Here is a 273,956-nt window from a genome sequence, read left to right on the forward strand (position 1 = left end):
GTGGGGGTCTTTGAGGAAAGGAGAGAACTCGGGAGACCTCTCCTCATTCCCTCCAGGGTCCCGGGCAGTAGTGGGGGTTCGGCCTCAGGAAAGAACCTCCACACAGAGGTCAGGGGGCACGCTGGGGGAGAGCCGGCCGAGGAGGGGGAAGGGACAAAGTTTGAAAGTGCCCTTCCAACTCTTCCAGGGAAAGTTTGCTTAGGGGCCCCAAGGACAGAGAAGAGGTAGAGGTGCGGGGGGCCCGGTGGCGGGATGACCCCCGAGAGGTGACCAGACCCCGGGGGAGCGACCCCTCCCCCCTGTCCCGGCTCGGCCCGGCTGGGAGTCGCCCGGCTCGGGGCAGCGTGTGTTAGTTGGGGCCGCTTTCCAGCCGCTCCGCCGGGCTGGGGGGTCCCGCCGCGGGCCGGGAGCGGGGTCTCCGGTAGCCCCAGGGGGGAGCTTTGCTACGGGGGGTTTCCTGCACCCGGGCTCCCCGGCCCCGCAGAGCCAGCCCCCCGCAAAGGGGAAATGTGCAGGCGCACCAGCGGTCCTCGGCGCCGTTTGGGGCGCGTGGCGGGCGCGGGGGGCGGCGGCCGGGCCGGCGGGATGCCCGGCGGGGGAGCCCAGGGAGCCAGGCAGCGGTCCCGGGCGGCGGCGGGGAGCGGGAAGGCCCGGGCCGGGGGTAAAGGTCGGATTTGCTCGGCGGAAGAAACACAGATGGCGGCGGCGCGGCGCCATTCCGGGCCGGGAGCAGGCAGCCAGCAGCCCTGTCCTCACCGCGGTCCGCCCGCCGCCGCTAAATACCCGGATGCGCCGCCCGAGCGCCAGACGCGGAGCTGGGAAAAGGGAGGCAGAGGAGGCGGAGGCGGAGGCAGAGCCCGAGCCTGATCCCGAGCCCGAGCCGGAGCCGCAGCCGGGCGCCGACACCGACCGACAGACCGCCGGGGCTGGGCCACGCAGAGCCGGCCCGGCGAGTCCTCCCGCGACTCGAGCCAGGTCCCCGAGAGCTGGGCCCCGGACTGGCCCGGGAGTCAGGAGGAGCGCCAGAGCAGATCCCGAGTGAGGCTTTCCTGGGCCTCCGACGAGGGCTGGCCCTTTTGAAGGCGCCTCCTTCAACAGCAGGACCAGACAGGCCACCATGACCGAGAATTCCACGTCCACCCCTGCGGCCAAGCCCAAGCGGGCCAAGGCCTCCAAGAAGTCCACAGACCACCCCAAGTATTCAGACATGATCGTGGCTGCCATCCAGGCGGAGAAGAACCGCGCTGGCTCCTCGCGCCAGTCCATCCAGAAGTACATCAAGAGCCACTACAAGGTGGGTGAGAACGCCGACTCGCAGATCAAGTTGTCCATCAAGCGCCTGGTCACCACTGGGGTCCTCAAGCAGACCAAAGGGGTGGGTGCCTCAGGGTCCTTCCGGCTGGCCAAAAGCGACGAGCCCAAGAGGTCAGTGGCCTTCAAGAAGACGAAGAAGGAAGTCAAGAAGGTGGCCACGCCAAAGAAGGCAGCCAAGCCCAAGAAGGCTGCTTCCAAAGCCCCAAGCAAGAAGCCCAAAGCCACCCCGGTCAAGAAGGCCAAGAAGAAGCCGGCTGCCACGCCCAAGAAAACCAAAAAACCCAAGACTGTCAAGGCCAAGCCAGTCAAGGCATCCAAGCCTAAGAAGGCCAAACCAGTGAAGCCCAAAGCCAAGTCCAGTGCCAAGAGGGCCGGCAAGAAGAAGTGACAATGAGGCTTTTCTTGTGGACACTCCTGCCTGTCTCCTATTTTCTGTAAATACTTTTCTCTTTTCTTCTCTCTTGATCTTCATCTGCAGTCCTTTGCCCCTTTCTATTCTGACTTCATAAGAGAATTTGGATTCCTCAGAAATTAGGGAGTAATTCATTTTTCCTTAACCAATCGTGCAAGGACAGCAACAACAAATCTCATCTCTAATGATGAGGATGTACTTATATTTTGTTTCGTTGACTTGTTATTAATCTACTTAATGGGTTTAGGGACTTGGGTGGGTTTGTGTGTTTTGTTTGGTTGGATGGTTTGTTCAATATGAAGGTAAAGGGGTGGGAGAGAATGGGCAAGGCCGCTGGTTCCAACTGGATGGGGGGGAGCCCGGAAATGGTAAGGTTTGTAGGAGTATCTTTAAGGTGAGCCAGCCTTCTCTAGGTTGCACACCCCTTGTGAGAGTTCCAGAACCTTGGTGGGGAGAAGGGAGGGGTGGCAGCAGCTGGATGGCAAAGGAGGGAGGTGGGAAAAAACACTCTCCGGGCTGACTTCCACCTTCCAATAGTGAGCAGTGGGGGGTCCAAATCCAGTTTCCTTCTCACTGTTAGTGTGCCCCTGTGGCCTCCCTATTGTCCTAGGGAAGGGAAGGGGGGGTCAAAGTGACAGCTGGTCTGGGAAGCAGTGGCTTCTCTCAGTCAGCTGGAAACTAGCCATGGGGGGGGGTCTTTGTGGCTTCAGAAAGTCTCATGTTAAACGGGAGTGGAAACTTTGGGGGAAGGGTGGGGATTTAGTCAGCCAAGTGCCTCAGTGTGCCCTGTTAAAACTTGGGTCTTTCCTCATAATTGGATTGTATCATAGGAGGACTTTTTTCCTTTTCCCCTGGTTTTTGGTTCCTCCTGTATGAGAAAGCGGTGGTTTTGCTTGGTGGCCTGGTGGGGCTCAGTTCTGCCACCTGCCACTTAAAAACCTCCCGACGTCTTTACTTCTGAGTCTTTTATAAAAAGTAGTTGTAGATGGGGGAGGGGGAATGGGCGGGGAGTGGACAGTAAGACATACTGCAGTCAATTTTGAATTGCTAAGTAGTTTCACAGAGCTAGGTCTGTGTGTATGTGTGTATATGTATATATACGTATCTAGGGCTAGTACTTAACGTTTCACACCCGGGAGCTGGGAGAAAAAAACCTGTACAGTCGTCTTTTATTTTTAATAATATAGGAAGATGCGCACTTGCGCGTGGTTCCCCCCCTTCCTTTTTTTTTAAACAAGTGTTATTTGTGCCGGGAAGAATTTGATGTCTTTGTAATTTTAAAAACTTTAAAATAAAATTGAAAAATGAAAAAAACCTGAGCGGTGCATTTTCCCTCACTTTTAAGGCTGGAGGCGAATGCGGAGCAATCGGGCAGGCAAGCTGGGGTGAAATCCTGGGGGCGTTTGCACCTGCGAATGGGGGACAGTTCGGGAAACGGGGCCGAAGAGTACAGAGCGTGCCTCTGCCTGCTTCTAGGGTCTTGCCTTTGGGGTCTAAGGTGCACCCCCTTTCCTTCCGAGCGCTGGGTGTGTAGGCAGGGGATGGGAGTAGGGTGGGGGTCTGGTGGGCTGGGCCCTGGGGCGCGCCATCCTCCGCCGGGTCGCCTCTTCTTACCCCACGCGGAGCGTTCCAGTCACAACTTAGACGCCAGTCCATTTTCATCCTCTGCGGGTCCCGCCAGGCCCCGCCCACCCACCGCTGGGCCCGCCTCCCCGCCCCTTTAACGGCCCTCCCGCTCCGATTGGCTGCCGTGGCCCGCCCTCCCCCCCACCCCCTCGGCCACGGGACCGGGCGAGGGCCGCCGTGCGCACAGCTCCCGGGCCGGCCTGAGCGCTCGGGTGACGGGGGGCACCATGTGGGCCGGTCGCGTGCTCCACGCTGCTCTGTCCGCAGCCCCCCGCGGCCGCCGCGCGCAGTCGGCGCTGACCCAGCTGCGTGGCGTCCTGGAGGAGGAGCTGGAAGCGATCCGCGGGGCTGGCACCTGGAAGAGCGAGCGGGTCATTACGTCCCGTCAGGGGCCGCGCATCCACGTGGACGGCATCTCCGGAGGTAACTCCCCCCTCCCGGGAGTTGTCGGACCTGGCCGGTGTTCGAAGACCCTTGTTCCAGGCCTGCGCTGGAATGGGGGGCCGGGGGGCAGGGGGCGGGTGGGAGTATCTGCACGCGTAGCCGCTGGCCCCGTTCCCAATCCATCCGGCTGACTTTCCGGCTTCCCAGGGTTAACTGTAACCTAGTTAAACCTGTTTCCACGGAGGGAGGTGATTTGCTGCTGAGCACCTTCTTGACTCAGAGGGTAGGGCTGGGGTGAGACCCGGTCCTGTGAGAACGTGAGAGAAAAAGAGAGACACCCAGCTGGCTCCCACCGGGCCAATTCAAGGAAGGGTGGTGGGAGGCGGCGGCGAGAAGCCCTGCATTTCTGGAGCTGCTTCTTGTGCAGGTCTCCACCACCTGCTGCGCGGGGCCGCCTGCAAACCTCCAAACTCGGGAATAACTACTCCCATTGTACAGACAGAGAAGCTGAGGCTCAGAGATGTGAAATGGCTTGCCCAAAAGCCCCTGCTGGCGGCAGGCAGAGCTGGGCTCTGGTCCAGGTCCTCCTGTATATTGGAGCTGGGAGGTCAGCTAATGGGTCAGAGAAGCTAACTTGCTGGCCAGAGTCACAGCGAGCAAGGGGCCACCAGCTGCTGCGGGAGTCACGCCATGAATTGGTCCACTGGGCCTTCCTCGTGCCTGTCTAACCAGTGGTCACCACCTGTCTTGTCTGTGCCGGGCCCCAGGTGGTGCTGGTTATAAACAGGCTCCCACACCCGCCTTCTGCTCAGGAAACAGGCCTGGGATCCTTGGTGCTGTTGTACTCATTTGTAAACCGAGGTCCCAAAAAATCTCTGCCTCCCTCCCCACCCTCGCCTGGGGGAAGCTTGGAGCAGGTCAAAAGATGGGAAATGAGGAAACAGAGGTTCTCATCTTCCTTTTGCCCTTTACAGGACTCAGTTTCCCACTCATGTCAGCTGTGTTCACTTTGGGCTTTATAAGTCAGGAGTTAAGGTCTCAGAGAAACCCCCCACATCCACACACTTTAGGCACGTGATTCTGTACCAGGCAGCAAAGTCAGCTGTGTGGAGTCTGAGGACCACGGTGGGCACCTGAGCCAGCTCTCTTTTACCCACAAGGGAGCCAAGGCCCACATGAGGGGTTGCTGGTAGTCTGCAAGGACAGGAGAAGCCTGTGAGGGAGGGCTACATTCCTCATTGGGTGGAATGTGATTCAGAGCCAGAGTCTAAACTTATCCTTTAAGGCACCACTCTGAGGGTCCTTTCCTGACCTTCCCTCTCCTGTAGCTGTCGGATTCAGTACCTCCTAGCGGCCCCTAGTTCCCCCATCCTGACCTCTGCCCCAGAGTGGGTCATACTGTGTGCTTGTTGCCTTCTCAAGGGTGAATCCAGGGTCGTTTCCTCTCTAAGTCCCTAGGGCCTGGCACTGACGCTTTTCCAGGCCCTTTCTTGCCCTGAGCTGCTGTGTCCATACCGCCCTCCACCTCAGGAATCCTTAACTTCTGTGCCAACAACTACCTGGGCCTGAGCAGCCACCCCGAGGTGATCCAGGCAGGTCTGCAGGCCCTGGAAGAGTTTGGAGCCGGCCTTAGTTCTACCCGTTTCATCTGTGGGACCCAGGTACACAGAGGGTGTTGCGGGGTTTGGGGGGGTGCCTTGTCCCCAGGGTTGGGCACTGACCCCAGCTGCCTGCTTCCCACAGTCAGCAGGGCTGGTTTAGCCAGCTCAGCTCATCCCAGGGCCCTGGGCCCATTCTTAGCCTGGAGCTATCCACCAGAAAGGCCGGTTCAGGCTTCTGTTGTGTTGCAAAAGAAACTCTTCCTCTCAGGGCATCCCTTTCCCCCACCTGCATGCAAAAATGCTTACAACAGTGCCTGGCACATAGAAGTGCTCAATAAATGTTGATTATTTTATTGTATAAATGTTACAAAATAAACGTACACATATGAAACTTAAAGTGCTTACTGTGTACCAGGTACTGTATTAAGAACATTACAAATATTAACTTATTAATGCTGCTAACAGTCATAAGTGATAGGTGCTATTCTTGTCTCTGTTACAGAGATGAGGGCGCCGAAGCCCGGAGAAATTGAATGACTTGCTCTAGGGCACACAGCCTGTTATGATAGGAGTTTAACCCAGGTGGCTTGGCTCCTGACTACTTGTGATTATTATAACCCATCTTCTCAGAAAAGGGACGGTGAAATGAATGTCAGAAGCAGGACTCCTAACTCCCAGCCAGGGCACTTTCCGACAAAACCCTCACCCTGACCGGACAGCTTTCAAATATAAGAATTTGAGGCCCAAAGGAACCTACGTAATCCTTTTCTTTGCCATTAAGCAACCAAAAAAGGCACTTAGTTTGATGTCAGGAAGACAGCTTCCCTTGCCATCATCACCCATAATTCCTCATTGGGACCCCTCAGTGGGGTCTCCCCATTACAAACGAAGGTCCAACCAGGAAGGGACACCGAGCGAGCCCCTGATCCCTCAGGGAGAACCATCTGCCAGGTTCCTGTTGACTCTGGGGGAACCCTTGTGATGAAGAAAGAAGGGAGAGGCCAAGGCTGTAGGCCTTCTGTGATGAGTCTGTGACCCTCTAAGCCTCTGTCCCCAGGACTTGTTTCATGTGACCCTGCAGGCATTAACACCTGTTTCACTCTGTTTCTTTAGACCATCCACAAGGATCTAGAAGCAAAGATAGCCCGCTTCCACCAGCGGGAGGATGCCGTCCTGTATCCTAGCTGTTTTGATGCCAACGCTGGCCTCTTTGAGGTGTGGGGAGAGGGGAGGGCCCAGGTGGGAGTTGGTGAGGACTGCCAGGCTGTGGAAGGCTTGGGAGTGAGCCGTGAGGAGGACCTGGCAGGGTGTCAGGGCCACTCCTAGAGGCTCTAGTGCCCATTTCTTATGGAGGCTAAGGTTGGGCCAAGTAGGTGCTCCAGGAGGAATCCTGGGACCTGCAAGGGACCAGCTTCCAGGGCACTGGGGAGATAACCTACGTCAGTGGGAAGGCCAGAGATAGCCAGGGCCAGGTACTCGCCAAACATGTTCTCACCTGCTCTCACAGGAGCTGGGCCCTGGTCCAGCCCAGACCTGGGGCCCTGGGGACCCAGATAGAGGCAGATAGGGGCTCCATGCCTCCCTGCCCAGAGGAATGCGCTGGATGGCAGTGACATTTTGACTCAGGTAGACATGGGGAGGGAGAACCCCCCCTAGGTGGTCGAGCAATAGCTCTACTCCAACTGCCTTCTTCCAGGCCCTGCTGACCCCACAGGATGCAGTCCTGTCGGATGAGCTGAACCATGCCTCCATCATCGACGGCATCCGTCTGTGCAAGGCCCATAAGTACCGCTATTGCCACCTGGACATGGCTGACTTGGAGGCCAAGCTGCAGGAGGCCCAGGTGGGGTGAGGCCCAAGGGTTCCAGAGGCAAGAACCGGGCTTATGCTCAGCCTCGGCACTGGTGAACGAACTGAGGCTTGGAGGGACCAACTTTGCACTCGCAGACAAAGAACATGAAAGTTTGAAACAGCCAAGAGCTGAACCCAAATCCCTCCGCCCTAAGGCTTTGTTCCATTGTCCCATGCTGCCTTGGCTTTTAGCAATCACCTTACGTGTCGCAGGGCCTGCTGGGCATAAAGGTAGGATGAGCTTCGGGATAGAAGTGGCCCCACCCCACCCTCCCTCTCGCAGGGGAGACTGAGCTGTTCTCACTGGCCAGGACTGCCCTGGAAGAGGTGGGCAAGGCTCAGGGAGGCACAGATGAGGGGCAGGATGTTCCAGCCCCAACACAGTAAGGCTTGTGTGCCCACCTCCGTGCCAGACCCTGAGCCAGGTAAGCTCTTAGAGCCCCAAGCAGCGTAGAGAATGGGAGGATTGGCCCAACTTGGGACACAAGCCATCACTTGCCCATGGCTTCCCTGCAGAAGCATCGACTGCGCCTGGTGGCCACTGATGGGGCCTTCTCCATGGACGGCGACATCGCGCCCCTGCGGGAGATCTGCCACCTTGCCTCTCGATATGGTGCCCTGGTCTTTGTGGATGAATGCCATGCTACTGGCTTCCTTGGGGCCACAGGACGGTGGGAGCATGCATCACCTAGGGCCTTGGGTCGGGCTTCTAAGGGTGGGTGGGAAACCAGGACGCCAGCCCCTCACCCAGCCCATGGCCCCTGGGCACTCAGGAAGCCAGTGGTGGCAGAGGCAGCTTCCCTTGCAGGGGCACGGATGAGCTGCTGGGTGTGATGGACCAGGTCACCGTCATCAACTCCACACTGGGGAAGGCACTGGGTGGAGCCTCAGGTACCTGCAGGGTCATGGCCCTGGGGCCCCCTTATCCACAGGGAGGGCCCTGGAGAGGTCTCAGGGCAGGTGCGGAGGGGAGACCTGGGACCACACGGAAGAGGGTAGCACGGACTGTCCCCTCAGGAGGGGCTCGGGGTAGGTTCTGGCACCTGGCCTCTGACTCCCACCCTCACCTCTGCCCTTGTCCTCAGGGGGCTACACGACGGGGCCCGGGCCTCTGGTGTCCCTGCTACGGCAGCGCTCCCGGCCCTACCTCTTCTCCAACAGCCTGCCACCTGCTGTCGCTGGCTGTGCCTCCAAGGCCCTGGACCTGCTCATGGAGAGCAATGCCATCATCCAGACCATGGCAGCCAAGACCCAGCGGTGCGGTCCCTGGCAGGGGTGGGGCAGGCCGGGGTGGGGGAGCTGGTAGGGGCCTGTCCCCGGTGTGCCCTCCCAGGCCTACAGGTTCTGCCTCTGCCCACACCATGCCCCCAGCAGATTGCACTGGGACTCGGCCCTTTTAATCAAGGGCTGCCTGCCCGCCCACCTCCCTCTTCTCTGTCTCTGCCTCTTCCTTCCATTTCCTGGTACATTTCTCTGTCAATGACCTTGTGTCTCCCCATCTTGCATTATCCTGTCTTTTCACTCTCTGTTTTGGTCTGCCGGTTCCTTTGCCCAGCTCCCCATCTGCCTCTCTGGGTCTGCGTCTGTCTCCGTTGGTCCATCCTGCAGACTTGGGCACAGATCTTGGATCGCATGCCCATCAGGAGTGGGTGTGAACACCCCGCAGCCCCCGGCTACCTGTGACACCCAGCTTGTGCCCACAGTTTCCGCAGTAAGATGGAGGCTGCTGGCTTCACCATCTTGGGAGCCAGTCACCCTATCTGCCCTGTGATGCTGGGTGATGCTCGGCTGGCTTCTTGCATGGCAGATGACATGCTAAAGAGAGGTAAGGAAGCTGGGACAAGGGGACCGGTTATGGGTCCTCAGAGAAAAGAAGAGGGAATCCCTATACTGTGAATGCTCCCCCATACCTTCACCCTACTACCCCCTTTAGACCAGCTGTCTGTCCAAGCTAAAAATCCCAGGCCATGAGTCAGTCTCATGTCTGTGAGACCTTGGGCACCTCCCTTGCCCTCTGTGACCCTCAGGGGAGTAGGCATCATGTGTCATGTCTCCCAAAGGCTGTCTGGCTTTGGTGAGCCCCAGGTTGACCCTTTTTACCTTACCAGGCATCTTTGTCATCGGGTTCAGCTATCCAGTGGTCCCCAAGGGCAAGGCCCGGATCCGGGTGCAGATCTCAGCAGTGCACAGTGAGGAGGACATCGACCGCTGTGTGGAGGCCTTCGTGGAGGTGGGGCGTCTGCATGGGGCACTACCCTGACCTGGCTGGTGAGAAGCAGAGCCAAGGTCCCCCTCCCTCCACATTGACAAAAGGGCCCTTTCGTCAGCCCAGGCCAGAGACTCTGAGCCCTGTCAAAGTCCTGGGGCTGGGCTGGGGCAAGGCCTGTGTTTGTGGTTGAGAGTGTCAAGCAATAGGTGTGGAAACGGGCTGACATGTTGATGTGCTTTATTCTCTCCGGGCAGGCCCAGTCCTGTGACCAGTTGAAGAATCAGGCAGGAGCTGGGGCTCTGAGGGCAGGCTCCTGAGTAGATCTCAGAGCTGACCACCTACCCCAGGTTAAAGGTGAGACCCAGGCAGTGGGGATAATGTAGGCAGGGGCCCCCCCATGTGGCACAACTGAATTCTGTGCTGGAGAGGATCAGCTACGCACCGACCCTGCAGGCCCTTTCCCACCCAACCCACCCCACTTACTCTTCAGCCTCCGGAGAACACCTCGCTTTCTGCTCCCCATCCAAAGGATGGCTTACAGCTGCCCAGATAAGGAGGGGCTGGGCACCCAAACCCATGTGTGGATGGAGAGGCAGAGGATTCAGGCCCCAAAGGAAAGAATGTAGGTCACTATTGGAAAGTCTCCTGACAGTCTGGAACCATGTATTCTAGCCCACTTTGCCCCTGACTCCGTGGCCTTAGGCAGGCCCCTTCACCTGTGTGTGCCTCAGTTTCCCGCACTGTACCAAGAGTGGATGTTAACATTGGTAACTGGGGTCCTTCCATCCGGCTCATTGCAAGGCCGACTGGCCTGCTGATCAGCCGCCAGGGGGCGCAGCGAGCTCAGGCTCCGGCTGCTCTCGCGGCGTCCGCTCCAGAATCCAGGTCTTGGAGTCAGCTAGGCAGCCGGCCCGCAAGGCTCTCGGGAGAGCTTATTTGCTGCTGCCAAGGCCCCATCCACACTTGTCCCCAGCAAGGGCTCGCTGCTCCCCTAGTGGACACGATGACAACCCCCTTCCCACAGTCGCTGTCCCTGGTCCTTGTCTCTTCATTGCCCTCCCCACTCAGCTTTATGGGCTCGGGGCCGGGGGCCAGGCGGGATAGGTTCTGATTCAGCAGCTCCCGCCTCAGCGTGGCATGGCCTCGGGGAGCTCGTACCTCGCTGGAGGTAGGGCAGGGAGGATGAAAGGGCCCTTCTAAGTTCACAGCAGGGAACTAGGACCCCCTCTCCCTGCCCTCGACCCCCCAGCCCTGCCCTTAGTCTGGATGTCCGGATGGACGGTCTGGGCGAGCCGCAGGGATCCTAACTCCGGGATTCCGGGAATCCTAGCTTGTGGTCTGGAGGAGCTTGAGGCTGGGGTCCAGGAGCTCCAGGTGCTGGGAGATGGCAGCCCGGGGAAGAGGACTGCCGTGGCCACAGCAGCGGCGCGAATACTTGCGAGTCGCTGCCACGCGGGGTAGTGTACCTGGCCCTGGCGCAGGCGCACTGCTGCAGCAGCGAGTGCGTACGGCCTGGCACCAGCCCCGGGCCCAGCCCCCAGCCCGACGTGCGCGATGTGCGTAGGCCGGCGGGTTACACGGGGTGGCCACAAGCAGCCACCGGGCAACGCCTTCCAGCAGTAGGTGTGGCGTATCCGGCGGGGCCAGAAAGCCGGGCCCAGGTCCACCCGCCCGTGGCTCAGAGCACGCGCCGGCCCTTCCGGTGGTTCCCGCGCGCCGCCGCTGGCGTTGCGCCCCCCGGCGGCCGGCGTCGTCAGCTGCATTGCCGCGGTAGCGCGCCACGCCGTCGGTCAGCTCGCGGCTCCGCGTGCGGAGCTGCGCCGGCTCCTGTCCGCCGGCGTCCGGAAGGGCGGGTAGGAAGCGGCAGCAGGCGCAGCGGGAGCGCTGGGCGCACGTGCTGGGGTTGTACGCGTCCTGGTAGCGGCCCGACGCCCGCGACAGCCTTAGAGCCGCGCAGGACAGGAGGGCCGGCCGCGGATCAGCTGCACCTCCACCTCCGGAGACCGTTCCCGTGGGCGCGCGGTCCACGTCCTCTGCGCCGGGCTCCGGGTTCAAGGCTGCGGCCTCCTGGAGCAAGAGGAAGAGGTGGCGCCAGGGATGCGCTGGGGCTCGGGCCTCGGCCTCGACAGAGCGTTCTTCCTGCCTGCCCCACGCCGGTCCTCTGTGGTTGCCTCGGTCCTGCCGCCCTCCCTCCTTCCCTCTGTCGTTACCAGCGGCTCAGCCTTTCCCTGCTTCAAGCTCTTGCCCTAGTTCTGTAGCAGCGCATCCGGAGCCTTGCCCTGGGCTAGGCGGAGCCTTTTGGGCTGGAGGCTTCCAAAAGGAGAGAGGATAGTGTGTCAGGGATCTCGGGGACTTTCAGAATTCCGGGTGGTTGTAGACCTCTGACAGTCAAGGATTCTAAAACCCCAGTGCACTGGGGCTAGAATCCTACAATTCTGTACTTCACCTTCTACCATTCTAATTCCTTAATTCTGATTGCTCTGAATTCAGGACAGTCTAGGTATGATTCCTGATATCTTCTGTTTAGTGGATTTTTTTTTTTTTTAAGATTTTATTTATTTGTCAGAAAGAGAGAGCACAAGCAGGGGGAGCGGAAGGCAGAGGGAGAAGCAGGCTCCCCGCTGAGCAGGGAGGACCTGGGGCTCCATCCCAGGACCCCCAGATCATGACCTGAGCCGAAGGCAGACGCTTAACCGACTGAGCCACCCAGGCATCCCTGTTTAGTGAATATTTCCAAAAATTTGGGGATGCTCTGCATCTGGAGCAAGTGGCATCAGGCTTTCAAGAAATACCTCTGAGCACTCAGGAAAATCCCAGTGATCTGGGAAGAGCTAGTCCTGAGGAGTCTCTTCCCCAGCTCCTTGGGCCTTGAATGCAAGTCCTGGCTCTATCAGTGTCCCCTCAAACTATTTTCTCTCCCCTTTCACAGACTTCCTATTAACATTCCCCCCAACCTCCCAGCTTCTAGAAAGACCACACGTAGTCCCTACCATCTCTTCTCTTCCTAAACTCATTGCAGACTCTTTTGCCTCCACTACACTTGTTCAGTTTACCAACAACCTCACTGTTATGAAATCCAGGGTACCTCACTCCCCCCCATCCCCGACTAGTCTTTCTAACCCTCTGGAGACATTTGGCCATGTGGCCCACTTCTCCAGGAGTTCCAGGCTAGAACCCCATGCATGACTGAATCACATAGGCATTCACCAAGACCGATTGATTAACCTCTGGCTTTTGCCGGGACAGGAGGCTCCTAACGGGTCAATCATTAAATCACTCCGCTTCTGTCCATCCTTTTCACCCCAGGCCAAAATAAACCAACTACAAACTAAATGGGCAGACCGTGGCCCTGCTCTAAAACTTTCACTAGTTCCCCATTGCCCTCAGGCTAAAGCCAAACTCTTTGGATGGGCACCAAAACCCTTCGTCTCCAGCCACACTGAACCTCTGGAACAAGCTTAGGAAATTTAACGGGCCCAGGAATTCTCAGGGACTGGGGGAGGAGTCCTATCTGGTCTCCAAAAAAGAGACTCATATTCTGGTTTCCTAGCCTAGGACACCCCATTCAAGACGAGGAATCCTTTCTGAGCTTGGATTAGAGCCCTACTTGGAGCAGAGAAAGGAAAGATGGGGAGTGAATCATTAGGCTGGAGGTGGGAGTGCCCGGAATGGGCTGGGCCCTGGGCATGGAGGGGTTAACTCTAAAGCGAATCTCAGAGAGCGAGATCAATGGGTTACTCCCTGCAGAAAGAGGCAGAAGCAACGCAGGGAGGCAGAAAAGAGCCAGGCAGAAAAGCATGCCACCCGGGGGAAATCAGGGACCAAGGAGGAGGTGGCCGGTGGCTACTCCGGAGGGAGTGCCCAAGTCTGGCTCAGCAGAGGAGGTGCCTTAAAGGAGAAGAGGGAGAAGCAGGAGGAAGACCTGAACCTTCAGGGAGGCACCAAGGGGCAGCCACTGAGCCAAGAGGCAGCCTCAGTCTGGTTCACCCAGGACCGGTTCACCCAGGACCAAGCGGGGCCTGGTGCCCAGAGTTGAGGTGGGTGTTGCCCTTCCTGAGCTTCAGGGGGCTTGCTGCATGCTGGGGGTTGGGGGTGCAGATATTGCCTTTCTTCCGTCCACCCTGCCTGCCCCCCCCCATGCCCTTCATGTGTCAGAGGTTCCAGGCATGCAGGGGGATCCACAGGTAGTAGCCCATATGGGCCGAGGGGTGGAGCAAGGGTGAGAGTGGGCACGGCGTGCATAAATGCACACACACATACTTGCACATCGTCAGAAGCACCACCTGTTACAGGCTGTCAGCCGAGCCCTCCAGCCTGGGAGTCAGGGTACCAGGATGGCAACAGCCCCAGGTCTGCCACTCAAAAGTGTGATAGTAGCCTCCCATGTCCCCTCTCTGAGCCTCAGTTTCCTCTTGTGCGAAAAGGGGGCAGTGACCTATATGGTTTTCCCAGCTGTGCCACTGTGTGGGGCTTTCACTAAACTGGACTTTAAGATGACTCAGGGATATCACCCGTGTTTCGCTGACTTTGACCCATGTCCCAGACTCTTCCCTGAGCTTCAAACCCCCTTGGAGAAGTAAGGTAGGTCTATCAGCAACTTGGGTTGGGTTTGCCCCTCCCCCATCTGCCATGTCCTCACCCCATCCGGCTGGGAGGTCTCCATCCCTAATCATCTTTCATGGGGGTGTTCCCTAGGAAACTGAGAAACGCACCTCAGACATGTATGCGATTGTGCCAGGCTTACACAAGTGGCTCTCAGGGATAACTTTTGGCTGTCTCCCCACTCCCGCCGCCATCCCCCATGAGCTCCCTGCCCAGGAGACCTGGCCAGGCCCAGGCTGGGGGCCTGGATTGAGACCCCTGGTTCAAGTAACCAGAGCCGGGGGGGGGGGGGGGGCTCCTGTCTGAGGACTCCAGCTTCTTTTCCTCAGGTGCCCATTGGATGGGGAGATGGCTGATGCGCAGAACATTTCGCTAGACAGCCCGGGGAGCGTGGGGGCTGTGGCGGTGCCTGTGGTGTTTGCCCTCATCTTCCTGCTGGGCACAGTGGGCAACGGGCTGGTGCTGGCCGTGCTGTTGCAGCCCAGCGCTGGTGCCTGGCAGGAGCCGGGCAGCACTACGGATCTCTTCATCCTCAACCTAGCAGTGGCCGACCTCTGCTTCATCCTGTGCTGCGTGCCCTTCCAGGCCGCCATCTACACACTGGACGCCTGGCTCTTTGGGGCCCTCGTTTGCAAGGCTGTGCACCTGCTCATCTACCTCACCATGTACGCCAGCAGCTTCACGCTGGCCGCCGTCTCGGTGGACAGGTGCGCTGTGCCTGGGACCTGGCTGGGTCTGGGCTGGGGAGGGAAGACCTGAACAGATTCCTCAGGAACGAGAGCGGGGGAGGGGGGGGAGACCAAGGAGGGAGATGGGAGGGAGAGAAGGAACCGCTCTCCGGCCCCCACCAACCAGTCTCTGGGCGCACCACGTGCAGAGCGTGCTCGAGGGGACCGTCCTGCCCTCCCCCAACTCCATTGTGAGCTGTGTCTTAGGTAGTAGGTGCTCCGTAAGTGTGACACGAATGGCAAAAAGAACACATGAATGAAATCATCAGTTATTTTATTACCGTCCACACCTCGCCCAGGCTGTGGACATAGCTGTTTTCGTCGTTCCAAACGTGGGGTCCAATCTAGGCTCACTCTCTAGCTGATGACCTTGGGCAAGTCCCTTCCCTCCGAGCCTCGAACCCAGCCTTGCTAGGTGCCAGGCACTGCTCTCAGCGCTCGGCGGGTTACTACTGCCCTTCACCCTCGCCGCCACCCCGCGCGGCAGGTCGCCGGACGCGGGGGGCCAGGCCGCGCGGGCGCGCAGGTGCCGGCGCAGCGGCCACGCGGGGGGCGGGAGGCGCGAGGCGCGAGGCGCGAGGCGCGGGGGCAGCTGGCCCGGCCTCCCGCCTGCCGCGCTGACCCGGCGCCCGCCCGCAGGTACCTGGCCGTGCGGCACCCGCTGCGCTCGCGGGCCCTGCGCACGCCGCGCAACGCCCGCGCCGCCGTGGGCCTCGTCTGGCTGCTGGCGGCGCTCTTCTCCGCGCCCTACCTCAGCTACTACGGCACGGTGCGCTACGGCGCGCTCGAGCTCTGCGTGCCCGCCTGGGAGGACGCGCGCCGCCGCGCCCTCGACGTGGCCACCTTCGCCGCCGGCTACCTGCTGCCCGTGGCCGTGGTGAGCCTGGCCTACGCGCGCACGCTGCGCTTCCTGTGGGCCGCCGTGGGCCCCGCGGGCGCGGTGGCGGCCGAGGCCCGGCGCAGAGCCACGGGCCGCGCGGGGCGCGCCATGCTGGCGGTGGCCGCGCTCTACGCCCTCTGCTGGGGCCCGCACCACGCGCTCATCCTCTGCTTCTGGTTCGGCCCGTTCGCCTTCAGCCCGGCCACCTACGCCTGCCGCCTGGCCTCGCACTGCCTCGCCTACGCCAACTCCTGCCTCAACCCGCTCGTCTACGCGCTCGCCTCGCGCCACTTCCGCGCGCGCTTCCGCCGCCTGTGGCCCTGCGGCGGCCGCCGCCGCCGCCACCACCACCACCGCCGCGCCCGCTGCCCCCCGGGCGCCCGCCGCCGCGTCCGCCCCGCCGCCGCGGGCCCTGCCGGCTGCCCCGGGGACGCCGGGCCTCGCGGGAGGCTGGCGGCGGGCGGTGGCCGGAGCGGGGATCCGCGGGAAGAGCCCGCCCGCGCCGGAGAGGCTGGACGGGCCCCGTCTGCCCCAGGACCGGAATGAACCTCGTCCGCCTCCACTCTGCGGGGCGACCGTCTGTCTGTCGTTCCGCTTCCCCCAGGCCACGACGCTACCAGGGGATGGCGCCAGGCAGGAGTCCTCCGAGGCGCACTGGCTGAGCTGGGGCTCCAGCCCGGTGGACGCCCCTGGGCGGCGAAATTGGGTCCACCCAGCTAAGCGCAGGCCGCCCCCCCTCCCCCGGTCAGGCAGCCCCGACTCCGGCCCTAGCCAGTCTGGCACGAAGGCAGTTCCTCCGCCCACCCCCTCCAACTCGGTCAGCACCTTCTAGGCCCTGCTTTCTCCACCACCCTTCATCAAGGCCCTTCTCCCTTCCAAGCCGTGCCCTGGGTAAGGTAACACTAGCAGCTAATTTAGCAGTTATGAAGCATTTACTGTGTGTCTTATGCGGTGCTACACTCTTCAATCTAAGTATCAAAGCAGCTTTGCAAGATAGATATGATTAGTTCCATTTCTACAGCTGTAGAAATCAAGAATCAAAAAGGTTTAGTGATTTGGGGCACCTGAGTGGCTTAGTCAATGGAGCGTGTGACTCTCGATCTCGGGGTTGTGGGTTCAAGCCCGCTGGGTGTAGAGATTATTTAAAAATAAAATCTTAAAAAAAAAAAAGTTTAGTGATTTGCCCAAGGTCACACAGCTAGTGTCTGGCAGAAGTTGGATTCAAACCCACTGCTGTTTAACTTTTTCTGCTCACTGGAACCACCTTCTCCACCTTTGGGGCCTCTGTCCTCAGTTTCCATGGTTTCCAAGGTTTTCCCTGGTTCTTCCTGATTCTGCGTCAGCCTTCTTCCCTAAACTGGCAGCTCCCCACACTTGACTGGATGCTCGGGAAACCTCAGAGAGCTCCCGGTCCCCTTCCTTAGGATAGTTCTGTTCCGCTACTCAGGCCAGCGAGTCCGGATGGGCTTCCCCCAGCCACCCAGTCCTAGGTCCATTGCCTGACCCCAACCCCTTGCATTATTCCTTCAGCCACTTGGTGCTCCTGGCTCAGGTGAGACGCTGAGCCACACTCGGGTCCCAGCTGGCAGCCCTGGCTGCCCCGTGGCCCCCTCCCTCCCTGTCCATGCACACAGCGGGGTAGTCCGTGGCTGTGGCAACCTCCTAATTAACCAATAAATCAGTCTCAATGGTTGCAGAGCTACCCACTTCCCTCCCTCCCCCCCCACCACACGTCAATAATATTTATGAGCTCAGGCTGAGGCCTGAGACCTTTCAGCCTCCTTGTCTCCTGGGCATACCTCCCGGCTGCTGTGCACCCTGGGAAGGCCCCTCCCTGACAGTAGGCTGCTGCTGAGTCCTGCTCACTGCCTGCCACCTACCCAGACCCCGGGGTCAGAGTGTCAGTCACCCTTCACAGGGGGAGGCTGAGACCGGCTGGGGAAGTGACTGCTTTGAGAGCCCAGCACAGGGGCCTGACCCCAGGCCGGTGTTCTCTCTACCGCGTCTCTGCCAGGGTTCCCGCGGCTGGCTCAGGCCACAGCAGTGGGAGTGTTTCCCGGATGGCAGGGGTGCGGAGCTGCCCGCTTCTGCAGCACCAACCCCCCCATGGCCTCGACCTCCCCGTGGCCATCACTCACACCTCGCAGACAAGAGACACTACCCCCATTGTCAGAATTGGAAACTGAGGCTCCAGGAGATGAGGTAGCTTGGCCAGAGCTGGGATCCTCCCTGGGCCGCACAGAGGGCTCCCATGGCAGGCCGGGCAGCACGGGAAAACATCTAAGACCACCTGACGAAGTTTGCCACACGACACTGGTGCGTGTCTGCAAAGTAGAATGGGGAACAACATCTCCCGGGGGGGGGGGGGTGTTTATGTGGTGCTTGGGCAGCCACCCAGCTGGGCTGCCGCTCCTCAGTCAGCTCTGTGAGCAGGGACAAGTGCCTGACTGGGAACAGCCTCCATCCGGGACAGGCAAGAGACAAGATCACCTAGCCGGGGGGGGCAGAGCCGGTTCGAACCTGCAGGAAACCCCAGGCCCGGGGCGGGAAGTGGGTCAGGGGAGCCTTCCACAGTGGCCTGGGGTCTCTGCTCAACTGGCAGAGGGTCAGTGGTATAGCCCGGGCCCCTGGCTGGACTCCAGGGCCTCCTGCTTCTGAAGTGAGTCTCTCTGGCCCACTGGAGGCTCTGACTAACGGACGACAGTATAGCTGGACCAGAGTCGCACATAACAGGTATTTGATACATGAAGATGGAGACGACCCTTCCCTTCCTTCTTTCCTTTACCCCCCAGGCATTTGGGTGCCTGCCTTAAGCTATGCCGTGAGGGGAACACAGAGAGGGCCTGAGTCTGACCTGGTCCCTGTCTTCCAGGAGCTCCTCGGTCTAGCTGGACAGCCAGACACCAAAAGCAGGAAAGACAGCACTGTGTGGTGAGGCCAGAACAGGAGAACACGCAGTTCTGAAGGGCACAGACAAGGAAACTCCTGCCTTCCTGGGCAATCCAAGCAGGAGTCCCAGAGGAGGTGACAGTTAGTATGCGTTTTCCTGGAGAAGGTGAGAAGGGCCTGCCAGGTGGAGCAGCAGCCCGTGCCAAGGTGGGGTACAGGCAGGAGCAATAGGGGGCTGTGCAGCTGAAGCAAGCCGGGCGAGGAGGGGTGAAGTCTGGGGAGGCCAGGAAGGTGGGTGCAGTGAGGTCACACGGCTTCCTGGGCCAGCTGGGGAGCAGGAACCTCATCCCTGAGGCAGGCGGTGATGCCCCTGAAGGTTTGCAGGATGGGCCCCGTCAAACCTGTGGCTAGGAAGCCCCCAGCGTGGCTATGTAGAGGCTGGGGTGGAGATGCCAATGCAGAGGCTGCTCTGTGAGCCTTTGGCCAGGAAAGCCGCCACCAAGGGCCTGGCCTGGGCCTGGGAAACTGTTTTGCCATGGATTTGGCAGGAAGTTTGATGGCCTGCTGTTGGGCTTGGGCTCGGTCTCGGAGGCCCCTGGGTCGGCTTCAGGGGATTAATGAAATGCTTGGAAGAGCGGATGGTCATAGTACTTTGGTTTGGAGAGAGCTGTGAGTCCTGTAGGGCCACAGGCAGGCACTGGGGGCTGGAGGAGAGGCTGAATGAGCTCTGGCCATTCTCTGAGGCCCAGGAGAATCCACCCAACCTGAGCCCCCTGCAGGATCTCAGGCTGGGCCCGGGGCAGCCTGGGGGTCCCGGCAGGAGTTGAGTTGGAAGGAGGTCTGAATTCTGCAGCCCTCTCATCCTCCTGTTTGTGCAAACCTCTTAGGGAGGGGCCTGCAGTGTTCACGCTTGAGCACTTACTAGGCACAGAGTTCTTCTGCAGGAAGAAAAGGCAGAAGCATGGGGGGGTTGGAGGAGCCCAGAAGGCCCTAACCCAGCTTGGGCAGGCAGGGAAGACTTCCTGGAAGAGCTGGTGCCCAAGCCAAGTCCTAAAGCGGGAGTTAATCAGGGCAGATGGGGAAGGGAACGATGGAAGAACATGGGCACAGGCCACCTGGAGTCAGGAACAGCACGGTGGGCCGAGGACCTGTGACAGGTACGGGGAAGCCCCAGCAGGAAGTGAGGTGGGAGTGGTGGGGACAGTCGCAAAGGGTTCTGTAAATCCTCTCTGAAACTGAGGCTGTATTTTGTCCTGAGGGCAACAGGGAGCCACTGAAAGGTTGTAAATAAAAGAGTAAACTTACCAGATTTCCTCTTTAGGGAACTCTCTGGCGGGCTAGGCAGGCTTTCCTGGGGAGGAGGGCCGAATGAGATGGGGGTGGGGAAGGGACACCAGTTAGGAGGCTGGTGGGAGTATCTGGAGAGACAAAGGCATCTAAGACGTTGATAGTGGGTGGGGATGTGTGAATACACAAGGTACAGTCATTGGAACTGGGTGACAAAATGTTAGGGGGCATCCCAGCTGACATCCCAGACTTCTGGCTTGGGCTACTGGGGGTGGCAGGGGGCACAGGTTTAGGGGGGAACACGCTGAGACTGAGGGGCCTGGGGGGCACGGTGGGGAGTGTCCACAGGGCACCTGCTACACCCAGGCCTTGTGCTTGGCCCTGGAATGTGTCTCATCTGCTTTAGAGCTTGGAGATGGAGACACTGAGGCTCTGAGAGATTAAGTAACTTGCCCAAGATCACAGAGCTAGCCCAAAACAGAGCTGGGTCTACCTCGGGTCTGTCTGATCTCAGTTCCACGGTCTTTAGGGAGAAGAGTCAGGAAGGAGTTGGTTGGAGCAGAAGGAGGAAGTTGAATGTGCCAAAGTGTGTAACAACGGCAGCTGGGGCTGACACTCAGTTCTGGGCAGGGTGAGCGAGGGGAGGGCCCTGGCACAGCCGCTCAGCCCCTCACCCTGCCTCAGGCTGGCAGGAACAGCATCATCCATCAACTTCGAGGTGTGTACCTGGGGACATAAATACCAATTAACCACCCCGAGACTTCCTGTTACGAACACCAGTGCCTCGGCCCTGACGCAGGGCTCATTTGTGAGCTGCTGGTGGGATCCAAGAAGGCACAAGGCCAAGAGGAACAAGCTGGCAGGGAGGCGGGGGGATGGCTTCTGGCTTAAGTGGACAAGACTGATTTACTGGGGCATCTGCTTGATGGGGTGATACTGAAGCAGGAGGAGGGGTGGTGCGGAGGGCGCCAGCTTAGAGTCCCTGGGATGCTGGGGAGGGCACCGACCCGAGGGTTTGATGGACGTGCGGGGTCGACACAGAGTGGTGGTCAGGGCAGAGGTCAGGGCACGGACTTTGAGCCCCAGGGTCAGGTTTGAACCCTGGCTCCCGCACCTCGCGTCCCTGAGCTCTCTGTGCCTCAGGGGCTTGCAGAGCTGAGCTCTGTCAGAGCCAGGCTCCATTCGAGGCAAACCACCCTGGGGGGCTCCCCGGCTGCTGCCAACTGTACGGGACGTTGCAGGAGAGGTGTCACTTACCCACCTGTGCCCCTCAGAGCGTGCCGATGGCCAAGTGCTGCTGTGTGGGCCTCATCCCGTCCTCCCAGGCTTCCAGAGTGGGAGAAAGCCACCAGGCTGGCATGGGCCAGTCACAGGGACAAGAGAACACTCTGGCCCCTGGGCTGGGGCTTTGGGAAGGACTCTTGCTTCCCTGAGCCTGGTTCCTTATGTGGAAAGGGACTTGATCAGATCCGCCTGATGCACTGAGGCCTCCGTGTTCGCTTGAGAGCCAGCACCAGGCGGTCGGGGCTGTAGTTAGTTCCCTTTGGGACCCAGAACTGGGGGGGAGCCAGGGACTTCGTTGGGATCGCCTGGGCATCAGACCGGCTTCCCGACACCCTAAGCCGGCCTTGGGCTCAGCATCTGAAGCGGTCTGGGAAGCAGGCAGCACTGGTAGGGATAGTGGCTTTCTCCCAGAGGGGCTTTTCCCTGGAGCCCTTGGTGCCTGCTCGGGGTAAGAATGCACCTGACCTCTAGGGTGGAGGTGACAGCCTGCCTCACGTGGTTTCTGCCACCAGGGCAAATCTTCAGACCTCAGGACCTCTGCAGCCTTGTCCCACCTCCCTCTCTGGCCAACTTCTCACCCTCCTGGGCCCAGCACTTTCCACAGTCTCCTGGTCCCACCACCAGCTCCGCCTGTCCTCCAGCCTCCAGGCCTGGCTCACGCTATTCCCTCCCCCTGCCCAGCTCTCCCACACCCCGGGAGGCTTGTAATAGTGGAGGCAACTGCCCAAGATCAGCAAGGATCACTCCAGGCTCACCAGCTCGGACCGTCCTTTCTCTGACTGCTAGTGATCATGTGGCAGCTTTGTCCACCAAGCCCACTGTGTCATGTGCTTGGCAAGAAAAGGGCCAGACTCTCCCAGCACCTGAGCCTGGTCAAGAAACAGAGATGTTCACTCAGTAAGGTCCAGCACTTCCTACTGACTGTGTCCTAGGGGACACTGGTGGACGTTGGCACTTTGGAAACCTTGGCAGAGATTACGTTAACCCTGGGCTGGGCCTCACACACCAGCTCTCTGACCTCAAGCAAGTTACTTTCTCTCTCTGAGCCTCAATTTTCTTTTTTTTTTTTTTTTTAAAGATTTTATTTATTTATTTGACAGAGAGAGACACAGCGAGAGAGGGAACACAAGCAGGGGGAGTGGGAGAGGGAGAAGCAGGCTTCCCGCTGAGCAGGGAGCCCGATGCGGGGCTCGATCCCAGGACCCCAGGATCATGACCTGAGCCGAAGGCAGACACTTAACTGAGCCACCCAGGCGCCCCTGAGCCTCAATTTTCTGCATCCATAAAATGGCAGCAGCAGTATGCTGGCTACCTAACATTTTATCCCAAGCACCAAAGCAAAGGACTTGTATAAAGGGCCTGCTGGCACCTAGTAGGAACTCGGCAAATCCCCCTCAGTTTTAGGAAACTCTGCTTTGGGGAAGGCTCTAATTTCAGGCGTGGTGGGAACAGCATGAGCTTTGGGGGTGGATCCAGGTTCCAGCCCAGCTGCCCAGTTGGGTCACCCCGGCAAACCTGCATTTTCTCTGCTATCAAGAGCAGCGAGGCTAGTTATCTGGAAGGATGGTTGTGAGAACTTGGGAACATTCTTCTCTAAGCACTCACCACTGTTTGCCAGGGATTCTGTCCTGTTCACGGCCATACTCCCACCTAGAGCATAGCCAGTGTTCAGTAAGTGCTTCTAACAGGAATGAAATGTGAGGTCTAGAGCAAAGGACCCTATCCAGAAGGTGAAATCAACGGAGGTGGATTTCTTTTTCTTCCTGCCAGCCCTGCATCCTCCTCTCCTCTCCTCCTGCTCCCTCCACCCCCCAACTCAGTAACTCCCAGAGCAGCTAGGAACAGAATTAAGTCCTGTGCGGGTGACCTTGCGCAGTTCTCCATCCTGCCCCCTGCCCAGCTCAGCCAGCTTAGGGCCCACTTGTGTGCTTTCTGACTCACTCCAATGTCTGGGGCAGACTTCAACAGGCTGGCTCTCCAGACAAATTTGGGGTGGCACATTTCCTGGCTGGAAATGGGGTGAGGCAGATTGGCTGTCTGCCTGGCTGCCTGGCAAGCATTTGATAACTGGCCTATATGGCTGGGGAGGGAGTGGACAATAGCTCCTTGGCTTGTCCCAATGGCCCATACTCATGGTGATGTGGTTATAGGGCCAGGAGTGGGTGGGCAGGGCACCACTGGGATGGAGGATGCTGCAGGGATGTGTCCTGCTTTCCAGGTGGGCCTGGCTTGGTCCAGGCCACGGACCTGTTAGGAGTCAGCCAGTGAGTCTCTGTGTCAGACTGTTCTAGAAACAGCTGAAGTCATCTCAGGGCAATTTCACAAAGTCCCTGCACCCCCCACCCTCTCAGCTCTGCCAATGCAAAGCAGCCTGCCCTAGGGGATAATCGGTCTCAGAAGTACCCAAGCAGTCCCCAAGGTGCCCTTGGCAGGCCCCTTACCTATCTGCTCCCAAAGTTCTATAGCAAGAGTTCCTAACTTTTTCTGATCATGGACCCTGCTGAGAGTGAAAGCTATGGTCACTTTTGTCAGAAACACACATGCACACTCTTCACACAAAGTCTTGCACGGTTTCAGGCGGTTCATACCTCTCTGAGGGCCCATTCATTGAACCCCTTAGACCTGAGGTTGAGAAACTGCTTCAACCCTCTCCAGGGTGATCAGCTCCAGGGGTATGGCTATGAGGCCCAGAGAAGCAGGTCCCAAGAGAAGGGGCCCACCGACTTTGAGGTCCATTCTCTTCCACCCCTACCTCCCCTTTGCCCTGACTCTCCCCTGCCCAGCCCCAACCACGGGCCAAGGGGCCAGTGTCCAGGCACCAGCACCAGCAGAGCCCCTGCAGAGGACGAACTCAAACGTCCTCCTGGACCTGAGTGACCAGACTCCCTCAGAGAAAAGCCGCCCCACCCCGTACTTCTCCCCACTCACTCCTCCCCTCAGTGCGCCCCTCCCCCTCTGCCCCCTCCCCCACGGGGCTCCTCCCCTCAGCCCGCCCCTCCCTCCCGGGGCTCCTCCCCTCGGCCCGCCCCCCCTCACGGGGAGCTCCTCCCCTCAGCCCGCCCCTCCCTCAAGGGGAGCTCCTCCCTGCCCCCGCCCCTTTCCACAGCACCCCCCCCCCCCGTACGGTGTCCCTCCCCCACGGGTCCCTCCCCGAAAGCGCTCCTCCCCTCACTCCGCGTAGACAGGCAGCCACTTCACTCTGCAGTAGCAGCTTGGGCCCCGTGGAAACCTGACTGCTTCCTCTGCCCCTTTCGCTCCCCGGGCTTGGGGCTAGCACCACACTTTCCCTCCCCCAACCCTGCCGACCTGGGGGGGGTTTCTCCTCTCACAGGGTCCTGAAGGCAGCTCCCAGCCTGCGCCTCCTGCCCACAGAGGCCCTTTTCTCTTCAGGGTCTGGGGAGCAGCTGGGTGCCATGGGTTCAATTCCCGTGTGATCAGGCTGGGCTTTGGGGGACAAGCTCCCCTCTGAAAAGTAGCCAGGATTCCAGTGTGCTCAGAGGGCAAGTGGTGCAGGGCCAGGTGGACTGGACAGTGACCTGGGGAGTCTGTCCTTACTCTGTAGTCAGAACCCCGCAGAGGGCCCGGCCAGGGGGGTGCTCTGCCCTCCGCTCCCCTCCTGTGGCAACCCCCTGCCGCACCCCTGCGTGTCCACTGCCCACAACAAGGGGCGTCTGCTCCTGCGGGGGCCGGAGTGGGGTACCTCCTCTACAGTGAGTTCTGTGCCTCCACGAGTAGGTTCGTTTCCCGTCACTGCTGCAACCAATGTCCACAGACTCAGTGGCTTCAAACAACACGTATTTATTCTCTTACAGTTCTGGCGGTCAGAATTCTGAGATCAGTCTCACTGGGCTAAAGTCAAAGTATCAGCAGGGCTGGTTCCCTCAGGAAGCTCTGCAGGGAGCATCCATTTCCTTGCCTGTTCTAGCTTCTGTGGGTGCCCGCATTCCTCAGCTCTGACCCCCTCCGGCTGTATCTCCTACTTCCTCTCTGACCTCCTGCTTTCCTCCTGTAAGGATCCCTGTGATTACATGAAGCCCACTGGGGTAAGCTGGGAGAGTCTCCTGGTCCAAAAATCATTAATGTAATTACATCTGCAAAGTCCCTTTTGCCCGATAAAGTAATGTTCACAGGTTCCTTGGATAACAACACAGACATCTCGGGGGGCCACTATTCAGCCTACTACAACTAGGCTGCAGAACGGACCACCTCGCCCTCCAGGTATTTCAACGACTGGGTGAAAAAGGCTGGGGCTTTTCTGTTTTGGGTTCCGCAGGGTCCTTCCTAACCTTGTATTTCTAAGGTCTAGGCTTCACCGACCCTCCCTTCCAACCAGAGAAACTCACTGCGAGGTCTCCTTGAAAGTCAGGTGCCAAGTCTAAATCTAAGTGCTGGTGAGGGGTGCAGGGCCAGCCAAGAAGCCCCCGAGGGTGCCTGCCTTCAGCCCACACCCTGCTGGCCGCAACAAGCCCCTGGCCAGGAAGGGACACAGAGAAGGGTGTGGGGCCTGCCGAGGGTGCCGGGGAGGCCACGGGACATGTGAGGCCGGCTAGGACAGTGCACGGCGGCCAGAGCTGAGGCGTGGCTGCAGTGCTATGGGAGCAGAGAAGAAGCTGGGGGCTGTGGTTCCGGCCCACAGAGATGGTACAGGCCGTGGCTGGGAGTGGCTCTGAAGTCGGTGAGAGAGCATCTCTGCCCCGTGGCATCTGGGGGCAAGGGCCTCACCAGATAAGTGCAGCTCCAAAGTCCCAGGCACTGGGCTTTTTCTTGGTACCGAGAGCGCGGTGGGGGCAGGGGCGGGGCAGCGGCAGAGCGGGAAGGCAGGCAGCCTCTCTTGCTACCTCTTCTCCATGTTCTGCATCTGCAAGCTGAGGGATGTGAAGCTGGCCAGGAGGTCGGTCACTTCATCCACCTGTGGGACAAAACCAAGGCCCCGTCACAGGTGCCACGACAGGCCCAGGTGTCTCGGCCCCTAGATCTCCAACCCAGGGCCACAGACGTGGAGGGTAGGCATGGCCTCTTGTCCCAGGGCACATGATGGCTTCACTGTGGTGACTAGGGAACAGCGGTCCGACCGATAATCCTTGACTCCAGGTGGTCTCAGACTGCCCCAGAGATGAGAGCCACAGGGCATGAGGAGCTTCAAAGGAAGTGGACAGAGTCTTTGAGGTCCACAGTGAGCTGCAACCCCCCAGCCGTGGCCTCTCTCTACGGGAGCGGCTAGCCGTGTCACAGCAGAGAGGGACTGGCCCCAGGCTCCTGCCAGGCGCCGGGCCGGGCCCCGCAGCTGCCGCTCACCTGCTCTCTGGTGCTCGTCATCTGCAGCCGGGTGCAGAGGCTGTCCAGCCGTTCCCGCTGCTCGTGCCGCCCCAGGCGCTCCAGGTACTCCCTCAGCATCTGGATGATCTGGAACGAGGGGCGGGGCTGAGCCGCTCGGGTTCCAGCTTGGCGGCCCCCAGAGCGCTGCCGGTGGAGCAGAAGCCAAACGGGGCTGGAGTGAAGCACCCAGGAACCCTCGGGCTGGAGGCAGCGCCTGCCCAGCGCTTGTTTGCTGCTGTTGGCTCAGCACGAGGGGCACTCACCTGCTTCACCTCCAGCCGCACGGCCTCCAGGCACTGGGAGTGGCCTTCCTGCAGGATGTTCAGCTTCGACTTGGCCAGGTGCAGGGGCGTGCGGCCAGCCCGGTCCAGGGCATCCACGCGGGCCCCTGCGGGAGCAGGCCAAGGTAAGCACAGAGGGCATGAGGGCAAGGGAGGAGGGCAGAGGGGAAGGGAGCACATACCTCCTCGTAGCAGGGTAGTGATGACAGGGACGTGGTTGGTGCAGGCCGCTGAGGAAGAAGAACAGGGACCTGAGAGTCCAGGACACCAGGGCTTGGCCCTGCGTGCCCGTCGGAGGGAGCAGGACTGTGACTCCCAAGTGTGTCCGCTCGGGTCACACTTCCAGAGACGGCATCCCCAAGGCAGCCATGGGGCGGGTCCAACTCCCTCCCCGTACAGCTAGGGAGACTGAGGCTGGGAGATGGGACCTGCCTCACCGCGAGCCACAGTGTGGGGCAGCCACGGGGCAGCCACAGGACAGCCACAGGCTGCAGGCTCACCTTCCCTAGCAGAGCCCTGCTGATAACGCAGCTGGGCCCAGGGAGTGGGCCCCTGGTGACCGAAGGGGAAGGCCAGGGGACACAGCCTGGGGGGCCCCCGGGGCTCAGGTTCTCCCCAGATGACAGGAGCTCCTGCTGGCAGTTTGCAGGACCCCAGGCTCTCCCTCAGAGGAGCCCACCTGTGCTGCAGAGAAGGGTGCGCTGGAGGCTTCTCAGGCACTTACCCAGGTGCAGTGGCGTGTTCCCCAGCCCATCTCGCTGGTTGGGATCAGCCCCGTGGTCCAGGAGCAGCTGCACTGGAAACAGGAAAACCCACGAGGAGCTGTTGGAGGACTTCTATGGACTGGACCCTAACCCCCACCCCTAACCTAGCTAAAGAGGCTTCCTCAAAGTGTGGGACACTGAAAGCAACATGGTTCTCTATGTTGTTTTGTTCATTCATTCAGTCGTTCATTTATTCATTCGCTCACTCCTTCACTCACAGAGTTTATGTGCAGGACTCTGAGGGCCAGGGACTGAGGATTCTGGGAGAGCCTTCTGGCCTATGCAGGACTACGAAAGGACTGAGCTTTTAAGCGTTAAAGAAAGTTCTTTCAATAGCAGTGGCTGCTAGTGAAGGTTCTCAAGGACACTTTCTGTTCTTTCCACAGCCAAGTGCCACAGTGGGAGTTAGGCCAATAGCTGATGCTGATCATCCCCCTCCCTGAGTCTCTATGCCACCTCTAGGGTGGGCTGTGGTGTCGCCAGGGGACATCAGTTACCCAGATGAACATGCAGGTAGACTAATGCATATGATGTGGCCAGGCTGAGCCGCACGCCATGTACAGAAACAAATGTGAGACGCATCATAGACCTACATGTGAAAGCTCTAGTCCGGCTTGTAGAAGAAAACAAGACTATATCTCCTTGACCTTGGAATAGGCAAAGATTTCTTAAAGAGGTCACAGAAATGTCAACCATAAAAAAGAAAAGATGGATACACTGGATTCATTAAAATTAAGAACTTGGGTTCATCAAGACACCACTCAGAGAACAAGGCAAGATCAGAAAAGTTAAGTCATTTATATCTGATGAATGATTTGTATCCAGAATATATATAAAGAATTTCTACAAATCAATAATTAAAAAAAAAAATACAACCAGGCAGCTTGTTTTAAAACATGGACAAAGTTTAAAAAAAATAAAGATAAAATTAAAATAAAACTCGGACAAAAGGCTTGAACAGGAACTTCACAAAAGAAGATACAAAAATGGCCAATATGTACAAAAGAGGCTACAAAAATGGCCAATATATACATACTCAACATTCGTGGCCACAAGAGAAACGCAAATTAAACCACAATGAGATGCCACCACGCCAGAATGGCTAAAATTAAAAAGAGACAGTACCAGGCACCAGCAAGGCTGGGAGAAAATGTGGAACTCTTACACTGCTGGTGGGAGGGTACACTGGGACAGCCACGAGGGGAAATAGGGTGGAAGTACGTACTAAAGCTAAAGGTACTCGTTCCCTGGTGAGCCACAACTCCACGCCTGAGACAATATCTAACACAGTTAAATGCTTATATCCACAAGTCACAGGTACAAGAATGTTCCCAACAGTGTATTCATAAGAGCCCAAACCTGGAAACAATATAAACGTCCATCAACAGTAGAACGGGTGAACTGTGGGACATCACACAACGAAATACCATCCAGCAAGAAGAAAGAAGAAACTCCTGATACAAACACTCAGGGATAAATCTCAGGGATGTAAGTTTGAGTGAAAGAGAATACAAAAGAGTGCATACTCTATGCTTCCATTTATGTGAAATTCAAAACCAGGAAAACTCATCTATGGTAAACAAGGTCTACACAGGGGTAAGGACTGGAAGGGGCATCAGTAGGCTGCTGGGGTGCTGAAACTATTCTTTTTTCTTTTTCTTTTTTTTAAAGTAGGCCCTATACCCAACATGGGGCTTGAACTCATGACCTTGGGATCAAGAGTCACATGCTCTACTGCCTGAGCCAGCAGGGTGCTCCTGAAAATATTCTTTTTTTTTTTTTTTAAGATTTTATTTATTTATTTGACAGAGAGAGACACAGCGAGAGAGGGAACATAAGCAGGGGAGTGGGAGAGGGAGAAGCAGGCTTCCCTCTGAGCAGGAAGCCCGATGCGGGGCTCGATCCCAGGACCCTGGGACCATGACCTGAGCCCAAGGCAGACGCTTAACGACTGAGCCACCCAGGCGCCCCCTGAAAATATTCTTTATCTTGATCCGGGTGGTGGTAATGCCAGGGCATACATGGAGAGTTCACTGTTTATAAGTTACACCACACGCGAAAAGGACTCTAAAAAGGGGGAAGGAGGTTTGTCCTGCTGGTGCCCTTGGCCCTGAGTAAATGTTGCCTGAATGTCTTGAAGGCCTGGCCCCAACCCTGGCTGTGCAGACGCAGATCTTCCCCCAGCACCTCGGCCAGCCCTGTTCCCTCCCTCCTGCCCAGGACTCACCGATCTGGTCGTTGCCATTGCAGGAGGCGAAGTGCAGAGCTGTGCGGCCCTTGTCGTCAGCTGCGCAGGGATCGGCGCCATCTTCCAGAAGCTGCTGCACTGACACCACCAAGACAGAGGGGCGGGGGGACAGAGAGGCAGTGCTAGCTAAGCAGCGGCCCACAGGGCGTGAAGAGGGATGCTCAGGGGCACTTCCCGGCAAGGCATTGAGAAGGCAGGGGAGAGCTCTTCCCGCCTGGATGCCAAGACAAGGGACTTGTTCTCCTGAGGGCATGACTGAGGACCACAGATTCTGGCTGCTCGAACTCTGAGTCTAGGGACAGAACATCATAGAAGGGTCTTGGCCCTCAGAGTCAGGAGTTCTAGCGTCACAGAAATCCCTAGCACAGACTCTGGCCTCACATCCACTTGGATACACATCCATTCCGGTCGGACACAGCTGCCTGAGCTGTTGGGCGAGGCCTCCTTTGCTCCTGGGAGGTGGCCCTCCGAAGAGGCCGGAGTGCAGATGTGGGGCCGCACCGACCAAGTCCCAGGCTCAGCTGAGCAATGAGGACAGGAGTACGTTGCCAACAGCATGGGGCAGTGGAAAGAGCTGGGCTGGGAGTAGGAAGGCCTGAATTTGGGTCCCAATTCACCAGCAAATGGGAATAATCGCCCTGCCCATCTCCAGAGCTGCTATGATGAGAATAATGGATGTGAAATGCCTTCTCTGCAAAACACGGAGCCATTATAAACTGTGAGGCATTACGCGCCACATGCGTTATGTCCAACTGAAATGTAGAAATTGCTGCCAGACATCATTTTAGAGCCACCAACAGTTTAGTCTCTGCCAGCAAATCTCTCAAGGACTCCAGACAAAGCCCAGAATCCCCTCCTCCTCTTTCTCCTCAGGCTCAGGTGGCCGCTCCAGCTCCCGCGTCTCCTCAGGGCCCTGTTCACCCTGCTACTCTAACGTGAACAGGCTGTGCCATTTTAGGGCATTGGAGCATACATCGAGCACCAGCCTGGCACCAGGCACCTGTCTGCTAAGCCCCCTGCCCACCCAGCCAAGCATCGTGTCCATTTCACAAACCAGGAGAAGTGTCCCATTCTGTGAAGGGCCCCAGGTACACTCACCCAGCTACCAGGAGGCAAAGCTAGGAATAGAAACCCAGGCTTCTCTAGCTCCAGAACTTCTGCCTCTCCAACTAAATACATAACTTCAGTTTTTCTGGGGGTTTTGTTTTAGAAAAATGGTATCACTTTATATTGTCTCCAATTATATCGTTTTGTTTATCTTAATACCTAGGATCAAGATCGGACTTGTTCAGCTCCATGAACGCTGTTGACTGATTGAAGAAATGAATAAAGGTGGCAGGAAAAGGTTTATGAGAGTGGAAGAGAAAGAAGAGCTTCCAGTCAGTTCAGTACATTCACCAAAAGCTAGCCAGCCAAAGAGATAAGACAAAGCAAAAAGAGTCCCCTCTCTGTTAGGACTTGTGCAGTTAGTCTTCTTGGAAAGCACTTCAAGAACTCATCAAAATATGCACACCTTTGGACGTGATAACCCCATACCTAGGAAATTATCTTAAAAATGAAAAACTGGGGCTCAGTCAGTTAAGTGTCCGACTCTTGATTTCAGCTCAGGTCATGATCTTAGGGTTGTAAGATCGAGCCCCACGTCAGGCTTCATGCTGAGCATGGAACCTGCTTAAGATTCTCTCTCTTCAAAAAAAAAAAAAAAAAAAGATTCTCTCTCCCCCTTTCCCTCTGCCCTCCCCTCCAAACGAAAAACCATTGTGCAAATATATGACTAACTAAATAACTTTTGCTTTGTTCCTCTGAAGGCATAGTGGGCATCCATTATAAATTGTGGTTATAACTGGAGAATGGAATTATAAGGTAATTCCTGCTTTTCACCTTATAAGCTTAAAAAAAAATCATACAGCCATGTATTCATTCTGTCAATAGGGAAAAAAAGACGTTTCCCTTTTGAAAAAAATGAATGGTTACAAAGACCATGAAAAGTTACGCGGGATACCAAATTGTGTATCCGGCACAGTTTGCAAGCCCATTTCTCTGCATAGGAAAAAGGACTAGGATAGTCACCAATATATTTACAGAGATTAGTTCCTGTGCTGATTATGGATGTTTTTCTTGCATATTTCCCTCATCTCCCAAACATTTTAAATGTATATAATTTTCATATATATGAAAATATATTATGATTTAACAATAGCAGGGCATCAATTTGGTGTCCATTACAACTGCTTAACTACACCAAAAACCCAACAAACACGCAGAGAAGGAAAAGGAAATGCAAACCATAAGAGAAAAGGAACAGAGCCTAACCCCACAGCCAGGGTCACCAGCAGAGTCCTGCAAGAGGCTGGTCAATCTGATAGCCATTTAGCTTTGAACATGGGTGTGTTAGAGACTCTGACTGGAACATTACAGCATTTCTGTCAAAACACTGAAACCACCATGTGAGTACCTGATTCAAGATGAACTAGGCTTTCTGTGGAAGGGAAGTATAATTCAAATATTCTCTGGCCACACACTAGAGATATTCAAAAGAGAACACTTATCATTTTTCCTTGAAAAGCTATCTAGGTTGCTGTTCAAATATTCCAAAATATTAAAGTTCATGGAAAAGAGACCAAAGTAAAGAGAGCTGGGGTAAGGGAACCATTTTAAGGCCCACATTTTAACACCCAGCCCCCTGAGGTAAATGACTTCCTCTCCACACCGGCTGTAAATGGGCTCTCTGATCCCATGGCTCTCAAGCGACGCTCACGTCTTCTCTGTTGACCGTAGCACACCACCACCACCAAAACAGAATGATGTCCACTTGAGGTAGGTAGGATCACGGCCCCCAAGATGTCCATGTCCTAATCTTCAGAGTTTATTGGACATGTTACCTTATGCAGCAAAGAAGACTTTGCAGATATGAATAAGGTTAGGGACCTTGAGCTGAAAAGATCATCCTGGATTATTCAGGCCCAAACTAATCACATGAGTCCTTAAAATCAGAGCACCTTTCCCTGCTGTGTGAACCAGAGACACAGCAGTGTGAGGACTCAGTCAACTGTTGCTGAAGATGGAGGGAGAAGACTATGAGCCACGGAGTGTGAGTGGCTCCTAAAAGCTGGAAAAGGCAGGGAAACAGGGTCTCCCCTAGGGCCTCCAGAAAGAAATGCAACCCTGCTGACATCTTGCTTTCAGCGTGGTGAGACCTGTGTTGGATTTTTGACCTCCAGAATTATGTGCTAAGAAATTTGTGTTGTTTTAAACCACTACGTTTGTGGTAATTTGTTGCAGCAGCCCTAGAAAACTCGCATCTGGATAAAATTACAAGTTTTCCCCTAGAACTTGTCCTTGTACCTCTGATGTTGCTACTGTCCTGTCAGCCAAGGAACGCTGGGGAGCAACAACAGAAAACCAGAGTGGCGTCCTGCTGGGAGTCCCTCCCATTCCTGTCCGATGTTCTGTCAACTGAGCAAGTTTGAGAACCACTGACCCAACTACCACAAAGCCTCGGGGAGCAGTTGAAGGTGGTGGCTCTGTTCCGACAGGCTCTGCTGGCAGCTAAAGCTGACTGTCCATTCCCAGGAACCGGAAGTTCTAAAAAGCTTCTACCCTGCTGCTGGCTGCCAGGGATACAAAAGCAGACATGGTCCCAACATCAAGGAGCCCGCAGAGTGATCAACACTATGACATCAGGAAGTTCAGGGTGACAGAAAAGCACGGGAAGAGTAAGCATCTAAGCCAGACTTATCTTTTGCGAGACGATTACAGTTATAGAATATATACGATGAGCCTCGTCCACAGGGTGAGCGGGCATACTGAATTCAAGCACTGTCTTCCCAGGAATGGGTTGCCCAGATTTTGCTTTCCCTAACCAGCCCACGGAGTTAGACCTGGCTTTGCACACTCACCTGTTTCCACATCGTTGGCATTGGCCGAGTCCCTCAGCCTCTTCAGAGCTGTAAAGAGAGGAAAAGAGTTCCAGTTAAAAACAAAATAAAACAGTCATGATGAAGCTGAAAGTGGATGGCTGCCTAGTTAATCCACAGTTCACCCACGACAGCATCTAAAGGGAAAGAAAGGCACCAGGATACGAGAGACACTGGGAACAAGGAAAGACCGGAAACGTGGCAGAGCTAGTGAAAAAAGCCACATTCTGTAGCAAATCCTTCAAGGCCTTGGAGCCAGATCTTGGCTCTGCCACTTATAGTAGCTGGGTGACCTTGAGCAAGTGAGTTAACCCTCCTGGGCCTCAGATTTATCATCTGAAGAAAAAAGAAAAAAAAAAAAAAAAAGTTGAGCCCTGCCCTAAGAGCCCGGAGTTGTAAAAACAAAATGAAATGTTTAGATTGAAGCTCTGTGTGAGTCGGTTACACGGATAATCTTAGATTCTCCAAAAGAGGCCATTCCCAAATAACTTACTTAAATTTGGTAATTCCTAAGCAGAAACGTTTTTCTACTACAATGACACTACCTCTGTATTAGCGGCTAATAGAGAACAATGCCTTTGTCATTGGAGCAATGGTCAAAATTGCAACCCAGATACATTTAATGATTCCTTACTTTTGTATAGCACTTTATGGTTTATATAGCACTTTCAAAGTCTCATTTAATTTCTACAGCATCACTAAGATATGGGTGGAATCACAGATAGTCCTAAAGGGGACACTAAAAGGCCCCATTCTTAAATCTTTCAGGGCCTTGGTTTCCATGTCATCCACAACATGTGAAAAACAGTACAGTGGACATCAAAGAACAGGAGTTTGAGTCTGGCAGAGGTGGGTTCTGATTCCAGCACAGCCACTTACTAGCTCTGTAACCAGGAGCAAGGCAATCTCTCCGAGCCTCAGTTTCCTCTTCCATATAATGGGGACAGTATCTGGATCTCATTGAGTTACTGTGAGGATTAAAAATGATCACATACCACCCAACAGTGTTTGGCACACAACAAAAGCAGAATAATCGCTACGGATTCATCACCTTACTTAACTCTGGCAACATCCCTGTAAAGCAAGTATTGTACTCATGTACAGACGAGAAAACTAAGGCTGAAAGGTTCTACAGTTTGCCTGAGGCTTCAGCGAGGTAGAGGAGTCCAATCCCGGTCTGTGCATTTAAACAAGTTGGTAGAACTTGGCTACGGGCTCTGGCCTCCCTTCTCTGATAATAAAAGCATTCGCCAGTACCCCAACCTTTTTTTTTTTTAATCTAATAAACGCCTGGAGTCATGAAAAGTTTCTATTCAGGAATTACCAAGTGCTTCAAGACCGTCTCTTTCACATTCACGGTCCTTAGCCGCTCTACATCCTGATTACTACTAAAAGGAGACTCAGGGGTCACTGTGGGCCCGGAGCTCAGTCGTGCGACGACCCCGTCCTGGTCGGGGTCGGGGGAGGTCAGGGCCCCGCCTCCCGCCGCGCTCCTCACCGTGCACCTCCTTGCCCGTGGGCCCGAGCCGCCGGTGGGGCCTGGCGGCGCGCCTCAGCCGCCCGGCGGGAATCTTACAGCGCAGCTCATCGCGGGGCTCCGCGTCCTGCTGCCACAGGACATGGAGGTAGCGCAGCGGGGACTGGGCCCCGCCGGACGCCCGGCCCGGGAGGCCCGCGCCGCCGCCCAGCGCGGATCCGAAGTCCGCGAAGGAGAAGAGGCCCTCGGGGCCCGTCAGCGGCTCCGGCGCCACGGCGCACTCGCCCTCCGAGCTTGAGTGGCCCGAGCGCGGCTCGTCGTCCGCGCCCCCGGCGGCGGCTGCCATGGCAACGGCTCTGCGCGGGCCTGGCCGCGGGAGCCTCGTTCCCGACCGACCAACCGACCCGCTTCCTCCGCCCAAAGCCTCGCTGTCAGCGGGCGAGCGGGCGGGTCCGGCCTGCAACCACGGCAACCGAGCGAGGGGCGGGCTCCCGTCTCCAACAGCCAACCGGGCGTAGTCCGGGCGAGAGACTTGAGTTCCGGCAGCATGATTGACGGACATAAGAACCAATCACAAATTTGAACCGCCCACGCCCTCGCCGTACGTCCCCACCGGAGCCAATAAAACAGCTAAGTTTATGACACTCTCTCTCTCTTCCCCCCACCCATTTCCCCCACCGGGTCCTGGGAAAGATAACGGGCAGATACTTTAACCAATAACGTTAAGATGATCTGCAGCCAATCACTAAGGAAAACGAAGAAGCCGCACTATAGGGGTAAATACAGATACATTTTAAAGCAATGAACGTAAAAAAAGGACTTCCTGGTGGGAAGTGCATGGTGTGACCAGGAAAGTGAGGGTCAGACTCGACGCTCGCTGAGGTGCTCACAGCCCTATGGGAGAGGACGGAGCCGCAAACACGGAAGGGTTCCGTGCGCGGTGGATGAGCTTCGCAACCCCTCTGACAGCCAGGACCCCATAAACACTTCTCTAAGGTGGACAAGGAGGACCATCCCTATTCTACAGATGAGGAGTTGAAGCAAGAGAGACAAGGGACTTGTTATGGATGCCCAGCTCTCTTTGGACCAGGGCTTTTGTCCAGGAGAAGTTCTTCCTTCTCATTCAACCCAGTAAAAATATAATCTTTCTCTGACAGTTGAAAACCACTTTCAAAATTTGTAGTGCTCTCAGAACACCACTGTGAGGTTTCTCATGGTGCTGTATGGAGACAAACGCTGTTTATTTGATCTCCTCTGCCCCGTAACAGGTAAGTACATATATGCCAACTCCACTTGTAGCTACAAGGAAACCGAGGAAAGAAATGAACACTGAATATGTGTCATATTCCATATACCAAGTGCTTGATATATATTACACCATTTATTTCTCCCTTACGAGAACCTTAGCAGGTAGATATATATTTTTTTTTTTTAAGATTTTATTTATTTGACAGAGAGAGAGAGAGCGAGAGCAGGAACACAAGCAGGGGGAGTGGGAGAGGGAGAAGCAGGCTTTCTGCCCAGCGGGGAGCCCGATGTGGGACTCGATCCCAGGACCCTGGGATCATGACCTGAGCCGAAGGCAGACGCTTAACGACTGAGCCACCCAGGCGCCCGCAGGTAGATATTATTATACCCACTTTGCCAATCAGGAAATTGAGGTTCTGAGATGTTATATGTACCCTTGCACGGGGTTAGAAAGTTGAAGAACTAGGATTTGAGCCCCCAAAAGTCCTCTCTTTCCATCACACTGTTTTCTTTAATGAAGAGCCTGCTGGAAACCTGGTTCCAGAGAGTTTAAGTGACAATCTGGGTATTTATACTTTACTCCTGCTGAATGTACCTGGAAATAATTTCATTACTCATTCCTCCTCTTTTTCCGCGTAATAACCTCCCAAGTAGCCTTCATCCCTCCAGTCTCTCTTTGTAGAATTCAAGGTGCACCTGCTGGCTAAGGCACAATTCTCTTTGTGTCTGTAGGATTTGTCTACCCACTGAGTTCAGGTTTAAAGTGCAAACCCTTTATCCTCGCAGTCAGCCATTGTATTCCTCCTACTAGTGGGGCTGGTCCTCAGTCAATCTAGTCTACTAAATATGTGTGCGTTGGCACAGTCTTTTCATTTGAACAGGACCTCTAAACATTTAGAGGTGATTGTTACTTCTCATTTTTAAATCAACTTTGTTGGGGCGCCTGGGTGGCTCAGTCGACTGTTAAGCGTCTGCCTTCGGCTCAGGTCATGATCCCAGGGTCCTGGAATCGAGCCCCGCATTGGGCTCCCTGCTCTGCGGGAAGCCTGTTTCTCTCTCTCCCACTCCCCCTGCTTGTGTTCCTGCTTTCGCTATCTCTCTCTCTGTCAAATGAATAAATAAAATCTTTAAAAATAAATAAATAAATGAACTTTGTTGAAGTATAAATTACATAGCCCAACCTTCTGTGTGTTTCAAGAGCCACTTGTTATTTGGATTTGAAGAATAGGATGTGCGTTGAATATGAATCCAGTTAGCCTCAGCCTCCGGGCTTTAGACTGGAACTTGAGCCGTATTCCCCCATAATGCCTGGCTTAGCATCTGGCACCACCACATTGTAACTATTTGACTGACTGAGTGACTGACCTATTCATTGAATGAATGAATGAATGAATGAGTTAACGATAGTATAGCCCAGTGGTTAAAACCATCAACTTTGGAGCCATAAATATGGGGGGCTATGGCTTTGAGCAAGTGACTTTACTTTTCTTTTCTTTTTTTTTTTAATGTTTTATTTATTTATTCATGAGAGTCAGAGAGAGAGAGAGAGAGAGAGAGAGAGGCAGAGGCAGAGGGAGAAGCAGGCTCCCCGCCGAGCAGGGAGCCCGATGCGGGACTCGATCCCAGGACCCTGGGATCATGACCTGAGCCGAAGGCAGACGCTTAACCATCTGAGCCACCCAGGCGCCCCGTGACTTTACTTTTCTGAGCCTCAATGGAGGTAATAGTAGTACCTATATCATATGGTTATCACAAGACTAAATGATATGATGTGAGTAAAACACAGAGCTTGGCACAGAACTAGTGCTCAAAAAATGGTAGCTAGTGCTATTATTATAATAAATAAGGGTAGAATGCAGGCTAGGGCCCATGCAAATCCCATGCAACAGTGGGCCCATCACACTGGCTTGAACTTTTACCTAAGGGTACTGCAAGCATTCATACTAGTCATTTTTATTTGGTTAATCAGCAAATAAAACATGAAGCACTTGGTGGGAGACAAAGGAAATACTTAAAATGTTTGCCTTTCGGAAAAACCTTCTACCTGGGAATCCAGGGACTTGGGCTCAAAGTCCCATCTGGCCCAAACTCACCTCATGGTGTGAGGTTAAGTGTTTCCCTTCTTGAGGCCTCAGTCTTCCTGTAAGAAGGTGTTGTTCTAGGTCAGATAGTGACACTGGCTCAGGCTAGATTCAGTAGGACTTTCCTTTCATTCTTTCCCTCATTCTGTTGGCCTTCACAGTATTTTAGAGCAATTTGAACTGATTGCCAACATTTAAAAATTGAGAGCTTTCACAGACATTTTTTAAATGTCCAGATGCTTTTTCTTTTTTTTTAAGATTTTATTTATTTATTTGACAGAGAGAGACACAGCGAGAGAGGGAACACAAGCAGGGGGAGCAGGAGAGGGAGAAGCAGGCTTCCCGCCAAGCAGGGAGCCCGATGCGGGGCTCGATCCCAGGACCCCGGGACCACGACCCGAGCCGAAGGCAAACGCCCAACGACTGAGCCACCCAGGCGCCCCTAAATGTCCAGATTCTTTTAAAAATGGGGAGATATGGCAATACAGGACCAGCCCTCCCACATGGCAACAGATGGCTGGAGCTGCACAGCAACTTTCCCCTTTAGATGGGACATGGTGTTGTGGCTTGCCACAGTCCCCACCACTCCCTGTTGAGGCTTAAAGGCAGTTGGCATTTATTGCCATATTGTGCTGTTGTTTTTCTTAGGCAGAGTTAACAGGAAATGAATATATTTCTTGTCTTCATTAAACATGGAATATGAAAACTAGTGTGGAGGGAAATGATCTAGTATCTGAAAATATGTCATATGGTGATTGCGTGGCTTTTTAATATCATGCTAGAGAATTGCTCGTAAACCCACATAAGAGCCATCTGACTCTCTGGGGAAATTTAACTTTGACTAACAATTGATTAGCATCCAGTGATGTTTTCTAACTCTGTAAAGTTAGAAGTTAGCTTGTAGGAAACTAATATGATGCAATAATTTTTGCGTGTCTGATGAAGGAAATAATCCCAAAGATTACAGTTGTATTATCCTATAGGGCATGAAATATGATCAGCAATCATAACTCAGTATTCTTTACTCTTCCCAAATTCATTCCAAACCAGCTCTGTCATGCTGTTGGTTCCTTCATTAACAATTAAATAAGCTTGCTCTTTATTGGTATGAGAATTATTTCTTTAATTTCTTAAAGGTATTAATCTTTTGACAATGACATTTTTAACAATGTGAGAATTGTTCTTTTAGGCTAGAGACAGCCCTGTGTTTTCAGAAATGTAAGTGATCATTGGGGTGCCTGGGTGGCTCAGTCAGCCAAGGGTCTGACTCTTTTTTTTTTTTTTTTTAAGGAGAGAGAGAATGAGAGAGAGAGTACATGAGAGGGGGGAGGGTCAGAGGGAGAAGCAGGCTCCTCGCTGAGCAGGGAGCCCGATGCGGGACTTGATCCCAGGACCCCGGGATCATGACCTGAGCTGAAGGCAGTCGCTTAACCAACTGAGCCACCCAGGCGCCCCTGACTCTTTTTTTTTTTAAAAGATTTTATTTATTTATTTGACAGAGAGACACAGCGAGAGAGGGAACACAAGCAGGGGGAGTGGGAGAGGGAGAAGCAGGCTTCCCGCCGAGCAGGGAGCCTGATTCGGGGCTTGATCCCAGGACCCAGGGATCGTGACCTGAGCCAAAGGCAGATGCTTAACGACTGAGCCACCCAGGCACCCCAAGGGTCTGACTCTTGATTTGGGCTCAGGTCATGATCTTGGGGTCCTGGGATCAAGCCCCATGTCAAGCTCCAAGCTCAGTGGGGAGCCTGCTTGGGGATTTTCTTTCCTTCTCCCTCTGCCCCTTCCCCCCCCACCCCGCTCATGGTCTCTCTTTCTCTCTCTCAAATAAATACATCTAAAAAAAAAAAAGTGATTATTTATTGTGTTAAAAAAGAGACAACAGGGGCGCCTGGGTGGCTCAGTCGGTTAAGCATCTGCCTTTGGCTCAGGTCATGATCCCAGGGTCCTGGGATCAAGTCCCACATCGGGCTCTCTGCTCACTGGGGAGCCTGCATCTCCCTCTCTCTCTGCCTGCCACTCTGCCTACTTGTGCTCTCTCTAAGAAATAAATAAAATCTTAAAAAAAGAGAGAGACAACAGGTTCCAAAGGGAGTCACTTGTGCTAAGCCCTACATCAGCAAACCAAAACTTAATACCTAACCTAATTGCAGCTTCAAACCCGCCCCCCACCCCCCAGAATGTAGCCTTTAACCAGTCACCATAGGGTTACCTGGTCAGCGCTAGTGAAATAATCTGCCGGATAGAGCCCTTCTGTTCTCCTTAGGGAGGAGACCTTGCCTGCAAGTATACATTCTTTGCAAATAATTTATTTTTACTGTCCCCTTTCTGCTTTTAAAAAAAAATTTTTTTTTAATTTACATTATTTCTCTTAAAGTTGTAAATCTTACTTTTTTAAAAAAGATTTTATTTGAGAGAGGAGAGAGAACACAAGTGGGGGGAGGGCCAGAGGAGTGGAGCTGACACAGGGCCCAATCCCAGGACCCCGAGATAATGATCTGAACAGAAATCCAGAGTCAGACAGTTAACCGAGCCACCCAGGCAACCCCCACCTTCTGCCTTTTAAAACTTTTCCTTTTCTTTTCTTTTTTTTTTTTTTAAGATTTTATTTATTTATTTGACAGAGAGAGAGAGACACAGCGAGAGAGGGAACACAAGCAGGGGGAGTGGGAGAGGGAGAAGCAGGCTTCCCGCTGAGCAGGGAGCCCGACGTGGGGCTCGATCCCAGGACGCTGGGATCATGACCTGAGCCAAGGCAGACACTTAACGACTGAGCCACCCAGGTGCCCCAAAACTTTTCCTTTTCTACAGCTCAGCAGAACTCTTTTCTATTGCTAGATGGGCTACTGCCCCATACATGAGTTGTTGAATAAAGCCAACTTGATCCTTAAATTTACTCAGTTCAATTTGTGTTGTGAACAGTGGGCAAGAACAATAGTCTTAATGTCCGCAGTGAAAGAAGGGATACAACTTAGCATGTCAGGAAACAGCCTGCTACTTCACTGTTTCTGTTTTTTGTTTTTTTTTTGTTTTTTGTTTTTTTGGTCTAGTGGATTCCTTGTACCAGATGACCCCTAAGGAACCTCTAGTTCTGCCTTGTAGAGACTGAGCTACTGCTCTCCCAGGGCCCACATAATACTGCAGTAAAGGAGGGTGGCAGGAGTTTGTGAGACCATGCTCAAGAGAGCGAAATAAGCAGGACAGTAAGTGAACTATAGACAAATGCAGGTTTCTTGGGAAGAGGAGCTTGAAATGAACCCTGTTGAAGAGATCAGGCAGACTGTAAAATGTAATGGTTTTTCTGAGTTAGAGAGTTTCCTGCCTCAAATCCCAGGCAAAAGAAGATCAAGAGAATCAGGGCAGCTTTTCAGCTGCTGAATCCTCTCAACGACTCCCCCAGGTAAAATTATTCCAGGAGCTTTGGTCTGTCCACAGTTTCTTTGCTTTTGAACTACTGCTTTTCCATTAACAAGGGAGCCTTGCAAAATCAAACACTCTGTGATCAGACCTTTCATAGTCTGTAATGGGGTTCTGGCTGCTTTCAGGTCAGGTTGCGTTTCTTTCTTCCTTCCTTCCTTCCATTATTTATTTTTTTCAAAGTTGTGTTTCTAAGCAGGCTTAAGGTGCTGCCAAGCAATGGCCTAAGTTTCATTTCAAATGCAGTTCTACAAATATGGATTGAGAATTGCAAGCAGGAAGTGTGAAGTAGTATTACAATACTAATGAGATGATAGTGGTTTGGACAAGAATGATGGAAACAAGGTGGTAAGAATTGAGAGGGAATATTTTGAAGGCAGAGCCAGCAAAATGCAGATGCACTGAAATGTGTGGTATGAGAGTCAAGTCCATGGTGGTTCTGAAGGCTTTGGCCTGAGCAACTGAACGAATTGAAGTTGCCCTTGACTAAGATGGGGAATACTGTGGGAGGAACAAGGGTGAGGTAGAAAACCAGAAGCTCCATTGGGACATGTTAAGTTTGAAGTGCCTTCAGACATGCAGGTACTTACATGGGCCATTGAGCCCACTTCTGGGGTGGGATCTGGGATGGAGATATAAATGTGGGGAGTCAACAGCATATGAGTGATATTTAAACCTACTGGACCGGACAACCCACCCAGAGAGTAAAGGGAGATAGAGAAGAGACCAAGCCCAGGGAGAAGAAGCAGTCCACTAGTTAGTGATTGGAGAGATGAGGAGAAATCAACAAAAGAAAGTGAGAAAGAGGGGCGCCTGGGTGGCTCAGATGGTTGGGGCAGTTGCCTTCGACTCAGGTCATGATCTCTAGGTCCTGGGATCGAGTCCTACGTCTGGCTCCTGGCTTGGCGGGGAGTCTGCTTCTCCCTCTCCCTCTGCCTCTCCCTCTCCCTCTGCTCATGCTCTCTCTCTCTGTATCTCAATGAATCTCTGTCTCAAATGAATAACTAAAATCTTAAAAAAAAAAAAAAAGTGAGAAAGAGTAGCCAGTGAGGAAGGTCCTCTCAGAGCCTTACTATTCTTTAAGTTAGAGTGTACATCCTGGAAGAGGTAGAAAGTAACAAATACATACATGTACATGAATATACACACACACATACACATAATTAGATGGTTATAAACAAGGGATCCAAGTTTCTGGTGACTGAAGCTTACCCGAGGAATAATAAAGAATAAGAAATTACAGGCGCCTGTGTGGCTCAGTTGTTAAGCGTCTGCCTTTGGCTCGGGTCATGATCCCAGGGTCCTGGGATCGAGCCCCGCATCGGGCTCCCCGCTCAGTGGGAAGCCTGCTTCTCCCTCTCCCGCTCCCCCTGCTTGTGTTCCCTTTTTTGCTGTGTCTCTCTCTGTCAAATAAACAAATAAAATCTTTTTTTTTTTAATTTTTTTTTTAAGATTTTATTATTTATTTGAGAGAGAGAGAGGGATAGAGCACAAGCAGGGGGAGCAGCAGAGAGAGAGGGAGAAGCAGGCTCCCCGCCGAGCAGGGAGCCCGATGCGGGGCTCGATCCCAGGACCCTGGGACCATGACCTGAGCCGAAGGCAGACGCTTAACCGACTGAGCCACCCAGGCGCCCCTAAATAAAATCTTTTTAAAAAAAGAATAAGAAATTACAAAAACCAAACTAGGTAAGAAAGAGAATGTTTATTTAGTACAAGAAATCACAACACAAATTGTGGGAGAAATCAGCCCATTACAAATTGCAATTTGTAACTTCACCCAAAAAGCTGACAAATGACACAAACATCACAAAGTCCAGAAAAGAAACATGTTTGTTAGTTTTCTTAAACACCTCCATAATACTTTTTCTTTTTCAGGCTGAATATGCTTTGATCACCTCTTTATATGACAACAATTTTGATCATTTTCCATAATGAGAATGGAAAAATAATTTCTTCTAGCATGTTAGATCAACATTTTTTATTTTTATTTTAAATTCCAGTATAGTTAACATACAATGTTAGATTAGGTTCAGGTGTAAAAAGCAAAGCAAAAAAGCGACCCAAGGGGCGGGGCAGGGCATCGCAATTCTAAACAGGATGCTCAGAGAACTGAAGGTGACAGAGCCAGCCTTGCAGATATCTGGGAGGAATGCATTCTATAATCTACACCAGTAAATGTGAATGCGAAAGACCACAGGCAGACTGTGCCTCACAGGGAAAAGAAGGAAGAGCTGTTTTGACAAGAAGCAGCGGAGGCTGGGTCCTAAGATGGGTTATACAAATTCTTTGGTCACACAGCAAATCAGTAGCAGAGCAGGGACTGGAATCCAGATTTCTATCAGGTGTTGTGGATGGGCAGACGACCGTACGAACGCCCTTGATCCACATGCTGGTTTCTGCTGGTTTTAAAACCCCATCCCTAACTCGAGGGTTCTCTGGGAGGCGAACCTACCCTACCTCCCGATGGGAAAAGGACCTCAGCCTGAGCGTGGATGCTGCCGGGGTGGGTCCCAGGACTGCCTCCTGGGCCCCACACCACAGCTGGCCTCACACTGCCTGCTCCAACCTTATTGTCCAAAGTCGGCAGGCGCCTTTTCTCAATGACCTCTCGCTGCATGGGACCAGTTCTCAACTTTTACACCAGTAAGTTTAAGTTTACCCTTCTGAGGCCGAATATTTCAAGACACGTCTTGCCGCAGGCAAACTTAACTTACACCTAAAACCAACAATAGGCCCCCATACCCGAATTTCCCTTCTCGCGAGAAATCGCCTGAGGAGGCTGTCAGCCATCTTTTGTGTGGCATTATTTCTGGTGTCTCTTACTTTGCCCATTTGTTATGCCGAAGTAGTTCAACCTTATTTCTGTATTTACGCAAGCGCTAAAGAGTTACGCTCCTTTGTAGAGCCCCTGTTTGAAGAAAGAAGAAAAATTCAGGGGTTTGTCGTCTTCGTCCTTCTTAATGTGGCGGTCTCATATCGCTAGCTGCTTCCTAAGGACTTCCGGCTTCCCGGCGGGCCCAGGAGGGCTGAACTTCCGGCCTCACGACGCAGGCGCGGGCCGCACTTTTCGTTCTTTCCGGCGGTGTTCGTGAGCCCCGCAGCCATGTCTTATCCGGCTGATGATTACGAGTCCGAGGTAAGCGGGCCCTGCGCGTGTACTGGGCTCCGCCACGGAGGCAGGGTTCTCTGAATGCGGGGCCCCGCGGTGAGACGGTGTCCGGGCCTCTGTGCCAGGCTCCACGGGCCGCGACCAGCTGCGGTCTGCCTTCCGGCGTGCGCGGCCCTCACGCTGTTTCCACTGCTTGCGGCTCCTCACCGGCCGGGTCTCTGCCCGCCCACTTCGCAAGCCCGGTCTCCTCGTCCTCTCGTTTTCCGAGATCGGAGACGGAGCCTGGTTATGGGGTTGTTTCTGTAACTTAGCTCCTGTGGGCTTGGCTCACTTTTGTCAATCCCCGTTGGTTCCCACAGCCTCTTGTGCTTTGCTTTGCTTTGTTGCACGCGTAACGTTGTATTTTCTGCTAATTCTCCTTTCTCTCACGGGCATGTGAGTTTCTCAAAGGTCGGGATTGTGTTTTATCCACTTTTGAATCCTTAGTACTTGGCACATAGGTCCTCGAACGAGCATTTTGGATTTATGAATTGGTGACTGTTCCTATCTCTCTTTCGTTAATAGACTGCTTATGATCCCTATGCATACCCAGGCGACTATGATATGCACACAGGTGAGACTACGGGCTTGTCTGGCTAGCTGGGTACTTCTAGGGTTTGGCACCTTTTTGAATGTCTCAGAACAGCTCTGACGGGCGTCTGTGAAACACTGCTTCTCCATGGTCCAGGTTTGGAGTCAGTTATTAGTTCTTAGAAGGTGGGTGGGATAGGGGCGCCTGGGTGGCTCAGTCGTTAAGCGGCTGCCTTCGGCTCAGGTCGTGATCCCAGAGTCCTGGGATCGAGCCCCACATCGGGCTCCTTGCTCGGCGGGAAGCCTGCTTCTCCCTCTCCCACTCCCCCTGCTTGTGTTCCTTCTCTCGCTGTGTCTGTCAAATAAATAAATAAAATCTTTAAAAAAAAAAAAAAAAAGAAGGTGGGTGGGATAGAGCCTAATAAATCAGGCCTTTTTCATGGTCCACCTCAAAGTCTCAGAAGGGAAGGCTTACTATCCTGGCTGTGGTTTCCTTATTAAACTACTTGCTGAAGAAGAAAATCTTGTTGTGAAAAATTAGTGATTCATACCAAGCCCAGATGAAATCTTTTTGGAAGGTTTTGAGGTTTCCTGAAATATTATAATGAGTTGGCTTGGCTTAGCATTTTGTAAGTGCCATGCATTTTTACAGGTATTTTGTGCGAAGTGTTTCGTTTAGTCCTTATGACAAGTACCTAAATTAACGTTGTCTCCATTTTCTCAGATGAGAAAACTGAGCAGAGAAGTTTAGTAACTTGCACTGTTGTATAGGTAGAAAATAGCAGTCATTCATTCAATGAATATTAAGTGCTGGGACACTGGGTGGCTCAGTTGGTTAAGCGTCCAACTCTTGATCTCAGCTCAGGTCTTGATCTCAGGGTCTTGAGTTCAAGCCCCCTGTTGGGCTCTATGCTGGACATGGAGCCTACTTAAAAAATATATAAATTATATATTTAAAATGTATGTGTATAAGGTGTCTCCTACTTACTTCCCCTTCCCACAGTTTTCCCCTCTCTTCCAACACACATATAACTGTTTTAGGTGCGAGGGTATACCTGAGTACAAGGCAGACAAGGTTCTTGCCCTCATAGGATTTAGGTTCTAGTGGAAGTAACAGATAATAAGCAAATATGTAATTGTAAATAGTGGTAAATGTTCTGAAGAAACAGGACGATGGGATTGAGAGTGAGTTGGGGACAATTATATATCTTTGAGTGTTTAAAAGGGAATTGTACCTGATTTTATAGACTTGAGTTTTGTTTGGGGCATGGTCTTGCCCTTTTGTTTTGTAACATATGTGGGTTTGAAAACACTTGGTAAAGTATTTATTATATCCAACCTCTAGGAGATCCAAAGCAGGATCTGGCTTATGAACGTCAGTATGAACAGCAGACCTATCAGGTGATCCCCGAAGTGATCAAAAACTTCATCCAATATTTCCACAAAACCGTCTCAGATTTGATTGACCAGAAGGTGTATGAGCTGCAGGCCAGTCGTGTATCCAGCGATGTCATTGATCAGAAGGTATATGAGATCCAGGACATCTATGAGAACAGGTACAGAGTGCTGACTGAAATGACCCTCTTTCTGGGTGGGACTGGTTTACTGATACAGCCCCTAAGGGGGTGCTGTTTAGTCATTTCTCTGTAAAGAGAGTGCCCAAGGAGTTTCTGTAATTCCTTGTGAGGAGACATGTTATTTTGTTGGACTGTATTCCTAGAACTTGTATAGGGCCTAAAATAACAACATCATTATCAGTAATCGTAGCAGCAATTAGTATGTCTGACCAGTATAGATCAGGCAGTGTTCAGAATGCTTTTCCTGTATTTACTCATTACTCTTCACAGTAACCCCATGGAGTAGGTAGTATTATTTTCTTTATCTTACAGCTCATCTGTAAGCATAGAGAGGGTAAGTCATATAGCTAGTTGAGTGCATATGTTGAGTTTTGAACCTGCATAGCCTGACATCAGAGCCTAATTTTTTTAAAGATTTTATTTATTTATCTGAGAGAGAGAGAAGGAGCAGGGAGAGGGGCAGAGGGAGAGGGAGAAAACAGACTTCCCGCTGAGCAGGGACCTGGAGACCTGGGGTTGGATACAGGGACTCCAGGATCATGACCTGAGCCAAAGGCAGACACTTAACTGACTGAGCTGCCCAGGTGCCCCCAGAGTCTAATTTTTAAGTTACTGTACAAGTTAATGCATAACAGGGTGAGCCAAACTTTGAGTGGTTGCTTCTGTTTTGAGGGGATTGCCCTTGTGTAATTGCATTAGAGATGAGACAGGTTAGTTAGGGTTGAGATAGTCAGAAAAGACTTCACCAGGGATATAGAATTTAAACCATTCCTAGGAGGGGTGCCTTGCTGGCTCAGTTGGAAGAGCACGTGACTCTTGATCTCAGGGTCGTGAGTTTGAGCTCCATGTTGCGTGTAGTGATTACTTAAAAATAAGTAAATAAATTTAAAATAATTAATTAATTCTTGGGAGGGTGCGTGGACAAAATGAATAGCCAAAGGCTTTTTGGATTAATGAATAGAATTAATCCCTGAACTGTTTTTTCCTTCATCTCCAGGTCTTTCTAGTTGAAGTATGTAGATCAGTGCTGTCCCATAGAAATAATAACACTAGCCACAGGTGTGATTTAATTTTTTTCATCAGCTACGTTTAAAAAATGTAGAAAGAGGGGTGCCTGGCTGTCTCAAATCAGTGGAGTGTACCACTCGGTCTCAGGGTTGTGAGTTTGAGCACCACATTGGGTATAGAGATTACTTTAAAAAAAAAAAGGTGAAATTAATTTTCATAACTTCTTTCTTTTTTTTTTTTTTTAAGATTTATTTATTCGAGAGAGAGAGAGAATGAGAGAGCACATGAGAGGGGGGAGGGTCAGAGGGAGGAGGGTCAGAGGGAGAAGCAGACTCCCCGCCGAGCAGGGAGCCCGATGCGGGACTCGATCCAGGGACTCCAGGATCATGACCTGAGCCGAAGGCAGTCGCCTAACCAACTGAGCCACCCAGGCGCCCCAACTTATTTCGACATCTAAAATATTACCACACGTAATCAGTATTAAACTGTTAGTGAGTTATTTTACTTTTTTTTCACGCTAAGTCTTCTAAACCCTGTCTTTTGTATTTATACCACATCTCAGTTCGTGTATGTTGGAAATACGTGATCTCTGTTTAGATTTCATAGCATTTACAATAGAAAAAGCAGATTCACATATCCAGGTAACTTAAATTTACTTGAATGTTTTCCAGTAACTAAGTATTGGTTTTTTGGTTAAAATTAACAAAAATTTGAAATTCAGTTCTTTAGTCACAATAATCACATGTGGCAAATAATTACTGTATTGGACACTACAGGCAGATATAGACTAGTTGAAGCCAAGCATGTGGTAGATCTTTCTGTAGGAGAATGTGTGGTGAGAAGAATGGCTGGTGCCTTGGAAAATACAGTGTTACTGAGATGCTTTGTGTTTTTTTATATATTTTGAAGTGGGGACTTGAATATGTTTCTATGCTAAACTGAAAGATCTGGAGAAGAGGAGAGGTGGGGCTTAAGGAGAGTGGGAGAAAGCTGAAGTCGCTCCTGAGGGGATCAGGGCTGTGAGGCATCTTGGGCACCAGTGTTTGGGTTGGGTGCTGTGGGTCTGTTGTGGCATCAGACTGCAACAAACAGACTGATTTTCTTCCAAGTTTGGATAGGGGGAGGAGGCACAGTGCTCTGGGAAAGTAGGGAAAATATTGCTAAGGGGGGAAGGGTGGGAGTGTCTAAAAAGTAGTTACCAGATCAGGGAACAGTAAGCTGTTTTGTATGAGTAGAGTTCATGATACAGAGGCAGGAAATGATCCTGAAGAGCATGGTGGTTGCATAACTGATAAAAAGGAGAGTGTTCACCGTATTAAGAAAAGTTGAGGTGTAGCTTTGGGTTGAGGAAAGTTGTAAACTTGGAGGGCTCTGGCCCTGACTTTGTTTCTGTGACATCTTCCTCTTTATGAGCCTGGGACCTTATCCATAAAATGTGTGGGTTGCCTCTTTGGTGCTTCCTGTTTTGGGGTTCTAGAATTTTTCTGCTTGATTTTCAGCTGGACCAAGTTGACTGAAAGATTCTTCAAGAATACACCTTGGCCTGAGGCTGAAGCCATTGCTCCACAGGTTGGCAATGGTAGGTATGCGTTCTTTGCGTTCTGTATGCTGGATGGGATTCTGTGACTGAGGGGTCATGAGGAAGCTCAGAATAGTATGTCTGTTTTGCTCACTGTTTTGTTTCCTCAGGGCTTGGTACATAGTAGACCCTTAGTAAAGAACTTGTTGAGTGAAGGCGGAATAAACAAAGGGGACAGAGACCTCTCACATGTGATGAAGCTGAAATTGAGATCTTTGTCCTGACTTGTTTCCATTTCCCCCTATGATTTTGGGGGTCATTACATTCACTTGGGAATGGGCTGTCTGGCTTCCTCCCACCTTTCACTTTATGATGGTGTTTGTTATATATGGTGTAAAATAGGAAGATCCAGCTTCATGCTTTTGCATGTACATATCTAGTTGTCCCAGACCAGTTTTTGGAAAGACTATTCTTTTTCCACTGGATTGTCTTGGCACCTTTGTTGAAATTGGTTATCACGTAAATGTAAGGATTTATGTCTGGACTCTCAGTTTAACTCCACTGATATGTGTCTATCCTGATGCCTGTGCCATACTGTCTGGATTATTGTAGCTTTGTGGTAAGTTTTGAAACCGGGAGGTGTTAAGTTCTCCAACTGTGTTCTTCTTTTTCAAAATTGTTGTTGGTCTTCTGAGTCCCTTGGATTTCCATATGAATTTTAGGATCAGTTTGTCAGTTTCCGCAAAGAAGTTAGTTGGGATTTTGATAGTGATTGTATTGAATCTGAAGATAAATTAGGGGAATATTCCCATCATATTAGGCCCTCTAATTTATGGACATGCGATGTCTTCCCATTTATTTAGGTGTTTGTATTAATGACATTTTATAGTTTTCAGTGTACGAGTCTTGTACTTCTTTGATATAGCTAGCATTTTGGGGGAACACTTTATTTTTAGTATTATTGGTACACAAGTTTAGAACTCATTTTGTAGGAGGTGTTATTTTCTGTGTTGCTCAGACCATAAGCTCTGTTTAATATGTTGTCTATAAAGAATGTAATATTGTGTGTGTTAACAGTAGCAATCTCGAAATACAGTTGACCCTTGAACAGCATGGGTTTGAACTGGGTGAGGCCATGTACACATGGATTTTTTTTGATACAGTCCTCCTTAAGATGTTCTTAACATTTTCTCCTCTTTAGATTACTTACATATTGTATAGCGTGGTAATACAGTATATAATATGTATACCATACAAAATATGTGTTGACTGTTTATGTTATTGGTAAGGCTCCTGGTCAGCAGTAGGCTGCTAAAGTTAACAGTTAAATATTTGGGGACTCAAAAGGAGTATGTGGGTTTTTGACTGTGCGGGGTGGGGGGGGTCTGTGGCCCTGACCTCCACATTGTTCAGGGTCAGCTGTGTATGATTTTAAACAGGTAAGTAATCACAGGGCTTAATAGTATAAAAGGAGATTTGATGTAAAAATCCTCCTCCCACTTCCCTCCTCAAGTCTTCAGTTTCTCTAGAGCCATCTAGTGTTAACACTTTCTTTTTTATCCTTTCTGTTATAGTCTATGCATACGTAAGCAAATAGGAATGACTTGTTTCTTTTTTACATAGACCAAATGCCATTTTCTTCCCTTTTTAAAGTTTATTATATTTTTGGAGAGTATTCTGCATCTCCAGGATTCCCAAGACCACCCCCAGGTTTGATGATTTGCCAGGACTCCGGGTATAGCTGTACCCACAGCTACAGAGCAAAGTCAGTAAAGGGAAAGGGCACACAGAGTGGAATCCAAAGGAAACCAGGTGCATGTATGTTATCAACAGTCCTTTCCTGTGGAATCACTTGGGATGTGCTTAATTCCTTGAGCAAAGAATTGTGACGTGTGAAAAGTTGTCTATCAGAGAAGCCTATAACACATTCAGTGTTCGAGGATTTTATTGGGTGCTTGTCTTGTGGGTACACCCTCTGCCTAGCATGTACCAAAATTCCAGGCTCCCAGAAGGAAGGCAGGAGTTCAGCATAAACCATAGTGTTGCACAGTTTAGGCTGAGCAGATTGCCCTTGTTGGGGTACTGGGGACCCTCCTGAAATCCAGGTTCCCAGATGCCAGCCAAGGACCAACTTTACTAGCCAAAGGATAGAAGTCTCAGACCTACTTTGTTAATTCTTTTCTGTACAGCGTCTGTACCCAAAGAACTTTTTTTCCTCCTTTCTTTTTACTGGTTGTATCATGTCAATAGGATAAATTCTTTAGAATTTCTAAGTCAAAGATACCCATGTGTTTGCAATTTTGATAATGTGACATTGCCTTTTTTGGAGCTATTACAATTTATTTATGTGTTGGTTTGGTAAGCAACTGGATAGCAAAAATCTAAGTGGCTAAGGGAAATGGGTCTGAATGAGATTAAGATGAGGTTGAAAGATAAAACGAGGGGCGCCTGGGTGGCTCAGTCGTTAAGCGTTTGCTTTTGGCTCAGGTCGTGGTCCTGGGATTGAGCCCCGCATCGGGCTCCCTGCTCCATGGGAAGCCTGCTTCTCCCTCTCCCACTCCCCTTGCTTGTGTTCCCTCTCTCGCTGTTTCTGTCTGTCAAATAAATAAAATCTTAAAAAAAATGTTTTAAAAAAATGATAAAACGAGAGCTGAATTTTCCTGTTGCATGTATTCTTGGGGTGTATTAGAATTTAGATTTCATTTTGTGTCTTAAATCATGTTTATCCCTCTATTCCCTTCAAAAGGCTAAAACTGCCTGAAGACCCTAGTTGTTTTGTGGATTACTAAAGCAGCTCTTTGCCATCTCTTTCAGATGCCGTCTTCCTAATTTTGTACAAAGAATTATACTACAGGCACATATATGCCAAAGTCAGTGTGAGTATCTAACTGTTGTTGGTTCTATGCCATTTTTGCCTTTGGAACACAATCATCAGTTTCTATTGGTTCAGTGTCCAAGAGTGGTTGGCATGTGTTTTGAGTGTTAAGAAATGACAGAGGGAATGATTGAATCCAACAAGCTGGGTGTCTGTCCCAGACAAACTATGGTATGGCATAGCTTGTCTGTCCTTTTCAATTTCTCCATCCCCACAGTTCCTGACTCGGCACTCATCACATTGATTGGGTTGCAGGATGCCATCCTAATGGTGTGTTCCCAAACACCTTCTACTGCCTCAGCTTGTGATGCCCTTGCTTTTTACCTTCAGTGCATGACTGTGAGCCTTCTGCTCTCTGAAACACACATGAAACTGTCGCTGTGTGCCAGGCATAATACTAGGTACTTGGCAGGCATCTATACTCTAATCCTCACAGTAGTCCTGCAAGGCAGGCAAACTGAGGTGCAAAGAGGTTGCTTTTTCTCAAATTCATGCAACGAGTAGGTGGCAAAACACCTTGTACCCAGGCCTGGCTTATTGTGATGCCAGTGTTCTTTCTACTGTACTCTCCCAGCTTTGGGCAGTTGTTTGATTCTTCTCTCATTTCTGAATTTTAGAATGCGCAAGTCTCTTAAAATAACTGTACTGTTTATATACACCATGACTGAAAATCTCTATTTTTAGCCCCTATTTATCCAAATCCATACTTGTATATCCAGCTGCCTATTCCACATCTCCACTTGGCTGTCTGATAGTCATCTCAAATTTGGATGTTTTGTTTTAAGATTTTATTTTGGGGTGCCTGGGTAGCTCAGTCAGTTAAGCATCTGCCTTTGGCTCAGGTCATGGTCCTGGGGTCGTGGGATTGAACCCCACGTCAGACTCCCTGCTTGTCAGGGAGTCTGCTTCTCCCTCTTCCCCTTCCTACCTTTTGCTCTCTCACTTGCATGTACTCTCTCAAAGTTTTTCTTTTTTTTTTTTTTAAGATTTTATTTATTTGACAGAGACCGTGAGAGAGGGAACACAAGCAGGGGGGTAGGAGAGGGAGAAGCAGGCTTCCCGCGGAGCAGGGAGCCCCATGTGGGGCTCGATCTCAGGACCCTGGGATCATGACCTGAGCCGAAGGCAGACGCTTAACGACTGAGCCACCCAGGCGCCCCAATAAAGTCTTTAAAAAGGTTTTATTTATTTGAGAGAGAGAGAGAGAGTACTAGCAGGGGGAGGGACAGACAGACAAGCACACTCCCCAGTGAGCAGGGAGCCTGACGAGGGTCTCTATCCCAGGGCCTGGAGATCATGACCTGAGTCGAAGGCAGATGCTTAACTGACTGAGCCACCCAGGCACGTCATATCAAGTTTAACAAACCCCAAACGGAAGTCTTATTTTCCCTCTAAGCCTGTTCTTCTCATGTCAACCAACTCAATAAATAATACCACCATCCACCCAAGTGACTTAGAATAAAAACCTTGGTGGTGGTCTTGACTTTTCTCTCACTTCCAGCCTTGTAGCAAATCCTGTTCAATTCTGTCTTCAACATACTTCTTGAAACCACCCACTTCTCACCTCCATCACTGCTGCTACCCTAGTTCAAGGTGTTATGTCATCTCTTGCCTGAACCATGTAGCTGCTTCTGGTATCAGTTTCCACTCTTCACTTGAGTTTATTCTCAGCCTAGTAACCTGCATGATCCCTTTGAAACATAGTGTCGTCAGGTCATGCTCTCCGTCACAATCCTACCATGACTTCTCATCACACTTAGAATAAAATCCCAGGTCTTCGTCATAGTCCTGCTTGATCTGGCCCCTGACTCCCTTGCTGGTCTTTCTTAAAACTTTCCCTCCTTTCTTGGGCTCCTGGCCATACTCTGGCCCTGCAGAGCACACATCACTGGCTGACACTGTAGTGTTTGTTTACTTGGGTTTTGTTTGCTACCTGCACTAGAGGGTAAAACACCACCAGGGCATGGACTTCATCTTGTCACTGCTATAATCTGCTGCCTAATCCTTGATGGTGACAGGTTAATTGTTGGAGCTTGTATGTGTACGTGTAAATGAAGGAACCTGGCACCATGATCTCTCCTTAGAGTATTTCCACCTTCTCACAGTCAACTTTCATCTCTCTGAAGACCACCAGACCTGGCTAGAGCTCCTGCCTTGCCACAGGAGCCACCGTCAGTGGTAGCTGGAGGAGTTCCTGTTGTCAAAGTAATGCAGGGGGCCATGTTTTTCTGGCATCCCAGTGAGATTTCTGACTACCTCATCTGATAGAAAGTCAAGGTTCCCTCCTACCGTTGCTGCTCTAGCTCAGGTACTTTGTGGGCTAGGTTAGAATCTAGCTAACCTGTGTAACATCGCTTCTTTGGGAAGACCATGGCATCAGAACCCACAGTACAGTTGGTTTTACCACCTCTCATCTTCCCTTTGGTCCCTAATGAAGATTCAGCAGAAGTTTATTGACTGTATAACCTCTTTGTTAGGTACCAAAGTACTTTCATATATATGACCCGTTTTAAACCTGGTGCGGGGCAGGGGGGGAGCTTATTGAAAGAGCATTTATTATATTGGGCTCTTTCACTACATAGTCTCATGCTACAGAGGGATTGGATACTGTGTCAGAAGCTCACAGTTAGTAAGCACTGGGGCTAAAACTCCAGGGCTGTGTTCTTTCTAGCTCATCACAAATAGTATCATGTTGTTCCCCAGCTCAGAAATCTTCAGTGGTTTTCAGTTGCCAGCAACATCAAGTCTAGATTGGGGGGTCAACAGCCTTCTGTGTAAAGGGCCAGATAGTTTTTTGGATTTGAGGCCATAGTGGTCTCTGTTGAATCTTCAGCTCTGCCTTTGTAGCAGCCATAGACAGTGAGTGTATATGGCTATATTCCAGCTGAGCTTTTTATTTGCAAGAAGCAGGTGATGGTGGATTTGCTGATCTCCCTGGCCTAGATTCCTGTTTGGCACTGAAAGACCTCTACATTCCTAGCCTGTTGTAGTCTAGTCGAGCATAGTAGCGTTATCTGCGCTTACTCACCATCCTTCGAGCACCATGATTTTAGTTCTTTGCTTTTTTTTTTTTAAGATTTTATTTATTTATTTGACATAGAGATAGTACAAGTAGGCAGAGAGGCAGGCAGAGGGAGAGGGAGAAGCAGACTCCCCGCTGAGCAGGGAGCCCGACGTGGGGCTCGATCCCAGGACCCCGGGATCATGACCCGAGCCGAAGGCAGCCGCCTAACCGACTGAGCCACCCAGGCGCCCCAGTTCTTTGCTTTTGTTAGTACTTCTGTCTGCTTCACCAGATCTGCATGCATGTTCTCAAATGGTCAGTTGAGGTTGTTTGCCATAAAGCCTAATCATTGTGGTCAGGTACTCAGTGCCCTTTTGAACTGCTCTAGTACTGCTGTCTTCCCTCTGACTTGAGTGCTCTTTGCGTACTAAGAAGGGGAGATTAGGCCTTGGTTCTCATGTGTGTTCAGCTGTCATGGCAGACCATGAGTAAAACATTTAAATTAAATATCTGTCCTGATGTCTCTGTTCTCTTTACAGGGAGGGCCTTCCTTGGAGCAGAGGTTTGAATCCTACTACAACTACTGCAATCTCTTCAACTACATTCTTAGTGAGTTTGAGGTTTGGCCAGGGTGTGAGGCTACGATGAGGCCTAGTGTTAGCCTCCAGCTCTTTTTAGCAGGATTTTAATATGGGAGTGGGAAGGAGGGATGTCGCATGATTCATAGTTCTTTCAAGAGAAAAATTACAAAATGCATTCTGTAGGCTTACTAAGTGAGCATAGTCATTGCTTTGCGTCTGACTTTTCTGTGATCTCCTGCACAGATGCTGATGGTCCTGCTCCCCTTGAACTACCCAACCAGTGGCTCTGGGATATCATTGATGAGTTCATCTATCAGGTATCTGGTCAGCCTTGGTCTAATTTGAAATAACTAGTCCAACAAAAGAGCAGCTGTTATCATTGTTTGCGTTGTTAAAAACATGCTTGGGATAAAAATGTCCCATCACCGTGGGAACTATCCCACTGTGGTGGTCTTTGATGTCATGGTTTTCTGAAGAGCCAGGCCTAAGAGCTCTGGATATGAGCTTGGAAGGCAGCAGAGTTGAGCTGACTTGAGAGTTGATCTGGTTAGAAAAATAAAGGCATCATAAGCTTTGGAGTCAGTTACTTTGTTTTTAAGTCTATATTCTATTTCTGAAGAATAAATGTGAGGGACACCTGGGTTCTTGGTTGAGTGGCCAACTCTTGATTTTGGCTCAGGTCATTATTTCGGGGTCCTGGGATCGAGCCCCGTGTCTGCTGCACGCTCAGAGCGGAGTCTGTGCACCTGAGCCCTCTCTCTCTTAAATAAATAAAATCTTAAAAAAACCCAGAACAATTGAATTTGGAAAAATACTTGTTTTCCATGAGTTTTATGGGGATGGTATAACTCTCATTGGGTATTTCAGGAGAAATGAGTTTCTTAATAAAGCTGTTACTGGAGCTGCACAGACCAAAGAGACTTACAGAGTGCTGGCAGATTGCGATTGGTATGCTGAAAAAGCCCCCCTAAGGCCCATTGAGAGAGAGGCTTATGAGGCTTCGGTGCCTTTGCACAGAGAAGGCCACAAAACCACACTGGCCTTGTTTGCCTTTTCTGGCTCCTTGGTTTTTGTCAGCCCCTTTGGCATAATTTTAGAAGGTTGGCGGTCCTGTTGACTAATAGCAAGTCAAAGGAGGATCATCTGTGCTAAGGTTCTTCATCCTTCTTAAGATTATCATAATCCCTTGGGTTTAGCTGGTGTTCTCTTAAGGGGCTTAAAGTGCTCTCACTCTAACAAAGACTGGCCCTCAAGAGCCAGGTGTGACTCCTCCCGGCCAGGTAGATGTCACACGGGGTAAGTGGCTTTTCCCTGCCACTCCGCTTTCATTTATTTTTATCAGTACAGGTAATGTGTGAATGTGTCATTACTGTTTAAAAACTTTGTCTTTTTCAAACTGCAGATAAAGTATATTTTTATCTTTATTGTTTTTAAGATTATTTTCTTATATGAGAGAGAACGAGCGCCACAAATGCGCCCGAACCTCTGGGGAGAGAGGCATAGGGAGAGGGAGAAGCAGACTCCCTGCTGAGCAGGGACCCTGATGTGGGGCTTGATCCCAGGACCCTGGGATCATGACCTGACCCGAAGGCAGACGCCCAACCCGCTGAGCCACTCAGGTGGCCCCAAACTGCAGATAAAGTTTAAAGTGTCTTCCTTGGGGCGCCTGGGTGGCTCAGTCGTTGGGCGTCTGCCTTCGGCTCAGGTCATGATCCCAGGGTCCTGGGATCGAGCCCTGCATCGGGCTCCCCGCTCGGTGGGAGGCCTGCTTCTCCCTCTCCCACTCCCCCTGCTTGTGTTTCTGCTCTCGCTACCTCTCTCTCTCTAACAAATAAATAAAATCTTTAAAAAAATAAATAAAGTGTCTTCCTTGCCTTTGCGGAGGCATCGGTTATTGTCTGGAAAGATAGGCATTACATTCATGCTTCTCGGGCATTTTGTATAAATGTACGTTAAAATACACCATTTAAAAATGGTATTATGTTGTATAATTTGCTGTGATATGGAACACTTAACATGTCTACGTAGAGATGGCTTTATTTTTTTTCTGCCGTGTACATGATACAGATATACCACTGTTTTTGTGATGAACCTGTGGGTATTCAGTTTCCACTATTATAAACAGTGAGTCCCTGAATATTCCTGTATGTGTTACACATAGGTCTGTCTGTAGAGATCACCAGAGGTAGAATTGTTTGTTGAAGAATTTTTGCTTTGTACGTTTTTTTTTGTTTGTTTTTGAGAGAGTGAGAGAGTGTCTGCGGGAGGAGGGGGGCAGGGGCAGAGGGAGAGAGAATCCCAAGCAGGTTCCACATCTAGCGCAGAACCGACACTGGGCTTGATCTGACAACCCTGAGATTGTGACCTGAGCTGAAATCAGGAGTCAGATGTTTGACAGAGCCACCCGTAGGTGCCCCGCTTTTTAAGTTTTTTAAAATCAGCTTTATAGAGTCAAAATTTGCATACAGTGAAATACTGATTTTAAGTGTGCTGTTGATGAGATATAACAAATGTATATACACCACCACAGTCAAGATGCAGAACACTTCAATCACTTTGGACTTTAATAAATAGTAATACCTTGTCCTCTCCAAGGGCTGTATCAAATTACATTGCTATCTGCAGCATTTGAGAGTTTTTCTCTGCTATGGATGTTATTGGCCTAATTTTTGTCTGTTTGATGGGAAAGAAATGGTAATCTCATTTTAATATGCATTTCTCTGATATGTGAAGAGATTAGGTATTTTCCCTGTTAATTAACCAATTTTGGTTTTCTTTGAAGTGATCCTCAGTATCCTTTGTTCATTTTTCTATCGGATTATCTTGTTCTTACTGAATTATGAGAATTCCTTCTGTATTCTGGATACTCTTCTGTTTATTATAAATCTGGAAACTTTTCTGTGTTCTTAGAGGAAGGTGCTAATTTGGACTTAATTTGAAGAGCATTTTTGGGTCAGGTCGTCTAGGACCTTGATTCTGGGTCACTGGTTTCCAAACTTGGTGTGCACCAAAATCGACCAAGGAACTTTTAAAAACTGGTCGAGAGGCGCCTGGGTGGCTCAGTCAGTTAAGCGGCTGCCTTCGGCTCGGGTCATGATCCCGGGGTCCTGAGATCGAGTCCCACATCGGGCTCCTTGCTCGGCGGGGAGCCTGCTTCCTCCTCTCCTTCTGCCCCTCTCCCTGCTCATGCTCACTCTCTCTCTGTCTGTCAAATAAGTAAATAAAGTCTTAAAAAAAAAAAAAACTGGTTGAGTGGGTAGGTCTTTTGTGCTGTTCTCTGGGTGACTGAAGGAACCAGCCCATTCCTGGTCCCAGATAGAACCACTGCCTTAAGGAATACCTGTGGTGTGGGCCCTACATGTGCCTTCCACTTGGTGAGGCCCTGTGGTCGGTACAGAGGTGACTCACACTGGGTTCCTGTCCCTGGTGAATGGATGGTCAGCTCCAGTAGGCAAGACTCACACATACAGACACCTAACCCTGTCTCCACCATGTTGTCATTCGTAATCCTGACTCGGGCATGGCACAGCCTAAGAGAAAAAGATCTATTACAAGCCACCCGGTTCTGACAGCCAGATTGACTGCATTGTGAAGCCCAGAGACATTAAATGACTAGGCTGTGTTTGACTCCAAATCGAATGTTTTTTCATAAACTACCTTTCATCTTAGAGATTTTTATTTAGCTGTGGAAGAAGTGACATACTCAGTAATGAACACAATTCAGTGTAATCAAAGATGGGTTTGCAAAAACAAGTAGCATACAGAACAGTTTAGCATGAGATGCGGTGCTGTGCCCTCCCCCTCGGACCCCAGGCACTGTCCCCCCATTTCAACATCGTGCGCCACTCCTGCCTCTCTCCCTTCTTCCCCACAGTTCCAGTCATTCAGTCAGTACCGCTGCAAGACTGCCAAGAAGTCGGAGGAGGAGATCGACTTCCTTCGCTCCAATCCCAAAATCTGGAATGTTCACAGTGTCCTCAATGTCCTTCACTCCCTGGTAGACAAGTCCAACATTAACCGGCAGCTGGAGGTGTATACAAGTGGAGGTGAGTGCTGCTTGCCATCTGTTCCAGAGGAAGAGCGGCCGTGGGGAGCGCGGGGGAGCGCGGGGGAGCCACGGCGGATTAGGTAAGGGGCTGCGTGTCTTTGGTATTGGCTGTGAACAGCAGCCAAGGGCGGGTGCTGAGGGCTGTCGGGCTTGGCCGTCTCTTGGCCAGCACACTGAACCAGCCGGCACTCACGAGGTCTGATTTGCAGACACTTCTGAATCTCCAGGGCCTTCGTGTAGGTAAGCGCTTCTCACACTTTTTGGTGTCAGGACCGCTTTACGGTCTTTAAAGACTGAGAATCACAGAGTTTATCCATATACATTTTTTTCCCTGTGAGAAGAGTGCCATTTTTGCAAATCTCCTTAGCGCCTGGCATAGTAAGAGAGCTGGATTCTCATTCTGCCCCTGCCTTCAGTCTGTTAGAATTACAATACGCGGTTTGGGTTGAAGTATATGAGGGAGACCTGGCCTCACCCAGACATGGAGTTGGGAAAGGGAGGAGTATCTTAACAGCCTTTTCAGGTAGTTCTGATGTTCTTTGCTACTGCATCCAAACTTGACAATGGGGGTTTCATACTGGTAAATTGCAGTGAGGAATCCGAAAACTTAGCAATGAACTTCTACTTGGTTATGTTAAGGTTTACTGGTTTATCCTGCAGCTTGAATGGATCTTTTTACTCGGGCACAATTTTGTAAAATACTGGTTCATTGAGTTATAAAGATTTTCTAAATGTTGACATATTTTATTATACAACCTAGAAAAACCACTTTCATCATCAGCCTCATCAGGTAAGTCTTTATTTAGGAGCTGTTGGGCTCATAGTGGCAGATACACGTTTTTAAAACTAGAATTTGCCTAAAAGCTCACATTTTCATTGGCAGTGAGCACTCTCCGTTGTTTTTATTGAAGTGTAACAGGCTCACCTCATTCATTTTTTTTTTTTTTTAGAATAACAAAAAATATTTTACTAAAACGTAAGATTTACAGAAGTTTCCAGATAAGCCATACAAAATGGTCACAAGCTTTTTCTTGAAGGAAGGATTCTACACTTGACAGCAAAGTCACAATGTTGTTAGTGAGGGCTGTGATGTTTGTTTAATGTTCCCATTTTGGTTCAAACAATCAAGCTTGTCCATCTACAGCGTCTAAATAAAGTTAGACTTGGCTAGAGAGCATATTCTAAAGAAGTGGTTAGCTGCTTTTAACCAATGCAATTAGATCACCATAAAAAGGGGGAAAGGAGCCCATAAAATTAAAATAAAACTACCTCTCCCCCTCAAAAAAAGTAATAAAGAAAAACACCCACAGCCCTGCAGCTAACCCTGACAGCTACCTTCATTCACAGTGCTTTATACTCAAACCATGAGGGGGGAAATGAATAAAAGCAGAGAAGGGCCACTGCTTTTAAACATTTCACAACAATTCAGATGGTACTTCTAGCCTCTGCTCATGCTTTACAACAATGAATCAGGACAAGACATAGATTTGCTAACGTGCATTTAATCACCAAAGGACTGAAGATGTCTGGGCTTTTATTCTGTAATGTTTCTAAGACTGTGTCCATTAAATGCAAACAAAAAAGGAAGAAGTCTTGGCAGAACAGGAGAAGTGATGCACACTTGATGATCAGATCGATTTTATATATTATTCATGGTATACAGCCTAGTCCACGCTCTAGCTGTTTCTATGCCTTGGGCTTCGTTGGTCTTCCACTGCTCCGCTACATCATTTGCTAATGGATCATCTGGATTGGGAGCACTTAACGAAGCCTGGATCGATAGCAGAACTGTGCGGATCTGCAGTGCTGGGGACCACTTACCTTTCAAAATATCTAAACATATTCTTCCCAACTTGTCTACATTAGGATGATAAATTTTGGTCATGAAACGTACTTTAGGGGCTGCCATCGGGTATTCTTCTGGTAGGAATAGTTCAGGCTTAAAAGTCCCTCCCTCAGAGGGGGAATCCTGGGGGCCAGCAATGACCACATGAAAATAATGGGCGTTGCTCTCATCTGGTTCTGCTTTAATGCCAGGAACTGGTTCTGCCAGCAAACGGTGGGTTTCCTTGATAATTCTGCGGGGCAGCCCGGCCATCTTGTCAGATCCCGAGTTCGGCCTCTGGTCTCGACTCCGCTCACCTCATTCATTTTTGAAAAAACGTCTGCTAAATACCCAAATCTAAGTAACCGTAATTTGTGTGTCAATCATTCAAGTAAAAATGGTGTTTTGTGGAAAAGTGGCTGGTTCTTTTTCCACATATAGTGGGAAAGAACACAGTAATTACTGATAGAGTTTGCTGCCACTGCCTGGTTTATGCTAGGTTGTCCGTGGTTTTACCCACTGTTGTTTCTGCACCATCAGTGCAAATGGCATTTCAGTGAGAAAGACAAATAGCATCTAAGTGTTATTAGGAAAGTAGCTTTGACCTTATGAACTTCCTGAAAGTAGTGGCCTTGATGAGTAACTGCTCCTGATAAAAGGGGCCATTTCAGTAATCTCAGGTGTCTTGGAACCAACCAAACAAACAAAAACCTGGCCCCTCGCCCCCACAACTCTCCTTGGTAAATTTAAGGTTAGTATAAGGCCAAGGACACTTGGCCGGTCAGTCGGTATAGAGTATGTGACTCTTGATCTTGGGGTCATGAGTGAGTTTGAGCCTCACGTTGGGTGTAGATTACCTTTAAAAAGAAAAAAAAAAGATGCAGGTCAGGCATGCTGCTTCTGGGTATTCCTTTGAAGGCAGTTATTCCCTATTGCAGGAAGCTTTAGAGGCCAGTAGTAGGTGAAGAGTCGACTGAGTGACACTCAAGGCTTAGGTTTACCTTCCTTCACCTGCCCCTATGGTCACAGTGTCTGTTTCTTTCAGGTGATCCCGAGAGTGTGGCTGGCGAGTATGGACGGCACTCCCTTTACAAGATGCTTGGGTATTTCAGCCTGGTGGGGCTTCTGCGTCTGCACTCTCTATTGGGGGATTACTACCAGGCCATCAAGGTGCTGGAGAATATTGAACTGAATAAGAAGGTGATTACCTGTTTCCCCCTGCCCCCCTACCCAGAGCCAGAGTCTGCTTTCAGAGACTCTGATCTATAAGGACAAATTTCAGGGATCAAAAAGAGGATTCTTCCCCAGGCTAGTTGAAAATTGAGACGTGGGGGAAGCACTGTAGTGAACATCTGCACGTAGACAAGGTGCTTTCTTTTTGTTGCTTAGTAACACTCAAAATGTTCAGTCTTTGATTCTACTTTCAGAACAATGATAATGGCAGATTTTTACTTTTCATATTTTTACTATTCAAATTTCACTAGTAAAGGGATTAGTAAGAGACTTAGTTCTAAGATGGTATAGACAATGATGATTAGCTGTGGTGGTTTTTCTTAGCCACAGAAAAATCAGTACTTTTTTGTTTGTGTGTGTCTTTGTCTTTGTCTTCCTTGTTTATCTGTCTTTATCGGGTTTATCTGGAAAAGCAAGGAGGAATACACACCTGAGGTGTGGAGGGATTTGGAGCTGAAAGAAATGTTAGGGTCACCTGATCCAGTGCTTTTCTGTTACATCTAACAATATGGAGTTCTCAGGTCATATAACTTGATCAGTAAATGGTATGGTCTGCACTCAGAGCCTCTAACTCCGGAGCCAGGGCTTCCCTGGGTAGTTCAGGGCCTCTGTAAGGGGCTTCCACCTCAGCTGACACTGGGCCCTGCCAGCTTCCAGACTCTCTCTGGGATGAATTGGTTTTAGGACTCATGGGTGCTTTTCCCTCCCTGCACAGAGCATGTATTCTCGGGTGCCTGAGTGCCAGGTCACCACATACTACTACGTCGGTTTTGCATATTTGATGATGCGTCGCTACCAGGATGCCATCCGGGTCTTTGCCAACATCCTCCTCTACATCCAGAGGACCAAGAGCATGTTCCAGAGGACCACCTACAAGTATGAGATGGTAAGGAAGCCTCTGACCAGCTTGACCCCTTGGCACCTAATCCCGACAGTTTTTGGTAAACACTATCCAAAATTTTGCTTTTTGTATGTCTTTTCAATAGGATGATTTCTTAATGGCTGGCCTACTCTTAAGTTTCTTTTGTTGTACCTATTATTTCAGATCATTAACTCCTTGACGATAAGGACAGTATCTTTTGTTTTACTTTTGTCCCCCAGCATTTATTCAGCAACAATTTGAGTGTTCACTGGGCTCTGGGTATTTAAAAAGGAGTTAGATGTAGGTACCATCCTCAAGCAGTTTGCCATGGAGGAGGGAGGGTCCAAGACGTGCATAGAATTGGGAGGTTTCTTTTCTTTTTTTTTTTTTTTAAGATTTTATTTATTTGACAGAAGGAGATATCGAGAGCAGGAACACAAGCAGAGGGAGTGGGAGAGGGAGAAGCAGGCTTCCCGCCGAGCAGGGAGCCCGACACAGGGCTCGATCCCAGGACCCTGGGATCATGACCTGAGGCGAAGGCAGACGCTTAACAACTGAGCCACCCAGGCGCCCCAAATTGGGAGGTTTCTAGGCAGAGCAAAAGTGTTGAGACTTGGAAGTATGGTGATGTAGCAGGACAATGAACAGTTTTGTTGGAGGGTTGTAGAGTAGTCAAATTGGGGTGTTAGGTTCTGGGGTAACCTTCATTACCTAGCTGAAGTATTTAATTTTTATAGGCATTATGGTGCCATCAAAATTTCTGGATGACTCAGTCATAATAGTGTGGGAGGATTGATCTGCTGGTGAAGGATGGGGTGGACCAGGGAGAATTAGAAGGAGGCCCCAGTGAAGAATCCAGGAGCCAGCTGAGGAGGCCCCAGAAGTGGGCTGGAAGTTCAATAGAGCTAGAGGGCGGATTAGGAGAGACTTCGGGAAAGTTAACTGACCAGTGCAAGACCAGGGAGAAATCAGAGGTCTGTGCAGCGTGTACTTGGGAGAGTGGTAGGGCCACGTTGGCAGTGGGGACCTCAGAAAGTCCATCTCATTTGATCCTGCACCAATTTCTCGCACCCCCAGATTAACAAGCAGAATGAGCAGATGCACGCGCTGCTGGCCATCGCCCTCACCATGTACCCCATGCGAATCGATGAAAGCATTCACCTGCAGCTGCGGGAGAAATACGGGGACAAGATGCTCCGCATGCAAAAGGGTGACCCACAGGTCTATGAGGAACTTTTCAGCTACTCATGCCCCAAATTCCTGTCGCCTGTGGTCCCCAACTATGACAACGTGCACCCCAACTACCACAAGGAGCCCTTCCTGCAGCAGCTGAAGGTGTTTTCCGATGAAGTGCAGCAGCAGGCCCAGCTCTCCACCATCCGCAGCTTCCTCAAGCTCTACACCACCATGCCTGTGGCCAAGCTGGCTGGCTTCCTGGACCTCACAGAGCAGGAGTTCCGGATCCAGCTCCTTGTCTTCAAGCACAAGATGAAGAACCTGGTGTGGACCAGTGGCATCTCTGCCCTCGATGGCGAATTTCAGTCGGCCTCTGAGGTTGACTTCTACATTGATAAGGTATGGCTGCCTTCCATCCTAGGCCTCTGGGGCCCTCTCTCTTCATCTGTTCAGCAGTCAGTGTTTACTAAGCGCCCACTCTTCTGAGCATTTGGGACTTAGCAGTGAACAAAATCAGCAAAGGTTTCTGTCCTCACACTGACATTCTAATGTAAAAAAGTGGACAATAAACATTATAATGAAGCAGACCCTGTAGTAGGTGTCAATGCAAAATGAACAAACCTTTTAAAAATTTTTTAAAGAAAAGGGCACCTGGGTGGCTCAGTCGGTTAAGCATCTGCCTTTGGTTTGGGTCATGATCCCAGAGTCCTAGGATCAAGCCCCACATTGGGCTCCCTGCTCAGTGGGGAATGTGCACCTCTCTCCCTCCCTTTCCCGCTCGTGCTCGCTCGCTCTCAAAATCTTTAAAAAAATTTTTTTAAAGATTTATTTCATTTTTGAGAGAGAACGAGCCGGGGGAGGGGCAGAGGGAGAAGCAGCAGGGAGCTCGATGTGGGACTCGACCCCAGGACCTGGGATCGTGACCCGAAGGCAGACCCTTCACCGACTGAGCCACCCAGGCACTCCAACATTTTTTTTGAAGAAAAAAAAAGTTTCATTCTAGTCCAAGTTAAGATAGCTGCCTGGGATACAGTCTTCACAAAGAGGAGAGTGCTCCGGGGAAGGAATAGTTGGTGCAAGAGTCATATATGGTTTTGTTTTTGTTTTCGTTCTTGTTTTACATAGAGTTAGAAGTTGTGATGAAAGACTTTCCAGAAAGGCTGTAAAACTGGAATCTTATGGGAATCAGCAAGTTGTTTTTTATCTTTATGTTTGGAATGTTCCTTTTTGGTGGGTTTTTGTTTTTTTTAATGAAGCAGATGTACAGTGTGTATTTGGGACAGGAATAGAGCCCATGTTTTGAGGTTTTGCCAAGTCATTTTGACCTTGGGTAAATGTTTTACCAGGAGCAGGGCCTACAAACATGAAAAATTAAAAGTTTCCTTTATTTTATCACAGGTTAGAAATTGCCAAGTGCCGCGCAGTTAAGGGTAGTGGTAGTGGAAGGCAGAGGTTGCAGTATTACATAAGGTGCTCAGGGTAGCCTTTGTCGAGGAAGTGAAATTGCAGCTAAGACTTGAAGGAGGTGAAGAAATTCGCCAAACACATATCTGAGGGAGCAGCATTCCAAGTAGCGGGAGTGGTAAGGGCAAAGGCCCTGGGGCAGGAGTGGATCCAGTATGTTTGAGGGACAGCTTCATTGTGGCTGCAGCGACCTGGGAGAAGAGGCTGTGGCAGAAGAGAAGATCAGAGAAGAAAGCGGGAAGGTGAGGTTAGACTTTCAGAAGTAGTTTAGCGAGTGGGAGCCATTGTCCTGACTTGTCCACCCTAGATTAGTGCTGTCTAGTTTTGAACTTCATGTAATGGACTGACAACAGCATGTGCTCTTTTTTTGTGTCTGGCTTCTTTTCCTCAGTGTTAGATTTGAGAGCATTGCCGTCCAGCGTTGCCGTGCCCAGCAATAGTCCGTTGGTGCTTCCTGTTCTGCGCTTGGCCCCCTGCTGTTGCAGGAGTCGGCTGCGATTTTCCCATTCTAACGCGGATGGACTTTTGAGTGGTTTTGGTTATTACAGAAAGCGTACATGGTTTTAGAAAGTGGCTGTCAGTGGTGGTTCATTGAAGGTGTTTTTTTAAGTGATTCATTTATATCTGCTTGGGAATGCAGAGTTATTTCTGGAAGGAGGCACAAGCAACGTCCTAGGCTCCTCTCAGGGGGAGGGGCAGGTTGAGGGGCAGTGTGAGTTTTCACTGTTGGATTTTAAGTTCAAGGTAACATCTTAATGTCCTAATGAGGCTTTTAAAAGAACTAAGTTCTGTTTTGTTTTCCTAGGTGAGTCTTTTTTCAGACTTAAAATATGCTAGACTCCTAGAATTGTTCTTTCCATGAAGTAACACCCTCCCCTCTTTGTTAACCCATGTGCGTACACTCAGAAGTAAAGAAGATGTACTACTCAGACACATGTGGAACCCCAATATGGACTTAAAACAGTCTGCTGAAATGAGTAGGCTCGTGTCTTTCATCTCTTCTAGAATATTTTTAGCTAATATCTCTTATTGACTCTGCTCTGTTTTCTTCTGGAGTTCTTACTTGATATATGTTAGACCTCATTCTGTCTTCCGTGTTGCTTAAACCCTTCTTCCATCTTTTTTTTGTCTCTGTTCTGGATAATATTCTTTTGATTGATTACTCTATCCTTTTTGATCTCTACAGCTCTGTTTTTGCTTTCTCTAATTTTTTAAAAATTCATGATCAAGTGTTTCCTTAATGTGCTTGGTTATTTATTTTTTTTACTACATACAGTTCATTGTTCTTGAAAAACTTTGTTGGCATTTTTTGAAGTGTGGGATGAAGATGAACATTCATTCTTCTAGAAGGGATTTGCTTTTGCTTCTTCAAAGTGCCTGGGAATAAGCCCAGGCTACAGATTGTCAGAAGAATCACCTTGTGTTTATAATGTCCCGGGAATGGGTCTCTCTCTTTCCTTTTTTATGTTCCTCCGCCAACTTGGTGAGTGTTGCTTGGTGTCTGGAGTGGGATGGCTGCCCAGTCCTGGTCTGCCTTTAGCTTGAGGGTGTAGCCCTGTAGGGACCCAGCAGTGCACACAGGGTCTTCTGTAAGACTGGCCCTGGCCTTGGTTTGTCCCTCTGCTCAAGTCTTCTGGGATTGATGAGCAAATGCCCTCTGCGCAGAGCAGGCTTCTTTGTTTTGCTTAGAATGGTTTATTTTCTCTTAAGTAGCTCTTTACTGTCAGCTCTTCGATGCTGTGAGGAGATTTTTAAAAATTATTTATTCTGTATTTTTAGTTGTTTTGAGAAAAGTGTTGGTCTAAACATACTATTTTTTTGGGCAGTTTTTTTTTTTTTTAAAGATTTTATTTATTTATTTATTTGACAGAGAGAGACACAGCGAGAGAGGGAACACAAGCAGGGGGAGTGGGAGAGGGAGAAGCAGGCTTCCCGTGGAGCAGGGAGCCCGATGCGGGGCTTGATCCCAGGACCCCGGGATCATGACCTGAGCCGAAGGCAGACGCTTAACGACTGAGCCACCCAGGTGCCCCTGGGCAGTTTTTTAAAGGTATAACTTGTATAGCATAAACTTCACCATTTTATTTTATTTATTTATTTATTTTTAAAGATTTTATTTATTTATTCATAAGAGGCAGAGGCAGAGGGAGAAGCAGGCACCCCGCTGAGCAGGGAGCCCGATGCGGGACTCGATCCCAGGACTCTGGGATCGTGACCTGAGCTGAAGGCAGACACTGAACCATCTGAGCCACCCAGGTGCCCTAAACTTCACCATTTTAAAGGATGTAATTCTGTGGTTAGTAATATATTCACAATGTGACACAACCATTTCCACTGTCTAATTCCACATGTGCACAACTGCCTACTCATTAGCAGTCATGCTCAAGTCCCCTTGTCCCCTAATCCTTGGCAAACCAGTAATCTGCTTTCTGTCTCTCTGGATTTGTCTGTTTTTGATATTTGCTATGATAAAATATGTGGCCTTTTCGAGTTTGACTTCTTTCGTTGGGCACGTTTTCGGGTCTAATCCAGGTTGTGGTGCATATCAGTACTTTATTCCTTTTTATGGCCAGGAAATACTCCACTGTATGGATACACCACTTTATCCATTCATTAGTTGATGGACAGTTGAGTTGTTTTCACCTTTTGACTATTGTGGATAACACCGCTATGAATTTTTATGTACAAGTTTTTGTGTGAACATATTCTCTTGGGTGTATACCTACTTGGGGAATTGCTGGGTCAGTTTGGGTAGTTTATTTTGAAAACTCATCTTGCTAAACCAAACCCTCTCATTTAGAGTTTATGGCTTTTGGAAGACTTGATGTTTGGCAGAACTTAGCTATCTCTGACATGAACAGTCTCACTGAAAGTAGAAACATGTCAATAGGGAAGTTTTCCAGTGTTTTATTCATGCTTTTAAAAATCAAAACTATCCCTTGTAGTATCACATCAACTAGCTAAAGTCCTTTTAGAATTTATTCTCAGTGCCTAACATACATTCTTTGGCAGTATCGGTAATCTGCTCCATTCCCCTGTCATCACTTTGTAACCCCGCTGAAGTAGACCCAATTATCTGGATGGTCTTTAACAAAACACTTCTCGGGGCGCCTGGGTGGCTCAGTTGTTAAGCGTCTGCCTTCGGCTCAGGCCATGATCCCAGGGTCCTGGGATCAAGCCCCGCATCAGGCTCCCTGCTCGGCAGGAGGCCTGCTTCTCCCTCTCCCACTCCCCTTGTTTGTGTTCCTTCTCACGCTGGGTCTCTCTGTCAAATAAATAAATAAAAATCTTAAAAAAACCAAAAAACAAAAAATACCCACTTCTCCTGGGATGCCTGGTGGGTGCAGTTGGTAGAACATGTGATTCTTGATCCTCAGCGTCATGAGTTCAAGCTCCACCTTGTGTAAAGCTTTGCTTCAAAATAAATAAATAAAATACTTCTCCCAAGAATTAACAATTTGGTTATTACAAATAAAATTTTTATGAGGTTGTATTCATGTATGTATTAAATTACAAAATAATTAAATATTAATAATGTGATTCAAAAGTCCACACGTGAAAAAGTATTGTTTTTTTTTAAGATTTTATTTATTCGTTTGAGAGAAAGAGAGCCACAGCAGGGGCAGGAGAGGAGGAGGGAGAAGCAGGCTCCTCCCTGAGCAGGGAGCCCAAAGTAGGGCTTGATCCCAGGACCCTGGGATCATGACCTGAGCCGAAGGCAGACGCTTAACTGACTGAGCCACCCAGGCGCCCCATGAAAATGTTTTTGATTGCATGTTTTTGGGGTTTTTTATTATTCCTCTTAACTGGTTCACGTTTGTCTTTGGCAAAATGCTGCTTTCTGGGTTGTTGTTGTTGTTGTTTTGGTAAAGATTTTATTTTTATGTAACTCATGACCCAAGATCAAGAGTTGCATGCTCTGCTGACTGAGCCAGCCGGGCGTCCCTGCTTTCTTTCTGGCTTTTCTTTTTTCATCCTTGATTTAAAAAAATCCAGTCAGGGGCACCTGGGTGTCTCAGTCGTTAAGCGTCTGCCTTTAGCTCAGGTCATGATCCCAGGGTCCTGGGATCGAGGCCTGGCATTGGGCTCCCTGCTCAGCAGGAGGCCTGCTTCTCCCTCTCCCAGTCCCCCTGCTTGTGTTCCCTCTCTCACTGTGTCTCTCTCTGTCAAATAAATAAATAAAATCTTAAAAAAAAAAAAATCCAAAGAGATTCAGAGAGTTCTTGGGCCTTAACCTAGATTATGCAGGAATTTACAAGTAAAATGGTGTTCAACCACATTTGAGCTAAAAAACAAAATTTAGAATCTGGACTCATTTGCATCCTTACACCCCTAAACAGTATATGAGAATAAAATGCTGTCTTAAATGTTTTTATTGCTGAAAGATTTGTGTTCATTAAAAAAGACTTGAAAATAAAAATAGGGGCGCCTCGGTGGCTCAGTAGGTTAAGCACCTGCCTTCAGGTCATGATCTCCAGGTCCTGGGATCAAGCCCCGAGCTGGGCTCCCTGCTGGGGATGGGGGTCTGTTTGTCCATCCCCCGCCAAATAAATAAAATAAATGGGTTAACAAGAAAATAAAAATCAAGCATCTGGAAAGAAAGAGCTGCTATCAACTGGTAATGCTCACAGGGTTCCCCCGCCCCCCCCCCCCCCCCCCGTTTGCTTTTGAAAAGCACTGTAGGGGTTTATGTAGCACTTAGCAGCATGGTTACTTGCAAGTCTTAAGTGGCTGTACCTCACTGCTCGCCTCTGACTCTGCTTTGCTCTTCCCACAGGACATGATCCACATCGCAGACACCAAGGTCGCCAGGCGCTATGGGGATTTCTTTATCCGGCAGATTCACAAATTTGAGGAGGTGAGAAGTCAGAGAGTGGTGTGTGGGTTGGAGACAGAGGTTAGGAACTAGTGGGGAGTTTTGAAATTTTTTATTTTTCACTTCAAGAAAGCCTCGAGTTGGCCCTTTAAAAAGTTTCTGAGCGAGGCTGGCTGGCTGCTTGGGGTTTGGGGAGTGGGGCTGGGCCTGTAGCATTTGCTGTGTCAGCCTTCTCTAGAGCATCTCTTTCCAAGATCTCTCTCTGCGGGTGGCCAGCTCTCCTCTCCCTCCCTGGTATTTCCTAATATGGGTGGATTCCCTGCCTGCTCTTACCCATCCCTCCCCATTTGGCAGTTATTCTCCGACCTAGACAGGTCTGGCCAGTTCTTGCAGGCAGAGGACTGGAAAGCTGTGTTTTGACAGACTTCATGCGTTTCACGTCTTGCCCTAGGAGAGGTCTTGTGGGTCAGGCCAACGCTACGAGGATGCAGGGTGTGTGCATGTGGGTCTCCCTGTGGCCATAGTTGGAGCCACTTCATCCTGGTGTTCTGAGTTCTCCAGCAGAGGTCACTGCTATGCTCTGGTCCAGCCACGAGGCTCCTTCTGCAGGAATAATGCAGCCCTGGCAAGTTCAGCCTCTCTGAGCCTCGTGTCTTATAAAATGGACAGAGCAGTGTAGGGGGGTGGTGTGTGTGTGTGTGTGTGTGAGGTAGAACGGTCTGCATGAATTGTGTAGGGCCATAGGAGTGTCAGGAGTGGAGCAGTGTAGGGGGGTGGGGTGTGTGTGTGTGTGTGTGTGTGTCAGGTAGAAGAACGGTCTGCATGAATTGTGTAGGGCCATAGGAGTGTCAGGAGTGGAGCAGTGTAGGGGGGTGGGGTGTGTGTGTGTGTGTGTGTGTCAGGTAGAAGAACGGTCTGCATGAATTGTGTAGGGCCATAGGAGTGTCAGGAGTGGAGCACCTGACTGGGGCTTTATGCACCCAAGGTGGACACCCGTGCCCACATCAGAGACACCCCTTCCTGACTTCAGAGGGGCGGCCCAGGGGTCTGTCCTGGTGATTGTGCACACTGGAGGAAAAGGGTTGGTGAAATCTCCATATTTAATTTTGCTTTTCTTTTTCTTCTAGCTCAACCGAACCCTGAAGAAGATGGGACAGAGACCCTGAGTACATTCACACTCTCGTTAGGAACTTATTTTGAGGTCTTTGTAGGTGGGCATATTTTTGTCACCGTGAAGCCTTTACCTAGATCAGCCATGAGCCATTCAGCTGAATTGAAGTTTATTTGAATTAAGGACTGAAATGCTTTAAATAGGTCTCAGTAAAAGATCTTTGGAGCCAGATTTGTCATCTCATCATTGTTGGGGGGAATCTGTGGTCGAGGGCGACAATATGTGATTTCCTGTGACACTTTTCTCCTGATGCGTCAGTTCTTGGTGTTTCAGTTGAATTTGCAGTTCGCAGGACATTCTCACATTCAGTATCTTATTTGCACCTCACAAGAATCCTGTGAGCATTAAGTGACCTGCTATGATATGCACGCATGTTAGCAGAGGTGCTGGGTCTTAGGCAGAAACGTGAACACCTCCTGCGGCCATGAACCGAGCTGAGAGGAAGCCAGGTACGCTGCTGACACCTCACGGCGCAGGCTTAGCAGTCGTAGGCCCACTTCGCTGATGAGGAATCGCACTCAGGTTGTAAAGTGACTGCTCAAGGCTGTGTAGTTCTTTTTTTTTTTTTTTTAAGATTTTATTTATTTGTTAGAACGAGAGAGAGGGAGATAGTTCTAAAAAAGCTCCCAGCGACTAATTTTTTCTACCATTTTCTGCTGCCCATGTCTTTGATGCCTCACACTGAAAACCGTGACTTATGTTGCGTGCAGCCTCTCCCACCCTCAGTGAGTTTGATAACAGCTGCTTGTCAGCACCTTCACGGCCAGTCACAACTGAGTTGTGTGCTTTTCACTCTCTGCAACTCCTTCCTTAAACGCCCAGAGGGTGTCTGCCATCTTGGGAACTTCCCTGGGAAGAGCCACCTCAAAACCTGGCAGCCCACACTATTTACTATCAGAGCCAATTTCTAACCTTCTTTTTTTTTTTTTTTAAAGATTTTATTTATTTATTTGACAGAGACACACAGTGAGAGGGAACACAAGCAGGGGGAGTGGGAGAGGGAGAAGCAGGCTCCCCGCGGAGCAGGAAGCCCGATGCGGGGCTTGATCCCAGGACCCTGGGATCATGACCTGAGCCGAAGGCAGACGCTTAACGACTGGGCCACCCAGGTGCCCCAATTTCTAACCTTTTAACAAAACACAGACACAAATCTATCATTGTTGAAAATTTAGATCGTTGAAAACTTCACTGAAGCTGGTTGCCTCAGGCATCTCACCGGACCTACTCAACAACGTTTACACGTTCTTGTTCTTGTCGCTGCAGAAGCTTTGTATTCAGGAGTAAATCCTTGGGGAGGTCTGCATAAAGTTTATGCATCATCTCATTTATTCTGCAGCCAGGTAGACTTGGTATCCTGATTTTATTAATGAGGAAATTGAGGTTTGTGATAATCACATAGTTTGTCCAAGATCAAGGTAATAGTGAAAACAGGTCTTTTGTTTCCCCAATCTACTTTTACTTTACAAAGTCCTGCCCTAAGACTGGTAGGAAGAGATGAAGGAGCAATAGCCCGTAAAAATCTGCATGGTCTATAAGCCCTAAAGCGAAGGCGTATTTCCTGGAACTTGGCAGGACAGGACTGGTGAGGCTGCTCTGTGTGTCCTGGTAACAGGGTTGCTAGGAATTCTTGAGCTAGACTTTGTGCTCACCTGGTATGCAGTGGGTTTTGTTTGAGTTTTCGGATTACGAGCTTAAGAACGTGGAAAGAGCCGCTGACACCTGGATTCGAGTCTGAATCGTGTCACTCATGCCATGTAGCCCCTCTGGGCTGGTAGCCTAGTCTGAAAATGAAGGTGCTTCCCCAGGTTGTGAGGGGTGAATGTGGAAGTGCGATGTTGCCTGCTGATGTGCAGTGCCCTTGAGGGGTCTTCATGCCCGCCCCCAGGCAGAGCTGGGCCTGCTGCAGGGGCTGTCGTGGGGATTTGGATGGTAGGCATTTGCTGGAGTGAGCTGCATGGCTTCCTCCTTACCCTCGGTGTTAGCGCGGTCCCTACCACCCTGAGGTGGGTGCCAGTATGGCTCTCGGTGGAAGGCCCTCCTTGTAAGTCAAGGGTAGGAGTTAGCATTTTGAATAGGGTAGCAAAGACCACACTGATGGGTGTCATTTGGGCAGAGACCTGAAGGGGGCGAGGAGGCAACCGTTGAGCTACCTGGGGGAAGTGTTCCAGAAAGAGGAAACTGCAAGTGCGGGCCATGAGGCCAGAGCATGTTTTGTGTGTTGAGAGAACGTAGCGAAGGGGCCAGTTGGAGCGGAGTGAGCCAGGGAGGGAGGGAGAAAGGGGCCAGAGACGGGGGAAGCTTCCCAGTCATCTCTAGGCTACAAGGACTGTGACTGAGTCTGAGTGAGGTGGGAGGTTTTCACCAGGCAGGTCACGGAACTTGGCCAAGAGCTAGAGTGGAGCCAGGATTTGAACCCGGGTCAGCCCAGTGTTCGAGCCTGTGCTGTCTCTAGGACAACCATCCTACCACTCCGCCCCACCCCCCAAAGGGGGAAAAAACAAAAGCAGCCTGTGTTAATGTGTAGTAAGTCCAAACATTCATGGAGCTCTTGGTAGCCTTCCAAGCACTTATTCATCTGTTACCTTGCTGGATCCTGACAAGTGGCAGAGTCTGGATCCTGCCATGCGTTTTGATTGCCAGGCCAGTGCCAGCCAGACCTTACCCCTGCGGTGCCAGTCTGTGGTTCCCCGGCCTCCTAAAGGATGGCCTATCCAGCACCGGCCCTTAGGCTCTTCCCCCACCGTGAGTACTGAAGTTCGGCTCTGATGGCTCAGGAATTTAGACCCACCTGAGCAGCCCCCTGGGCTTAACTTGTTTTACATTCAACTCCAGAGTCTCGTAGTTCATGTCAGTCTCTTGTCTCCATCATTAAAACTACGCCAGGTCAAGGTGTGTGGTGTCTGACACAGCCTTTCAGCACTCTCCTTACTGTGCCCGGGACAGGCCATTTCAGGAGCTCAAGGTCACACAGACCCAGTGTGTGAGCGCCTGGCTTGGGGCCACTTCCCAGTAGCTTGGTCCGGGCCCAGCAGCAGTGCTGGGCACCCAGCAGCCCTCGGGGGCGGGGGGGGGGAGGCACAGCTGAACTCTGCCTGGTACCGCTCGAGGAATGCAGGGCATTCAGCAGCTGCGGCCAGCTTGCAGCAGTTTTATTCCAGCTTGCCCAGAATGGAAGAAGCAGGGTTATGGGCCTCCCACACATATAGGGAGTGCGGGTTTTGTGAGGGAATGGGGAGCCCCGGGTGGTGCCCATTACCAAAGTTCTGCACCAACAAGACAAGGTGGCATAGCAAAGTGCGTGGGGTTGGGCTTGGGCCAATCTGGGTTTGAATCCCAACTCCATATATATGGGCCTGTGTAATCTTGGGCCAAGTTACTTAGCACCTCACTGTCTCACACACCTGCCTTAGAACTGTTCTGTTGATTAAATTATGCAAAGTACTTAGCCCAGCACCTGGCCATAGTGTGTTTAGGGATTAGCTGGCCGTGACCTTGGAAGTCAGAGTGCTAGATTACAGGGGCAGAAAGGTCTTGTGTAGATTCGCGTGGCTAGTTCGGGGTGGAGCTGGGACTCCCAGCCTCCAGATGCACCCAGGGGCTTTCTCCACTCCCTGTTCTCGGTGCCCTCAGCGGCAGGCCTGTGTAAAGGCACTGAAGAGACCGGTTCACAGAAAGGCTGAGGCACCTGTCTAGAGAGCCCAGCCACAGAGGAATGGGCCCTCATGCAGTGGCAGCTGCAGGCATGGGGGGAAGTGGGAGACTTCGAGAGTGATTTGGGGAAGTCACAGAGGACGGGACTTGGTAGTTGGCTGGAGGTGGAGGCGGAGGGGAGAGAGCTGGCCAGTCCTCTGGCTTTTGCAGCTGGGGAGATAGTGAACTCTGAGATGGGGGAGTAGGTGGAGCAGGTTTGGAACAGGAGGCATGTGCAGGTGGGTAGAGAACTGGGTTCGGGCCTGAGTTTGAGGGTCCTGTGGGGCATCCAGGTGGAGATGCCCAGGGTGTAAGAATTTAGGCAGAGGCAGTGAACAGCTGGGGCTGGAACCCTGATCTTCAGACGCCAAGGCTAGAGCTGGTTCCTTGGTACATAGACCAGCCTCTGGCGGCCTTGGCTACCATTCCACGGTGTCTCTGTTTGGCTTCCTATACACTGGGCTGCAAACCGAAGATGGGGTTTGACCGGCCTTGACCTTGGGTGGCTACTGATCACCTCCTCATCTGCCTAATGAGGTAGTGAGCCCAGCTGTTCGAGGGCTGCAGCATTCTGCGTAACATCCTAGGACTCAAAGGGGCCGGGAGTCCCTCGAACACTAGAGGCAAGAGAAGCAGGACTTAGGAGCCGTGTCCTTTGCAGTAGAGAGAATAAGCTGAGTGAATGATGAGTGCCTGAAGTGAGTGAAAGAGCATTGAATGAAACAATGTAAGTGTATGAATAAGTGATGGGAGTGTGCTTTACATCCTTTCTGGAACGGAGAGGCAGAGAATGAATAAATGATGAATGTGCGTACTATCTGGCAGGCTTCAGCCAGTGGGAGCTGTGTGCCCGTGCTGACTCCTCACAGCGGCCTTTCCTCCCCACCCCCAGCCTGCCTGCAGCCTGCGGAGCTGGGGGTCTGGGTCCGGATGGCTCTGGGTCCGGAGCCGCGCTGGTGTCGGGGGGAGGGCGTCAGGAAGAGGCTGCGGGGGAGGGGCACTCTGAAGGTCCAAAGCCTAACCAGCAATTTCCTGATGTTTTCCGGAGGGCAGGGGCTATGGGAAGCTGCAAATCATCCTGGTTCCTGTGGCTCCACATTCCTGTCCAGCCGGCAGCTGAAAATCCCAGCTTTTCCTTATTTCTGGCCCCACCCTGTCCCTATCGAGCCACTTGACCAAGATCAAGGTACCTCCCTTCTGCCCCCACCCCCACCCCCTTATGTTCCCCTGGGGCCAGTGGACATGGGATGGTGGCCGCCTCTCTGGTCATGGTTAGGAAGTGGCAGGGAGCCTAGGTCCCAGTCCTGACACCGCCCCCCCTCACAAGCAGGGACATACCTGGCGCGTCAGTTAACTTGTCTGAGCCTCGGCTTCCTCTTCGGTCAAATCCCCCACCTGCCTCCTGTGTCCTCTTAGTCTTAGCATATAAAGCTGGGGAGTGTGCTGCGAGTGTTGGGTTTACATCCGTCCCCAGGCGTGTTGTGTTGTGTCACCTGGAGGAGAGGCGTACCCTCTCTAACCTCTGTTCTATTTAGAGGAAAAAGCAACTCCCTCTCAGAGCTTCCACAGCAAAGTCTCACTTTCTGTTTCAGACAGGAAGAGCTGCCTTGCTCACAGTTCCGTGTAGATAGGTAAGTGGGAGACCAGCAGTCCTTTTCTGGCGTCTGACAGCCTTGTCAAGTGGTCTGACCTCTGGCTAACCGAACTCTCGCCAGCCTGATAGCCCCTCCCTTGTCACTCGGTCCTCAGAGGAGAGGTGACCGTCCAGTGTCGGAAAGGCTCTGAGTCCATTTTCTGCTCTGCCTGCTTTTCATCTGCAGAGCTGGCCAGGTAGATAAAGAGGTGTCACGGGGAGGGCTCCAGCATTCCTCATCTCCACCAGAACCCCCGGTCACCCCTGAAGAGTCAGAGCATAAGCAGGGCGGGCTTTGCAGACTCAACTCTGAGTCAGGCCTTCCAGTCTCCCTCCTGCTCCTTCCTGTGCACTTTCAGCCCTGAGCCCCTCCTGTGGACTGTTAGGATCTTGAATACCATATCAGCACCCAAGCACGAACCCTGCTAGAAGAATCCTAGTACCAGTCATGTTGACTGCAGTTGGAAGTGAGATGGAAAGTCACAAGCACAGCAAGGCTGGAGGCCTTGGGGGCTCCCTGTCCAGGGTTGGTCTCCAGCCTTGTGGACAGGGCCTCCGGAGGCTCCGGGGAGGGTTCTTGCTCACCAAGCTCACAGGTAGATAAGAAGGAGTGAATCCGTAGTACAAACGAGGTGTGCGGTGGTGAACTGGACACAGAGCCTGCCTCAATACACCAGTGACACATCTTTGTGGTGAAAGTTCTTGGTGAAGTCAGAGCTAGGCAGAATGGCTTCAAACAGGCTTTAACCTCTCAAAGCCTTCTCTTTATCAGCAAATGGGGATCCTGTGATAGGCCCTAGCCCATAGATAGAGGTGCTGTGAGGAGTCAAAGAGGTAATGCACTTTAACAACAAAAACACGCGCGTTATGGATCTCACAGTCCACTGGGGAGAGACATATATGCCCAAATAAATGCCACACAATGTGAGCAACTGTTCAAATGCCACCTCCTCCATGTGGCCCTTGGGGATGTACCCTGAGTCCCCAGGCAGGAGATGAGAGGTTCCTTCTGGAAGCCCTGTTGCCCTTTGCTCATTTCTCCATCGCATCCCTTGTCTTTCTGTGAATGTTTATTGCAGTTGTTTACATATCTGTCTTCTACACGGTCTGCCAGTCCCTCCAGGGGAGGCATGTGGAAATTCCTTCCTGAAATCGGCAAGGATAGCCCCTCTAGGTTCCATCTAATAGCAAGGTTGGGATTCTGTGAGAAGGCCTGGAGTTGTGGTTTCTGTCTGGGCCTATCATGGAAGGCTTCAGGGAGGAGGTGATGTCTGCACTGGGCCTTGAAGCCTGTGCAGGATTTAGAACAACAGCCATAGGCATTTCAGGGGCAGCCGAAAGGGATGAGGGACCGGGTGACAGCCTGTAGCACAGAGAGTGAGGGTCAGGGGGATGGGGTTCAGTCCCAGTTTCCCCTCCAAGTACCTCTACCACCCTGGGCAAACACCTCCCCTCCCTGGGCTCTAGTCTCCTCTGTCAGTATAATGAGGGGGCTTTGCTAGCTAGCCCCTAGTAGTCCTTGCCAGCTTGGATATTTAGTGGCTTCTTTGACCCGCCTCCCCTCCTGGGATAGACCCAGATGGCAAAGTAGGAGTATTTCCTGGCTCAGAGAGCACCCTCCCAGTGACAGGCAGCATGTGGTCCTCTCTGTTCAGGAGAGTTTAGTGGGAAGGTTGTTTGGTTTTAGGGTAAGGATAGAAGCCCTCATGCCTAGTCCCAGATGGATTTTGCCGAATGTGTGTATGTGGGGAGAGGCATGGCCTTTGAAGAAAGGTCTGGGATAGCTGCCTATCCTCAGACATAGCTGGGATTCCAGGGGACCGAGCTCACCCTGGCGGGCCGGGGTCAGGGCTCAGGATGCTGTCCTGGCTTGCTCAGGGCATGCTTCTGGCCCAGTGAGGACGAAGAGCAATGAGCAATGAGCAATGAAGCACCTGCCGCTTCTGCCACCCGAGCCTCCCACACACCTCCTGCTGCTCCCAGGCCCCAGCTCTGAGGTCCCACAATACTCCCATTGTCCACCAGCTCTGCCAGGCTGCCCCAGGGAGCAGCTCGGAGCCAAGGGCCTGGGCAGGGCCCTGATTCCTGGGGGCACAGCCTGGGCAGAAACGCACAGCCGTCACACCTACATGGAACTTGGAGAATCGTAGAATCTGGCAGAGAAGCTTAGAAGAAGGAAATCTTAGAATGAGAACAGCACGGGTGCTGAGGCTCCAGGCTCAGGGAGGGATGGCCCAGTTCCATGGCCTCACTCCCTTGTGTTATTTTAGTTGTTAATCTATAAATTTATACTTGCCCCACCTGACCTACCCAGATTTCTCGTCTTTCCTGTGATCTGCCCCGTGGTCCTGGCGTCATGTGGACAAATTTCGTCTTGCTGAGGTGGGGCTGGTTTTGCTTGAAAATCAGAGCCCTGTTTTCTTCTAGCAGTGTTGATTACATTGCAAACAATGTTGTGTTGGTATGAGAAAGTTAAAGTGAGTGTTTTCAAGTGATTGGTTAATACCGTGACCAGAACAAGAGTTTAAAAATTAACCAGTATTGCATGACCCACTTATAGGAGGTAACTAGTGTGGTCAAATACACAGAAAGTAAAATGGTGCTCGAGCGCCAGTGGGTACAGAGTTTGGGGCATGATGAAAATGTTCTAAATAGGGGCACCCGGGTGGCTCAGTCGGTTAAGTGTCTGCCTTCAGCTCAGGTCATGATCCCAGGGTCCTGGGATCGAGCCCCACGTCAGGCTCCCTGCTCAGCAGAGAGCCTGCTTCTCTCTCTCCCTCTGCCTGCCGCTCTGCCTACTTGTACTCACTGTCTGTCAAATAAATAAATAAAATCTTTTAAAAAAAATGTTCTAAATAGTGGTGATGGCTGCACAACTCTGTGAATATATTAAAAACCACTGAACTGTACACTTGAAAAGAATGATTTTATGGTATGTGAATTATATCTCAAAGCTGTTATTTTAAAAAGTTATACCTCCTATTGTCATAAATTCAAAGCATAATGACTTTTTTTTTAAGAGTTGACTCCATTTTTTGCTCTGATACGGAGTTCAAGTTTTTTTTTTTTTTTTTTTTAAGATTTTATTTATTTGACAGACAGAGACAGCGAGAGAGGGAACACAAGCAGGGGGAGTGGGATAGGGAGAAGCAGGCTCCCCGCAGAGCAGGGAGCCTGATGTGGGACTCGATCCCAGGACCCTGGGATCATGACCTGAGCTGAAGGCAGACACTTAATGACTGAGCCACCCAGGCACCCCTCTTCCTGATGTTTAAAAATTCCATATGTATGCTCATGGAAATGTTTAGATACATAAATATATATGATATGAAATATCTATCACATACATATAAGTTTTGTTTTGCAAAAATGGGATCCTTTTATACCTATTATTCTGCAGCTTGCTTTTTTCACTTCTTTCGAGGATGTATTTCCATGACATTCTTTTTAACAGTTGTGTGGTTTTCTGTCATGTAGCTGTGCTGAATCGTAATTACCCAGTCCCTTACTAATGAATATTTAGGATGTTTCCAGTGCTTTGCTGTTAGCAAACAAAGACCATATTTGTGTGTGCATCTCAAGGCCCCTGGGATAGTATTTTGGAGGACAGAATCCTCCACCTTTTATAGATGTTGACGTTGAACTTGGGCAGATGACATCTTTGTCCAGGATCTTCAGGCAAGTGTGTGGCAGAGAGGGGTGGTGGGTGAAATGGGGCCAACCAGGCCTCCCCTCCCACCCCCAGGAACTGCACATACATACATGGAGTTCTCTGGCTCTGAGAGAGAAGCAATCCACCAGCCTCTGAGCAGGTGCAGAATCAGATGAACTCAACAGCTAGAGGTGCCTAGTGGCATCCCCTCTAAGGCTGTCTTTTTTTTTTTTATTTCCAATCTCTCTGCCCAACATGGGGCTCAAACTCAACCAAAGATCAAGAGTCACATGCTCTACCGACTGAGCCAGCCAGGCGCCCCCAATCCCTCTCCCTTTTATCTTTCTGAAAGTGACCGTGAGATCTGCATGGGAAGACAAATGTAAACCTTAGGCCCTGGTCATTCCCTCACTCTTCGTTCCCACCAGTGTTCATCCTATATTAGCTTCTCCTACCCCAGTGGGTTCTGGTTTTTCATCCTGTCTTTGCCTCTGTCTCCTCCACAGCCCTCCTGCAAAACAGGTTGGTAGAAAGAATGGCCAGTGGAGAAAGCAAGGTGCTCTTTCCCGAAGTAGTCCGGGAGCTCCCCTGGACACCTTCCTTTCCCTTGCCGTTTATCATGCTGGACAAAGATCACCCAGTAGTCTGTCTCACTCACCAGACTAGTCCTGCCCCACCACTGGGACCCCTGCAGCTGTTAGCCTGGATTAAACCAGAAAAGATTCAAACTCTACCTGCAAGGACATCTCTCACTGGCTTGCATTCAATGTGCTTTTTTGTGGGATGGGTGTTCTTCAGCTCAAATGTCCCCACCTCAAAGATGCCTTCCCTGATGGCCCTGTCTGTCTCCACGCCTCTCTCACAGCGTCTTTTCTATTTTTTGCCCCAGCACCACTCACCATCTGAAATTATCTTCGTTGATTTGTTTTCTTGTTCCCTGCCTGTCTCCCCTGCTAGAAAGTTAATTCCATGAGGGAAGGAACCCTGTCTCGTTTACTCTTCTTTCCCCTTGAATGCCCAAGCTGGGAAGCGGGTGCTCAGGAAATCTGTGTTGAATCCATGTGTGAATACAAATGCATGTACAAGGTCCAAAAGGATAAGTTTCAAACTGACAACTGTGCCTACCTCTTAGAAGGGGACTGGGACTGAGGGAGGCAACTAGGAACTTTAGCTTTTATTTTTCAATTTTTGATGAGGAGAATGGGATCCCTTAATTGGTAGTTAAAAAAATAAAGAAAAACACTGAATTAAGGGCCCAGATCCCTCAGTCCTAATCCTGAAATTATGGTATAATTTGGGGCCAGTGACTTGACTTGCCTAGCCGTCTGTGGCTTCTGACCTCACCTGTAAACGCAGTCCCAACACTCACCTGAACCCTAGATTTAGTCTGCCCAGCACTTTTCCTTTTTTTTTAAAGCAAGTTCTATGCCCAGTGTGCGGCTTGTACATACCACCCTGAAGATCAAGAGTCGAGCGCTCTACCGACTGAGCCAGTCAGGTGCCCCGTGTGCAAGTTTGTCGTCCATTATCTCAGCTGATGACCCACACCCCTGGGTTGCAGGCAAGGCAAAGATTATTATCCCCATGTTATAAGGTAGGAAATTGGGGTTCCTAGGGGCGAGCTGTCTGGCCTGCAGACACAGCTGTGCTCATGCAGGTCCTTATTTCCTATCGCGGTGAGCTGACTCAGATAATGAGTTTATAAAGCCCACAGATGGGTTAACGGGGACCCAGAGGGCTGTACCATATAAGTTATTATTACGGCAATGGGATTAAGGTCTGCTCTGGAGCTGTCTTCGGGGACCTGGAGGGAGCCCCTTAGGCTGGTGAGGACAGGGATATAATCCCTCCTCGGTTTTAAGGAAAGAGTCCTGGTGGTCTTTGAAGGCCAAAGTGGGTCCTGAGGACGAGTCTCTGATTTAATGAAAGGAACCTTCCTTTCCTGGAGTTGCTTTCTCAAAGGGGACAGGGCAGGAGGTGGCAAGCACAGGCTGGTGAGGGGCCAAGAGGGTTCGCTAGGCCACCTGGCCCACGGCAGCCACTTCCTAGGTGGCCTGAGAGAGTCCACATTCTGGGCCAAGAATGGGCCTTCCAGCCTTGAACAGATCTAAGATGGCAGGCTGGCCCAGTTGGGGTCATAATGGCATTCTGGACTTGGGGCTTAGGAAGTCCTTGAGGAGGTAGCAATCCCCAAGTGGGCTTCTCTCCTCCATAATTTCCTCAAAAGGCCCACGTGAGAAGCTGGGTACAAAATGTTTTCAGGGGTGCCTGAGTGGCTAAAGTCGTTAGGCGTCTGCCTTTGGTTCAGGTCCCAGGGTCCTGGAATCGAGCCCCACATCGGGCTCCCTGCTCCGCGGGAAGCCTGCCTCTCCCACTCCCGCTCCCCCTGCTTGTGTTCCCTCTCTTGCTGTGTCTCTCTCTGTCAAGTAAATAAATAAAATCTTTTAAAAAAATGTTTTCAATCCATTTTGCCACACGTTTAAATACCGGGTTACCAGGTAACAAGAATTAGAATTTATGAGTGATGACTGAAAGGTCAGGCACATTATATCTTAATCCTCTCAGCCACTTTGTAAAGCTAGAGTTATGCCTATTTTTTTTTATTGGAGAATAATTAACATGCAGTGTTATATTAGTTTCAGGTGTACAATATAATGATTCAACAATTCTATACATTACTCAGGAATTATCCCTATTTTTAAGGTATGGAAACAGGTTCAGGGAGGCACAAGATCACACGGCTGAGGGAGTGGGGAAAGACAGGATTCCAGCCTGGGTGCCTAGGACTCCCAAAGCCCTGCTCTTTCCAACCTCCGAGGGCTGAGGGGTGACAGAGGTGACTAAGACCCTGCTCCTTCCCATGGCGGGTGGAGCGACAGACCCACCCCAGCTCACTATTATACTGGTCAGAGTGATGTCACCACCAGCACAGCCAGAGTGGAAGGCTGATTCATCTGAGGTCAGGAGGGACCTCTGGGGAGAAGCGGCTGAGCCAGGTCTTGGGGAGGGAAGCAGAACGAGGCTTGGGGTTCCAAGGCCTGAGACCCAGAGCCCCACCGGACAAGAGCCTGCTTCCTATGGGTTCTGCCCACAGGGGCCCCACCCACCACCCTTCTAATGGGGCGGGAGGAGATCCCTGAGCCTACACAGGGGCAGAGGAGAACTCTGAAGGACCAGTCGACAGGCTCACTACATCGCGGAGTGCACACCTGGACTGATGGGGGTGGGGTGGGAGCATGAAGTCTCCCTGGCAGGCGATGGGGGAAGGGGCTAGTGGCAGATAGAACTACGGAGCTCAGGGGCGTTTTGGAGTGGTGAGACTGCGTCAGGGAAGGGCCCTGGATCAGGCCATCTGGGGTGCTTTGGGGTCAGCGGGGGAACTGCCCGATTGGCCTGAGGTGGGGGGGAAATGCCTGCCCAAAGTTTCAGGCAGGAGAGGTGAGTGGGTTTAGGGAAGTCAGTGTGGGGGATCTGCACGTCCTTAGGCCAAAGAGTGGGAAGAGGGCAGGCTGGGAGAAAGAATTCCAGGTGGGCAGCGTGGTGGAGGTAGTCGGGTGGAAGACGTCATTGTGGGACGGGCGAGTTCGCAGTGGGTGAGGGGTCCAGGGGCTGTCCCGGAGTTCTTTGAGGGGTTCCCGAGGAAAAGCGGTAACCGCGATCGCCCAGCAGAGGGGCTGCGGGGTGTCCGGCCCTCGCGTGGGCGGGGGCGCGTCTGGGGGCGGAGCCGCCGCTGGGTGGGGCGCCAGGCCCCCGGGGCTCCCGGCGGCGGCGGGCGGGGACCGAAGCCAGCGGGACGCCCGCGCTCGCGGCCGGCCCACAGCGAGGGGGGCGGGCGGCGGTGAGTAGGCGGCGGCCGGCCGGGCCGGGCCACGCGGGCGGCGGCTGCTCGGGCAGGTCCGGGCAGGGCCGGGCGGGGAGCAGCGAGCCCAGCCGGGACCCCGCGCCGGAGCCCGAGCGCGGACACCGAGGCCGCGGCCCCGCCTCCTCCCCGCCCTGCGCCCGCCGCCCGCGGGTCGGCGCCCGCAGCTCGGAGCGCCGCCGGAGTCGGAGCTGGAGCCGCCGCCGGAAACCGGCCGGAGTCGGGCCCGGGGGTGAAGCCTGATCCCAGAGGCGCCCGGAGCCTGTCCCGAGCCCCGCGCGGCTCATGGCGGGGCCGCGGGGCGCGCTGCTGGCCTGGTGCCGCCGCCAGTGCGAGGGCTACGGCGGCGTGGACATCCGCGACCTGAGCAGCTCCTTCCGGGACGGCCTGGCCTTCTGCGCCATCCTGCACCGGCACCGGCCCGACCTGCTGTGAGTGCTGGGGGCGGGGGGAGGGGCGGCGGGCGGGCCGGGGCGCAGGGCGGCGCGGGCCCGAGCTGGGGACCCCCGCCCCCCTCAGTGACGCGGAGCTCGGGCGGTGGCAGGCGCCGCCCCCACGGAGACCGAGACGCCGACCCTACCGACGGGCCCTCAACGACTCGCGGGTCACCGAGCACCCGTTCCCCCCCCGGGGGACCCCTTCCTCACGAGGCCCCGCCCCCGCCCACTGGGACACTGAACCTGCCCCCCATACTGGTCCCTGCACCGAGGGCCCTGGCCCCGCCCACAGGGCACTGATTTCCGCCAAAGAGACACCTTAGCCCGCCTTGGGGACCCTGGGCCTTTCCCGCACCACTCAAACAGGCGCACTGAGCAACCCCGTCTCCGCGAGGCATTGAGGCTCGGCCCTCTGGGAGGGGGGTCCTCTGGCTCACTTCTCTGATCCCCCCCGTGCCATCTTGTGTCCAGGGCACTAGCATAGTGCCTGGCACAGAGGAGACCCTAGGTTAATAGTGGTTGGATGAATGGATCCACACCCCCTACCTCCCACCCCAGTTAGGACACAGATCTGCCTCCCAAGTGTGTACCCACAGCCCTACGGTCCTCAATGGGGCAGGGAGGCTGAGGGAAGATTCCCAAGGTCTGACTGACAGCCCCCGCAGCGCTGCTCCAGGGTGTGAAATGGCCCCTTCTTGCCCCCAGCTGCCAGGTGAGGTTCTCATGGAGATATTTATTCAGACCCCCAGAGCAGTCCACTTGGGGCTTCTCTCTCAGCTCCCGCTGCCTTGAACTCTGGAACCTCTTCATTTATTCACTCATTCGCTCATTCATCAAACACGGAGTGAAAATTAAGCTGGGGCCCACCATTCCTTGGGCTTCCTGTCTCATCTGCAGCTTGAGACCCAGAGACCTGGTCTTTGCCTCTTTTGCCAACAGTGCCCCCGACAGGGCTCCCCGAGCCTGGCCGGGTCTGGGGTCTTTGGGTGTCTGTCCCACTGCAGACCTGTGCTCCCGCTAATGGCACCTGGCAGGGCCCTGATGGAGGCGACAAGGGAGGAGAGAATGGCCTCAAGGATCCCATCTGTGTGCTACCGTGTCTGGGTGCTGGGGCGGGCCCCGTGTTGGGCCATGGAGGAGAGGGTTTTGGGGGGGTGCGGCTGCAGAAGCGAAGGAAGACGAGGTGGAGACATCCATGGGCGCCTGCCCGCTGTGGGGTGGGTGGCAGCCGCTCTAACACAACCATGGGCTGGGGGCGGGGGAGCTCAGGAGCGGGAGTTGGAAGGCTGGAGGAAGGGCGCCCAGATTGGACCCCTGTGTTGGAGCAGAGGGCTCAAGGGGCCTTCGGTTGCGGCTGGGGAGCAGACAGTGAGGCAGGAGGCAAGGGACAGGGCCAGTGTGTGAAGGGACCTCAGGATCAGGCTAAGGTGATCGATGGACCTGAGCTGGCCAGCATTAAAGAGCAGGCTGTTTGGCTTCGTTCAGCCACTCCTTGTTCTAGATGTGCGAGCTGGGGTAAATCACTGGACCCCTCCAGACATCAGTTTCCTCATCTGTACAGTGGGGTTGATAATAGGATCTATGTCACAGAATTGTTGTGAGGATTATATGAGGTAATGAGCATTCAATTAACATGAGTTATTACAAGTTGTGTGATTAGACAGTAGGGTGTGATGAGGCTATGTTACTCCTTCGTTTGTGCTGGGCCCTGCCTGGTAATGGAGATAGCAGGAGCCAGGGGCTCCCCCTACGAGGGAAGGGTGTTCCCGCGGCCAGAGGGGGCCACCTGAGCAGAGCCCCGTGGGGAGGGGTGGAGCACTGCTGGGGCCCATAGCATGGGGCAGGGAGGACCAGGAGATGCAGCTGGCCGGGAACGCCAGGGCCTCTTGCTGGCTAAGGAGGGTGGATGGAGCCATGCGGAGCTTTGTGGGTTTTAAGCAGGGGAGGGCAGCTCCCCTCCTGAGAAGAGATTCAGAATCATGTGTAGACATTCATTTGTGGAGCGGGCCAGTTGCCTGGCTACCAGCCCATTGTGCAGAAGAAAAACTGAGGCCCAGCTGCCACAGGAGGCATAGGGAGGATCTCCATGAGAGTAGGGGTAGGGTAGGGGCTGGGGGCAAGTCATCTGAAGGGGTTCAAGCTCTTGGAGCTGTGGGCCCTGCTGCTGCTGGGGGGTGGGGTTTGTCATGCTGGGGGGCCTGGTTCATTGTTGGCCACCCCTCCGACCCCCAATCCAGGCATCTTTAAGCTCCCTTGAGGGCAGAGACCATGTGGGTTTCATTTTTGTGTACTTCATCTCCCCCAGAGCCAAAGAGAACTTCCCCAGCTTTTGAAAACTCTCAGAAAATATCTGTGTTACCAAAGCCCAGATGTTGATTAGGGACAGAGATGGGAGTGGGGAAGAAGCTGCAGGAAAAACCAGTGTCTCCGGGACTTTTACAGTTTTCACAGAATTTATTTTCCAGAATTTATTCATTTAATAAATATTTGTTGAGCACTTACTGAGTACCAGGAACTACATAGGGTGTTGGGGGCACAGGGTGAACAAAACGTGAGCCCAGCCTTCTAGGAACACTGTGGGGGAGACTGAAGTTAACTGCCAAGGCAAGTTGCTTTTGTGTCCTTTGGTCTCTGAACAAGCCTTTGTTGCGGCTGGGCTGGTGTCCCCTCACCTGTTCACAGGGTCACAGACTAGGAGGCTGAGGTTTAGAGACTTTAAATAGCTTGCTTATGGTCACACTCTTAGGCAGTGGCAAAGCAAGTGTGCCTAGGGACCCAGCTTCGGCTCGGGTCGGGTGGGGGGTAGGGGCAGGGGTGGGGGGTGGGGGGTGGGGGGAGGGGGGAGGGAAGCGGCCTGGCCAGAGGTGGCAAAAGGGCTGAGGCTCATTCTTAGTTAGCTCCCCTGTCATAGTCCACCCAACCTTGGGGCACCTCCCTCTGGGGTTCTCAGGCTACCCTTTCCCGCCTCGGCCCACCGTTCATCTGTTCGCTCATCGCTCATCATACCTGGACTCTGCCTGGAGCAGTTTGGGGGCAGGAGGAGGGAGGCATGCTTGCCTGCCCCCTTGTATCGATGAGACCTGCCTTTCCCCAAGCCCAGACTCATCCAGCCCTCCCCACCAACCTGGGAGGGGGTGCTAGAGCTTCCCCCAACTTACAGATGGGAGAATGAAGGCCGAGAAGACTGCTGACCTGCCCCAGGTCGCACAGCCAGGCCTGGAAGAGCCGAGCCTGGGACCCTGAGCTTGGAGGTGGTGCTAGCCTGTTCTGGTCTCTGGGCCCACCATGTGGGAGAGTCAAGGCTGCAGTTTTCAGCCATAGAAGGACAAGACGTTGGGCGGGTGCCCCCAGGAGGGCCGAGCCAGAAGCCTGTGGTGCCTTTGCCAGTTTTCAGCCACTTGAGCAGCCTGGGGCGCTGAATGGGAGGAAGGGGACAGATAGAGGCGGCAGGCTGGCCAGGTGTCTCCCGCCAGGGTCCCCAGGGCAGGCCCCGCTGCCTCTCACCTGTCCCAGCTTAGAAACTGGGAAACCCTTTACTGCTCCCCCAAGGGAAGGGGTCCCCAGGAGTGGCCCAGCGGGTCGGCCAGACGTTCTCAGTAGCTCTGAAGTATGTACAGTTTCCAGTCGGATTCAGACTTGTTCTTCTATTCCTGGCCCCATTAAAAAACATTCGTCTCTGAGCCAGGTCGGGGATTCGGCAAGTCAATGTGGCTCCTCTGGGTTTGTGATAGCTGGTGGAAGGTCCAGAACTGTGGATCCTCAGGGCTGGGTGGCTTCCCGTCTCTGGGTCTCAGTGTCCTCATCGGTAAAATGGGGTCAGTACCTGCCAAGAGAGTTGCTATGAAAATAAACTCCCGACAGGAGCTCAGCACAGTGCCTGGCGTGAGGTCAGCAATCCGTGGCCGTCCCCGTCATTACATTAGTCCTGGTCTCGGTTTTGTCTTTGCCACTGACTCAGGACATGGCTTACCGGCATAGTGAGAGATCTTAGACTTGAAAGGTTGGACTTAAAAAAAAAAAAAAAAAAAAAAAAAAAGCTTGGACTTGAGCCCCGCCCCTTCAGAGTGATTTCCAGGCTCTGCTTGGATGCTTGGGGCGGGGGGGCCATGAGCTCCTGCTCTGCGCCCACCCGGCAGGCCTGGCTCTGTTAGCCTGTGCTTGTTGCCTCAGTTTCCTCGTTGGCCATCCACAGACCCCTCCCCCAACCCTGCTGAGGCCCACGCTGGCTGGGATGAGGTCACCTCCGTTCCTGCCAGACCCACAGCCCTGCCCCTGTCACCTCCTCAATGCTCCTCCTCCCCTTTACCTCTTGCAGAGATTTTGATTCGCTTTCCAAGGACAATGTCTTCGAGAATAACCGTTTGGTGAGTCCCCAAACAGATGGAAGGCTTAGAGGCTGTGAGTGTGTGGAGGGGGGCGGGGTGGGAAGGGGTTCTGCAGAGTAGGAGCTGAGGCGAGGGGCTCCTGGACCGGCTCTCTGAGAAGCTGCTTTGCACTGGGGCCCTTGCTGCTCCTCTCCCCACCCCCTTCTTCCTTCTGGCCCATGTATGCCTGGGGCACCCTGTGTGGCCAGAGCTGAGGGGAGCCCGTAGCCCTGGACCCTTCATCCCACTGAGGGAAGCTGGGCCTAGGCTGCAGGGCACTAACCCTAACCCTGCCTCCTCCTCTTCCTGTTGTGGCCGCTTTCGCACCCACCCCCGCAACTCCCCCCCCCCCCGCCCCCTGCACCTGCCCCCACTCCCACCCCTGCCTCTATCCCCCCACCTTCCCCCACTCTATCCTTGCCCCCCCCAACTCCCACTCCCCTCACCCCACCCCCTGCACCTGCCCTCACCCCAGGCCTTTGAAGTGGCTGAGAAGGAGCTGGGGATTCCCGCTCTCCTGGACCCCAATGACATGGTCTCCATGAGTGTCCCTGACTGCCTCAGCATCATGACCTACGTGTCCCAGTATTACAACCACTTCGCCAGCCCTGGCCAAGGTGAGAGGGAGGCTGGCCCTGGGCGTGGGGCTGGGGAGGTGCCGGGCTGCGGAGCTCAGAAAACAGTACATCATTTATTCACTAGATCATTCATTCGGTCGTTGAAATAGGGATTGAGTAAGACAGCACTGTGCTGGGCCCTGGGGGTGCTGGCTGTCCTCGTGCAGCCCACAGTCTTCTGGGCAGCAAACCCCTAAACCAATCACTGAACGAGAGTAAAGGTAGACAAAGCAGGGTGCGCGTTCGTTCATTCGCTGTGAGTTCCCCTCTCTGGCGCCCACCCCCCCTCACTTCCTGTTTGCAGACACTTCCCTGGGGCTTTTCCTCCAAAGCCAGCAAGTGGCCCTGTGGGGCTGTGGTGCAGCGTTGTCCCCTTGAAATGACCTTCAAGGTCTGAGAACTGAGAGGCTGGGGACCTGGGGTGGGGGTTGAGGGAACCACAGGGTGCTTCTCTGAGTCATCACTGGGCGGCTCCTGAGCCTCCCACCTGGGGCATCCTCCTGCAGGAATCTCTCCTGGGGACAGCTGGGCCTCTCCTTGTGCAGAGAAGAAATGGGCCCAGAGAGGAAGCAAGGAGGTCAAGGTCACACCACAGGAAAGCTAAATGGTGGGACTAGAATCCAGGTGTCCTGACACCTGTGCTGGGTCCCTGGGAGCCTTGCCCCTCCCCTGTCCCGTTTTGGTCCTCCCCCTTGCCTTGGCTCTCCATGTGGATAATCTGAGCCTGTCTCTTTAAGAAAAAGTGTTCTACTAAGTCAGGGTTTTTATTTTTATTTTTTATTTTTTTTCTTACTAAGAGCAAAACATGCTTACTGTAGAAAATTGAGAACATAGCAAAGAGCATAAAAATTAAGATAACCTGTTACCTGCCCCCCCAACGATAGAGATCAGTATTATAGTTGAACAAATAACATTATGTGTGTTTTAGTAGAAATCAAAATGAAAGTATTTCCCGGCCACTGAGTCTTTGGTGAGAGGCAGTAGGGTGGAAATTAAGAGCATGGGCGTCGTTGACTATCTGGATGACAATGGGCCACCATGGTCACCTGTCTGCCTCAGTTTCTCCTTTGAAAGGCAGGTAAGAACAGTGCCCCATCTCTTAGGGTTGATGTGAAGAGTAAGTGAGGAAGTGTGCACCTGTGTCTGGCCCTTATTTAGGGCTCAAGGTTCACATTATTATGACTCCTTTATTTCACTGGTTAGAGTGTAGCTTGCTTACCTAGAATCACAGTTCAGTCTCACCCTCTGGAAGGTTCCCTGTCTCCAAACCCTAATCTCTTTCAACTAAGCTCTTTTCTGGAGGGCCACCCTTCCGGGGACCTGCGAGGCGGGAGGGGCGGGCAGGGGCTCCCCACAGTACTGTTGGTGGTGCCCGCTGGGTTCCTGGGTCCTCACGGGGCACCCCGGGCTGAGGGCAGCCCTGGTGGGCCCAGCTCCCCTAGCCATGCCTGGGAGGGGGCACCCCCCCTGGGCTTGCGGGGGTTCTTATTGATAAAGGTACAGTTTGTGCTTCTCATACAACTTGGCCTCTAAACGCAAACTGTTTGTATCCCACCCACCGCTCCACCAGAGGAAACAGCAGTGTGTTCCCACCCTGGAGGCAGAGCTGGCTGTGAGACTCCCCCAGATGGTCCTGGGCTGTACTTTCTGGGTGACTAGAAGGATTTCAGGGGCAATCTGGACCAGACTTGACTTTCCCTGGACCGGGTCGCTCTGGAACCTGGCCCTGGCTAAGACACAGCACCATGCTGAGTGTTCGCTGGTGCCAGGCTCCATGGTGCCGGTGACCCTGGGCCCAGCCACTGACCCTTCCTTCCAGGAGCCACGGTGTGGTCTGGGACCAGAGTGTGAGTGAAGGACACCCAGCGGCTGTGTGAAATTGCAGTCACGGGGGGCAGGGCGAGTGTTATCCAGATAAAATCCAGCTTCTTTTGTTTTGTTTTGTTTTGTTTTTTGAGTAGGCCCCATGTTGGGCTCCACGCTGGGCATGGGGCCTACTCAGAAACCCCAAGATCGAATCCTGAGCTGAGATCAAGAGTCGGATGCTTAACCCCCAGTGCAGCTTCTTAGTGGGGCCTCTGAGGGTCTCTCCCCACTTACCTTGAGCCACTCACTGCCCCAGCTGTAGGCATACTAAATTTTTTGTGTTTTGAATACATCATATTCCTTCTCTGCTCAGCCTTTCTTCCTGGTGATCCTCCAGCCCCGAACTCCATTTTCTGTTCCACGTCTCCCACCCACAAACATTTCTTTCCTACCCATCCTCTGATCTTCACATTTTGCCTCCTCTAAGCAGCCTGCCCTGATTTACCACAGGTCCTCTTGTGGCCCCAGCCTTGTGGTGAACACATAAGACTCTGGTCAAAATATTTGGATCTCCCCTCCCTCTTCCCCTGCAGACCATCTGTGTTTGGTTCCCAGCTACGTAGCCCCCAGCACCTGGTACTTACTCATTCATTTAACAAATATTTATTGAGCCCCTACGGTGTGCCGGGAACTGTGCTAGGTGCTGGGGAGAGAGCTGAGAATAGGAGGGAGAGAGAGAGAGAGAGCACAAATGAAGAGGTAGTATAATTTCACGGGAGTCCAATGAAGGAGACAAAACGATGGGATAAAAAGCAGTGGGAGATGGGGCGCCTGGGTGGCTCAGTTGGTTAAGCAACTGCCTTCGGCTCAGGTCATGATCCTGGAGTCCCGGGATCGAGTCCCGCATCGGACTCCCTGCTCAGTGGGGAGTCTGCTTCTCCCTCTGATCCTCCCCCTCTCATGCTCTCTGTCTCCCATTCTCTCTCTCAGATAAATAAATAAAAAAATCTTAAAAAAAAAAAAAAAAAAAGCAGTGGGAGGATGAAGTGGCTATTCTAGATGAGTGGTCACGGAGGACCTCTCTGAGGAGGTGACATTTGAGCTAAACCTTGAACAAGGAGAAGAAGGAGGCCATTTGAAGATCTGGGGAGGAATGTTCCAGGCTAGGGGCAGCAGGGGGGGCTTGTGTGCTTCAAGGGACTGAGCAGGAAGGAGGGGCTGAGGACAGAGGGGTGGTGGGGAGTGGTACTTGGTGAGACTGCGGGCTTCCAAAATTTCTGGCTATGACTCATCACACACATTCCCATCACAGTCCAAGTTCATGCACACATGTGTCACTGAAACAAGTTGCAGGAAATGGTTCTTCCCCTTACCACACGTGATACAAGCAGGGGCGCCTGGCTGGCTCAGTAGGTAGAGCATGCGACTCGGGGTCGTGAGTTCAAGCCCCACGTTGGGCGTGGGGCTTACTTAAAAAAAAAACAACACAGCAACATGTGATGCGTGGAGATATTTTCTATTTCACCTTTTAAATGTGTTGGTTGTAACCACTAAGTTGATTTCTGGGTCTGCTAACGGATTGTGATCTAGTTTGGTAAATGATATTTTAAATTTTTTTTTTTTTTAAGATCTTATTTATTTATTTGACACACAGAGAGAGAGAGAGACGCACTGAGAGAGGGAACACAAGCAGGGGGAGTGGGAGAGGGAGAAGCAGGCTTCCCGCTGAGCGGGGAGCCCGATGCGGGGCTCGATCCCAGGACCCTGGGATCATGACCTGAGCCGAAGGCAGATGCTTAACGACTGAGCCACCCAGGCGCCCTGGTAAATGATATTTTAGACGACAGTAAGGAACTTGGATTTTATTCCTAAAATCATCAAATGGTAAAATTGATGTTTTGGGGTATACAGCTTTCTGAATTTTCATTTTTTATTTTCATCACTGGGGACAGAGTAGGTGCTGCGTGAATATTTGCTGAAGTAAGAAAGGAGTGGAGTCTCCGAGGGGGCTGGTGGGCTGGGGTGGGTGGGTTTCTTCTGCCGTGAGGGCGTGCGGCCACACCAGCCCATTTTCCTGAACCTTGCAGCCAGCACCACGTGGTTCCTCTCTTTGCCTTCCCTCCCATCCCCTTACCCTGCTGGGACGGAAGCTCCTGGTCCTGCCGCGTGCTGGGCATCTGCCCATTCTGTGATTTTACTGTTGCCCTAGCGTTTCCACTGATCCCGTGTGGTCAGTCACTGTCCTACTCTGTGGTGGCTCGGGGAGGTTAAGCAGCCTGCCCTTGGCCCTTGGCTTGGAAGAGGAGGTGTCTCCCGGCCCGTGTGAAGTGGGAGCCTGCTCTGGTCTGGCGGTGTTGGGTGGTCTTCCCAAAGGCCATAGCTGGGGAGTTCAAGTTGTAGGCCGGCTGGGGGCCTCCTGGGCCCCAGGGTCTCCACCTTCCTCAGGGTCTCTTTCCTGTCTCTTGGCAGCTGGTGTCTCATCACCTAGAAAGGCCCAGGCACCCTCCTCCCCGCCATCCGAAGCACCTACTGCAGCAGAACGAGAAGACAGAGCTCAGGTAGGTGGGTGCCTGGCGGGGGGGAGGCTGAGTGGGTACCATTGCAGTGTTGATTCTTGGTCCTTTCCCCACTGGCTTTGGAAGTAGAGCCTCAGGCTGAGGGGACATGGGCCAGATTCCGGTCCCATTCTGTGGGCAGGGAGCTCCATTCTTTCTCGAGGGCTTGGGGCAGGATCAGGAGACACCAGGCCTAGGAAGGGGGCATCAGACAGTCTGCCACACTGACTTTGTCATCCTGGCACTGACAGGATTTACACATGTAATGTAGCAGATATTCTCCTTGATTCCTGTCAAGACAGAGCTTTTAGCTTCCTAGCATGATTCCGTTTTGTCCTCTCACCAACCCTGGGAGGTGGGTGGTATGAGTCCTGTTAGATGAGAACCCTGAGGCTCAGAGAGGTTTGGTCATTTGTCTAAGGTCAGTGCCCCGCTCCAAGATGCTTAGAGTGACACCAGCCCTTCACATCTGGATAGCACTTCCCGGGGTGCAAAGGGCTTTTCCCACCTGCTCCCCGACTTGTCCTTGCTGGAGGAGCTCCTGAGGGCCCGGGGAGCCTGGCCCGGCGTGGGTGCCCAGTGAGGTGGGGCTGAGACAGGCAGGGGTTATAGGATTCCACTGGCAGCTGGGAACCCAAGGCCCAGGGACATGAGCAGCTTGCTCGGGTCACAGTGCTTGGAAGTGGAGACACTGGGATTTAAACCCTGCTGCAGCTGTAGGACGGGAGGCAGAGAAGGCAGATGAGGTGGGCCTAAGACGAGGTCAGGCGTCAGGGGCCACCCTGCAGGGATGGGACAGGGGTCAGAGCAGCCGAAGGGAAGGGAGGTTACACAGGCAGCAGCCGTCTTTCTGGCAGAGAGGGCCCCAGAAACTGGAAGTCAGGATTTCTGTTTCCATTCTGACTCAGTGACCTTGAGCAAGTCTTTCCCCCACTCTGGGCTTTAGTTTCCTCATCCGCAAAGTGGCGACTGTGTCCCTCCCTCTGTTCCTCCGGGGCTCTGATGATGTGCATTAGCACCGGGAAGCTCGTGTGCACTTGGGGGACAGCGGCTGCTGGGAGGGGAAGGGGGCTGTTCTAGAACAGGGAGGCTGGTGACCACGGCCCCGCGCCCCTCTGCCCGCCCCGTTCCCTGCAGGGTGAGGAGCTGTCGTCGGGCAGCCTGTCAGAGCGGGGCGCCCAGCGGACCCCCAGTAGCACGTGCGCTGCCTGCCAGCAGCATGTGCACCTGGTCCAGCGCTACCTGGCTGAGGGCAAGCTCTACCACCGCCACTGCTTCCGGTGAGTGGCCGTGGGAGCCGGGGGGCGGGGGGGACGAGCCCCCCAGCACCCCATTTCCAAGGAGGGGAGCTTCTGTGGATCCAGCATCACAGTGTGCCAGGCACACTGCGGGGCCCTTCATGCCGGAGCATCTTGCTTATCAACCCATTTTACTGATGAGCCAACTAAGGCTTAGTGAGGGGAGAAGCCTTGTCAGTCACAGGATCAGAGGAGCTGAGCTCAGGGGTTCTGCCTCCCGCGCCGGACCTCTCTGAGGCCAACGACCTGATGACGATTGAGGAGCTGCTTTAGAAGCCCTTGAAAAAAGAAAGGATTTTTTAAAAAATCACAATAACAACTTGCTTTCAATGTGTGGCTCCCGGAAGAAGCCAAGTTTAAAGAAAATGGAATAAGAGACAGGGAAAAGACAAATAACTTAGAACATGTATGAAAACATTTTTTTTTTTTTTTAAAGATTTTATTTATTTATTTGAGAGAGAGAATGAGATAGAGAGAGCATGAGAGGGGGGAGGGTCAGAGGGAGAAGCAGACTCCCTGCTGAGCAGGGAGCCCGATGCGGGACTCGATCCCGGGACTCCAGGATCATGACCTGAGCCGAAGGCAGTCGCTTAACCAACTGAGCCACCCAGGCGCCCTGAAAACATTTTTTAAAAAATATTTTATTTATTTATTTGAGAGAGAGCGTGAGCGAGAGAGAGAAATCAGGAGCAGGGTGGCAGCGACAGAGGGAGAAGGAGAAGCAGACTCCCCGCTGAGCAGGGAGCCCCATGCAGGGAGCCCGGGATCATGACCTGAGCCAAAGGCAGACACTGAACTGACTGATGCGCCCCTGAAAACATTTTATATGTTGCAAAAAAGCAAGCAGAAAATAGTCAAGGGTGGGTGCCTGGGTGGCTCAGTCGTTAAGCGTCTGCCTTTGGCTCAGGTCATGATCCCAGGGTCCTGGGATCGAGCCCGGCATTGGGCTCCCTGCTCAGCGGGGAGTCTGCTTCTCCCTCTCCCTCTCCCCCTGCTTGTGGTCCCTCTCTCACTGTCTCTCTCTCTGTCAAAAGATAAATAAAATCTTAAAAAAAAAAAAAAGAAAAAAAAATAGTCAAGGGAAGCCAGCGACTGAGTTCCAACATGCATTCGACTGTGGGTTAGTGTGTGTCCGTGTGTCTGTGTATGTGTGTGTGTGGGTGTGTGTGTCTGTGTGTCTGTGTATGTCTGTGAGGGTGTGTGGGGGTGTGGTGGCCAGGCCTGGAACCCCAGGGGCCTGACTGCAGAACTGAGGCGTCACGAGGGCAAAGCTCAAGCAGGGGCACCGTTATACTAACACATTCACATCTGGCCATGAGGACAGCATTTTAAGGACTTTTTCCAGGGACCCCCAGTAAGAAATGCATTTGACACTGTGACCAGTTGTGAATACACACCTGAATAAGACCCCGCGTAAATAGACGCACAACTGGAATCAGAATTTCCTCAAACAGTATATTCTTACTTGTGTGGTACACTCCGATATGTTGTATTTTATTCTATTTCATAAAAAACAAAACCAAAAAAACCTTGCTTGGTTGACAACGACTCAGTCGGTTTCCTGAGCCGCTGGTGACCGACGGCCCCGGCACTGGCTGGTACCTCCGCGCGGGGGCAAACCTTTGCTTCCTCTTGCAGCACAAACTGAAGGCATGTTTCACAATTAATGTTGCTTGATTTCATGTGATTTTATTGTTCTGTGCTTCTGGCGGTTACCACTCGCCTCCTCCTGTGGGAAGTCCGGGGTACAAGATCCAGGCTGGCATACACGAGGAGGGAGGGCAGGAACAGCGGGGGCTCCTGGGGGAGGAGGAGCCGGTGCCCCGGGCCGGGTGCCCGGCTCCGTTGAAGCCCCCTCCCCACCTTCTCCCTGGCAGGTGTCGGCAGTGCTCCAGCACCCTGCTCCCCGGAGCTTACAGAAGTGGGCCTGAGGAAGGCACCTTCGTGTGCGCGGAGCACTGTGCCAGGCTGGGCCCGGGGGGGCGGTCGGGGGCCAAGGCCGGGCCCCATCTGCAGCCAAAGCAGCAGCAGCTTGCAGAAGAAGTCGGGGATGTGGACGGAGGCGGCATAGGTGCTAATGCGCCCGCAGGGGCTGAGGTGGCTGTCCCCAAGGCCAGCCCCGAGGCCCGGCCCCAGATCCCCACCAAGCCCCGGCTTCCAAGCAAACCACAGGAACTGGGCAGCTCCCCGGCCGGTCGCCCCACGCCTGCCCCGAGGAAGGCCCCCGAGAGCCCAGCCCTGACACCCCCCACGCCCCGGCCCCGGTCCAGTCTGCAGCACGAGAACTTGGCCGAGCAGGGTGGCAGCAGTGGCCTAGTAAATGGTGAGCAAGGGTCCAGCGGGGGCCGGGCACTTGCAGGGGTGCGTCTCGTGTTTAAATGTACGTGTGCATCGGGAGTATTCGTGTGTCCACATTCTCTGGGCCTTGTTCAGCTCCACATCCACGGGTGGGGGGGCCCGCTCTGAGCCCAGGCCCTGGGGACAGTCCTGTTCAGGCCTATTTGTGCCTTCGAGGCCCTGCCAGGCTCAGCGGGGAGACAAGCACAGATAATAGAGATTTCTATAGAATGTGGAAGGCTGTTAAGACAGGGGAAGCAGAGGCTACTGTGGGTTTCATGGGGGACACTTGGGGGTCAGGGGAGGCTTCTAGGCTGAGTTAAGGCAGTGTTTCCTGTCCACATTGGGAAGTATCCGAGGGACACTTGGGTCCCCCCTTCTCGGCTGAAATGCCGATGGGGTTTCCAGGAATCCTGGCCTTGCCCCCATGACCATTCTTTACCTGTTACCTTTGGTGCTTATCTAATCTCCCCGAGTGCTGGGTGGTGCCAGGTGGGAGGTGAGGTGGCCCTGGCCACCTGGAGTCCCGGCTCTGCCAGGTAGAAAAGGAGGGCACGCCGTGGCTCTCCAGTGCCCGGCTCTGCTGCCCAGCCCACAGCTGCCCATGAAGAAGGCCTGTCTGACTCTCCTTTCCCATCTAGGAAGGCTGCACGAGCCCCCTGTCCCCAAGCCGAGAGGGACGCCCAAGCTGTCAGAGAGGTACGCTGGCTCGGAGAGGCTTTCCCATGTTGGAGGCCCTCGTGCTGGGAATGGGGGTGCCCCTGGGGTCTGGGGGGTGGGCAAGGCTTCCGTGGGCACATGAGTCACCAGCAGAGCCTCCCGAGGACGTGCAAGGCTCATTCTGGGTGGGTGACGCTGGGGCTGAGTGCTGGGCCCACATCTCCTTCCCCGGGGCTCCCCTGGGGTCCCCACTCCTGTGGGGAGGACTCCTGGTAGAGACAGTGCCTCTGGAGGCTCTGGACCTCTCCACGCCCCTGCTGCTCTGTGACGTGGGAGACGTAGGCCTCACTCACAGAGCTGTTGTGAGAAGTGGCAGCTGGGTCTAGAAAGACCCAGAAAAGCTCCGCTGTGTACCTGGCTCAGGCCCTCCAGCCTGGGACTCTGCGTCCCGTGTGAGGACAGCTATTTCCAGCCGTTCTTTGGAGCTGTGCGTCCCCTGGGAGAGCGGGCCCCAGCTGTAATAGTAGTTAATGCTCAAAGAGCACTTGCTGTACGCAAGGCCCTGTGCCCATTGGAGCCTTAGAATGCCCTTGTGAAGGTTACTGTCCCCTTTTCATAGGTGGGCGACTATGGAGAGGGGCCAGGTGACTTTCTCAGCCTCACACAGAGAGCCCCTGTGGGTCCTTTCCTGGGCCGGGCTGATGGAGGCTATGATGTGAAGGTTCACTCTCCCCATTTCAGCTTTGGGCCCAGACTAACCCCACGGGGCTGGGGGAGAAGGGTGCAGTTTCTCATCCATTCCCTTTGAAATAGACTTAAAACTCTCCAGAGAGAGGAGGATGCTGCCTCCCTCCCCCACCCAGTGGTTTCTGCCTCTTCCCACCTCCCTCCAGGACACCAGCCCCCAGGAAAGACCCCCCATGGATCACACTGGTGCAGGCAGAGCCAAAGAAGAAGCCAGCCCCCCTCCCCCCGAGCAGCAGCCCCGGACCTCCGAGCCGGGACGGCAGGCAGGTGGAGAATGGAGGCGGGGAGGAGGCAGCCCAGCAGAGCCAGGTGACAGGTGGCCCAGAGCCCAAGCCCTACAACCCCTTTGAGGAGGAGGAAGAGGAGGACCCCCCAGCTGCATCCAGCCTGGCCGCTGGCCCTGCCCTGGCCCCGTCGGCCGAGTCCACACCCAAGTCCCTGCACCCCTGGTATGGCATCACCCCCACCAGCAGCCCCAAGACGAAGAAGCGCCCTGCCCCCCGCGCACCCAGCGCATCCCCACTCGGTGAGTGCCATCTCTGGGAGCTTTCCTGACGAAATGCTGGGCTCGGGGGCCGGAGTCAGCCCAGGGCTGGGGAAGGCTGTGTGGTGCAGTGGGGTCCCCGCCAGGCCGGGGGCCACGTGTGTCCTCGCAGCTAATTCGAGAGCACACCTGTGGGGTAGGTAGCATGCGCCCATCTTGCAGGTGAGGAAGGAGGCACAGAGAGGGGTTTGCCCAAGGCCTCATAGCACTGAGCAGTAGAGGCAAGATTTGACAGGCAGGAGGCCAGAGGCTCCACGCTCTCTCCTCCTCACCCTCCGTGACCCGCCTCACGGTAAGGTGTCGTGAGGATGCGATGTGTGCCCCAGTGAGGGGCTCAGCACCGCCCGGCTCCTGGACAGCATGTGGCCGGGGTTCGCTTGAGTCCTGCCTGTCTAGTCACTACCCTCCGGTCGCCGGGCACCTTGGGCCCTGACCTGGCTGTGTGTGACCTTGAGCAGCTCCTTCCCTGTGTCTGCCTACAGTGTCCCCACCTGGAAGACAGTGGTGGCGGGCCAGCCTCGGGGCGCTGTGCCCCCTTCCAACCATGCCCACTCATCCAGCCTCGTTGTAGTTGTTTTTTAAAAAGACTTGTTTATCTATTTGAGAGAGAGAGACCGGGAGAGAAAGAGAGAAAGAAAGAGAGAGAAAAAGAGAGAGAAGTGGGGGGAGGGGCAGAGAGAGAGAGGGAGAGAGAATCTCAAGCAGATTCCCCACTGAGCGTGGAGCCCGACTCGGGGCTCGATCCCAGGACCCTGAGATCATGACCTGAGCTGAAATCAAGAGTCGGACGCTCAGTTGACTGAGCCACCCCCGGCGCCCCCTGTTGCAGTGTTTGTCTGTCACCATCTTGCGGGCTTCTCAGGCCTCAGGCCTGGTCACCTGCCATCATGGCTGGGGTGCGGCCGCCTCCAAGACCTCAGCTGGAGCCCCTCGGACAGAGGGGCTGAGAGTGCATGAGAGATGCCGGGAGGCAGGGCTCAGGTGGCCCGGGGCTCCCCGCTCCGGCCCCTGCCGGAACCCCGGGACCCTCCAGCTACGGGGGGTGGGCAGCTGCAGGACGCTGAGTGCTGAGTCACACACAGCTGTGTCAGCCCCGGCCCTTCCCGGGCAAGTGCCTTCCCTCTGAGTCTGCCGCCTCATCTGGAAAACATGGATGGCGATGCTTCGGAGCATGGTATCCATCACCCACACGAGGATTAACGCGGCCCGGGGCGGTGCCTGGCCAGGGCCGGCGCTGCGAGGGCTGCCGGTTCCTCCCCTCTCCTGCTGCACAGGATGGGCCAGCCTGGGCTCTCTCTGCCCTCTCCTCCCCCCGCAGCCTCGCCTCCTCCCCTGGGCTTTGCTTTGGGTCAGATCAGACCTGGGAGGGGAAGTGGAGGCAGCGGGCACGTGCAGGAGGAAGTGAGGGGCAGTGAGGGAACCCAGGACCACAGATGTGCCCTGAGGTGGTGGTGCCCCAGGTCCCGAAGGGTGGGCGCTGAATGCGGACAATTCGGCGGCTACTGACCTTGGTCCTGTCATGCCCTTGCTGCTCTCTGGGCCCCGGCCTTGTCTGCACATGGAAGCACTCTGTGGAGAGGGGACGGTGTTGGGGGGGCTGTGCCTCCTCGCGGGGCGCTCATGTGCTCACTTGTTTGTTCAGCTCTGCACACTGCCCGCCTGTCACACTCAGAGCCGCCCTCGGCAACTCCGTCACCAGCCCTCAGTGTGGAGAGCCTGTCCTCCGAGAGCTCCAGCCGGACCCCCTCTGGGGAGCTTCTGGAGCCCCCAGTTGTGCCCAAGAGCTCCTCAGAGCCTGCAGTCCATGCCCCTGGCACCCCTGGGACCTCTGCCAGCCTCTCTGCCGACTCCTCCTCCTTGTCCTCCTCTGGGGAACTGGTGCAGCCCAGCGCGGACCAGACACCTCAGGCCAGCCCTGGCCTTGCCCCCAGTACTAGGGGCAGCCCGGCTCCCCAGCCAGCCAAGCCCTGCAGTGGCGCTGCCCCCACCCCTCTCTTACTGGTTGGAGACAAGAGCCCCGTGCCTTCCCCTGGAACCTCGTCCCCGCAGCTCCAAGTAAAGGTGAGTCCTCCCCCTTGCTAAGGGCTGCTGTCCTGTCTGGTCTCAGGGCGGCAATGTCCAGGGTCTTCCATCTTTGCTGGCCTCTGACTTCTTTTCTGACCTTGCTGTGTCCATCTGCCCATTCCTGACTCAATTCACTGAGGCACAGATTGATCTATCCGTCCTCGCATCCATCTCTTCACCTGTCCACCTGCCTGGCCCTTCATAGAGTGATGCGTCTGGGCACCTGTTTACTTGCCTATCCCGTGTACGTGCCCATCCGGGACCCATTTCCCCAGCCACCATCCATCTTCACATCCTTTCTGTTCACGAGGCCCTGTTTATGCCGAGGCCCCTCCCAGGCCCTCCTTGCACTCCGTCTCCTCTCGGGGGCACCCATCTCAGGGAGCTCGTTCTCCAGGTGACCTTTGTGGCTGTTCGTGTAATTGTTCCTCAGTCCCATACCGGGAACCGGGGGTCATCAGGGGGCCAGGACACTCCTCTGGGCATCTAGTTCCTGAGGGCGCCTCTCTTGTAGCCATAGTCCTTTTGGGCCACCAGGTTCTGATTGTCCACGGGTAGGGTGGCGGTAGTCATGGTCTGATGGACCTGACAGAGGTTAAGGCTGGGGAGCAGGCTGAGCTGTTGGTCCAGCTCTTACCTGTGCACCTTTCAGACATTTCACCTGCCCTGACCTGGCCAGTAGCCTCCTGTCCAGCTCTGCTACCCACCTGCTGTGTGACCTTGAGGAGGCCCTGCCCCTTCTGTGGGCCTCAGACGGCTCTGAGGAGGCCCAGGGTTCCCTGGTGGTGGCAGGTGGGGGAAGAGGTCAACTTTGGACACCCCGCCCTCCACCTTCAGACGGCGCCTTTTATTTATTTATTTATTTGATTTTTTAAAAGATTTTTATTTATTTGACAGAGAAAGGGAGGAAGAGAGACAGAGAAAGCGAGAGAGCACAAGCAGGGGGCATGGCAGAGGGAGAAGCAGGCTCCCTACTGAGCAGGGAGCCCGGTCCCAGGACTCCGGGATCATGACCCGAGTCCAAGGCAGACGCTTAACAGACTGAGCCACCCAGGCTGAAAGGCTGAGAACCCTTGGGGACTCAGGGGCCTCGGGCTCTTTGACCCTGCTGGGCCCCTCCACTCGTTTGTTCAGCTCTGCACACCACCCACCTGTCACACTCGGAGCCGCCCTCGGCAAGCCTGTCGCTGGGGTTGGGCCCCTCCAGGTGCTGCCCTGTGGAAACCAAACCCTGCCATGCCTGGACTCAGGCCCTGGTACTTTCCCTGCTCCAGAAATCCCAGGGCAACTGCCTGCCTGAAAGAATCTCTCCATGGGCTAATGCGGGTGGGGTGAGCAGGGCTCCCTCCAGCCTCCCCCAGCTGCTGGGAGAAAGTTGGGTAAACACTCCTGGGAGCACTGCAGGCCTCAAGCGAGACCTTTCCATGGGGCCCGTCACGACACCTCTGTGTCGGATGAGCTGGGGAAAGCAGTTGGAGGACATTGGCGTTGCCCGTGGGGCAGGCGAGGCCCCGTCCCGGCGCTGGGGCTGTCTGGCTGTGCTGACCTCAGGGGGCAGGCTCTCCACAGAGGGTCAGACAGATGCAGGGCTGGGGTGCATGGAGCGGGGTGCAGCAGAGGGGAGGGGTCTTTCCTGGACAGGGAGGAAGGAAGCTACTCTTTTCCTCCATCTCCCGGCCAGATGGAAGGTGGGATCCCTGCTTCCTGTCAGGGTGACACGGGCCAGGAGCTTCATTTCCCTCTCTGAGCCTGAGAGTTCCTGCTAGAAAGGGGTGGTTGTGAGGCCTGAGTGAGCGAGCATGGCCGTCTGGCCCTAAACTCCACGTCCTGACCACTGCCCCCGGTGCTAGACGGCTGCCCCGGCCCTAGCTTGGGCCCTTAGGAAGTGCATGACCTTGAGCCAATTAATTAAGCTCTCTGAATTTGAGTGTACTCAGCTATAAAATGGTATTACAATAAAATGGCATTACAATACCCATTTTGCAGAGAGGTTGGGAGAAAAGCGTGTATAAGGTATCCAGTGCAGGACTGGAGGCGGGAAGCCCATGGAAAGGAAAATGTTTGTCAAATGCCTCTGTGTACCAGAGCTGGAGTGCTAGGGGAGTCTCTCTCTCTGCCTGGGCTGCCCCCTCCCGGCCTCCAGGCCCTAGTCCCATGTAGTCAGGCTGCTGGGGGTCTTACTGCACCCCCTCCCCAGACTTATCCTCTGCCATTCTCCCTGCCTTTAGTCTTCCTGCAAGGAGAACCCTTTTAACCGGAAGGCGTCACCCACAGCATCCCCAACCACAAAGAAGACCACCAAGGGATCCAAGCCAGCCAGACCACCTGCCCCAGGACACGGCTTCCCGCTCATCAAGCGCAAGGTACCGGCCGGCAGCCCGCAGGCGCTTGGCCGCCTCAGGGGCCCCGGGGACTCTTGAGAGGATGGGCTGTCTGGACAGCTGCTTTCGGGGGTGCCGAGAGGGGCACTTGGGGGGACCCTGATGGGAAGGTTTAACTTGCAGCCAGGGGGATTTTGAACAGACCAGCTGTTCTCAAGCTGGAGCGTGGCTGGTGCATTTCACTTGTTACTAATAATAGTTCAAGGATGGAAGCACTCACATGATACACTTGGAGTTAAACAGATTAGAGTGTTCTTGAGTTTCTCTCTCCCCTAGGGTCACTCTCTTACATTGTGATATCAGTTCTGGAGTGGCAGAGGAGGGGGGCGGGTTGCCACGAGAGGCAGGAGGTTGTGCGTCCCTCCGGGGGTGCCTTTCAGCGCTGAGGCCGGGGGCACGGAGGGGTTGGGGCCCCTCTCCAGAGCGGCCCTTCCGCACACCGGGCTCCTGCACCCGGCCGCGCTGGGGTGTGGGACAGAGCCCAGGCCCGGGGTCTGTGGAGGCCAGTGCTGGCCCGCGAAATGGCAAAACGCCCAGCAGTGGGCAGGTGGGACGGGTGGGCTGTCCTTCCGGTGACCGGGGCATTGTCGGGCAGGTCCAGGCCGACCAGTACATCCCGGAGGAGGACATCCACGGAGAGATGGACACGATCGAGCGCCAGCTGGATGCCCTGGAACACCGTGGGGTCCTGCTGGAGGAGAAGCTGCGGGGCGGAGTGACTGGTGCGGGAGCTGCTGGGAGGGCCTGGTGGGTGGGGCTCAGGGGTGGCGGGAGCCTCCCTCCCCGACAGCTCCTTTGAGGGCTGCAGGTGCTGCCAGCCCTGGCCTCAGTGGGCATCTGGCTTCCAGAGGGCCGTGAGGACGACATGCTGGTGGACTGGTTCAAGCTCATCCACGAGAAGCATCTGCTGGTGCGGCGGGAGTCCGAGCTCATCTATGTGTGAGTCCTCCCCGCTCGGCCCCCTGCTCCGCTCCCCAGAGTCCGGGGAGTTCAGCACGGAGCACCTTCCCTGCCTTCACTCCTCACTGACGGCCCCGGGGCAGGGCTAAGAGTTGGCTGTTCCCACCCTCTAGTTTCAAGCAGCAGAACCTGGAGCAGCGCCAGGCAGATGTAGAGTACGAGCTCCGCTGTCTTCTCAACAAGCCAGGTGAGCGTGCCCCCCCCCCCCCCGCATTTCTCTGGCACCTGCCCGGGGGCCTGTGACATTCACGTGTGGGCCCAGGTCTTACCCTACCGGCCCTGATGGGGACGCACAGGCAGGCTCTGGGAACAGGGCCCGAGGGGGGAGAGGGCCAGGAGGTGCAGTCTGGGTCCTAGCAGGTGATAAATAGGCTCGAGTGATGGCAGGAGAAGGAACAGCATGGCCAGTGTGGGGGTGTGGCCTCATGTGGCATCAGGGAAGACAGGCTCGCAGAGAGCACCAGGCCCAGGAGCAGGCTGTTCTATCTCCTGGGACTTGTGGGTAGACAGGTCCCCGCTGGGGAGAGCCTTCAGGCTCCAGGGCCCAGGGCTGCCCCAGATGAGTGGGTGACAGCAGAGGTAGTTCGGGGCTCATGGCCGTGAGGCCAGAGCACAGCCAGACTTCACCAGCGGTGGGAGGGAAGGTGGAAGGATCCCGTGCACACTGTGGCTCAGAAGGACTCTGGGGGTGCCGGGCGGGACGGGGTCAGAATGGTGGAGGGGCAGCGGGTGGGACTGGGTGTGGAGTTACATAGTCCTACGTAGTCCTGTGTTCTGCCGTGTTCCACCGCGAACATGCTGGAGGCAGGGGCCGGGGCCGGGGAGGGGAGGCTAGGCAGATTTCTTAGCCTTACTGAGCCTTAGTGGCTTCAAGTGTAAGACAGGATGAAGGTACCCACCTTGTAGGGTATTCCTGGGACAGGAGATAGCGGATGTGGAAACACTCCATGTCCCCCGAGGGGCTGGTGGTTAATGGTTATTATGTGGCTGAGTTGGGGTCTGTGGCCCTGATGTGTAGTTGAACCACAGGCAGGCAGAGAGACCACAGGAGCCAGGGCTCTTGGCCACTTCCTCTGGCCCAGACCGTGGGCTTCACTGTTTCCATTTCACAGGTGAGGAGATGGAGAGCCAGAGTTTGAGTCTTGCCCATTGGTGGTGGCGCTGGGCTTCTAATCCCTGTCTCTGACTTGGCCTGTCCCAGCGCACGCAGCCCCTCTTGCCTGCTGGGACAGTGGCCCTGCCTCTCCAGCGACTAGGGAACCTGGGAGGCTGGATAAGACGCAGAGGCAGAAGTGTCTCCGGAGGCCACTCCACCGCCCTCTATGAGTCACACCCACATCTCCTGGAGGCTGGGGCACGGCTCCCACCAGAGGGAGCCACAGTGAGGCCCTGTGGCTGGAGTGGGCGCAGTGCGTCCTGTGTGTGCGCCCCAGGCCAGCCTGGCCCTGGGCTCACTGTGTTGCTTTTCTAGCCTGTGTGATGGCTGCACGTCCTGGGCTTGTCATCCTGTCCCGGAGGTTGCTTTTGCAGGGTGGGACTGATTTATAAGGCTCCAGGTCGGTTAGGGACCCATAAAACACCATAAGGGCTGAAGCTTGGGGGTGTCAAGCTACCCAGGATCAAAGACTGGCTCTCCCCTTGCTGTGTGACACTGGCCGAGGACCCAGCTTCCCTGAGCCTCAGTTTCCCCACATGTAGTGTAGGGACATGACCTCCCCAGGCCCCACATTTGGGAAGTAGCAGAGGGATTTGAATTGGGATGGTGACTCCCATGCTGTCCCCAGAACTATGCTGGGCCGCCTGCTCCTGAGCTCTGGCAAGGTGAGGTGTAAGGACATTGGAACATGACCGGGCGGAGGGGGGGGGGGTGTCCTCAGGATGTTTATTTCAAGCTAGGGAGGCCTGTGGTGGCAGATGTGATAGAGGGAAGGCTAGGTGTGGGCACCCTTCCCCTGGGAGCCTGTGGGCTGGATGAAAGGGAAACTAAGGTGCAGGTGAGCCCTTGGGTGGTCCTGTGGGATGGCTCGGGTTCTTGAGAGGAGGCTGGTGGGGCAGCAGGTATATGACACTTCAGGGACACCTCCTGGCTGGGCTCACCACCTCCAGGGTCCTGTCCCCTCTAATCTGCCCTCCTTCATGGCATTATATGAAGATCCCAATATGCCACTTGGGTTACCTTGTTTCTATTGCATAAGGACCCCCTGCCCTGCTCTGGCCAGCCCGCCCTTGGAGGCTCTCAGCAGGCCCAGCCTGAATCCTGCCTCCAAGAAACCATCTAGTGAACATTCGTTGAATGAATGAGCAAAAGCAGGAGCCCCTTTGGCAAGAGCTGGTCTCTGTTCTCAGAACATGTGTTGTGCTCGCCGTCCTGGAGCCCCCTTGAGGGGTAAGGCAGCCTAGTATCCTTGGTCTCTTCCTGAACAACCTTCATTTCCCCCAAAACTTGTCATCCCTCCCCAGGTGGGCCCTCCTTCCTGTCCTCACAGGATCCAGCATGCGGCTAGGCCGCAACCACCTCAGCACTTAGGCGTTGGTCCCTGGCTTCCTGGGAAGGCAGGAGGGCTTCCCCCCACTCAGTTCCCCACCTTTTCTCCTTGGGCAGAAAAGGACTGGACAGAGGAGGACCGGGGCCGAGAGAAGGTGCTGATGCGGGAGCTCATGACCCTCATCGAGCAGCGCAACGCCATCGTCAACTGCCTGGATGAGGACCGGCAGAGGTGAGGTGGCTGGGGAGGGGGGAGGTCCCTGCAGGAGGGGCCCAGAGCGGGCCAGGCCGGCTCTGCCCTCACAGCAAGCGATTCCAGCACACCCTCCCTCAACTTGTGGGAGGGACTCAGGCTGGAAGGGACTGAGAGAATATGTGTCCTTTTTCCTGTGGGACACTCGACTTCCCTTTCTCATTTTAGGGAGGAGGAGGAAGACAAGATGTTGGAAGCCATGATCAGGAGGAAAGGTGAGGCCCCTCCCAGGGCTCTGGTCCACCCGAACTGTGGGAGGGCAGGGGGCAGGTTGAACAGAGGGTCGGAGCGGGCGCTCCAGGGATGGTGTGTGCAAACTCTTAGCCTCTCTCTTGAAGGGAGGGCCATGTGTGCCGAGGCAGGCTAGCCTAGAGGCAGGAAGGCTGTGGCCTGGGCTCAGAGGGTGGGCTACAGGGAGGGCTGGGGTGGGCAAGGAGCACCTTCCCAGGGCGGCTGCCTGAAGTCAGGAGTTCCTCCTCGATATCTGCAGCTGATCTTGGAGAAGTTTGTGGGCTAGGGGCGCCTGGGTGGCTCAGTCAGTTAAACCCCTGACTCCTGATTTCGGCTGTGGTCACGATCTCATGGTGGTGGATGGAGCCCTGCGTCTGGCTCTGTGCCTAGTGGGGATTTTCTCCCTCTGTCCCTCCCCTCACCCGGGTGCTTGCACATGCACTCTCTCTCTCAATAAATAAATCTTAAAAAAAAAAAAGAAGTTTGTGGGCTCAAACAGACGTGCCTTCTGGAGATAAGATGGTGCCCGGAACAGCTAAAAGAGCACTGGCCTGGGAGTCAGGAGACCTGGTTTCATCTTGGTTCCACCAGTGACTCATTTTGTGGCCTTGTGGTTAGGTCTGGACTCTAGTCAGGCTGCTTGGCTTCCAGGCCCAGCTCTGGAACTTAACTATCTGGGTGACTTGGAGCCCGTCATTTCAGCCGTGCAGGCCTCCCCCTCCTCGGCTGCAGCATGGGGGTGCAGAGCATTCCCGGGATGGTGCACAGAAAGCGCTTCACCCTGGGCCTGGCGCCCATATAAAGCTCAGCGGGTGTTAGTCCATTTCAAAGGCCCACAGTTGCCTTTTGAAAAGTGAGGGTGAGGCGGATGATTTTTGACGTTCCTTCTAGCTCTGTCAGTGTCCGTGTCGATAAATCCATGCCATGCTTCCGAGCTCCAGATTGCTTTCACAGTTGTTTATTTCTGGATCCTTGCCAAATCACTGGGACAGGGGCACGGTCCCCATCCCGCGGGCTCACAAAGGTGAAGTGACATGCCCAAGACTCCAGATGAGCTGGAGGAGAGGAGCTGGGCCTTCGTCACTGCCCCTGGCCCGCCCCGACGTACCCCCCCCTTCCCCACGTGCTAAGCGCTCCCCTTTCTCTTCTGCAGAGTTCCAGAAGGAGGCTGAACCCGAGGGCAAGAAGAAGGGGAAGTTCAAGACCATGAAGGTGCTGAAGCTGCTAGGAAACAAGCGGGATACCAAGAGCAAGTCCCCAGGGGACAAGAGCTAACAGCGAGGGCAACCAGCTGGGACTTCCACCCCCCCGGAGCGCGCAGCCCCTGGGCTGTGCTCTGCTGGGGGGGCACCCTGCTTCCCATCGGGATCAGTCCTGGGGAAAGATGACGTCATGGGAGGGGGCCTCTGGGTGACAGCCTCTCCCTCCTCAGGGTCCTCTGGCTGGTCTGGGCCAAAGAATTTTCTTCCCTCTTCTTGGGGCCGCACGCAGCTGTGGCTCAGCCCTGCCCGGTCTGGTTCTCGTGACTCCAGATGCTGTGACTGACCCAAGGAGCAAGCAGGGCCCTGGGTCCAGGGAGCGGCGGGGGCTGAGCACCCCTGCCTTGCGTCCCACCCACCGCCTGCCGTGACGGGCAGCCCCTGGGTCCCTCTTCCCTTCTGTACCATGTCCAGATGGGATTGTTAGCTGGCAAAGTTCTGACCCGAAGGTCCTTCCACTCACGCGGTCTGCCCGTGGTGGACCTCTGGCCCGGGTCTCCTGCCTTCAGGGCTCTGCTGCTCTTGGCAGGCCGCGAGCCTGGCTTGGCCGCCCTGGCTTCTTCCCGCCCCAGCCCTGGCTCCGAGTCCCCGTTTTCCTTCCAGTGCAGGTGGCCCTGAATCTGTTTCTCCTCACTCAGGAGCTCTATTTATGAAGTCTAATTAGGTTTGAGCTTGTTACTGTGTCCTCAGACACGAATGGGCCTGATGGACAAATGCCTCCCTCTGTCCCTCAAAGCTCTAGGAGGTGCTTCTCTTGTCCCCCCTCATTCCATCGGAAACCTCAGCTCCCAGGACTCGGGGCTGGGTGGCCGTGCTGGGCTGGGTGGGTGCCCTAGAGCTGAGTCCCCAGGGAGGGCCTCTGGGAGACAGGCCCCAGGGGCAGTTCTGGTCCCCGAGCATCAGCGGAGGGAGCTGTGCTTCACGGAGGTGCTAATCCTGGTTCCTTACCACGCTGTAGTCTGACCCCTCATTTAGACTTGCCCCCCGCCACCCCAGGGTTGGGGGATGGTGGGCCCGTCCCTGGGTATGGTCATCACCAGTCTGTCTTCTCACACTTCACTGTTGTCCGCTCTCTCCCGACCTGTCCCCCCGAAGGACTGATGGCCACTCACCCCTCTGATGGCCACGGGAGAGGAGGAGCCGATGGGGACATTTGCCTTTTCCCCAGGGAATGTGTCCAGCAGCCCCCGGTCAAAGCACTGTTGGTATAAGCTATCTCTGGGGCGCTCTAGGGCCCCCTCCCTCAGCACACCTCTGGGGAGCGTACGCACTGTATTAACTCGCGAGGATTTTCCTCACCAACAATAAATGGAGACAACCTCAGTTGCTGATGCCCCGGAGCCTCGGGCGCTTTGCCCTCAGCCGGGTCTGCCTTCTTCCCTGCCTCCGCCATGCCCCGTGGCCAGGCCACTCTGGTCGCCCGGGAGGGCGAGTGGGGCTGTCCACGGCCAGGGGCCTTGGCCTCCAGGGCCTGCCAGTGGGCAGGACTCCTCCTCTGCCGGGAGGGGCAGCTCCCGCCCCTGCACAGCCCCTGGTGGTCTCCTTCCAAACATGCCTGTTGACCTGGAGCTGGTCACCAACTCCAAAGGCTTTCAGGGCCAGGCAGGTCACACACCTGACCAGGCGGGGTGTAACCTGAGGGGTGGCTCTGGCAGGCTGTCTTGTGTCTGGAGACTCAGGTAGCAGGGACTGAGGTGAACTGGGGTGTCTATGCCCCAACTCAAGGGGGCAGTTCTTCCTTCCTTAAGTCACTGTAGCCTGTGGGAATGCGGGCCCACCTTTCCATTTTTCAAAAGAAGCTAGAAATCCAGATTGTGTGTGTGATTTGTAGATGTTGGCAACTAATCTGAATTTAAGTCAAGGGTAGGCTGTCTTGTCATGGGCGGGCCCAAGGTGTCCTGGGGTTCTCCAGTTTGCTGCCTCGGAGCTACATGAGGGGGCCTTTGAGGTGGAGGAGAGCTGTCCTTACCACGGTATACCCTCTGCCCTCAGGTTCTGGAGGGTATGTGACACAGGCTTCCCATGGAAATGTTCCTGAACCAGCCCTTGATCTGGCCCCTTCTGTTACCTGTTCGAGGCTGTGGGGCCGTGTTTGCTCTGCAGCCCCAAACTTGGGTCATGTGGCCTGTAGGATTACACGAATCCCTCCAGGTGGGAGTGTTGGTTGAATTTTCCAAACTGTTTTGATGTATGGGGATACGAAAGTGAGAGACTCCTGGAGAGTGCAGGGCTCGTGGTTGCCAGAAGACATGGGGACTTCCGTGTGGTCCCAGGGCTGCCTCCCTAGCCCTCTGAGGCAGGGCCTCGCCCATGAGCAGTCGGAGCTGAGGCTGTGGTGCTGCTCAGCCTCCCAGGGCACAGGCTGGGATTGGAGCTCCAAAGCCACGCTCTTTTGGTCTAACTCTCTCCCGCCTTTGTGTTTCTGTGGGCTGGGGGGTTCGTGGAAAGCCCGAGAACTAACTTTTAACCCTGAGTGGGCTCCTTGCCAGTTGAATGACCTTAGTGACAGTGTCTTGGGGAGCCTCAGATTTCACACAGGAGAGCGAACCGTCATCGGAGGGTTTTATTGAGAGAATGAACCAAGTGAAATTCAGCCCGACACAGTGCCCGGCCTTGGGGTGTTCAAGAAGTGTTGGTTCTCATTTCCACTTGAGATATGCAAACAGCTAAAAAACATCTGTGCTTGAAAAATTCTAACTCCTTGAACAAATAAGTCTATCCTTCTGAAAACAAAACAGTGTATGTAATGACCTATGTTAAATGTGTCTTACTGGCCAATTAATCATGTGGTTAAACATTTGCCTAAGGCTGTAAGAAGTCAAATAAGTAGGTCCTAAGGCAAGTAGGAAGGAAGGAATCGTATTCATTCCGAAGTTCTGAAAACATGTAGGACACACAGTGGGTGTTGGGGGCGGGGGGAGGAAGAGGCCCATTGGATGCCCTCGGACACACACCCAAAATGGTGAGATTGGGCCTTGCCTTCACTGTGTATGGGCTTTTTCCCCGAGAAAAGACGAAGTCGTGTGTGTGATTGTGTGTGTGTGTGGTGTGCGTGTCTGTGTCTGTGACTGTGGGTCTCAGCAGCTCAGCTGACCCAGGCTCCCTGGGCAGAGTCTTGAGGAGAACCAGCTCATTCCCTGAGATTGGCCCATTTTCTAGGGTGCCGTGTGTGCCCAGGGTCCCCTAGGCCAGGGTAGTGCTGCATGACCATTTGATGTGGCTGAAGGCCAGGGTAGGTGGGCTGACCGGGGGGTGACTCTGCTTGGCCAGGGGGTGGGCTCCAGTGGTCCAGGATGAGCTACTCTGCCCCTGTCTCTGGAGACAGATCAAGGGGTGGCAAGAGCCTTCCCAAGGTCCTCACTCCTCTTGCGGTCAATGTCTTCCATTTCCCGTAGCTTCTGCAAAAGGCATCAGGGAAAGCTGGGGCTCAGGGAGGGAACTTGAGGAGCCGCTGCTGATGTGAGGCTGGAGTGGACTCCCAGACCTGGGCCGCAGCTGCCCTGTCCACTCAGTCTCCGCTGCGCACTCATGGCCGACCCTCCCCCGCCCCTTCCCTGTTGCTTCTCCTACCTGGGAGATCTCAGCAAGGATGATCCCTCGGTACTGTCTGCCCTGCCCCAGTGCCTCCATGCCAGCCAGGAATTCTTTCCTCTCCTGGATTTCCTTTACCACTAGACGGGGGGAGAAGGGCCGTCCGTGTACAGGGCAGTAGGGGGCCAGCAGGCTCCTGGGATGGGTGGTGGGGGCAACAGGTTGCCTCTCGTGGGGAGAGGAAGCAGTTCTGTGGCCAGTGTTTCTCACTCTGGCCGCAGGTTGTGGGCCCCTCCACACCCCCCACCCCAGCATAAGTGGCCCTTCAGTGGCTTACATTCTTCAAAGCGGTCCGGCTCAGGGGCCGAGTCCTCCTGTTGCACCGGAGGGGGCTTTCTTTTCCGTTCCTCTGAGTCCTTCCCAGTGGCAAAAATATTTTGGAGTCTTCGCTTCTCTTTCTCCAGATCTCCTGTAGGGCCCAGAAACGGCCTCATTAAGGCAGGCAGGGCTCCCCCTTCATCGCATGCTTGCTCCAGGGCCCCCGGGCCACACGGAGCGGGCTTCCGCAAACCGGGCGCCTTCTACCCTGGGCGCCCCTGAGCTTGTGTCAAGACAGGCAGGAAGGGGAAGGGCTGGGGGAATGGAAGTCAGAATCCACACGCGGCTCGGGTGCAGAGCGAGGCTAAGAAAACGTGACTGCCGTGATGGCAGCCTGGGTACCGAGGCTGCAGGGAGCTGTCGGCGGGTCGGGGCCGAGTCACATCGGACACCCAGTAGGGAGGGGGACAAAGGCTCCGTGGAGGAGGCTGGCATGCAGAGGAGCTCTGGATTGGAGCGACTGTGTGACCTTAAAAGAGCAGTGGCCGTGAGACCTGACAGCCAAACGTTCCTCAGGGACGGATGGACTCCAGTTAATCATTACTGAGTTCTAAAAAAACAAAAAAGGATCACCTGACTGGTTTCCCCCGTACCCTGAACACCCCAAGCTAACAAGTGCCAAGGTTCAAGCACATGAGTATACACAGCATGAGAATTCACTGGCCCCCTCGGGGAGGGAGGGGGAATCGGGGCTCTCGAGGCCCTCTCACTTACGGGGGGCTTGAGGCCTGAATGGTTCCCGGCTGTAGGCCCCGCGGGCTTGGCACAAGCTGGCAGGCCGGAGGTGGGGCCGGGCCGCCAGGATGGGAGGCAGGTAGACGGCTGAGGCTGGCTGTTTGGAAGGCAAGACCCTCTGGCTGGATGTTGGGCTGCACCGTAGGGGCAGAGTGTCTCCTCCTGGGGCAGGAAGGTTCGGGTGAGGCGCGGTTGGGGGTGGGAAGCCACCTGGGTTGTGTTGTCTTTTGTTAATTTATAAAAGTGATACTGCCTTGCTACAAGTCAAAGAGTATAGAAGTCTTCCCTTCTGCCCTCTGATCCCCCACCCCCACCCCCACCCCACAACGAGCAATTGGTAGAATTTGGTGGTCTTGTTCCAGACTCTCTGATGTTAATACAAACATGTTCAAAGATATATGTGTGTATATGACCTTCGTGTTTCAAACACTGGATCATACTGTATTATATTCAGTAATAGACCCTTCACTTAACAATTTATCATGGACAACCTTCCAGATCACTCCATTTATATATAACTTATTTTTTATAGCTATATACTAGTTCTTAGAATGGACACATTATTTATTTTATTCAACTAGTCTCCTAATCTCAGAAATTCAAGCTGTTTCCTTCTTCTTTTTTTTTTTTTTTTTACTACTTCAAACAATGCTGCAATAAACATTCTTGTGCATCAACCCTCTATACTGGTGCTTTTATTTCTATAGATGGATTCCTAAAACCTGCTTGGTCCACAGGCAGGGAGGGATGGTTTGGATGGTAATACACACCAGTCCCTCTCAATCGCCCCAAGCCCAGCTCAGAGCAGGCCCCACCCATTGTTTTGATCTGGTTCCCATCTACCTCTTCTACTTTTCCGACCTTGTATCATCCACTCAGCAAAGACATACTGAGCATCTGCTCTGTGCCAGGCCCCGGACACTGGGGGTAAAGTAGTAAAGTAAGACAAAGTCCTGCCCTCAGGGAACTTACATTTGGGGTTGGAGGGGTGTGCGTGATGATTATGTAAAATACATAGATTGTGACAGTACAGGGATGGAACAGAGTATGTCAGAGCAGGATTTACAATTTGACATAGGATAGGCAGGGAAGGCCTCATGAAGAGGGTAACCTTGGAGAGAAGACCCCAAAGGTGAGGAGCTCTGCTGTGCAGATACTTTGGGGAAGAGCATCCCAGGCAGAAGGAACAGCTAGAGCAAAGGCTGTGAGGTGGTAATGTGCCTTGAGGGTCTGAGCAACAGCCAGGAGGCTAGGGTGCCGGGAATGGGGTGAGCAAGACGGGGGATAGTGGGAGTAGAAGTCAGAGGTCAGGGAGGGCAAGAGAAGTATAGGGCCTTGTAGGCCTCTGGAAAGACTGACTTTTACTTTGAGGTGGGAAGCCATCAGAGGGTTCTGAGCAGAGAAGTTACATGGTCCTTTGGCTGCTGATGAAAATACGGTGTGGGGGCCAAGGGCAGAGGTGGTCAGAGTCAGGATATGGTTTGAAGGGCAAGCCGACCCACGCAGATGGGTTGGATGTGGGGTCTGGGAGAAAGAGAGGAGTCGGGCACCTGGGTGGCTCAGATGGTTGAGCGTCTGCCTTCCGCTCAGGTCATGATCCCAGGGTCCTGGGATCGAGTCCCACATCGGGCTCCCTGCTCAGCGGGGAGCCTGCTTCTCCCTCTCCCTTTCTCTCTTTTTTTTTTTTTTTTTAAGATTTTATTTATTTATTCATGAGAGACAGAGAGAGAGAGAGAGGCAGAGGGAGAATCAGGCTCCCAAGGAGCAGGGAGCCCGATGTGGGACTCGATCCCAGGACCCTGGGATCATGACCTGAGCCGAAGGCAGACGCTCAACCATCTGAGCCACCCAGGTGCCCCCCTCTCTCTGTCTCTTATGAATAAATAAATAAAATCTTTAAAAAAAAAAAAAAGAAAGAGAGGAGTCAAGGATGGTTCCGAGGTGTCTGTCCTGAGGGCCTGGAAGCATGGAGTCACCGTTACATCCCACTAACCCTCCCCTTCCCAGAGCCTCTACCTAGAGCCCCACCACACCTTTCCTGCTCTTCTTTGAAGAGATGTTATACTTCCTAGAATGTCCCTCCCGCTCCCTCCACGCCCTATGTCCGCCTGCCCAGGGCCAAGTGCTACTTCCTCTGGCCCATCCTCAGCAGATGATTACAGCCCAAGTAATTCTGGGAGTTCAGGTGAAGGAGAGGCATTTGTGGCTTGCAACGGAATCCAAATGAAGTCGCAAAGCAACAAGTAGCATTTGGTTAAGAGGAGAAAAAAAGAGAGGGGATTCTAGAAGAAAGCTGTCTCAACACCAATGCTTGGAGGCAAGTTTTTAAAAAAGAAAACTAAGGGGGCACCTGGGTGGTGCAGTTGCCTAAGAGTCTGATGCTCGGTTTTGGCTCAGGTCGTGATCTCAGGGTCTTGGGATTGAGCCCCGTGTGGGGCTCTGTTCTGAGCGTGGAGATTCCTCCCTCTCCCTCTGCCCCTCCTCCCATTCTCTCTAAAATAAATAAATAAATCTTTATAAATAAATAAATAAGAAAAAGCAAACTTAGGAGAGTAAAACTGTCCAGCAAACCCGTTCCTTACCTTGGTTTCCCCACTAATCAAATCAGTCCTTTAGTAAATATCCAGCACCTGGGCACTGGGGGTACTGGGGTGAACAAGGCAGACATAGTCCTTGGTCTCCTGGAATTTACTTTTATTGGAATTTCTAGCACCTTCTCTTTGTAGTCATGCGGCAGTGGGCACCAGATTATTTGTGGACTGCTGAGTGCAGAGATGGAGTGATGGGATGGGGATGTGCTACGGCTCCGGGCTCTGACAGCCTGAGTTGTCCTTGTCCCCAACGAGGAGGATCTGACCCCTGTGCTGGCATGGCAGAGCCTGCCCTGGCCACTGCTGGACACGTACTGCCCATCTTTGCCTCTCTGGTTCTCCCTCCCCTTGGCTCCTGTGGCTGCTCAGGGTGTCCTCCCATAAGCACATCCTTCGGCACCTAAGGCCATCACTTCTGGTAGACTCAGTAGAGAAGATTCTGACATTCTCTTCAAGGCCACTTCCCAGGTCTCTGTTCTGATCCATTAAGTGCGGATTCAGTTACATCTCAGGAAGGTAGTGTTCAAGATCTCGGAGAGCACCTTCCTCTCGCACTCACGTCCTTCCACTTTTTGGATTTTCTTCAAAATAACTAATACGGTGGGTGGCCAGAGGTGAGCTGTGGGAAGCCTTTGCACGCTCTTCCTATGTTGGAATTCTGCCAATTGTTTTGTTTCTGCTAGTTAAGCTGTGACTGAATCAAAATATGAGTAAGACACACACACAGTCCTTTCCTCCAGAGACCTCATGTGGTATGTGTATAACAGGAAGGGACAGATGGCAGACATGACCATGCGGAGACTATTTTGGCTGGGCAGGATGTCTCGATTGGGCTGTGATCTCTCGGAAGGCTGGCCAGAGATAGACTGCAAGAGGCTTGTTGTTGTGCTAGGACCCATGTCCTGGAAAGAAGCAAAAGTCCTAAAAGGTCAATTCCCCAGGAGCAGGGATCAGAAATACTCCTCAATTTTTTTTTTGGTATTTTAATTTTTTATTGTTTTTTTTAAAGATTTATTTATTTTTAGAGAGAGAATGGGCGAGAGAGAGAGAGCATAGGAGAAGGGGCAGAGGGAGAGAATCCTTCAAGCTGATTCCCCGTTGGGTGGGAGCCCTCATGGGCTCAATCTCACAGTCTATGAGATCACGACCTGAGCCTAAACCAAGAGTCAGACACTCAACCAACTGAGCCACCCAGGCGCCCCTTCTTTGGTCTTTTTAAATGAGGTCCCTTCCCTACCCCTTAATATGGAAGAGGATTAAAAGTGTGGTCCAGGGTCCCTCTGCCCAGGAAGCCTCTGGACTGCCTCTTACTTTTCATGGTGTCCATGATGTGGCGCTGTTGGAAGTTAGTCAGCTTGGATTCCTTCATCATCACTGCAAAGATGAAGCACCTCTATGAGGTCTCCTGGGTGGCAGGCAGAGCCCTTCATCTCACCCTATTCCAGCGTAAAACTGTATCACCCCCAACCCCATTCTGCACCTGAGTACTCCTTCTCTCGCTTTTTTCTGGAGCACTTACTACCATCAAAATTCTATATATTTTACTTATTTATTGTCCCCTTCCTACTAGAATATTAGCTCCACGAGACAAAGAATTTTTGCTGTTTTCCTTTTTTTTTTTTTAACTGCTGTGTCCTCAGCACTTAGAACAATGTCTAAAGCACATGAAGTAGGTTTAAAATTTTTGCTGTTGTTGAGTGAATGAATGAATGGACAGTATTTATTAAGCATGTGCCAGGGGCTGGAGCTACAGCTGTGAGCCCAAACAGGCAAAATCCCTGCCCTGATGGAGTTCATGGTCTAGAGGGGTAGATGAATATTAATCCAATGGGAGACAACTAAATATCTGACTACAGGTTGTGTTGTCCATTGAAGGAAAAGGTATTTGGTGGTGTGAAAGGGAACCGTTGGTTCCACTGTGGTGGTGGTGGGTGGGGAGGAGATAAGGTTCCTGGGGGAATTGAAAGTGTGGTCTAAGGGATGCACAGGAGCCCATCTCTTTAAAATTCTAATTTCTTTGACTTTTGGCCACTTGCAAGTTGTAGGATCCCTGAACTTTTCTGAACCCCAGGCTTTTTATCTATAAAATGACAATAGCAATTGCTAAGCCACAGGTCATGTAGGGGAAAACAGAGGGTAACTGTTACCACCACTCTTCTGTCCTTTAAACACACTGACCTCTGAGCAGCTCGCAGGTCCCCGGGGTGTAAGTGGCCGGCTTGGGGCAGCGCCAGAACTCTGTTCCTTTGGTCACTGCCTCCACCCTTTCCTGGGAAGCCATGGGAAGGCTCTGAGGAGGGAAAAACGCAATGGCACAACCCCCGTCTCCCAGGTCCAATCTCTGCTCGCGCACCCCACAACGCCACCCAAAGTCTGGGAGCGGGGTTGGAGCCACAGGAGAATCGTGACGTCGCCGTCAATTTCGCGACAGTGCCCTATCCTCCTACCCCGAACAGATACACAGGCAGACCCACACACACGAACGGAGACCTCATCCTGTCCCGACGCCTGCGGCAGGGAAGCGTCTCTGGAGGAAGGGGGCGTTAGGATAGCAGTGGTCCGGACAGGGCCCGTTGGGGGATACGCCAAAATTGAAACCTCACCCTAAAGTAGGACCCCGGCTGGCTGTCCCCCGCCACAGAGAGCGGCTGGGCTCGGGAGACCGTAACCACAGCTCCGCAGCGGCACCGCGCCTGGGCCCCGCACAAATACTGGCAGATCTCGGCGACCAGAGCCGCCGCCAGCTGCTCTGGCTACCATGGTAACGGGCACACGCCTCTCGGCGCGTGCGCACAGTTAGGGCTCCGGCTTGCCTCCCGGAAGTACTTGCCTCTGGGTCACGGCGCAGGCGCAGAGTACGCGAGGCGCCGCGCGGGGCGCAGGCAAGCTGTTTGCGGGTCTCCGCGCGGGTCTTGGGCTCAGAGCCGCGTCGCGTCGGTGCGGGCGTCATGTCAGACAACGAGGACAAGTGAGTGCGGGGGCTTCGGAAAGAGCGGGTGAAGCGGGAGCCTGGGCCGAAGCAGGCTGCGGAGCCAGGCTCGAGGGGCAGTGTCTGAGGGGACTGTGGGTGCTGAGGGGGCTCGGGGGGACTGGAGAGGGAAGGGCGGGGAGCCAGGAGCAGAGACCCGCAGGAGGCTGGGCACGGAAAGGCCCGACTCGAGGGTCCAGAGAGGAGCAGTGAAAAAGGTCTTTCAGCAGACTTCGAGCGGGCCGGGCTGTGTGTTTTGTAATGGGAGTACTGAGGTGAATCCGGCATAGTCCCTGCTCACCGGAGAGGGGACAGGCCCAGAAACAGATAGTACGGGCTCGTGTGAGAGTACGCGGTAGAAGTGTGTAGTATCGAAGTCATCCAGGGGAGAGTGTGGTGAGACCCGGAGGTGGTAAAGGTCTGGAAGGGTTGCAGTAATCTCGGTGAAAGAAGGTAGTGGCTTGGACTGGGGTGACGCTAGTAGCCGTGGTGACAAGTGGTTTTGAATTCTGGATTGATTTCGAAGCTAGGGCGCGAAGATTTCCGGATGTGCGGGATCGGAGGAGAGTCTCTTCTGAAGGTAAAAATAGTGGAATCATCAGCATAAGCATATTAGTCAAAACTAAGAATCAGGTGAGATCACCAGGGGAGTGTTAGTAGGGAAGAGTAGATGGCTGGTGATCGAGTTGTTAGAGCATTCTAGCATTGAGTACTCGTGGGAAAAGAGGGGAAACCAGCAGAGGAGACCGAGATGGAGCAGCCAGTGAGGTGGGGAACCCCAAGAGAGAGGAGGCCTTGCACTCAAGTGAGGAGAGTATATTGAGTGGGGGGGGGGAGTGGGGGAGTGGTCTAGTGTGCCAATTGATAGATCAAGCTAAATGAGAACAAGAATTGTCGATTGGATTTAGCAACGTGGCAGTCGTGAATGAACTTGAGAAGAGTGGTTTTGCAGGAACTGTGGAGGTGAAGGTCTTACTGGAGTGAGATTATGACAGAATGGGAAGAGAGGAATTGGAGACAGGGAAGGTGGGCATCTCTCATGAATTTTGCTTCTAAGAGAAGGATGGAACTAGGGCCCTGGGAGGTATAAGAGAAGTAAATTTTGTTTGTTTGCTTGTTTTTAAAGATTATTTGAGAGAGAGCGAGAGAGAGGTGGGGAAGGGCAGAGAGAGAGAGAGGGAGAGAGAATCTTAAGCAGACTCTGTGTTGAGCGCAGAGCTCCACATAGGGTTCCATCCCTCGACCCTGAGATCATGACCTGAACCGAAACCAAGAGTCAAACGCTTAACTGACTGAGCCAGCCAGGCACCCCTGTTTTTTTTTTAAGATGGTGAAATAACTACATGTTTATACGTTGATGGGAATGATCCACTAGAGAGGGAAACAGTGACGGTGAATGAATGAGTCCTAGCAAAATTTGTGGGCTGATGGGGTATGGATGAAGGAGTAAAATGGAACAGAAGTTTGATTCGCTCATTAACTAGTTATTTATTATTGAGCCCTTTCTACATATCGGATGAGACAGAGATCTCTTCTTTCTTTGATTCTAGTGTGATGCTCCAACTAACTGATCCCTTCTTCTTATACAGTTTTGATGGTGACGACTTTGATGATGTGGAGGAGGATGAAGGGCTAGGTGACTTGGAGAATGCCGAGGAGGTGAGTATTTAGCTGTGGGCTCCCTTCCTCTGCAGCCCAAGCTGCCAAATAAGCGTCGGTGATAATTGCCTGAATGAGTGAGCAGTGTTCCAGTACTGAGTAGTGAAAAAGTCCTACAGGGTGGGCCATAACCTGTGGCTTTTGGGGCAGTTGGTTTGCTGATGGGTGAAATATTATCATTCATTTAGCAAGCATATGTTGAATGTTTATTATGTACTAGGTGCCCAGTGGGCAGGGTTTATGTAAGGAGCCAAGCGGGGGAGTGACCTGGGATAAAGCTGGAGAGGTAAGGGCCCACATCAGGCAGGATTTTCTAGCCTAAAGGCACTGGAAGCCACCAGCAAGTGTTGAGGCAGAGAGTGGCACGATACAGTTTACACTTTAGAAAGGGCATTCTGGCCCCAGCGTGACGAGTGAGTTGGGACGGAGCAGGAGTAAAAGAGACCATTAGAGTCTCTCCATCCAGGTGAGAGACCTGTGGCTTGGACTTGGGTGCTCATAATGTAGGTGATGAGAAAATGGATGAAACATATTTTGGTGGATTGGATACGGAGCTAAGAAAGTGGGAAATGACAAAGGCGACCCCCAGGTTTCTGGCTTGTGTAACCAGGTGGATGGGTTGCTAACTTCATGAAAGACATAGAGCTTTCTGTCCTGTGACTGATGGAGGAAGAACTGCTTTATGGCTCCCATAAAGTGAACGATCCCTCAATTTTTTTAGGCTTGGAAGCCAAAGCCGCCCTTTTTGGTTTTTCTCTTTCTGCATGGCATTCTCAGGTACCTATTCACTGAGTCAGAAACCTCCTCCCCATCCTCCTGGTGCCCTACCATCCCTATTCTGTTGATTCTGCTTCCCACACATGGTCCGGCCCTGGTTCTGTTTCTCCATTCTTAGTGCTTCAGCCTGCTTTAGGTCTTCATTGCTTTTCACTCACTTTGTTGTGGAAATGTGTTACTGGTTTTCCTGCCTTCATTCTCCTGCTATGCTGCTTGATTTGCCATTCTGCTGCCAGAGTGGTCTCTCTTACCTGATGGATTACTACTGGTCTTCCTAGAGGGTTTGCTTCTGCCCTTGCGCTCTGCAGAATATTCTCAACAGAACATCCATAGGGATACCTACTTTTTTTAAAAGATTTTATTTATTTGAGAGAGAGAGAGCGCATGTGCACGAGCAGGGGGGAGAGGCAGAGGGAGAGGGAGAAGCAGGCTCCCCGCTGAGCAGGGAGCCTGATGCAGGACTCTATCCCAGGATCCTGAGATCATGACCTGAGCTTAAGGCAAATGCTTAACCGACTGAGCCACCCAGGTGTCGGGATACCTTTAAATCTTAAGTCAAATTGTGTCTCTCCTCTATTTAGAACCCTCATCCAGGGGTTTCCCATCTTATACAGAGTAAGTGCCAAACAGAAGTACAAGGTTCTCCATGCTCTGGCCACCTGCTTTCTCATCTCTCCTTGCTGTCCCTGCCAGGTCACTCCTGCTCAGGATCTTTGATTACCCGGTTCCCTCTTACAGGAATGCTTTTCCTGTAAATATGCACATCACCTACTGCTCACCTCCTTCAGGCCTTTGTCCAAGTGTCCCCTCAGTGAGGCTTCCCTGACCATCTTATTTAAAGTGGCAATGTGCTCCCCCTCCTCCAACACCCCATCCTGGCACTCCCTGTCTTTTTTTCTGTTTGTTTTTAATTTTACTTATTTTTTATTTTGTTTTTATACTACATATTTTACTTGTTAATTTTGTTTGTTATCTCTTCTCATAACATCAGCTCTATAGGGGAAAGAATTTTTATTTGTCCTACTCTTCTATTTCAAGCACTTAGAACACTATCTGACATGCAGTAAGCACTCAATATTTGTTGACTTAATTCTTTGTTGTTTTTAAAAGTTTATCTATTTATTTTAGTAATCTCTACACCCAACGTGGGGCTCTAACTCACGACCCCAGGATCAAAAGTCACATGCTCTACCCACCAAACCAGCCAAGTGCCCCTAATTATTTATTATAGAATTTACTCTCCTGCCTAAAACGCTGTGCTCACCTTTTGCTCTAATCATACTTCACAACTAGTACATTCTCTCCCACCCCTGTGCTTTTATGCATGCAACTTGGCCTGCCAAGAATGCCCTTCTCTTCCTCATTGGCTTGGCAGCTCCTACTCATTCTTCTTAAGTAGCTCAAGTCTCATCTCTGGATTGTCTTTCTAACCCCCAGCTTCTTGTTAATTTTGTTGCACACTTGCATCCCTTTGTGTAGTACCTGCTGTTTTGTTTACGCACGTCTCCTCTCCTGACTGAATTCTTTTTTTTTTTTTTTTAAAGATTTTATTTATTTAATTGACAGAGAGGGAGAGACAGTGAGAGAGGTAACACAAACAGGGGGAGTGGGAGAGGGAGAAGCAGGCCTCCCGCCGAGCAGGGAGCCCGATCGATCCCAGGACCCCGGGATCATGACCTGAGCTGAAGGCAGTCACCTAACCAACTGAGCCACCCAGGCGCCCCTCTGACTGAATTCTTTGAGAGCAGAAATGCTTAGCTTGCTGTCTTATCACCCATTATTATGATGTTTGGCACATGACAAATGCTTGATAGGTAATTGTTGAATGCATGTGAATGTGTGTATATTTCTGCCGTCACTTTGACTTTTTAGCCACTTGACCTATTGATTCAGTTACCTGTCTGAAAGATGGAGTGCTTTCTCCTTGCCTCCTTAGAGAGATTTGTTGTCTGTGCTCAAGGACTTTGCATACAGCTAATGTTCTGGGACCACCCCATCTCCAGGCTGTCTGCTTCTCTCTTCTGGGTGAGGCAGCTGGCTCTGGAATCCCAATCATGGTTCTTCTCTTTCACTAGGTCTGAGACTTTGGCCAAGTTAGCTTCCACTCTGAGCCTCTGAAATGGGCACTGTCACCCGTACCGTGTAACGTTACTGTGAGGACTAAATGAGGTGTCACTAACTACAGCAGCGTGAGCACTGGATGTAATAAGCGATCGTGGTAGCGGTGATTGTCATCGTTGTCATCATCATCCTCCCCCGCAACCCAGAACATACTCCCTGAGACTTTCCGTCTTTTCTGTCTTGGTGTCCAGGAGGGCCAGGAGAATGTTGAGATCCTCCCCTCTGGAGAGCGACCACAGGCCAACCAGAAGCGAATCACCACACCGTATATGACGAAGTATGAGCGAGCACGTGTACTCGGCACCCGTGCCCTCCAGATCGCGTGAGTGTATGCCCCTTCATGATCTTTTCCATCGGTCAGGCCATGGTGAGCTTCCGAGCTATTGATGTGGCCCAGCAGACACCTGAAAACACTCTCCCTGCTCTCACGTGCTAAACAAGGCTGGTGCTGTCTCTGTGTGCCAGGCACTATATTAGATTCCTGCCCTCAGGGAGTTTGTGATCCAATGGGAGAAATAGAACATGACCATCTGAGAAGCCAAATAACAGTATAGTAGGAACATAAAAATACAGAACTCGAGTGCCTGTCAGGTTAGTGAAGCAAAACAAAGAAAGAAAGAAGTGTGAATACAGGGAGCCGTAGACCCTTGTGGGCTGGTTAGTCAAGGGGGCTGTGGCAGCACCTGTCTGGCTTAAGGTGGTTCTTGACTCGAGGTAGACTGTGGCCAGCCCCGAGGAGTGGGGATCCCCTCCACGTAGAGGCAGATCAGACCTTTCCTTTCTTCCCAGGTTTGGAGCCAGGTGAAGAATAACAAGATTTAGGAACTAGCCAGTAGACAGGTAGAGATCAAAATGTCCACTGATTGCATATTCACCCTGTCAGCCATAGGCAGTGCAGGCACCCAGGAGCTGTGTCTGCCAAGCCAGGGTTGGGGGTGAACAGACCTGGAAACACCCTCCCTTGTAGGCAGGTGGCTTTGAGAAAGCAGGGACTGTCGACGCTGGGCTACAGGTAACAGCTTTTTCTCCCAGAATCTCCTCTTGGGAGTTATTCCTCCTTCCTGGGGAGGAGTGAGTCGGGGGATAGAGAGGGGCAGAAGTGTTATTGGTTACTCTAATAGAATGTCCTCCCCAGGGAAACACAGGCTGAGGAAATGAACCCCCACCCCAAACATCTTATAAGCTGGTGTGAGAAATGGTGGGTATCTGGAGGAATGGGTGCTTTAAGTAGGGAATAGTGGAAAATTGGCTAGAAAGAAAAGCTGGGGTCAGCTCTGTGGAGTCCTGCATGCTGGAGGAGATTCTAATCTGTGTTTCCTTCTTTGTTTTCAAACAGCATTGGGCTTTATCCTCTCTAGTCCTACGGGGTAAAGATGACCACCGTATCCACTTTGAACAGGATTTTATGGGTGGGCAACACTGTTCCTCATCTTCAAAGTAGTAGACCTCTCTAGCCTGGTGGTACTCCTGGCTGGTCTGGGTGGAATTAGAGCTGCACTCACTATGATAATTTTGATAATTTTTAGGTCAGGATCCTCTGGGTCTGTACCATCAATTATGGTAGCCACTAGCTACATGTGGCCATTTAAGTTAAGTAAAAATTTTTTTTAAGGATTTTATTTATTTATTTGTCAGAGAGATGAGAGAGCGAGCATAAGCAGAGGGAACAGCAGGCAGAGGGAGAAGCAGGCTCCCCACCGAGCAGGGAGCCTGATGCGGGGCTCGATCCCAGGCCCTGGGATCATGACCCGAGCTTAAGGCAGATGCCCAACCGACTGAGCCACCCAGGCGCCCCTAAAAGTTCAGATTTTCAGTCTAATTAGCCACATTTCAGGTGCTCAGTAGCCACATGTGGCTAGGGGCTCCATAATGGATAGTGCTGATAGAGGACATTTCCATCATTGCAGAACATTCCAGTGGACAGCGCTTGTCCAGGCTAAAAATGATCCAGCAGAAAGAATAACTTATAAATTATTTTTCAAACAAGTGAATGATTCTCTGCAAGCTTAAAGTCTTTCAGCATTGAGTGAGGTAATGTGCTTGCACCTGTTGCGGAGGTGAAGCTGACTACAGATGGCCCCAGGCCCCCAGGCCTCCAGGTGTTCGCCGCCTGCTGGGGGGAGATGGCTCACAAAGAACCAGAACCCACAGCAGATGGGCGCTGTGCTTTAAAGAAGGCACGAGGAAGGAGGGAAGGGAGTCACTGTAGGGGTGCCTGGGAGAGCCCAGGATGGGTAAAGGCCGGTGGTTTTGAGGGTATACCAGGTGCCAGAGACAGCACAAGGAGGGGCAGGCAAGGCATGGATTGTGGTGGGGGAATGGCAAGTAGCTGGGCTGGAGAAGGCTGGAAAAGATGTCACCGGTGCCTTGAGTGACAAGTTCAGAAGATCAGCGTGCATTTGGTGGGCAGTGTGGGGCACTCAAAAGTTGGGAGGCAGACATTCAGTACACTACCAAGTCCCAGTGTCCTGCTTTGTTTTGAGAGAGAAGCTTGGTTCAACTTAGTTGGGTCTATTGTGCTCCTTCTATGTAAGGGCTAGGACGCTGTCTGGTGGTTCCCTGATTGCTGTAGGCCCTCGGACAGCCAGGGCTGTATCTTGTCACCTAGTACCAGGCATGGGACCCTGCACCTTGTAGGTGCTGAACAAACATTTCTTGGATTTTTTTTGAAGTCTCACTCTGGTTCATTAGCACCACCTGGCGGCTGATGTTTACCACAGCCATTTCCTGAGGATCATTGCCAAGTTTGTGGGGTCCCTGGTGCAGGACAAAATACCCAAGGGCACACTCATGATTCCCACATTGTATGCACAAGGCTGGATGAATGGACTTGAATTATTTATATCTTGAAAGAAATAAGGTGTACGCAGATCAGGAAATTATTTATATCTTGAAAGAAATAAGGTGTACGCAGATCAGGAAAATAAGGTGTACGCTACATTCTTTAAAGCTTTAAATTTTGGGGAAATTTAAATACTTGAGAGGGGATATGGGGAAAGTTAAACATTTGGTCTCTGCCCCTGGGAAATTTTCAGGCTTTTGGGAGTAACAGAAATCAAAATAATAATAAAATTAGTAAATTACATTGTGTAAACTGGTGGCTTTCAGACTGGCTATGATCACAATCACCTGGTGAGCTTTCAAATGCAGGTTCTCAGGCTTCACTAGAATTTCTATTCAGAGAGTCTGGAGCAGGACCTGAGAGCCTGTATTTTTAGCATGTTCTCCTAGTAATTCTGATGATTGTCGGGTTTGGGATCCATTCGTGTAAACTTGTGTTGAAATCATGAATGGTGGCTTCCTAGAGGAGGTAGGCCTAGAATTGGCATTCCTCCTGTTCATTTTGAGAGCCTCTGCTGCGGGCCGAGTGTTGTATTAGGGTGTGTGGTCCCGGGCCACCAGGTGCTCATGGTCTAATGCAGAAGACTTCAAATAAGCAACTACAGTACAGGGAGATTGAGAAGGGCGCTGAGCATTGCCAGAGTAGGGATTTCCAGGGCAGAGATTGCCAGAGTAGAGAAATGTGAGCCTCTCCCAGGCTTGTAAGGAGAGGAAGAGCTTATAAGAGGATGCAGAAGGGAGCCAGCAGGGTGTGTCCGGGGAACCATGGGAGTTTGGTATGGTGGGAACGTGGGATAAGTATAGGCAAGTACATGAGAAGGTGCTACTAGAAAGGTGAGCAGACTGGGTTCTGCCTGATGGCCGTGGGGTGTCGTGGAAGGGTTGTAAAGAGGTGAGCACCTGACCACAGGCCCTGTGTGGAGGTTGGAAGACCAAGACCCTGAGGGGTGTTGCCTGGATAGAGGAGGAAAATGAGCTGGCTGGGCCCTGAGGCAGGCCTGAGGAGTTGGGTTAGAGCTAGCCTCTGCATGGCCAATCCTTTGTGCTGGAATACTCTGCTGTGGGGGCCAGGCTCAGGAGTCTGTGGAAGGCCCTTGGCAAGCAAGGGAGCTGACAAGAAGAATGTCATATGGCCCAGCGTCGAAAGCCTACATGCGTCCTGTTCACAGTACCTTTCTTAAGTTTATGGATCTTTATTTTTATTTTCTAAAGATTTTATTTATTTATTTGACAGAGAGAGAGTGCACGCACAAGCAGGGGGAGTGGCAGAGGGAGAGGGAGAAGCAGGCCCCCTGATGAGCAGGGAGCCCCATGCGGGACTCGATCCCAGGACCCTGGGATCATGACCTGAGCCGAAGGCAGACGCTTAACGACTGAGCCCCCCAGGCGCCCCCAAGTTGATGGATCTTTAGTTTAGTAATGGGAGGTGTTACAGCATAGTGGGTAGGAGCATATGGGATTCCAGTCTGGGCTCTGCCACTTACTGGCTCTGTGAGCTTGGGCAAATCACTGATCTCTCTGTTCCTTAGTTTCCTCCTCAGTAAAATGGAAATTACAGCAGTCCTCACCTCAAATGAGATCCTCTATGGAAAGAGCTGAGAACAGCATATGGGACTAGGTTAGTCAGTAGTGTTTTCATGTCATTGTAGGCAAGTCAGGGCTCTTTGTCTCCCATTTTTGAGTGAGGATACTGAGATTTGGAGAGAAATTCAGTGTCTCTGGAGGCAAAATTTAAATCCAGTATTCTGGCTCCCACTTGCTTATAGTCACTACGGCAGTGCCCCCGAACCCCTTCCCACCCCCCACGCTTGCCTGCCTCCCTAGAAGGTGACCTTTCTCAGGGAGGACTGGGGTGCTGATCTGATCCTATTTGTGAAGTGAGCACCCCCGCCCCGTCTTCCTGCTGGGCCCTTCTCCCCCAACACGTGTCCCTATACCTACAGGATGTGTGCCCCTGTGATGGTGGAGCTGGAGGGGGAGACAGATCCCTTGCTCATCGCCATGAAAGAGCTCAAGTAAGTCGCCCAGACCGTGGTTCACTGCTGCAGAGCCCTGGGAGGCATCCCTTGGCCTCTCTGCTGCACACCCCCACCCCCACATCCCTGGCTGGGGAGGTGTGATTCTTGTTCCTGTCGGTCCTTAGTTTGTTCAGGAGGCCCACTACGAAGAGGGGTGGGAGGGGAAGGTGAAGGGGGAGGGCTTTAGTGAGCCACGGTCCTCTCCTGTCTGTCGAAATCTCCCTCTTCCTGCTGCCCTTGGCTTTACCAGTATCCCTCCCCGCTTCCTCTTTCTCCCTTAAGCCATAGGATGGCAGAGCCTTTCTGGACCCACTGTCCCACACTCAGGGATGCAGGAACTTTCTTTTTATTGTAATTTCTTGCCCACAGAGTGCCCTCATAGTCCCAAAAGGATGCTGCTAGGACTTCTCTTTCTTGGCATTGTGCACACAGTCTGTCCCATCTGCTGTAGAACTGGGGTCATCAACCCTCATATACTTGTGACTTCTCCCCGCCACAGGGCCCGAAAGATCCCCATCATCATTCGCCGCTACCTGCCAGATGGGAGCTATGAAGACTGGGGGGTAGACGAGCTCATCATCACCGACTGAGCTGGAATCATCTTCCTGCCTGTGCCTCATCCTAGTTTCTATTTTCACATTCTTTATACATGTAAATAATAAACTGTTCAACCTTTCACCCCGCTCTGCCTCCAGCTCTCTGTGATGCCCACTCGCTCCTTCCCTGTTACTGCCCCGCTGCCTGCCGTTTGCGTGGCGCTGTGACCGTCGGCACTGAGGAGCACCAGGGGCCTTACTCCTTGTGGATCCCCCGCATCCCTCCCTCCATCTCCCCGCTCACCAGCGCAAAGGCTGCTGCAGGGAGACACCTCAGCTGCCTTCCCAGCAGACAGACGAGTCTTTGTGCCCAGGGAGCTGGTTGCCACGGAAACCCCCAATTTCCTTTCCAGTGGGGACTGGCTGCAGGGGCTTCTCCCTTCTCAGGAGTATCACAGAGCAGGTCTCATCAAGCCACCCATTGTTTCCTGAGGACCTGCCTCGAGCCTCTTATCGTGGGCTCGGATCCCCTTTCAGGAGCTAGTGCCCCAGCAGGAAGCTTGGGGACGCAGTGATCTCCCGCCCTCCCCAGGCAGAGCCCTGCTGGGCAAGGAAGCAGCTGTAGCAAGGACCGAACACCTGTCCTCACTCTGTCCCCACTCCTAGGCCGCTGTCCTCCATGGTCTTCTGGTCTGCCACACCCATCCCGTCTCCTTCCCCACCTCTGCAGGATGTCCTTTCCCTTCTGTGTAGGGCCCGTGCCCCTCCAAGGCCTTGACTGGGATGATGGTGGGCAGGGAAACAGGGCTCCCGGGTTCCAGGTGTGACATGAAGTCGAGACTGGCGCTTCCTCTGCCCTAGGTTCTGGGTCCTGCTCTCTTCACCCTGCTTTACCCAACCCTCAGTAAGACCAATCCCATTGCTTCCTCCCTCCCTTGAGGGGACAGGGAGAGGGTGTATATTGATACCAACAGAGATAGAGGCAAAGTTGGCTCCCTGAATATTCCAGCCTTGACCTCCATTCTGCTGCCGGCTTCCCTTCCAGGAAGAAGAGGAGTGGGCTTGCCTGACCTCTGCAAGAGGCAGGGCCTCTGGGGTGGGTGCACCATGGACAGTGGGAGTGACAAGTGTCCCCAGGAGTGGGAGGGGTGTCTGCAGCTCTGGAGAAGGGTTAATCCAGGGAGCAGTGGACTCTGCACCCCCTTCCTCCCTCCTCCAAGCCTGTGGAGTCCTTTAATCAAGTAGGGTGCTGAAATTCCAGCTCTGAAATGCCGCCTTTGTGCTGGCGTCCAGGCGGCCGCCCCGGAGTGCGGGGTCACTTTCTCGGCCCCGATTCTCTAAATGGTCTCTTTGTTCCTGCTGGGCCGCTCAGTATCAGATGTGATTAAAGGGAGATGGGGTTTGGGCGGGGGAAGAGAGAAGGGGCTGAGAGAGGGAGTAGGGGGTTAACCCTTAGGGGATAGGGTGTGGGGGAGATGGAGAAAGGGGTGGCTTTCCTCCCATCTCTCCCTTCCCATCCTGCTCCTCTTTCATGGAGTCAGTCCCTTGCTGCTCAGCTGGCTAGGCCTGGGCACAGCCTCTTTAATCCTTTCCAGAAACACCTGGCCCCATCTCTCCACACATGGAACCACTGCCTTACTGAGGCCCAAGCACATCCAGAACCTTAGGTCTAAAGGGGTCAGCACAAGCCAGGTCTTCCGACTTCTCCAAGGTCATTTGTCCTCTCTGGGGCCATTTTACCTCCTCCCATATCCCCATCTCCATCTCTTGAGAGGCAGGGTCCTGGAGGTGTTGGTTTCATCTTGATGTAGCCCCTCCCTTCTGCCCTGCTGGCTCTGTGTCCACAACCCCACTGAGAGCAGGAGCGGTGAACACCTGGAAATGGACTAACAACCTGCTTTGCAGTAGAGGGGAATGGGTGGGTCGTAAAAATTAGGAGCACCTAAGGTTAGTACTCCTTGATCCCTAACAAAATTCTAGAATAGGTTGTTGCGTATTTGAGAACACATAGGTAAATAAAGAGGAGATCCAGGAGCTAGCAGAGTTTCTAAGAATATTGCCACATGAATCAAATTTCCTTTTCTCAAAGGTTAGTAGTCTGGTAGGTCTGGTCTGGTAGGTTGGAGGAATGCGACAGATGCAGCGAATCTTGATTTTAGCAAGTCATCAGGCAGTCTTTCCATGTTGCTATGACGGAGAAGTTTGTACTTGTGGCGATATAGTTAGATTCAAAATTGATTGGACAGTCTTTCCCTAAGAGTGTAGGTAATAGAATTGATGATGGAGAAGTACTTAGTTGTGGATGTGGGCCTGTCTCTTTTCATTTCAACCTTTTTTATTAGTGACTTGAATGAGGTTATTCAAGTTTGCAGATATTTAAAGCTCAGAAGGAGCGCCAGTAAGTTGGATTCAGAATTCCAAGAGTGAGTATAGGTGGGAAAATGGTCAAATGCAACAAGATGAAATCTGTTAAAAATCAGTATAAAATCCTGCCTTTATCCACAACACAACGAAAGAAAACACCAGAAAATAGTTTCTATACAGTTTGGGGTGATCTGACTTGGCAGCAGATATATCTATAAGAACAGGGGTTTGTAGTTACCACTAAGCTTCATGGGAGCCAGTGGTTGTGGCTGAAGTTGGCAGAAGAGCCCACATGACGCAGCTTCCAGATGGGAGTGTGGCCAGCCTGGGGGACTGGGCTAGTTCTTGGTGCTCCCTGCCCCACCGCAGGTCCTGACTAGGCGGTGAGGGGCTGGAGCCCACGGATGAAAGAAATGGATAAGGGAGCTGGGGATGCTGGTCTGGAGCAGTGGAAGAAGCATCACTCCCGATGACAAGCAGAAGTGAGGCCTGCAAGCCATGGGCAGGGTGAAAGAGGTGACAAGCTTTGGAGTCAGCTGGCTGCAGATTCTGGTACCAGTGCTTCTTAGCATCAACCTCTCAGTTTTAGCTGCCCATTTGGAAAATAGGGATGAGTGGACCCACTCTCTCCTGGGCCTGAATGATAATAAAGCGCTCGACAGAGCATTTGGTCAGGGAGCACTCAGGGCACGGGAGCTGTTACTGTCATTAGGAGCCAGGTCTAAGGGAGACTTCCAACCCCAGAGCCATCCATGAGTGGAGCATGACGGTAAAGAGGTTTCCCTCGCCCCTGAGGAGTGGCCTCTGCCCCCGAGCACAGGTTGGAATTCCACCGAAGGGAGAGCTCTTAGGGAATGAGCACTGAAGGATGAGGTTGCGTGTCTGCCATCCTGGGTTCACACCCAGACACAGGCAACTGCCAGGAAGACTCGGCTAGATCCCGGAGCAGACCAAGGGGTGTATATGTGCTGGGGGAGGGGAGGCACAGAGAGGGGGGCAGTGAGAGTCCACACATCCTAACGGACAGGCCTGCTGGCTGCAGACAGCCAGACGTCAGGCTTGACCCACCTCTTTCAAATACGTGTGCCTTGAGTTCTTTCAAGCCCCACCCCTCTGCTGGACAAGTGAAAGGGGCTACTCGGAAGGTGCTCTTGCTGAGCTCCAGCTGGAACGGCAAGTGATCCACCTACAGTATGGGCACAGCTGGGCTGGGAGAGAGCTCCCAGCGGAGGCCTCAACCCTGGGCACCCACTGACCCCATTGGGATGCTAGTTGTCCCAACACACTGCAGGGCCCCCACCTTCTCACGGGAGAGAGGAGACCTTTGCATTATCTGTCCTTTGCATTCTACCCCCTAGCTGTTTCCAGAAAGAGATTCTGAGGAAGCACAGGTGCAGGGATAAGAGACCAAGAGACAGGCCAGGTCAGGCCCACCAAGCAGGTAACCGGAACCTTTAATTTTATTATGTGGAATGCTTAATGCAGAGTTAATAGGGGCTGGAGTACCTAGGAGGAGGGGAGAGGGGAGAGGGTTCTACTGAGATAAATAAGGGGGGCAGTAATGAGTTACATGTGGACTGTGGGGGCTGCAGAACAGGAAAATAGGGGCAGACAGAGCTACATACTTTATTCAAATACCACTGGGAGGCAAAGGGCAAAAGGCCAGGGCAGAACGTACATGTCAGGAGTTTAGTGTCTTCAGCCTGCTGCCAGCAACCTGGGTGCCAGGCCCTGTGTCTCCTCCTGGAGCTGAGGGCTGGGGCCCGAGCAGCTATGACGCTCTGGGAAGCCCGAGGAGTTGGGGCTGACAGAGCAGGGACCACAGAGCCTGGTGAGGGGAGAGGGAGTTGGCGGGGAGCCTGGGAGGAAGGCTCTGTGAATTGTCTCTGAATCCTTTCCTGGAGCCCCTGCCTCCTCATCCGGGAGGTGCCTCAAGGTCTGGGAGGTTGTAGTGGAGTAGGGCCGGGGTGCTCTTTCTCCGTTAGACAAAGAATGAAGTGATTGGCACAGAATTGCATCTGGAGGCCTCTGTGCCAGTTCCTCCCTGTGTTCAGAAAGGGAGGGGGCCCTGAGGGGATGAGGAGCCCTCCCTCTGAGATCCCCCCCAAAGCTGTTCAAAGCTGTCCTCAGCCCCCGAGGGGCAGTTGTAGCCCACTGTGGGCACTGATGCAGGTCTCTGGCCGGCTTTGATCTTAGGCACGTGGCCCAGGTGGCACGGATTATGTCAGACCCCTCATTCTCCATGAGAGCGCGAACACGGGCACAGGTGTGGCAGGGCCTCCGATTCCCATCTGACCCTGGATGCCTCCCCTACTCCCAGAGGAGGGTGAGCGGGTCTTTCTCAGGTCCTGGGATGAGGGTCATTCCTGGGGGGAAGGTGCAGCCCCTCATCGTTCATTCTAGGGGCGACAGTCAACCTCCTTCTCCTCTGCCCAGCCTAGTAGCCCAGGGCTTTGCCTGGGCTGGAGCCTGGATAGGACGGGGTGGGGTCATCAAAGGTGGTGAGCCAGACAGAAAGCCTTCCCTCAGCTGTCAGCCTCTGCAGCCTCCTCCACAGCCACCAGCAGGCCTGAGATGGGTGAGGAACAGGGCACGAGGGCTGGGGGAAGGGGCGTGCTACCCAGAGGGGCCGGGCAGGGTGGTGATGACGGGGCTCCCTCTAAGGCCGGGACAGCGTCGTATATACCGGCTGCTCCCAGTGTGTGGGGCTGTGGGACTGGGGCCCTGAGGGGCTGGGGTCAGAGATGGCCGTGTAGAGGGGCCGCTGCGAGGGCCCCATGTAGGAGAAGGCCGAATAGAGGCCAGAGGCCTGGCCTGAATGGCCATAATAGGGTCCTGAGGGCTGATGGTCAGAGTAGTCAAACTGGGGGCGGGAGATGGAGGGAAAGGCGGAGCCGTAGTGGGGCAGGCTGAGGGAGGTGTAGGCGATCTGCGAGGTGGATGGCTGGTCGGTGTAGTGTGGGGGGCCCTGGGGCCCCGCGGTCTCCGTCTTCACCTGGGCTTTGGCATCCACACCGGGTGGCGAGACCGTGGGCAGAGCCACGCCTGGTGGCTTGGAGATCCAGGCGGAGTGTCCACTGGCCACAGCCAGGGCGCTGCCCAGCCCGTAGCCGGCTGCCGAGTAGCTGCTCACGTGGCCCGGGTGCCCGTTGGGTGGCAGGTACTGGTCCAACTCAGCCACATCAAAGGTCTCCATGTTGGACATTACCTCGTGGCTGATCTCACCGATGTCCACGTTGCCGAAGTCGATGTGAGGCTTCCCGCCCTCCCCCATGGAGCGCCCATCCCGCTTGGGATCTGCCTTGCCCGACTGCAGCTCTGTCTTTGGGGTGGTCGGAGGGGTAGGTGGGCCATGGCTCTGGCCTGGGTGAAAGGGAGACAGAAAGAAAGTGGGAAGCGAGGTCAGAGGCTTCTGGATTCTGATGGTTCACCGTCAGAAAAGATGCCTCCATGAGGCCGAGGATGGATCACTGCATGACCTTGTAAGCTTTACGTGTTTGGGCAGCCCGAGTTGGCACTTAATTCTGTAACGGTCTAGGGCTGGTCTCCAGTTGTTTCTGAAATTCTCCATTCTGAGGGGTGCGTCTCCCTCTCCCCCCAGAGCAGGACTCCCTCTGTCACCCACCTCCTAGACAGGCGTGCTGCATTTTGAAAAACCTTCCCTGTTGGGAAGTTGTTTCTCATATCAGCTGAAGTCGGCTTCCTTCCCTGCTCCCACTGCCCCTTAGCTGTCGGCCGTGACGGGGCTGGCGCATCGCTCTGTGCGTGCCTGTTCTCTTGAGCGCTTGGCTTCTGCCCGCTGCTCTCCTTGCTGCTGACCTCGTCTGCCCGCATCACTACTGACTGCTTCACTTTGGCTAGCTTGCCTGTACCTCCTCCCCCCACCCCCTCCGCCCTTGGCCCCCAAATAGCCATGTGTCCCCTCCAGCCCCGTCTGTCCTCCCAAAGCCCGCCCAAGGGCCCCTCACTCCGGGAAGCCTTCCCTCTGACTCTGCCCCACCGGCCTCTCGCTCAGCTGTGCTGCCCCTCGTCCCTCCAGCTGCTTTTCCTCGCTTGATCAGGAGGACACTTAGATAGCTGACCTGCTCCACCCCTGTTCCTCTATTTTCTCGTTCACATATTCATTCAGCAAATGCTTAGGGGACACGGTGCCAGGTGCAGGGCATACAAACATAAATAAGATGGGTCCTATCTTTACAAGCTCAAGAGTCTTGGTGGAGGATCCAGAGACTCACACAGAACTGGAGGGCAGCATCAGAAGTGACAGGATATGCAGAGGGCTCAGGAGACCAGAGGAGGAAGCCACCCACCCTGTCCTGGGGACCTGGGGAAGGTCTCCCTGAGGAGAGGAAGCTGAGCTGGCCTTGAAGGCTGAGAAAAAGCCCATGCCCACAGTTATATTCTGAGGTGGCTGTTTGGTATGTGGTCTGGGGTCTTCTGCTCTGTGTGTGTGTGTGTGTGGTGTGTCCCTGAATCTCTGAAGTGTGTGGGAGAGACAGCCGGACTGGGGATCCCATCGGGGAGAGAACATGTCCATGGTCTGTGAGACTGGGGGCTCCTTGAGGGCCGGCCCGTGTCTCCCTCATCAGACCAGAGGCAATGCCAGGTCCTGCACTGGCCAAGTGCTCTGGATTTTGAGAGCCGCCTGGGCTTGAATCCTGGTTCTATCACTTACTGTGTGATCCTGGGAAAATGCCCATCTTCTCTAACCTGTCTCCGTATCAGTAAAACAGAGATGATACCGAGCGGCTCAGACATGGCCTCCTTCTGGAGGTACAGGCTTCATGCACACTTGTTTCTTCTTCATTCGTGTTCATACCTTCTCCTCCCTCTAGACTGTGGACCTCCGAAACCAGGGAGCTTCTCTTGTTGGTGCCCCTGGTGTCTGCTCCCAGGTCTGGCACAAAGGAGGGCTCGGGCGTGTCTCCTGAGGGCAGAGCTGTGCTTACGGAGACTTCCTGTGTGCCCGAGCCCACGTATGGCATATTCTATATGCTGTATCAGCGTAAGCGGGGCAGCAGTGGTGCTGGCAGGGGCCCCAGAGACCAGCTGCCTGGGCTCAGACTCAGCTGTGCCCGTTTTCTCATCCAGGACATGGGAGTCACTTGTCACACAGCTGAAGTCTGAGCCCAGGCAGTGTGGCTGCCTCATCACAGCTCAGAGTGATTGAATGAGTTAATACACCTAAGGCAATTAGGGTGCCTGGTACACAGTAGGTGCTCAATTAATGTTAGCTGCTCTTTTCATAAATGCAAATGCAACGAGATGCCCTGTGTCTGGCCCCTCCGTGGCACTTGCTCAACATCACATGCCGTGGCTCCCGGCAGTGATCTCTCCTGCATCTGATCTCCCATTTCTCAAAATCATTCTGTCTCTGCTTTTCCGGTTGTAACTCACCCCTTGGCCTCCACAGCCTCCTTAACTGGCCTCTTCACTCAGCAGCGGCACCCTCTTCCATCAGCCGGAGCCATCGTGCCCAGCCACTTTCTTTGGCGTCTGAGTTCCCACTGAGCTCCCTCCGGGACCCTGCACCCCAGCTGGGGCTACTTGCAGCCTGGCAGCCTCCCCAGCCCCCAGGCCGGTTGTGGGTCCGGGTCTCACAGCAGCTAGCCCTCGCCTCTCCCCAGTGCCCAGGCTCTCCCCACCCACAGCTCGTCATCAGCCCAGCGCTCACCTGAGGGGTGCTCGGGGTTCCCGTCTGACATGGGGGAGCCCTCTCCTGGGTGCCGGTGGTCCAGGTGGGCGCTCTTGTAGTGGGCTTGGATGGCGGCAGCCCCGCCCTGCTCCGCCTCCCCGCCAGGACACTCTGACTCCCCCTGGGCCGCCTTCCCATTCTTCCGCCGCCGGGGCTGGTACTTGTAGTCCGGGTGGTCCTTCTTGTGCTGCATCCGGAGCCGCTCAGCCTCCTCAATGAAGGGGCGCTTGTCACTCTCGTTCAGCAGCCTGGGGTGGTACAGTTGGGGGAGATAGTAGAGGGGCCAGCGTGAGTCTCTGCCCTCAAACAAATGAGGTCCGGGAATGGCAAGCCCAGAGGGCAGGCAGGGCCCAGGGCAGGGGCTTGCTCTTTGATTTACAAACTAGGAAGTGAGGCCCAAGGAACCACAGGCTCAGAAGGCTGTGATCTCTCTCCCTAAACTCTCAGGGGCTGGGGTGTGAGAGCCATCAGCCTGCTGCTCCTGGCAACCCTGAGGATGGAGTTAAAAGTAGGAATAGAGCTTTTTCTTTTTCTTCTTCTTCTTCTTTTTTTTTTTTTTTAAGATTTATTCATTTATCCTAGAGAGAGAGTGCGCGAGTGCAAGCACACAAGCGACGGGGGGGGGGGGGGGGGGGCAGTTAGAGGGGATGGAGAGGGACAAGCAGACTCTGCTTGAGGAGCCCAAGATTGGGGCTCGACCCCAGGAGTCAGGAGAAGCTCACAACCTGAGACGAAACCAAGGGTCAGATGCTCAACTGACTGAACCACCCAGGCGCCCCAGGAATAGAGCTTTTGAGGGACACAGAGCTTCAGTTCAAGGAAAGAAAAAATTTTTTCATCATCAAAGCTGTCTGCAGGTAGAGCTGGCTGCCTCCTTAGGGGGTGAGCTCCCTGGGGCTGGAGGTATGCAAACTGAGCAACAGTGTAGTGAGGGGGAAGAGTCCAGTCTCTGCTACTGGCTAGCTGTGTGACCATGGGCAAATCACTTCTATGAGCCTTAGTTTCTTTGCTTATCAAATGAGGATGATAATGCTTACTTCAGTGGGTGTGGGATTGGCCAAGGTCCTGGGTGTGAAGCACTTTGCACAAGGCCTGGGGATGGAGGGCGGGCACCTTGAGAAACAGGTGCTGTTCTACTACTGCTGGGGGGCTTGGGCAGGAGGACCTGGGGTGGGCCCTCTCAACTCTGGAATGCTCATTTTGTGAATTCCAGTGTGGTGTGGCCGAAGGGGCAGGATGTAAGTCCCCTTCGCTATGCGGGGTCACGGCATCCTGGGGGAGATCATATCTCCTTGTCCAGGGGGTGACAGAGGCTAGAGGAAGCTAGACTTTCTTCCCAGACCCTGGGACAGAGGCCCACAGACCCTCTCCCCCTGCCCCTAGGTGAGGAGGGCGGAATAGGGTACCTTGCAGAGGGCCTGAGGGGAAAGAACAAACTCATAGAATCCTAGACGTGAGGGACAGTGTGGGTGCGACTCTGTCCTGCCCAAAGGGCCTCTCTCTCCAGCTGCCCACCCCCTCCCCAGTGGGTGCCCTCTTCCCCCAGTCAGGAAGGCCTAGCCCTCCTGCCCAGGATGGGAGGGGGTGGTCATACCAGGCACCTCCTAGCCGGCAGCAGCATTCCTGTGCAGCTTAGCCTCCCCCCCCACCCCGCCACCCCCTCCCCCCAGGCTGCCAGAACCCAGCCCTAAGGCAGCTTTCTCCAAGGGTCCCTCTAGCTGAGTGATGGCATGAAGACCCCAGACCAGCGCCTCCTCCGGGGTGAGGAAGTGGGCTGCAGCCTTCCTCCCCCCGCCATGCAGACCAACCTCGCACCCCAACCCCCACCCCAGCCAGGCCTCAGGGAGGCTGGCCAGCAGAGAGGGGCGGGCCCTGAAGGTGTGTGTGTGTGTGTGTGTGTGTGTGTGTGTGTGTGTGTGTGTTGGGGGGCGGGGAGAGAGCTGCACTAGAGGGCGCAGAGCAGGCTCAGCCCACAGCCAAGGGCCCCAGCACAGAGGCTCTGGAATGGCTGGGGACACTGAGCTTCCTCTCCTACCCCAAACCTTCCTTGTGCCCTCTGTCCAGCTGGCAACTGGGTGTGAATCAGCCAGAAAACAGTAGGGGGCATGGAGAGAGGGAAGATTCAAACACAGCACACCCTGTCGCCTCCCTTGCTAGTTCCCAGCAATACCCTAACCTTGACAGAATCCTGACCCCCGGCCCTCCCAACCCCCAGCCCTCAGCCCCCACCCCAGCCCGGTCCCTCAACTGTCCTTCAGCAGCTATAGTTGGCTAACAAGCCTCCAAGCCCCGACCCCAACCTCAGCTCTGTTCATTCTCTCCTAACCCCAGACCCATCCTGCCCCCACCAAGTAAACCACCTCAAATCTAATCTTGACCCCAGCACCAGCCTCGCTCAGCATTGCCCTCCAGGCCCCCACGTCACCCAAAGCTCTAACTGCAAACCTGATCTTCATTTGCTCTCCACCTGGCCTCTGTCCTCTAGGTCTCCCAGGTTTGGAATAGGGGCCAGGAGAGGGTAGGCTGGTTACCCCTGCAAACGGGAAATCCTGACTGGGGCGGGGGCTCCCAAGGTGGGGCACCGGCTGCTGTTCCATCTTCTCTTCCTGTCAGGGAAGGCACCTGTGGACTTGGGGGTCAGGAGAGGCTCCAGCCTGTGACCCCCTTTCTAGTCTCTGGGGTCTAATTACTCTCTCCAGGCACGTCAACCTATGTACAAGCGTCAGCATGTGATCAGCATCCAACAGTCCTTTCCCAGGCGGGCCCTGAAGGTTAGCCTGACTGTCAGAGCTCACATAGCCACTTAGGAGCCAGGACCTGGACGCCGGTGTGTCCGACCCCAACCTACTTCCAGCACCCCAAGCAGTCTGTCCTCATGTCTTTCTCTTTTGGGGTTTAGGGCCCTGTTTTCCAGTTCTGCCTGTCTAGCCCATCCCCCTTCCTGGAGGCCTGGGAGTCATGAGCCTGGGAGGGATTTCAGGAGGGTTCCCCACCCAGGATCCAGGTGTCCCCCCCACCTGTGGGCATAGCCTTTCATCCTTGTCATTGTCCTGCCACCCTTCTACCCCTGGGCTTGGGTCCTGAGCAAGCAGCATCCGCTTTCCTGATGGCCCTATGCTAGACTGGCCCTTGGGGCCAATCAGTGATGGCCAGAAACTAGTCCCCTGAGAGAGCCCAAGCCCAGGGTTCTGGGCTGGGGGAACAGGGACAGGGACAGTGGAGGGTCCAGTCTTAAATCCTTCAGAGTGGGTTGAGGGAGAAGTGGGGGTCCATCCTTGCTTTCATGCTGTCACTGGGCTGGTGCTGGGGTCTGTTCCTGATCCCCCAGGTCTGCTCGATCTGCCTGTCTGTCTCCCTCCTGGTTGTCTGTCTCTCGTTTGCTCTTCTCTGTCCCACAGCACCAAGGGTACTGGCCTGGGCTGCGCCCTACCCAGGTGCAGATGGACCTTGGGCAGAGGAGCTAGTTTTGACCTCTGCTCTTGGGCAGAGCTGGAGCCTCTGAGTTGACACAGCAGACTGGCCACTAAGCCCAGAGCCTGCCTGCCCAGGATGAGCAGAGCGCTGAGGGCTGGGTCGGGGAGGTGAAGGGGCACCACGCCATCAGCAAACTCATGGGACCACGGAGCTGGATGTGAATCCCTCTTGGGTCTCTTGGGGGACCTTCTTGCTTCTACTACCCTAAACCGTTGGCCTTCTAGGCCCAATCTCCATTATGCTGGGGCCCACAAGGGGTGGGCAGCAGCAGGAGGGAGGCAGGCTCCTCTGAGAAGCCCCAACTTTCTGAAACTCAGGTATGCCTCACTCCTGCTCTCCCCTTCTCTGCCCTACCCCCCCATCACGCTTTAGAGCGAAGGGGTGACCCGCCACTGTCACCAAGGACAGTGCGGGGGAAAACCACTAGACGAAGAGTTAGGAGACCTGGGTTGTGGCCCTGCTCTGCCACCAGCTGTGTTGTGGCCTTTGAGGTCCCTTTGCCTTTCTGGGCCTGTCTCTTGGGCAGTCTAGTGGGGAATCAGGTGGTCTCTGCAGGCTTGCATCTCTTGGAACCCCTGTTCTTTTTCTGAGCTGCCCAGGACGCCTGAGGTGGGAGGTTGCTACCCTACTCAACACAACCCAAGGTTGTTACCCTGCTCAACATAACCCAAGGGGCCAGGCTGAGCCCCAGACCTGAGGTGAGGGGTGGCAGACTTCCTCTTTGGGGGGCATGTTTTTCCCCAGAGCTTTGGGCTGGACCCAGGGAACCAAGGACTCTGAGGCACCCTGGGTAGGAAGAGGGGCCAAGGTTTCCTCCTGGCCAGGGCTCTCAGCTCCAGCTCTGGGGCTGGAGGGGTAGGAGGTTACTCAACGCTGGGTGGGGCCCTGGAAAAGAAGATGGCGCCGGACTGGGGGAGGAAGGGAGAGAGAGGCAGGCCTGGCAGCTCTGGGACAGGGTGGGAGGGGAGACTTCTTTCTGTGTCCCCTTCCCTAGAGGATAAAGAGAAGAGCCCCCTCCCCCTCGAAAGGAGGGGAGGATAAGGAAGGCACGATGAAGGTAGCTGGGACAGGACAGGATCCTGCAGTGATAGATTTGCCCTTGGCAGTTCTCCATCCCTCACTCTTTCAAAGACTCCTGTCTGAATTCCTTATTTTCCTTGAACTACCCCCCAGTTCTCCATCTGGCTGCCTTAGTTTCCCTGCCTCTCCAGCCAGGCCTTCCGTTCTTTCCCAAGCATTTCTCGGGCATCCCCCTGACCACTGGGGCCAGTGGCGGTGGCACCCGCGAGTGTGCTGTGCCGGCGGGAAAGCCGTTGGTGAAGACCTTTGGAGTGGGGCCCTCGGGATCCTCCCCTCCCTCTCGCCTTCACCCCCCCCAGCAAGAAGCTCAGGCCCTTCGCCTGCCACCGACAGAATTCCAACCACGAGGGGGCGCCCTCCGGTCCGCTGCCCCGGGTGGGGAGCCTTGCCTAGGCCGCTGTAGTTCTAAGCCAGTGCAACCTCAAGGGGGTACTCATGGGGGGAAGGGCGGGTCCAGTGCCCACACCTGGTCTTCCAGTCCCATCAAAGCGGTGGCTGCCCCCGCGAGAAGGGCCCGGGCAGTGCCCGTCTAGCCTGAATCCACCCGCAGCTAGGGGGCCCGCGGGAGCTCCCCGGAGGCGAGTCGGGAGCGCTCACCTCCAGAGCTTGCCTAGCGTCTTGCTGAGCTCGGCGTTGTGCAGGTGCGGGTACTGGTCGGCCAGCTTCCTGCGCGCCGCCTGCGCCCACACCATGAAGGCGTTCATGGGCCGCTTGACGTGCGGTTTGCTCTTGCTGGCGCCGTTGACGCGCACGGGCATGGGCACCAGCGTCCAGTCGTAGCCGCTCAGCACCTGGCTGACGGCCTCGCGGATGCACACGGGGAACTTGTCATCGTCCGCCTCGCCGTCCTGCTGCTCCTTCTTGACCTTGCCCAGCTCGCCGGGCCCCGGGCTGGCTCGCAGGCCCGATCCGCCGCCGCCGCCGCCACCGCCGTCGGGCCCCAGCGAGGTCGCGCTCCCTGGGGACAGGCAGCGGGGCTCCTCGGAGCCCACGGGGCTCAGCTCCACCTCGGATAGGTCCTGCTCCTCCGCCATGTCGCCCCCGGCCGCCGCCGCCTCGGCCGCGTCCCCGGGGCCCGCCGCCGGGGTCCTTGCGAAGAGTCCAACGCCCACCTGGACGGGAAGGAGGGCGCGATGGAGCGGCCGAGCGCGCAGCCCCGACGGCAGCCCGAGACGCGACGCGGGCACAGCCCCGAGGTGGCGCCCGCTCGGCTCCCCCTAAACTCGCTAGAGCCCCTGGGGCCCGCGCACATGCCAGACCCGGGCTCGGCCTCCTAGCGCCCGCCTCCGCGTCTTCCCACCACCTGGTCCCAACCGTCTCTTGGTGTGGGTGGGTTTGGGTTTTTTTAAACCTCTTTTTGGGTGGAGGTTTGTTGATGGAAAGGAAGAAAAACGGACTCTTTATTCTGCTCTAATCCTGGCTCCTGGAATTTCCCACCTTTTCTCTCACCTTTCCGTCTTCCCTTCTGCCTGCCCCCCGATGGGGTCTAGAGGAGCTGGGTGGGGGGCAGATGCGGGTGTCAGTCTCTCTCCACCCACGCCCCACCGCAGGGTCCCAGGCCGGGGCCCACGAAGGCAGGAGCCGAGGAGCGGTCTGCGCACTCACTCACCTCCTCGGACCTCTCCTCCAGTCTGGGGCTCGTCCTTAGGAAGTGGAAAACCGTGTCCCAAGGTGTGCGGTCCAGCTCGGGGCTTGGGGGTGACGCTGGTGGGCTGGGAGGGAGGGGCTGGGGGGCCCTGAGCCTCAGGCCACGGCCTCGTCAGGACGGAGCCTGAAACCTCACCACCAACCACCCTGGCCGGACAGCCCGAGACTGACTGAGCACTGAGCTGCTGCGGAGGGCTGGGAAGGAAGGAGGGGGAGAGGGGGAGGGGGAGGGGAGGGAGGGAAGGGCAGAAGGTGGAGCCTCCAGCGCTGTCCTTCATCCCCAACACTCAGGGCTCCTCCGCCAGGCCCCCCCACCCCAGCTCCAGGCGCTGCTGTCCCAGGCCTGTCTTGGGGCCTGGGCTTAGTCAGGGAGGTGTAGGAGTGGGGGTGGTTAGGCCAGGCAAGCCAAGGGATGCAGGTGGGCAGGGTCAGAACCTGTTACTTGCAGGAAAATTGGGCCCAACTGGGACCCCCAACCTCTGCCTCAGGTGGTGGGATGGGCAGGTGGCAAAGGATTGGGGCTGGATGAGGAGAACACGGGTGAAGTTTCTGTGGACATCTGAGGGCGGCTGGCCTGCATCGCTGGTTTAAGACTCTTAGGGAGTGCCTACTGTGGTCGGAGGGACACTGCTTCTCAGCCTGCCTCGCCTGCCTCCCACCCTGACCCAGGCTACCCTCTGCCTCTGCTCATATGGCGAGAGAGCACACGCGGGTCCATACCTGGTGAGGCAGGGGCAGCTAGATACCCCCTGCCCAGGGCAGAGGCCCTAGCTGCCCCCCTGGGCCCTTCTCACCAGATGCACAGCATTTGTAAGGGCTGGGCTTGTTCAAGGTAGAGAGGCAGGACTGAAGTTCCTAGGGGGCTGGCCATGGGCCTGGGCTGGGGGATCCTCTTCAAGTAGGTCCAAAAGGCTTCTGGGGCCACAGCTCCCTCCACACTGGGTTCATGCTCTCTTGGTGTGTGTGGGGTCTCAGGCCAGGTTGTCATGAAGTCCTGCACTCCCCTACCCCCCTCTCCCGCCTCTCTGCCCACTTCTGTCCTCAGCCACCTCCCTAGTGGGGTGATCGCTCTCCTTTTTCTTTCCCGCCCATCACCCAAGGCTCCTTTTCCTCTCCCCTTTCCCAGGTCTCTCCCCCAAAGGTCACAGCCCCTCTCTCTTCCCAGAGGGTGGGTGTCGAGGCAGAGGTGTGGGTGGGCATGGAGGGGGCAGATGGAGCCCGGGCCGCGCTGGCGACCATGTACGGTTCTGAACTCAGCGGCTGGGCAAGGCCCTAGGCCCACCCCAAGGGAGTCTTGTCTGGAGTGGGGCTGCAAAGGGGGTCTAGGCAAGGCCTCATGCTTGGGAAAGGCCAAGGGGGTGGAGGGGGGTGGGTAATGGGACACAATGAGGTAGTCACACGAGGCAAAGGCATGTTGGGGGTGGGGGGAACGGACATTGGAGCACACACACACACATGCTCGCACACACAACCAGCCAGACAATCGGGCCAGTGTGTCTGGGGCCTCGGAGCCCAGTGAATTAGGAGTTTGATAAGGGTTTTCTCTTTCTCTCGCTTGCCGGCCTTGGACAATCTCCCCCCAGTTTTCCTCGACGCCACCCCCGGCGCTGCCAACCCTCCTCCCCCCGCCTCCCTTCTCTTCCCTGTGCCCAGACTCTTGTTCGGGGCCTTGAAACAGTGAGCTGTCTTTGTTCGAAATACAGGTGAACGGCAATCATGTGATTAACACACACACACATAAAAAGCTTTTTAACAGCGCCCGCCCGGCCTCAGAACCGCCCAGAGAGGAGCCGCCCTGGGTGGACAGAGGGACGGAGGGACGCGCATCCAGCCGGTCGCGTCCAGCTGCTGCAGCAGTCTCCAGCACTCGCTGCTGCCGGCCCGCTGCCCGCCTGCCTGGCATCTCTCGATCCCGGTGGGTCCCCACTCGTCCTCCCGTCCCCTTGGTTCCTCCTCTTCAAGGGAAGGACTTCCCTGCTCCCCGTGGTGTCTGAGACCCCCTAGGCCGGGAGGGGTGGCTGTGGGGGGAGAGGGCCCAGGGTAAGAAGCCGGGGCGTGGGGTCCCACAGCGCCCCTCTCCGGCTCCCCGCCTTCTCCCTCACCCTCCTTGGCCCAGCTGTGCCAGGATGGGGGTGGGGGTGGCAGTGGGCGCTCTGGGTCTGCAGAGAAGCCACGCTGGACAGAGGGGGCCTCTCTCTTCCCCTCCCTCTGTCTCTCTCTCTCTCTCTCCCTCTCTCCTGTTTCCTCATTGCTGTGCTTGGGCTTTCTGCTGAGAGGTGCTGGATAAGGCAGGTGGGCCTTCAGGGGTACAGGGAGGGGCTGCCAGATGCCCAGAGCTGTGGGCATGGAGGGGGGTGAAGGGGAGGGGGAACCCCTGCCGTGACCACCCCCATGCTGACAACTGTAATCCTCTCCATCCCATCCCAGGCCCTGGGGGCCCCAGCTTCCTCCAGCAGAGAGGGCAAAGGCCCCAGCCATCCCTGGAGAGCAGTGAGTTTGGAGAGGGGGCACTGGTGCTGGGTGAAGATACCCTGGCTTCTGCCCTCGGCAGAACAGCCACACCCCCAACCAGTCTGCCCATCCTCACTGAGGTGTGGCGGCCGGTGGACTCTGTGGCCTGCCCTCTCTCCCCAGCAGAGACGGGGGCCCACAGTGTGAGCGTAATGGTGCAGAGTTAGGTTTCCTTCCCTGGGTGGAGAGGCCTTTCAGGAGCTGCAGGCTTTTCCTGGGACCCCGCCTGGGTTCTGTTGCCGCCAGCCCCAGCCTTACTGCTCAGACAGCCCTGACAGTGAATGACGGCCCCTGGCAGTCAGACGGAAAGCCCACTGAGGACCCCGCCTGGCAGAGCTGCTTCTGTCAGCAGTGACCCTTAACCCCTTAGCTCCCCGAGTCCTCTTCCTAGGGCATTGGGCCTGCTCTGTGGAAGGCTCTGCCCTGGGCTCCCTGCCCCAGGTCTCAGGCCCTTATCTCTCACCTGGGCAGTGACCCCCGGTGCCTCCCTGCCTCCTCCCAGGACACACTGAGCTGAGATGGGGGAAATCTGCTCTTCAGTGGGGCTGGGGCTGTGTGAGGGCGAGGGTGGTGCTGGTCAAGTTGAGCCTCTGCTCCAGCCTCAGTTTCCCCAGGTGGGCATGAGACTCTCTCCCTGACTGAGGACAGATGAGGGGACACTGGGAAAGCACTTTAGCACCTCCAGGCACCTACCTGGTCTAGGCTGTCACTCCCTCATTCCCTCAGGCCTGTGGCCCCCTCTCTCAGTGCTTCAGATACTCACTATCCACGTCCAGTGTCCTGGGGCCGGGGAGGGGGAGGGGATTCGCCTTCGTCCCTCCCTGCTGGTTTGTGTGGAAGCCGGGGGTTGGCCTAGGGCAGTACTTTTCACCATAAAGGTGTGCAGCACACTGGCTCCCATTCTTCAGGTCTGCCCCTGCCATTCTGCATTTCTCACCAGCTCCTAAGCAGGTGTCTGGAGGATTGGTTCTAATTCTTGCTGAACTTTAGAATCATGTGTGAAGTTTTTTAAAAGTACTGAAGCCTGGCTCCCACCACAGACTGGCTGATTCTGAATGGGGGGGGGCAGTCCAGATGTGTTTACTTTTCGAGCTCTCTGGGCCTTGCTTTCCCTCACTGGGTCTGGAGCCCCGAGGCTGTGATGACCCCCTGCAGAGCCCCAAATCTCTGGGGAGAGGGCAGGGGGCCAGGGCTCTGGACCCCAGAGCTGGAGGTCAGAATTGCAGTCACACTGGAGTGTGTGGGGATTTGGGGGATGTGGCAGGGGAGGGCCTGCACATTGGGGTGAGGGAGGGCTCAGGGGCACAGGTCAGGGGTCAAGGGTATGGTAGTGACCTTGACAGAAGCTTAGTCTGGGTGAGTGCATGGGGAGTGTGAGAGCTCCCTCGAACATTTCCTAGGCTCCCACTGCCTCTGGACAGGCTGTGTTGTTTGTGGTTTGGAGGGCAGTAGAAAGAGCACTGGACTTGGAGTCAGGAAGTTGTGCCATTAGCATCCACGTGGCCTTGGGCAATTTATGCTGTTAGCTTCTTGGGATTTGGTTTTTGCATGTGTAAAATGCTGATAATATTATATATCACTACATGTGGGAGTGGATGGGAGAATTAATTAAGAATATGCACACACACGCACACACACACATGCACGCACGCACGCACACAAGTACCTGGCTCAATGTTTGGTATGTAGTAGTAATTTATGTGCTGGGAGGTGTGAACGGTGCTCACATCAGTTCAAGTGCACAAGTGTTTACTGAGTAGCCACTGTGGACTTGCCTTCAGGAGTTTATAATCTGCCCATCGAATCCCAGCATCAGACCAGGGTGGTGTGTGATAAGCTCCTCGGGGCCGGGCCTCCCCTACCCTGTGCCCCCTTGACAGCAGAGACCCACACTTCCAGAGCCTCCTGTGGGCCAGCCCGGCTCTGAGCACTCTGTCCTCTCAGCAATCCAGTGAGTGGGTACTGTTATTATTCTCCTTCTAGGAAAGAAACTGAGGCACAGGAGGTTCAGTGACAGGCCCTAGCTCACCCAGCTAGTGATAGGTGGGAATGCACTGGCACCCGCGGTTTACCTCCTGAGCCCAGCCTCTGACCACTCTGCCCCCCTGCCACTAGACCCCAGGTGCCACCATGGGCCAGTCCCCTCCTCCACCCACCCCCCGGGCCTTTGCACTTTCCCTGTGCTCCCCATCCATCATTGCTTACAGCCCAGCTTGGAGGCCCTCTCTTCAGGGATGCACTTCTGGACACGAACTCAGTTGGAATTCTCTTCCTGTATTACCTTCCAGTGGGGGTGGAGATGGCCTTGCACCTCCCCTTACACAGCCTGGCTTCCGGGCCGGTCTCCACCTCCTACCTGGAGCCCCCTGAGGGTAGGGCCATGCCTTCCTTCTTGGTGTTGGCCCCCCCAGGGCCCAGCATGACCTCAGGGAGTCTTTCCTGAGTTGAGCTGCTGTCAGGGTTCCAAGGAGGAACAGATAGGCGAGGCTGGAACAGGCAGGACTGGCTTCCTGGAGGTGGAGGGCCTGAGCTCTTGTGGAGGATGAAGGACGGCAGCGTTCCAGGGCTTGTCCCAACAGGGGCTCTCGCCCGTCCTTGTTTCTTCTGGTCCAAGCTGAGGGTCCCACCCCAAGCCAGGAAGGTAGCTCCTGGGGCCTGAGTCTTCATTTCCTGCCCTGCCCCACCCTCTCTGGCCACAAGGAGGCCGGGCCAGTGCCTAGGGCAGCCTCAGGGCCGCTGGCCTCTGCCCTTTTCTCAGAAGCGCTCCCAGAAGGAGACTGCTTGTTCTTGTTCTTGTTCTCCAGACCCTGCTGCTAGAAAGCCCTTCCTGGTGTCTGCCCCGAATCTCTCACGCTGAGCTGAACTTTCGGGAATGTACTCTGTATGAGACACAGGAGCTCAGAGTTTGAGGGGAGAGGCCTACACAGATACCCAGTGCCTTGGCACAACCCAGGGCCTCCAGGGCTGTGTGGGCCACGGGGACTCCGAGGGCTGGGCTTGAGTCCCGGCTGGGCTGTGGAGGCCCTTTGTTGCCCCGGCCACCTCTACCCTCCCCTGGCCTCAGTTTCCCTATCCATAAAATGAGGGGCAGACTGGGTTATCTCTGAGGGCGTTTCCAGATTTGATAGCACATGAATTATATTTCAAAACGAGAGTCCAATGCCTGAGCTAATGTTTCCAAGCCTTGGTGTTCCTCAGAGATGGATTGGCGTCTCTTGAAAAGGCAGTTTTGTGGGCAAATAAGTTACGGAAACCCTGCTTTCCACTTCCTCTTTTTAGAGGTGCAGGGCCTGTCAAAAGCTCTAAGTTCTGCAGTTAAGAAATGGATCTTTGTTTAAAATACTTATCCCCAACTCCTCCTCAGCCCTGTGTACTCTCCCCACCCCTACTCTGCGGCCCAGGCCCCAGCAGCCAAGCATCGCTCAGGACACCTTGCCTGGTGGCCGGGCCTGGAGCCTCCTCTGACTCCTGCATCCCTCGCCTTTCCAGCGGGACCTTGTCCCTGTAAGCTGGGTCCTTCCCACCTTCCAGCATGATGCCTTGCACTTAGAAGGTGCCCAGCGGTGCGAATGAACGAATGACTCTCGAGGAGATAAACTTGCCCAGGCAGCAAGGTGTGCTGCTCTTGAGTCAGACAGCTCTGGGTCTGAATCCTGCCACCCCCACTTATTAGCTGTGTGTCCTTGGCAAAGGACGTGACATCTCTGAGTCTCACTTTCCTACTAGGCTGTGCGGAGGATGAAACCGGATGTAGTGTGTAAGCACTTAGGATGGTCCCTGGCACATTACGGGACTCAGTAAATGGCAGCTATTGTTCTCAGCATCTAGGGGTCGGCCCTCGGAAGGTGGCTGTCAGTTGACCTTGGGTTTGATAGTGGTCCTTGCTTCTTTCCCTGTCCAAGTGCTGTTGCTATCACTGGATGTTCTCCCGTCAGCCCCTAGTAGCTGGGGGCTGGCAGAACAAGGGCAGGGCCATCGTCCCGTTGAACAAGAGCAGAAAGGGAAGCGATTGACTGACTAAGGTCACATGACTGTTTAGTCTTGGAACTTGACCTCTTTGCCCTGACTTTTTGCCCCAGGTTTCCCAAGGACCCACCCCTAGGCAAGGCTCTGCTGTCTGGGGTAATGGAGAGGGGCGAATGGTCAGCTTGTCTTTGAGGAGCTTGTTGATGAATGGGGAGTTGGGTCATTCATTCATACATTCCCACACCTATTAGGGCAACATGGTGCAGACATGCTTGAGGGTGACGAGATCGGGTTGGGGAAGGTGGAGGAAAGAAAGGAAGGGTGGGGGAGGGCCGAGGGTGGCTTTTTTCAGAGGGGACCCTGGTTTTGACCTGGAGGGGGCTGCTGCTGTCATAGCAGGGTGGGCTGAGTGTGGCTAACGAGGGCCTCTGAACCTCCATCACCTGGGCAGCTTGGGGCGAGGGACTCGTCCAGGTGGCCCAGTTTAGGGGGTGGCTGGAAAAACCCAGATCTGCCCACACCAGATACCCTGTCATTTCACTCCATCATCCAGGGTATGACCACGGACCAGGGCTGTGGATGCTGAAGGGCAGGGGACCGGGCTGGGCGTGATGGGAGTCAGGATCACCCATTTGAGCTTGGCGTTGTGAGTGCATCTCTGCTCTTGCAAAGTTCCCCTCTCTCCCCTGAAAATGAACACAGGGTGATCTGGTGGGATTTCAGTGTTTGTATGAGCTCAAAGGGGCTCCTCCACAAGAAAGTTACCATATCCTTTGATGATGTCACTTTATAATGACAAAGGAGCTGAGTGATGAGCCTGAGATCCGGAGCCAGAGAGACCAGGGTTCAAATTCGGTCCTGCCCCACTAATCTGCTGTGGGATTGGGCCGCTTACTTATCTTCGTAATGAATTACTTCATCTGTAAGATGAGGATGCCAATACTTGCCTCCTGGGAATGTCTCAAAGATGAAAAAGCAATGAGAAATAGCAAGTGTCCAGCAGATTGCCTGAAACAAAAGGTAGACATGGCCATTCACTTCTCTCGTCGGTGTCCAACGTTTTCCAGGTAGGGCGGCTAATGTATCGGATATGATAATGACTTGGATATAATACACTCAGGAAAATCTCTTCCCTTTGTGGGGGGAGGAGGCGCACTTACCATGATAAGACCGAGGGACTCAGGCACAACCCTAGGGGTGTGGTCGCGTGTCCGGGTGCTCTGGTGCAAGCAGAAGTGTAATATATCCACGAGGCTGCCAGGCGCGGGGATTTTGCATGTCTCACCCCCTTACCAGGTGGCAGGCTGAGAAGTCAGAGAGTTTGAATGTCTTCCGTTTGGGGAAGACAAAGTGGAAGACAAAGCTGAGTGGAAATCTCAGCTTTGGCAGGTACAGTGGGAGGAGCTGCTCCCAACTCTGCCAAGGTCCAGACTCTTGCTGTGTGACCTTGGGGTAGTCGGCTGCCCTGTCTGGGCTTGCTCATCCGTTCCTCTATACAATGAGAGAGTTGGCCTCTGATCTCAGGGGGCTCTTTCAGATTTACTAGCAGGGGTTTCAGGTTCTGTAGGAAAAGGCCCACATCTGGTCTCGTCTCCCCCGAGGTAGCTGCTCAGGCCTGGACGCGGGAGTACATAGCAGGTGCTCAACAAGTACCTGTCCAACCTCGTTGACCAGAGAGATAACCCACTAAGAGCCTTGTGCTACTTCTCCTCTCCTCAGGCCTGATCACATCATTTCTATCTGACCCTTTGGGGCAAGACCCACGAGTTCACACCACAGTCAGCTGTTTGCTCACTCGGTCTAAAGCGCACAGATGTGGCAGATGCACGTGCACGTAGGGAAATAACACTTCAAATCAGAGATGGATCAAATACATACTTCCTTCTCATGGCTCTTGGGATCAAAATCCCAAATCTTGGGGCGCCTGGGTGGCTCATTCGTTAAGCATCTGCCTTCGGCTCAGGTCATGATCCGAGGGTCCTGGGATCGAGCCCCACGTCGGGCTCCCTGCTCCGCGGGAAGCCTGCTTCTCCCTCTCCCACTCCCCCTGCTTGTGGTCCCTCTCTCGCTGTGTCTCTCTCTGTCAAATAAATAAATAAAATCTTTAAAAAAAAATCCTAAATCTTCAGCCTGGCCCTCATATCCTGGCCCCACTCTCATCGCTGACACTCCAGCCAGAGTGGCTGCCAAGCCCCACAGATGCCCTCTCCCCACTGAATGCACTCCCACAGTCTCCTCGCCGGCTCCTCCTGTGGGCTCAGCCTCGAGGTCGTGTCTAGAGACACCGCCTGATTCTCCAGCATCAGCTATTTCCCTGTGACAGCACTCTGGCCTTTTTCTTTATAGCGCTCACTGCAATTTACGATTTTATGTTTATTGTGAGATTAGTTATTCATTGTCCATCTTCCCACAAGGATGTCAGCTCCACGAATCCTTGGTGATCTGCTGAATGCCTGGCATGCTGGAGGTGTCCAATGAATGAAGGGGTGAGGACCGGTAGAGGAAGGGGTGGGAGGCCTGGAGAGGGGAAAGGAGCAAGGAGGGAGTCTGAGTCTGAGGACTGGAGGGAGGAGACTGGTCCAAGGTCTCTCACGTGATGGAGGCAGGCGGCTTGATCCCTAGTCCGGTATTCTTCTTTCTTCTGCAGCTGGGGCTCCTGGAGGGACAGGCTGGGTTTAGTGAGACGCCAAACCCCTGAGGACCTAGGGAAGGGGGATCTGAGCCAGCTCCCCAGCCAGCTCCACCCCTTCCCCTAGCAGGCAGGAAGGACAGGGCAGATCTGTCAGCTTCAGACACTACCGCCCCAGGGGACCCAGCCCTGAGTCCCAGGAGGCCAAGGGAAAGAGGGGGGCACAGGAAGCACCCGGGTCTCCCCCTCCTCCCTCCTGCCCCACCCTCCGCCCCCATCTCTGGCTAGAGCTCACAGCCCTAGGCCTTGGCACTAGGGGGACGGGGGTGGGGAAATGGGGGACAGAAATCCTATTCTGGCCCAATGCCTTCCTTTCCCCCATTTGATTTCTGGGCCTCAGGATGGTGACTGACCTGGCAGCCCCCAAAGAACTGGGCCCTGGCCTTGAGGCTAGAGGGACGGAGTGAAAGAGAGGGGGCACTGCCCACTTCGCCCCTTCCCGTGTGCAGCCCCGGGGCTGGGACCTGGGAGGCCTCCCTGGCTTTGCCAGGAAACCTTGCGTGGCGGCCATCAGTGGCCCCCTCATCTGTTCGCCTGGTTAACCCCGGGGCCACGTGGGTCTGCAGGCTTCCCAGTCACGGATTTAGGTGGGAATCTCTCTTTTTTTTTTTTTTAAGATTTTATTTATTCATTCGAGACACAGAGATACACAGAGAGAGAGAGAGAAAGCATTAGCAGGAGAGGCAGAGGGAGAGGGAGAAGCAGGCTCCCTGCTGAGCCAGAGCCGGACATGGGGCTCAATCCCAGGACCCTGGGATCATGACCTGAGATGAAGGCAGACGCTTAACCGATTGAGCCACCCAGGCGCCCCGGGAATCTCTTTTTAAAAGCTCCGCTGTGACTATGGTGCAGCTGGTCGGGAAACTACTGGAATAGATGGTCTCTAAGTCCCCCTCCCCAGCCTCAAAACGCCCGCCTCTGGGGCAGGTCATCCCTCTGGGCTTCGTGGTGCCCTCCCCGCTGCTGTGTGCTGAGCTCCCGGCCCTCCTTCTGCATGCTGCGGGAGCGCCGTGTGCGCGTGCCTGGCGAGCGGGGTGCTGCGAGGGGGCTGCTGGTACCTGCCTGGCAGGGCCCCCTTCCGCCCTCCTCCTCGGCCCCCGCATCTTCCTCCTGACCTTTGCCTTCGGTCTTCTTTTCCACGCCTGGCTCTGCCTCTTGTCCTCTCCGCCCGATTTCCTTCTCTCTGCCCATTGCTTCCTCTCCCTCCTCTTTCTGTCTGCAGCCTCCTGTCTCCAGGAGGCTTTGTCATTTTGACCCCACAGCCAGTTGCTTCTGTCTCTCAGCGTCCTTCCTTTTCTGGCCCACTCTGCCCCTGGCTGGCTGTCTCTGTCCTTGCTCTCCCTCTGTCTCCAGCCCTGGGCTCTGCTCTCAAGGCCTCCATCTCTCTCGCGCTCTCTCTCTCTCCACAAATTTCTCTGTCTTCGCCCTTCCCCCCTCCCCCTCTCCCCCCCCCCCCCCCCCCCCCCCCCCGGCTCCCCTGGCCATCCTTCACCTGCCCTGGCCCTGTCTACCTGGAAATCTGGGGAGGCTGCCAGGGGGTGGAGGGCCCCAGGAAAGCGAGAGAAATGGCAGAGGTGACAAGTTAGAGCAACCAAGATGTGAGCACGTGATTGCAGAGCAGCTCTTGGGGCTGAGCACCGAGGGCTGCCTGTCCTGACCTTCCAGGCCCCTCCCCTCCCACCCCAGCCTTGCTCCAGTCCACGGTTCAGCTTGCCGCTCCCCAGGCCGTCCTGCCCTGGCCACCTCCACGTGCTGGCCGCACTGCTGCTCCCTCGGGCCTGTGCCCTGCACCCCACCTCCCTCTTCCTCTTCTCAGCTTAACTGCCACTGCCTCTGGGGTCTTCTCCCTGAGTTCCCACAGCACTGTCCGTGATGGGAAGAGGCAAGGTGGGAGGATGGGTTCAAGTCTTTCTGGGGTGGTCCTCACTGAGCTGCAGATGGAAGGATTTGTACCTTGTCCTGGGGCAGGAGGCCGAGGTGGCTGATGCTGACCATAGAACAGGTGTTTATGTTCCCTTCAAGCACGAGCTCTCCACCACCCAGAGAGCCAAGGTGATGGGCTCAAGGTCACACAGCAGGCTTGCAGAACTGGGTCAGTGGCAGGGAGGGAGAAGGTGGAATATGGAAAAGGAGGGGATGGAGGAGAAAGTGTCTTGATTTAGAAGCTAGGGATCTGGGTCCCAGGCTGTGCCACGGACTTGCGGAGGGATGGAGGCCATGCTGCCCCCCTCTCAGGGCCTCAGTTTCCCCATCTGAGCAGGGAGGGGCTGGCCTAGATGGCCTCTGAAGCTCTTCTCACTCCCATTGTCTAAGTTGGAGGGGCGGGGGCCGGCAAAGAAGGGATGGTGTGCTTTGACTTAACAGACCAGTTCCTCCTCTGTTTCCAGACTCCAAAGGCCATGCACCTCTTGTCTCTCATCAGTGACCTGCCTGGACAGGTGACTGCTGCCTCCAGTCCTGTTAACCCCCTCAGGGCCAGGTAGGGCTGAGAGCCCAAGCCCACCAGCTAGCCCCTGAAGGGTCCTCCCAGGGGGCCAGAGGCCTCAGGCTGGCGAGGCTGTAGGCCCGGGGCCTCCCGCACTTTGGTGGCGAGACCTTCTGGCCACCAGGGCCTGGCTGAGAGCCTCAGGCGAGCAGCCAGGGTCAGAATCCCTGGGGAGTTTTGGGTGGTCCTGCTGTCCCATCCTGGGGATTTCATTCCAGCAGCTCTGGGCTGGAGGAGTCCCTATTTTTCCCAGACTCCCTCTCTGCATCCCACCTCCTGCTGGCCCCGTGGCCCTGGGTGTGGGGACGTGTGGAGGAGCAGCCGGGAGAAGGGTTAAGTCAGGAACTCTTGGGATGGCTTTGGCCACGGCTATTCCTCCGGGAGAGGAGAACAAGGGGCCCATTCTGTGTGTGGGAATTAATAGCAAAGAGTCATCTGGGGTGTCATTCAAGCCCTGATCAGCTCCCAGAGGAATGCAAGAGAGAGAGAGAGAGAAAGAGTTGCTGGTGGGGGTGGCGCGGGGAGAGGCCCGAGGCAGACATGTCAAAGGAAGGGCATCAGGGTCCGGCTGGTAATGGGAGCCCGCCCTGGTGGGCCCACGGCCCTAAGATTGGAGGTCTGCTTTTCATCACAGATGGACCCCTGTTCCTACTTGGGATGGGGACCCCCTCCTGTCATTCCTTCACCAAGGGTCTCCTCCTTGTGTCTTCCCTCTTTCCCAGGATGGCGACACCCTCCACCACCATGTGACTGTCTCCCCTGAGGCCTGGAGCCCAGCCCAGGCTATGGGCCTGTCGGGGCGGGCCGACGGGCCTGCTCTTCTGGGTGCCCCTAGTCTGTCCTATCTTTGCTTAGGGGTCCTTGCTGTTCCCTTAGGAACGGCCCTGAGGCTGGCACTGTGGAGTACCAGCTCAGGCTCCTGAGTTGTACCCTCTGTCCCCAGGTCTGTGGCTTGGCTCCAGGTCCAGCTCTGACACACTCCTGCCAAGGGACCATAGACACCATCAGCTGCCGGCACGTGGGAGGCACTGGAGCATGTCGGCCCCCACAGGGGCGCAGCCCCCCACAGGCGTCAGCCTCAGCAGCGGCCTGCTGGGGAGGTCTGCAGGCCTCTGGAGACACAGGAATATCACAGCCTGAGGAAGGGCCTTGGCGAAGCTCTTGGTCAAATTCCTGGTTTTGCAGACGTGCTGGCTGAGGCCCCTGGCGGGCACTCGCCTGCCCCTGGGTCATCTCCCTCTCAGCCCTCTGCCCTGACCCTGGCCCACCGAGGCCCTCCCAGGCCACTGAGCGGCAACACGCCTCCACCTTGGGGGACAGACAGAACCGGGGCGATGGGGTGGGTCGAAGGATGAGGGCTTTGGGGCGGTCAGAGCAGGGTGCCCTACTTCCTGCCTGTGTGAGCTAGGGCAGAGCAAGAGCCAGGCGTTCTCATCTGTAAAATGAGATGAGCAGCTTTGTGGGGAGGGAAGGTAACGGGCACGCGAACCACTGAGTGTGCTGCTATTTTTATTGTGTTGCTCATTGTTACTGGAGGTCTGGGCGCTGCCACCAGCCCTGGGCTGAGAGGCATACCATGCGTACCATTGGGCTGTCTGAATCCATGCCTGGCAGCCTGTGCCCGCTCAGGTGGATTTTAGGAATCCCATGGCTGGTTTTGGTGGGGGTGAGCCTCCCGGCTCCCAAACCCCCTCATGCCAGCATTGCTTCCACACCGGGTGGCTCCTCCTGCCGATCCTGGTGGGAGGTGGCGCCTTTCTCCCTGACAGTGCAGTTCCGGGACACTGTGCACACTGTTCGGCCACCGTGCACCACCAGTCGGGGTCCTGGAAACCTCGGGGCCTTAGTGCCCTCCTCTGTCACGGGGCCAGCCTTCCTTTCCATGGTGGACCCTGGGCATATTGAAGCCCAAAGGGATCTCAGGGGTTGTCCAGCTGAACCCCCTTATAGCACAGATGGGGAGCTGAGTTTTAGGAAGGAGAGGGGCCTTTCTGAGGGACTCCAGGGTCCCAGCCCAAACTCTGCCTCGAGGAGCCAAGTGGACCTGGAGGATTCCTTTCCCGTAGGTGGGATGGGGACAGGATCGAAGGAAGGAAAGCAGGTGGAGCCTTTTGCCAATTGAAAAGTGCTCTACCTTTGGGGAGTTTTGAGGACGGTCCATTTGGGGCCCCTCGTGAATGTGCCGATCCTCTGGAGAGGCCCTGGGAAGAGGGTGGCAGGTGGGCCAGGCCTGTCTCTGTGCTCAGGGGAACAGACTCAACATGGGTGAGAGATGGGGCAGGCCAGGGCTTCCCTGGCTGGCTTGAGAGGGGGCGTGTGCACGAAAGCGACATTCTCCACCATCCTCCAGGTAGAGGATGGCTGGTGAGGGCCCTGCTGTCTCTCTGCTCTGGGCTTGGTCCCTGCAGTTCAGGAGCTCGTGGCCAGGTGACCTTGGCATTCTTCGTTTTAGCTCTGGTTCTCTGCACTGGGCTTGGCACATGGTAGGTTGGTGGGACTGAATGGTGCGATGGTGTGGAGACAGCCCTGCTGCTGGCAGGATGGCGCGTTTGGGCGCAGGATAGGTCCACATCTTGCCCGGAAGCCGAGGAATGGGACGAGGAGCAGGCTGGGAGTGATGGCTGGCGGTGGGACCTGTGGGTGGCAGGAGAGGGGTGTTGAGGGGAGCTGGGGGACCGGGAACGGGACAGTCCTTCGTTCACTTCCTCACTCCGCAGTCTCTTACTTGCAGGCTAGTTCTCTACTCTGAGCCTCAGTGTTGTTCTCTGTTAAACGGTGATAACAGGATCTACTTCATGAAGTTGTCATGAGGCTCAGGAGAGGTAACATGTGGGCTCCTGACTGTGTACGCTTTGGACATTTAAACAGTGTGATGTGAGCAGAGATCTTTGGATAAAGTATAGAAATATTTTATAGAGGGGCACCTGGGTCGCTCAGTTGGTTAAGCGTCTGCCTTGGGCTCAGGTCAGGATCCCAGGATCCTGGGATCGCGCCCCGCATCAGGCTCCCTACTCAGCAGGGAGTCTGCTCCCTCCCCCTCTGCCCCTCTGCCCACTTGTGCTCTCTCAAATAAATAAATAAATAAATAAAATCTTTAAAAAAAAAGAAATATTTTATAGAGACACAATTGACAGATACAGAAATAAATACGAGTTGCAATTTATTAGATTCATAGAGAAGAAAGATTTTTAGGGGAAGTCATGAACGTATTCATTTTATGGGCAGTGCCTGAGTGCTACTCTGTGCTGGCTGGCTCTTGGCCACCAGGGGCACAGAGAGGAGGCAGATTCTGATTCTTGAGGTCCCGTGGTCCCTCAGAGGAGATAGGTGGATAAACGCCTAATTTACTACACCCAACAGTGGTCAGCTCTGGGTGCAGTCTTCTTAACCTTTGGCAGGGGGAGCTCAGGGCTCAGGGCCTAGAGGCTTTTTGTCACCCCACAAATATGTTTGAGAACTAAACACAAAAGCACTAGCTGCAAAATAAGCAAAAAACCCAGCAAAATAGAAATTAAACAAAATTTCAAATGAAAAAAAATCACAAAAATCTTTAAAAATTTGTTTATAGCCAAACAAGTATTTTTAATAAGTGATATAGGTACTTTTTCTTTTTCTTTTTAAGATTTTATTTATTTATTTATTTTAGGGAGAGAGAGAGCAAGATGGCTAGTAGGGGCAGAGGAAATCAAGAGTCGGACACTTAACTGACTGAGCCATCCAGGCACCCCGATATGGGTACTTTTTAATATGATTGATATGATGTGAGGTCAGTCTGGGACTTACAAGGGTCTTAGGAAATGATCCTGTGCACCAAGTGCTGAGGGTGCTCAGCAAAGGGAACTGTGCTGGAGCAATCAAGGAGGGCTTCCCGATGGAGGGGATATTTGGGTCAAACCTTAGAGAGAAGGGTCTGAACAGAGGGAAAAGTGGCCTAATGGTAATTGAGGAAGAAGAAGATATATGAACAAAGGTTCAGGGAAAATAAAGCATATGGGGAATTTGGAAGGAGCGCAAGATATTTGGAATGCAAGCTATTTTGGACTTAGGGTATGGAGAACAGGGGAGGGGTCAGAGTGACACTAGAGAGGTTGGCAGGGGACTTTATCCTAAGGACAATGAGAAGCCATGGAGAAACTTTAAGAAGGAGGAAGTGTGGCAACATGATCAGACTTTTTTTTTTTTTAAGTTCATTCTCGGGGCGACTGGGTGGCTCAGTCCTTAAGTGTCTGCTTTTGGCTTATGTCACGATCCCAGAGTCCTGGGATTGAGTCCTGTGTTGGGCTCCCTGCTCAGCGGGGAGCCTGCTTCTCCCTCTCACACTCCCCCTGCTTGTGTTCCCTCTCTCCCTGTCTCTCTCTCTGTCAAATAAATAAATAAATAAAAACTTAAAAAAAAATAATGAAGTTCACTCTCAAAGCATTATGGGAGATGCATGCTGGCCTTGGAGAGAGGGAGGTGCTGGGAGAGACTGGAGGCAGGGAGGCCAGTTAGGAGGCTGAGATATTAATCCTGGTGAAAGATGGTGGGACCTGGTCTAGGACAGGGTCAGAGGGGAGAAAGGAGGAGGAGAGGCTCAAGAACCAGGCAGTGGCTGGAGTGAAAGACCTGGAGGCGGGTGGGAATACCAACACAGTACAGTTCCCTGAGTGCTCACTGTGGGCTCTGCACATTCCGTGATGTGTCTTCTGGATGAATCTTCATCACCTTCCTCATGCAGGGAGAGATGAAAGGCAGGCTTCCCTGTTCTGAAGTCTGCATCATTTGAACTTCCAACTAACCAGAATCCTCTCTGCTCTGCACTGAAAAAAACAATGTTGGAAAGCATATAAGTGACATACATTTATTGTAGACAAATTAAAAACACAGAGAAACAAAAAGAAGAAAGTAAAACTCCTAATATCATTGTCCAGAGAGTGGTAACAGTTTGGTGAAAATGTTTCAAATTTTTATCCCTAAGCGTGTGCATCTGAATGTGTCTGCCTGAGCTGTGAAATGCATAGTATATGAACTTGTCTCTAGGTGGAGAACGGGATAGATGTTTGGGGTACATCTGAGTACATATCTGAGTATTGGGTTTACGGCAGCTTCACGGTCAGCCAACGATTCTAGATTCTTTTGCTCATTTCATCTGTGAGAAGACGATCCAAGGCTCCTATTCCCCACATGCTTCAATTCTCCTCAAATTTCCTGTGGTTTCTGCCTTATGGTTGTTGATGCTATTATTTGGTGCATAAGTATTTATATTTTAAAATCTCTTTATAATGTTTAGCTTTATAAAGTCCACATTCTCATCATTTTTAATGCTTTTGGCCTAAATGTAATTTTGTTGTATCATAGTCAGCAAGCGCTGACTCTCTGTGTTTGCTCGATGTGCCTTTACCATCAGCAGACAAATATACAGTGTAGCTATTTAAATATTTGAACTCCCGAGGCCAACAGAACTGAGTTAGAATCCCAATTCTGACACTCAGTGGGTGTGTGGCTTTGAGTGAGTCCCTTAATGTTTCAGATCTCCACTGTCAATGAAAGAGGCTAATAGACCACTTCACAGAGCTGTTGATGATTAAGAGTCTTGCATTTAAAATGGAAGATGGCTATGAGTGGGCACCCACGTCTGCAGGGGAGGATGAAGATGTATGCGCACTCGCTTAGAGGGTCTGTGGGGGGAGAGCACGTTCTTGTGCATAACTGGTAACAGTGCCAGGCGGGGCCCCCACTTTTTCATAAGTGGCTGGGAGAGGGGCTGCTGGAGCGTGGAGGATGGAGGTAGGAAGCCTACAGGTCTTCCTGGAAGGTTTCTGAGGGAGGAATAGCTGGGACTGAGAGCGTGGGGAGGACAGAGCTGACTGAAGAGGAGCTGGGGCCAGTGTGTTCCCAGCAGGAGACAGTCCTGATGTGCACAGTGTGCAGACCAGTGGTCCGTGTGGATCCCAGGCTTGTGGGGAGGGCGTAGGAAGAGATGGGGCAGGGGTGTGTGTGTGTGTGTGTGCAAGTCCAGCTTATGGAGGCAATGTTAGGTTCCAGAGCCCAAGTCCTGAAGGGGAACCACAAAGGATTTCAGTACATATAAGACACACTTCAGAGCATTTGCAAGCTCACCCTGGATAGGGTTGGGGGCCAAGACCGAAGGTGGGAGAGTGAGATTCTGGCCTGGGGTGCCACAGATGATGGGTCCCACCAGTGAGACATTAGGATGGAAAGAAGTTCATGACCAATTGGTCTGTGTAGGTGGCAGGGTGAGGGGTTGTCAGGCACAGTGGGGATGGGACAGGTGATACTGTCACTGAAATGAGGAAATTCAGAGCAACGTTCCTGCAAGTGAGGTCTACGGGCGGGTGCCTTCCCTCAAGGGATAGGTACAGCCCTTGGACACTCCTGTAACAATCTGCCATAGCTGCAGTTTCCAAGGGAGTGATCGGTTTTTAGTCATTTATTTTTATTGTAATTTACAAAAGTATTGGCCCACAAAGGATTGGGTTTATTTTATTTTTTAAAAATATTTTTATTTATTTATTTATTTATTTATTTATTTATTTATTTATTTACCAGAGAGAGAGAGTGCAAGAGCGAGAGAGCACACAAGCAGGGGGAGCATCAGGCAGAGGGAGAAGCAGGCTTTCTGCCAAGCAAGGAGCCCAATGCGGGACTCATTCCCAGGACTCTGGGATCATGACCCGAGTCGAAGGCGGACACCCAACCGACTGAGCTACCCAGGTGTCCTTGGGTTTAAAAAAAAAATAGTTTGTCCTTCCCTCCAGTAAGCTGAAGCACTGGTCTAGATGGACAGGTGGCGTCCAGGGAGGGTAGTGAGCCAGTTAGAGAAGGCAGTGAGTGGGCATGGGGGTGGCTCCGCACGCGCCCAAGGGACATTAGGATTATTTGCAGGGTCAGAGGGTCAGAGTGATCAGCGCTAGCTGACCGCAGCCGCCTATCCCTCTTCCAGCTGTACTCCTCTGGCCGTTCATCCAACAACTATTTACAGAGCACAGGACAGGTGCCATGGCATTTGTATACAGAGCAGAGTGAGCCAGATCTGTCCTTGTCCACTTGGAGCTGACGCCCTCTTACTCCAGTCCCAACTTAGGCACCTTCAACTCAGCGGAGAGGGCAGTGGGCTGACTTGGGATCCCCGTTGGAGCTCCCGGGGTGCACCCTGCACCTGTCTTCAATGTGTTCTGGGAACCTGCAGGCTCACAAAATCTGAAAGGAACCCGATTTTACTGGTTATAAGTGCTCCATTTCTCAGTGAATAAAACCAAAAGGTCCAAAGAGGGTGAAGGCTGTGCCTGAAGTCCCCTGTGGTGAGCCGCTGCATGGAAACTTGACCCTGATTCCTGACTTGAGGTCCTGCACACAGTGCCGGGCACCCTGGGAGCCTGCAGGGAGCTGTGGGAGCCCCTGGAGATCAGGGACTGCGTCTCCGGCCCCCCCGGCCCCCTCCTCACTGGGTCTCCTGACAGCAGGACTGCAGCTGGGGAGTGGAGGCTACTGAGGGCAGTGGGCGGGGGAGGAGGGAGCAGACTCAGCGACAGGGCAGAGGGGTGGGCCAGCAGGATGGGGCACCCAGCTGCAGGGAGTTATGTTCAGGGACAGCAGCCCTGACCTGTGAGGATGAGCCAGAAACAGGAAGGCCCCGGCTCAGAGGAGGTGCTGTGGGGTGCAGGAGCCATGGGAGACTGCAGCTCTGGAGGCACCCGAAGTAGGAGGAAGCTGGAGAATCTGGTGGCCAACGGAGGGCGTCAGGCTGGGCTCAAACCAAGGAGCAGCCTCCGAGCCTCCAAGACCTGCTTCCATATCTGCAAGATGAAGGTGGGAGCAATGCTCCCGGGGGTTGTCCTTCCTAGGGAGGTGGGCCCGAGGCACTCTGTCCTGATTGTGCCTGGTGTGGGCCCCACGCAGCAGGCCCTTGTAAACACTTGCTGATCATGGATAGTGAATAAATGAATGCCGGAGGGAGGGAAGGAACTATGACTAGTCATAGCCATGGCCGATTTCCGTCCTGAGGACACTGGGAATCATGGGACCTCGGGCTGCCCTGGGGCCTGTCGGCAGGACTTGAGCTCCACACAGAATGAGTGTGGTCTGTGTATTGTCCACTCTGGGACCCTGCCCATCTTTCCCCTTGTCTTCCCACCTTTAACTCCCCTCCCCCTCCCTTTAAAGATTTTGTTTATTTGAGAAAGACAGAGCACGAGTGGGGAGGGGCAGAGGGAGAGGGAGAAGCAGACTCCCCGCTGAGCAGGGAGCCCAACACAGGGCTCGATCCCAGGACCCCGAGATCATGGCCTGCGCTGAAACCAAGAGTCTAACACTCAGCCGACAGAGCCACCCAGGCGCCCCTCCCCTGCCCCCTTTTGAAAGAAGCCATTTGTATTTTATGTACCCTTCTCTTCCTCACATGCCTTTTGGACCAAGGCAGAGAGAACACCTAGAGGAAACTAGGAAGGGTTATTGTTGCTGTTATAAGATGTAGTTCAACCTCTGGAATCGGGATAGGGGGCCTGCCAGGACCAATCCGGTTGGAGATGCCAGGTGTGATCAGAAGCTGTGATCAGGGGACCCAAGCACTGGGGAGATGACAGAGCATGCTGGTTAAGAGCACAGGGTCTGGAATAACCTTGGGCATGCTTAAATCTCTCCATGTCTCAGTTCTCCCATCTGTAAAGTGGGCAGAATTATAGCACCACTTCTGGGGGCCATTCTGTGATCTATGTAAAGCACTCAGAACAGTGCCTAGTATGAATTAAACATTCCTTTAACAACATTTATGAACACCTACCTAGGGCCCCCGGACTACAATATTGAATTATAACAAAAGTGCAAATTCCAGTTGAGGAAAACGAACAAAACCCAAAGGAAGTTGATTTTATTTGGTGTGATATGGGGGCAGGGGGGAGTTGAGCAGGGAAAGGGGTGTCGGGACTAGAGAGAATCGTGGCTCACAGTTTTAAGTGCAGTGATTAAGGCAGGCCTCACTGAGAAGGTGCCACGGGGTGAAGGCCTGAGGTTGCTCAAGCAATGAAGCATAGGAGTATCTGGGAAAGAACATTCCACACAGAAGGAGCCCTAAGGTGGGAGCATGCCTGGAATGATCAAGGGACAGGAGCAGTGATCAAGGGAGATCAGGGAGGAGAAGCCACTGAGGTAGAGCATAGGTGATGTGGGTGGTGGCCCCAGGTGGCCCCAGTGTGACGGCAAGAAGTACCTGGTTGTGTTGAGTATAGTTGACATACGATAAACCGTGCATATTTAAGATGTGCATTTTGTTGAGTGTTGACACATCTTTAACCATCACTGCAATCAAGAGAATGAACATATCCATCACCCCCAAAACTTCCCTCCTGCCCTTTGCTCATCCCTCCCTGCGCCCCCACCCCTTCCCCAGGCAACCACTGACCTGCTCTCCATCACTGTAGATTAATTCGCATTTTCTGGAGTTGCAGCTAGATGGAATCGTACAGTAGACAGTCCTTTTTGGTTTGTCTTCTTTCATTCAGAAGACTTGTTCTGAGATTGATCCATGTCATTGTGTGTGTTGGTAGTTTATCCTTCTTACTACCGATGAATATTCCATCGTACAGATAGACCACAATTTGTTTATCCATTCGCCTGTTGCTGGACGTTTGGGTTGTTTCCAGATTTAGGCTATTCCTAAATAAAGCTGCTGTGAACATTCATGTCCAAGTCGTTGTGTGGACATGTGCTTTCATTTCTGCAGGTCCGTGCTTAGGTGTGCAATGGCTGGGCTGGATGGTAGGTGTGTATTTAACCTTTTAAGAAACCATCACACTCTTCTCCAAAGGGGTTGTACCATTTTCCATTCCCACCAGTAGCACATGAGAGCCTGCTTCCTCCACAGGCTGGACAACACTTGGTAGGGTCAGTCTTTGGAATGATAGCCGTCTGATAGATGAATAGTGGTTTTAATTTGCATTTCCCCGATGACCAGTCATCCTGAGCATCCTTTCACGGGCTTCTTTGCCATCTGCATATCTTCTTTGGTGAAGTGTCTCTTCACATTTTTTGCCCATTTAAAAAACTGGATTGTGTTCTTACTGAGTATTGAGAATTCTTCATGTATTCTGATTACAGTCCTTTATTAAATAGACACTTGGCAAATATTTTCTCCTAGTCTTTGGCTAGTCTTTTCATTCTCTTACTTGTGTCTTTTGAAGAGCAAATTTTTAAAATTCTGATGAAGTCTGATTTATCAACTTGTTCTTTTATGTTGTGCATTTAATGTTATATCTAGGGAATCCCTGCCTAGCTAGGGCCCCCAAGATTTTCTATTTTCTTCTAAAGTTTTTTTTTTTTTAAGATTTATTATTTATTTGAGAGAGAGGGGAGGGGAGGGAGAGTGAGCAGTGGGGGAGGGGCAGAGGGAAAGAGAGTCCCAAGCAGACTCTGGGCTCAGCTTGGACCCGATGGGCTCTCTACATTTTTTTAGAAAAAGATTTTATTTATTTTATTTATTTATTTGACAGAGAGTGGGAGAGAGAGAGAGCACAAGCACGGGTTGGGGAAGGGGCAGAGGGAGAGGGAGAAGCAGACTCCCTGCTGAGCAGGGAGCCCTATGTGGGGCTTGACCCTGGGATCATGACTTGAGCTGAAGGCAGACGCCTAACCGACTGAGCCAGTCAGTCACCCCTTAGGTGCCCTTCAGGTGCCCCTCTACTTTTCCATTGATCTATATGTCTGTCTTTATGCCAATAGCATACTGTCTTAATTATTATAGCCTTATCATAAGTCTTGAGATCAGATACTGTAATTCTTCTGACTTTATTCTTTTTCAAAATTGCTTTGGCTATTCTTGATGCTTGGCATTTCCCTGTAAATTTTATTTAAAAAAATTTTTTTTAGGGGTGCCTGGGTGACTCAGTCGTTAAGCGTCTGCCTTCGGCTCAGGTCATGATCCCAGGGTCCTGGGATCGAGCCCCACATCGGGCTCCCTGCTCAGCGGGAAGCCTGCTTCTCCCTCTCCTACTCTCCCTGCTTGTGTTCCTGCTCTCGCTGTGTCTCTCTCTGTCAAATAAATAAATTAAATCTTTTTTTAAAAAGATTTAATTTATTTATTTGACAGAGAGAGAGTATGTGTGACCAGGATGGGGGGACAGAGGGAGACGGAGAATCTCGAGTAGACTTTGCACTGAGCACAGAGCCTGACAGGGGTTGATCTCACGACCTGAGCTGAAATCAAGAGTTGGACGCTTAACCAACTGAGCTACCCAGGCGCCCCAAATTTTATTTATTTTTATTTTTAAATTTGTTATCGAAGTATAGTTGACATACAATGTTCTATTAGTCTTAGGTGTCCAACATAGTGATGTGATAATTCCATACATTACTCAATGCTCACCATTCATGTAAATTTTAAAATCAGCTTGTCAATGTCTCCAAAATAGCTTGCTGGAATTCTTATTGGGATAGGATTCAATCCATAGAACAATTTGGGGGAGAACTGATATCTTAACAATATTGCCTTTCAATCAAGAAACGGGTTTCATCTCTCCATTGATTGATGTCTTCCTTAATTTCTCTCAGCAGTGTTTTATGGGTTTCATCTTTTGTCCAATTTATCCCTAAGTATTTGTATTTTTATGCTATATTAAGTGATAGGCCTATTTTTTTTTTACTTTTTAGTTTGACATAATTTTAGACTGACAGAAGGGTTGTAAGGACAGTACAAAGAGTCCCTGTATACCCTTCACCCAGCTTCCTCTAATGTTCTTTTTTTGTCCCAGGATCCAAGCCAGGCTCCCGAATTGCACTCATTTGTCATCCTTAGACTCCTCCCATCTGTGACAGTTCCTCAGTCGTCTTTCCTTATGTTTCGTGACCTTGACATTTTTGAAGAGTATGGGTCAGGCATTTTATAGACTGTCCCTCAGTTTGGGTTTTTCTAGTGTTTCCTCATCACTAGACTGAAGGTATGGATTTGGGGGAAGAGCACCACATAGAGGATTTACCCTTCTCACTGCAACATATTAGGGGGTACATGATATTGAGACGCCTTCCTTCTGGCGTCAACCTTGACCACTTACTTGGTTCAGGTGGTGTTTGCCAGAGTCCTCCACTGGAAAGATACTATATTCCCTTTTCTTACTCTGTTGGAAGCAAGTCCCTGAGTCTGGCTCACGATCAAGGAGAAGGCAATGAAGCCCCACCTCCAGCTCCACGGGGTCTATTCTAGCCTCTCCCCATTGCTTATTTGTGACTTCTTTCTCTGACAGTGAGAAACCTGGCTCTCATTATCTACAGGGTATTTACCTATTTGTTCACATTTAGTATATATGTAAAATGGCCTCGGAGTTGCTAAGCCATGCCTTGTGGGAAACACATATGCCAAAGTACAGTATTCGTGCACCGTCTTTGCGTCTAGCTTTACAGTAACTAGTCAAACACCACTGTGCAAAGTTACCTAGGTTGGGTCCTTTCTTCCCCCCTCCCCAGCGTCATTATGTCATGCGTTTGTAATCCAAATTTATTCTTAAGTGTTTCACATTTTGTAGTTTTATTTATTGTTAAGCTGTGGTTTTATTTTAAATGAGATGTAACAATTTTAAATTTCTGATTGTTTTGGCTAGTATACAGAAATAGAATTGATTTTTTTTTGTATTTATTCATTTATTTAATTGTATCTTGCAACCTTGCTAAACTCACTTATTTTTTACGGTAGTTTTTTTTGTAGATTAAGGAGGATTTTCTATATAGATGATTATGTTGCCTGTGCTATAAAGATAGTGTTGCTTCCTTTCCAATCTGTGTGCCTTTTATTTCATTTTCTTGCTTTACTGCACTGGCTAGGATTTCCAGTATAAAGTAGAAAAAAAGTGAGATTGGACATTCTGGATGTGTTTTGAAGATAAAGTTAATAGGACTTCCTAAAAGATTGGAGTTTGGTGATTATTATGAAAGCTGACTTTCCTTTGCTGGAGAGAGAGTCGGTGCCCACAGAAGGGGCCTGGGGCCTCAGCAGGGATGATGGGGATGGTTTGCAGGTGGTGGGAGTCAGAATGTTGTCAGGGGGCCCCTGCTGAGGTGGGTGACAGGAGACTTTCCTCTGCATCTTCCTTCTTCCAGTTGGGCTTAAACGGGAAAAGACTCAGAGGATTTCATGTGATTTTCTTTTTTGAGGAGGGAAGACAGTCTAAAGCCGATTTTGGGATCAGCCCCCAAACAGGGGGGTTAGCACTCCTCTGTCGCTCAGTCCCAGATTCCTAGTTTTGGGCGTCTGTCCCAGGCAAGAAAGAGCCCTGGATTTGGAGGATGGAACCTGGGTTGGAATCCTGGCTCTGGAAATGCTGTGTGACCAGAGGGGAGTCCCCAGGTGGGCTTGAAGCTCCACCACCACAATAATAATAACAACGGCCATAGCTCTCAAACCCAACTGTGTGCCAGGCTCTAAGTACCTTACTTGTAGCAGTTCATCTTCCCAAGTACCTGTGAGTCCCATTATCCTCATTTTAGTCATGAAGACTTCGTGGTGAGGTGGGGAGGGGGCCCGACCCCCTCTTCTGCGGGAACTGCCTGTCCTGCTTTTCTGCTTGTGCCACCTGCCCCCAGAACTGTCCCCACCATCCTTCCCACCACCTGCCCCGCACCAGCGGCGTCAGGCCCTCTGCCCGGGCTCCCACACACCCATCCCCCGAGCTCCCCCGAACCAGGGACCACGTGTTGCTCATCCCCACAGCCCGGCATCTAGCGAGGGACTGAGCAGCCACGGGAGCATCAGTGAATCTCTGGCCTGAACGCACAGCTCGGGCCGCAGCCTGGGTTCCAGTCTGTAGACTTAGTTGTGGGCGCTGGCCCACCCTTGGGGGGTCACTAAGAAGGCCTCCGGCCACGAGGCCTTCGCTGCGGAGGGACGAAGCCCCAGGCCTGAGGCATCTTGGAGCGGGCTCCTCCCTCTGCGCCACCACCAGCTGGCCCCGGGATGCTCCAGGAAGTGCGACGCATGACACCCGCCCCCACCGCCACCGCCCAGAGAAGGGACCATTGTGTCCGAAGGGTTAACAAGGGATGAGGGATGCGAGGAAGGGGCCCTTTAGCCATGATGCCCTCTGACCTTTCATAAATCAGAGGGGCTGGGGGCGAGGGGGCTGCTTGGCAGGACTTGGTGGGGTGGGGGCTTAGAAGCAGCTGCGCGCGACGTTGACATTGTTCCCACCATTCTAAGTGCAACAAATCCCTCTATTGTGTTCCTGGTTTATCTGGTTCCTCTTGTTTATGAGCAGGGCTCCTTTGGCAGCGGTTCCAGCCCTGGGCGGGTGGAAAGAGTGCTGGCACGCACCGCGGGGGGAGGGGGCCGGGAGGGGGCCCGCTGTCAATGCCCGCATTGTTCCCGCGCTTTTTGTTTCTACTGTAATGACATGTTGGAAGAGAGAGAGGAGAAAAAAAAGACGTGAGCTGGGGAGGGAAGAGGAGGGCAGAAAAGAAAGAGGGAGCGAGGGCCCTGGTGTGGATTGATGTCTGGGCCTGGGCGGATGTGCGGGCAGCTGGGCAGTCGGGTGCTCCGAGCCAGGCCGGGGTGCGGGCGATGGGGGGGGAGGGGGCGGCCGCGCGAGGGGCCATCAGCCCCCCACCCCAGCCTCTGCCGCCTGGCACCAGGTCCCCCCACCACCCTCCAGCCCTCCTTGGGCATCTGTGGGGCCGTGCCAGAGTGGGGCAGGTGCCGGGGTCTGGGGCCCGCCTCCCGATGCGCCCCCGCCTGGCTGTGCCACCCAAGGCAGGCCGCTTAGCCTCTCTGGGTCTTGGTGTCCAAGCTCTGCCAAATGGGGGTGTTGGGGGAGAGAGGCTTTTCTGGCATTTTGGCGATGGTGGCGTGTCCTCCCCAGTTCTGGGTCTATACTTCTGAGCCTGGGGCAGAGCGGGGACTCACGCACCCTGGACACAGGGCCCAGCACAGCTCCCAGAGTGACAGTGCCTGGTGCCAACTCGGCAAGGCGGGTCTCACCTCCCATTTAGGTCTAGTCCGGACAGCGAGGGGGTTGCAGTGAGAGGACCCTGAGCAGGGGAGGATGGAGCTCTGGTCCCACCTGGCTGGGGTGGGTCTCTCCCTCACCAGACGGCAGGACTCTGGGGCCCTTCCACTCCGGGCGGCTGGGTTGAGGGGGAAGAGCACAGGGCACCTGAATGAGGCACGACGCGCCCTGGACATCTCAGAGCGGGCAGAGCCCTCGGGGTTCGTGGCCCTGTCCCTGCCACTTCCCGTAGACCTCTCTGGAGCGCCAGGCAAAGAGTCACCCACCTCTGCTGGCACACCTCCACTGACCTGGAGAGCCACTCTCTGCACATGGCTCCTTCTGTCCTTGCCCAGCCCGGACTGGGAAACTTCTTCCTAAAATCTGTCTCCCTGTAGCTTCTACTTTCTGGTTCCGGGACTATTCGCTGGAACCCCGTGGAACAAGTTAAGCCTCCCTGAGAACCCGTTTCCTCACCTATAAAAAGGGAATGATAGGGTCCCGCCTGCCACGTGGCAAAGGCCGTCACGTGGATTGCGTGGAAAGTTCTCCAGATCCCCTCAGACTTCAGCTAGGGCTTTCTGTGCTTGCGAAAGGAGTGAGGAGCATTCCTCGTGTGAATAAAGCCAGAGTATTTTGAGAAGATGGGCTTCGGGCTCGGGCTCGGGCTCAGGCTGTGATCAGGACTAGCACTCAGACTGGGGCCAGTGTCCGGGCTCAGACTGTACCTATGGTAGAAGTTTATTCAGGAAGAGGGTAAGGGCTCCGTTTGGGGTCAAGATCAGGGCTTGGGCTAGGATAAAGGTTCAGTCTGGGATCAGGATTAGGGTTGTCTAGGTTTGGAACAGGGCTCAGTTTATAGACAGTGTCAGAGATGGTTTATTCAGGAATTAGGGTAATGGCTCAGTATGGGGTCAGGGCCCAGGCTGTAACCCGGTTGTGTATTTTTGGGGTCAGGATCAGGGTCCAATCTGTGGCCAAGATCAAGGCCTATAAGCATTCATTTTGGGTTTAGGATCAGGCTGCAGGCTGGGGTCAGGGTCAGGCCTTAGGTCCGGGCTGGGGTCAAGGCTTAGGCTATCACCCAGGTTTGACAGACAATGTGTAGCTAGGGTCAAGCCTCCATCTGTGGCTGGGCTGGGGTCAAGGCTCAACTGTGATGTGGGTCGGGACTCAGTATGCGGCTCTGTCTTTGACTGTTCATTGACCTGGGCTGGAGCTGACCTCCCGAATGTGCATTTTTTGCATCTTGCTCCCTAGTAGCTCAGTCCACCGAGGTTTTCTTGGCCGACTCCAATCTCTGGAAGTCTGCCGCAGACCTGGCAGCATTGGGGTGTGCCAGGAGAGCACAGCAGGGAGGGGATGAAGAGGAGGGGGTCCTGTCTCTAGGCAGTGCTGTGTGTGAGAGGGACTGGGGGTTGGACACAGGGGACAGGTTGGCCCCTGAAGGACCAGGATGGCCTGGGCAGGTGAAATCCTGACTTTCTAGGGGGCGTGAGAACCAGGCCACTGGTCTGGGGCTTGCCAACAGATTCTCGGGGGTGGGATGAGATGGAGGAGGGTAGAACAGGAGAGAAAGAGCGATCTTGGGGGCATCTGGCCCTTCCTCCCGTGCAGACATGCTTTGTATGGTGACACGTGAACGTGTGTGTGGACATGTGTGTGCTGGGAAGGTGACTGTGGGCGTGGCTGTGTGGATGGACTTGTGTCTGGGGGTGAGCTGATGACTGCACATGTGTTTAGGGGCACGTGTCTGGCTGGGGGCAGGGGCAGGATGGGGGCAGGATGACGCCAGGCTTCGTCCTCTCCATCCCTCTGTCCCCTGAGCTGCTGGTGCCCCTTCTTTAGCCCCCAGCCTCTGCATCCCCTGAAGGTCCTGGCCATCCCACATGACTGGCATCTGAGCCCTGGATGACCCATCAGCTGAGAGCCTGTGACCCACTGCCTGGCAGCAGGAGACATGCAGGGACAGCCCTCTCTGGAACTGTTCCTCACCAGGGACTTCTTCAGGAGGCGATGGGGAAGGGGGACTCCCGGCTTGGGGGTCGTAACCACACACCTTCCCTCCCAGATGGCTCAAGCACAGCTAACACTGATGCTGTCCCCAGGAACCTGCCCTGGGAAGTAGAGCAGTCCCAGGCAAGCAGAGAGGGGGACCTGTGGGAGGGCCACTGTGGGCACAGAGCGGGGGCACCAGCTGAAGTCAGGCCACTGTCAGGGAGGAAGGTGGCACCCCCTCATCATGTTGGGGGGACCCCCCTGCAACCTTGGTCTTCAGCAACCAGATTTGCAGGATTCCTGCTACCCCCTTCCTGCAGGCCCCTTGCCCCTGTTTTGTTTTCCTGGTTCTTTCCTGCTGTCACCATCCAGGGGCTAAAGGGGGGGAAGATGCCCCTTAGAAGTCTCTACCCCCATCCTCTGTGTCGCTCTGTGTTCTCCTCCTCTTCCTCTCAGCATCTCCCACCCCTTGGGGTTCCTTCTGGTCTGCAGGTTGGCTGCATATTCACAAACGCAGGAGTCGGGGTCATTGTAGGGTGTCAGCGCCAGAAGGGGCCTGAGTCCCGACCCGCACGTGTGGCCAAGTGAGGGCTCCTTGGTGTGTGTTGGTCCTGCCCTGCACTCGCGACCATGCGCTTAGCCCTACTGTGTACCAGGCCACAGAGGAGGGGCCTCAGGGAGCCCTCTGCCGCCTGGGGGAAGGCTGGGCTAGGGGAGCCCCGGGCTGCAGAAAGGGACCTTGAACTAAGGTGTGTAGATAAGGAGGAACTGGCCAGGTGTGGTGTGTGTGTGTTGTGGGGGGCGGCCCTGAACTTGCTGACAAAGAGGGAATTTGGCCATGGGGCCGCCTTTGCCAAGCTCTTCCTCATGGTTTGGCGAGAGCCTCTCCGGTAGAAATAGCGCAGTTGTGGGGTTAGACCGAGGGGCGTTGAGTCTTGGCTCTGACGCTTTCTAGCCCCGTAACCTGGAGAAGCTCACAGACCCCTCTGAGCCTCGTTTCATCACCTGTAAAAGCGGGGTGCTGGCCTCTGTCTCCTGGGAGCTGCATGCACATGATTGCCTCACTTGTCCCATCTGTTAAGTGGGGTCATAAGACTTTACTCCTCCCGTGGTCTAAGCAGCTAACTCGGACACATGGGCACAAAAGTCCCAAACTACGTACAAATATTCCTCACATCAGAGTTCATTTGGCTCCCGAATCTGGATGGCAAGAATCAGACGCCAGGGTTTGGTTCCTGAGGCCATCAGTGAAATATGTGTGGTTCCTGAGTTTTGGATAGTGAAGGATATAAAAAAGAGTTTCTCAGAGTCTAGTTAGTTCCTAAATCAGATCTCGAGGCATATCTGTTTGCCTATTTACAAGTTACATACAAGTACTACAATATTAAATACACTTGTCAGGTAGAAGTTTCAAAATAATGAAGGTAAGAATAAACATGGAAAGAAATGCTGACATCTTCTTTTCGCACCTCCCTGGGTCCTTGTGTGCTTCCCCCGGGGATACCCCACCCCTCTCAGAACATTCCTGGTCTGAAGTTGGAGGTGCTGAGGGGTTACCCCAGAGGGCAGGAAGGCCCTGGGGGAACCTAGTCAGAGCAACACCATTTGTCATCGTGCCTCTGTCCCACTCACCCCCAGCGCTGGGCCTGGGACATGAAGAAGGAGACGTGGCATCTGTCTGAAAGAAGTTGGTGATGTCTATGCAGCCAGGTCCGCAGAAAACAAAACTTTCTTAAAATCTAAAAAGAATTTCCTCAAAAAAGTATGTCTGGTGCCTTTTCCCCCCAGCGGTAAAATCGACACAACATGACATTTACTGTTTTTTTTTTTTATTTTATTTGCGAGAGAGAGAATGAGAGAGAGCACGAGAGGGAGGAGGGTCAGAGGGAGAAGCAGACTCCCTGCTGAGCAGGGAGCCCGATGTGGGACTCGATCCCGGGACTCCAGGATCATGACCTGAGCCAAAGGCAGTCGCTTAACCAACTGAGCCACCCAGGCGCCCACATTTACTGTTTTAATCAAGTTCAGGAGCATCAAGCACATTCACGGCATTGTGCAACCAGCACCGCCGTCCAACTCCAGAACTTTCTCATCTTCCCAAACTGAAACTCTGTGCCCGTTGAACACTGACTCCCTGTTCTGCCCCCCGCTGCAGCCCCTGGCAACTACTGTTCTCTTTTGTCTCTCTGAGTTTAACTGCTCTAGATACCTCATCTGAGTGGAATCATACGGTATTTGTCTTTTTGTGTCTGGCTCCTTTCGCTGAGCGTAGGTCTCCAAGGTTCGTCCGTGGTGTGGCAGGTGTCAGAATTCCTTTCCATTTTATGGCTGAGTGATACCCCATTGTCTGTATACACATTTGGTTTATCCATTCACCTGTCGCTGGGCGCTTGGGTCCTTTGCACCTGGTAGCTATTGGGAGTGATGCTGCTATGAACACAGGTGTACAAATACCTCTTCCAGTCCCTGCTTTCCCTTCCTGGTGCCTTTTATAGAGAGAAGTTTTTAACAAGTTCTCCCATGGCTTGGGGTCTAGTGATCACGGTTTTGTAAACTACAGCGGGTCGTGAGGACTGTCAGAGCCGTATATGAGAGCACGAGACGCCATGGGGCTGCAGGAAGGGAAGGGGAGGGACACGTGGGGGGATGACTTGGTGGCTGTCTCAGAATTCCCCGGACTCAGCGTGGAAGGCAAAGCACAGAGGGTGGAGGGAAGGTGGTGCAGCTGAGCAGGTGATTTGGTCTGGCTGAGGAGGGGGCATGGAGGAGGCAAGCAGCAGGAGAGAAGCAGGGAGAGTGGGAGAGAAGCAGGGAGAGTGGGAGAGAAGCAAGGAGAGCGGGAGAGAAGCAGGGAGAGCGGGAGAGAAGCAGGGAGAGCGGGAGAGAAGCAGGGAGAGCGGGAGAGAAGCAGGGAGAGCGGGAGAGAAGCAGGGAGAGCGCGGCAGGGACCAGCCCCTGGAGGGCGTGGCTGACCCAGATGATGAATCTGGGTTTCTCCTGGAGGGAAGAGGAGGCCACGAAGATCCTCCGATAAGTGTGGGAGGAGCACTAGGTAGGACTTCTCCCCGGAGTCTGACTCCACTACAGGTGCCACCTTGGACGTGGGGAGGCCAGGTCGAGCTGAGGCCTCCACCTCACAGCGCGTTTGTCTCTTCTTGGTGTCTCCTGGCCCCTTGGAGGTCCCTGGTCTCCTTTCCAGTCCCTCCAGCCACTTGTGAGCACATTCTCCAGGGTGCTTGACCTCTTCATGCATTGCACATTTTGAGGTTTAGCTCAATTCCCTTTCCCAAAAAAAAAAAAAACATTCCATAAGCGATCCCTTCACTGCAGACACATGCACACACACTCATTCACACACTCATGTGTTCACACACGCACATATGCACTCATGCATTCACGCACTCACACATGTACTTGCACACATGCACAACACACCCATTCTCATGCACGCACACACTCATTCACAGCATACACCCCCACACACGTGCACTCACACACACGCACAACTCGCCCCCTCCTGCTTGCACACACTCACAACGCCCACACTCATACACATACCTATGCATGCAGTCACAGCACACAACACTCACACGGTCTCCCTTCAACCCTGTTCTCCCATCTGTCTCATTTCCAGACTTCTCTGGGGGACCAGAACTAACATTTACTGAGAATCTCCAGGGTGTCAGACAGTGGGTGTTGGCTCTTTCCACTTCTCCTCGTGACAGTCTTCCAGGGTGGGTATCATCACCCCATTATACAGATGTACAAACTGAGCCTACGGAGCTGATGGTCTCACAGGAGCTGGTGGGGCCCAGGGCCCTAACTCCTTTTGGCACTTTTTGTGGTAGCTCAGTGGTTTTTCTGTGTCATAAACTCACTGCGTCCAGTTGGCAATACCCCCAGGGTCAGGACCACGTCTGCTCCTTCTCCTTATCTCCTACATGGGCTGGAATTCTGAAGATGCTCAAGGAATTCTTTTAAGTCAGTGACTCCGAATTCTGATGTCGAGGGGTGGTCTCAGAAGCCCCTGTTGTGTCCTCGTGCTGTTCCGCTGCCTGGAACATTCCCCCTCCCTCTCAGGGCCCAGCCTGGGGGCTCTTCTTGGGAGCCACCCCCCAGTACCCTGTCCTCCGTGTTTACGTCACTCTGTTTGGAACTCACCTCTCCGTGGGACTGTCATGATACTTGTTATTTACTCTTCTGTCTTCCCTGTGGGACTAGGAGCTCCGTGGGGACAGGGCTGTCTCGGATTCACCTTTGGGGGCCCAGAGATGCTCCTGAGGCCTACACCGCACTGGCTCCTGGAGAATGCGCCCGGAATGGAAGCGCCACGCACATGTGTTTGGTTCAGTCCCCTGCCTAAGGGACCTCTCCCGCTGCTCCTGGGAGAAGGCTTTGGTGGAGGACTCCCTTCGGGTGCCTCTGCCTGCATCCTCCCGTCGCCCCCCAGGCATGTCGGCCTTCAGAGGTACCAAGCTGGGGAGGAGGTGGGGCTTCATCGGTGCCCTTGTCCATCCTCCTGGGCACTGAAACTCGCAGGGGGCAGCTTGTGAGCAGGGCCACCCCACTTCCTTCTCTCTCCTTTATGCCCAGGGCAGCTGACTTGGATGACCTTGGGGCACCAGGACCCCTCCCCCTTCAGCAAGGACAAGGCAGTGGGTGCAGATGAAAGCACCCAAGAGAGCTGGGATCAGCCCTTTCTCTGTAGCCAGCCAGCGCTCACTCTGCCGTCGTCCTGCCGCCTCTCTGGGCCTCAGTTTCCCTTTCTGTAACACCAGGGGTCATCTTCCCGACCCCGGGGCCCTCCCCAGCTGTGCCCTCCTGCACCTGTGAAATTCTGAGAGCAGAGGCGGGAAGGCGAGATGGCCCCTCTTTCCCCGCCGCCTCTCCCTGTCCCCCAGGGTCACCCCAAAGCCTCCCCCTCCCCCGACTCCCTGGAACTTCCCTGCAGCTGCAGGCCTGGTGAGACAATTGGGTGTTTTAGAGAAATACATTTTTGGGCTAATTTGCCATGCATAAGTGTTTCTCTTACCCTTTAAAGGCGGAGAACAAAGAGGCCTTTCTGCACCCGGGCAGGCTGCTGGGGAGGGGACCGCAGCTGTACCGGGCCGGCGACCCTCCTCCCTCCCTCATCCCTGTGAGCGCCCCGCCACGCCGCCCACCGCCCCCCAGGAGAGACAGCCTGGACTTTCCCAGCCTCCCCCAACCCCCTGCCCTGCTGCCTCTGAGGCCCCTCTGGTCCTGCCCCACCCCAGCCCCCACCCTCCCACCAGCTGCCCCAGGCGAGAGGGAAAGTGTGCGTGGGTGGGGGGATGGATAGATGGATGGGGAGGGGGCATGCCCGGAGAGAGCAGCTCTCTACGAGGCTCGCCAGGGTGGTGATGGCCTGGCTGGGTGTGTGCCAGAGCTCCTGGGTTATGGGGGGTAGTCACGGGGTGTGGGATGGTGTCAGTCATCAGGTGAATCACTAGTGTCCAGGGGGGATGTGGCAGTAATTCCATCCATTCATTCATGCGTTCATTTGTTCATTCGTTCATTCATTCAGCTAGTCTCTGCTGTGTTCCAACCATGTGTGGGTCTCAGGGCACCCCCACCCTGGAGGAACAGAGAGGTGCTACTGATTATAGTAAAGCACCTGAGGTTCTTGTATTTCTTAGAGGAGGCGGCACCTACGGGAGTGGCTGCACGGGGACAAGGCTGTGGGTGCAGACGTGTGAGGAGTAGGTGCTTCGTCCTGCCTGGTGCATAATGAGGGGGCCGGGGCTTGGTAGCAGCTTCCTTGTTGGCGGTGAAGGTCCTGAAACTGGCAGATCCAGCATTACGCCCTCCTGGGTCACAGTTCACCATCCTCCCGTGCGCTCAGGCCATTCCTTCCCCTCGAACTCCCTTCTCTCACTCTTGGCTGTTCTGAGGACACACCTCTCCTCTTCTGGGGGCCTCTCCTAGCTCCCCATCCTCCTCCATCGGGGCTGGGCCCCTCAACTGTCCTGTCTGTCTCCCCCAACAAATCCAGAGAGCCCACGTCTGCACACACATCCACACACATGCACGGGGTCCTGCTCTCCCTCTGTCTGCACTTTCCCCCCATGTTCATGGGCTTACTGAGGGCAGGGGCCTTGGGTGTCTTCCCAGCACCCAGCACAGGGTGAGTGCACAGCCGTCCATGCTCAGGAAAGGAGCATACAGGGCTGGACACCCCTCGTCTGTATTCAGAACAGCAGCGGCGCTGCTTACTGCATGCCAGACCCTGCAGGGTGACATCTGTTCACTCACCTGGTTGTAACACCTTTATAAGGTAGGCACTATTACCTACCACTGTTCTACAGGTGGGGAAACTGAGACACAGAGAGGTTGAGGTTTTGCTAAAGATCATCTGGCTCCCAGGGGAGGAGGCATGAGAGTCCTCGCTCTAAATCGTTGTATCTGAATCATGCAAGAGCCACCTGCTCCCTGGAGCCTTCTGGAATAGACTAACAGACACTGGATTCTCCTTCTGATGTCCTCCTGCAGCTTGCTCTGTTCCTTCCATCCCTGGGCGATGCCCCTGCCCTGTGTGCGCGTGAGAGATGGTGAGACACTGAGGTTGAATGGCAGGGTGTCGCCCCACGAAGGAGCTGTGAGTGGCTTGGGTTCCTTAGAAGGACGAGGCCAGCCAGGGTGGGAGACCAGGGCTGCTTGCTGTCCCGCTGCCACAGGTGTGAGCATGACCTTTGGTCCTTGGATTTCAGGACCACCAACAAGGGCTTCGGAGCCCCTTCCAACAATGTCACGTGGTTCCCTTGCAGTCAACAAACCCGAGGGCACGAGCGACACCTCCCAGGGCTCCACATGTCACAGGGCGACTGATACGGGCTTCACGACCCTCTGTGTGTGTGTAGTGTGCACGCTTCTGCACGCACACGCATCCGTGCCCGGGTGTGCCCGTGTGTGGCTTGGCCTGCGCACGTCTGTCTTGGGGTGCTCAGGAGATGAAGGAGAAGGCAGAGACTGAGAGAGGACAGTGGCTGCATCTTCACCCAGAATTCTCTGTGTGGGATCGAGAGGAAGGGGCAGCCCTCTACCCCGCACAGACTCCCGAACATACAGATCCTCTGAAGGCTGGAGCAACACAGGCAGAAAGTGAGATGTGGCTGTTTGCCCAGGGGGGTTGAGGGGGAGCCCCGCTGCGATGGGCAGGCGACTCTGGGCCTGTCTGAACAGGGACTCTGAGACTCACCAAAGGCTCTGCAGGCCCTGACTGCTCGCTCCATCGCAACCCTTGATGGGCACTTATGGGTGCTGACTGCATGCCTGGCCTGGGGGCAGGGCGGGGGTGGGTGGGCAAGGCCTCTGTCCTTTCAGAGGAACCTAAAGTCCGAGAGGAAAGAGTGCCCAGGAAAATGGAGTTCGGGGATCTGAAGCGTGAGTGGTGTGGTCTGTTGGGTGTGTATGTGGGGGGTGAAGGCTGCCGAGGAAGGCTGGGAGGTTAAGGAGGGAGATTTGAAGGTTAGAGACTGTTGGGGAGAGGGAGGGCCCCTATTCACAGAATCCTAGAATGTGAAAGGTCTTTGGAGATTACCTCATTCAAGTCTAGTTTATACAGAGGGAAATTGAGGCCCAGGGACAAGGGATGACTTACCCAAGACAGTGATGGAGTCAATCCGAGTCCATTCAACAAGTAGTTCCTAAGCCTGTGCGGCACCAGGCAGAGGACTCAGCCTTAAATAAGGGCCTTTCTTGCCTCAGTTGGCTGTGGTCTGCTGGGGCAATGGACACACAGACAGATAAGCACCACCCAGTGCCACGATTGTGACCATCAAAGTGTGTACGAAGCAGCAGAGTGAGGGGGAATGGAGGACTATTATCTAGGCAAGACCTCTTGGCAGAAGCAGCATCTGGGTTGGGCTTTGAAGGATGAAGAGGAGTTCAAAAGGCTGAACAGGGAAGGAAGGGATTAGGTTCCAGGTGACCAGGCATTTTGAGTTGGTTTCTGTTTTTGCCACCCCTGAAGGCAGCCACCAGTCTGTCCTCCATGGGCACCCCATTCTCTTGGAGACCCCAAGCAGGCTGGGATGGCAGGGGGGCTTTGGTGTGTTTCTGTCCTGAGGCAGGGGAATGGATTCCGGGTTTCCCAGGGCCCCAGGTTTAGCCTGGTTGCAGGGCCTTGATTCAACCCCCTTCCATTCAGTCAAAGAACATTGACTGGGCACCAATTATGGCTAAACCTTACCCAGTGGGGAGGATTTCAAGAGGCAAAGAGGAAAGAAGAGCATTCCAGAAGGGAACAGCATGAGCAAAGGTGTGGTTGCTGGAAAGCAGGGGTTTGTTCAACAAGTATCTTCTATTTTGTGTGGCTGGAGCAGGGGGCATGAAGGGAGCAGTTCAAGACGTAGCTGGAAAGATTGGCTGGTGCTGGAGCTGGAAGGTTCTAGGGCAGAGTTTGGGTTTTAATCTGTGGCAAGAGGGAGATGCTAATGGATTTTGAGCAACAGCAAGTCCCTCAAGAGCCCAAGACTGGGCTGGGAACTTAAGAGAACCCAGAAGCCTCCCGGGGAGCCAGGAGATGGCCCCCCTGGACACGGTGTGCTGGCAAATGCTTAACAACCAGCTCTGCTGGGGGAGAGGGTGGCCATCCAGGGATGGATTTCCACAATGTAAAAGCTCCCACCAGGGCCAATTTCAAGCTTCCCAGCTGACATCAATAGGCTTGGAATGTTCCAGAAAATTTAACAGTTGGCTCTCCCATGCTGGTATGAGTTCACTCCTGCACACCGTGTCCCCCAGGGTTATCAGCTGTAATTCCCAGTGCTCAGCCCCCTTCTCTCCAGGTTCACTTTCAGTGTGACCTTCACGTGGGAGCCCAGGGATGGAGACCTACCTGAGAGGTTTGTCCACACTCAGGGGGTTCTGAGCCCCCAGGCCCTGTGGGTTTGAGCCTTGGCTCAGCCGGTCCCTTGCTGGGTGACCCAGGGCCACCCCTCATTCCTCTGGGCTGACTTGCTTTGTGGGGTCCTTCTGGGCTGAGCTGATGATGCGGAGGGGAAGTGTGGGTGGCAGAGGACGGAGCCAGGGAGGGCTCGGGAGCATGGGCGACCGCTCCCTGGGGGTAGGGACCAACCCCACCCACCCCCAGCTCATTCACCTGAAAATCTGTCAGATCACCAGCTAGCACTGGGGCAGGAGGGGTCCTGTGAGGTGAGGGGACAGGGGACAGGGTGGGGGGCATTGAGAGCCACATGGGCTCTGGGCTATAGACCACCAATGCCTGAAACCCTGCCAGGGGAAAGCGGGTTTCTGGGCCTTGATACAAGTTGGTTCCTCTGCCTGGTGCCACCCTCTCCCTCGCCGTCTCTTGGCAAACTCCTACTCATCCGTCAGGCCTCAGCTTCAGCGCACCTCTTCCAAGAAGCAGGGGCTAAGAGCACAGGACCTCTGAAGCCCTGGATAATCTTAGTCTTTCTCAACCTCATCTGTAAAATGGGAACAATGATACTGTGTAGCTTGTAGGATGGCTCTGTGAGAAGCACTTGGCACACAGAGCCCTACTTCTGATCATTGTCATAGTATTATCACTCCTTAGTTACTGCCCCTTCCCCCACGTCCCTCCTAGGTAGGCTTGGCCTCTGAGTCCCCACCATGCTTGGTGGTTACCCCTTCAATCAGGTGGTGATTATGGCCATGTCTGTCTCTCCCGCTGGACAGTGAACCCCTGAAGGTGGGGATTGGGTCTGATTTGCCTGGGGGCTCCAGAGCACAACCCGAGCCCGGCCCGGGCACAAGCCCCGCACTGTTTTAGGTGAGGGACTGACCCTGGCCAGGTCCCCGGCCTTGGCTGCGACACCGACCTGCTCAGGGTCCTGGCCAAGCAGCTGCTCCCCATGGAGGCTGCGTTTCCTCATGTGTGACCTGGATGACCTCTGAGGATACTTCTTCCAGCCCCAAAACGCTGTGAGCCCATGTCCCAAACCCGACTCACCATCCTGCCCCTGAAGCAGCCCCCACCCACTTCCCTGCTCCATCAATGGCTCCACTGTTCCCCAGTGACCCAGGCGTGAAACTTCAGAGTCATTTTTGACTCATCCGCCTCTTTATCCCCTCATGGCTAATCATCAGCCACGACAGTTTTTCCTTCAAAATGTTGCTCACATCCGTTGTCCCCTCTCTGGGATTCTGGTCTCCTCGTCTGCAGCTGGGATGATGGTGCCCACTTTCTGACTGGCCAGCATCCTCTCATCGCCCATCATGGCTGTGTCCCCAGCAGAGCTCCTGAAATGCCACCGCTGTGTCCCCCCTGAAAATGCACGCCTGTCCCCAGGCGGGGGATTAGCAGCCCTCAAGTCTGTCAGCAGGGAGGCTGGGTATGCCCAGGAGAGACTGACAGGAAGAGGGGCCCTGAGTGGAGTATGGGGGTGCAGTTCCCAGGTTGCCGTGGCTTGTCTCCGAGAGCTCACGCACATCTGCACGCACATCTGTTTGAGAGACCCAGTGCTGAGTGTGAGGCAGGGACTCCGGGGTGGTTGGACAGAGCCTGTCCACACGGAGCTCACACCCGACAGGCCCCATACTGTGGGGTGTACAAGGGGCCGTGGGTGCTGCTCCCTCGGCCCGGAATCAGGAAGCTTCACAGGGGAGAGACAGTTGGTTCTTGAGAATGGTGTTTCCAGCCCGGAAGCAGCCTACCCGTGGAGCTGTAAGAGGGCGCAGGAGGTGTTTGGGGTGGCCGGTGCTGGGAGGGCTGAGGATGGCAGGGTGGGAGGCAGCGAGGCTGAGCAGGGCTGGGTGGGCTGGGGAGGGACCCTTGCTGGTCGGAGGTGAGCAACCTCAGGGACCCCTTCCCGCCATCTCTAATTCACGTCCCCTGAATAGAGCTGACTCCCCGACCCTGGGAGGCAACTCCTCTCTGTAAAAATCAAAGTGACATTCTGTGGCCCCGCACTCTACAGTTTACACTGTGCTGGCCTTCCCTAGTTCCTGGTCTGGCTTTACCAGTCCCGGCACTGGGCAGCTCATCACTCCTATTTGACAGGTGAGGAAGCTGAGGCCCATAGAGGGGAAGGGGCTTGTCCAGGGTGACCAGCTAGTTTTCGCCAGAGTGAAGCCTGGGATTTCCCTGGCCCTGGATGCCAGACTCTAGAGGTTGAAGGGAGGGAGGGAGGGAGGGGCTCAAGCTCCAGGGCCCATGTCCTCCTGGGGAGGGGCTGGCTCTGTGGGACCCAGCTGGGGGGACAGGCCCAGCTGCTGGGAGGCCGGGACTGAGAATTGTGCCCACCAGGCCTCAGCAAGGCAAACCCTGCTGGGCTGGCACAGCCTCTGGGTCCGAGCCCCCTGCCTGGGTGCCCTGGGGTGGGTGTCGGCCCGAGGGAGCAGGAGGGACTGGGTGGCGGATTTGTGTTTCCACTTGATTCCCTCAGTTGTTTTTCAAGAGCTGTGGCAGGAACCCGAGGGGCGGGGCGGAGGCGGGGGAAACCTCAGGAAGGCAGGAAGGCGCGGGATGGGCCCCCCCCACCGCCGCCCGCCCCCCATGTGACTCCTCTGACTGACGACAGTGCCACATGGAAGGGCCTCGAGGCTTCCGTCCTGCGCTGGCAGGACGAGTGTGTGACGTGGGCCAGGGCACTGGGCCCACACTGGGTGACTTCCCGCGTGACCTGCGCTGTCTCAATGCTCTTTCCTTTGGAGGCCAAGCCCTCTGACCGTGGGGTAGGAGAGGCCCGTGACCATCGCCTGACCCCCACTTCCAGCACAAGCCCAAGGGGCAGGTACTTAGGGCCAAACCTGGGCAGGGTCGGGGGTGGTGGTGCCCTGAACCCTGGGATTTTGTGCAGTGCCCCCCCGCCAGGTCTCCCAGTTCCCCTCCAGCCTGTCCAGCGGCCCCTTCTCAGCTCTGTCTGTTGTCCACAGCCAGGCCCCCTTCTTCCTGCTGCCTCCCCCCACCGTTTCAGGCCTGCTGCCTTGCCACAGGCCATCCGTCTCTTGACTTCCCCAGGCCTGGCCATGCTGGGCTCGCTGTCCCTGCTGATTGAGTTTCCTGTCTTCCAGAACTGCCCACATCCTGGGCCCTGGGCCTGGCCTCTCCCCTTCCACTCACCTGTGTGTCCCGGTCCTGTCTGTCCTTCTCAAATGGTGGCAGGAGTGGGGACAGCTACTCCTAGCTTCGGAATCTGCTTAGCCATCTTAAGCTGTGTGGTGGCAGCTGAGTCCTGGCCCTTCTCTGGGCCTCAGCTTCCTCCTCAGTGAAGCGGGGCTGATAGTTACAGAGCCAGCAGCCTCCCAGCACTAGATCCGACGAGCAGGTGCCCGGCACAGGGTGGGGTGGGGGAGGTAATGGAAGCGCTCATAGGAGCCAGGCCTCACACCAGCTGTACAACCCGGGATGATACTCATATTTCTCTGAGCCTCAATTTCCTCCTCTGTGAAATGGGTATAATAATAGTTCCTTCCCTTGGGACTGAATGAACTACTCCCAGGGGAGGGATTCTCCATCTGGCCCGGGGTGAGGGAGGGCTTCCTAGAGGGGCAGCCCTCATGGCTCTGGACAGTGATTGGCCAGCAAAGACTCCAGAGACAGCGCTCCAGGGGAGGTAGAAACCAGGAGCTTTAAGCTGAGACTGGGAGGGGGGGAGGTGAGACCTGGGGATCCCACCCTAGTCTCCCATCCTGCCTCTGCAGCCAGGGGGCTGATGCTCTGCAAGCTGGCGCCCTTCTCTGTGCCTTTACTTGTGCAGGTCTTCTGTCTCCAGGCCCTCCTGCGCAAACCCTTCCCACCGCCCAGTACATACAACTATAGCTTGACTCCTCCAGGAAGCCTTCCCTGCCACGGCCGTCTCCCTCGCTCTCGTCAGCACGGCCTGCTGTATGGTCCACGGTGATGGATTCTCTTGTAAATGGCGCACAGCCTGGAGCCTGGCGGGAGCCCAGGAACCGCCAACCCCACCGGTAGCAGTCTCCGTCCATGGAGATGCCCAACCCTTGCTACCGTCCTGTGGGGCCAGGAGGGATAAGGGACCATCCGACAGTTGATGCAGAGGTCAGGGAGGTCAAGGGGCTGCCCGAGGCCCACAGCAAGGTGGGGAGCAGACAGGACCACAGCCCTCACTCGCGCTTTCTCTCTCTGTCTCTTCGTTTCTGTCTCTGTCTCTCTCTGTCACCTGCCCCCCAGTGCAGAGCCCCGGGCTGGGGCCTAGTAGGGGCATGTTTCCTTCCTGTTCAGCTGGAACTCCAGAGTCTGTCCTGCCTTTGGCTCTCTGGGCCATGCAGCCTTCCTTCCCTACCCCCTGGCCTGTCTGCCGTTGGAGGGTCCCCTGATAACTGTCACTATTCTCTGTAGCCACTGCCCGCCCCACCCCACCGCTCCAGGCCGTGGCCGGGGCTGAGCTGAGGTACCCACAGTTGCCCTGGGAGCAACAGAGGGTTCAGGGAAAGCCTTCACTAGGGGTGGGGAGGCGCTGACCCTTCCCAGCTGGAGACCCTGAGCTGTCACTCACCTCTTGGAGGCTCAGTTTCCACCCCCTGAAGAAGGAAGTGCCGCCTTTTTATGATCACGTCAAACCCGCGAGGTGTGTGTGCTTTTACAGACGAGGAACCTGTGGCTCTGGGAAGCCAGGGACCGGCCTAAGCTGGGAGGTGGGAGCTGGGAGGTGGGCCCTGCTTTGCTGGGCCATTTGCAATATCTCAGCACCGTGGGATTCAGGGGGGGCAATGTCCTGAGAGTTCTTTGTGAGACTGTAAAAACTTCCCAAAGAAGAGGCTTTGTTCTTCAAGTGGGGTGACCATGGGCCAGGTTCCCCCTTCAATGGTTCCACTGTGGGGGCCTGGAACCCCATGACTATGAACCGCTCCTGGCGGCGGGGGGGGGGCAGCCTTGCTCTCTTTAGGAACCTGCCTCTTTCTATCCTTAACATAGCAGGTGCTGGCTCATCACTAATTCAAAGAATGATTGGACCATACTTATGAGGGGGTGGGCAACATGGGGGGAGTAGCCACCAGGAATGGGAGCACATAGGGCGTGGGGGGCTGGTGGGTCTCTAGCCCTCACCCTTGACCTCTTACAGTTTATTCCTTGCATGGCAGTCACAGTGTCCTTGTTGACATGGTACTCAGACCACACCACTCCCTGCTCCAAGCTCCCATGGGCCCCTCACATGTTCCTCCAGCATCTCCCATGATCTGACCCCTGTTCTCTGGCCTCCCCATGTTTCCCTCGCTCCCTCTGCTCCTGCCACTCTGGCCTCCTGGCTGCTCCTAGACTCTCTGGCACATTCCCTCTTAAGGCCTTTGCACATGCTGTTCCTACTGTCTGGAACATTCTGCCCCAGACATTCTTCTTCTCTTCATTCAGCACACCCTTCCAGGGGCCTCCCCTGATCACTGTTCCTAATGCACACCCTTCCTGTTGGTCCCTCCCCTGGCCCTGCTTTGTTTGCCATCATAGAGCCTGTGGCCACCGGACATTAGCTTGTATATTCGCTGGTTTATTGTCCAGCTTGACAAGAACATTCTCTCTGTGAGGGCAGGGGGGGTCTGTTTTGTCCGCTGCTGTAACCCCAGAGCTGGGACAGTGCACATGACTAGTGCCCAACTCTTATCTGTAGAAGAAGGGAGGAAGGGGGGAGGGAAAGACCTCTTTCTTCTGCTTATTCATGGAGTGCCTCCCCTGTGTGGCCCTATGTTAGGTGTTTCTAGAACAGGTAGCATCAGCAGAGGGGACAGCAGCTCACTTGAGCCCAGCTGACCCCAAGGTAGCAATGGTCATTAAGTGAATATATGTGAAGTGCCCAGAGCACCATAGCTTTTTTTTTTTTTTTTTTTGCCTTATTTGCTGTATTACCAGATGTGGTCTCTAGGAGCCTGAGAACCAGGGCTGGTGGGTGGAAAGTGGGGGAAGGGGAGAAAGCTGAGAAAGCTAGGGATGAAAGAGATTTAATTAAATTTTAGGAAAAATTTTCGAAAGGCAACACTGTGCAACAAGGAAGGGACTTCCTCAGGAGAAAATGCGCTCCCTGTCAGCAAAAGGAGGCAAGTGGAGGGTGGAGGCCCTGGAACTGGGTCCAACAAGCCTGAGGACCTGAAGCCATAAGATGTAAGGATTCAGGGGAGTCCTCCCCGAGGTTGGGGTGGGCCAGGCTCTGCAGTTGGAGCAAGCATGGGTCACTGGTCTGACCAGGCCCAGGCAGCAGAAGCCATGGCTCCAGTCCCCAGGTCCAAAGGCTGCTGGGACTTGGCCAAGCAGCCATATTGGGCCTCTGGACCTGGGAACCGCAGACCAGGCCTGGGAGACAGGAAATCGCCCTGCTCAGGGCCCGAAAGGCCCCCTAGCATGCCCTTACTCCCTCCCCACCTCCCACAGTGGCCTCAGGCCCCTGTGCCCCGCGCCCATGGGGTTAAATCTCTCCCTGTCTCTCTCTGCTCCAAGTTGTTTTCCAAGTGAAGCAGAGAATGGTTCTCTTGTTACCAACATGGCTTCTGGGCATTGGGTAATGCGCTCCCTCTTCTCCCTGCTCCACTCCACAAAGGGACCTTTTGTTCCTCTCCCTGCCCCTCTCTCTGGCTCTTCCCTGGCCCCCCACCCACCCCGACTCCCTCCTCCCCACCTCCCGCCCCACACTGCACCCCTGGGCTGCGAGGAGTGACCGTGGTCTGGCCGCGGTGCCCTCCCTCTCCCGAGGCGCCCAGGGAGAGCAGGGGCCTTGTGGCTGCGGCAGCCATTTTGAGAGCGGCCATTCCAGGCGGCCCCTGGCTTCTGAGAGGCTTGCGGGGTTGGGGAAGCCACGTGGGGTGGCTGGGGCTCAACAGGAGGTCTCGTGGCGCACCTCCTATTCTCCAGGGAGAAGGGGGACCCTCCCACTGGCCGCCCCGACCCGGGCTGCCTCCTTGCACTGAGACAAGACACCTTGCCACAGCCACCATCTTGCTTGAGCCGCGCGCAGCAGCCCCCGAGGCGGGAGTCACCCCCCGCCTTCCGCAGGTGGAGACTCCGTGGGGTAAGTGTCTGCTCCAACCAGGGGCTCAGTGAGCAGGTGCTGCAGCCGGACCGAGCCATGTGCTCCCCCCGCCCCCCCACCTCTCCAGGGAAGAGCCCTCAGAATATGCCCTGACCGATGGGAAACACTGAGATGGAAGCCTAAAACCAAATTTACTGGAATTTTTTTGGAAATGGAGCAGATTGTGCCCAAGATGGTAGTGTCAGGAAGGCAGTCAGACGCTGAAGTGTCGCTCTCAGGGAATTCCGTCTCTGTCCACTGTCCCCTCCTTTGCCCCCTCACACAGTCCTGCAAGGCAGGCAGGCACAGGCTGACGACATTTTTCAGATGAGGAAACATGCACAGAGCGGGTACACAGCCAGGACTTGGCGCTCACCCAACCGACTCCAGCTCTGGTTGTCTCTTTGCAGGGCGGCTGCCCACCCCTGCGGAGGCCCAGGGGCTTGGGAAGGAGGCTCAGGTCGGTCACGGCAGCCCAGCCAGCCTGTCTGTGATTGAGGAGGTTGTGCTCAGGTGCTCAAACATCCCCCAGTTCCTCCATCTCCCTCTGTCCCCGTGTCTGCAGAGCCGTGGAACAGACCCCGCGTGCCGTGTTAGAGGTGTGCACTCACCTGTGACCACCGAGCTGGGTCTGGGGCCTTCGGGCCACGGCAGGAAGAGGTAAAATGAGTAGATGGGGGACGGACGGATGAATGGATGGATGGGCGGCTGGGGGCAACAGAGAGAGAGAGGGAAGATTTATTCAGAGTTGAATACATCCCTGGGCCTGCCCTCAAGGAGCCACAGTCCAGGAGGAGACATAATTCAGTGAAGAGCCAGCGGGCTGCAAGGCAGGGCACCTGCGAGCTCACCACTAGCTGGGAGGTTGAGGAAGGAAGGCTTCTTGGAGCAGGTGACTGAGGATGGGACCTGAAAAGACGAGGATAAGTGAACTAGGCAAAGAAATTGAGACAGAAGGTGGGAAAGGGGCTGGCATAGGGGGTGCGGCTGGAGCCGGGGAGGAGAAGGTGAGTGGTGTGTAATGGGGTGAAGGGCCCACACCAGTGTGCCAGAGCAGAGTGGGGTCAGGGAAGGTGGGAGAGGTGGGCAGGGGAGGAACCGTGTGGGCTGCCGAGGGCAGTCGGGGGGCTCCTGAAGACTAGGATGCCCCGATAAGGTACATGAACTAGATCCTGAGGGCAGTGGGGTGGTCACTGAAGGATTTTCAAGGGGTCAGGTTTGTGTTCTAGAAAGATCATATGGGCTGGGTCTGTGCCAGTCTGGTTTATTACTGTTTTCCCAGCAACCAGCTCAGTGCCTGGCATACAGTAGGTGCTCAATAAATGTTTTGAATCAATACACGAATACCAACAGTGTACCCTGAGGTAGTGGTTAACTGCAGTTGTAGGACCTTGGGCCTCAGCTCCCTCGTTGGTAAAACGAGGGTCACAACCCCCGTCTCTTGGGGGTGCCAAAATGGCGAAGGGACGGAGTGCATGGCAGGGCTTTGCTCAGTGTCCTGCATGAGGTTCGCGCTCCCTACCTGGTATCTTTCTGTTATGTGCGCAGGATGCGCTGTGGGCGAGACGGAGGCGAGGAGCAGGTGAGGAGGGGCGGAGTCATCCGGGCGAGAGGATGATACCAACGTTGATCAAGGGCTTAAGCTCTTCGAACATTTTACTCTTATAATCCTCAAAACAAGCTAATGAAGCAGGCATTATGGTCACCCCTGTTTTATTGTCCAGGAAACCGAGGCACAGAGAGGTGAAGTGATTTGCCTGAGGCCCCGAGGCTGGTGAGTGGGAGACGGAAGTGCCCTGGACACCAGAGCCCAGTGACCCCTGAGCTGGTGATGGCCTGCCAGTGGGCTACCACCGGGGGAGGGGGACACAGTCCGAACGGATGGACCAGATGGTGGGGGGCAGGTGGGGGGCAGGGAGGGAGGCATCAAGGATGCCCCTCGGTTTCTGGCCTGGGTGACCCGGCAGAAGGTCATTCCATTTCCTGAGCAAGGGACACCGCAGGACGGGCAGGCTTGGGGTGGACACGCTGAGTCTGGGAGGAGATGCCCGGGAAGTCTGGCGTCTAGGAGAGAGGTCTGAGCTGCGGATGTGGCCGAGGGTGAAACAAGATCCTGGGGCAAGTGGGAGGCTTGTGGGGGGTGGAGGAACCCCACCTCTGGAGCTGGTGCAGCAGACGTTATATAGCATTTGTTCTGTGCCAGACATTATCCTGAGCCCTTGTGTTACCTTATTAAAATCCTCCCAACAAACCCTGTGAGGGGCCCCGTTACCATCCTCACTTCCATCCCAATGGACAGTGAGAGGTCCCAACTGCCCCGGTAGCCAGGGCTCTGACTGACCCAGGGCCCAGGCCCAGGCTGGGGACGCGTGGAGAGGCTCCGAGGGCTGCCTGGGTGTGAGCCGAGGTGGGGGCATCTGCAGAAGAGAGAAGGAGGACGCAGGCCTGCCTCATTGGCCCCTTCGGTACGTGGTCTGGCCAGCTCCCCTCCCCATGCCTCTGCCACCCCCACAGGCCCCAGGCCTTGCCTCTGTGACGGGGGAGGCCAGCAGGGAGATGGAGCCAGCTCTGCTCTCGGGACCTCTGTGGGGCCTGACGGTGGGTGAAGGGCACACAGTCTGCTCAAAGGGGTGCAGAGCTGGAGGGCTGGATGGGGTGGGCAGTAGGGGAGCAGAAAGTTCCAGGATAAGGGCCGGGGGGCCGGCACACGGAGGACGGTAATTCTCAGGCTGATGGGCGTTAGGGGCAGGGCCTGCGGCGTCCTGGCACAAACTGCCTGGTTCCCAGCTGTGAGCTCAGGGCCTGGAGCGCGGCTGCCCCACAGTGAGCCCGGTGGTGGGGCGGTTATGCCGCCGTCGCTGCTGGCCAGAGTCCGAGCTGAAGGCCCTGGGGGGCTCCCAGCCCGCTGGGGGGGCAGACATTTTGCCCGATGACAGGACCCTGGGCAAAGGGTTCCCGGAAAAAGCTTGCCACTGCCAGCTTTGCAAGGTATGGGGGCACAGGGAGCGGTGACCCTGGGCTGGGCTTCAGTTTCTGGGGACAGGTAGCAAGCGGGGTGCCGGCAGGAGCAGAGGCGTGGTGAGTGGAAATGGCGGTGCTTTGGGAAATAGTTGGTGACCTGGTGTAGCCAGCGTAGGGGGCCCAGGAGACGAGGGGGCTGGACAGGGGGACAAGGGGCTCTCTTCTGTAGGCAGTGGGAGCCAGGGAAGATGCGAGGGCTGGAAGAGAGGCCATGGAGGTCTGGAGAATGTCAGAGGGGATGAGCATGGCTCTGCCTGAAGAGGCGTAGAGGGGCTGGACAGACAGCATGGGGGGGGGGGCGAACAGGACTGGGGACACTAGTGGGTATGGCCTGAGAGGTCAGGTGGGGGACCAGGTAGGGTGAGGTCAGTCAGGTGGTGGGCAGGTGGAGTTGGAGGTCCCGAGGGACCCCCGGGTGGAGACAGTTGGTTTCATGGGTCTGGAGACTGGGATCCGGGAGTGCAGAGGAGCTGGTTCAGTGATGCTCCCTCAGGGAGAGTGGGCGCCTGGGCAGAGGAGAGGTGCCCAGCTGGGAGCAGGCGGAGGGGGTCAGAGAAGGGGACGCATTGTCACAGAGGGCAGGGGGCCAGCAAAGTAGCTCAGAGAGACAGGGAGAGAGCTTGGGGCGGGGGTCCCAGAGCAGGCTCAGGGGCCGGGGGAGAATGGCGGGACATTCAGCCAGGAAGTATAGACAGCAGGTGGAGACAGGTCTTCCGGGAAGCTCGGCCAGGAAGACCAGGGGAGATATAGGGCAATGGCTGAAGGGTACTCGAGGATCGTAGGTTGTTCATAGAAGAGATGCTGGCGGGGCATCGCAGAGGTGGGCTACGTGGGGGAGGGGCTCCTGGAGTGGGGGTGGGGTGGTCCTGAGCTGGATGGGGGGCCCTCCAGCTGGAGGGAGGGAAGGGAATGGGATGGGAGCTGCAGAGTTATTTGTAGGCCGAAGGAGGGGAGGTCAAGGGACTCCTGCCCAGGGGCCTTGCCTCTGTGATGGAGGACCGGAATGGAGAGGCAAGGGGCTGCAGGGGGTCCTGAGGTTTGGTGTCTCCACAGAAGGCCCTGGAAGAAGGACGCCTTGGGGATCAGAGAGGGTGGATGGAGCTGCGGGAGGACCCAGCACAGGCAGTGGCTGGGCTGAGGGGGCCCGGGTCTAAAATGGCAGCATCCTTTCTCTTCCGGCTGTTCTGAGCACAGGCCATGTGCTCATGCCTGAGGAGCCATGGCCTGTCGTCCAGAAGCTTATTTGCAGCTTCCTGGAGGTGTTGCTGTCCTGGTCCGGGGCAGCCTGTCATCCCCTTGCCCAGTGCAGGAGGCAAAGCGGCTCCCAGACGCTTCCCACGGCCTCCAGGCACCTCCCTCCTGCCCCACTGGCTGCCAGTCCCCAGCTCGGCACACAGTAGGGCCTGGACACCGATGGCCTGCGTGCTTATATGCTCTTCCACATTTCCAAGCACCCCCCCACCCCGGAACTCCCTGTGCCCCCTCCCGGGAGGGGCTAAGTGGACCAGACTCTGAGGGCAAGCCTTGCTACGGCCCCCCACCCAACAGCACGTCTCCCGAGGGAGCCCCGCACCCAGAGCCCCCGTCCTCCCCCTTCTGACACAGTTTCCACAGCTGGGTGCTCTGATTTCGGAGCCCAGAGCAGAAGAAGAGGAAGGTCAGCAGAAAGGAGCACGGACGGAGGGACAGTGCAGGCAGAGGAAAACAGTTCCTTACCCTTAAAAATTTGCTAAGAGGGTCAATCTTATGTTAATTCTTATTGCAAAATAAAATAAAAAACAGGGTTGCTAAGTTGGCCTCATTGCTAACAGCATCTGCCACCTACTTTCAAGGGAGGACACAGAGCCACAGGGGAAGCACAGGACACGGGCCCTGCCTGGTGGCTGCGCACCCCAAAACCCGGGGTGCCGTCCGTCACTGCTGTCACGACCAGGTACAAGGGGAGGCTGATTTCCATGGCGCTTTGTTAAAACAAACTCAGTATAAATAGTTCTGCCCAAAGATGTAGAGTATGACCCACTGGCCACCCCCTTAATGCTCAGTGGTCAGGGACCGTCACAGGCCTGTGACAGAGTATGACCCAGCCATTAAAAATGATGTTTATGGGGGCGCCTGGGGGGCTCAGTCACTTGAGCGTCTGGCTCAGGTCATGATCTCAGGGTTGTGGGATCGAGCCCCGCATCGGGCTCCGCACTCAGCGGGGAGTCTCCAGGAGATTCTCCCTCGCCCTCTGCCCCAGCTCGCGCATGCACACTTGCTAAATAAATAAATAAATAATAAAATCTTTTAAAAAATGATGTTTATGAGGAATTTTAAGGACATAGGAAATGTTTTCGGTGTAATTTAAGTGAAAAGCAAGACGTGAAACGCTACAGGCATATGTGTAATTCAATAAAAAGCCAAAAGAAAAAAAACTACACGCTGTGAGCTCAACTTCATTTAACAATTACAGGAACAAACCTGAAAGAAAACTAGAAAATGCTAACCTTGTTATTTCTGGGTGGTGGAACCGCGAGTGATTGGAACGTTTTCAGTGCCTTGTCTTTTATCGTATTTCCAAATTTCTACAATAAACGCGTTCCAATGTTGAAGTTATTGGAGATGAAGGTGCGGCGCGTAGCCTGTCTTTAAGAAGGAGTCCCACGTCTCTGGAAAATCTTCTTGTGTGAACATATAAGATCTTGGAGTGTGTTTATATATTTTTCAGCTGGAGGTAGAGCTTGAATCAGGAAGGCATCTTGACTACAAATAATGGAAAACCCAATACCATCGAGGGGGTTGCTTGCTTCCCCCCACCTCCGGCCACAGGAAGTCCCCGTTAGGCCATCCAGAGCTGGTGTGGTTCCATGATGCTGTTGTGGACGATCAAAAAGCAGACCTGTTATTCACCCTGAGCCCCTCTCTTTCAAGCTCCTGTCCCCCACACCTGATTTCCATCCTGGGACTGAGAACAGCCTATGCACACCGTGCCCCATGCTGGCCTCACTGGAGGTGTGTCTGCACTCACCTGGTGCCACTTGGGGGCCGGGACCAGGCAGCCCAGAGGGGGTCAGCTTGTGGGAGGCTGTTCCTGAGGAAGTGACCTGCCCCGGGTCACACTGCTCCTCAGGGAGCTGGATGAATGAAGAAAAGATGGACGGATGGAGGCACAGTTAGAACCTGGCTCTCAGCTCTTTCCCCCACCTGAGTGACAAACTGCCTAGTCTAAGCATCTAACAGGGCGTATCAGTCCCTGGAAGACCTGGCCCTGCTGATCTGCTTGGCCTCACGTCTCACCACTGAAGTGCTCTGGCTCACATACACCCCACGCTGGTTTTACTCTGTGCCTTTGCTTATGCTGTTCCCTCTGCCTGGAATGCCTTTCCTTGCTGTGCCCGCCCCCTTTGGTCTAACTTCTGCTCACCCTTTTAGAATGGGCCAAGCGTCACCTCTTCCTGGAAGCCTTCCTGCCCTCCTGGCTCCTCTTTCTGATACTGTAGGAATCTGTGCTTACTGAGTTTACCACACCGCTACCTTTCTCTTCACATTCTGACCCCCTCCCTGCCAGCCTGTGAGCCCCTGGAGGGGGGGGGGGGATGCATCTGGTTCACCTCAGCATCCAGCCCTGGCCTCAGAAGGGGCATGTCCGAGCAGGAAGTCTTGGGACCTGGCTGTCCCCTGCTGCTGCCCCTGAGGAGAGCCTAAACCAGGTCGTACCCGGTTCCCATCTGAAATGGGGGAGAGTTGGGCTGCATCCGGTCACTTCTGAGGCCGTGGTCGTTCACCTGAGGGCAGGGCTGGCATGGGACAGCCTTTACAGGGTGCCCGAGATGGGGGAGAAGGGGGAGGGGAGCGAGGGGCATGGCCAGCGCCTTTGGTCAGAACCCCCACTGCGGCCACTTAGGCGGTAGGGAGTGGGGGTGGGTGGGAAGCAGAGTGGGTACAGGCCTACCTTCTGGGGCCTCGGCACACCCGAGCCCACCAAAGAGGCTGGCCTGTGTCCCCATGGCAGGGAGGGCGGCCCTCAGCGGCTATCAAAGGCCAGCAGGGAGGCCTCCCTCAGATGACGGCTGGGAGGGGAAAGGGGATGTCCCTGGGGCCGCCACCGCCACTGACAAGCTGGGCCATCCGTCAGCCCTGAGCACAATGGGGTCATTAACCCCTGACCCTGGGCCCTTCTTAGCCACTTCCTCTGGAGGGCTTCCCCACCAGAAGAAGAAGGGAGGGGAAGATTTCTCTTAAGCCTCCCTCTTCAATGAGAGGCCCAGGACCCCCTGGGCTGGTCGGGGGAGTCACAGCCTTGTGGACCCTTCCAAAGCTCAAGGTCCTGATTCTGAAGCTCCCATCCTCTGTGGCTGCCTTGGGGGCCCGGGGGGTGGTCCCCACCCTCTGCCAGCCGCAGGAGCAGCATGTATGGGGAGGGACAGAGAGGGACCTGAGAGAGACAGAGACGAGACAGAGGTCTTCTGAGAGAGACACGGTAGCTCAGAGATGACTCTTTTCCATTTAATAGTACATTCACAGGAACTTACAGACCAGTCCCACTTGTGAAGTTCAATGCAGGAACCCTAAATAAAATGTTAGCAAAACAAATCCAGCAACGAAGAGAAAGGATACATCCATCATGACCGATTGGGTTTATTCTAGAAATGCAAGGGTGGTTCAACATCTGAAAATCTATTAATGCCATCTGTCACATTAATAAATTAAGGGAGAAAAGTCACATGATCCTCCCAGCACTGGCAATAAATTTCAACATCTACTTATGATAAAAATGCTTTAGCGAACATTGGATCGAAAGGAACTTCCTTCAACTGATAAAGATTATAAAACCCAGCACCAACGTGGTTCTTAAAGGGACAATGGACAAAATTCCTTAAAATCCAGGGCAAGACAAGTTTGCCCGCATCCATGTGTTTATTTAATATTGTACCTGAGGTCCCAGATGGGGCAGTAAGAGATGGAAAAAAACCCAAAAACGACAAGGTATAAGGATTGGACAGGAAGAAGAAAACTGGCCTATTTGCAGATGACATGATTATCTACATAGAAAACCCAAAACAATCTATGAAATTAACCATGAACAGAATCTAACAGAGATACAGGATATTCTTATATCAATCAGTATCAAAAACTAATTGCGGCTACAACATGTGGATGAACCTTGAAAATATTACACTAAGGGAAAGAAGCCAGACACAAAAGGCCACATGTTGTATGATTCCATTTATACAAAATTTCCCAAATAGGCAAATCCATAGAGACCGAAAGTAGATTAACAGTTGCCAGGGGCTGAGGGGAAGAGGGAGGAATGGGGAGTGACTGCTAGTGGGTGCTTTTGGGGTGATGAAAATGTTCTCGAATTAGATAGTGGGGACGGTTGCACATCTTTTTCACATACTAACAATCCACTGAACCGTACGCTTAAAAATGATTAATTTTATATTGTGTAAATCAGATCTCAATAAAAAGCAATCGCCATTTATAAACATCAGAGCCAGCAAAGTATCATTTTAAAAAATCTCCCATTTACAATAATAACAAAAATTGAATCTAAAAAACTACCTACGGAGAAAGCATAAAATGTTACTGAGGGGCAGCCACTCTGGAAAATAGTTTGGCAGTTTTTTTAAAAAACGAAACATACACTTACCATATGACCCAGAGACCGCACTTCTAGGCATTTGTTACAGAGAAAATATCCACACAAAGTACATACATGATTATGCATGGCAACATTATTTGTAATAGTAAAAAATAAGAAACAGGGGCACCTGTCTGGCTCAGTTGGTAGAGCATGCGACGCTTGATCTCGGGGTCGTGAGTTCGAGCCCCACATTGGGCATAGAGCTCACTAAAACAAAACAAAACAAACAAACAAAACAAAACAAAACAACCCTCAATGCATCTAAGTGCCCTTCAGTGAGTGAATGGTTAAAAAATTAGTACATCCAGAGCTCGGAATATCACACTGGATGGAGCTCAAGGGACTTATGCTAAGTCAAAGAAGCCTATCTCGAAAGGTTACACGCTGTGTGGTTCATTAATGTGACGTTCTCAAACTGACAAAAGTATAGAGACAGACGGAGAACCGATTAGTGGCTGGAAGGGTGGGGAGGAGAGAGGGAAGGGTGCTCCAAACACGCAGCATGACAGGTCTTCGCAGTGTCTGGCTCATGGTGGCGATTGCACGAATCCACACAGGGGAGGGAACTGCATGGCAACACACTCACACACACACACTCACGTGCACACATGTGCAAACGCATATAAACTGAGTGGAATGTGAACAAGGTCGGTGGATGGTTTGGGTGAAGTACCACGGTGATGCGAGCTGTCACCATTGGGGGGAGCTGGGTGAAGGGCACACGTGAACTCTCTATTCTGTTTTTGTTTTTTGTTTTTTTAAAGATTTTTGATTTTATTTATTTGACAGTGAGAGACACAGCAAGAGAGGGAACACAAGCAGGGGGAGTGGGAGAGGGAGAAGCAGGCTTCCCGCTGAGCAGGGAGCCCGATGTGGGGCTCGATCCCAGGACCCCGGGACCATGACCTGAGCCGAAGGCAGACGCTTAATAGCTGAGCTATTCTATTTTTGCAACTTCCTTCAATCTGTAACTATTCGGAAACAAAAAGTAAGACAAAAATTTAAAAACAATATTAGAAGACATTTAAGAAGACCCCAGAAGTTTGCTTGAAAATAAGGAATTCTGGGGAAGGAGAAGGGGCAGGAAGGGACAGGGTTATGGCTGAACATAGAGAGGCCACGAGGGGTAACAGGTAAAAAGTGTTTTGTTATCCTTTTCTCTCTCTTTTTGTACACTTGACATTGTCTTAATAAAAAGCAAAAGAAAGAAACCTAAGGAAATGCGGAGAGACAGCCATTAGCTTGCACAGGGAGATTCAGTATCATAGAGTTCTTCCCAGATTCCCGTCTAGATTCAGTTCAGTCCTGATCAAACCCCCACGGCGTGTCGGTGGGGCTTGTCAAGCTGGTTCTAAAAGCCGTAAGAAAGGGCAAAGCGCTAAGAATAGTTGAGACACTCACAGAAGGTAGGGCCCTTGCCCTGCCAACTATCAAGGCTTATTACAAAGCTGTAGTGATCAGGACAGTGTGGTGTATCCTGGAGCAAAGATGGACCACTTGACGGATGGGACAAAACAGAGAGACGGACAGACCTGACACAGAGGTGGGGGTGTGGCAGATCGGAGGGGAAGGGGGGCGCGAACACATTCCCGTCTGTCACATGTCGTCCTCACAGCCTTCCTGTGGGGCTGGCTTCGCTCGTAAGTGTTCCAAGATCCCATTTCACACTCGGTGGAGGCTCAAAGAAGGCCAGTGGTGCCCACGGTCTTCTGGCTCTGGTCCTAGGCTCTTTCCAAAGTGGGGTCCTCCCAGGTCCTGCCCTGTATCTGAACCATGGACCCCCACCCTGGACCTGCTGATTCCTAATCTCTGGGGATGTCCTGCCATCCGCATGGTTACTAATGTCCCACTTGAGCCTGGAACTCATGAACTAGAGAGAGGAAAAGAGAGAATGACAGAGTGGGGTGAGGGGGGAGGAGAGAACACAAGATAGCAAAGAGCCAGTCACGCCGAGGCCAGCGGGGCCTCGCTGCCAGGGGCGGGGAACAATCAGGCACTGTCCCTCTCCCTCCACCCCCCTAGGCTTTCATCACTGACCTAACTCTGGGGGCAGAGCGCTAAGGGTGGCGGGGGGGAGAGAGGGAAGGTCAGGGGTCAGCCCACCGCATGCTAAGCAGAGCCAGGAATAGAGCCGATTTGGAGGTGGCTGGAGGGACTTGGGGCCCCACGGAAGCCCACACCCTACCACTGGAGGAGGCCACTGAGGGAGAGGAGGGAGCTGCCCCGCACCCCAAGGGCAATGAGGTCCACAGCCCCATCGAAGCTGGGAAGGGGCTTCTGGAAGGAGGCAAATGGCTCTGAGCAATGCTAATCCTCTTCCTCAGCCACTGCTGCTCGAGTGGGAGGGACGTTCCGGTCCCTCGGAGGATCTGGCCTCTACAGACCCATCGCCCCCAGCCTGACCCACTGAACCAGTGCCCCCTTCTGTCTCAAAGCCCAGCTTCCTGGTGGGTCGTGCAGTCCCTGGGCCCTGTTCCACCACCTTGTTTCAGATTGGGGGAGGGGAGACTCCCCCCACGTCCGCTGACGTGCTGCGGTAGCCGGTGGGGTCCAGCCAACTACGGATCTGACCACTCTGCCCTTCCTCTGCTAGTCTCCTGCGTCTGCCCTGTGCCAGGCAGATGGAGTCTGGGGCCCTGATTCTGAAACGTGAGGCCTTTGCTGTCTCTGACCACTCCCTAGTCTCTGAGCAGTGCTCTGGACGACACAGTTATTCATTCATTCAATAGGCATGCATTCAATATTCTTTGTGCTGGGCTCGGTGCTAGTGTTGGTGACAGGTGTGACCAGGACAGCCCAGGCTCCTGCCCGCGGGCAACTTGTGGTCCTGGGTATTAAAATGGGTGTTCAGAGAGACCAGCCAAGGGCTGTGCTTGAGCTGGTCTGCAGGGAGGGCTCCCTGAGGATGTAACCTGGGAGTAGAGACACGGATGAAGTGAGGGAATGAGCATTCCTGGGGAAGAACGTCCCAGGCAGAAAGCTGCAAGGGTAAATGCCCTAAGGTGGGAACAACCCAACAGGTGCCAGGAATGGCAAGAGGCCCTAGAACAGAATGTGAACAGAGGGGAAGAGTGGGCTATGTGCCAGAGGGGCAGCCAGGCCCAGATCTGAGATAAGACCTGAGGTTTATTCTTGTGTGTGATGGAACGAGGGTGAAGGGGTTGGAGCAGGGGAGTGTCATGGTCTGACTTAAAACCAACACTCGGGCTCTTAGGATACCCATTTTGCCCATGGAGAGCAGGGCTCAGAGAGGTCAAGTGATGTTTCCAGGGTCACGTAGCCACCACTGAGCCAATACTCTGTCAGCCCCCTCACCGGCTCCCCACAAATCTACAATCATGCCCTTGCCACAGGGCTCCCCTTTCGAATTGGGGCCTCTCAGTGCTCGGAAGTGGGGGGTGTTACCCTCCCGTGCAGCCGAGCAGGCTGGAGTTCAGAGAGGCTGGATCACCCGTCCACACCCACGCAGCCCGGAAAGCTCAGGGATCAGGTGGGCTCCGGGTCAGGCACATCTGGCTTCGAACCCTGGCCTCACCAGGGATGAACTGGGAGGTGTCCATCCCTTCAGAGCCTCGTCCGGGAAACAGGGGTGGCAATATGACCTGCCCCCCCCGCCCCTGACCTCACTGACCTATTCTTATGCCACATCCTAGCGCTTCCAGGTACCCTGGCCTTTCCAAGAGGTCAGCTCACGTCTGCCACAGGAGCATTCTGCCCCTGGGCTCCTCTCGGGGGTCTCTAGTCACCTCCTCAGAGACCTTCCCAACCCCCCTATCTAAAAAACCCCCGGTCACCACCTTTTCCACCCCCCCCTCCCATTTTGCAGTATCCATGACGCCCACCACCAGCTGGAATGAGCCCATTTCTTGGTGTCTGGGTTCACTGCCTGCCTCTCTCACTCATGTGAGCTCTGTCAGGGCGGGACCTTGCTTTTCCTACTTCCTGAGGTGTCCCGTGGCCTGGACACAGAGGTGCTGACTACATATTTACTGAATGAACGAATGCGTGAACCGAGAGAAGGGCTGTAGTGATGTTACATGAGCTAATGAATGAGAATTGCTGTCATTATGCTTGATTCTAAAACCCATTACCTAAATCTCTATGCTGCTGATGAACTGAACCGAATTTCAGCCACCCACCCCTGGTTTCTTGACCTTCACGGGGGCCTTGGAAGCCAGCGGTCAGTCAGTGAGGAGTCAGGCCTTGTGCTGGGGCCCCAGCGGGACTGAGGGGCGGGCACCTTGGGCACAGGCGGCGTATGACCAGTCTCACCCACTGCCCACAGGGTACAGAGACTCGTGGTCTCCCTGGCCAGCCCAGAGCTGGGCAGGTGGTCGGGTGGCAGGGGGAGGGGGTGATGGCCGTGGATGCAGTGGAAACACAGGGACTCTGGCCAGGGCTCTGGTGCTCCGCTCCAGGAGGTGTTCCTCCCAATGGCCACTGGGTGGCAGCACTTCTCCATGAATATGGGGCGGAGGAGCCTGGGACCAGAAGGTGGGAATCTTGGAGGGGGAGCCAGGCCCAGAGAGGAGCTGGGACTCTCCCAGGGTCACACAGCTTTCAGTGGCAGGGCCTGGCCAGGTGAGAGGTCACCCGCCTGCCTGGAGAGACTCAGGAGCGGAGGGAGGAAGAAGGAGGAGGAGCAAGCTCGGAGGGTGAGCGTGAGGGCCAGCCCTGACTCAGCCCCCTGGAAGGGGGTGGATGTCCTTACCCCAATTTCGACCCCCAGCATCCTATCCATCCTTGAGTAAGTGCTGAGGCCCTGCTGACACCCCTCAACCATGCCTCTGGCAGAGGTGGTGGTACTCCCGCCCAGACTTGGACGGCTGTTCCCTCCCCACCCCGGCCTGTCTCCCCCGCCACACTGAACTGTGCCTTGTACCCCTGGCCGCCCGCACCAGCTGTGCGCTCTGCCTGTGCCACCCTGCCCCTCTCAGCCTGGGTAGCACCCACTCCTGCAGGACTTAGCTGAGATGTCGCTTCCTCCAGGAAGCTCTCTCTGACCTTCAGCCTGGCAAGGAGCCCCTTCTCTGGGCCCACATAACACCCTGGGCTCCTCCTGGATGTTGAGCCCCCTGGGGCAGGGATTGCTGGTGGACCTGAAAGGCCCAGACACCGCGCATTCTGAGCCTGTGACACGGTGGTCCTGCAGTTGAAGCCATGCACGGAGCCTTGTGAAAATGTGGCCTCCAAGAGCTGCCCTTCCTTGGTGACTCAAGGAAGCGGCAGGCAGGACGGAGGAGAGGCTATCTGCAAGGAGGCAGTGGGTGGGGGCTGTATTTAAAGTGGAAAGGGGGGGCGGCTGGCTGGCTCAGTCGGTTAAACATCCAGCTCTCGGTTCCGGCTCAGGTCGTGATCTCGTGGCGGTGGGATCAAGCCCCCACTCAGGCTCTGTGCTCAGTGTGGGGTGTGCTTCAGATTCTCTCTCCCTCTCACTCACTCTCTCTCTCTCTCTCTCAAATGAATAAATAAAATCTTAAAAAAAACAAAATAAAGTGGAAAGATGAGGAGGTATGGGGACGTATGGAACTTTCCCTTTTTTGGTGACTGTGCCTGGTTGTAAGTAGCCCATTGATCTGTTAGGGCCTATGGATATTCTGACCTGCGTCGTCTGATGGACCTGTCTGGATTCAGCCAGGGGGTCGCTGTGGCCCCTTTTTACATTCCGTTGCTCAAGTCTGTTTGCCTAAAAGAGGTCTCTACATCCCAACCCCCCTCCCCCCGCCCTTCAGATCAACAATGACAAATCTTTGGCATTTGGACACAGGTCTCCCCTCAGTACCTTCTTCCTGCTGAATGAGGGGCATAGAGATGTCCCCACCTAAACCTGTTGGTCCAGCAGGGGTTCTGTGCAGTTACAGACCAGAGCATGGTATTAGGTTAACGTGCTGATAAGCGATTTGAGTGAAAGTCCTTGGCGGCCACGGCCATGGGGCCTGGGGGAGGGGACCCTCCGATGGAATGGGCTGGAATCCCTTTAGAGCTATCATGCACAGATGGAATTGTTGGATGCCCTCAGACGAGTAGGAACGTGTTAGCCGGTAGATCGAGATGGAGACTCTGATCTAAGAGGTCTGAGACAGAGCCCCAGAATCTCCGTGTAAGACACCTCGCATGGGAGTCTGATGCAGGGGCCTGAGTATCCTAAGGCCCTTTCGTGTGCCATAGGCCTGCCTTCTGAAGCCGTTGGACAAAATAATCGCAATGAGGCACGACAATAAAAACCTCTGGCATCGGCACCGAGTGCATCACTCACAAGGTACTTTCCCACCTGCTGCTTCTTTTAATCATCATCTTTTTAAACTACTATCTTGGGAGGGATCATCATCCCCAATTCTCCAGACCCCTGAGGCTCAGAGACAAAGGGTGACTGGCCCAAGATCCCCCAGCTACCAAAGAACAGAGCTCAGATTGGAGCTGGGACCCGTCCTGGGGTGGGGGTGGGGCCAGCAGTCTACGATAAAGCCTCTGGGTTTGGAGGTTGCTGTTTGTTAAAAACCAAAATTCCAAAATCCAGGACCTACACTTAGTGTGGTGATTCCAGCCCCATGGAGGAAGCTCAGGTCACGGTTCAAGTTCAGGCCCTTACCATCCCTTCTCTCTGTCCATCCATGTCCTCTCCTCCAGGGCCCAGAAAATGTCCTGTCTCCTATGAAGCCACAGCCTTTTCTAGGGCACTTTCATCCACAGCCGGGGATTGTGCCAGGCTCTGCGGGAGAGGCAGGCAACCTCCCTTGATCGCACTTTGAAAATACTGTGTTTTTTACAAATTGAAGGTCTGTGGCATTAAGCAAGTCTATGGGTGCTATTTTTTTCCAATAGCATTTGCTCACTTCGCATCTGTGTGTCATATTTTGGTCATTCTCCCAATATTCCAAAATTTTTGATGATTATTACATTTGTTATGGTGATCTGTGATCAATGGCTATGACTCACTGGAAGCCCAGTGAGTTAAGTTAAAATGGTTAGCATTTTTTTAGCAATAAAGTATTTTTTAATTAAGGTATGTCACATTGCTTTTTTAGATGTATGCTCTTGCAGACTTAATAGACTACAGTACAGTGTAAACATAACTTTTGTTTGCACTAGAGAATCAACAAGTTCACCTGACCTGCCTTATTGCGATGTTTGCTTTATTGTTGTGGTCTGGAACTGAGCCCACGATGTTTCCACGGTGCCTGTACAGAGAAGAACAAGATCTGCCCCCGGGGGCTTTCTGTCTGGGAAGACAGGAAGTGCTTACTTTGTTGTTTTGGGTTTTTAAAAAAGATTTTATTTATTTATTTATTTGAGAGCGAGAGGGCGGGGGAAGGGTCAGAGGGAGAAGCAGACTCCCTGCCCAGCAGGGAGCCCGATGCGGGACTCAGTCCTGGGACTCCGGGATCATGACCTGAGCTGAAGGCAGACGAAGGCAGAAGCTTAACTGACTGAGCCACCCAGGAGCCCCAGGAAGTGCTTACTTTGGTGATGGGCCAAGTTACTTGAACTTTCTTTCCCCTCAAATTCATGGTCCCAACCTCGCCCCCTTAATTGGCTGTAACAGGTTTCCCTGCCGCATGGGCTGGCTGATTAAGTGGTTCATAATATTTTCACACTAATAGGCATTCAAAAGCAATCCAGTTTTCTTTTTCTTGTTTGTCACAGTGACATCACCCATTGATGGATTCCTGGTATCCTCTGGAAGGTGCCAGGGATGATAAAGCTCATACAAAAAGAGATCTCAGGGAGCATCAGTTTACAATTTATTGAGATACGAGCCCTAGGCCCCAATTTTAAAGGGGAAAAAACCTCCTTAGACAAAGTACAAGCATGCATAAGTTAATCAACTCAGAATTGGCTCAGGGAAGCCATAAAGGGATTTCAGAAGGCCAGACAAAATTCTAAATGAATGATCCAAATAACTGTTTCTGGAACTAAGTAAAAGTGGCAAGAGTTGTGAGCAGGGATTGTCTGGTAAGGCAACCTGGAAGAGGTGGGTCAGAACGGGGCCTGGAAGATGGGGAGGATGAGGCAGAAGAGAGGGACCCTCCCCTGAGAAGAGGGACCAGAGTGGGTGGGGAGTCAGGAGGCTTGAGTGGCATCTTTGCCATGAGAATTGTTTACAAAACACTCACACCTGGTTCTCCTCTTTATCTTGACCTTCACAAGTACCTGTTGGGAGGACCATTTTCCCCTGGTCTACAGATACCTGAAGCTCAGAGTCAGGCAGTGACTTGCCCAAGGTCACCCAGTTATAAAATGGCAGAACATAGGCTTGAGCTAAGACTGCTGCCTTCTTTTTTATTTTTTAAGATTTATTTATTTTGAGAGAGAGAGAGAGCTCGTGCACGCGCACACACACACAGGAGAGGGAGGGGCAGAGGGAGACGGAGAGAGGGACTCTCAAGCAGACTCCCCGCTGATTCCTAGGCAGGGCTCGATTCCACGACCCTCAGATCATGACCTGAGTGGAAATCAAGAATCAGACGCTTAACCAACTGAGACACCCAGGACCCCAGCTGCTGCTTTTTAAAACTAAAATCCTGGCCTGAACAGGGCTTCGAAGTTCCAGCCCTAGCTCTGCTACCGACCATCTATCTGTGAGACAAGAGGAAGCTGCTTCTCTGAGCCTCAGTTTCCTTACCTGCACAATGTGGCTGGCAATCCTTATTCGCCTCTCACAGGGTCATGGTGAAATTTGAAATCCTGTGAGTAACCTGAACTGCAGAGCAGTGGGTACATGAGAAGGTCGCTGCTACTTTGGCATTCTGCACATTTGCTGGGACTCAGATTAGCTTCCTAAGGAGTGTGTGGGGTGGGGCTCCCATGGGAGGGTGGGATGTGCAGATAATCATCCTTCTATATCTCTCCTTCCTCTGCTGCCCCTGGAAGGAAGCTGTGACCCTCCGTGGGGCCTGGGGGGGCTGCTCCTCAGGACTAAAGAAAGAGATGAGGTGTGAGGAGTCTTTCACCAAATACCATAGAAAGCATCTGCCTCGATGATCTTAGTTTGCATATGGCGAAAGGGGGCACATAAAGGCAAAGGAAGGTAACTTGTCCAATCTGTCGTTAATAACAAAGCCACTGAATACAAGTGCGCAAACGTTAAAAGGGCGCTGCACTAGATGGCAGGAGTCTCAGGGTCAAGATCTAGATCTTATACCAACTGTGGGTGGCTCCGGACAAAACCCCTTCCCTTCTCTGGCATTTAGTTTCCTGGTCACACAACTGGGATTAGGCTCGAAGGGTCCTTCCAGCTCGGAGACCGTCATCGGAGATGCGGCACCCTAGGCCGGGGTGCAGAAAATGTGAAAGGGTTTGTATTCCCCTGAACTTCGCCGGAAACCTCCGCGCCCAAGGATGCTTCCGTTGCCACGGCAACCGCCGGGCCGGCGTGGTCCCCGGAGTCCCGCGGAGGAAGCTGGGAAAAACCCTGCCCTTACCAAGATGGCGGCGGCCACAGGGCAGGGGGCGGAGTTGAACGTTGTCAGCCTGTCCAGACCTTTCCCCTGTTTCCGCTTTTTCGTGCTAACGGCGAGCTTCCGCCAATACTTGTTCCCTTTTCTGGTCCTGGGAGCACCGGGAGCCAGGGAGGAAGCGTTGTCTGCAAGGATTGGGGCAAACACTCTGGTGGTGGGGAAGGCGGGACTTCCGCGTCTCACAGGAAGTGACGCGACAATCGCGGCCGCCGACAGGTGGAACCGCAGGTGGGTTCAGGTGCCAGCCTGGCCTGGACCCGGCTGTGGGACCGACGCTTCCGGTGAGCGACAGAGGTAGTTCCCAAGGGCCTGGAGACCCGTGGGGACGGGCTCTGGGGTCTGAGCCCACCGTCCTGGCCTGGAATTCCCCCCTGTACCTAGTAAGAATCCCGTACCTTCCCGCCCCCTAACCTCGGGGACTCTCCCCGCCATCCAGAGGGAAGGGGGAAGGTCCTGCTCTCCCGGATCGCCGGGGTGGAGGTTGCCATCTAGGCGCGTCGGGTCCCCAAACCCTACGCTCTTTTCTCTCCCTGATCCAGTTCCCCATTCCCCTGCCGAGCTGGACAGTTAGCCAGCCCGCCTCAACTCTCGGAACCATGTTTGCAGACTTGGATTATGACATCGAGGAGGATAAACTGTGAGTATTTTGTTTCCTGCAAGTCCCAGGAATGCACGAGCTCCAGGGCCTCCAGATCCCCAGACTTCCCAGTTCTACAGACTCTTGCTTCTCAGCGGGGGATTAGGTCTTGTACTGTAGCAGGAATGAACCCTGCCCTTCCAGGAGCTCACTTTCTGTAGCTGCGCTGTGGACACATTAGCAGATAATAGGTCAGGGCCACATGGGCACTAATGGAGAATGGCCTGGCTACAAGGAGAGAGCAGATGGAGCAGTGCCTTGCTAGGGTGTTCAAGGAAGGCTTCATAAAGGGGGTGGCAATTGAGCAAGTTTTCAAGGTGAATAGGAATATTGTAAACCTACCTTCCTTCCCAGTATAGACAATTGGTGAGACAGATTTTCAAAAATTGTTAGTCTCCTTCCTAAAATCTGTCCTCCATCTGTCCACTGCCGGTGTCCTCAGCACTTAGTATGGTGCTCGCCGTCAGTAGCTTGTTAGCAAATGTTTGTTGAATGGATAAGTGAATAAAGGCAAATGTCTACCACAGAACATAAATAAGTGCTGGTTTATATGAAAACTGAGAGGTAATTGACAGAGCAATTGAGAGATGGGTGATGGAGAGGTGAACAGAAGAAGGCTTCCTGGAGAAGGTGGCCATGATGTTCCACGTGTGCCTGAGAAGGTGACAAGGACAGAGTCTGACTCAGGTCTCAGAGGTAGGATGAAGGAGAGGGAAGGGGGACCTGTTTTCATGGAGTGCCTGCTCTGGGCTGGGTTGGTGTTAAGTGCCTTCCATGTGCTTTCTTACGAGAATTTTCACCAAGTAGCAACCCATTTCTACCACCACTTTATGGATGAGGGAGCTGAGATGCACAGAGGGGACTGACTTACCCAAGTGCTGTAGATGGTAAATGGCAGAGCTGGGATCTGATCCCACATCTGCAGGACTCCCAGGAGCTGCGCATGTTCCATTGCAAGATGCTGTCTCTTTTGGCCAAATGAGAAAAGAAAAAGCTGAGCTGCACTTGGAGCCTCTCAGGGGTTTTGTAGGGCCTGTTCCCTTTGCTGTCCCCTCCAGTCATCCTTCTTCCAGGAGATTCAGCCTCGTGTGCTTCTCTTTGTAGCGGAATCCCTACTGTGCCCGGGAAGGTGACACTGCAGAAGGATGCTCAGAACCTGATCGGGATCAGCATCGGAGGAGGGGCCCAGTACTGCCCCTGCCTCTATATCGTCCAGGTATTGGGTGATGTGGAGGTGGGGGTGAGGTCCTGGAAAGGGTGAGCCATCTCCCTGCTCGGGCAGGTTCATTCTCCTCTCTGCAGAGCTGATGCCTTTTCTTCTTGAGGTCTGACCCCCTCAGAGAGGCCTTCCCGAGTGCCCCTCACCGGAGGTGCACCCTTGTTCTCTGTCATGTCAGTGTGTTCCTTCCCTTCTCAGCACCCCTCACCCTCTGTAATCATGGGTTTGCCCATTCGTGATTCTGTACCTAGCTGCTTCCTAGTCTCTGCAGTGTGAGGACAGGATCTCAGTCTGCTTTTTCACTGCCGTCAGCACTGAGTACAATGTTGGCATAGGGTCAAATCCACAGAACTCTCAGCCGGGGGTACTGGGGCAAGTGAAGTGTCATGGAAAGTCTCCAAGTCTATGAAGTGATAATGGCCTGAGTTCAAATGTAAGCCTCCCTGCTCGGTGGCGAGTTACCTACCCTCTTTGGGCCTCAGCTTCCTCCCCTGGAAAGTGAGGGTGTAAAATGTTTGGTCACTGTGAGGATTTAACAGAATGCCCCAAGCAATGCCTGGCATTTAATAAACACGAAGTGGAAGATGTTGTTATTTTTCTGACAGTTGTTCACTTCCCCAGATGGTACTGAACGATTCTGTGGTTCTTGTAGAAGCTGCCCTGGTAACTTCCGGTCAGCTGTGACCCTGAGCCATGGGGACAGTTTTCTTTACCTTGCGGCTGGTCGGAATCACTGGTTTTTCTGTAGGCTCAGAAGGAAGCTCGCCACCTCAGACATAAATGTGACCCGGCTTCTACCCTGTTCCAACTTGCTCAGCTCAGTAGCTGTTGGTGGCAGATGGGAAGCTGCTGTCTCTCTGAGGTTCTTGCAAAAGAGTCGCTTCTGGGCCTTGAAGACAGAGATTCCTGGGATGTGGCCTGGCCTGCTCCGGGCGCCGCCTTCATGAGCAGTTTGGCCTCCTCTGGCCCAGGAGGTGGTAGGGAGGCCTCGGCCAGGCCTGTCCCCCTTGCGTTGTGCCAGTGTGGCCCCTGCCACCTCCCCCTCCTCACCCACAGGGGACCAGATTTGCTTAGAACAAACTGCGATTATAAAATAATAGAATTCAGTCAAATAATAGCACCCACCGTTGCACCCCTTCTTCTTCTTTTTTTTTAAAGATTTATTTATTTATTATAGAGAGAGAGAGGGAGAGCCGGGGGAGGGGCAGAGGGAGAGGGAGAGAGAGAATCTTAAGCAGACTCCCCGCTGAGTGCAGAGCCTGACATGGGGCTTGATCTTATGACCCTGAGATCATGACCTGAGCTGAAACCAAGAGTTGGACGCTTAGCCTACTGAGCCACCCAGGCGCCCCTCTTCTACCCCTTCTTACCACCCTTTCCTTCTCCATCCACCCTCCCCCACTCCCCCTCCCCCAACCCCATCCCAGCAGCAACGCTACTTTCTACCCTTACAGCTGTTTCTTCAGGTGTGAGCCTCCATTTTTCCTCACTTAGATACTTACCCTGTTATTTCTTGATCTGTCACTTGTAAATATCTGTCAACTTTTCCCAGTCCAGTAGATGGGAATGTTAGCTGTCTTCCAGAGCCACGCTGCTTTCTCTCACCCCATCCTCCCAGCATGGTGGTTGTGCAGTTTGGGCTAATCCGCTGTCTGAGAGTCTGCCACAGGCCAGGCTGTGTTGTGGGCACGAGGGATAAGGAAGTGAGGGGAACAAGGAGCCCGTCCTCCCGAGCTGCTGTTGTAGGAGGATGGTAACACGCTGGTCTGCATCCGGAGCTTCACAATCGTCCGTGGTCGTGCTTTTTTAAAAAATTACTTTATTGTGGTGAAATTCACTTAACATACAGTTAGTAGTTTTCAAGTTCAGTGGCATTCGGTGCATTTGCTAAATTCAACTGTCACCTCTCTCTAATTTCGGAACGTTTTCATCCCCCCAGAAGAACAGCCCGTGCCCTTTAAGTATTCACTCGTCACCCCCCTCCCCTCCCCTGGCCACCACTCCTCTGACTCTGCGACTCGTGTCCGTGCTGGTTATGTCAGATTGGTTGGTGATCTGGTTATTAGATAGATTGTTTTTTGGATATTTTAATATAAAAAGAATCTAACATGTCACCTTTGGTGTCTGGCTTCTTTCACTTAGCATAATGTTTCTGAATTCCATTCAAGTGGTGGCATATTTCAGTAATTCATTCTTTTTATGGCTGACAAATATTCCATTTGTGTTCATCCATTCATTTGATGGACATTCGGGTTGTTTGCACCTTTTGGCTGCTGTGACCAATGCAGCTGTGAGCATGCACGCGCACTTCCTGGGCGGACACGCGTGTTTGTGTTCAGGGAGTGTGTACCCGGGAGCGGGAGCGGGAGCGGGATGGCTGGCTCACGCAGTGCTTCTTTTTTTTTTTTTTTTAAAGATTTTATTTATTTATTTGAGACAGAGAGAATGAGAGCACATGAGATGGGGGAGGGTCAGAGGGAGAAGCAGGCTCCCCGCCGAGCAGGGAGCCTGATGCGGGACTCGATCCAGGGACTCCAGGATCATGACCTGAGCCGAAGGCAGTTGCTTAACCAACTGAGCCACCCAGGCACCCTCACGCAGTGCTTCTGTGGTTTACTTTTTGAGGAACCTCTGTCTCTTTTCTTAACTCAATCTTTTCTTTTTTAATGTCGTTTCTTGGGGTTCTTCCATTTGCGTTCTCCTTGTACATTCAGTACCTTTCCTCAGGCAGCCATTTGCCACCATCTTTCTGTTGCCCCCCACACTGTAGTCTGTCCTCACTCAGCCTCCCCTTCCCTCTCTGTGGGACTCCCCCACTTCCGGGAGCCCTCTTTCTTTCCTTCTATTTTTTTTTTTTTAAAGTTTTTATTTTGATTCCAGTTAGTTAACATCAGGGTAATATTAGTGTCAGGTGTACAACACAGTGATTCAGCACCCCCACACATCACCCGGTGCTCGTCACAAGTGCCCGCCTTAAGCCCCAGCACCTGGTTCCCCATCCCCCACCCACCTCCCCTCCAGTGACCAGCCGTTTGTCCTCTGTATTTTATTTGTTTTTTTTTTTGTTTTTTTGTTTTTTTGCTTTTTTAAAGATTTTATTTATTTATTTGACAGAGTGAGAGATAGCGAGAGCAGGAACACAAGCAGGGGGAGTGGGAGAGGGAGAAGCAGGCTTCCTGCCGAGCAGGGAGCCCGATGTGGGACTCGATCCCAGGACCCTGGGATCATGACCTGAGCCAAAGGCAGACGCTTAACGACTGAGCCACCCAGGTGCCCTTTTATTTGTTTTTTAAGATGATTTATTTGAGAGAGAGAGAGCGCGTGCGCAGGGGCCAGTGACAGGGAGAGGGAGAGACAGAATTTCAAGCAGACTCCCTGCTGAGGGCAGAGCCCGACACGGGGCTCAATCTCACAACCCTGAGATCATGACCTGAGCCGAAATCAAGAGGTGGACACTTAACTGACTGAGCCACCCAGGCGCCCCTGTTGTCTGTAGTTAAAAGTCTGTTTCTTGCTTTGTCGCTCTTTTTTTCCCTTTGCTCATTCGTTTTGTGTCTTAAATTCCATATATGAGTGAAGTCATGTGGTCTTTGTCTTTGTGTGACAGACTTATTTTGCTCACGTTATACTCCGTAGGTTGCCTTTCAGTTTTGTTGACTGTTTACTTCACTGTGCAGGCCAGGAGCCCTCTTTCTCGGCTGACTTCCTCATCGAGGTGGAGCGCATCGTCTTGTAGCTTTCTGAGAGAGGCTGCATGGGAGGTACATTTTTTGAGAGCTTGTGTCTCTGAAAGTGCCATTATCCTGTCTTTGTTGTTATTCTCATATTCCTTCCAGTTGGCACTTGGGCAGGTCAAATTCAAGAATGTCAAAAAAAAAAAAAGAAGAATGCCAAGTTTGAAAATAATTTTCACCTAGAAATTCATTGGCGTCCTTTCGTTATCTTTTGCCATTAGCATAGTTGTGTCTGATGGTTCTCTTCTTACTTGTGACCCTTTATCTGTAATGTGTTTTATCCTTGGTCTCTCAAGACTCTTGGGAATTTCCTTGTGTCCCTGGCATTCTGAAGGGTCATGACGGAATGGGTGAAGATATTTGCAAATGACATATCCGATAAAGGGCTAGTATCCAAGATCTATAAAGAATTTATCTGTCTGTTGTGTTGGAGCCTCAGAGGGCACATCCCTCGGGGAACCTCATGTCTTTCTCCACCCTGGAAGTTTCTAGTATTAGCTCTTTGATGGGATCTTGCTCTCTGGTTTCTGTTCCCTCTTGTGGGACTCCTGTTGGCTAGTGCTGGGCTTCCCGAAATGATCTTCTAATATTTTTCTTTCTTTTTTTTTCTGATTGTCCATGTCTTTTTCACTTTCCTTGGCTTGGTTGCATAGCTTCTTTGGACATTGTAAATTTCTGTTATAATTTGATTTCTGAGATCTCTCGTATTTTTTTTTTTTTAAAGATTTGATTTGTTTATTTGAGAGAGAGTGAGCACGAGTGAGCATGAGTGGGAGGAGGGGCAGAGGGAGAGAGAGAAGCAGACTCCCTGCGGAGCAAGGAGCCCAACACGGAGTTTGATCCCAGGACCCCGGGATCATGACCTGAGCCAAAGTCAGATACTTAATGGACTGAGCCACCCAGGCGCCCCCACCCTATTTTTGAATCGATCCTTTTACATCATCCTGTTCTTTTTCTAATCATCTTGAAGATGTTAATTATGGTTTTCTTTTTGTTTTTGTACCGGCTCTACTTTGTTTCTGCTTCCTGTGGTTCCTTTTTTCTATTTTTAAGTGTTTTTCCTATGGGACACTTTTCTCGAGTGCCCTGTAATTTTTGCCTGTGTTTACATGATGAGTGAGCCATCACAGTCATGTGCTATGGTGTTTGAGGACCTGTGTGCAGACCATGTCTGGGGGGGCTTCCCTGGGGGGCGGTCAGGCATCAGGCGAGCTGGGGGGGGATCTGCCAGTGTCTGTACGTAGACGGGCCTTTCATGTGGAGCCATTCAGGGCAGTGGCCTCCAGTTTCTGTGGGGAAGGGCCGTAAGCCTGGCTGCTGGCATTCTGGGCCCCCACTGGGGCTACGGGGCTTTAGGGCTCGCTGAACCCAAATCTCTCTGGTCCCGTGCCTCTCTCCTGCCTCCCTCGGTCCCTGGGCCGAGTCAGGAGCTTCTCTGGGGAAAACCACGTCCATCTTCCACCTTCCTTGGACCGCTGTGTGGATGGGAACGGAACCAGGAGTTGAGTCCTTTCCCTACTTTCTACACCTTGTCTTCCACCCACCTGTGGCTGTTGCCAGAGATCTGCTTCCTGACCCACTGACAATTTCCAGCGAAGATTAGATCTTTCTTCCTAAAGCCCCTCCATAGGCCCTTGGGTTCCTGTTGTCCATCTTCCAAGAACAGGTAGACCCTCTCATTGTCTTCTTTACCATTTAAAAAAAATATATTGGGGCGCCTGGGTGGCTCAGTCAGTTGAGCATCCAACTCTTGATTTCGGCTCAGATTGTGATCTCAGGGTCCTGGGATGGAGCCCTGCATCAGGGCTGAGCATGGAGTCTGCTTGTGATTCTCTCCCTCTCCCTCTGCCCCTCCCCCTGCTCATGCTCTCTCTCTCTGAAATAAATAAGTCTTTAAAAAATAATAATTGTATTTTTAGTGTGATTCTGGAAGTTAGTGAAAAGAAACTCTCATCTCAGGTTTTTCCTTTCTTCCTTATAATGTTACATATGTGAAACATTATCAGGTGTTCTTTCTACATGCTTTGTGTAGAAAATTTAGCAACTGAAGACAAAGTAGGGGCGCCTGGGTGGCTCAGTCATTAAGCGTCTGCCTTCGGCTCAGGTCATGATCCCAGGGTCCTGGGCTCGAGCCCAGCATCGGGCTCCCTGCTCAGCGGGAAGCCTGCTTCTCCCACTCCCCCTGCTTGTGTTCCCTCTCTCACGTCTCTGTCAAATAAATAAATTAAAAAAAAAAATCTTAAAAAAAAAAGAGACAAAGTAGAGGGAAGACAGTAGCAGATGACCACTGCTAATAATTTGGTGTCTGTCTCAGTGGCTGTTGGCTGGCTACGATGTTTTGTGTTCTTGTCCACCCCTGCACACGCGTTCGCGGTCTCCCCCCGCCCCTGCCCTGAGCAGCACTCGCGCATCTGTGCTTGGACAGGCCCACCCAGCCTCACGCCACAATGAGTGTAGACCCCGTTGAAGGGGCCACCCTGGGAGGGGGACTCACATGCGCGGTGGAGTCCTTGCTCTTTGGGGACTGAGATGAGGCGCAGGAACTGACCAGAGGGGCTTTGGGGCTTCGAGTCAGCCCAGAGCAGCCTTGTGGGGAAAATCTGTTAAAGAACTGAGTTTGGAGGAGCACACGCTCAGTTGGGTGTGTGAGGGCTGGGCCGAGCCGGGCCTTGGTCGGGGTGCAGGGCGTGACTGTCTCCACCCCGCCCTCCCTTGCACCCCCAGGTGTTTGACAACACCCCAGCGGCCCTGGACGGCACCGTGGCAGCTGGTGACGAGATCACCGGTGTCAATGGCCGGTCGATCAAAGGCAAAACTAAGGTGGAGGTGGCAAAGATGATTCAGGAGGTGAAGGTAAGGCTGCTGTGGGTGGGGGGTGGCGGGGGCACACAGGCAGCCGAGCCACTTCGATGATGCCCAGCCTGCCAGAGGCCCCGGCAGGCCTGGAAGGGGATGGGCCCTCTCTCCGCTGCCCCCTCGGTACACCAGGGTCTGGGCCACACTCCAGCCTCCCTCAGTGTCTCCCACATCTGGTCAATAAATACCACTCATGCTTCAGGACTTGTCATGCCTTGGCGGGAGAGTGGGCACCTTCCTGTGCCCTGCCCTTCAGCTCCCAGGGTTGCTGTTGGACTGGGAACCATGCCTCAGTGCGAGCCAGTGTGTCCCCACTCAGGGCAGGAGCTGAAGCTAGAAGTCCAAGGTGAACCTGCTGGGGTCAGTAGACACCCAGTAAATGTCAGTTGGGCCATGCTGGGCCTGGGAGGGGTTCGAGGGAAAGATGAGTGCTCCCCCCCCCGCTTCCTCATCCCTGTAGGAGCTTTCCATCCACTGGGTCCTCCTGGTCCTCCTGGGCTCACAGACCCCCAGGGAAACTTCTGGGCTCTGGGGCAGCTCTCAGTCCTGCCCCAGGTCTTTTATTCTGCAGACCACAATCACACACGGCTGGTCCCCTGCTCCCCACGCCCCACCCCAGCTGCTACGGGCCAAGGCCTCGCCCCACAAGTCCCCTCCCCCACCAATGGTTGGCAGCATCCTGACCGCTCATGGAAGCAAGCGTGTAGCCCTTTGGCCATTTCTTAGAGATTTTGTTGCTAGTGACTTGGGAAACCAAAACAGCAAACCAAACCAATGCAAAGCCATTGGATGATTTCAAAGTCTTAGAGTCAAGGGTTCCAACTGTAAATTGAGGTTGGCCGAGTGTTCTGACTCCCTCACCCCTATCCTTCCAGACCTTTCCTCACCCCTGTTCCTCCTCTGTGTCTTAGGGACCTGGCACTGATGTCCCTGCCAGTCCCGCTTGCCTTAGCCCGGGGCCAGGTGCCTCTCCACATTCTCCCGTTTATTCTCCTGTTACGCCCCACGCAGCCTGGGTGTTCCCGACCCGGCGCAGCCTGTCGGGCAGAGGAGCTCTCGTGGGAAGCAGGTGGACGGTGTTTCATCCTGGTACAGACCGGGGGACGGGGCATGCCCCCTGTGGCCGCTTCCTCAGCCCTCACAGCTGTGCTCATCCACAGCCCCCCCGTCCTCTGAGGCCTGTCTCACACCAGCCCCCCATGTTGCACACGAGGACGAGAGGTCTTCATGTGTGTGTGCAGCCGTGGCACTAACGGAGGGGTCTCCCGGCGCCCGTGTTTGGCTGCGGGCAGGGACTACGGTCCCCATTTATTGGCGCGCAGAGGGAGGAAGGGATTTGCTTTAGTAGCACGGCTGGACCAGCACCCAGTGAGTCCCACTGCCCTCAGCTGCCGCCTGTCACAGTCCCCACAGCGCACTCCGCCGCAGCCTGGGAGAGCCTTTGCCTCTGCCCCGGACTGTGACGGCATCAGGTCATTTTGGTTTCCTTTCAGGGCTCATTTTGGAAATCCTGTTTTGTATTTGAATGGGTTCTGTCCCAAGTTCAAGGGTCTTAGGATTGCAGGGATGAGAGTGACTGTGGTGGCCTCCCGTGGTTAGGGAAGGCTTCTCAGGAGAAGCCAGCGCTTCTCTTCCAGTTGTAGAAAGTGATTTGCTTCGGCCTCCCTGCTGGCTTGGGCCCTGAGGGCTGGGGGCTGCCCCACACCTGCTCCTTGGCATCCTGGCACCAGGCACAGAGAATGTGCGCAGATGTGTTAGTTGGGTGAACGCAGAGGCTGCTGAGCCTGGGGCGATTTAGAGCACAGCAGATACTCCCCGTGGGGCAAATGGCGTGGCGAGGGCTTGGAGTGGGGCGTGGTGTGGGGAAGGGCGGGGCACCTGGTTTCCTGGAGCACAGGACCCCCAAGACCACCAGGCTGTGAGCTCTGATGGCAGGGACCGTGTCTGTCCATGTCCCTGCTGGTTCCCCAGGGCCCGGCACCTAGTGGGACAAGGAGGGACCTGGGAACAAACCAGTTACAAGGCAGAGCCCGGTCACAGCCCTTGGCCCAGCATGGCAGAATTCATGGTTGGTCTGGGCCCTTCCCAGGTCTCAGGATTCCCTCGTGACCACATACTTCGGGGCAGACAGGCTTCCCCAGGGAAGGGGCTTGGGACCCAGGAGACTCCTTCTCAACTCTCCTCTTTTCCAGGGAGAGGTGACTATCCATTACAACAAGCTGCAGGCGGACCCCAAGCAGGGCATGTCCCTGGACATTGGTAAGCTGGGCCAGAGCAGTGGCACCCAGTGGCCCCATAGGCCCTGGCCCCTGTTCTGCGTTTTTATGACGGTGTGTCAAGAGTTATGTGGCCTTTGACCAAGTCAGGGGCCTGGGAGGACCCGGGGTGCTCTCCTGCAGCTGCTGCCAAGAAATCTGTCCCTGACTTCGCTCTGCCCCATGTTGCAGTCCTCTCCCAGGGCCACCTCCTCTGGGGCCGCGCTGCCCTAGGGTTGTCCCTTATAGGCCAGCCCCTCACCCCTCCAAAAGGGAGGGCAGCCTGCAGTGAGGTGTGGTGCCTCATGCCCACGTGCACACCCGTACGTGGCCCTGGCCGCCTCTTCTGCCCGCCTGCTCCCAGGAAGGCGCGAGGTCTGAGCTGGACTTCAGGCCTTGGATAGAGGGTCACGGGCCACCTCTTACTCTCACAGCACTCCGTGGGACAGGTTTCCTCCTGCTAGGGGGTTTGGGCTTTGGTTCTGTAAAAGCTTCAGGCTCCAGAGCTGAACATTGCAGCTTTGAGGTCCTCTGGACCAGCCCCCTCATTCCACATCAAGGCCTGAGGCCCAGAGAGGGCTCTGTGTCCCCTGGTGATGCACACCCAGATCTTTGGCTCTGGAGCCAGCACACTTTTCTCCCACCCTAGGGCCACAGCCACGTCCTGGTTTTTAGGGAGAGAGGCTAAGATCAAGTGTGTCCTCGATGGAGGTGCTCCGTAGAAACCCCTTGGGTCCCATCCCGGTCCCCTTTCAGGGACTTCGTATACGTCATACAGTAACTGAGTCCGGGGTCTGAGGTCACTTGCACTGATGGCACCCCGGCTCCCAGATGTGAAGGGAGAAGAGGCTCTCCCTGGTTTGCCTGTTGGCACTTTACACATCCGCCTCCTTCCAGCTCCCAGCACCGCCTTCACAGAGAGCGAGTAGGGCAGAGGGCCCAGCGCGGCCCCACTGGGGCTCTCCCCACCTCACAGTCACCCCTGCACCAGAGCTCAGTGCAGCCCCCTCAGCCCCTGCTGTCACTGGCCATGAGGAGCTGAGCTGGGGCAGGGATGGCCTGACGGCCCAGCTGTACACTCCCCTCACTGAGTCCCTTTCTTCCCTGGTCCCAGTGTTGAAGAAAGTAAAGCATCGGCTGGTAGAGAACATGAGTTCGGGGACCGCAGACGCCCTGGGCCTGAGCCGGGCCATCCTGTGCAATGGTGAGTCCTCTCCTCCCGCCCGGGGTCTCAGGCCCAGGCTTCCAGATTGAGGGGCACCACGGCCGCCCGTGGAACTGACGTGGGCCCTGCCGCCCGTGGGGCCGATGGTCACCATCTGCGTCCCCAGAGGCCTCGCTGCCTCCCACAGAGCGTCCGCAGCAGTCAGCCGAGGCCTCCTGCGGCCAGCGGCCCCCATGCCCGCGCCAGGGTTCCAGGCCCAGGTCACAGATGAGACAGATGCCCAGCGCGGCGGTGCCTTCGCCACTGTCCCCAGCCACTGTCACAGAGCCCGCGGCAGCCACCGCGTGCCCTCGAGTGCAGCCCAGCTCCCCGCTCCCGCACTGCCCCCCCCCCGCACCCCTGCCTTTCTCCAGGAGGCGGCGCTGCTGCCCTTGCTGCCGAGGTTCCAGGCCAGGACGGGCGGTGGGGGGCGGGGGAAGCACGGACACGCACGTTCACACCCCCGCATGTGTGTGGCCTGTAAAACACTTGGTCCTGCTCCCACCGTCCGCAGCCCGAGCTTATAAATAGCACTTCTGCTGTGCATGTGTGGGGGCTCGATTTCACTGCCTATATATACTGTCGGCTCAGCTGGGCACACTGGGCAGCGTTGGCTGGGACGTGGGGGTGGGGTCTGAGCTCGTTCCAAGTGGTGTACAAAAGTGGTGGCTGCTATTTTCAGCTTCTTGGTGTCTATAAATCCCTGTTACTGTAGTTACCATGCGTTGAGATGGAATTAGAACTGGTTGTTGTGTTTTTCCCCCCAAACCTTGCAATTTCCCCAGCCTTAAATAGGGTTTCTAAAATTGAAGCTGTCATGATGTCCCATGACCCAGCTAAAAACAACAGCACGGCGCTTACGTGGTTCCTTTCCTGCCAGCCTGGCCAGGGGCCAGGGCTCTGGGGAGCCAGCGCCTGGGGGCCAGCTGGGGGCCAAGCTTCTAAAGACCCCCGCGATACTTCCTCCCCCCGCCCCCCCAGAGCCCATATGGCCACCTGACACCCAGCCACCTTGCCCAGACTCGGCTTCCACTCTCCTCCCCACCTCCCGCTCAGAAAACCCCACCCGGGGCGGAAGGGGGTGTCAGAGGGCACTCCGGCTTGAATAGTGCCCAGCTGTGTGCCTTCAGGCAAGTTGTCCCTCAGCTTACATAGTCCCTGCCCCAGAGGCTCATTCAGAGGAAGGACTGAGCTGTGTGCAAGGAGCCTTGAGCGCTGGGTCCAGGCTTACAGCAGCCGAGCTCAGTGCAGCCAGGCCCTGCCCTGAGGGGCCGCCACGTGAGGAAGCCACGGCACCGACCCTGCCCTGTGGTGGCCGCTGGTGCTCCTGGTGGGGCGGTGGGAGGGCCCTCATCCCCTCACTGCTGGAGGGCCCTCCCTCCCTGATCTGAAATGCCGGCCCCGGCAGTCCGCTTGCTCCCGTTTTGAGCCCTTGAGGGGAGGCAGCTGCCCCCACCTCTCCCTTGACAGGCCTATGGTCACCCCAGTCATTGCCTGGCCACCGTCTCCTCTGCTGGACCATGAGCCTTGAGGGCATGACGTGGGGCTCATTCACCAAGGTCATTCTATGGGCCTGACGCGGCCCGGCACACAGAAGGTGCTTGAGAAAGCTCTGTGACGCGGATGAGGATGATCGCCCAGGCGGGTCCCGCTCGAGCTCTGCCTCAGGGCCCTTCCTGACTCGGTCTTCCCTCCCCGAGCAGTCCTCCCTCCTGAGCTGTCACATTTGCTTGTCACGCCTGCACTGAGGCTGTCACAGCGACTCATCTCTCCGGCTTATCTCTGACTGCCTTCCCCCTTGGCTGTCGGCAGGGTTTGTGCTAGAAGTACGCGGGCCTTGCCTGCTAGGACTGGGCCCGCCTTTGGCTGGCCTTCCGGAACCACCCACAGGTGGGGCCTCGGGGACGACCCAGCCGTTTTTCACCAGTGACTTTGGCAGTACCGAAATGATCACCACCTTCCTGCCCCGCTGATGTGCCGCCTGCTGGGTGGGGACTTACCTCAGGAGCGGCCCGAGGGCCGCCCTGCCTGTCCCCGGCTTGCTTGTGGTTTGGGGGTCCCGGGCTGCTACAGAGCACTCCCGAGTGCGGCCGAGGAGCCAGCTCCCCCTTCCTGGGGCCCGTCCGCTGCCAGTCCTGGCTCTCTTCCGGGCCGCCCCTGGCGCTCTCCTCGCCCCGGGCTCGTCGGGACTCACTGCCCCCCTCACCCCCACAGACGGGCTTGTGAAGAGGCTGGAGGAACTGGAGCGGACGGCCGAGCTGTACAGAGGTGAGCAGGCGTGCCCGGCATGGGCCACTGGGGTGGGTCGTCCCGGCCCTGCTCGGACACGGTGGCGGCAGGCGCAGGAATGCCGGCCTGGGAAATCCTAGGACTGCGGCCATCAGGGGTTCTTAAGAAAAAAAGCCTCTTAAGACATACTTTTTCTGATTATGAAGCTAATACGTATCCATAAAAATTCCAGTAATAGCACACGGGAATGCGGTGGGAGTCTCTCCGAACCCAGCTAGCTCCCAGAGAGCCGGCCCGTAGGAGGCCTTGTTCACCGTCTGCCCGGCGGAGCCCTGGCTCTCCTGTCTGACGGGGACCCCTCTTGGGGGGCGCTGGGCCTGGGGCTGAGCCCTAGTGGGGCTGTGGGAAAAGCCAGTGAGCTCAGGAAGAGTGAGGGCCTCAGGGTGGGGTTGGAGGCCGTGTCCTGGGGGGCCATTGTGGTCCCACCATGTGCCCCCATCCCCCTTCGGTTGGGTCTCTCCCACAGGAATGACAGAACACACCAAGAACCTCCTCCGGGCCTTTTATGAGCTGTCACAGACACACCGGGGTAAGGGCGCCCCCAGACATGCTGTGTGACCCTGGGAAGACCCTCGCTCCCCTCTGAGCTCAGTGCTCCCTCATACGGTGAGGGTGTGGCCGAACCCTTCCTGGGGCCTTCCTCACAGCCACACCCAGGCAGATGCCACAGCATCTGATGTCAGGCCAGGTTCAGGCTGAGCCTTGTCTAGATGCCAGGAGGTAGCAATAATGGGGGCCAGTAGGGAGCATCTGGACCAGCTGGTCTTCTGTGGGGCCCAGTCCCTCGTCTGGGCCCTGCCCCATCTTACGTCTACGGCCGCTTACAGTGTATAGAGCCTTCCTTATGTGTGCTCTCATTTCCTACAAGTCTGCTTAGCTGGGCAGGGCAGCTACAGTTATCCCCATTTTACAGTTGGGAAAATGAAGCCCAGGCAGAGGAAATGGTCACCCAGTCCCTTTGGGCAGAGCTGGCCCTAGACCCCGGCATCCAGATTCCCAGAGCAGTGATCTGCTGTCAGGCAACACTGGCCTGTCCAGTCTGGACTGAGCCTTCTTCCCACATGGTCTGGTCACTCTGGGGAATGAGGGCTGCTCTCTCGCGTGTAGACCCACCTCCCTTGGGACATAAACTTCATTCAGACCTTGGCCTTCAGCCTGCCACGCCCCCTGCCCTGCTTCTCCCCAACAAATCCCTGGCTTCCCCACGAAGGGGTCAGGTAGGGACAGCCTTCAGGGCAGACTTGTCCTGCAGCCTTTGGGGACGTGTTCTCCGTCATCGGGGTGCGGGAGCCCCAGCCAGCCGCGAGCGAGGCTTTCGTGAAGTTTGCCGACGCCCACCGCAGCATCGAGAAGTTCGGCATCCAGCTGCTGAAAACCATCAAGCCGGTAGGTCGTGTTGGGCGTGTGTGTGTCAGCATGTGAGGGTAGAGAGGGGACAGTGTGGCATGCAGAAGGGTCCCGGACTGGAGTCAGAACATGTGGGTGTAGGTTCTGGCTTGGTCGCCTACACGACTGATTGTGGGTTGGTCACTCTGCCTCCCTGGCCTCACTTGGCATTGACCTCCAGGCTGGTTTCTGGCCCGGGCTACACCTGAGTTACGGTTTGCCCTGGGCCCGGCCCTGTCTTCTCACCCTTGAGTGGACGGACTTGTCTGAGGGTGCCCTTTGGCTCTGACACCTGGGTCCCTAGAAGGATTGCTGGATCATTGCCGTTCTTTGTTGTGCTGGCCGGCCTCACCCCTGCCCCCTCCTTCCCTTCCAGATGCTGACCGACCTGAACACGTACCTCAACAAAGCCATCCCAGACACTCGCCTCACCATCAAGAAGTACCTGGATGTGAAGTTCGAGTACCTGGTAAGTGGTCTCCAGCCCCTGTGGAGGGATGAGTCTGGCATGCAGGGGAAAGAACCCACCCAGAGATTTTCCCCTCAGCTGGCCACAGGATGGCAAGCAGGACGGGCCTAGAACCTCTGTCATGTCTGAGGATGTGGGACCAGGGACCTGGGAGGTACTGGGGAGTTGGGCAACAGCCTAGACCCTGCCCCGACTGCACCGAGGAGCCTCTGAGAGCCTGGGGTAGGCAGAGCCCTTACTCTGGACCCCTCTGACCCTTTGGGATTTTTTGGTCACTTTTACAATGGGTCAGTGGTTATAAAGTGGGTGCCAAGGGACATTATTGAGTTGTGGGGTTTTTTTTTTTAAGGTGATTGATTGATTGATTGATTGAAAGAGCATTGTGAGTGGGGAGAGGGGCAGAGGGAGAGAATCTCCAGCAGACTCTGTGCGGAGCGTGGAGCCTGACGCGGGGCTCGATTACACGACCCTGAGATCACGACCTGAGCTGAAATCAAGAGTTGGACACCCAACTGACTGAGCCACCCAGGCGCTCCTGGACATTTTATGTTGAAATAAAAATTCTGATGGTCAAAAGAGTTGAGGGGAAAATGCTCCACCAAGCAAGCCAAGGCTCCTTTGCTGCAGGACTTCTCAGAGCCTTTGACAGGCTTGTGTGCAACGTGAATCTTCTAGGGTCTTCCTATGCTCTTTTGACCATGGAATCCCTTTTAACCCAGAACCTCTCTTAGGACTTGAATTTGGCAAATGCTGGGCTGTTTCTCAGGCCCTTGCCACCCTCCCAGATGAGTGCCCTTTCCTGTGTACTGCCACCTCGCCCTGGGCCTCCCCAAGCAAGGGCCAGTCCAAGTGAGATGCCAGCCTGTCCTAGTTGAGGGCACGCAGGGCCCAGGAGGCCTGGCATGGCTGCCCCCAGGCAGGGCTTTGGGGTCCTGTGGGGCATGGAAGGAAGTGGGCATCAGGGTGGGCATCCAGGAGGCAGAGCCCCTCTGACATCGTGGCCTCGCTGTCCCACACAGTCCTACTGCCTGAAGGTGAAGGAGATGGATGACGAGGAGTACAGCTGCATCGTGAGTTTTCAGGGGCAATTGGGGGGTGGCCCTGGTGCTGGAAAGTCTGGGGGTGCACACAGCTTCCCGTGCTTGTCTCACAGAGGCCCAAGAATGTCCTGGGGCTGCCAGGGGCAGCGGGTGGCTCAGGCCAACCTGGGAGAGGCCTGGGGGTCTGGCTGGGCTCTTGTTTCTGGAGGTGTGGGGCTGTCCATCCCCACCCAGGCCCCTCTGGGCCCCCGAGTGCCGGCCGGCTTGCTGCGGGGCCGCTCCCCCAGGCTTTGCGAGGCTCTTGTGGGGAGAAGCTGACTTCCCTCACTCCTAAGAGGCCATTTTTAATCCTCTACGTTTTTAATATTTTTGATGGCAGGATCCACCTTAGCACTAAATGTTCATTATTTAACGTGCAAGGGTGTGGTCTTTTGTTTTCTTCACAAAGAGTAAGTGCTTCTGGCGTCCCAGAAGTGAGGGACCGTGGGAGCTTTGGAAAGTGCCGTGTGCTGCAGGGGTGTGAGCTGGGAGCTGGGCTCTGCAGCCTTCCCGCCGTCGTCTGTCCCAGAGCAGGCTCCCCCTCCCCCACTCCCCACCCCGCCGGGGTCCTGATGTGCTCCCCGCCTGCCCCAGGCCCTGGGGGAGCCCCTGTACCGCGTGAGCACTGGCAACTACGAGTATCGCCTGATCCTGCGCTGTCGCCAGGAGGCCCGCGCCCGTTTCTCCCAGATGCGCAAAGACGTGCTGGAGAAGATTGAGTTGCTGGACCAGAAGCACGGTGAGGGGAGTAGGTGGGCACTGGGGGCCAGAGAGGCCTGCCCAACCCCAGCCCTGTGCCATGCTTGCGCTTGGGGGGCGGGTACCATCTCCCCATTTCAGAGCTGGGGAAACGGTGGCCCGGAAAGGTAAGGTACCTCCGTGAGGTCGCATGGTCCCGCCGTGCAGAGCTTTGAGTCGGACCCAAGATGGAAAGTCCTGGCAGGAGCGGCCCCCTTCCTGGGCCCCCCTTCCTGGCTTGGGGTGGGACTGGCCCGTTCCCTGGGGGTGCAGTGGGGTCCACAATCTCCCCACCGTGCCCGGGAGCTGGGAGATCTGCGTCTGCGCTGGGGCAGGAGGCGGCCCCGGGCCGGCTTGGGGGGTTTCTTCTCCACCGGTGCCTGTCTGCCCGCCCTCCCGCCCCAGTCCAGGACATCGTGTTCCAGCTGCAGCGCTTCGTGTCCACCATGTCCAAGTACTACAACGACTGCTACGCGGTGCTGCGGGACGCCGACGTCTTCCCCATCGAAGTGGACCTGGCCCACACCACGCTGGCCTACGGCCTCGGCCAGGACGAGTTCACCGACGGCGAGGACGAGGAGGACGAAGACGACGAGGACACGGCAGTCGGGGAGCCGTCCAGGGATGCGCGAGGGGCTGCTGGGCCCCTGGACAAGGGTGGGAGCTGGTGTGACTCCTGAGTGCTCCCCCCCGGTGGGGTGCGGGTGGGGGGGGTGAGCGGGGGGACAGAAGGTGGAAGCCGGGGCGGGGCCGCTGCACCACAGGGTGGCGCATAAAGGCCTGCTGGCTCGGGGCGCTGCCTGCCCGCTCTTCTGTCCTGGCTCAGCGAACCGGGCTCCTGCCCAGGAAAGTCCCCGGGCCTGCGGCCTGACCTGGACACCGGCACCCCTCCTCCTTCCCCCCCCACCTCCCCAGCCAGATGGAGAGCTTGGCCCCTGGAACTGCCTTAGGGAGGAGAGAGGGGACGCAGAGAGGAGGGGTTGGAGGTGGCCCCAAGTCCAGGACCCGCTCCCCACGGGCACCAGCACCGGCCCCACCCGGAGCCTGCCAGCGTGGGGGGCTGCGGGCGCACAGCCGAGCTGGAGGCTGGGGCCGTGTACCCCCTCACCTTGCCCCAGGCCGGCCCAGCCCCTCCCACACTCACACCTCCGCGGCCTTTATTTATTCATTTCCCCAGCTCAGCCGAGTCCCCGGGGCCGGGCCGGGCGCTGGGCCTGTACCGAATAAACACAGACCCAGACTGAGCCGGGCTCTCTGCGGTGGCCTCAGACCCTCCTCCTCCCCTCGACGCCCCGTCTGCTGCCTCCCTGGTCCCGAGGGAGGGCGGGCAACAAGATGGATCGACATTCCCTTCATACTCTCACTCGTCTTCCTCGCCGCAGCTCTGTGAACTGGCACTCCTGTCCCCGCGTACGGACGGGAGACTGAGACTAGAGAAGTGTCCTGCTCAGGGCCACCCAGTGTCCAGGGACACAGAGGGATCTGGACTCGAATCTGGCAGGTCCCAGAGCCCCCAAGGCTTGCTGCTTTGTGGGGCCTCTGACCTCCTCCCTCACCTTTGCTCCGCCTGGGCTTCTGGCCATAGCTCTGCTGCCGTTGGGAAGGGCAGGGCAGACGCTGGGTTGGGAGGCCCCAAGGCCCCACATGGGGGAGAGAACGTCGGGGAACCCCCCGCACTCTCGGTGCACCTAGAAGGCCAGCGGGCGCTGCCGCCCTAGTACCCTGCGTCTTTGCAAAGTGGTGGAAATCGGCTGTGTCTCCTGTCAGCACAGACCACACCTGTGGTCCCTGTGTAATGAACGGTGGCCCTTTTCACCCCAGAAGTGTCCCTGTTTGAACAGTGAGTTATACGCTCATCCTGAGAAGGGGAGGAGGCAAGAGGCTGTGAGAGGACAGCCAGCGTGAAGGCCAAGGGCACAGACCGCAACCCACTGCTGGATTCCAGCCACCACCTCTGTGACCCTGGGCTACTCCCTAACCTCTCTGTGCCGCAGTTTCCCTGTCTGTGCTTGTGGCCAGTAGTGGTCCTTAACCTCCTTGGGCGCTTATGAGCATCTGGTGAGTTAACACTTGTAAAGGGCCTAACAGCACCTGGCACAGAGTCCCTGCTCTGAGTGTTTAATAAATGTAGTCACTGCCCTAGTGACTCAGGCATGCAGACCTGTGTGTTAGCCGGGCATTTTCGAGGGCTCCCACGCCTTCGTAGGACCCGGTTGGAAAATGAGACCAACGGTGGGGTTGGGGAGGCACGGGTGGGACGGCTCAATAGCAGGGCTCTGCGGTGGGAAGGCTCCTTCCGACTCTCGGGCCTGGTTTCCACACTCATGATTTGGAGGGAGGGAAGCAAAGAAAGTGCCAGGTGGGAAGAGAATAAATACACGGAGCAAATAGATCCCAGAGGCTTTCCAGCCAGGGTGAGACCTGGGCTCTGCTGCACTTGGATCCAAGTGCAAGAGGTCAAAAGTCAAAGTGCAAGAGAGACCCCCTAGTGCCTCCAAGTCAGAACACCTCCCCCTCCATGCCCCCTCTTCCCCGTCTCTGCCACTTCTTTCCCCAACACCTTCCGGGTCCAAGGGCCCTGGGGAGAGCCTCTCGGACTCCCTCCCACCTCCCCCGACCCCCAGCCACCAGGGCTGGGAAGGCACAGGAACGGGACCTCTGTCTTGCAGCTGAGCTTTATGAACTTCAGTTTCGCACAGGCCAAGCCCTGTCCACGCACAGCAGCGTCACCGAGCCAGGCCAGGGCCTGGCCACGGCCCGCCGGGCAGATGAGGGAGGGAGCTCCCCCCACACACTCGGACCCCAGGGGGGACCACTGCAAAGCAGCCTCCGGCGTGCCGGGCCCTCTTGGGACAGCCGGGGCTCTGAGAGGGTGAACCCCATTCCCAAAGTCACCAGCCACCTCGCCTGGTGCCCCCGGGGCTATGCAGACTTGGGGTCCCGCCCTGGTTCTGCCTCCACCTCTGGTGCCGCGGCCCCGGGGCTCGGCACCTCCCGGGCTTGGAGGCCGCAGGGCTCCTCAGCCCCGGTGGGCAGGGCCTCAGAGTCGCCTGGGGCCTCAGCGTCCTCGCTGTCGCTGGCCGCGCCCTCGGTGCCTTGGCCGGGCTGGGTGTGCTGAGAGCGGCGGCCGCGCAGGCAACACTTGGTGGCGATGGCCATGAAGACCCCGGCCAGGGCCACCTCAGAGCCGGCCAGGTAGAAGATGATCTCGTAGTTCTTCAGGGCGTCCACCAGGCGGCCTGCGGCGGAGGGAGGGGGCAGGTGAGGGCCTGCGGGGAAGCCCACCTTCACCCTTCCCCACAACCTCACATACGGGGTAGTGCCCCCTCCACTTGGTGGGGTTCACATTTGGGTGACACAGACACATGCCCCAGTCTTTATTCCCGTTTTACAGAGGCAAAACCCCACACACGTTCTGCCATCTGAGACCTTAAAAATGTCACCACCTCCTCGGACCTCAATTTCTTAAGTGATAAGGGGCCTTTGGTGAGGCAGCACTTTACGGGTTACAAGGCACCCGTTCCACGCCCAGGCTGAAACCCCACCCGCGCCCTGTGACTTGCCCAGCTAGCGAGTCCGGGGATGGGGCACTGGGCTCAGCCTCACCCTCCTGGGGGCCTCTAACTCTTGCTCTTTCCACCTAACACCCCTGGTCTTCAGGGGCCTGGCTCAGCTTTCTCTCCATCTCCCTCCCAGCCTCCTCCTGCCCCTGCCAGGGGCCCCGGTACCCCTAGGCTGAGCTTCCCCTAGCACGGGTTGGGGGCAGGACTTGTGGGTCACAATCCCTGTTGCCCCTTCTGTATTTTCCAAGTGTCCTCTCCAGGCACGTATTACTTTCATACTCAGGAAAATCTTTTAATTTTAATTGCAAATATTTGCCCCCCGAGTGTGGTTCCTCTGCGGGCTCCATCCCCCCCTGGCATTTTTGTCACTCACCACCCCAGGCTGTGACCCCTTGGTCTACAGCTCTGTGGCTTTGGGGAGGCTTCCCGGTGTCCCCCAAGCCGGCTGCTTGCCTGAGTCCCTCTGAGCACTGCTCCCAAACTTGCCTTCCTGGTCCCTGCCCAGCCAACCAGTCCTGTCCCTGCCCCTCCTACATTCAGCGCTGCAGTGTTCACCTCCTTACCCCCATTAGACCCACCCCCCAGGTCACATGAGAAAATGGAAGATGGATCCCTGAGCCTCTGGGGGGCTGGTTTTGTGGCTTTTGATGGTGAGCTTGGGGGGCCGCCCTCCCACTGAGGTGAGATGACAAGGCCTGATGACACTCGGCTAGCCCAACCCTGGAAGGAGGGGCAGTTCACCCTATCTCAGGGGCAGCCTGGGCCCCAGCAGAGGTGGCCTCCCCTCATTGCTCATCCCACAGCCTGACCACAGACTGGCTCTCCGTGCTGTTTCAGAGACAATCCGCCAACCCAGGAGGACCCTAATGTCCCCTCTTTCCAAGCTCAGTTCCTGCCTTACCTGTATAGGAACCCTGTCCCCCTAATGTGCCCCACACTGTCCTATGTCCTGCCCTGTGAGGCTGCCTGCATGCCGGCCCCTGCAGGGACCCTTCCCTGGCCTCTCATCATGACTTCCTAAGGCCAAAGACTGTAGAGTGCCCAGTGGCGGTGCGCCCAGTGGAAGGCCCAGACCCTGTCCCTGCACGGTAGCTTCACCAAGCGAGGGCAGGACCTGGCCACGGCCTGCTGGACAGATGAGGGAGGGAGCTCCCCTCCTGGGCCCCAGGGTGACCGCTCATGAGCACCCCCACTCTGCTCCCGGCCTCACAGCTGGTTCCTCAAAGACACTGTCCCTATCCTGGTCACCCTTTGGAGGCTGGGGACACTAAAGCCCTCAGCTGCAGTGTTCCAAAGGTAGGGGCATTTAGCCCTGGGCAGGGCTCTGCTCTCCCTCTGGGACCGCACTGTACTAGGCCCCTGTGCCTCAGTTCACCCACCTGCCAAAGGAGAATAAGCATCTGTACTTCACAAGGACTCTGTGCCAACGTTTGAGATGACCCAATGGGTTCGCTGCTGTCAGTGTTGGGTTCTTTCTGGCACCTTTCCCGGCCCTTCCGCCCCCACCCAGAGCTAGTAGTACCGGGCTTGGAGGAGGGGCTAATTAGCCACGGGAAGTGGGTGCCCACCGCACCAGGCTGTCCTGGCCAATGGGTCCCTTCCCCTCATCCCTGGAAGCTCCATCTGGGACAGGGAGGGCGCTTCCCTCGGTCTAGGGAACTAGCCCCGCGCCCCCTCCTCCCGGGAGGGAGAGGCGCACCGGCAGAGGGCGGTCCGATGAGCACGGCCACGGCCTCGACGAGCAACACCAGGCCCAGCGCGCTGGGGAAGCGGTGCGAACCCACGGCTGCCATGAGCACCTCGAACTGCAGCGCACCCACCATGCCGTACGAGAGGCCGAAGGCGACGCAGAAGGCGACAAGGGCGCCGTAGGAGCGCGCGCGCGCGCTGCTCAGATCCGTGAGCCCGTTGGCCATCAGGGCCAGGCTGAAGAGGTAGGCGACATGGGGTCGCAGGCGCGCCAGGCCCGCCAGGGCGCCGCACGCCGGCCGCGCCACGATGTCTACGAAGCCCACGATGGACAGCAGGAAGGCGGCGTCGGCGTCCGGTACGCCTGCGTCCTTGGCGTAGTTCACCAGCAGGATGGCGGGCACGAAGAGCCCGAGCGCCATCAGGAACTTGGTGACGGCGTACACCCCGAAGGCGCGGTCCGCGCACACGGCCACGTCCAGCAGGCGCCGGCGGGCGCGGCCGCCAGGGGGCGCCTCGCGCAGACGCAGCCCCGCGCCCCCCGCCTCCGCCTCCGCCTCCGCCTCCGCCTCCGCTTCCCCGGGAGCGCCGTCCGCGCTGTCCCCGCGAGGTCGCGGGCCGGGCCCCGGCGGCGGGCGCATGACGGCGCCGCACGCGCAGCAGTGCAGCAGGAGGCCGCCGAGCAGCAGGAAGCCGCCGCGCCAGCCGAAGTGCTCGAGCAGCTGCTGGCCGAGCGGCGACAGCGCCGACAGGAACACGGGGCTGCCCGCCGCCGCCAGCCCGTTGGCCAGGGGCCGCCGCCGCTCGAAGTACAGCCCCAGCATGATGAGCGACGGCTGGAAGTTGAGGGCCAGGCCCAGGCCTGCGGGCGAGGCGGCGCTGTGCCGGGCTCCCCGAGGGCGCCCCCACCCCCAGCCCCCGGCGGGAGGGAGGGGCCAGGCCCCGACGGGGCGGGCCGACCACCTCTCGAGGGGAAACTGAGGGCAGGAGGCCTCGCAGCGAGGACTCCCGCCCCCGCCCCCCACCCGCACGGCCAGCCCCATCCGCTCAGGGGAGGCGAGTCGTGGCCGCCCTCACCTGTGAGCACCCCGGCCGTCAGGTACAGCTCCAGGAGGCGCGTGGCGAAGGATGCCAGGACCATGCCCGCCGAGGCCAACAGCCCACCCACCAGCATCACCGGGCGACAGCCAAAGCGGGTCACGAGGATGCTGGAGACAGGACCTGTGGGCAGGGCACGGTCACCGCTCGGGCTGGACTAATCTCTCTCCCGTGGACACTCCAGGCTTGGCACCTGCCAGCCCCCAGAAGATGGCTCGAGGGGATAAGGGCACCCTCGGTTCAGAGAGGGCAGTGTCTGCCCAAGGTCACAGAGCTTGGCTAGGACAGACCAAGGAGGCAGCACCCTGCGGGGGGACGCAAGGAAGGGACCTGTCTTGGTCCAGAGGCCCCATCCCCAACCCTCCTGAGAACAGGGAACCCAAAGCAGAAGAGGCAGACACCCCTCGCTTTTTATCTGCACAGCTGACATCGTCCCTTGGGCTGCTCAGGCTCTTTCCACCCCTTACTCCCAACCCCCCGGGCGGCCCCCCAGTGGTTAGGGCGCCGGGGAGCGGGGAATTTTATTTAGCCCCGTTTCCCCACCTGTACCAGAAGCGGGTGTGGGTCTTTGGCAGGAATGGAGGGGCCCTGCCGGCTGGCCAAACTGGCCCGGTCAGCCACGGGGCTGTGGGCTCCACCTCGCGCCACTGCCCCCTTCCTGCCCCCTCCTCCCCTGTCTCTGGGGAAGAAAGTGGTTTCCGTGCTCTCCCCGAGGGGTCTGGGGGGTGCCCAGGGGGTCTGAGGGGCCTGGGGGAGGGACCCGCGAGGGGGCGCTGACCGGTGCCGTAGAGCATGGCGAGCATGATGGAGGACACCCAGGCCGTGTCGCTGTAGCCCGCGCCGAAGTCGCGCATGAGCGCGCGGAAGAAGACGCTCACGGCCTTGGGGAAGCCGTACGCGAAACCGGTGACCACGAAGCAGGCACCCAGCACGGCCCAGCCCCAGCCTCCGTCTGGGGGACCCGCGCCCCGCCGGGGGCCGCCAGCGCCCATCGCTGCTGCCTCTGCTGGAGGAAGGGGACAAGAGGGAGGTCTGCAGCCCCGACAAGAAAGGGGGATGGAGACCCAGCGTGGGAAAACTGAGGCACGGGGCTACCCACGGGAGCCCTGCTCTGTTAACGAGTCCGGAGGGGAAGCCGAGGCAGAGCCGCACCCCAAATCTCCCCTCCTCCAGGGGGCCTGTGAAAGATGAGGGGAGGGTGATAGGTTCCCACCTGAGTCCGGACTTCAGGAAGACGCCCTCCGGGGGACACTCCTTGCTCAGGGACCTAGTGTGGCCGGAGAGGGGGTGCTGGTGAGTGGGAGAGCCGGGCGGGCCAGTGCATGCCCCGTGTGCGTGGGAGCCCCCGGGGTTCCCAGTGGGCTCCTGTGGGGTCTCCGCGCAGGAAAGAGTGCGGGGTGTGGGGCAGAGACGGGCAGCCAGGCGCCTGCTGCAGAATGGGTGGCTTTATTCTGCTCCTGGGCCTTGGCCGTATGTTCCTCGTTTTTCTCAATGATCAGAAATGACTATTGCCATCAGAACATTGGGGAAAAAACAAACAACCCAAGACATGCCGTGATAACATTAGCCTTGGTTGGGGAGCCAAGGGGGCTGAGCTCCAGTTCATCCCAGCTTAGCCATGGATTTGCTGTGACTTGGGCAGGTCCCCTTCCCTCGCTGAGCCTCAGTTTTGCCACCTGTAAGATCGGTGATTGATTACCCGGGGCCAACCAGGGGTCTTGGTGGGGGTTGGTCAGCTCTCTGCTTCCACCGGGACCTTTAAGGGGGCACTAAAGAGACCTTCTGCTCGCCAGACCCCTAGCAGACCCCCAAACCCTCCACAAGCAGAAAACAGCTCTGAAGTCTCTCACACTCTGGGAGCTCCAGCTGGGGGTTCACACAGCAGCCTCCTTTGCCCCCCAAAACAGAGAGGCGGTGGGCCTCACAGGCAGGGTGGGCCAGCCCACAGCTGGGGCAGGAGCCCCCTTCCCTCCCACTGCCCCCCGCACCTGGGTCTCCCTCCTGGCACTGGGCGATGCCGGGCCCCCCGTGGGGATCTGGGACCCCGACCCTCTCTCACCAGCACCAGGTTCTGGCTTTTACTGCCTGTTGTCCCCTCACCGGGGCTGCAGCCCCCTGAAGACCAAGACAAGGAAGGGGGTGGTCCTGGCAGCTCTCGCCCCACACTCACCTGAGCTGTCCGGTGGGTTTGGATGTCCAGCCTCACATCTCCTGAGGCCTCCCAGGAGGGGCTGCCTCTCTGGGTCCCCCTGGGAAGCCGGGTCTTATGGGGGCACGCAGCCGAAGACCCCCAGGCTTGCCTGCAGATCAGCTGCTGGCCTGACTCACCCACGGCTCACTCCCTCAGGCCTTGGGCTTAGAGTGTCCCCCACCCCCAGCCCTCTAAGAGGCTTTTGCTTGGAAAGGGAGAAGGGACAGGGCATTGACCGCAGCGCGGGGCCATGCTGGACCTCACGGTGGGGGTCCCTGTGTCAGGCCCTCCCAGCAGAGCTAGAGAGATAAGGAAGCCCCTCCACTGGGCAGAGGACACACAGAGCCCCGCTCTGGGGGAGAGGGGGGTCCTAGTGGCGCTGGCGGCATCGCCCTGCCCTGGAGAGACCCCACCAGCCCTACTCACCTCAGTGCCTCGCCTGCCCCCCACCCCCAGGCCACATTCCAGGAGGGGATCCAGGATCAGGCTAATCCAGGTTAGAGAGCCTGGGACTGACAGGGCTGGAGGGGACAGAACAAAGGGTACTGTGTCCCAGGCTGCCGGAGGGTGACTTGCTGGTGGTCCCAGACCTTGGCCACTGCCACCCCTCCCCCTCTGGAGAGGCCCCCCCCCCCCCCCGCCCACTTCCTGGGAAAGCAAGAGCAGCAGAGACTGGGCCAGAGGTGGGTGGATACAGCCCGAGGGCTTCAGGGCAGACCTAAAGATCTGCTTAAAATGAGGGCCGTGAGGGGCTGTGCGGGAGCCAGGCAGTGACCTACAGGACCTCCTGGACCCCCATTGTCCAGCGAGAGGCCTCCAGCCCCAACCCCCGCAACCCTGTCCCCCAAATCAGACACCACCAGTCCTGCGGCTGTGTCCACTTGCTTTATTTCTCACCGTTTACAAAAGTTAAACAGGAGGACATATCCGGGGTGGGGTGGGGGGTGCGCAGGGGCTCCTCCCTGCTGGGGCAGAGCAGGGGAAAGGGGTTGGGGTGCATGAGGTAGGCCCCCAGGGAGAGTCCTGGGGCCCTTGGAGGAAGAAGAAATGGTCCTGTCCCCCAATTCTGCCTGCTTTATTTTGAAGGTCCCAGACCCCAGGCCAGTCCCCTTGGAGCTGCTCAAGCTGCGGGCGGCGCGTTTGAGGCAGGGCAGCCACCCCCAGTATCCGGACCCCGGCTTCGCGGATCCACTGCTGCTGCGGCCGCCGCCAGCTCTGGGCAGCCCCTGGGCAGGTGTGGGGGGACGACCTCAGACACCTCAGCGGATGAGGGGCGCCGAGCGGTCGTTGGTGATGGTGGGACGCAGCTTTACCGTGGCAAAGGGGTTTGTGCCCCTGTGAGGGGAGAGGTCAGGGTGAAAGGGGCCCAGGTCCTCAGCTGGCTCTGGGTCCAGGGGAAGTGGCTGGGCACCTGAGCCAGGGCTCACCCCTACCTCCTGCCCCCACTGGCCACCTCCACTCACCCCTGCTTCGTCTCCCCCAACAGCCCTCCTCTGAGCCCCGTCCCCTCCGACCCCCACCCTAGGACTCACCGAGGGAAGAGCTCTGGAGGGTGCTGCTCCCAGGACATAAGTTTCTGCAGTGGGGGTGGAGGAAGGGCCAGGTTTAGGGGGAGAGGGGCACCCCTGCCTCTGCCACTCCCCGTTCCAGGAAGGCAGAGGGCCAGACCAGCGGCCCGGGCAGCACCAGACTTCTGGGAAATAAGGCCCGGGCGTTCTGAAGCCCAAAATTCTGTGGGTTTCAGACGTGAGAAGCCTCTGGGCCAGAGTACTGTCCCCCAGGCTCCAGCCGCTCTCCCTGCACCCCACTCCTCACCCCGGTCCTGGCCAGCCAGCCCCAGCCCCGGCTCTGACCCAGGATCCTGGTCTTGCCTCTCCTGGGAGGTGGGAAGGACAGGCCTTTTCCAGTGCTCCCAGCAGGACAACAGGGGCTCCAGTCCCTGAGAGGAAGGCTTTCCCCTCCCCAGATTCCGAAGTCCATCCCACACCTCCCCTGCAGATGGGCAAACTGAAGCCGGGGTGGGGAGGCCCCCTGCCAGCCGGCCAGTGGCCAAGCAGGGAGGGTTACCTGGTCTCCAGTCTCCGGGCCCACGGGATGAGCCCAGGGTTGGGGACAGGTTGTGTGTGTGTTGGGGGGGCGGTGCTCACCTTGACATCACTGGCCACCCCCGGGCTGCCCATGCTGCTTTGGCGGCTATCAGGCAAGGCTGTAGGTGTGGGGCTGGGGGCGCGGCTTGGGACGCGGCTCGGGGTTCGGGAGCGGGACTGGCCGTCCCAGTACTCTGAGGGTGCTGTAGAGTTGGCCGGCCGGTCCAGGAGGTCATCGAGGCTGTGGCTGCCCCGGAGCGGGTAGGATCTGAGTCCAGAGGAGGGAGGCACGGGAAGGGGGTCAGGCGTCAGGCCCCTACCGCACCGCATCCCATCTTGCCGGGCTCCTGAGCGTCCTAAAGCCTCCTCCCTTGTACCCAGGCGAAAGGAGGCCACATGGGCTTGAAGGCAGCCCCAAGAGGAGGCAGAGGGATGGACACAATGACTTTCTCATATGGGGGGTCCCCTTCCTCCAGGGGCTGAAGGAGGCTAGGCCCACTCAGGACTGCAACTCACAGATGTCCCCACCCCTGCCCCCCTTCCGACCACCCAGATACCTGGAAGGTAACTCATTCATTGGGCTCATCGGGTTCATGGAGGTCACTGGGCTCAAGGGGCACATGGGGCTCACGGGCACCTCCTCCAAAGGCTTCACGTAGGCCTTGGGGAACCAGCCGCTCCTGCGGGGTGCAGGCAGAGGGGCCCATAAGCAAAAGGCCCAATAGCAGTGGCCAAAACCCCACTCCCGAGAGCAGTTACTGAGCAGTGCTGTGTGCCAGGCCTCGCTCGGAGGGCCTTGCCCAGACTAACTCATTTAATCCCTCAAGGAGATCTTTCTCAACATTCAAGTCCATCCAGCCAGCCTCATGTCCTGCCAGGGGCTGGGTCGCCTTAGGAGGCACTGGAAGTCCAAGCAGGAAAGTGATGTGTCCAAGGACATGTGGTGACCCGCTTCATTCCCTACTCACTGAGCACCCACCACGTGAGGGCCCACAGAGAGCCAGACACAGTTCCTGCTGCTCCCCAGAGGCTCCCAGCCTGGCGGATGGACAGACATACAAATGGATGATGACGAGGGTGACTGGGAAGGGGACAGGGCAGGGGCTGAGGACCACAGGCAGATGTACGAGCGCAGAGGAAGGCGTACGGAGCCCAAGGTGCCTGACTACCAACCCAGTGCCCTTCCCTGCTCCGCCCCGCTGCTTCTGTCCACCCCAGGACTCTGGTTCCTGTGACCCCAGGCATCCCTGCTCTTGGACTCTGCCTGGCTGGAGGCTCATGACTGCACTTCCAGAGGGCTGGGGCTTGGGGAGAGGCAGTCTCCGGCCCATAAGCCCTGTGGGGGTCACTGGCTGGCTCCAACAAGCTCCCACCTCCCCCTTTTTCTTTGGCACAGAGTGATCTTTGCACACTCCCCTTTTTTGACTGCCAACCCCTGCCCTCCGCCAGCCTTGCAGTGACCACAATGTACTTCCCCACCTCGCGTCTCCACCCCTGGTGTCAAAACCAACCCCAGGATCTTCCCTGCACCCGTGACCACAGCTCAGCCTGCGAGGTCCCAGCATGGCCCGTGGGCCTGGCCTGGGGGAGCCCGCCTCCAGGCCCACCCCCTCCATCAGAGAGCCCCGCTGACTCTCAGGGTATGGGGGAAGCTGCTCCTCCCTCTCCTCCCTCGGTGCGGGGCACACAGTAAGCGCCCAAGCAGTAGGGTTCCCGCAGTGTCCGCACAAGTGACAGAGAGGGCCGGCGCCCTGTCCTCTTCCTACCCCCGCTGGCTGGATGGGGACACCGAGGGCGGCACAGGGTATGTGTGTGTGTGGGGGGGGGGGAGCGGGGAGAACTGTCTGAGCCCCGGGAGTGGAAGTGGGGGGGCACCAGTCTCCGTTGGGGCCTCCGGGGGCCCCCTTGCACCCCGGGCCCCGGGGCTCCCACTCACACGCATGAGCCCTCCAGCTTGCCGTAGAGCCAGCCGTTCTGGGCCTCGGGCACCAGCACCTCCACGACGTCCCCGGCCGAGAAGCGCAGCAGCGTGTGGTTGGCGCCCTCCGAGTGGGAGACGAGGGCGCGGACTCTCCGGGCGCCCCCGCCGCCCCCGCCGCCCGGCCGCTCGCCGAACGAGTTGGAGCGCGAGCGCGGGCTGCCGCTGGCGTAGAGCGAGGCTGCGGGGCCCGGAGAGCGCGGCGGCGCGTGGGTGCGCGGTTCGCCCCGATGGCTGCCCCGACCCCCCTGCTGCAGCGCCCCCTCAGGGCCTCTTCCCGGGCCCCCGGGCCCCCGGCCCCCCCCCCCCCCCGGGGGCCTCCCTCTGCACTCACAGGCTGACGGCGTCCGGGGCAGCGACCGGCGGTCTGGCTCCAGCTGCGACGGGGACCTCGCCTCGCCGGGCTCGGAGCCGTGCCGGCTGCGGGGGGCGCTGAACTCCGCCAGGGGCCTCTGGGGCTGCGAGGGGAGACGGGCAGGGGAGGGTGGGGCGGGGAGGGGGGCGCCGCGGCGCCCTAGTCCAGCCCCCACCCCCAGTCCCGGCCGTCGGCGTAGGGGTTCTCGGGCCTCCGGCCCAGCCACCACGGGGGCGCCCAGGCCGCGCGGGGGCGGAAGGGCCGGCCCGGGGGCGCCGCGTAGACCGGGAGCCTGGGGGGCGGGGGGCTCCGGGCGGAGGGCCGCAGGCCCCAGGGCGCCGCGGAGGGTGCGGGGGCCGGCGGGGGCGCGAACGGCGGCGGGGGCGCCCAGGGCCTCACCATGTCCAGGCGGGTGGGCGTCAGGCGGCCCGAGGGGTAGGGCGGCCCCAGCGCGGGGCCCAGCAGGCCCGGGGAGTGGGCGCGCGACGGGCTGCGGCTCGCCTCCGACTGCTCCTTCCACAGCAGCACGCGGTTCTGGAGCATGCCCCGGGCCTGGCCGCGTGGGGACACAGGCGTCAGCCAGATCCGAGCAGGCGCCCCCCTCCCCCGGTCCTGGGGCCTCAAAAGCGGCACCCTAGACCTGGGAACTCGGGCCCCGCAAGCGGAGGATGACCCGATTTTCTAGCTGGAAGGAGCCAGAGACCACTGTGGTGCCCCTTTGGACTCGCCCACCGTCTAACCCTCTCCCTCTTTTGTCGAAGAAGGCCCCTCAGTTTTCCTTGAGGTGCCTCTCCTGCCCCTTCTCTCAGTCTGTGTGCTTTGGCCGGGCTCTCCCACTGCCCAGTACAGCGGTAGGGGTAGAACCCGGGCCTGGCCACTCAGGTTGCTCCATCCTCCTGGCTACAGTGATGGACTCAAGGATGGCACTTCCCCAGAAACTGTGACCAAAGAACCCAATTCCAGTACTTATCCTGGAACAATCTGGAAAAATATATTGTTTCACTTCATGGGCTTTGCTAAATAGAGTGAAGCCAACACAGGAAACTACAACTAAGGGAAAATGGCAAATTTCTGATGACATGTGTGCTCCTGGATCCAGCTATACCTGAAACCCTTGAACTTCATAGTAACTAAAGTGATAAGTACCTTTTCTGTGTAAGCCAGTTTGAGTCGTTTCCTAAAAGAGGCCTTTCACATACGGTTTTTCCAGTCTATTCCTTTTAGTCTACATAAGCATCCCTAGTGTCCCTGGTACATGGGCATCTAACTCTGAATACTTTCAAGGACGGGAAACTCAGCCATTGACCACACAGTCCATAACAACTTGGGGGTGGGAGGGCTTTAAATGTCAGACCAGCTGTGTGCAGGAATTGTGTTTTTAATTTTCTGTATTTGATGATGTTTTGACATCCTGGGCCTTTGCCAATCCTGCAGGGATTGCCCCTCCCAGGGCTAGATAATTCCTAGAGATAGTAAGCAAGTTGTCCTTGTGACGGCACCTTTCCATGATTCCTCCCTTCAGTCTGGCCCAGCTGCTGAAAACCTCATAGGGATCTTTGGCAGCAAAACAGAAGCAACTCACGTCACAGGAGCAACTAGTCCCGTTGGTCACTAGGTGGACACCCCCTCTGTTGTCTTGCATAACTAATTAGCAAAACAGCACAAAGCCAAAACTCCAAAGATCTTCGTGTGCTTGCTGCAGAAGCAGTATGCAAAGCAAGGACATTAGGTTCTGCATACCATATTTTTAAAAGGGTTTTTGTCCAGTTTGAGAACACTCCGTGGAAAGCACCTGCCAGGGTCCTAGGGGGTTCTGGGAGTGAAGGCCACAGCACCAAGCCCCAGCCTGGACAGCACCCAACTTTACTGGCTTCCCTCAGCCCTGCCTCCAGGTGGTTTCACCTGTGGTTAGGAAGAAACACTGTGCAGGCTTTCAAAACCCTAAGGAGACCATGGGAGAAGTCTTAAAAACATTTATGGAGTGGAAGAGTCATTCTAAGTATGCTATAGACCCCATAGACTAGAAAACACCGATAAATTTGACTAAAAAATTTTTTAAACATGGCAAAACTTACAATAAGCAACATCAAATGATAAATGACAAACAGAAAATATTTGCAACTCATCACCAAGAAAGGGCTAATTTCAGTAACATATAAAGAGCTCCTAGAAATGAATAAGAAAAATGGAGGAAAAGAGGCTGACATGTCCTAGTAAAGGACATCCAGTGGCTTGGAACCATGAAAAGATCTGTCTCGCTTATAAGACAAGTATAAAATAAAACCACACGGAGATACCAGTTTTACCTTGCTGATTAGCAAACATCGAAAAGTTTGCTCTCACACCGTTGTCAAGGAGAATGGAATCTCCTACACGGCCGGCAGAAGGGTAAACTGGGACAGTCAATGCCTATATCCTTGGGCTCGCCAATTCCATTCCTAGGAATTTATCCTGGAGATAGACTTGCACAAGTACAATAAACGTAGAGAAGCTGAGGGCGAGGTGAGCAGAGAGGCATGTTAATGACCAGACTCGGACTCAGCCAGGATTGGGTACGCAAGGCACGTGAGAGTGACCCCTTGCTGTGGGTCACTCTCATGATGAGAGGGTCAGCCCTCATCATTCTTTAAATCTTGTTCCAAATCTTGTGCATTCTGTTTATAGATATAGTAATGGGTAAATATGCTTGACTATCTTAGGAGTTTGATCTTGTGTGTCCTAAAGTCCAGCTGGGTCAGACAACCTGATACCTGTCCCTACCCCTCCCCATACCTAGGGGAAATCTGGCTCATTCAATCCACGGCCCCCTCCTGAGGGGCGATCACTCATCAGGAGGCAGTCAGTGAAGGGGTCAGCTCTCCCCTTAACGTTGGAGGTTAACTGTTCAGGACACAAGCAGAAAGGAGCTTCCTGTCAAAGAAGGTACTTAAATGGCCAACAAGTACCGGGAAGGATATTCAGTATCACTAGCCATCAGGGAAATGCAAATCAAAACCATAATGAGATACCACTTCACATCCACTAGCATGGCTAGGATCAAGATGACCGATAATAACAAGTGTTGGCAAGGATGTGGAGACATTGCAAAGCTCATGCACTGCTGGTGGGACCATGAAACGGTGCAGCCACTTTGGAAAACAGTCTGGAAGTTCCTTAAACAGTTAAACATAGAGTTACCCTATTCTCAGCAAGGCCACTCCTATACAGCCATGAGGAATGAAAACATATGTCCACACAGAAACTTCTACATATATCCATAGGAGCATTATTTATAATAGCCGCAAAGTAGAAACAACCCAGAAGTCCATCAACTGATGAATGGATAAATAAAATGTGGTCTCTCCAGACAACGGAATAGTATTTGGCAGTAACAAGGAATGAAGGACAGATATGTGCCCCAACATTGATGAATCTACCCACACAATGCTTCATGGGAGAAGCCAGTCACAAAGGACCACATATTGTATGATTCCATTTATATGAAATGTCCAGAAGAGGCACATCTCTAGAGACAGAATGTAGATCCGTGGTGGCCTAGACCAGAGTGGGGGGTTGTGGTGGGAAATGGGGGAGGGTTAGGGAATGACGATCAAGGGGTGCTGGGTTTTTTAGGGGTAATGCAAATGTTCTAAACTTGATTGTGGCGATGGGTGCACAAGTCTGTGAATGTACGAGACTCCACTGAATTGTGCACTTTAAATGGATGAATTGCATGCCGTGCGAACTGTATCGCAATACAACTATTTCAAAGAAGAACAAGCCGTTCCTCCCAGGAGCATCAGTCTGTGGGAGAGAGGAGGGGCAGGAGGAGAAGGCTGAGCCCCGAGCCAGGGGCTGGCTGTGGTGGGGACAGCGGAAAGAAATCAGCTGGAGCCGAGATCAGTCACTGCGTCCAGCCATGTCTCCCACCGCTGCTCAGCACCAGAGGGTCCCTGGGTTCAGAGACTTGGGAAGGGGCTTGGCTGAAGCGGGGAGGCAGGAGTCTACTGGGGGCTGTTGGAGGCAGCTGACTGCAAGCAGACAGATCTCCTGAAGGGTAGCTTTTGTTTGCAGCTTTGGAGGGGAGAGAGTAGGGGCAGGAGAACCTAACTGCACTGGGCTCCCTCATATGAGGTTCCACCACTGCGTCAACCTTGCGAGATGGGGATTATTTCCCTCTTTTGCCAGATAAGAAAATGAGACTCAGAGAAGTGAAATCACTTGCTAGGTTCGCAGCCAGAGCACAGTGGCTGGGAAACTGAGCAAGAATACAAAGAAAGAGAAATGGAAACTGAACAAGAATACAAAGAAATAGAAAGTACTGGGCGGAGCGACGAGGCTGGGGGAGGGGTGGAGGAGCTGCGTCGGGGGCATCAGGAAAGAGAGGCTGGCCTGCCGGGTGGGGGGTCCGTGGCCCGCTCTGTCTCAGATATGACATAGAGCAGAGCCTGACATGCCATCTGGACTCAAAGCATATTTATTAAATATATGAATGAAGGAACAGATGACATTGGAAAAATGCAGGGACAAGGGTCATCACTTTAGGAGGGAATGGTAGAAAAAAATGATGTCCCAGTGTCCTTGGCCCCTCCTTCTGCAGATGCCACCACATTTGGTGAGAGGATGGACTCTTTATGCAAAGAAAGAGACGTTCCTTTCTCCAGGAAAACACAGTCTGCACCAGTGTGTTCAGCCTGAAGAGTAGAACACAGCCCCTACTCTCAACCAGGTTCCCTTGTGCAGTGCTCAGTCTGCACAATCTTCCCTGGCAGCCGTGTCTGCAGTGGTTCTCCGCAAGAGTAGGCTAAATTGATCCCTATCCCTGAGGCTGAGGTGAGAGCCGATGCTTGCCACAGGAAGACCTGGGTTAGAAGGGGTCCCACTGGGGTAAAGATTGCTCCATTCCCCGAATCCTCCCACATTTGCCAGTACTACTGCCTGAGGCCTTGCAGTTCAGCTCAACCCTGAGTGGGAACAGGACTATGAGGAGGCAAAGGAAAGAAACAAGGCACCAGAGAGGACCCAGCGGTGAGAGAGGAGAACCTAGCAGACTACGCAGGCAGTTGAGAGAAGGGGGTGACAAGCTTGACCAGATCTTGATAGGAGCATGTGCTCCATACCAAAGACCTTCTTATCCAGACAAAGCACAATTTTAAGATTGAAGATTGAACAGATGAACTAGAAGAGAGAACAGTCCTGTTGAGAACACAATCAGACCTGACAGGTCAAGGGGTGGGTGGAGGGAATATCTCAAACTACAGAACAAGAACAAATGAAACAGCATTGGTGAGGGAGGAGGTCATAGATGTGGAGTTCTAGAAGGAGAAGAAGGAATGATGGCAGAGAGATAATAGAGAAACGGAAGAGCAAATGGCTCCCCTGACCTGAAGAAAGACCTGAGCCCACAGAATGAGGAGCACCAGCAGGCACTCATCTAGTGGTGCCTGGACAAATTCCTGAGTCCCAGGGACAGTGAGAAAATCTCGAAGCATCCAGAGAAAGAGCCAGTTACTTAAGAGAGAAAGAAGACAGACCGGCACCTGACTTCTTCATCCACAACACAGAGCACCAGAAAACAGGGGAATGTCCTCTTGGACCGCAGGAGAAAAAACCTACAGCTCTAGAGTCCTTCAACCAGCCGACATGCCACTCAGTACTCAAGGTCAAAGTGAGACATTTGCACATATGCATGGATTCAGGTGACACATCTGCCGAAGACATTCAATTAATCAAGACAGAAACCTCAAGACAGCAGGAAATGAAAAGGAGTGAAAACAGTGGTATCAGCATGTCTGATCACATGTGTAGTGAAATATCGGTGCAAGTGACCATGCACCAGGCAGTGGGAATATACATGATCTAAGTGAAGTTTCTCGAAATAGAAGGATCATGCTGCCAAGTAATGACTTATGAGAGTCTAGAACTAAAAGTCCTGAAGTTTTTGGCAAAACCAAGGGCTGGGGGTCGGGAAGGAAAAGGGGAGAAGTAAGGCAACAATTTAGAGTGCCAGGGAGGGCAGCAAAATCCTTCTCCAGGCCTTATCTTAAGGGGTGGGGGGCGCAATGGACAGAGTAGTGTCAGGGGGGTGTCAGTATATTTTGGAAAATATAAGAGATGAATATATGTTATCATGAGGGTCACAAAGTGAGGTTATCATGAATAGAGATGAAAAGAACAGTAGGATTTGCAAATTAATAAAGTGGAAAGGGGAATCTACAGTAACAGAACCAAAGTGGCAAGAGCAAGCATGGGAGAAAAAGAGGAAATGACCAAGTAACATAAAACAGGTATATCAGTTGTTGGGTTAACTGTGAATGAACTGAATTCCTCTATTTGAAGACATAAGCTGCCAGACTGGTCAAAAGTCAAAACTGAGCTATATGTTAATGACAGAAAACACACTTAAAACAAAGAGATAAAGGGGTGCCTGGCTGGCTCAGTCAGAAGAGTGTGCAACTCTTGATCTCAGGATCATGAGTTCAAGCCCTATCTTGGGTGTGGAGATTACTTAAATAAATAAAACTTTGGGGTGCCTGGGTGGCTTAGTCAGTTGAGTGTCTGCCTTTGACTCAGGTCATGATCCCAGGGTCCTGGGATCGAGCCCCGCATTGGGCTCCCTGCTCAGCGGAGAGTCTGCTTCTCCCTCTCCCTCTGCCTGCTGCTCTGCCTACTTGTGCTCTCTATCTCTCTGTCAAATAAATAAATAAAATCTTTTAAAAATAAATAAATAAATAAAACCTTAAAACAAAGAGTTAACAGAAGAGAAAGGAGGGTAATTTTAATCTCAGACAAAGTGAAATGAGAAGCATCAAGCTGGATTATGAGATATTAAATACATAAATGGCAACATTTACAGAGAAGGTATGATAGTTGTAAACCCAACAGCACTAAACAACATGGCAGTTAAATACAGAAAGCAAAATCTGCTAGAAAGCCAATGAGAAATGAAAGAATCTGATTGGTCTAGTAGATGGAACAGAGCAAGAGCATAAAGGATTTAAATAATATGATAAAAGTAATAGGCAATAACAAAATAAACTTATGAATTGATGAATTTGCAAATGGTGAGTATATGCAAGCAGGAATGAAAGAATAAATGGTTCATACATGAGTGAATAAAGGCATGAATTAGTGAATGAATGTGAGAATAAACAAAATCATGAAGGAGTATCTGATGATACAAATAAACACAGAAACAACCAAAGAAATAGATGGGGACAGTAAACAATAAATAACTACAGAGAGGAAGGATAGAAGGAAATGGGCGAAGGGAGGGAAATCCCCGTGGGCAGCCAGCTCACAGAGAGCACAGACCCTAGGAAGGCCCTGTAAGCTGTCGCCCAGCCCCAGCTCACCCGGCCAAAAAACTGCAGGAAGGTGTTGGAAAGCAGCAGGTGCTTCTCAGCCAGGAAACGATAGCGCCGCTTCTCTTCCAGTTCAGCTGCCCGCTGACTCTCGGACACAAAGGCCTGCATCTGTGCGTGTAGCCGGTTCACACTCTCCTGTGGGAGAAGCGGGTTCTGGCTGGAGGCAGCGAGTGGATGCCTCATCCCACCCTCCACAAGTACCAGCTGTCTGAAGCCTCCTGTCCTTCCTGAATCAGCCATCTCCTCCTAGAGATCCTCCCCTGAGCACCCAGCTCAGCAGAGCTCCCAGGCCCACCTCTCATGGGCATCCTCATCCTCCTGAGCCTGGGCTCTGTGTCTGCCCAGGCCAGGCCCTTCTCACAGGCAGGGCTGGTGTCTGAGCCATCGCTCTGCCCCAGCCCCAGGCACGGGGCCAGGCACTGAAGGGGGGCCCAGGGAGATTGGTTTAAGGAAATGTGAATGAGTTGATTTAAGTCCCTACATGGGAGGGTAGATTCTGAAGAGGAGAGATAAGAGCTTAGTAAAGGAGCCAGAAGAGGAGACAGGAAAGGAGATAGAAGTCTTGGAGACTGAGGCCAGGGATGGGGCCCTGAGCTTGGGAGGAGGGCTGGCCCCGGCCAGGCTCAGGGGAGCACTGCCAGGGCAGGAGGGAGCAGAGGATGGCTGCGCTGCTGGGGAATTACACCTTGGATCAGGAGCAGCATGGCTGATGGCCTTAGGTTTTCTCCGTGAAGTAGAAGGAAGGCCGGGCAGTGACCATGCTAGGATCGGCACTGAGGTGGGCCTGAGGGCCAGGGGTGCCCACCCACCACGGGCCTGCTGACCTCCCTCGCTATGCTCACCACAGAGCGTGGGGCAGACGGCCCTCCTGGAGTTGGGCCAGTGCTGGGCGCGGGAGCTCAGGAGGGTGTCAGGGGGTCCCCCCAGAGCCTGGTTTTGCCCCCAGCTCTTGCACCTTCATCTCCCGCACATTCTTGTCCCTCTTGCGTTCCATGCGCCACAGCTCAGACATGCACTTCTCCAGGTTGGCGGCTCGGTGGTGGTACTCCATCTCATAGTGCTGGCAGCTGTCCTTGGGGAAGGTGGAGAGAGGAGGGAGACCCCCATGTCAAAGAGCTCAAGACTCCAGGTCCACAGGTCAGAGCACTGGACAGGGCCCCAGGGGGCTCAGCTGGGAACATGGATAGCCTGGGGCCAGTCAATGCCCAGCGCAGGCCTCGGTGTGCTCATCCATCAAACGGGGAGAGGCCGTCTTGCGGTGATGGGCTGGGGGGCCAAGGTGGGGGGGCCACACTTACTTTGATGAACTGCATGTCCAGCTTCGTGTTCTTCTCCATGTGCTGTAGCAGATCTCCATGGAATGTCTGCACCTGTGTGCAGTGCGGGGTGGGTGTGATCAGGGTGGCCCTAATCATTCCCAGGCCCCGGCATCCCTTGCACTGTCCAGTCCAGTCCAGCCCACCACACTCCTAACACACCAGACACCTGCCCAATTGTCGGAGAAAATGGTCATAATATAAGCACCTGGTTGGAGGGAAGATTAAATGGTTCAGTATGCAAACAAGTAGTGCAGTAGCTGCCTGGCCACACCCCCTCCATAAATGTATCAGTGTCTTCTGGGTCTTAGTCCCAGCCTGTGCATTGGTTATGCCATTCCCTCTGCCTAGAATTTCCTACCAGACTCCGAGTACCAACTTCCCTGCCCCCTCTACCGGGAAGTCTCCCTGACTTCCCCAGCAGAATCCATTGTTCTCCCATTTTGTTTCTGGAACGTATATACATTTGTTCGTTTACTTTCCGTTCCTCCAGCCATAGGACAGGATTTCTTGCTGGGCCCCTGGTCATAGCCCCTTTGTAGGAGCAGCAAACTGCTGTGGGCATGAGCCTCATCTGACCATCTCTGTGTCCCCAGCACCGTGGGTGGGGCCTGACCCAGTGAAAGCGCTCACAGCTGTTGAGGTCTTAGCTGTTGAGGGGTGGCTGGTTTCCACGACAGGTGAGATGGAGGTGGCTGACCACCTGGTTGACCAGGAGGCTGGGGAAGGCTGCTGGGCTCAGGCTCAGAAGAGCTATGTCCTAATAATTCTGGTTCTGCCTCCAATTTGCTCTATAACTTTGGACAAGTTGCTGCCCCTCTCTGGGTCTCAGTTTCCCCATCTGTAACAGGAAGGTCTTGGCCAGATGCTCTTGAAGGTCCAGCTTACTTGTAAGCCCGAAGAGCTTTGATTCTGTGAGCCATGGTGCTCACCTGGCACCTTCCCCTGGACACCACCATCAGCATTCCCTGGGTCACTGTGCGTTGTGGGGACATCAGATCTAAACCCTTCAGCTGCACACTTTGTCCTTGGGTTCACAGGGAGCAGAGAGGAGTGTACCCCATCCTGCAGGGGACCTCTGCTCAGCCTCCTTTGTCTGCACCCCTTTGCCCCTCAGCAGCCCCTGCTCAAGAACCTTCAGTGGATGCTGCTAGGCATGCTGCCGCAGGGGTCCCCATGCTGTGCTTGGGGAGTTCTGTCCCTTGGGCTAGGGCATTGCCCAGAAGAAGAATGCTGGTAATCTTCTTCCAGTATTCAGGGAAAACCAATTATAAAAGTTGCAAATTTTACGTTTTTCTCCCGTAATTGTTTCTCAAACCCTGGTAACTGCTGGTCTGTAGGGGCCTTGAGTGTGGCCCCCTCAGGCCTGGCCATGCCTTGAACCCTGAGTTGTGGCTGCTGGGTGTGTGTGTGTGTGTGTAGGGGGGTCAGTGTTATGATCGGTGTCAAGACCACGTATCTGCCTTGTCAACTGGATCTCAGAAGTAAGGAAGTGAGCCTTCCCAACCTGCACCTGCGGGATCTCCCAGGGTGGTCCCTGGGGCGCCTCACTCACCCCTCCCCTGGCCCTGCTTCCCACTGAAAAGACAGTCCAAGGTTTCTGCTTGAACATCAAACATGTGTTCTTAAAAATCCCCGTATCCTGCAAAATCGCCCAAAATAAACAACAGGGCTTATAGGAGATACAGAGTTGGAGCCAACCCGCAAAAGCCAGGCACTTTGTAACCAAGCACTCATAAAGATAATGAGTGGTATCTGGAGATGAACTTGAACCACACAGACGGCTACGGAAAATATCTAAAATGCACAAAACCAACAGAACAGGCACGCCAGCTCCACTTGAGTTCCTGTAGAGCTGGCATGCTGAGACAATGCAGAGGGATGTGGGGCTGTCACGAAGATGGGCAAGGGAGGTGGTGCAGCCTGCCCCCAGCTGAGAGCACTGGGCGGCTGGGAGCACTCTCCTCAGGGAGGCCTGGGCGCAGGAGCTCTTTTAAAATGTTCTTAAAATACAGATTAAAGGGTTCTTGCTGTCAGTGCAGCAGACAAGCTGGGGGCTTTTCCCTTCCCCCTAATTCTGGTTGCCCTACTCCACTCTCTCTTAGGAGACATGGCTTATGAGCAAGTCACCTTCCAGTATCAGGTGTCACTCCTTCTGCTTCCAATCAGGTATGAATTGAGTCATCCCATGGATATGTGTTAGAATGGGACCGCTGGATTGTAATTGTTCCCATTGCCACGGCTTGGCTGTGATAACCAGTTAGGTGGGGCTCAGGCACCACTGGGTTAATGGAAAGTCTCCATTAAGCTCCGGAAGAAATCAATCTATTAAGGGGTTGGTAACTGATGTGAACTTTGAGCTCTTGCTATGGGGGAACCATAGGACTATAGGACTATCTATTAACAGGTGGCTTCTCAAACACAGAAGTCACCAACCCCAGGCAGACTGAGGAATTCCCAGCAGTTCAGAACAGAGACTGCCTTCCCCTGCGACCCCTCTCCCAGCATATACTTCATTAGCGGGTCCTGTGAGCCCCTCAATACAGAAGCTGAGAGCAGACCCACCGTGGAAAACACATACTGTAACCTCTATGTGTTGAGTTATTCCAGTAACTCATAAGAAGTCCTTTTGCCGCCTATACAGGAACCCCCCCCCCGCCCCGCCCCAGCCCCGGAAGAATTGTCCCTGTGGGCTGACCCCACTCCTGTCTTCCAGTTTGCTCTTGAACCCCCTCCAGTCAGGCTGTGCCCCACCACACCAATAAGAATGTTCTTGTTGAAATCACTGACACTCCACATCACAGAGCCAGCTCTCAGGACTCATCTGATGCATCCTGTGGTCATCATTCAGCACAGTTGACCATTCTCTCCCCCTGAAACACCTTCCTCCCTTGGCTTCCAGCCTACCACCCTCTCCTGGTTTTCCTTGCACTCCCCACCCCCCCATCCTTGCTGCCTCTTCTCTGTCATTTGCTGATTTTCCCTCACCTCCTGATCCCCCAGGGCCTCTTCCTTTCCCTTCCTACACCCACTCCCTCCATGAGCTCATCTGTCCATATGCTCAAGACTCCCAGACAAACAACCCAGCCTAGACCTTGACCCCAAACTCTAACCTCATACACACAACTGATGTCCACATCTCCAGTTGGTTTTCTAATAAGCGTCTCAAACTTACCATGTCTAAAACTAAGTCCCTAATCTCTTGCCTCCACCTGAAATGTTCCACACTCAGTATTTCCCACCTCAGCTAATGGCAACTACACCTTTCCAGTTGATTAGGACAAAACCTTGGAGATAGTTTGATTTTCCCTTTTCTTTTGCAACTTACATCCACTCCATCAGAAAATCTTATCGGCTTTACATTCAGTCTGATTTCTTCTCAACACTACCACTGCTGCCACTTTCCCAAGCCATTTCAACCCTCCCCTAGATTATTGCCATAGCCTCTAAACTGGTCTTCCTGCTCTGCTTTTGCCCTCCACTGCTAATATTTTATTCTTAGTACAGGAGCCAGAGTGATCCTACTAAAATATAAGTCAAACAATGAACAACTGGAGGATGAAATTTTAAAATTCCAATTTTAATAGCTAAAAAAGCCAGATACCTAGGAACAAATCTATCAAAAGATGTGCAAGACTGCCACCCTGAAAATGACAAGGGGCTGCTATGAGAAATGAATAAATGGAGAGGTATACCATGTTCATGGATCAGAAGACTCAATATTGTTAAGATGACCATGAATTTATATATATTTTTAAAGCAGGCTCCACTCCCAATGTGGGGCTTGAACACATGACCCTGAGGTCGAGAGTTGCATGCTCTACTGACTGAGCCAGCCAGGCGCCCCTATGATGGCAATTTATAGATTAATGCAATCCCTGTCCAAATTCCAGCAAGTTTTCTTAATGGAATTGACAAGCTGATTCTACATATAGGAAAGCAAAGGATCTTGAATGTGCAAAATAATTTTGAGAAAGAAGAACAAAATTCTTAGACTATTTGATTTTTTACAAGATTTTATTTATTTGACAGAGAGAGAGAGAGAGCACAAGCACGGGCAGCAGCAGGCCGAGGGAGAAGCAGGCTCCCCACTGAGCAAGGAGCCCAATGTGGGACTTGAACCCAGGACCCTGGGATCGTGACCTGAGCTGAAGGCAGATGCTCAACGTATTGAGCCACCCAGGCACCCCTAGACTATTTGATTTTTAAGACTCACTATAAAGCCACAGCAATGAATAGAGTTGTGGTATTGGTATAAAGATAGACAAATATATCAATGGAACAGGGTAGAGAGCTCAGCAATAGGCCCACACATATACAACAAATCAAATTTTGACAAAGACACTAAGTCAGTTCAATGGGGAAAGCAAAGTCTTTTTGAAATGGTGCTAGAACAACTGAATGTCTATACAGGGGGAAAGAACCCCTGATTCTATCTCACTTCATACACAAAAGCAAATTTAAGATAGATCATAGAAATAAATGTAAAGTGAAGAACATAGAGCTTCTACAAGAAAACTTAGAGTATCTTTGCCATGGTGGTGGGCAAAGATTCCTTAAGTAGGATACAAACACAAACCACTTTTTAAAATTGTCAAATTAGCAGAGGCAGGTGTTTGCTGTTGCCATAGCATTAGTCCCATGAATTGTAAGGTGGTTTACTGAGTTTAAACAGATTCTGCCTCTTGTAAAATGAAAACAATAAAATAGCCAAATTGGGCTTCCTAAAAATGTAAAAGTTCTGCTCATCAAAGACACTATTTAGAAAATGATTAGACAAGCAACAGGTTGGGGGGAAAAAAACATGCACCATGCATATATCTGATAAAGGACTCATATCTTGACTAAATAAAGAACTCCAAAAGTCAACAGTAAGTATGGGCAATAAATGGGCAAAGTACTAAACAAACACCTCAAGAGAGAAGATATGCAAATGCCCAGTAAGCCCATTAAAGTCTTTAATCATTGGCATATGCAAAATGAAACCACAATGAGGTACCATTCCGTACCTTCTAGAATGGCTAAAATAACAAAGACAACATCAAAGGTTGGCAAGCATGACGAGCAGCAGCAGCTTTTACACATTGCTAGTGGGGGTGCGGCTAGCACAGCAGCTTTGGAGAGCTCTTTGGTGGTTTCGTATAAAGCCAAATATATGTCAGTCCTGTGACCCACAAATTTTGCTCCCAGGTATTTGCCCAAGAGGAATGAAAACATACATCCACAAAAGACTTGTGCAAGAATGTTCACAGCAGCTCTAGTCATAGTAATCCCAAACGGGAAATAACCCAAATAACCATCAGCAGAAAAAGAGATAAACAAATTGTGGTAGATTCCTTCAGTGGAATAGTAAGCAATCAAACAGGACAAGACTTCAATACCTGTGACAGCATGAAAGCCATCTTACCGACATTACACCGGGTGAACGAGGCAGGTCACAGAGGAACACATATGCACAATTCCCGTCATATGAAGTCCTAGAACAAGCAAAATGAACCTCCAGAGACAGAAATCAGAGAGTGGGTTGCCAAAGAGGAGGAAAACTTTTTTTTAATGAAAAGAAACAAAGAAACGAGAGCGAACGTTAATGGGGACAGTGTTTTGGGGAAGGGGGTGATGAAAATGTTCTAACATTAGATAGTGGGAATGGGTTCAAAGCTCAGTGACTACATTAAAAATGTCTAAATTGTATATTTTAAAGGAGTGAATTTCAAGCTGATATTATATATTTAGTATATAATATATACAATATATATGAGAATATATTTTTATCTATTATTGTATATATAGATACATCCATGATAGGACTTCTATTATGGGCTCCATTCTTGGTCCAGGTATTAAATCATAACATCTGGAAGTGTGTGGGGGGAAGAAAGGAAGAAAAAAGTAAAAACAGCCAAGAGGAAGGGACAGATGTTGAAGATAAGCTGTGGAGATCTAACATACAGATAATAGGAGTTCCTGAAGAAGAAATGCAAAGACAGAGAACAAAAACATTCTAAAAACTGTGATTCAAGATAACATTCCTGAAATTAAAAAAAAAAAAAAGATTTAAAACTACTTACTGTAAAAGTACACCATGGGACTGGGAATTTTGACCCAGACTGATCAACACCAAGACATGTCTAGAAAAATTACTAGGCTGAAGAAAAAGAAAAAAAGAAAAAATCTTTCGGGCATCTAGGCTGAGAAAGCAAATGATTTATGATGGGAAAAAATAGATCATCAGACTTTTCAGCAGCAACATTCAACGTTCCGTGTCAGAAGATGACCGGGATGTCTGAATGCTTTCATTCCCTGTTTCCTCGAGAATCAGGATTCTTGATGAGGACCAGGAACAAAGGAGATGCCATGTGACCCATAAGAGGAGCAAGACCCATAAGAAGAGCAAGACAGCCAGAAAGCTGTCAATACTACTAGGGTCGTGCCCAAGAGACTCAGGAGCCAGACTGAGGAAGTTTCTATTGGCCAAAGAGGGGGACATTTTCAACTTGGCTAAAGACAATAACATTGCAAAGGACTGAAATACATCAAATGTGTTTAAATCTACAAATACCGATGATACTAAAAAATACTACAGTAATGGTGCGAGGAAAACAATACGGCTAATGGGTCACCTTCAGAGGATGACAGGGAGTGAGCTCATGCTCTTAAAAGCTAATGAGTAAAGGGAGTGAGTAAACCTTGATCCTGCTTTTCCCACACAAAACGTGCCACTGGTAACAAAGAGTAGGTAAGGAACAGCGTCTCCCAGTTAATGGGTAAGAGAGCATCAGAAGAGCCGTTAACTCCCAATGTGGGAACGGATCTGGACACACTGAGCCCCCATGGCTGTTAATATCACATGGCTACAGATGTGAGGTGGCTCCTGCTAGAAGAATCCAGCACTCTCTGTGGTCTTGCCAGAGGGATAGAACCTGGGTCTGATCGAGCCCCCGCATCCAGAGGACAGAGGAACAAGTTGAACTACGCCAGGAATGTGAGATCAGCAATTTCCAGATTGTAGGAAAACCAGTTATAGGGCCCCAGGGCCTTCAACAGACAAGTCGTAAGGGAAAGAAAAGGATGGAGGGGAACCAGTTGACTGAGAAACTCAAAGGCATATTTGAAAAAAAGAAACAGAGCACAACCAAACTCTAGTGTCTAGGGATGTATGCCCCACTGATCAGCTACAAAGGAGCACAAGGAAGTGTTGGATCCGTGGTCACCTTTGGAGGGAGGCGGGGAGGGAGGGGCTGTGACTTTGACAGGGGGTGCAGGGAGGGGCTCCGGGGGAGGCGGCACAGTTCTTGACCTGGATGGTAGTTTGCCTTAAAATGATTCCTTAAGCTCTAATTTGCTCACTGAGGTGTTCCCTGTCTGTGTTTTCGTTTACAATTAAGAAAAGTCAGATCCTGTCGCTCTTTGGCTTCGCACACTCGGAATGGCTAGAGCCCCAGCGAGGCCACACGACGGGGCTCTTGTCGTGGCCGATCATCTCCTTCACACGCGCCTCTGCTAGCCCTTCGGAGCTGTTGCCTCTGCCCAGAACACCCTTCCCACGCGCGTCTCCCTGGTTGACACGCTCCCCTCCTCTAGGCCTCTCTCAGGGTCCCCTTCCTCGGGCTGTTTTCCTGGATATCTGTTAAAAAATTGCAGCCCACCAACACTCACTATGCGCCTTCCCTGCTCTATTTTCCTCCGGAGCACATTTTGCATCTATCCTGTTGCATATATACTCACTTGTTAGTCTTGGGTTTTGTCTGGCCCCGCCCTTGGGGAGGGCAAGGGTCTTGTCTGCTGTCCCGCCCCCCGCCCCAGGCCTGCAACGGCGCCCAGCACCCGGCTGTAGATGGCTGTCGATGGCTGTCGGGTGAAGGAGCCCCTGGGGGAGGCAGCGTCGGCCGCGTCAGGTCTGGTCTGGTTCTGGCCAAGGGCCCCGCCTGGTTGTCACAGCCAAGACACTGGTGCCCAGGGACGGCAGCTCTCCTTACAGAGAGGGCCTGGATGACACTCGTCACATCCTTCCCGAGGATGGGAAGCCACAGGCCACCAGCATGAGCTGCGCTCCTGACTCTCCTCCTGAGCCCCAGCACGGGGCACGGCTGAGCCCTAAGCCTGCAGGTGTCCCAGGGTTTTATCCTGGGCAGGTGGATGAACGTTTTCTGCTCCTGAAATTGTTTCCCATTTTGGCATGGTAGCCAAACTGCTGAGTATTTTCTGGTGTCCCCCAAAGTGCACCCTGACTTCCAAGGGTTCCCCCCACACGTTTGAGAGCCACGTGCTGTTGCAATGAACTGACCTTTCCTCCCGAGCTTTCCAAGACCCGTCACCACCAGGCCCTCTCCTGCTCTGCCCCAGCTCCCCATCCTCGGCTGGCTTCCGCCCACCATGCCCCCTGGGGACGCCTTCTCATCTCCTCCCCACTTGGCCAGCCCCCACTCTCTTCAAAGCTTGCTCTTTCCATCCAGAGTCAGGGAACCCTGCTCGGCGCCAGGCCCCGCCCCAGCCCTTGCAGGGCTCCCAGTCTCGGCAGGGATAGAGACAGGCCGGTAGATCCTGCTGCCTATTATCACCACGAAGATGCATAGAGAGCAACTAGTTTATCCTTATGAATTCACTTGGTCCTCCCAAGAGTCCTGCCCGTAGTTATGATTGTCTTCATTGTACAGACAGAGAAGCCAAAGTACAGAGGGGCTTGTTCAAGGTCACAAGCCAGTGGCAGGTGGCGCTGGGCTGTGAACCCAGGTGCTCTGCCTGCAGAGCTGACTTTCTTAACCACCGAGTGCTAAGAATGCATAGAAGCATCCATTGGAGTCTAGAAGAAGTAATGAGCTTGCCCAGGGGTCAAGGGAGGCCTGGTAAGGTGCTGGCCGGCAAGGCTGGGGCTGCTTCTAGGCTGAGAGAACAGCATGAAGACAGCCCAGTGGTAGGAGCCCCAGGCCGTGTCTGCAGAGGGCAGCTCTTCTCGGCGCTGGGCTGTGACTGGGGGTGCCACACGGAGGCTGCTGGGTCAGCAGGGCCCGGGATCCCTCACTGGGGAGACTGGGTTTAGTTCTGTGGGGTTTTCTCATGGGTGTGACAAGGTCCAGTGGCTGGCTGCTCCCTGGGAGCTTGGAGGGAGGGGCTGGGGAGCCAGAGAGGAGCAGGGCCTGGCCGCGTGCACCTGGGCAGTGGTCCCTTCTCTCCCTAGCTCCTCCACTCGCTCTGGACTTGGGAGCAAGGGACTCGATCTCCAAGACTGAGTTTCCTGGTCTGTAGGATGGAGACAGAAGTGGCGGCTGCCTCCTGGGGTTGCCGGAAGCGTGGACAGGCTATGGCAGGTGCACACGGCCCGCGCAGCCTGGCAGGGCAGCCCATGCTTGTGTGTCGCTAAGGGCCGCAGGGAGCCCTCCCTGAGAAAGGCCGTGGAGGGTTGGGCCCTCGTCTTCCCTGGAAAGCAGCCCACTCTCCGGAGTGACGCCTCAGGGCCGCGGGACTTACCACCACCTCCAGGTCAGAGTTCAAGTGCCGCTGCGTGTCTGACATCTGCACCAGGATCTCCCCTGGAGGCACGGAGGGAGAGCCGCCTTCAGGGAGGGCAGCCCGCCCCACCCACCCTCCTCCTGCTAGAAGCTGCCCCCGCGGCTGCCTGAGAGGGGATTTGGGGGCCAAAGTCCAAGGATTTCCCACAGGGCGCTGGGACGATGGCCGTGCTTGTCCCGGCCCTGGAGCAGCCCTGCAGGGAGTGGCAGGGAGGGGCTTGGGCTCCAGAACAAGAGTCTGGGCTCTGGGCTCGCCATGGGCTGCAAGGCCTATGGCTTGGTGGGGTTTCCAGGAAGGGTGAGAACAGGAAAGGAACCCTCTCTGGGATCCCAGGCTGGTGGGCCAAGCAGGCCCCTGAGTGACGGCACCAGGGAGACAGAGGGGCCTGGGCCGCAGGAGGCGGCCTGGGGCAGATGCAGGGCCAGGAGGAGAGCCCCTTCAGGCCCAAGAAAGATTGGGGGATATGGTGGAAGGGGGAGTGCCTCACCCAGAATCTGCGAGGTGGAGCTCTGCAGGGCCTGCTCCCCGATCTTCTGGATGGCGTTGAAGTACACCTCAGCTGCCTTGGACAGAGCTGCGTGGGGACAGGGGATGCGTGTAGGCCCAGCCCCCTCCTCCATCTGCCCCCGCCCTCTGGAGACCCCTCCTGTCCGGAGAGGGTGCGCGGAGGGGACACTGTGGGAACTGGCAGAGGCGTCTGGGAGAGGGAGGGGTGTCCCGGGTGGTGTGTGTGGACGCGGGGTATTGGCCAGAGGAGGAAGCGGGCGTGGAGCAGGGCCCAGGGCAGCTGTACCCCGCACCCGGACTCAGCGTGTGTCTGTCATGAGTGGGGGCGCAGGCAGCCGTGTGTACCCGCAGGGAGGGTGTGGCAGGTGTGGTGTGATGCGCAGGTGTAGGGGTGTGGGGTGCGGGTGGGCTGGGGGAGCTGGGGTGGGGGGAAGCAGGCTTTGACTCCAAAGTCCTGAAAGGCAGGGAGGGCTTGGGTGGCCCTCAGCTCCGGGTGTGTCCCTGGCTTGTCCTTGGCACAGAGGGTTGCAAGCCCTGGTGGTGTGATCAGCCTTGGTGGAGCGGGGGTTGTTGGGAAATGGGGGAGGGGTAGCTGTTTGCGCGGGCACCGTGGGTGAGGTTCAGCTGTCGGCGGGGGGTGGGGGCCCTGGGCAGAGTGAGGGCACACAGCTGTGGCGCAACGGGCTTGCCGAGGTGGGCCTGGGCACAGCAGTGGGCTCACGGGCAGCATCAGGGTGACATACAGGAGTGTGTGCTGTTGGGGCCGTGGAGGCCGCCAGGACCGGGCACCGCATCTCTGGGAGCATCTGGGGGGCATCTAAGAAGCGGGCAGAGGAGAGTGTGGGTGTGCGCAGGTGAGGGTGCTGGACGGGAGTGCGGAGAGGTGAGCCTGAGTGGGGTGTCTGGTGTGCGGTGCAGACGAAGGGGGGCTGCAGGTGACTGCATGGAGGGACAGGTGCATGGGGACAGTGGAGGCTGAGGGGCTGGGGGCCCCGGGCCGGCCACTTACCATGGAAGGCCCGCAGGTAATTGTTTCCGAGGTACACCAGGTTCTGCAGGGCGGGGTTAAACTGCTCCATGATGCTCTGGGAGCCCCAGGCCAACGGGAGCGAGGGCGAAGATTGGGAGAGGGAGAGGAAGAAAGGTGGATGGGCAGAGGTAAGTTACCGGGCCTCAGGCGCAGGGACCCCGTCCAGCCCCAGAGAGGAGTCCAACTCTAGGGGAACCCGCCTAGAAGCGTGGAGTCACCCCGAATCCTGACTCTGCTGCAGGGGCCTCGAGGCCATCTCCCCGAATCCCTGTTCCAGGCCAGCTTCCGTTCACATACCTGCCCTGGCAGGAACCTGCTCCCAAGACAATGCACCTGGAAGGTTCTCCTCCTCCCACTAGGAGGAAGCTCACGGTCTGCTACGGCCCCCAGCTGGGTGTGGCTCAACCCTGCGCTGGGTCCAGGCCTCGCCGGGCTGGACACACGGGTGGCCGACAGTCACCCCAGGGGCAAGGGCAGATCTTGCCTTCCTCAGAGAAGAGCCCCTTGGCAGCGAGGCTGTGGCTGGGTCACGGGCCACCTCAGGCCACGGCCAGCTGGAGAGTACCCTCGGGGTGCAGAGGGCCTGGGGCATGGACTTAGACTTGGGTCTTGGCTCAAATTGCAGAAGCGTCTCGGGGATGTTCAGAGACCTTGAACAAGCTGTTGAACCGTGCTGGCCTTGGCTTTCTCATCTCTCCTTTGGGGTGATTATTTTCTATCCTAGAGGCAGGGTGTCGTGAGGCTTACATGTGAAAGGGTCCTGCACACAGGAGGTGCCCAATAAAAGCCTATGGGGACAGCGGCAACCCCTCTGGTGTGAAGTAGAAAATTTGAGTGAGGGGCTCAGAAAGGAGAGATGGAAAGAGACAGGAAGACAGAGAGAGACACACAGAGAGGGACTCTCTGGTCCTGGGCCAGGTGGCTCTTTGGGCCCCCCCTCGCGCCCACCTCTAGCCACCCTGGGCCCCGTCCTGCCTTGGTCCAGCGTCTAGGTGTGCCGTCTCGGCGGGCCTGTCACTCACTGGGTGACTATGGACAAACCTCTGCCCTGGGAGCCTCAGGTTGGGGCTGGGGTGGCTGACTGCCCCCAGGGATTCCCACCCCTGTGGCCACAACCCAGCCTGACCCTGGGTCTTCCTTTCCAGACCATGCTGCAGTCATGCTCACCCTCTGTCCTCCAGAGCCGGCCGGACCCTCGAGCCCTGGGAAGGGGCACTCGGGCCTGGGGCCTGGGCCACACGCTTGCTCACCTTGTAGATGGCCATGGTGGACCTATAGACCTGGTCCATCTCGGGGGCCATGGAGTGGGCTGCAAGTCGGGTGCTGGGCAGGAGGCCAGAGGTGCTGGCAGGGCCGGAAGCGCGGGGGGTCGGTCCTTTATAGTGCCCACCACTTTGAGGGAGCAAAGAAAGCTGCAGAGTGGGACCTGGAGACGGAGGGCCTGCCGGTGGTGGTGGCCAGGGAGGAGGTGGCAGCTTAATTATTCACCAGCCAGGGATGTCAGAATGCGATCTGGGGCGTAACCAGACCCGGCGGAAGGCATCCCGTGACGCGGGCAGGTTCGTGTGACCTGCCCTTCAATTATTTACCCCTCTGAGCCGTGGGCCGGTGGGCACGCGTGGATGGGCCACTGTCTTAGGTCGACCAGGGACCTCTGGCTCTGGGGGGGTACCCCCGCCCTACCGTCTGCCCACATCGGGCATGGCCCAACTCATAGGGCCAGAGCGGCTGGGGACCCTCCCCCGAGACCCTCCCTGACAGACCCAGCCCTGAAGTCCAAATGTACCACTGGGTGTCACGGCTCTCTGGCCTCCTCTCTACCCCCAACCCCCCACCCCGCACCTCGAGGGCCAAGGCTCCCACATGGGCCGCTGCCTGCCCACCTCCTCATGCTGGCAGCACGAACCCTAGAGCCACACAGACCTGGGACAAACCTTGGCCCCGCTCGCTGGCTGTGACCGTGCCCAAGCCCCCTGCCCTCTCTGGGTCTCATCTCCTGCCCCAGCAAATGGGACTCGCCCTCGCCTCCCACTGTGGGCAAGCGGGCTTAGCTGCCGCCTCTGAACACCCTCACCGGCCTGATCTGGGGAGGCCTGGAGAAAAAAAGTGGTGCCCCCCCCACTGGGGGAGGCGGGGAAACAGAGCACTTATCCAAGGGGGCACAGGATGATGACAGTCAGGTTGAAGGGAGCTGGGGGGAGCCGGGGGACGGGAGCACTCACAGCACAGTGCACACAACACAGCTGAACTGGAATCAAACCATTTATTTCGGTTTGGAGCAGCCCCTGGAGCCCCGCCCCCTCACCTACCACTTCCTGTTGGGAAGAATAACTGAGGTTACAGGAGTGACCTTTGAGAGCGGAGGAGAGCTCCCAGGGTGGGGCAGCTCTGAGGGGTGCAGCTGGCTGGGTGTGTGTTGAGGGGCAAAGTCGGACAGGGAACTCCGCCCCTGGAGCCTAGGCTTCCCCTGCTGATGGGTGGGCAGCAGCCTATTTCTCCAATCCCCGTCCCCTCCAGGGAAGAGGGCAGAGGGTGGAAGGGGTCTTGGGGGGACCGGTAAGACCCCCTTAGTGTCTAAATCACCAGGTCTAGGGGCTCAAGGGCCAGTTGTCCTTGGCTGTTGGGGAGAGGGCCCGAGTGAGGCTCTAGGATTTCTAAGCCTGGAATGACTAAAGGTGCCAGAGGGTGGCGATAGTGGGGTCAGGCCTTCAGGACCAGCCTTAGGCAGGAAGCCCAGCACCCTCTGAGGCCCGGTCTGGTCTGTAGATGCAGAGCTGCCCAGGCCCAGTTCTGCCCAGTTGGCGCGCTGGGTGGACATTGCCCAGCCTCTCCATCAGGGGCTGAGTGGGTGGAATGAGGTGGGGGTGGCTGGGAGTCCAGCCTCATGGTGAGAGCAGCAGCTGAATGAGCTTCTGGAACTGTTCCTGGTGCTCATGGATATAGACCTCAGTCTCCCACAGGGCATTGACCAGCACCGTGTCGCTGACCTCGTCCAGCATGATGTCTGTCCCCAGCTGGGGGTTCAATCTGTCTGGGTCAAGGAGGAGGGCTCACCCCAGGAGGCTTGGTTTGGGTAGGTGACAAGAGCGAGGACTGGGGTGGGCTCGGGACACAGAGCAGCCGCTTGGGGAAAGGGGAAGAGCGCACCAAGGGCTGGGTGGGGAAGGTCACTGGGTCTGGCCAGGCCGGGGCACGGGGCTGGGGCCAATGCTGGCTGAGTCCTCACCTGAAGTACTGGATGCCAACCATCTCACACCAGGCCCGGGCCCGGTCCACGGCCCGCCCATCTGGATCTGTGCACTGGCAAGAAGTGGTCTCTGTGAGCGTTCAGCACACACCGTACCCTGAGTCACTGCCCGGGGATCCCCTGGTTCAGTCTGGCTTAGCCACCCCACCCCCAGCGGAGTCCCCCAGCCTGGGCTGCAGTGACTCTCCCAGCTGTGGAACAGAGGGGCCCGGTCTGTGGTCTTCACAGGCGGCTCGGCAGCACCTGCCTGGTGGGGAGTGCGGCAGGGGCTGAGTGCACAGGCCTCGGCGTCCCGCCCCCTGCAGCTTGTGTCCCATGTGATAGTCTGGGCTTCCACATGGGGTTGTGTTCGAAGGAAGGGCTCCACAGTTAAAGGACGCCTGAAAGCCCCAGCGGTACGTGGTCACTAAGGGTCCCTGCCAACACTGAGACGGAACTGGGGACCATTTACCCTGAGCTAGCTAACGAGGTTCAACAGAGCCTCCCTGACACCCAGGGTCCCAGGGGCTGAGGCCCGGAGGGCAGTGGAGCTGGGGAGGGGCCCGTACTCACACAGTCCACCACCATCTTGCCCAATTCCTTGGCCCCAAAAACGGTCTTGGCCAGTTCCCAGGGGTTGCTGGGACGGAATACATCCACACAGGTCACGGGCACCTGTGGGGACCTCCCTGTCCCCAGAGAGACCACAATGGAGAGCTTCTTCACCTTGTTGCCCTGACCCTGTTGGGGACAGGACAGGGGTAGTTGGAGGGGATCTTCCCGCCGGCAGACCCTTCCCAGGTGGCAGGAACAGAGCCTGTGCTGTCCCCTCCTTTGCTCTGCAACAAGCCCTGCTGCCAATATGCTGGGCACCTCGGCAAGTGCCCCCTCCCCGGGGGGCTCATCCACCACAGGAGGCCACTTAGATGATGAAGACCCTTCCCCATCCGAATGTTGGGAGTCCCTCCTCCTCCAGAAAGCCTGCCCTGCCCCGTCTGGCCCCTGGAGGGCGCCTGCCTCTGTGCCGGCCGCCCTTGCTGTGTCACCCAGGGGCTGCATCCGGGGCTTCCTGATGACCACAGTGAGAACGGCAGCCAGGAAGGACCTGGCACACTAGGGGTCAGGCAGTGTCCTACACATTTTACAGAAAGGCACGCGGATGCCTCATGCCAGTCCCCCCGCAGGTACCGTCACTCCCCCGTGCAGTGGCTGGCGCGAAACACGGGCAGAGCCGGGACCCCGACCCTGCGGCTGTCTGGCCTTGAGGCCTGAGCCCACCGCACAACACCGTCGCTAACACACAGGGGCCTTGCCCCACCTCTGTGCTAAGCTCCTTGGGCCGAGGGCCACTTCTGTTCCTCCGGATCACTGACTCAGCACTGTCGCCTCCCTAGAGGCCTCTTCCACGGGCCCTTCCCGAGCCCCAGGTCTCTCAGCAGAGGCAATCCTTCTCCCGGGCTCCTGCACAGCCCTCCATCACAGCACCCGAAATCCCTGGAGCGGCATTTGCAAACAGTCTCCCCTAGACGTGAGCTCCCCAAGGGCAAGCACGTGTCCCTAGGCTGGGCAGAGTGGCCAGCACTGAGGCTGGCATGTCCTGGTGTGCCCGCCGCTCTCCCCACTAGGCGCCCTTCACCACTCACACCAGATTGGGCCTCAGAATCCCTCTGATTAGCACAGAGCTCCGGGCAGACACCACCCATCAAGCAGGTTCAAGTGTGAGTTAAAGCTGCTATCCAACGCACCAGTGAATGAGCCTAAGAATAAAAGCCACGTGCTCTCCTAGGAGGCGATCCTTAGTAAGATTTGCTGAAACACGGTGGCTACAGTGGACGGTCATGTCCAGCCCCTCTGACTGGAGGTGCTCTCACCTTGCGGATCATGTCCTGGTTGTACTCATGGATCTCAGTCATGGCGTCCAGCGTGGGATTGTTGGCCAGCAGCCCACCGTCCAGGAAGCGCCCATTGGGCCGGAAGTAGGTGGGGGCTGCCCCACTGCTCCGGGCAGCCCTCCACACCAGCTGCTCTGGGGGGTGAGGGAAGACGGTGGCCCAGTGGCACAGGGGACTGGTACAACACCCATGCGCTGCAGACCTCAGTGTGCATGTGCATGTGTGTCTGTGGGTCTGCAGGAACAGGGAGAGGCTGGGAACTCTTCAGAAGCGCGACCCACAGGCCATGCTCTCTGGCCCTGCTGTGCGGGTGGAAGGCAGGGTGCAACTGAGGGCCTCCAGGAGGCTGCTCTAGGCTGCCTGAGGTGGGAGAGCTCCCCAGTTCTGCCTGCCCTCAGCTGATGAAGACTGGGGGCAGTGGGTGGGATGGTGGTGGGCCGGGGGTGCCTGGCAGCAAGCCTATGACTCTGACCCTCCACCCCGCAGCCTCTTAGGCCGACTGTTTCCTGCAGATGCATCAGATATGGTTTTAACCTGAGGGCTGAGTTGGAGGCTTGAGGTTAATATTCTGGCTGAATCGAGGCTCCCGTACAGACTCCGGGGCGTCATAATTCCGGAAGAGGTGGAGTTCAGCAGGCTGCCGGTCAGACAGGGTCCCCGTCAGCATCACCCTGGAGAGAAACAAGGAGCAAGACAGCTGATCACTGACTTAGCCACCCCTGAAAGTCCACTTGGGCAAGTTTCATCCAGATTACCGAAGGCGTTATCCTTACACCCAGTGATCCTGCTTCTGGGAGTTCATCCTAAGACATGCTCATGCATGTGGGAGATGGGCATACGCAAAGTTATTAACAGGTTTGTTAAAGTAAACCAATGGGCAGGCGCCTGGGTGGCTCAGTCGTTAAGTGTCTGCCTTCGGCTCAGGTCATGATCCCAGGGTCCTGGGATCGAGCCCCACATCGGGCTCCCTGCTCGGCGGGAAGCCTGCTTCTCCCTTTCCCCCTCCCCCTGCTTGTGTTCCCTCTCTCACTGTATCTCTCTCTGTCAAATAAATAAGTAAAATCTTAAAAAAAAAAAAAAAAGCAAACCAATGGAAACAGCGGAAATGTCCATCAGCAGGATGGTTCGATGCACCACGGTTCCCCTACCCCAGGGGCTCTGTGTCACTGCAGAATGACTGAAGAAGCACTTTATGTACTGATGGGCGCTGAGCGCCAAGGTTTATGGTCAAGTGCAAAAAGTAAGGTTTAGGACAGTGTGTGTAGTATGCCATCATTTATTTAAGAACAACACCCAAAACACTGAGGTACCTATTTGCTTGGTCAGAGGGACCCATGAGCAGAACCTAGGAACAGTGAGCTGCCTCTGGGGCAGGGGACAGCTTGGTGGCTGCAGCTGACAGACAGCAGTGGGAGGAGACTTTTCACCATGTCGCCTTTGATTCCTCTTCAATGGTTCACCGTGTGAGTCTAGAACGTATTAAAGAAGACTCCGACTTGTCTCAAAAGACACAAACATCCTTAAACACTGCAGGGAATGTGGACTGGCACAGCCCCCTTGGAAGCTAATATGTACAAATCTTACAAATATCTAAGAATTCCATTTTGGAAAATTTATCCCAAAGGAAGAATCTGCGCTACAATAAGAGCTTCTTGCATAAAGCTATTCAGCACAACATAATTTATTACAGTAAAAAATGAACCGATCTAAATGGTAACAATAGAGGGGCGCCCGGCTGGCTCAGTCGGAAGAGCATGCGACTCTCGATCTCAGGGTTGTGAGTTCAAGCCCCATGTTGGGTATAGTGATTACTAAAAAAAACAATAATAAACTTTAAAAAATAATTAAGTAAATGGTAACAATAGAATGGGTAAGTAAATAAAATGTTTTGCACCCATTCCAAATTCCAGAGTCCCACATTAGGCTGGGACCTAGGAGTGCCACATTAGGCACTCCTAGATAAGGGTAAACCAGAAATAAATGTGCCCCTTTCTCACCCCAGAGGCTGTGAGGAAAGTTACCTTGGCATTGGATAAATGAGAGAGAGAAAAAAAAAAAAAAAACTGAAAATATATAACCACAAGCTAACCTTCTGTAGGTTTGTAGTCTAAATTTACATCACCTGGGGGAAGTCCCCAAACCTTCATGCCAAGAATTTAGTTATAGGGACCCTAGATGGCAGGGTACCTAGGTACCTGAAAGAGACAACACAAAACACTATGGAGGAAGATACTCTTATTCTAGGCCTCAAAGAATCCACACATATTATTTTTCAATACTAACGAGCACCACACAGTTAAAAGGCGGTGGGAGATGGGGTGCAGCACACAATGAAATAAAACATCATAAATGAAAACCAGTATAAACCAACATAAACAGCAAAACATACCTACATAGACTGCAGATATTTGAGTCCTTAAATAAAGATTATAAAACAGCTATGCTTACAATATTAAAGACATCAAAGGCAAGCGTGATAATATCTTCAGAGAATAGGAAACTATAAGTAATGACCTAGAAGATTTGAAGAAGAACTAAAGAGTACTGCTAGAAATTAAAAAATAAAAAGGCAATACAATTTTAAAAATCAATGGATGGGTTAAGTAGAAATTAGATAAAGCTAAAGAGAGAATTAGTGAATTGGAAAATAGGTAAAAAGAAATTGTCTAGAATGCAACACGGAGAGAGAAAATGATAGAATATACAGAAGTTAAAAGACATGGAAGACAGAAAAGGTCTAGCATATGTTTAATTGGAGCTCCAGAAGGAGAGGAGAGAGAAAATTAGAGGCAAGGGTTGAAGAGATAACAACTCAGGCTTCCAGGACTAAGAAAGGCAGAAATCCAAAGATTCAAAACTAATAAATCCCATGCAGGATAAACTGGAAGTAATTCATATCTAGTTATATCATAGTATAATGGTAGAACACCAAAAGCAAACACATAAATAAAAACATCCAGAGAAAAAAACATCAATCACTTTCAAAGGAGTAACAGACTGAAACTGACTTTGCAAGGGCCACAATGGAAGTTAAAAGATGATAGAATGATATCTTGCATGTTCCCCAAGAAAATCATCAGTCTAGAATTCTATACCCAGCAAGAATCAGAAGAAAATAATTTGAAAATATTTTCAAACAATTCTGCTGGCAGAGAATTTGCCACCAGGAGACCCTCTCTAAGGAAAAGTGAAAAGACTATACTTCAGGCAGAACGAAAGTGGTCACAGATGGAAGTCTGAGAGGCAAGGAAGACTGTAGAACAAAGAAGTGACACACCTACATACACACATATGCATACGCATACACACACATACAAACACATAGCCAACAGTGTGCTGGAGCCAACTCATCCTGGCTTGTAAGAACCTACTGCTAAATCCCACAAGGTGGTTGTTAAATGCTTGGTAACTTGAAATTGGCCATGGTGGGAGTATTTATGCCATGGGAATTAGTGAACACTATAAATCAGGGCTTCTTCCCCTAGAGATCTGTTTTCCCAGCACACTACTGGATAAATCTAAAGGAAAACAAACTTTGAAAGATAATAATAATGTCTTGTGAGCTTAAAAAAACAAGACAGACTTCAAATACAGGAAAACACTTATAGATATGATGGAATTAAATTATTTTATAAGCCTTGATTATCTGAGAGAAGGGTAATGGTATCAATTAAATTCAGACTTCCATAACTTAAGCATGCACTAAGAAAAAAAGAAATGAGTGCACAAATTTCAAACCATGGGGGGGAAATATAATGATCAAAATTATTCAGTAATTCTAAAAGAAGGCAAAAAAGAGAAAAGAAATACAGAACAAAATAGGTTGGCACATACCAACCCAAATATATCAGTAATTATGTAAATATAAATGGATCAGCCATATAAACATTAGATTAACCACATGAATCTTCTGATAGTCAATCAACTAAATCAGACTTCACTAGTTAACTTAAGTCAATATATTACCATGCATTTAAAAAGTATAAATGGATTAAATGCTCTAGGTAAGAACAAAGAATACAGCTTAGATTAAAAAAACAAATCCAACTATAGGTTATTTACAGAAATTACACCTAAAACATAAGGACTCAAGGAGTATCTGGGTGGTTCAGTAGGTTAAGTGTCTGCCTTTGGCTCAGGTCATGATTCCAGGATCCTGGGATCGAGCCCCGCATTGGGTTCCTTGCACAGCAGGGAGCCTGCTTCTCCCTGTCCCTCTGCCTGCCGCTCCCCCTTCTTGTGTTCTCTCTCTCTCTGTCAAATAAAATCTTAAAAATAAATATAAATAAATAAATAAATAAATAAATAAATAAATAAATAAAACATAAGGACTCAAGAAGGTTGAGTTAAAGGGTGAATATAGATATACCATACAAATATAACCAAAGAAAGCTAGTGTCTCTGTATTGGTATCAGGATAAAATGGGCTTTAAAGCAAAAAGCATTCCTAGAGATAAAGACAGGTATTCCATAATAATAAAGGATTCCAGTAACCAGAAAAATATATAAAAATTTAAATATATATACACTTAATAACATATAGTGTCAAAATATTTAAAAAGTTGACAGCACTATAGGGCAAAAGGGCAGTTCCCAGAGTAGGAGATTTCAATATAGCTTTCTCAATAATTGATACAAATGGACAAAGGGAATGTCTAGATAGCTCAGTCCATTAAGCATCTGCCTTCAGCTCGGGTCATGGTCCCAGGGTCCTGGGATCGAGCCCTGCATCAGGCTCCCTGCTCAGTGGGGAGTCTGCTTCTCCCTCTGCCTCTCCCCCTGCTTGTGCTCTCTCTCTCTCTGTCAAATAAATAAATAAAATCTAAAAAAAAAAAAAAAGTGGACAAAGAATTCTTAACGGTACAGCAGAATTGAAAATTTTAAACATTCTTAGCTAATATGACTTAATCGACTGTGCAGAACTTGGCACTCAACGCAAAATCTATATTCTTTCAAATTAGATGTGGGACATTTATAAGAATTGACTGTAGAGAAGTCCACAAACCAAGTCTCGACACATTTTGAAGGGCTAAAATCATACAGAGCATGTCCTCTGGTCACAGAGCAATTAATAACAAAAATATAACTAGAGAATTCCCTAAGTTTAGAAATTGAGAAATGTATTTTTAAGAAACTATGGTTAAGAAATTAAAATGATGGGGCACCTGGTTGGCTCAGTCAGTTAAGTGTCTGCCTTCAGCTTAGGTCATGATCCCGGAGTCCTGGGATCAAGCCCCACATCAGGCTCCCTGCTCAGCGGGGAGCCTGCTTCTCCCTGTGCCTGCCACTCCCCCTGCTTGTGCTCTCTCTCTCTGTCAAGTAAATAAAATTATAAAATAAAATAAAATAAAAATTTTTAAATTTTTAAATAAAATTAAATTTTAAAAAATTATGAAAATTAGAAAGTATTTTGAACCAAGAAATCATAAACATGCTTATGGGATATCATTAAAACAGTTCTTAGAGGGGTGCCTGGCTGGCTCAGTCAGAAGAACGTGTAATTCTTGATCTTGGGGTCATGAATTTGAGCTCCACATTGAGTGTAGAGATTACTAAAAATAATTTTAACTTAAAAAAAAAAAAAACAGTTCTTAGGGGAAAATGTTTAAACTTACACATACACACATATATACACATATATTATACAATACAACCAAAGGTTAAAAATCAATGAGCATCATTTATTTCAAGAAGTTAAAAAAAAAAAAAAGAACAGCTAAATAAACCCAAAGAAAGACAAGAAGGAATAAAAATAAAAGCAGAAATAAATGAAACAGAAAACAAACACACAACAGAGAGCCAATAAATACCCAAGAGTTGGTTTTCTGAAAGACTAATCCAATGGAAAAGCCTGTAGCAGGACTGGTAAAGAAGAACAGAGAAGGTGTACATAATTAGGACTGAAGGGGGCATCACAACAGATGCTGCAGACATTAAAAAGATAGTAAGAGAACATTCTGAACAACTCTATGCCAATAAATTTGAAGAGCTGATGAAATTCACATATTCCTAGAAAAACATAACCAAAACCAAATCAAATAGACATTTCGAAATTCTAAATAGTCTTATAAACATTAAAGAAGTTAACGCTACCATCAAAAATCTTCCTCCAAACAAACTCCAGGCCTTGATGACTTTGCTGGCAAATTTCACCAAATACTCAAGAAAAAGCAAAGTCTTTATTATACTACCTTTTCCAAAAAAATAGAGAATAAGAGGAAATACTCCCTCAAAACCAAAACCCGGCAACGCCCAAATGGGAAAAAATGGGTCCAAGCTCATTCATGAACGTGGATGCAAAAATCTAAACAAAATATTAGCCAGCGGAGCCTCTCAGAACTCTCTCTGTAAAAGGCGCCAGGAATTGAAAGCAGGGACCAGGAAAAGTACCTGTACAGCCGCGTGAATAGCAGCGTTATCAACAACAGTCAAAAGATGGGAACAACCTAAACATCCATCAAGAGATGAAGAGACAAACACAATGTGGTGTATCCATACAACGGCGTGTTATTCAGCCTTGAACAGGAAGGAAACTCTGACACGTGTTACAACATGGATGAACATCAAGGACACTGTGCTCAGTAAGAGGGGCCAGCCGCAAATGGACAAATATTGTATGATCCGCTTCCAGGGTGTCCCTAGAGCAGTCAAAATCCTAGAGAGAGAAAGTAGAATGGTGGTTGCCAGGACCTGGGGGAGCTGGGAATGGAGTGGTGTTTAATGGGAACAGAGTTTTAGTTTTGCAGGATGAAAACGTTTGGGAGGTCAGCTGAGTACCAGTAAATGTACTTACCATTTACTCAACTGTACTTAAAAGGGTTTAGATGGTAATTTTTATGTTACGTGTATTTTACCACAATTAAACACGGTCAAATAAATAAATGGTATCTCTAAAAATGTATAATTTACAGTAGCACAAAACCCATGAAGAACCTGAGCCACCGATGTGCTGGATCTCCATAGAGAAAACTATAAAACCACACTGAGAAACTTTAAACCAATGGAATGTTTTACTATATTCTCTAATTGGGAGACTCAGTGTTTTCAGAGGCCATTTCTCCCCCCAAATAAGCGTACGGATTCAATGTAATCTTTATCGAAGTTCCAGCAGGATTTGATTTTCTGTAGAACTGGGCAATCTGATGCTACCATTTACGTGGAAGCACAAATAGCAACAAGTAACCTTTGTACAGCATTTGTGTGTGCCAGGTGCTTTCTTTCGAAAAAAAAATTATTTAAGCAATCTCTACACCCAACGTGGGACTCGAACTCACAACCCTGAGATGGAAGAGTTGCATGCTCCTCTGACTTGAGCCGGCTTCAGGCGCCCCACCAGGGGCTTTTTTTTTTTTTTTTTAAGATTTTATTTATTTATTTGATAGAGAGACACACAGCAAGAGAGGGAACACAAGCAGGGGGAGTGGGAGAGGGAGAAGCAGGCTTCCCACTGAGCAGGGAGCCCGATGCGGGGCTCGATTCCAGGACCCTGGGATCAGGGCCTGAGCCGAAGGCAGACGCTTAATGACTGAGCCACCCAGGCGCCCCCTGGTGCTTTCTAAATACTAACTTTTTTTTCCTCCTCATGAAAACCCCAGGAGGAAGGTAGTATGTTATTCCCATTTTTGAGAAGAGGAAACTTCAGGGCATTTGATCTCAACCAGTTCTCTAGGGTGCCTCCAAGAACAGCCGTGATACCCTTGAAGACGGACAAGGTGGGAGGCTCTGCTGTCCCAGATATCCGGACTCACCATAAAGCTGAGGAACAGAGCCAGCCCACAGAACAGAACACAGTCAGAAACCACCGAGCAGACATGGAGGGAAAGACAGACTTCTTCACAGATGAGGCTGGGGAAACTGGTTATTCATGTGGAAAACATGAAATTGGGTTTCCCCTGATACAAAAAACAATTCTAGGTTGATAAAGACCTAAACGTGAAAGACAGATCTAGAGAGATTTCTGACCTGATGGGGAAATTGCTTCTTGCCTCAGGCTAAGGAAGGGTTCTTGAACAAACATAAAAAGCACAAACCACAAAAAGAAAAACATTTATAAATTCTACTACATTAAGAACATCCATTCATCAACAAAACACTGTAAAGAGAATGAAAAGACAAGCCATGGAGTAGGAGAAAAGATTTAAAATCTATATATCCATCAAAGGACTAGTTTTCAGAATATAAAAAAGATCACTAAGAAGCCTCTTGGGGTGCCTGGGGGGCTCAGTCGGTTAAGCCTCCAACTCTTGATTTCTGCTCAGGTCATGATTGCAGGGTCCTGGGATTGAGCCCTGAGTGGGGCTCTGCACTCAGCAGGGAGTCTGCTTGAGATTCTCTCTCTCCCTCTGCCCCTCACCCCTGCTCTCTCTAAAATAAATAAATGAATCTTAAAAAAAAAAAAAAAAAGAGGCTCTTAGCCCCTTGGGGTTGTGGGTTCAAGCCCCACGCTGGGTGTAGAGATTACTTAAAAACAAAATCTAATATATACATACATCAATGCCCTTTTTTAAAAAAAACATTTTCTTTATCCATTTGACAGAGAGAGACACAGTGAGAAAGGGAACACAAGCAGGGGGAGTGGGATAGGGAGAAGCAGGCTTCCCGCTGAGCAGGGAGCCCAATGCGGGGCTTGATCCCAGGAATGTCCCGAGCCAAAGGCAGACGCTTAACGACTGAGACACCCAGGTGCCCCCATAAATGCCTTTTAACCCCCAAATCCCACAACCCAATTTTACCAAAAATAGGCAAAACACTTGAACAGGAACTTTACAAAAGAGGAGAGGCAAACAGCCTTTAAAATATCTAAAAAGGTAGGAGCGTCTACATGGCTCAGTCAGTTAAGCATTCGACTCTTGATTTCAGCTCAGGTCATGATCTCAGGGTTGTGAGATTGAGCCCTGCCTTGGGCTCACACTGGGCTCCATGCGTGGAGCCCACATCACTACCTTCAGGAAGCTCCCCCTGACCACCTCGCCCTCAGTCTTCCTCTGTCAGCTCTGAGCCCAGCTCAGAGGGAGAGAGATTCTATTCTCTCTCCCTCTGTCCCTCCCCAACCCACTCTCTCTAAGAAAAAGAAAAAGAAAGAAAGAAAGAAAGAAAGAAAGAAAGAAAGAAAGAAAGAAAGAAAGAAAAGAAAAGAAAAGAAAAAAGAAAGAAAGAAAGAAAGAAAGAAAGAAAGAAAGAAAGAAAGAAAGAAAGAAAGAAAGAAAGAAAGAAAGAAAAAAAGAAAATCCAGGCAATCCACTGCACACCAGTCGGGAGAGCAGCGCCCCCGGGTGGTAGGGCAGGAGCTGCGAAGGGGCTGGGGACGTGTTCAACGGGCTTTGGGACTTGGCTGGTGATTATGTGGGTGTTTGCTTTATAATTATTCACTGAACTGGTTTATGTACTTTTCTAAATGTATGTTCTATTTCACCATTTAAGAGAGAGAAAGTATCTAGGATAAAATACACAAAAATGTTTTTAAAACATTATCTTTCGGTTTTTACATGAATGGATATTTCCTCCTTTTTACTTTTTTTTTTCCAATTTTTCTTAAAAGACTATGCATTATTCTTAAATTAAAAAAAAAAAAAAGAAGAAGAAAGAAAGCTTTATTATGAAAAGAAATCCTCCCTAACCCACTAGGCCTTGCTCACACATCACAACCTCCAGGAAGCTCCCCCTGACCACCTCGCCCTCAGTCCTCCTCTGTCAGCTCATGAACACTTCTCAGTGCCCTGCTCTGGGGCAGATGCTGGGGCTGCAGAGAAAACAAGGCAGCCATATTCCTGCCTCAGGGAGGTCAAGTCTGGCAGGTGACAGACACAGGCATGAAACGGACAATAAAGTAATTCCGGGCTGGGCAGTCCTACAAAAAAGTAGCTGTGCTGTAGGCTCTTCTGGAACTTCTCAAACACCTGCAGCCTTGCACGGCTGTCATTTTTCAGGCCACTTATCTCCCAACCAGACTGCAAATGGCCCACTGGCCTTTCCACCTGGTGGTGGCCCCCTTCAAACCCCCCCCCAACACACACACACATGCACACACACACATACACACACACACACACAATGCCTGGGGCACAGCCCCACTCAGCAAAAAGTCTCCAGTGTGTGGCGGCCGAGAAGTGACCCCTTCTGACCCAGGGATGTGCTGTCTGGGTGGGAAAACAGCAGTCCTGGCTGGGGGGTGTCCCGCAACAGCGTTCTCCAGAAGTCCCTGGCCCACTTGGGAAGGAGCTGCTGAATGCCCCCCCCTTTCACCAGACCGGGGCAGGGAGCCCTCTGCGCCCCCAGAACAGTGGGAGGGCTGCCCAGCTGGGGCCACAGCCACAGTGCTCCTGCTGAGGAGGCTTACTTGGGTTTCTTGACGTCGGTCATCTTGGTGTGCTCCCCAAACTCGCGCTTCAGGAACTCCTCCAGGGGCCCCGACTCATAGGGCCGCGAGCCCCGGAACACCTCATCCTTCATGCGAAAGTACACACCCCTCATGTAGGCCATGGACTTGCCTAGGAACAAGGTGGGGGAGACACGAGGGCCACGCCCTGCCAGCTGCAGGGGCAGGGGGTGGCAGCCGGGGACCGGCTTGTCTCAGGCACTTAACCCAGCCGGGGCTCCTGGGCCTCTCCTCGGCAACTTCCCACAGAGGCAGACTCCCCTTCAGCAGCCCCGAGGCTCTGCATGTCATTCTGTATTCACAATTTTGTATTCTCCTTAGAGAAGGGCCCTGAAAGTGTAAGAGCTTCTAAATCT

At 54.1% G+C, this 273,956-nt stretch overlaps 13 protein-coding genes, 1 long non-coding RNA gene, 1 other non-coding gene and 1 pseudogene across 44 annotated transcripts in view; 8 read left to right on the forward strand and 8 right to left on the reverse strand.

Moving 5' to 3' along the window:
• Positions 1-771: 771 nt before the first annotated feature.
• On the forward strand, positions 772-3,040 carry H1-0 (H1.0 linker histone). The gene has a single exon (XM_036102170.2). The coding sequence runs from the start codon at positions 1,118-1,120 to the stop codon at positions 1,700-1,702; it is 585 nt and encodes a 194-aa protein (XP_035958063.1). The 5' UTR covers positions 772-1,117; the 3' UTR covers positions 1,703-3,040.
• A 461-nt stretch (positions 3,041-3,501) lies between these two features.
• GCAT (glycine C-acetyltransferase) lies at positions 3,502-9,616 on the forward strand. The gene is made up of 9 exons (XM_036102171.2): positions 3,502-3,775; positions 5,267-5,397; positions 6,451-6,552; positions 7,034-7,180; positions 7,705-7,859; positions 7,997-8,079; positions 8,274-8,445; positions 8,892-9,013; positions 9,297-9,616. The coding sequence occupies exons 1-9, from the start codon at positions 3,580-3,582 to the stop codon at positions 9,446-9,448; spliced, it is 1,260 nt and encodes a 419-aa protein (XP_035958064.2). The 5' UTR covers positions 3,502-3,579; the 3' UTR covers positions 9,449-9,616.
• Positions 9,617-9,654: 38 nt separating this feature from the next.
• On the forward strand, positions 9,655-16,972 carry GALR3 (galanin receptor 3). 3 transcript variants are annotated; one of them, XM_078076600.1, is made up of 3 exons: positions 9,655-9,751; positions 14,329-14,706; positions 15,367-16,972. In XM_078076600.1, the coding sequence occupies exons 2-3, from the start codon at positions 14,348-14,350 to the stop codon at positions 16,151-16,153; spliced, it is 1,146 nt and encodes a 381-aa protein (XP_077932726.1). In that variant the 5' UTR covers positions 9,655-9,751; positions 14,329-14,347; the 3' UTR covers positions 16,154-16,972. The 3 variants fall into 3 exon arrangements, with proteins under 3 accessions (XP_077932726.1, XP_035958158.2, XP_077932725.1); XM_036102265.2 differs by lacking the exon at positions 9,655-9,751 and adding an exon at positions 11,563-13,978; XM_078076599.1 differs by lacking the exon at positions 9,655-9,751 and adding an exon at positions 11,563-13,434.
• A 7,873-nt stretch (positions 16,973-24,845) lies between these two features.
• Positions 24,846-35,514, reverse strand: ANKRD54 (ankyrin repeat domain 54). 2 transcript variants are annotated; one of them, XM_036102177.2, is made up of 8 exons: positions 35,092-35,514; positions 33,576-33,623; positions 29,656-29,754; positions 27,389-27,460; positions 26,847-26,894; positions 26,647-26,771; positions 26,363-26,470; positions 24,846-25,976 (listed from the first exon to the last, which is right to left on the reverse strand). In XM_036102177.2, exons 1-8 carry the CDS (start codon positions 35,414-35,416, stop codon positions 25,902-25,904), a joined length of 900 nt encoding a protein of 299 aa, XP_035958070.1. In that variant the 5' UTR covers positions 35,417-35,514; the 3' UTR covers positions 24,846-25,901. The 2 variants fall into 2 exon arrangements, with proteins under 2 accessions (XP_035958070.1, XP_035958071.1); XM_036102178.2 differs by having other exon boundaries at positions 29,656-29,749; positions 35,092-35,231.
• Positions 35,515-44,783: 9,269 nt separating this feature from the next.
• EIF3L (eukaryotic translation initiation factor 3 subunit L) lies at positions 44,784-72,825 on the forward strand. Of its 2 annotated transcripts, XM_036102174.2 has the most exons (13): positions 44,784-44,952; positions 45,490-45,538; positions 46,841-47,051; positions 49,580-49,659; positions 52,414-52,475; positions 56,018-56,087; positions 56,303-56,376; positions 59,934-60,105; positions 62,978-63,132; positions 63,881-64,051; positions 65,105-65,602; positions 71,445-71,525; positions 72,611-72,825. In XM_036102174.2, exons 1-13 carry the CDS (start codon positions 44,920-44,922, stop codon positions 72,647-72,649), a joined length of 1,695 nt encoding a protein of 564 aa, XP_035958067.1. In that variant the 5' UTR covers positions 44,784-44,919; the 3' UTR covers positions 72,650-72,825. The 2 variants fall into 2 exon arrangements, with proteins under 2 accessions (XP_035958067.1, XP_035958068.1); XM_036102175.2 differs by lacking the exons at positions 44,784-44,952; positions 45,490-45,538; positions 49,580-49,659 and having other exon boundaries at positions 46,844-47,051.
• On the reverse strand, positions 61,590-62,380 carry LOC118542219 (ubiquitin-conjugating enzyme E2 N pseudogene; annotated as a pseudogene).
• On the reverse strand, positions 66,570-77,810 carry LOC144382419 (uncharacterized). Its single transcript, XR_013449349.1, has 2 exons — positions 77,683-77,810; positions 66,570-66,871 (listed from the first exon to the last, which is right to left on the reverse strand). It is a non-coding gene; the product is annotated as an uncharacterized LOC144382419 (long non-coding RNA).
• Positions 77,811-85,468: 7,658 nt separating this feature from the next.
• On the forward strand, positions 85,469-111,809 carry MICALL1 (MICAL like 1). The gene is made up of 16 exons (XM_036102182.2): positions 85,469-85,919; positions 90,241-90,289; positions 90,765-90,906; positions 95,182-95,270; positions 96,405-96,547; positions 98,443-98,888; positions 99,544-99,601; positions 100,456-100,835; positions 102,496-102,914; positions 105,146-105,280; positions 105,894-106,020; positions 106,147-106,237; positions 106,372-106,445; positions 108,861-108,975; positions 109,165-109,211; positions 110,381-111,809. Exons 1-16 carry the CDS (start codon positions 85,774-85,776, stop codon positions 110,500-110,502), a joined length of 2,583 nt encoding a protein of 860 aa, XP_035958075.1. The 5' UTR covers positions 85,469-85,773; the 3' UTR covers positions 110,503-111,809.
• A 1,222-nt stretch (positions 111,810-113,031) lies between these two features.
• Positions 113,032-120,491, reverse strand: C6H22orf23 (chromosome 6 C22orf23 homolog). Of its 2 annotated transcripts, XM_036102210.2 has the most exons (7): positions 120,325-120,490; positions 119,900-120,011; positions 119,033-119,095; positions 115,110-115,292; positions 114,355-114,486; positions 114,057-114,157; positions 113,032-113,884 (listed from the first exon to the last, which is right to left on the reverse strand). In XM_036102210.2, the coding sequence occupies exons 2-7, from the start codon at positions 120,000-120,002 to the stop codon at positions 113,813-113,815; spliced, it is 654 nt and encodes a 217-aa protein (XP_035958103.1). In that variant the 5' UTR covers positions 120,003-120,011; positions 120,325-120,490; the 3' UTR covers positions 113,032-113,812. The 2 variants fall into 2 exon arrangements, with proteins under 2 accessions (XP_035958103.1, XP_077932741.1); XM_078076615.1 differs by lacking the exon at positions 119,033-119,095 and having other exon boundaries at positions 120,325-120,491.
• An 8-nt stretch (positions 120,492-120,499) lies between these two features.
• Positions 120,500-195,909, forward strand: POLR2F (RNA polymerase II, I and III subunit F). Of its 16 annotated transcripts, none has more exons than XR_013449350.1 (10): positions 146,666-146,816; positions 177,732-177,978; positions 188,424-188,508; positions 189,317-189,469; positions 190,035-190,129; positions 191,018-191,051; positions 191,194-191,243; positions 191,769-191,934; positions 194,323-194,423; positions 195,198-195,909. XR_013449350.1 is itself a non-coding variant. In XM_078076602.1 (10 exons), exons 2-10 carry the CDS (start codon positions 177,782-177,784, stop codon positions 195,157-195,159), a joined length of 933 nt encoding a protein of 310 aa, XP_077932728.1. In that variant the 5' UTR covers positions 146,666-146,816; positions 177,732-177,781; the 3' UTR covers positions 195,160-195,909. The 16 variants fall into 16 exon arrangements, 14 of the variants coding, with proteins under 14 accessions (XP_077932740.1, XP_035958106.1, XP_035958105.1 ...); XR_013449351.1 differs by having other exon boundaries at positions 191,794-191,934; XM_078076602.1 differs by having other exon boundaries at positions 191,815-191,934; positions 194,302-194,423; positions 195,083-195,909.
• SOX10 (SRY-box transcription factor 10) lies at positions 134,616-145,063 on the reverse strand. Its single transcript, XM_036102184.2, has 4 exons — positions 144,864-145,063; positions 143,852-144,366; positions 138,680-138,948; positions 134,616-136,368 (listed from the first exon to the last, which is right to left on the reverse strand). Exons 2-4 carry the CDS (start codon positions 144,286-144,288, stop codon positions 135,665-135,667), a joined length of 1,410 nt encoding a protein of 469 aa, XP_035958077.2. The 5' UTR covers positions 144,289-144,366; positions 144,864-145,063; the 3' UTR covers positions 134,616-135,664.
• Positions 195,910-207,540: 11,631 nt separating the features above from the next.
• Positions 207,541-227,598, forward strand: PICK1 (protein interacting with PRKCA 1). Of its 4 annotated transcripts, none has more exons than XM_036102185.2 (13): positions 207,541-207,954; positions 208,114-208,211; positions 209,316-209,427; positions 215,889-216,017; positions 218,213-218,279; positions 219,390-219,479; positions 221,694-221,747; positions 222,235-222,297; positions 223,021-223,154; positions 223,531-223,623; positions 224,643-224,693; positions 225,297-225,441; positions 225,846-227,598. In XM_036102185.2, exons 2-13 carry the CDS (start codon positions 208,171-208,173, stop codon positions 226,118-226,120), a joined length of 1,254 nt encoding a protein of 417 aa, XP_035958078.2. In that variant the 5' UTR covers positions 207,541-207,954; positions 208,114-208,170; the 3' UTR covers positions 226,121-227,598. The 4 variants fall into 4 exon arrangements, with proteins under 4 accessions (XP_035958078.2, XP_035958081.2, XP_035958080.2 ...); XM_036102188.2 differs by having other exon boundaries at positions 207,541-207,868; XM_036102187.2 differs by having other exon boundaries at positions 207,541-207,855.
• Positions 227,599-228,362: 764 nt separating this feature from the next.
• Positions 228,363-232,782, reverse strand: SLC16A8 (solute carrier family 16 member 8). Its single transcript, XM_036102266.2, has 4 exons — positions 232,569-232,782; positions 231,770-231,913; positions 230,703-231,554; positions 228,363-228,679 (listed from the first exon to the last, which is right to left on the reverse strand). Exons 1-4 carry the CDS (start codon positions 232,780-232,782, stop codon positions 228,363-228,365), a joined length of 1,527 nt encoding a protein of 508 aa, XP_035958159.1.
• Positions 232,783-234,850: 2,068 nt separating this feature from the next.
• On the reverse strand, positions 234,851-259,497 carry BAIAP2L2 (BAR/IMD domain containing adaptor protein 2 like 2). 3 transcript variants are annotated; one of them, XM_078076619.1, is made up of 14 exons: positions 259,358-259,497; positions 258,087-258,162; positions 257,058-257,144; positions 256,529-256,590; positions 247,046-247,117; positions 246,703-246,819; positions 245,736-245,882; positions 238,801-238,953; positions 238,381-238,504; positions 238,005-238,227; positions 236,626-236,748; positions 236,129-236,336; positions 235,514-235,557; positions 234,851-235,316 (listed from the first exon to the last, which is right to left on the reverse strand). In XM_078076619.1, exons 1-14 carry the CDS (start codon positions 259,406-259,408, stop codon positions 235,241-235,243), a joined length of 1,563 nt encoding a protein of 520 aa, XP_077932745.1. In that variant the 5' UTR covers positions 259,409-259,497; the 3' UTR covers positions 234,851-235,240. The 3 variants fall into 3 exon arrangements, with proteins under 3 accessions (XP_077932745.1, XP_077932746.1, XP_077932747.1); XM_078076620.1 differs by lacking the exons at positions 258,087-258,162; positions 259,358-259,497 and having other exon boundaries at positions 246,703-246,814; positions 257,058-257,123; XM_078076621.1 differs by lacking the exons at positions 256,529-256,590; positions 257,058-257,144; positions 258,087-258,162; positions 259,358-259,497 and having other exon boundaries at positions 246,703-246,814; positions 247,046-247,622.
• An 859-nt stretch (positions 259,498-260,356) lies between these two features.
• PLA2G6 (phospholipase A2 group VI) overlaps positions 260,357-273,956 on the reverse strand; it is a 58,481-nt gene continuing 44,881 nt past the window's right edge. For 4 of the 5 annotated variants that reach the window (XM_078076618.1, XM_078076617.1, XM_036102222.2 and 1 more), the window contains 6 exons: positions 273,562-273,712; positions 263,760-263,896; positions 263,205-263,359; positions 261,907-262,074; positions 261,334-261,407; positions 260,357-261,134 (listed from right to left, as the gene is read on the reverse strand). In XM_078076618.1, the coding sequence (XP_077932744.1) occupies positions 260,990-261,134; positions 261,334-261,407; positions 261,907-262,074; positions 263,205-263,359; positions 263,760-263,896; positions 273,562-273,712 (830 nt within the window). In that variant the 3' untranslated portion in view covers positions 260,357-260,989. Of the gene's footprint in view, positions 261,139-261,333; positions 261,408-261,906; positions 262,075-263,204; positions 263,360-263,759; positions 263,897-273,561; positions 273,713-273,956 lie in introns of all 5 variants that reach the window. The other variant, XM_078076616.1, reaches the window with a different exon arrangement.
• On the forward strand, positions 264,955-265,027 carry TRNAE-CUC (transfer RNA glutamic acid (anticodon CUC)). The gene has a single exon. It is a non-coding gene; the product is annotated as a tRNA-Glu (tRNA).

Source organism: Halichoerus grypus, chromosome 6 (assembly GCF_964656455.1).
Source record: "Halichoerus grypus chromosome 6, mHalGry1.hap1.1, whole genome shotgun sequence".
In the NCBI taxonomy this organism is placed as follows: Eukaryota; Metazoa; Chordata; class Mammalia; order Carnivora; family Phocidae; genus Halichoerus; species Halichoerus grypus.

Bases quoted from the DNA above. Each gene is read 5' to 3' on its own strand.
- H1-0 (XM_036102170.2), top strand. From the start codon at position 1,118: ATGACCGAGAATTCCACGTCCACCCCTGCGGCCAAGCCCAAGCGGGCC.
- GCAT (XM_036102171.2), top strand. From the start codon at position 3,580: ATGTGGGCCGGTCGCGTGCTCCACGCTGCTCTGTCCGCAGCCCCCCGC. The intron at 7,181-7,704 runs GTGGGGTGAGGC...GCTTCCCTGCAG, and splicing joins CCAAGCTGCAGGAGGCCCAG to AAGCATCGACTGCGCCTGGT. The intron at 7,860-7,996 runs GTGGGAGCATGC...CTTCCCTTGCAG, and splicing joins TTCCTTGGGGCCACAGGACG to GGGCACGGATGAGCTGCTGG.
- GALR3 (XM_078076599.1), top strand. From the start codon at position 13,127: ATGGGTTACTCCCTGCAGAAAGAGGCAGAAGCAACGCAGGGAGGCAGA. The intron at 13,435-14,328 runs GTGGGTGTTGCC...TCTTTTCCTCAG, and splicing joins GCCTGGTGCCCAGAGTTGAG to GTGCCCATTGGATGGGGAGA. The intron at 14,707-15,366 runs GTGCGCTGTGCC...GCCCGCCCGCAG, and splicing joins GCCGCCGTCTCGGTGGACAG to GTACCTGGCCGTGCGGCACC.
- ANKRD54 (XM_036102177.2), bottom strand. From the start codon at position 35,416: ATGGCAGCCGCCGCCGGGGGCGCGGACGACGAGCCGCGCTCGGGCCAC. The intron at 26,772-26,846 runs GTATGTGCTCCC...CTGCTCCCGCAG, and splicing joins CACTACCCTGCTACGAGGAG to GGGCCCGCGTGGATGCCCTG. The intron at 25,977-26,362 runs GTGAGCGGCAGC...TTTGTCCCACAG, and splicing joins TGACGAGCACCAGAGAGCAG to GTGGATGAAGTGACCGACCT.
- EIF3L (XM_036102174.2), top strand. From the start codon at position 44,920: ATGTCTTATCCGGCTGATGATTACGAGTCCGAG. The intron at 60,106-62,977 runs GTGAGTGCTGCT...TGTTTCTTTCAG, and splicing joins GGAGGTGTATACAAGTGGAG to GTGATCCCGAGAGTGTGGCT. The intron at 71,526-72,610 runs GTGAGAAGTCAG...TTTTTCTTCTAG, and splicing joins AGATTCACAAATTTGAGGAG to CTCAACCGAACCCTGAAGAA.
- MICALL1 (XM_036102182.2), top strand. From the start codon at position 85,774: ATGGCGGGGCCGCGGGGCGCGCTGCTGGCCTGGTGCCGCCGCCAGTGC. The intron at 105,281-105,893 runs GTACCGGCCGGC...ATTGTCGGGCAG, and splicing joins TCCCGCTCATCAAGCGCAAG to GTCCAGGCCGACCAGTACAT. The intron at 108,976-109,164 runs GTGAGGTGGCTG...TTCTCATTTTAG, and splicing joins CTGGATGAGGACCGGCAGAG to GGAGGAGGAGGAAGACAAGA.
- C6H22orf23 (XM_036102210.2), bottom strand. From the start codon at position 120,002: ATGGCTTCCCAGGAAAGGGTGGAGGCAGTGACCAAAGGAACAGAGTTC. The intron at 119,096-119,899 runs GTCAGTGTGTTT...TCATCTTTGCAG, and splicing joins GACCTGCGAGCTGCTCAGAG to TGATGATGAAGGAATCCAAG. The intron at 114,487-115,109 runs GTAAGTGAGAGG...TGGGCCCTACAG, and splicing joins ATTCAGGCCTCAAGCCCCCC to GAGATCTGGAGAAAGAGAAG.
- SOX10 (XM_036102184.2), bottom strand. From the start codon at position 144,288: ATGGCGGAGGAGCAGGACCTATCCGAGGTGGAGCTGAGCCCCGTGGGC. The intron at 138,949-143,851 runs GTGAGCGCTCCC...GTACCACCCCAG, and splicing joins ACGCTAGGCAAGCTCTGGAG to GCTGCTGAACGAGAGTGACA. The intron at 136,369-138,679 runs GTGAGCGCTGGG...CCTTTCACCCAG, and splicing joins GAACCCCGAGCACCCCTCAG to GCCAGAGCCATGGCCCACCT.
- POLR2F (XM_078076602.1), top strand. From the start codon at position 177,782: ATGCTCCTGAGGCCTACACCGCACTGGCTCCTGGAGAATGCGCCCGGA. The intron at 191,052-191,193 runs GTGAGGAGGGGC...TTTATTGTCCAG, and splicing joins GAGACGGAGGCGAGGAGCAG to GAAACCGAGGCACAGAGAGG. The intron at 191,935-194,301 runs GTACGTGGTCTG...CATTGCTAACAG, and splicing joins CTGCCTCATTGGCCCCTTCG to CATCTGCCACCTACTTTCAA.
- PICK1 (XM_036102185.2), top strand. From the start codon at position 208,171: ATGTTTGCAGACTTGGATTATGACATCGAGGAGGATAAACT. The intron at 209,428-215,888 runs GTATTGGGTGAT...TTGCACCCCCAG, and splicing joins CCTGCCTCTATATCGTCCAG to GTGTTTGACAACACCCCAGC. The intron at 218,280-219,389 runs GTAAGCTGGGCC...CCCTGGTCCCAG, and splicing joins GGGCATGTCCCTGGACATTG to TGTTGAAGAAAGTAAAGCAT.
- SLC16A8 (XM_036102266.2), bottom strand. From the start codon at position 232,782: ATGGGCGCTGGCGGCCCCCGGCGGGGCGCGGGTCCCCCAGACGGAGGC. The intron at 231,914-232,568 runs GTCAGCGCCCCC...CCCTGCCCACAG, and splicing joins CGCCATGCTCTACGGCACCG to GTCCTGTCTCCAGCATCCTC. The intron at 231,555-231,769 runs GTGAGGGCGGCC...CCTCGCCCGCAG, and splicing joins GACGGCCGGGGTGCTCACAG to GCCTGGGCCTGGCCCTCAAC.
- BAIAP2L2 (XM_078076619.1), bottom strand. From the start codon at position 259,408: ATGGCCCCCGAGATGGACCAGGTCTATAGGTCCACCATGGCCATCTAC. The intron at 257,145-258,086 runs GTAAGTGGCCGG...GTCCCCACGCAG, and splicing joins TTACCTGCGGGCCTTCCATG to CTCTGTCCAAGGCAGCTGAG. The intron at 256,591-257,057 runs GTGAGGCACTCC...CCGTGCCTCCAG, and splicing joins CTCCACCTCGCAGATTCTGG to GGGAGATCCTGGTGCAGATG.